At 36.9% G+C, this 225,038-nt stretch overlaps 8 protein-coding genes across 48 annotated transcripts in view; 2 read left to right on the top strand and 6 right to left on the bottom strand.

Moving 5' to 3' along the window:
* The window catches only part of wscd2 (WSC domain containing 2), a 50,216-nt gene extending 9,973 nt beyond the window's left edge, over positions 1 to 40,243 (bottom strand). The window contains exons 1-8 of one of the 3 annotated variants that reach the window (XM_059551191.1): positions 40,220 to 40,243; positions 39,429 to 39,952; positions 18,881 to 19,017; positions 16,761 to 17,625; positions 8,575 to 8,689; positions 3,823 to 4,007; positions 613 to 734; positions 355 to 529 (exon numbers count right to left, since the gene is read on the bottom strand). In XM_059551191.1, the coding sequence (XP_059407174.1) occupies positions 355 to 529; positions 613 to 734; positions 3,823 to 4,007; positions 8,575 to 8,689; positions 16,761 to 17,187 (1,024 nt within the window). In that variant the 5' untranslated portion in view covers positions 17,188 to 17,625; positions 18,881 to 19,017; positions 39,429 to 39,952; positions 40,220 to 40,243. Of the gene's footprint in view, positions 1 to 354; positions 530 to 612; positions 735 to 3,822; positions 4,008 to 8,574; positions 8,690 to 16,760; positions 17,626 to 18,880; positions 19,018 to 39,428; positions 39,982 to 40,219 lie in introns of those variants that run through there. The other 2 variants (XM_059551189.1, XM_059551190.1) reach the window with 2 other exon arrangements.
* A 14,946-nt stretch (positions 40,244 to 55,189) lies between these two features.
* On the bottom strand, positions 55,190 to 69,879 carry si:ch211-225b11.1 (uncharacterized protein LOC561694 homolog). Its single transcript, XM_059551188.1, has 13 exons — positions 69,331 to 69,879; positions 67,881 to 68,015; positions 62,994 to 63,204; positions 61,936 to 62,068; positions 61,635 to 61,769; positions 60,991 to 61,094; positions 60,641 to 60,765; positions 59,142 to 59,254; positions 57,848 to 57,988; positions 56,776 to 56,875; positions 56,563 to 56,663; positions 55,748 to 55,918; positions 55,190 to 55,654 (listed from the first exon to the last, which is right to left on the bottom strand). Exons 1-13 carry the CDS (start codon positions 69,584 to 69,586, stop codon positions 55,562 to 55,564), a joined length of 1,818 nt encoding a protein of 605 aa, XP_059407171.1. The 5' UTR covers positions 69,587 to 69,879; the 3' UTR covers positions 55,190 to 55,561.
* A 4,380-nt stretch (positions 69,880 to 74,259) lies between these two features.
* limk2 (LIM domain kinase 2) lies at positions 74,260 to 93,513 on the top strand. The gene is made up of 16 exons (XM_059551187.1): positions 74,260 to 74,520; positions 75,179 to 75,275; positions 81,155 to 81,290; positions 84,468 to 84,577; positions 85,445 to 85,636; positions 86,024 to 86,129; positions 87,122 to 87,336; positions 87,472 to 87,658; positions 88,013 to 88,099; positions 88,407 to 88,538; positions 89,423 to 89,479; positions 89,778 to 89,843; positions 90,424 to 90,601; positions 91,118 to 91,173; positions 91,309 to 91,466; positions 91,854 to 93,513. Exons 1-16 carry the CDS (start codon positions 74,505 to 74,507, stop codon positions 92,005 to 92,007), a joined length of 1,947 nt encoding a protein of 648 aa, XP_059407170.1. The 5' UTR covers positions 74,260 to 74,504; the 3' UTR covers positions 92,008 to 93,513.
* Positions 93,514 to 95,095: 1,582 nt separating this feature from the next.
* On the bottom strand, positions 95,096 to 101,657 carry pik3ip1 (phosphoinositide-3-kinase interacting protein 1). The gene is made up of 6 exons (XM_059551186.1): positions 101,401 to 101,657; positions 100,991 to 101,089; positions 100,436 to 100,552; positions 98,593 to 98,787; positions 98,427 to 98,505; positions 95,096 to 96,379 (listed from the first exon to the last, which is right to left on the bottom strand). The coding sequence occupies exons 1-6, from the start codon at positions 101,474 to 101,476 to the stop codon at positions 96,163 to 96,165; spliced, it is 783 nt and encodes a 260-aa protein (XP_059407169.1). The 5' UTR covers positions 101,477 to 101,657; the 3' UTR covers positions 95,096 to 96,162.
* Positions 101,658 to 104,847: 3,190 nt separating this feature from the next.
* Positions 104,848 to 127,207, bottom strand: si:ch211-225b11.4 (thyroid adenoma-associated protein homolog). 2 transcript variants are annotated; one of them, XM_059551183.1, is made up of 31 exons: positions 127,057 to 127,207; positions 126,303 to 126,483; positions 126,122 to 126,208; positions 120,043 to 120,070; positions 119,805 to 119,953; positions 119,606 to 119,728; positions 119,391 to 119,511; positions 116,881 to 117,023; positions 116,709 to 116,793; positions 116,488 to 116,615; positions 116,012 to 116,209; positions 114,873 to 115,590; positions 114,005 to 114,157; positions 113,709 to 113,818; positions 113,168 to 113,328; positions 112,498 to 112,631; positions 112,216 to 112,374; positions 112,005 to 112,138; positions 111,765 to 111,899; positions 111,560 to 111,664; positions 110,758 to 110,958; positions 110,493 to 110,643; positions 110,174 to 110,411; positions 109,384 to 109,623; positions 109,089 to 109,290; positions 108,815 to 109,003; positions 107,577 to 107,824; positions 106,939 to 107,109; positions 106,440 to 106,709; positions 105,629 to 105,831; positions 104,848 to 105,441 (listed from the first exon to the last, which is right to left on the bottom strand). In XM_059551183.1, exons 1-31 carry the CDS (start codon positions 127,185 to 127,187, stop codon positions 105,203 to 105,205), a joined length of 5,535 nt encoding a protein of 1,844 aa, XP_059407166.1. In that variant the 5' UTR covers positions 127,188 to 127,207; the 3' UTR covers positions 104,848 to 105,202. The 2 variants fall into 2 exon arrangements, with proteins under 2 accessions (XP_059407166.1, XP_059407167.1); XM_059551184.1 differs by having other exon boundaries at positions 109,089 to 109,287.
* A 74-nt stretch (positions 127,208 to 127,281) lies between these two features.
* On the top strand, positions 127,282 to 130,429 carry si:dkey-174n20.1 (uncharacterized protein LOC796174 homolog). The gene is made up of 4 exons (XM_059551182.1): positions 127,282 to 127,680; positions 128,137 to 128,379; positions 129,336 to 129,638; positions 129,809 to 130,429. The coding sequence occupies exons 1-4, from the start codon at positions 127,560 to 127,562 to the stop codon at positions 130,066 to 130,068; spliced, it is 927 nt and encodes a 308-aa protein (XP_059407165.1). The 5' UTR covers positions 127,282 to 127,559; the 3' UTR covers positions 130,069 to 130,429.
* A 3,006-nt stretch (positions 130,430 to 133,435) lies between these two features.
* On the bottom strand, positions 133,436 to 192,659 carry camk2b1 (calcium/calmodulin-dependent protein kinase (CaM kinase) II beta 1). Of its 36 annotated transcripts, none has more exons than XM_059551145.1 (24): positions 192,392 to 192,659; positions 189,021 to 189,115; positions 179,425 to 179,484; positions 179,206 to 179,260; positions 177,894 to 177,959; positions 172,501 to 172,573; positions 163,530 to 163,632; positions 163,320 to 163,403; positions 160,885 to 160,979; positions 160,237 to 160,359; positions 160,052 to 160,135; positions 159,928 to 159,970; positions 158,168 to 158,263; positions 151,800 to 151,837; positions 149,887 to 149,919; positions 147,827 to 147,895; positions 144,369 to 144,413; positions 141,626 to 141,674; positions 137,506 to 137,646; positions 137,159 to 137,326; positions 135,277 to 135,352; positions 135,101 to 135,195; positions 134,778 to 135,012; positions 133,436 to 133,993 (listed from the first exon to the last, which is right to left on the bottom strand). In XM_059551145.1, the coding sequence occupies exons 1-23, from the start codon at positions 192,451 to 192,453 to the stop codon at positions 134,780 to 134,782; spliced, it is 1,986 nt and encodes a 661-aa protein (XP_059407128.1). In that variant the 5' UTR covers positions 192,454 to 192,659; the 3' UTR covers positions 133,436 to 133,993; positions 134,778 to 134,779. The 36 variants fall into 36 exon arrangements, with proteins under 36 accessions (XP_059407128.1, XP_059407127.1, XP_059407129.1 ...); XM_059551144.1 differs by lacking the exon at positions 172,501 to 172,573 and adding an exon at positions 169,256 to 169,328; XM_059551146.1 differs by lacking the exon at positions 172,501 to 172,573 and adding an exon at positions 169,256 to 169,328 and having other exon boundaries at positions 151,800 to 151,834.
* Positions 192,660 to 193,575: 916 nt separating this feature from the next.
* Positions 193,576 to 211,134, bottom strand: si:dkey-13n15.2 (protein transport protein Sec24C). Of its 3 annotated transcripts, XM_059551141.1 has the most exons (22): positions 211,116 to 211,134; positions 210,819 to 210,859; positions 209,848 to 210,103; positions 209,684 to 209,757; positions 205,673 to 205,741; positions 205,453 to 205,564; positions 204,230 to 204,357; positions 203,882 to 204,017; positions 203,682 to 203,785; positions 202,837 to 202,949; positions 201,558 to 201,749; positions 201,383 to 201,473; positions 201,183 to 201,287; positions 200,918 to 201,085; positions 199,149 to 199,245; positions 198,716 to 198,864; positions 198,427 to 198,565; positions 197,638 to 197,759; positions 196,948 to 197,127; positions 195,915 to 196,112; positions 194,579 to 194,668; positions 193,576 to 194,392 (listed from the first exon to the last, which is right to left on the bottom strand). In XM_059551141.1, the coding sequence occupies exons 3-22, from the start codon at positions 210,080 to 210,082 to the stop codon at positions 194,252 to 194,254; spliced, it is 2,643 nt and encodes an 880-aa protein (XP_059407124.1). In that variant the 5' UTR covers positions 210,083 to 210,103; positions 210,819 to 210,859; positions 211,116 to 211,134; the 3' UTR covers positions 193,576 to 194,251. The 3 variants fall into 3 exon arrangements, with proteins under 3 accessions (XP_059407124.1, XP_059407125.1, XP_059407126.1); XM_059551142.1 differs by lacking the exons at positions 210,819 to 210,859; positions 211,116 to 211,134 and adding an exon at positions 210,680 to 210,784; XM_059551143.1 differs by lacking the exons at positions 209,684 to 209,757; positions 209,848 to 210,103; positions 211,116 to 211,134 and having other exon boundaries at positions 210,819 to 211,109.
* Between the last annotated feature and the right edge of the window lie 13,904 nt (positions 211,135 to 225,038).

The raw sequence follows: 225,038 nt of genomic DNA, 5'->3' as shown, positions 1-225,038 counted from the left end.
ACTGTGCAGGACTGTGGCCCTCCAGGAACTGAGTTTGACACCCTTGGCCTGTCCCATTTTGACTCCCTCCCACTGTTAAAATGTAACTAAGTAATTTTTACTCTGAGTAAAGTTTAAATGAGCTACTTTATACTTTTACTTGAGTAGATTTTTAGACTGGTACTTTTACTTGTACTTAAGTAAAATTTCATTAATGTAATGGTACTTTTACTTGAGTAGAATATTTTTGTACTCTTTCCACCTCTGCATGTTTGTTCTTGTCCTAAAACAGGGAAAATATTGTGCATGTAGGCTGCCTGTGTGCTCAGCCTGTGAGCACATGGTTTTGGTCCAAACAAACGAATGCTATAGTACCTTGCACCTGGGTCTGGTACACTACAAAGAAGTCATTGTTTCCACAGCTCTCAAAGTCTTCTCCTGCACAATGCTGGAGACACAGTTCCTCATCCTCACGCTCATGCAGGGTGAAGAGCGAAGTAGGAAATCCACAGTGACATTTTTCACCAGCCAAGGCTGCCAGAGAGAATTCCTATGGCAGACAAAACGAAAAAGATTATATAGTAAAGACTATAAACACAGTACTGTAGTATGAGAGAGACCATATGTACTCACTTTCTCTGTGCACATGTCAACACACTTGTCCACTGACATGTTTTTAATAACGGCACTAGCAGGAAGTGCCAGGGTCACATTCTCTGGCCTCTTGAAACAGCCCTTGAAGATGGCACTCCCATCTGAAAAGCAAAATAAATATGAATATTTAAAATGTAACACCAAGAAAAACAACTATATATATATACCATTTCTTTTTAAATGTGAGTATTGATTGTTTCAAAAAACCTCACCAGCTACTGTCTTGTAATTGTTTTTGAATGACTTGTTAAAAAAAAGCAATACACTGATGTTCAAATCGTATCTGACACTATTTGCACAAAGTGTAAATATCACTATTTGTACAATGAAATAGTCTTTTATCGATTCATTTTAGAATGGTTTCATCAAAGGCCAAGTTGTTCCTGCACAACTATTGTATTCACTTGCTGTGTTTTTCACATAACTTTTCATATTAAAATAGACATCCTGTCACATGAAAAAGTGCTTAATAAGGACACAATGGGTGGAACGTCACAAGTTTCTGCCCGTGCTATTTTTTTTAATCAATAAAGGATACATGAGGCATAAGGAAAAGGGTGAAGGACATGCTATCCATTTAAGATCTGGAAATGGATATTAATTTTATTTTATTAATAGTTTATTCTAAAAACAGATGTTATGTAAAGGATCAGCCAGAAGAACAATATTGGCAGCGTCAATCCAAATACATCCCAAAGCTTCAATAAATAAACACAAATGAATGAGATGGGGAAAAGAAACATTCAAGGCTCCAGGGATAATTTCCCAAGCCCTTCAAGGACATTTTTAATGTACTTATGGTGGGAATAAAAGACAAGGATGATTCCCAGTGGTTAACCAGTGGTGAACTGTTTATTCTTGGCTACAGGAAAACTTAATTACATTTTATTTAATATACATTTTCCAGGAAGCATGGGAACTACATTGTTTGGTGGAAGAATTATGTTTTTAGTAATATCATTACATTTTATTTGCTTTGCTTTATTTTGTGAAACTTTGCTACATGGAATAACCGTTTTATAAAAGCAATAAGATCAGTGAAGCCTGGTTTAAAGTGAATTTATAACGGCTGCATTAAAGTGCACTAAAGTGGTTTTAGGGGTTTTCCGTTTAGCATCGTGCCTAACATCACCACTTAGCTGTTATAAATTCACTGTAAACCACAGCTTATTTGGGCTTATTGCTTTATTGTAAAGCATTCCTTAAATGGCTCATAAGATTCGATTTAAATGTTTCCTTTCTCTTTGGAGAGTTACAAGCTCTTGGTGCATGAAGAAGATCTGTAAAGTTGCAAAGACTAAAGTTTCAAATCAAAAGAGATATTCTTTATTAAAGTTAATACTCTGCCACGCTCCCAAAAAAGGCTCATTTAAACACGCGCCACATGTCTATGTCACGATGTGGAAATATTTGTGTAATGCCACCCAAATGTTCACAAACAGAAAGAAGGCATGGTTTCAGTAACACAGTTAAGCCCCTTTCACACTGCACGTCGGACCCGGCATATTGCCGGAACATTGCCGGGTCGCCTTCTGTGTGAAAGCAACCATGTCCCGGGATGGGTTCCGGCATTGAACCCGGGTCGGGGACCTAGTAACATTGCCGGGTTCAACCCGGGACGAGCGCTGTGTGAACAAAAGCCAGATCTAATGCCATGTCGAAGTGATGACGCGCGTTATCGCGCGACTCTTTTACCGGCTGTTTTGAAGGAAGATCAACGTTCGCGATGAAAAAATATGTGCAAACTGTAATGAAGCAGAGATCAGTTTATTCCTCACTTTCCGCGCTGACGCCGAGATCGTTCGCTTGCTTCAGTGAAAGTATAACGTTTTCGACTCGTACATTACACGTCACACCCTGATGTCACGTGTAGTTACGGGATCTTTACGGGTTGTGTGTGAAAGCACGCACATATCCCGGGTAATCACTGGCAGTGTGAAAGTGCAAAATCTAGCGACCCGGGAACAATTGCCGGAACACTTTACCCGTGTATTTCCTGGAATCGCAGTGTGAAAGGGGCTTTAGTGTTCAAGCAGTCATGTCAGGGAGATGCTGTGTGTATCTAGGCTGAAGAAAAAAAGCCCTTTATTTGGTCTTCTGAAAGTAGATGCATTTAGGAATCTTTAAGATTACTTACAACATAACGCATTTTATGGACGATCATTTCGTGAACCTAGGAGAGGAGGTCATTCTGACTTTGCTACGACAATCTGGTGCTTCTGAATCAGCTACTGTAAGTATGTTGTGTTATTAGTTTAAGTATCTTCTAATGAATGTTCAAATGCAGAGTTTTGCCAATAGTATCTGTGCATCGCGCGCATGCGTGTTTGTGTGTGTGTCTGTGTGTGTGTGTGTGTGTGTGTGTGTGTGTGTGTGAGTGAGAGAGATACTGTCACACAGTAGAGTCAGCTGTCTTAACCGTCCGTGGCTTGTGTACTGCAAACACATATGAGCTTCATCACTGAGTCGGTTTCTCTTTCAGGCTTGAACTGAAGGTAAAACTAAGGACATTATTAACTTTCTTTACATTTGTTTTGAAAGATGAAGCTCGTGATTATGAAAAGGGGCATTACATTTACAACGAATGCTTGTGGTGTTCGGCCAATCACAGTGCACTGGGTCAGTTGGCCAATCAGAGCAGACTGCACTCGTCGAAGGAGGGAATTTGTAGTAAATGACTCGTTTGAGAGAGGCGGGGCATAGAGGACCTAAAAATAATGTGTTTTTAAACATTAAAGCATGTCAACATATTCTGTTACACCAAATCCACAAAATAATCATCTTTAAAAAAAGCATCATATGACCCCTTTAACCTTTGTTAATTATATTGAAAACACAACTTATCATTTTTTACTCATGTTAGTTCACAGTGCATTAACCAAATGTAACCTTTTCAAATTTAAAATGGATAATAGTTTAAACTAACATTAAGATTAATAAATACTATTTATTTATGGTTAGTTCACGTCAACCAAAGTTGTTAATATTAGCAAAGTATAAGCATATATAAGCAAACCTTACATGAACGCTTACCCAATTTCCTGTAAGAAATGAGTTGGTCTAATCTTTGAATGTGACCGGTTCCTTTCCACTTCTAAGATTTATATCAGTGATGAGTCACATCTGTGCAACCGTCCAAATACAAGCGAGCATATGTGTGTAAGTGTATGTGTGTGTCAGGGTGCTCACATCTGCGGACTGACTCCTGGCTCAACTCCAGTCTGTATATGGACAGTCGATTAGGTCCTCCACAGATGTTACTCTTTTCCCCTTTACACTCCATATGACATTCACTCTCTGACACGTTGGGTGCCTGGATCTTATGTCCACAGTAGCACTCCGCTCCAAACTCCAGACCCGCATAGAGATAACCCCTAAAAACACAGGACAGAGCGAAAACATCATTAATCATTCAATTCATTGAAATGTCAGGGCAGTGGAGTGCGTTTCGACATGCTGAGCTATGAACAATTGCAATATGAAACCCTGCTCGTAATCCTTTTCCCAATGCTGATTCTTCTCTAGAAGAGTATGCACAAAATTACAAAAGTAAATGCAAAATATATATTTAAAAAAAATGCACAAACAGAAAGAGTAACAAAAAAAATTGCGTTTCTAGACATAAACAAACCAGAACATGTAGATAATTCTAGCAATATTCACTCATAACTGAGGTATATAAGCTCAGACCAATGAAGCCTACAATTAATCAGTTGCAAAATGAAATATTTGTTAATAATATATCCTTAAATACCGGCCTACAAAGCAACAGCTAATAAATTTATGATTGGAAAATGGTGCAATTAGTACAAACATTATTGCATAATTGCATTAATTATTATTACACCTTGTGTGAGAAAAGTTACTGGGCCTCATTTAAAATCTAATATAGAAACGAGCACAGATCTGAGTGTACAAATCAACTTACAAATTCACCTGTGATTCATTAAACTTTTGTATGACTTTGTATGAATGCTCGTACATTAATGGTGACTGAAAACAATCGTCGTAAAACCCCTTGTTTAGAAGCCTAGAGTTCACAACATACTGTAGAGAAAGGTAACCCTGCCAAAGAGGGAAGTAGGCCTAATCTCATAAGACAGATTAATCATACTCAACAAACTAAACCTATAATTGCAAAAGCAAAAGCTATGAAAGCTAAACTTGTAATTGCAAACAATTACATTAATTTATATGTATATGAAATACCAGTAAATATAACAAAACCTTTAACAACATTATAAACACTATATACAGTAGTTCCTCTCATTCCACAACAAATCCTTTCAATTTAACGGTATTTATAACAGAACAAAAATAAAAATAACTGATATTAAACTATAAAAGACAAATCAGGCTGTAGCAGCATTCATTATAAACAACATACAAACGGCAAGCTAAAATTGATATTAAAGTGAAACAAAGTGCACTCGGCTTACAAGCCTTTCTTGTTCGACAAGAATACAAACGTTTTTACTGTGCCTTGCAACATTTGGTTTGTTAAACTATTAGGGTTGGGTGATGACTAACAAATGAGCATCGGACTGTGTCTACTGTGGAACATAGTGATGAACGATGACATCGGGGTGGGGGCTAGGTCATTAGAACTGTCCCTTTTTTGTGACCACATGGTCACATCCAAGTATACTTTGAAAGCTGTGGGGGGGTATGCACGAGATGGAACAGAACCTAGTGAAGAGGAGCAGATGTCAGAAGAAATTTATTGTAATATATTTATTATCCAGCACATATCAATCCAACCCACATGTTCTAGCACATTTAATCCAATTAAAATATAATGTTAATTTGTGGATTTTTTGCATGTTTTATTTTGTTTGTTTAAAACCTATACAGTAGCCTATAGTTATTTTGGCATTTTTTGCACAATAAAATGTTTACTGTTCAAACTTTGGTCATTAAACTGTATTGAATGTCATTTGTACAACTTCATGGCTGCATTATCATATGTCAGTTTGAAAGATGTGATCCATAAAATAATAGTATAATATAAAAAATAGTCTCCACTGGCTAATGATTGCACAAGTCAACATCTACTCGTGTGGGATGTGCGGGATACACGGTAAAAGAGTCTTTTTACCTTTCACTGGTGCTACAATAATTGATTTGAAATTCAAACGATAAATCACAACGTTAAAGAAGTTTTAATGCTTTTAAAACACTAAGACATGGTTTCCATGCAATTTGTGTCAGGTTTTATACATTTTAACATGGGAATTCCAAATCAAATATAGCAGCACAATCAGAAATTGAACGTTCATAAAAAATTTTTTTTACGTTTTTAGAAAGTGTAAGAACTTTTCACCTCTTTTCAGATAGTGTAAAAAGTATTTTTGCGAAACTTTTTCATAGTTCCTAGAAATATTGGCGGAAGTACCCCTTTTTGGTGTGTTCGCACTGCAGGAACTAGAAACGTATTTAGTTCTACTCCCTTTTGGGAAATGATTTTACTTTCAGACAAAAGATCTTCACTTCACTGAGGAAGTCTTGTTGCCCAAACCTCTGAATGTCCATTGCTCTGCTGCAAAATAAGTTGTTAAGAAGATACAGCGAGTGCGGATCTTTTGTCTGAAACGGGATTGATCAATACACCCTAAATTAAAGTTGAGTGCAGGGATTTTTTAGCGAGTGGAAAATTATTTTATTCCTAAATATCTGTAAAATAAAAAAGTCAGTTATAAGCTGTGAATTCATAATTAGTCGTATAGGGTTAAACAATGAACAATGAACAAATAAGCATAAGAAACAATGGGTCAGGTATACAGTAAAGGAGTATAGGCATTGTTTTTACAAAAATAATTATTTAAACACACATATGCATATCATGATGTAGCTTAGTAGTTAACCCTCTGGGGTGGTAACTGAAAAGTTGTAGGTTCAACAAAGGATGTTTCCTGAGATGTCACAATGAAAAAGTCACTGTTCGAGGGGGAGTGTATCAAGTGTACAACAGTTTCTTTAGTACTAAGTGCTTAATGTGGTGCACATGGGTTTGCATGTAGATAACGATCTTGTAAAGATCAGAAAGCATGTGATTAACATTCTGACACTTGAACAGCATGTTCCTTTCCTCAAATTCAGAGCTGGATGCAAGCTATACTGTTTTACATAGAAATCCATTTCGATTCAGCTGATGCATTAGGTGAACATTTTTGTTGCAACGCACTCTTGGAAGAAAAGGTTTTGCCAAGGTTTGGCCTTTTAAACATATCACGGTTTCACAAATAAGTGTAAAATATAAGTGCATTTTGTTATGCCCAAATGTGAATTGCACTGTGCCTTTGTTTGTGAACTTCAGTTCATAAACACCCACTTGAAAAACAAAGAGAGAACTGTCTCAAGCGGACACTGTGGTTTCAATGCTTCAGAGAGCTATTGTAGATAATATAGGGCAGTCCTTTGAAACATGGGGTATAGGATGTCGTCCTTCAGTTTCTGGCTCATCCCTATGCAGGCTGTATCTGCTCCTAATCTCCTCAATTTGGGTGGCAGGGTTCTTGAATGTTGCGAGTGGGAGCACAGCGCTGAGAACAAACAGATGTACTGTTTATTTTGACTCTCTCTCACTCAAATCGCTGTAACACACACTACTCCTTTTAAAGCAGTCCTGGCGCCAGAATCCCACAACCTCTTTTCCTCCCTCTCTCTTCCTGTAGCTTTTTTAAAACACAGATTGAAGTTAAAAATCATCAGGAAGCACGAAGGGATGAGGAACTGAATAAAAAAGGAAAGTCAATAAGAATGCTAACAGGAATGTAAGTGAATGGCAACATCGAGAGTTCACCCAAACATAAAATATTTCCTTTTCCCACAATAATGTTGTCCGGCATGCCTTTCAACTGTGGAAAAATTAGTTGGTTGTTATTTTCATAAAAATAACAATGAGTGGTGATGCAACAAGGATGTAAAAGCAGAATTAAATAGTCATTAAAGTAAAAAAAAATTTCTGCAGGATTTTTTTAGCTCATATGTTCAGAACATCTTTAAGACATGCACAAATAAAATGTATTGTATATGATATGAGCAGGGCAATGTTACAAATTAAACTGTAAAATAAAACTTTTAAAAAGCATGATTTACAGTTCAGGAACAAGCATTCACAAAACCAAAAAGAAACTATATTAATTTAAACAATTATTATCAATCCATTATAATATTAAATAACAAAAATATTACTGTCTCATAATTGTTCAGATTTATATAATGCATTTTTTTTAAATAATTTTTCTCTAACACAGCTTTCAAATGCCTTGAGAAAGCTTTACGCTTATGTAGTTTATAAATTTGAAAGTTTCAGTTCTGATTCTACAGAAACGAACAATTAGTGTCTTCAGTTTCTCTTCTTGTGGATTCCAAAGGGAAAAGAAACTAAATCAGATTTGGAAAGAGTTGGATGAATTGATGTTTTTAAAATGTAATTTTTTTTTTTGTTTTTCTTAATTTGTGAACACACTTCCTGAAAACGAGTCTTCATTTAAAGCACACATCTTTGTGACGATATATCAGAGGACTATCAGAGCAAACAGCATGTCTGATAACCTTTCCCTCTCAGTTAATTAAAGGTGAAGGGAATTAGATCAGTGTAAAGAGTGTTAAATTACTCATGTTTGTCAGTTAAGGGTTATTATCTCCAGGGAGAGAGCAGTTCTGTCATAACATGAGAGTGTGTTGGGAAGTGAAATTCAGGTTTATACAAACATTGTGGGGATGAAATGTCATCTTAAAAGGATAGTAAAACTTTTGATTTGTGGGAAACGGTTATCTGCTACTCACCATAAAGGAAGTTTTATTAAACTTGTGGTTTGTGGTTAGGCCAGAAAACTTAATTAGCAGAGCATAATAAACAATACAAGTCAAAAAGTACCTATCGCGGTACAAACGTGTGTGTTCTTGTAAATAGATCAAAGGTTTCAGCTGACATACCTTTCAGCGCAGTTGTCCTGGCAACGGAAGACAGTCATTTTTTTGTAGTCCAAAAAGGAAACCCCTCTAAGAGCCCGCTTCTGTGTGTCATCAACATAACATCCGATGTACTTTGCTAAGAAGAGACAGATGGTAAAAACATCACTGCTAATTCCAGTAACAAAATTTTGAGAAAAATAAATTAAAGTACTGATTTGATAGCAACATTTCTATCCTGGTGAGTAACAGTCAAGGTTGCAAAGCACATTTTTAAATGTTGAAACACAGCACCATCTAGTGGCCAAAACTAAAAATCACAACCAAATATATAATTATAAATATTGTGGATAAATAGGATCACAATACTGAAGTCTGTAATATATATATATATATATATATATATATATATACATATATATACATATATAAAAAATGATTAAATGCATTTATTGAATAAATCAATTATATAATAAATTAACTATAATTTGTGTGTATTTTAATATTTATTCAGGTGCAATGCTTTTCCCCGTCAATTTCCATTTTAACTGCATTATGCAAACAATTTTTTTACTTTGTTTCAGAGGCAATAAAATGTGATAATCAATCAACATTCTTTTGTAAAGAGCTTGATTTTTACAGAACCCAGAACATTCCATTGAAGTGCTATTAGTCTGGCAACACATTTTGTGATTGGTAGCTACCATAAAGAGAATGCAATTTTCATATGTAAACAGCCCGTGACAGAAGTTATTATGAAACATCTGCAGTTTGGATACGGTCACATTGTTCTGGGACAAACATTCACAGTCTGATGCACCTTTTGCTTCATCAATCTCAACGTTTGTGACATACATACACAAAAACGACCCGAAATGCCCTATTGCTGGACATCTGTTCTTCCTCTGTAATCTCATCGTACCCCATTAGGATTTCATGCATTTTCTAATAGCTGATGGTTCTGTCACATACACACACTAACCAGTTCGACATTACAGTAATTGCAATTGTCTAAAAAGCAGCGAGCGAGATCACGAGCTGCGAGTTAATCATATTCCAGGCACAGAGGGCAAGCTCGATAATCTGCTTTATCACTCATTCACTCACTGGATTGCCATTCTGTAAAGCAGCTAAATGCATGGATTAAACTCTCACTAACAAAGCGACTACAGAGATAATGATGCTCCGATGTACTCACATGATGAGGTCTCTGCATCAGTGCCCGTTTCTAGGCATAGGTGAGCTAGGCGGATGCCTAGGGCACCACCAGCTGAAGGGGTGCCAGTGAGCGCTCATACTGGCACTACATTGCTACATTTAGCAGGGTGGTGTGATAAAGAGTGGCATGGTCACCCTGAAATATGACTGCCGCCCCCACTGGATCCCTCAACTTCATTGGGCTATAGTAATGTCAATTTGACGATGCCTGTGTGCCACTGGATCATAGTGCTGTCAGTTGCTGCCTGATCCTTGCATGCAAAGTTTGTATTGGAGCGCTCATCAACATCACTAGATCAATGGGCTCTGTCAGCGCTTTAGCAAGACAAGGTTTTTTTTTTGCCATGCAATAAAGCTAAGCACAAAGGGCAATTTAAAATATTGGTACAGTAAATAAAGTGCACAAAATCAGTATTTTGTCTAGGCAGTATTTGTGCCCATTCATAAATCATGTTGCAAGATTTGTCCAAAAGGTGTGCATTTTTGCACCAATGCATTAAATAAATCTCAATATCACAAAGTTACATACAATTCGGAAATTAATTAAGAAAAAAATAATTATAAAGTTTGCTTCTGTGTAGGCCTGTTCAGATGGTAATTTTAAGTTACATGACACCTCAGTGATGAAACTCATGGATGATTTATTCACAGCAGAGAAATTAATTCTGTGATCCTACTAACCGGGAACACGCTGCTCATGATTGTCTGCTGTAAATAAAATATCACATTCTTGGAATAATATAGAGCTGAAACAACGAATCGATTTAATCGATTAAAATCGATTATTAAAATAGTTGTCAACTAATTTAGTCATCGATTCGTTGCTAAATAACTTTTATTTGCCGTAAGCGGCTCATTTCGTGCATATTTCAAATCTGCGGTGACCAAAGTGTGGCAGTAATGAGCCACCGGAGGTTTTACTCAGCCAGTACAACAGGAGAAGTAGCGAATAGCCAATAGCTGGCCTTGTTTTATGTCACGTGCTTCCCGAGCAGCGTCTCTGCAGCCATAGACATCATATGATGTCTATGTCTGCAGCATTCAGCGTGATGTGGGAGTACTTTACATTGAGCCTTTAAAAAAGAAGAGTAACCTGTAAACTCTGCACTACTGCACTGTTTAAGGGGACGTTCACATATCGCGTCTTTTGCGCGCTCAAGTTCGTTATTTCCAACACCGCACCGCATCGAGTTAAAAACATTTAAACTTTTCAGAATGCCGCAACCGCACCGTGGGTCATGTGACAAGAACTAGCCAATCAGCTTTATCCTTTCCCGTAACAACGTTAAAAGCTCAGTCAAGATGAAAGGAACAGCTGATCATAGTTGTATATGGATTTCCATTTTGAAATAAACTTAGTAGCAGAGCTACTGCAAGCGATTTATTTGAGCTGCAAATCCATTTGTCCTTTGCTGAAATTTCCGCGTCTTCTAGGAGAGAGCACGTCATGGTTGCTTAGCAAAGGCAGACGCCTCAGGGGCGCTTCTGCGCGAGCGCTTTGGAAAGAAGGAGAAAGCGGTGCGCCTAGCGTTTTCCACGCGTTTTTAGGCGCGATTTGTGAACGGCCCCTAAGACTTTCATTTGTGCAGATTCTCCAGTACAATGTTGTTTGCAAATGTTTAGTCGTAAAAGCTGATAGCATTGCTTTTTAACAGTTAACATTTAAAGCTTTACAAACATGTTCTGTGATCAGTTTGTCGTTTACCAGTTCAAAATTCAGTCGTGCAGCCTAATTATGACTGAATGAGAGAGGTAAATGTAGATATTTGAAATGCACTTTTTTTTCCTAAGTATTCACTGCTCTTTTTCACACAGCAGGTTTTTTGTGTGTGTCCTATTTTTTTTCTGGACAACCTTCTGATGGATTTTACTTTAAATTGTGAGTTCCATTCAGGTTTCATGCCATTGGCACTTTTTTTTGAAGGATTGTTTACAATTTCACAGCAAAAGCTATAAAGCTGTTTCCCAGTAAATAATAAAATACAATGCACTGCAATTTTATTCTGTTTTATCCTTATTCTTCGTGAAAATATGTTCTGAAAGATTCCTTAATAAGCTTTGTTCAGGATGTTAAACTACTTTAGGAGCTCTAAAGACTACCATGGTGAAAACATTATTTGAAATCTCCTTGTGAAATTTGCTAGAGTATGGGTCAGTGTTCTGATTGCAGAAGAGTTCGACAAAGGATTACTAACACAATAAAACAACTCCAGGTATATTTTTGATGAGGATATGACAGTGCAAAATGGTTAAAATCTCTTAAATCTATGCTGAATGATAAAGACCATTTATTAATAATTTACTTGGGGAAAAAATGGAAAAAACTAAAATATAAGTACATAAACCGATTAATCGATTAATCGTAAAAATAATCGACAGATTAATCGATTATCAAAATAATCGTTAGTTGCAGCCCTAGAATAATAAGAATATATCCATATTAATAAATTAATTAATAACAACCTCTAATTTAATAGAAAGGTAAACATAAAGCTGCTTGGTTTATATTTTTATGCGTGTATTTATAGGCCTATATTATACAGTGGATGAAAGGATTTATACATTGAATTTCGACATTGATTTTTTTCTTATTAACTCAGCGATGTGGATTCGGTTGACAGTTAAATTACCACACGACCTTGGTGTTTGCCAAAATTAGAAAAGTTTGGCCAGGGAGAAAAACACCAGGATTCTGGACTCAGACGACAATAAAATCATGATTAACCTCTGGAAATGTTTAAAATCACTTGCATCCCAATGAGAAACAATTACTGTCTGGATCTGGCTTATATTTGATTTTGTTAACTGGCAGGCTAAAACTTTGTATATATATTAACCTTTAATCATTTCTTGTAATGTAAAAAGAATAGGTCTTTTTCTTTTCTTTTGTTTCTGATATTTGTCAGTTATAATAATAATAATAATTATTATTATTCATTTTATAAGAGTGTCTATTATTAAAGTTTTTGGTAACACTTTACTTAAAGCCTTTATGTATAATGCATCATAAAGGGTTATTAAAGTGTATCATGGCATTAGAATTATTCATAATTTGCATTTTAATAAATTTTCTTGTCGTAAATAATTGTAACTGAATTACAAATGCATAGTGTAACAATGAATTGATATGATGAATTGAAAACAATGAAGTGTTATTATGTACAATTATTCATGAGATTGTAAAATGCATTATAAAGGTGAATTACAAGGCATAACTCTATGCATAAAATGCATTTAGATTTAACATTAATAGTAATAATAATCTAAATAATAATACAGATAAATAGTGTAGGAAACAGTAGGGCTAGTTGTCACAAAATATTTCCTGGAATAAAATATTTGTGAGCTCCAGCCTCCGCTAGAACAACAGCAACAAGAATAACTTATTATTATTAGTATTACTATGACAGACATGAAGATGGTAAAAGTTATAATAGTGTCCTGAAGGAGGCAGAGTGGAGACAGGGACAGCACATGGGAGAGAAAAAAACATGAACTCAAAATTGACCCCTGTATGCTTTAATAAATGTCCATGGTCTTCATGATTCAACAGTGCAGGTTGTTTAAAAAATCTGAATATAATCTAGTTACAAATAGATTACACATGTATATAGAAACATGCCTACATGTATTATAGAAATATTAAACCAATACATTTCTCTGCTATTATTACGTAATCAGTTCTGTTAAACCAAGTTCTGCATTATTTCCACTTATTCAATATCCTGTTTAACCCAAAAATACATTCAATTATGAAATGAAAAAGGACTGTACTTCCACACGTCTAACATGTTTTAAAGACACTTCTTTGTAAACTGATACTTTGTGTCCCTTTCTTTTTCTCATGCTGTGGAAAAGAATCTTTATGCATTTCTATGCACTTCACTATTGCTAAATGTTGGGTTTCTAAGTAAAATAATGAGTTTTTGCTGCAGTCACAAAGACCACAAACATAAGTCATGTATTTCCTCTTCTGTGCTGTCAGCACGTCCGCTGCTGTTGATAAGGCAGATACTGTAGAGTACAGAGAAGCATGTTGGGGCTCTGAGATAATGTTCCTGTCCTTGACTTGCTTGAAAATTAAATGTGTCTTTACAATCATGAAGATACAAGATCCACCATTATTACTCCGCGACTTCCTCTTTACCAGATTGATTGCTAAACTCATATCACAAATGACTGTCGAAAGGAACGAGCGCAGTTTTTATTTTTTACTAGAGACCCTGAAGGTTACTCTTGAGAATCATCGGTTTAAACCTCACTATGGATAAAGGTAATTGAACAATCCACTAATTGGCTTTCTTGTGCCTGTTTGTGGGTTACTGTGAGAACTAAAGTGAGTTAGCATAGGGCACACTGTGGGGAGACTTCTCCAGATGCAGGCCATCTTTCACAGAGAAAAATGCTTTAATTTTGCAGTGGCCCACATGTGCAATTCTGTCAAGCTGTTTCTTGTGGTGTAAAGTTCACTGTAGTAGAAGTTACCGCTGCAAAATGCATCCTGTAAACCAAGTGTCTATAGTTTCAGGTTCTTTAATCAAAGAACAAATGCAAAGTCTATGAATAAATGCCAGTGCACACAAAAAACAATAACTATAACTAAAGTTATAAAAATCTGTCTAATTTTAAGAGAACTGCTGCATCCAATTTAGTTGCAATCACTTTCAGAGTGATTCTCCAGTGGATGAATGATAAAAACATTGACACTACGGTTTAATTTTATATTCGATTACTGCAATTTGAACAACTCGTGATAAATAAATAGTGTCCAGCATAAAGCACAGTTTTCAGTAACAGTCTCACTTGCACAGCAGAGTAGTTACGAGTGAAAACAGGGCGGAAAAGCTGGGAGGTTTTAAAAGAGTGCTAAGGGAATTATACAAATGAATAAGTGAATGAATTAATTATATGAATGTACCTCTAAAGGCTCTAACTGTCTTCAGAAATGATCCAATGGTATTTTGTTTTCATCTTTGCTCCATGTAATACCTAAAGCAGCGGTTCTCAATTACAGTCCTTCCGCCCCACTATTTTGCACATTTTGTATTTTTCTCTTACAGTACAGAGCAGGGGGTCGAGTGGACTGGGACTGAGAAACGTGTTCTTAATTGCAATGCTGTTCTGTCCACGGAAGTAATGGGAAAACAGCTGTAATTCTGCTTTTCCATAAGTGCCACCTGCTGTCAAAGAGTGGATTTACCGAGATTATATTTACATTCACTCTGTGTGCGATTTCTGGCTGGCCAAAAACGGACCAAATTTGCATGCCCTGCTGTAAGTTTAGACCGGTTGATGAAAAACACGCTTATGTGGATTCTACACATTTAAACAATTCAGATAAGATATCTAGAATTATTTATGGAGCAGATAATAATCAATTATCATTTTGATTTATATCTATATTTAAAGGCTGAAATGTGCGGTTTACCTTTTTATTAAACTTGAACATTTACATTAGATATTCCAACATGCTATTAAACTGTTGTCAGTCCATTTGTCATTTAAAATCCGGACATCATTGGTATTTTTTTTATTTTATTAGTTTTTTGTTGATTTTTAAATATAAAACTTGGTGAAGGGATTCATGTGTCTGTACTTTAACATCCAGCACATTTTAACAATACCGTGATAATTTGGGTCACTATAAATGTGATAAGAAATTTTCATACCATTACATCCCTAGCAAACACACTATCATAGAGGACCAAATATGATGCAGGTCACATTATGTATATTTAATGGCATCACCTCAAAGATGAATTTTTTGTTTCAAAGATTAATAAACTGACTTTACGTTTCTGTACAGGGATAATGGGAAAGTTGAGAAAGTCTGATTTTTTTCAGCTCCACAAGACTTACCCATAACTAACCCATAAATGCTCTCACTGTGATCATTATTGTTATATACTACTTATTCTGTTAATTAAAAAAATATACATACATTATAACATATCATACATTACCTGATTTTAAGATTTGTGCCTCCTGCTCAGCAACAAGATATTTAGGAGCTATGAAACATCAACCGAAGGCTATGACCTAACAACAGCAAACATGCTACTCTACAACCATTAGAAACACACACACACACACACATTCATTATTTACTTAAACAGTCACCAAAAGGGCACTTCATTCCTCCAGCTTAAAGCTTTAAAGACACATACTCCACTGAGCTTTAACCACAACCTCACAACATGATGACTGTGTGCAACCACTGACCACTGACATGCTGATTCACTCTCTTCTGATCTTAAAGACTCAATCAACAGCAGCACTGTGCTTCACATCGCACTCAGTGTTCACTACACACAACACTCTGAGCACTTCATCTGACAAAAATGAGCTCATTTGCGATGCCCTGCAGGACTTGAGTCACACAGATTATCTCGGAACACGACTATTGGGTAAATGTTTCTCTCTACTTCTTGGTGTATATCAAGATGAAGTCAAACACTGACAGCAGTGTTTTAAATGCTTTATCAGAAAGACCTCCTTGGTCAATCAGCTTAAAGAGACTGTTCTTGTCAATTAGCTTCGCCGGCAAATGAATGGTGAATGTTTTGTCTATGCTGGTTCTAAAAAATAAGAAATAAAAATCTGTATTTTGTCATGTGAAATATGAATATCAAAACATCCTTTACACAATATTAATTTGAGATATTTTCCTTTTTTTTTTTTTTTTTTTACAATTTGACAAGATTTGAAGTTTTGTTGTATAGAAATCTAACAATTTTGTGAGGTTAAGGTTTAGAACAATAACGTGTCAATTTGTTTTACTGCTTTCAGCACAAACCTTAATAAATTTGGTAGATTTCTTGAAATTTAATTTGATTGTATCTTAAGATGTTGTGATTTTTTATTTTTTAGGTTGGCCTAGAATGGAAATTCAAGTGACTGGTTTGGCCAATAGCCTTGTCATACATCCTTCATTTTTGGAAGTTAAAACAGATGTTAAATCTTGCTGACATGATAAATGGACCCGTTCTTACCTCTCCCATTGTCCATCTCTTTGGTGGTTCTTCCTTTGGCTCCATGGCTCCAGCTGCTGGTATGATCGAATCCTCTTCCGGCCCACTCCGGTGCATCCTGTGCCCCATTTTCCTTCATCCATGGTGGTCCAAATCTCCGGGGGGTTCTTCTTGTTTCCTTAAACACTCTTCCTAGGAGCCCGAGAGCATCAGAGGAAGAGCTCCCAGCACCTGTGCCGCCCCCACCTTCAGATATAAGTGGGTCACGGCCGCTTCCAGAAGCTCCAGTAGTGGAAGTATCGCTGGAGAAGCCAGAGTGCAGGAAAACAAGACTTCCAGCGGTGAGGTAGAGGAGGATGAAAGAGAAAAAGCGTATCGGTTTACGGTGGAAATAGCGGTGGATCTTAAGCAGCGGTCTGGCCATGATGGGCTCTCGAGCCACACGCATTGGCCTTCGATGTTACACAGGAACATATAAAGTCAGAGAAAGCACCTTCCTAAACACTCATGGTCCTATGAGTCCCTTTGAAACACTAAAACCAGGTAACAGTAGTTGTGACGGCAGTGATGTTTAACACAGTTTATCTAATAAGGACCTTACGACACTTCCCCAGTTTTTCCTCTTCGGCAGCATGCAAGAATGTGCCCGTGTGTCCCGTGTCTTTCTACATCCCCAAAGAGGCAGCGACAGAGGAGTACGGTGCTACCGCAGAGGCCATGTTGTGAAAGACGAGTGGCAGTAAAGACTGAAAGATGATATTGCCGTTGCGAAGCTTTCACTCCTGTTATCGGACCCTCGCTCTCTCTCGAGGCCTTGTTTCCCACCGAGCTGTCCGTCAATCAAAAGCAGCACTGCTTCACTCCTGACTCAGCCCTCACTCACAGACTGAAAAACACAAAATGACAGATACTGAAACAAGAGGTAAATACTAATGAGGTCTCTGCGCACACATTATCTGAAAGCGATTAATGATATGAAGTTAAAATTCAATAACAGACTGCAGGAGCATTATTGATGAACACCTAAACCATCAAACACATAAGAAAGATATTTCGGAGTAACTGGAACTGCAGAAAGCAGAAATTTTCTAATTACGCTACAGCTACTCTGAAGAAGACAAAGGCTGGTCACATGTCTGAAAGTCATTTAGCTTGAGGACTTTTGTCATTTCACAGATCTCTCCAAAAGACAAGGCTCGTGTTTATTATTAAAATGTCTCATTTAAAAGTCTCATTTAAAATGTATTTGTTCTTTTGTTGATCTCTTATCTCTTCTAAACAAATATTACGTCACTTAGAGATACAGAGTACCAAAAACTTATTAATTTGCAGAGGAAATGGAAATGAATCTGTCATAATGACATTGTGTCATAATGTGACTTCTTAGCATAGCAAAAAACAGTATTGTATTTCGACAATCAGACAAGACTGGCTTCCAGATCATTGCAAAAATAATTTTCTGAAGTATTTTTTATCTTACTTTCCAGTTAAAATATCTTGATACTTGAAGTCTATTTTTCAAACCCAATTAAAAACATCCCAACATCCTTAAAACAATATGCATTTATTTGAGAAGGAAAGTGACAATGTTTTAGAAGGGTCATCCTAAAATCAAGAAATTAAGATTTAAAAACAAGACCTAATGTGCACATTTGTGAATTTTGTAAGTATCTCTGAGTAAAAAAATCTTGTTTTAAAAAAACATTGATTTTTTTCACCCTCAGATTCCAGATTTTCAAATAATTATATCTCAGCCAAATATTGTCCTATCCTACATCAATTGAAAGCTTTTTTCTTCAGCTTTTCAGAATTCTTACTTATGACTGGTTTTTGTGGTCCAGGGTTACATATGTTGTCAGAAAACAAGTCTAGAGTAAATGATTTAGGTTTAGATATGTTAAGATTGAATTTTGCAATGAAGGATGACAGGATGGAAGAAGTCCATTCCCATTCTCTCAAAGACCCCAGTGTCCAGAGTGAGCAAAAACATTCAGTCATGGTGTTTAAACATGCAGTTATGAGCAGCCTCCTTCCGAAGGTAACAGAATTTTCCGTAGCAAACTTCCCGCTACAGGCTTAGCGTGAGCGTGCATGTGAGTGTGTGTGTGTGTGTGTGTGTGTGTGTGTGTGTTTGGGCTTACAATGACCCAGTGTCACCGTTACCTGACCCCTGGGCTCCCACCTGCCGCAGTCAGAGCGGAGTCAGGCTGATGTTATCGTCACAACATTCTAAACCAGCAGCACACAGACTTCATTCAGAGCCAATATAGCTCAGTTCCTATAGAGAGGGGAGAAGAGGAGGGAAAATTTATTTAAATTCATGTTGCACACTACAGTGTCAAGGATTTCACTTAGTGTAGGCTCTTTATACTTCATTTTTATTTGCCTTAGGCACATATTTTTGTTAACTCTGTAGATCCAGGCCTCTAAAAGGGCCTGTAAATGTGTATGTGTGTGCAAATGTGTTTTTGTGGTAAAAATGCTTGGAGACACATGGGTTGGTGTCTGTTGGTGTGACGTAGTAAAGAAACATTCAAGACTGCAGATCATTTTAAATGGAGACACCAATAAAAAAACTATTAGATCTAAAATCAAAAGCATTACTGTGATTTAAAGCACTGTGGCTCCAAAAAGGCACAGATGAAATGTAATGCATTAAGTAAGAAAATATAAAACAAGTTCCATTTATTTTATTTTAAAAGAAAGTCAAACACACCTTTCACGCTTCACAAAAAGTTTGGGTTTACCGTCAATTATAATGCAAAAACATTGTAAAAATACTTGATATCCTGCCAAACAATAATTAAACATGTTCATATTTAATCTTTTATATTAACACTGAACTCTGCACACTTCTTAAATAATATGGAGGACATTCTCAGCAAGGCAGGATATTAGAATGGAAAAAAGTGGTTTGACCTCTACTTTAATTAGACAGGACTGATGGATATTTTTCACATTCACACCAAATAAGACTAGAAAGGTTCACACTGAGTGAGAGAATCTTGGGCAAACCATGTCAGAACTAATCTTGGTTGATTGAGTTAAGGGCCATGACCTCAGGTTCAAGTCCACAGGCTTTTCCATAAATACACACTTCATTACTGCTAGAGGAGACAAGCCAAGCCACTAAGCATCAGCATACACAGAGCTACAGTGCATTACAGACCCTTCCTGCACAATAAAAAATACCACCACTCCTGTGGGACCACCCATGCTGTCACTGTCGCATACAGACTGTACACCTTCAACTTTAACTCTACGTCTCCAAGCCAGCGATGGTGGATTTAAAATAAATATTATTCTGAAATTTGTATTAATAAAAGAATCCTCAAAAATGCATCACAGCTTCCATAAAAAAAAATAAAATAAAAAAAAAATATTATATATATATATATATATATATATATATATATATATATGTTTTTTTTTTTTTTTTTTTTTTTTTTTTTTTAATAGAAAAATGTTTCTTGAGCAGCAAATCAGTATTTTAGAATGATTTCTAGGGATCATGTGACACTGAAGACTGGAGTATTTGCCATTGAAAATTCAGAGTTGCCTTCACAGAAATTCAATTTTAACACGTATTCAAATAGTTAAAAATGTTTATTGTTATTTTAAATTGTAATAATATTTCATAACAAATAGATGCAGCCTTGGTAAGAGTATGCTTTAAAAAACTAAAAAATAATTTTTGGATGAGTTCTTTAGTGAAGAATCCAAATTTAGTTTGGAAGTTCTGAATGAACTAATTAATGACAATTAATTGGAATATCCAAGGTATAAGAGACAAAGTGGAGACTGAGTATATTGCTGGATTATCCATTCATTTCATGCAAAAAAATTAAACATAACATTGCAAACAATGTGATGCAAGACAGCAATTACAGAACTAACAGCCAGAAGCAGGAAAAAAAATGATGGTTTTCAGGACCGCTGAACTACTGAAAAAATAATTATCTTTGGTTACTCTGATAAAACACTGATTTTAAACATAAAAGGAACAATTTCAGACCAGTAAGTTGTTAAAATTCCTTCAGTTTTTGGATTCAAGCACACAGTGTAGCATCAGAATTCCCTTGTTTTCCCATCTGGCTGATTGAGCAACAGAAATAATAAAAGCTATGCGGTCAGGTGGAGAAAGTTCATGGACAACTTTTCACACTCTCCACCCATACGCTTCACACGATAAGGACTTGTGTTGAGGTTTGTTTTCACATGCTGAACTGTTGAAATGTAGCCCAAAAAACAACAAACAAAAAAAACAGTCCATTTTGTGCACCCCCCCCCCCCCCCCCCAAATCACACAGACAAACATTTACAGTAAATTAAAAACATTTTCTTGAGTAAAAATTTTTTTTATAATAAAGCAACAACATGTCTGTTTCAGGACAGCAAATGTCTCCCATCATAACTGATTTACTGTAAGTGATTTTCTCCATGTGATTTTGGTTTGGCCACAATAATGTATCTGCAACGCATTCCAGTGGTTTTCAACAAGATGCCAAGAGATGTGGGTCTGTACTAGTTACAGTAAAGAGGCGGAGCTAATAAATGGACAATTATTTTGGTTAGCATTTTATTTTTCTTTAATTAGCTATTTTAATATTAAGTTTAATAGGCTATTACATTGACATGAATGGACACATGTGGTCTTGACATCAAGAACTGCCTGATGGGGACAGTTGATGGATTTGTCACCGACCCGATCAGGCCACCGCTGCTTTGTGACAAGTTTAACACTTGCATGTTTTTAAGCCTTGCCTTTTTCAAAACATTCAAGTGCATGAAGACAAAAGTCTGTACAATTCAGTATACAGTGAGCCTTGTCTCATGTGAGACCCCCGAATGGAGTTCTCTTTTGCGTCTACTTATGTCTTAAGTAAACTTAAAGAGCTGAGAAAAAAATCAGATGTGTATTATGCTGGATCCATGCATTTTGTCTTAAAGAGACCACAGCTTGAATTCAATGAAGAACACGCATGGCTCTCTGATTTAAACTAGTTTAAAGGCAGATGAAACCGTGGTGACAAACAAGAGAAACACTGTGTGCAATGATACAGTCAGAAGGCTTTTTTTTAATCTACAAATCATTTACCATAGATTTACTGTAGTAACACTAACTGCACCATGGTATTGTGGCAAAAACGCTAAATATTCATATAGAATTTTATTATATTATTAATGTGGACATTATGTGCGTTTTTTATTTGTGGTTATCAAACAGTCAAAATAATTTCACCATATAAAAATTAAGTTGATTAATTTTTACATATGTTATTTTTTTGATAACGAACTTAAATTTACATATGCATCTTATCTCAAGCTCCAGTCAAATGTGCATTTCTAAGAGACTAAGAGAAAAAATACTGTTACATTTATAATTTTTCTAATATTAATATTGCAGCCTGCACTCCAAACTGTGCTGAAGATATGTTTGATAAAAATCAAGCAACACAAACCTGTTTCATGATTTAAAAAAAAATATCACTCAGAACATGCAGAAACTACAAAATGAAGTTTTTATTTATTTTTTTTAAATGAATTTTTATTTATTTTGTTAAGGAAAAATGACTGAAAAGTGTAAATATCTGGCCATATCACCCAGCCCTACTTCTTCCTGACAAAAATGGTAATTTTGGTTTTTAGTCCTTGGTTGTAGTAGAGGTTCAAATTATTCACAGCACATGAAATTGACTTTAGCGGAGTAAAAAGTAGACATTCCTCAACCCCTGCCAAGAGTTCAGACGGGACCTCATGCAGTGTGTTAAAAATGACAGCATCAGCATTTCCCCATTAAAGTGTCGTGACCCCAGAAGCACAGGGGCCCTTCTCTCAGCTCTGCTCTCGCTCTGTCTCCTTATGTTTTCTTTGTTTCTACACTCTGTTCAGCGGTTATGGCTTTTGCTTCAGAATTCCACAGACACTGTAATGATGTTTACATTAGAATCTACAGGCCCGCAGGCATCTCGCCATTTACCAGCATGCGTCAAACTCTGACTACCACTTACATTTGCCATGAATACCCAAGTGATCCACTTAACATTGCCTTGTGTATATTTAAACTCTGCTTTCCTGTCACAATTTGACACATCAGATCATATTTTACTTACAATGTCATTTGACTTTAATATACAGTATTATGATGTAGCACAGATGCACCATATCTTTTCCTACACAGGTAAAAATGTCAGGAAGATAACTGCATTTGTTGACTAATATTTTGTGCACAGTATATAAACATCAAAACAACAAAATAATATTTAAAAATAAATCAAATGTTCTTGAACAGCTTATTTTATACCGCATTAAAATAAATGGACTTTATATCACTTACTACAGTAAAAATAGTAAATTATGCATAATTATCTGTAACTCAGAGCACACAGAAAATAAGTATTACCACTCTTCAGCATCTCTTGGTAAAGGCAGCATCTGCAAACAATGTCAGAAATGTACTGGAAAGGACTATTAACTAGAAACATATCTTTCCGCCCCTTTTCACAGTCTACACCCATGCACTGCACTTGATATCACATCTCTTGACTGGATGTCTTCTCTATGGCTAAAGTATGTTTAACACATACACAAAGCCTGCATTACCCTGTCATTTTAATGCCAGCTATTTTAATTAGACGGATGTCTGATCTCTTAGCATGTGCCTGCTTACTGGCTCTTTGCCCAACTGCAATTAATTACTGGTGTGTCTTCTCAAACGGTCTGGCAGCCAGATAACAATTTCTCAGTGAGAATCTGCTGGGATTTCCTCTCCTCTGTTTGATCCTGCTACTGGGGTTTACATGCCACTTAAGGCCCTTTTCCTGGGTGTTGCAGGTGAGAGAAGTGAGAGCGCTGAGGACAACCTCTTTCAGATCTTGACAAATGTGTATGACTGCAAATAAATGGATATTTGCATTTTTTTTTGCCCCATCAAAGTATACAGACTGCTGGTGTGGACCTGAGTTCACAAAACAGGTTTCATAAACAAATGCATGTTCTCAGACTTCATAATCTAGTGTAAAAATACTCTAAAACACATTAACATTTCAATTTTCTATGCTGTTCATTTTGTTGCATTAAACTTAAAAAAACTGAAAAAACAAATTCTCAAGACAAAAGAAAAAAATACATGCCATGAAAATGCACGGCATGAAATTAGATATAGCTAATTATATAAATCATCATAACAATAGCCATCTAGTAGGAAATGAGAAATACCAACTGGAATAAAAAAGGTGACAAATATATATTTAAAATGGATTAGACCACAAAGGTAGGAGAATATCTTCTGAACTGTATTGTTACTTTTCTCCATTGTGCTGCTCACACGGAGCAGTAATTGCAATCAGTCAATGTCTAACATCATCTAATAGTGACTGCACTGCTTCTATGGCCAACACAATGAGAGCATTGGGTTTTTATAGTGAAGCTTAAACCGAGGGATTGGAGGGAACTGCCTCATTGTAATCTTTATAATATTACATAGTCCATTACCCTCAATCCTCAAGCTTTTATTCATGTGGGGAAACAGGAGGAGGTAGAGACAGGGAGAGAGGGAGCGAACAAAAAATGGGTTAAAAGTACAGTAATCCCCTTACATCATACATGTTGTACAATAGCCCTGATTTTCTGCATGATATTCTGTATTTACATAGTAGCTGTGCATCTGCTTGTCCTCAATTCCCCTCACCAGCCCTACATGGATTGGGGGGGGGGGGGCTCAAGAATTAATATTCACATTGAACTGTAAAGGATAACTAAAAAAGATTTGCCATGCCTACAAACAAGACAGAATTGGCCTATACTAAAAAAAAAAAAAAAGTGACTAGAAAAATGTTAAAATAGAACACAACTTTTATAATCTGTAATAATTTACTATTTCTCATGTATTTTGATCAAACAACTTCAGCCTTGGTGAGAATGGAAACAATTTAAAAAAACGTATTTACCCCAAACAACTGATAGCTTATTTACGGTTTGTGATAATGCATGTGTCATGCTACTGTAGGTGAACTGGCAAAAAGGCCCTGCAATCTATATTTGATAGCAGAAAGATCTTTTCAAATATTTCTAAGTAGGCATCGTCTCAGACAACTGCAGACAGAAAAGTTAAATAAGCGAATACATCTAGAAATATCTGACCCATAGCATGATTGCTATGCACCCAAGTAATAGCTGGATCTCAAAAATAACTGACCTGAAACTCCCTCATGCTACTCCAATCAGGATAATGAGCAGCGCAGTGGTTCAAGCCATTGAACTGATTAGATGTTTTGCTGTTGTTCCCATTAAACCACAAATACTGTATCCAATGAAGCCTTAAGTAAGCACAGATTGGCCTTAAAGATTTTATAACCACTGCCTTGAGGGCTGTTATTTTTATCAGACTTATTACTGCGATTCATATCAGTCATAAAATGCATTTAGCTCCTTGAACAAACATTGTTTTTTTCATGGAGATTGATGCGAGCTGAATCTTGTGTACTAAAGATATCAAGAGATAATCTGAAGTCAGCTCAGGCAGTTTTGGTCACGCACACAATCACAGTAGAGTTTGCTATGGCATCGTTTCCTGCCTCACCTTTGGTCAACAGTGTCATTAATTAACTTAAAAAAAACAATCTGTTTTTCCACACTATAGCCAAACCGGAAATACGCTTCACTGATTCTTCCCTTCCTGGACGCTGTTTCCCAACACTGATGACTTCCCTTTTTTTTTATATAACTAACACAAATAACTGTATTTGGTTTTTCATTGTTAAAAGCTCACTTGGGTGCAATTACAAAATCTGGACTGAAATCAAAAACCCTTGGAACACAGCAGTGTTCCAAAATCAAAGCACCACACACAAACCCACAAGCATGCCCATCTACTTCAATCTGCCACACGCTGACCTCTGCATGTCTGAGTCAGAGAGGGAGAGGGGCAACAGGCCAGTGATTATTTTTATTTTTGAGCATGGCCAGAGGAAAGATTTTGTTATCTGACTGATGTCAGTCAAACACCCACCCACCCACACAGAGCCCCAAATCACAGCCAAGAGCCTTCTGCCTTGAAACAGATCAATCCACACGAAACACATCTTCAGCTCAACAAAAACAAATCTCAAGTTTAATTCAGTTTGATACTAAGTCCTAAGTCCACTGGGGAGAGGGGGGGGCTTGTTTTTAGTCTTGTCATTAATTTTTTATTATTATTTTTGTTTTTGTTTAATGCTACACAGGGAATTTATCAATACAAAGAAATAAATAGCATTTTCTTATAAATGATTATCGCAGGTAACATAAAAGTTGCATGCATATTATAATGCATATTAATAGTTAAGGGTAGGAGAGGAGAGGAGAGGAGAGGAGAGGAGAGGAGAGGAGAGGAGAGGAGAGGAGAGGAGAGGAGAGGAGAGGGTCCTGGGTGAATAGCATTTGGTTCTTCTTGCTGATTGAGTATTTAAGTGCAATATCCCGTTTATTACAGCTCGAGCTCTAGTTGGAGTTGGGCTAGTCTCATTAGAGCACCGAGACAGCAGGAAAACAAAATTTGGCTCTTGATGTGTGTCAGGAGAGCACTGTGCCTCTCAAATCCTTCCTGAGCTGAGAGAGGAAGCGAGAGAACTAAGAAACAAATAAAGAAGTCTTTCAACGTTAAAGGGAAAGCTCACTTTTGTCGCCATTTACTCATCTCATCTTGTTCAAAGCCTGCATGACTTTTTCTTTAACGCAACAAAAAAGGAGACATTCTGAAAATAATGTACTTGTCTTTTTTACATGCAGACACAATGAAGAGAAATAAAGAAAGCTATCAAGCTTCAAAAGGACACAAAAGCACCATGAAAATATCACTAAATTGTTGAATATGAAAGCTATATGATGATTGAGGTTTGTGCATCACTTTTCACTAAAAATCAGCTGGCACTGCTCTACCTCTTACTGACAGCTGAGAGAAGTAGCACTCTCCAAGTCATGAACTGATTATTCTTGGTGATGTGATTTTTTCAGTGAACCGATTGATCTGGTTCAGTAATGAACAAGGAGCCTCTCATCAGCACTGAGGCACAGGCCTCTCATCAAAACAATTATCATCATATTTTGATAATGTATTTATACTGTTGTGGATATATGGCTGAATAATATTGTTTCACACAGTAGGGAGTCAGTCACAAGCAGCTGCTCTATGTGAAATCACGCACCTGATGGAATTTACCGCTGATTAGATAACTGGCTTTACTGACAAGATGCGCATTAATCATCAGCCGATATACATCGTGCACCCCTAGTTTTCGGTTCTTATAAAATATCCCATTATATGGTGTGAGAAACTGCTGCAAATGATTCAGTGCATAAGTGAACTACACACAAAAATTATTTTAGCACTTTTTGCAAACCCAATTAAATCAAAAGAGTGATTCAGTCACACTAAGACAATAGACAGTAATCTTTGAGCGTCCCGAGTTTGAATCCCAGTTCATGGACCTTTTCCGATCCCATCCCATCTTTCTTTCCCACTTGGCTTCCTGTCATTACACTATGTATATCTGAATAAAGGCAAAAACTACTCTTAAATAAATACATATATTCAAATTGTCTGGTCTTCTCAGTTAACGGCTCACTGAAGGGGAAGATTATCAAATCAACTACAATGTAAATTTTATTCCGTTTTGCAAACAAAGCTATATAACGACTATATAAAGCCTTTGTATGAAACTTGCTTTCGAAACCTACTTTGAAGCTTGAAAGCAGTAGATTCATTTCAGCCACATGAAAAGAGTGACTAGCACAGTCTTTGTGTGTGTGTGTGTGTGTGTGTGTGTGTGTGTGTGTGTTGTACAGAAGAAAGGCCATCACACAGGTTCAAATGACATGAGGGTGAGTTTAATTTTAAGCAAATCATCTCATTAATGCATCTTAGAAAGAGGCAGAAGGGGAAAAACCAAGCAGTGCTTGGAGGCTACATGTAGGTTGCGGGTTTGCATACATGCACACAAAAAGCCGCCTGTCAGCGTCAGTGAGATATGAGGTGTAAATGTCCTTGCTGCTGAGTGCCTGCATGCAGCGCTGAAGTTTCCGCTCTTCCTTTCAGAAACCATTCTGAATATGAATAAAAAATGAGCTGAGCGCACAAGAGAAGGAGAGACTGCAAAAGAGGGCGAGAACAAGACAAAGAGCTCGTGAGCCTTGAGAGAGTGGGCGGAAGATAAATTGCAGAAGTAGAGTGAACTAAGAGAAAAACGGAAGAACGCACACTTACAGGAGGGGAGTGAGCATGGAGAAAGGTGCCTGCATGAGAAAGAAATGACTGTGGGTTCCTTTGAGAAATGTGGCAGAAAGACTTGTTGCTAAGCTGCTATATATACAAAAAAAAATTCTGCTGCAGAAATGTATTAATATATTAGCCGTGGGAGAGGCAAAACTCAGATGTCTAATGAAGTTCACGTCCCCTCCTTCAATATTAGCATGCTTCTCCCATTATGATTCAAAAAGACACACAGCAGCTCTAGTTGTTCATAAGAATACAGGTTCAAAACATAAAACAATAATAGAGTTTTTTTTTTTAGAATATTAGAAAATATTCACACTTAAATTGAATCCTTCAGCAGGTAATATAATCCAAGGTGACTTAAGTTAAACACAGAAATGGGTTTCAAAATAATACAAAGCTGGAAGAGAATACTAGTTTTTTTCTTGATTATTATAATGATGATAATAAATATTGATAGTAATTATCTTTATTTATATAATACATACCCATATCTAATAGTAGGGGTGGGTGATTTGACCAAAATCTACATATCACAATTTATTTCACGGTAACGATATATCACAACATCGATATTTTTGCTTTTGAAAAGGCCCTTATGATATAAACATTTTTTAAAACCATGGACATTTAAAAAACGTTGCAAGCAGTGTCAATATATATGAAAAAAAAACTCAAGCTCACTCAAGACAAGTAAACAGTCGGCGATTAAATAAGAATAAGAAACTAATTACAGGCAAAGGGACAAAAAAAACTACAGTTGAACAAATAAATAAGAAAATACATTGTATAATCAAATGAATAAAAATCATTGCATATTCTTCTCTTTTTAAATTAAATATATATTTCTTATTAAAGTTACAAAAGTGATTTAGTAACTTAAAAGAGATTTTCTCTTTTGTTGCTTGATTAACATTACAGACAGACAGCAGGAATATTAGACTGCTGTCACTTTAAGAGCTGCCAAATTACTGTGTTTACAAGGATACTTGCAAAGATGGGCATTTTGACACATACAAGTGTGTGTATCGAACCATTCAAGGCCTATAAAGCAGCAAAGAGAATTCTGTTCAATACTCCTGCATTGTATGAGCACCGTCTCGAAGTGTGCGCACCTCTCTGACAGCGCTCAGAATCAGTCTCTCAGAGTGTGTGCACTGTGCACATATAGCTAAATGAGTTCTCTTCCGTTGCTGATTGAATTTCAATGATTTAATGTCACCACAATGCTTAAAAATGCATGCATTTTGTGATATATCGGTATATCTAACTTGATCATAAGCATGAATTCAAGCTCTCAGATCAGACCTGCATGACGCAAAAGGATGCCATTTTGACCGATCATGTGGTCTCTATCCTGAGCGGTGTTTATTCAACAGGTTTATTAAACAGTGGTGAAATGCTAAGATTCCTTCGTTGACAGAATAATTGTTTGTACCCATTACAGTATGTTACTAAAAGCCAGACTCCCCACCTGACATGCAGGAATAGCTGCTGACCTTGTGCCTGACAGCATTGTTTAAGCTCTCCTCTTTGGCAGGAGCAAAGTGCTTGATGATTTGTCCAAATAAATGCATTCTACAGCGATATGAGAAATACCTCATACAAGTGTAAGCTTAGACCAACTCATTAGACCACAGACACACTGCCATCACAGAGGTTTACATTTTTGTAGTCATGATGGATTAAATCTAGAATCCAGTTTATATAACACTGTTAATGCTGTTTAACAGAGAGCTACTGACTGGTATTTGTATATGGAGACTTAGGATGAAACAATTCCTGACTGGAGGATGAGTTTATTATTTACTTTCAATCTTAAATGTAGCTTTCATTTATTGAAGAACTGTTGATGGCAAGCAAGTATCACAGTTTGTACTGCATTTTTGATTAAATAAATCCAGCCTTTGTTAGCACAATAGACTTATTTTAAAAACATTTTTGTTGTTTTTAAAATGTGAATGTGAAAAGTTGCATGTTCAAATCTTGCACAACGTTTTTTAAATAAAGCAAATCAAATTCACAGGTACATGTATATCATTAATGGTTGTGTGTTTGGTTGCCAGGGTTGGGCAAAATAGAATAGTTCCATTTCAGTTCTGGAGTTTGAATTAAAACTGAATTGGCCACAGACTTTAAATGACAGAGAAATTTACTAGATTGCAATATCACAGAAATGTAACACAGGTGACGCATTCTAAGAAGTGTTCTTCACAAAAGTTAATTAAATGATAAAATCTCTATTCTATACGCAATCCTTCAAACTTCAAGAATTTTTACATTCAATTTCTATTTGTTTTAATTCTACTTCCTACATTCAAATGGCAAATCTGCAAACTGTTTACCACCTCAATAAAAAAAGAAAGAAAAAAAAGGAAATTTTAAAAGGTCTTCTCAATTCTTAATAGCATACAAATCTGTTGACTGCATTTTTGGACTCCACTACAACAGAGCTGTGCAGCACTTGTCTGGGACAGCTACGTGTGGCTCATGCTCCACCACTGACTAAAGGGAAATAAAGAAAGAAAGAACACGGTTACAGACTTCAAAGTTTATCGATGACTTGTACGGTAAGGATTCACAGCAAAGTAATCCCAGATATCTTACTACAGCACCACCTTCAGCAAACATGAAAAGAGAGCACAAATTACAGATCTTCAGGGAAGCGGAGATAAAAGACAAGCTTACAACCTTTTGTTGACAGTATTTCAAAACAAAAGCAAACATGTAGTGTACAGAAGCAGAATTCATGTTAGGTCAGCATTCTTGCTTATGTATGCAAATTACTGTAACATTTATAAAGCAAAAATGCACTAAATGATACACATTTTCCAACTCACTCAAAGTGTTTTGTACTGTCCACATTAAGAGCGACCCCCAAACAGCACTCTTACCCTCCATCTAAATTACATTCAGTTAACAGGGTTGATTATTTTTCATTGTGTTGCTGGTTGTTATGGTTTGGATTTGATCCTGCTCCATTAGCAGATGATTTCCAGGTGCGTGCATTAATAAAACAGACACAGACACAGCATACGAAAAAAAAGAAGCAGTCTGTTTATCTTTCCTGCACAGTCCCACCGATCATCTCTCTCAGAGTGCATTAATTACTCCAGAATACGAATTAATTTTAAGGAATTAAGCATAATACGGCTTAATTCCACTGATCCTGAGAGCTGTGTGTGCATTACAGCACAAGCAGATCTTACCATCCTTCCAGTCTCATTTATTGCCTTCAGTTCCCTCCATAGCATTCTATTGTTACACGTAATGTATTCCATTTCATTCCATTACACTGAGAGCCATTCCTAGCAACTTACTTCCATTCATTTTCATTCTGTTCTATTCCATTCCATCAGTGAAAGCTGATATATCTCATTGCTGCCATTGTGGCTTGTAACTGCACCCAACATCCTGATTGGATTGAAGGTAGGAGTGAACATTGGCAGGACCCCAGTGTCTGGTGGCCCTGTGTTCAGCCACCCTATCAGGTTCACCCACAAAGGCCATCCTTTAAGGCCCACAGAAGAGTTCACTGTCGAACATGCACAGGTCTGCCATTCACAGTGGGTAATTATTGCTTGCTGCAAGCCTACAGACATGTACTGAATGTTATCTCAAGACCACTTTTCAGTCGCTATTATTCCCTTTCTCGCTCTCTTTAAGGGGCATCTTTCTCAGGGTCCTCTGTGTCTCTCGCACACAACCAGTTCTTCATTATCCTGGGTTAGATTCAGTAAATGGTCTACCCTTCAATAAAGAGACTGAGAAAGAAGGTGAGACGGCGGCTTTACTGCTGTGAAGGATATCTGATGAAATGGGTTATAACTGAATTAGTGCATGAATCAAATTCATGAAATCACAAAGACTCATGATTGTCTCTCATTGCAAATAAGGACAGACTCTAGAGTCAAGCATGCAGAAATCCAGTAAAAATATTGGATTTGAAAAAAATATATATATCAGTTAGTATTTTCTCACACAAAACAGAATTTCTACAGCTTTTTATATTGCTTCATACTGGCTGTCTTCTTGGACAAGAGCTCTACTGCTTTCCTCAACAGTTCTCCAAACCCACGCTGGAAAAATGACACTTTCTCCTCCATTTGCTAAACCACACGGACCACTGCAGATCATTACGAAGTGTTCAAGGCCCCTTGAGACATAAGAAGACTGTGGAAGCGGTCTGCATTAGTCAGGTCTCCATCATGAAGAGCAGACCAAAGACTGACCTTGAATAATGGCCACGACACCATTAGTGCACCATTATAAATCTCGAACTGTCAGCAGCCAGCCTCTTTATCTTTGTTATGTGCGATAAAGTCAAAAAGTCTATAATTAGCCTGGCCAAGGTCTCATTAATTCCACTTTAAACTTTATGAACCACAATAGATAGGCTAGCTTGTTTTGTCTTCTGTAACTCACTATATCAACTAAATAGTCATTTATACCATTGCATTCAAATAAAATTACAGAAAACTGCCCAAACCTAGATCTTTACAGGGCCTTATTTATTTTATTTTGGACCATATGAAGAATTAAGATCATGAACAGAAACACACGGACTGCAAAATACAAAACCAAGTAGTCAACATTCAAAAATACTGACCTTTACACACAAGGAAAATGTGTAACAGACGCCTCACAGATGCAAACTGGGTAAATAATGTTTTGTATTTTAATTAAAATCCAGTTAACATTGGCCTATAGCATATCACATTGTTTATTAGCAGAGCTGATGAAACCAGAGATTTGCTCTAAAAACCAAATAATCACCACATACGATGAAATCATCAGATGAAAGGAGTATTCAATGAAGCCCGTCTGCATTAATGTTTACTCTAACTTCACAGAGGAAATTAAATATCCTGCTCGTTTTTCTGACTTTCTGAAGCATGCCCTACTTCCACACAAGACTTCATACAATCTTCCACATATGAGCTTCTGGTAATGAAAATTGCTCAAACACGGTTTTATTTTATTAGATGCCGGTTCCAGAATTAAATACTGAGGGTGCTTCATAGTGTTCTCTAGCCTCAATGCACATACATTTTCACATATACTTTTGTCCCATCCATTGCTCTTTCGAGTGTGATTCCCCTTTTAATATGCGGGTGTCATTCCCAAAACTCTGTAGCATGCATGTGGCCAGAAAACAAACGCTGTTATATACAAAGCCAGAAAACACACAAAGCACTCCCTTTATAATCACTAAAAAGCTGTCTTCATTCTTAGTTCTTCGCGATCTCATTACATTTGGTTATAATGAGAGAATTTGGGAGCAGCAAAATTCAGCAATAGACAAAAACTTGAGCGGTGAGTGAATTATAACAAACGTCTCTGACTGGTATTTAAGAAATCAGCAGATATGTCTGTGATTGGGTACATTGCTCAATGCTGCAAAAACACGATGTAAATAGAAACCTTTTGACACTCTCCAGAGTGCAATCACAAATATGCATGGCATAGTTTGCCAGATCGGTTTCGCCAATAGTATAGTGAACAGAGAATATCTCAAGTGGGTGCTCAGCCATTTATTATCGGTGCTTATGCACCATTAGTTTCATTTTAAAAAAAAAAAGACTTGTGGTTAAACTGGCCACCCCTAGATCTTTATATGCCCTTTTACTCAGTTTCACTTCACCTCCACTGTGACAATCCATCCTCCATTATGATCTTAAAATCCTTAGTTCCCCCACAGAGTGCATTAACATGGTGCATTAACATGGTCATTAATCAACTGACCTACAGTTCATTATCCATGCTGTAAAATAAAATTAGTCATGGCTTAGAGCTGTGGAAGTTGACAAAACTTTGAATCAGAAACATCTGGAGGCCAGCTTTCAAACACTCCCTGTTCACACCTTCACAAGATCATGCAAGACACGCACACACAAATCTCTACAGACTGCACCCTGTAGTTAATTCCAATGGGTACACAGAAGTTCGTATGTATCAATCACTTTTTTAATGTTGTATTTTAAAATCGAGGCTAATTAAGATGCATATCATTAGAATAACTGGCCAGATTGCCAAGTGACTGATTCATAAAAATTATGCATGAGGTAAATTTAAATCACGTAAAGTATAACACAGTCAGCCCAACAATACTACAAAAAAAATTAACCATTTTGATCAGGACCTGATGCACATTTCATCTGAAATTATTTTAATATGTGACAATAACCCAATATGTACTATGAGAGATATGAAACAAGCACAACTGTCAATTATCTAATAAGTTAATTAAGTTTTATCATTTTAAAAATCTGCATTAATTTAGGAAACTAAAATCAATGTTTGAAATCAGACACAAAAAAAGAAAGAAATATTGCTTTGTACTCTCATATCCCACCACCTGTCCAAACAGCGATTACATGAGTATTATTTACTGAAAAAGCCCAGTGTTGCTGATAATCCGGGACTAAGCTGAAAATCTGTCTGAGATGTATACGGCTGCTCTGCAGTCAACCCATTCTTCAGGCTTTCCTTGTAATGGATCAAAAAAAAAGCTCAATAGATTATCCTTTCTCCATGGATGAAGAGAGATACAGAGGAAATGTGATCATAAAGTCTTATGTTTGTTGATATATAAGGCTATAGAATGACTGAGTACAGCATGTTTAGCGTGGTGAACATCTATAGTTATGGTGAAGAGTGTAATTTTTACATTACCAGCATCAATTGAGAAAAAGTGATTATTTTCAAACAGGTTTCCCTAAACACTTCCCCGTCCTACAGTACCATTGGTCAAGCCCACTGATAGCCCTGCCCCACACCATTGGTTGAGCTGGTGTTGCTATGCTGGGCTGGTTGGGATGTGCAAACAAACAAAACAGGTTTTGATAGTACCACAACATTTACGCTTATTGAGGCATTCAACCAACAAATAGCTTGCTTCTATTTGTATCTGCATATTAAGCTGGAGTAGGACATAGTATGTTACATTGGAAAAATATACATTTCTAGAGTCTCTGAATACCCAGGTAACTCAAACATGAAGTTCCAGTCTTTCATTGGGCGTAGGGTAAAGCTGCTGAATTTTTTAGCTAAAAGCCATTTTCTGAGCCAAGCACTAGCAACAGATTTATGCTTATGCTGGCATTACTGCACATCCTCTGACAGCCCAGGAATCTTGAATGCAAACACTACTTACTGCAACTCTGAGAGCTCAGTGTGATTTTCTTTAAAATGATTTCATCTCACACTGATGCTGAGAGTCAGTGACTGGTCAAGCAGAGAACAGGGATGATCAAAGGAAAATATTACGCAGAAAGCTTTCATACAACAGAAAAAAAAAAAAAAGATTTAAAAGCTTGCACTGCCCTTCCCTTAATCTTTGAAGATGCATGAAATGCAATATTTGTATGTAGTCAAACATGCAGCCAAGAGTTCAAGCTTGGTTCCAAAAGCTTCATATGTACTACTTATTCATGATGCCTAAGAGACCTCATTTTTGGCCAAATCCCAAAGCTGTGTCTTTCATGGATAAAGACTATTTTAAAATGCATTGTAATAAGCTTAATGAAATAGTAAAGATATTTAATAAATAACAAAACTATATAATACAATAGCAAAAAGTCTGTTAGGGACGTTTTGGAATAGACCATATGTTTCACCATCACGAGCAAGAAAATCTAATGAAACATCTTTAGGACATGCACATTTGTATGCAGGCCAAGACACAAATCTGAAGCAATGCAATCAACTTCAATTCTGCCAAGGTCATGAAGAGAGTTCAGCAACAGACAGTAAGTCTTCAACTCATACAGTACACTCTGCACACTGATAACAGGAAATTAAGAGTTAAGTGATGAACACAGTGCAATAAAAACATTGTGAAGCGTCACAGAGCTCAGGGGACCAATTGTTGAAAAAACAAGATATATTCTCTTTAATTATCCAATTTTGTCCAGAGACTTTCTGTTGGAAAGCAAACTCTATTAGGAATCGAATGGGAGTGTAGCCTGGTTTATACTATACAGTACCAGGCAACACAATTACAAGTGGCCAGCACTAAATACAGGTGTAAACAGACTCCAAAACTTGTTTTGGCATTTTAGACAAAACATATTTAAATCTCTGATGTGATATGTCTACATACAGAATACCATTATTTATAATCCGTTATACTGGTACTGTAAAAAATATGAAATTAGGGTAAATAACAACCCAATTAAAAACAATAGAGAAACATGCGCTTTGAATTCTGTTTGTCTCAGATCTTTCAGAGACACATTTTGAAGTTGTAGCTTGGTCTGTTCCACATTTGGCTACAGACAAACATGGATAAAGTTCAATATGACATCCAATGTGCACTCAGCAATTACAACCCCCAGGAGAAAGTAGATTGATTTCCTCTACCGGATTGTCAAACTCTAGTTTAGTTTCTTACTTAACTGTGCAACAGCAGAGATTTGACACTTTCAGGCCTGATTTACCAGTTGATTTCTGAGTAGAACTGAATTATTCATTTTCTGAATAGTGGTTCAGTGCTGAACAGGCAAAAATCTCCAAAAAATGCAACAGCAGTTGATCACAAATGAAAGTAAAAAGCTGCAGTGCCATATTTAACCCTCTCGGCCTCTTCGGCTACATCCGACTGAAAAACAATACATTTATAATTTTTCTCAGAATTAGATGAGACTTGGTGACTTGTCATACACTGAAAAAAAATATTCATTGAATTTACTAAAGAATTTAAGATAAGTGGTTGCAATCAATTTATTTTAGCTATACATTTATTTAAATAGTTTACTAACTTTGAACATGGTTTAATTTAACATTTATATTTAATTTAACATTTTTTTAATTCAAGCTAAAATAAATAGCTTGCAACAACATCCCTTTAAAATGTTTAGTATATATTTTCCCCAGTGTATTAGATATGTGAAAATTTAATAAATTAATTAAATATGAACCTGATTTGGACATGTTAAAGGGTTGAAAAATAAAAAGTAACACTTTGTGCTGTCATGGTCAAAAATACACAGAAATTAAAAAAAATTGTTCCTAATATTGTGTAGTACCATACACCCAAGAAGGTACCAAGTGTAAGCCACACATGAAGAGGCTCAGAGGCTTGATTTATTAATCAAAGTCTGACTTCTAAATACATATTAGGTTTTAATTGACTGCATTAAATCAAGTGGCCTCTGAGACAAAACCTAACAAGTAATTAAACATGACATGAGACTACATGTCTGTCTAAAAGTTGTAAATGTATGAAATGTAGATAACAGACAAATTTTTTAAAGATTAATTCTAATATAAAATCCTGAAATCTGGGGGGGGCAAGTACTGTAATAGTAAAGACGGTTTTACATTCTTGTAAATATGCAGGTTTTAAATGGAAATCTTAGATAAAAATGAAACATTCCCATTTTAAAATAGAGCACCTATGTTTATGACAGAGTCTTAGAGTGCCTAACTGATCTAGTCATTGAAATGACATGTGCAAACATCAAACATGTCCTAAAGACTTTGTAAATCTGGTGCTTTGTGTCCGATAACAAGTCACATGGAAAACAGCCTCTGATCAGAGGAGTTTCATTCCTCCCAGACACACAAACTAATTAATCTCACACCCCACTGATCAAATCAAAAATAACAGCCCGGAGCACTGAATCTATGACGAACACAAAAGATTAACACGATACAGCCTTGCAGCTGGTCAGTTATGCAAAAAAATAATATACTAAATTGTTATCTACTAATCTATTATGGAAATTCTAATATTCCGGAAATTCACAGGGAACATGCTCATGTAAGGCACTGACGTGTTTGTCCTCTTATGCAAACTAAAAATCGCCCCCAGCTGTTTGAAGGTTCATGTCGGCTTCATTACTTCTCTGTGTTTTATCTTTGCTGGTTTGGTTTGGCTGTCCTTCAAAGCATGGAAAAGATCTCTTTAAACAACAGTCTGAATAGAAAATGCATTCCAGAAATGACACATTAGCAGAAGGAGTTTGATTCAATTACAGATGTGTTTTAGCACTTAAAGGGCACTAGGAACAAGTGGAAGAAGTAGTAGCCAGAGAGGCTGAACCATCTTACATTTCAGAAAAAATAAATGATAAATCAATGTTCTCACAGAATCTGGGAATGTGTGGATGGTTGGAGGCTATGAAGAAGGCCATTCACTATAGCAACTGCATCTCAGCGACAGAATGAAGAGAACCATAAAACACTGACTGTGCTGCCAATTTACAGAGACAGTAGAGAGTTATTAAACCTTGTTACAAGTAAAGCTCTACACTACCACTCTCAAATTAGTTAGAGACAGTCAAGACATTCAGACGTTCGTAAACGTGAAAGGACCCACTTGCTTTTGTAGTTGAGAACTACTGGAATAGAAGTTCTGTTTGATGTGCAAAACTGGCTCTTGAGAATAATTTAACACCAATATTAGGGTCATGAGACACAAAGAGTCAAACTCCTCCTTTGGAGTCCCTGATGATAAAGGAATTTCTTCAACATGAGCACCAGAGGTCATGCAAAGCAGAACTGCTGTCAAAACACTGATCATGTTACAGCAACAAAGACTTATATTATGTCATTATGAATCAATGCATTTATATAACCACAATTTTTGCATTTGAGTTATGGGTAGAGTTTCAAAAAGTTCAAAGGTCACGCAAGAACAAAGGACATGTGGTTTTCCTTTGAAACATAAGTTTACATATAAAAACAACAGTGAAATATATCTGATATATGCTGAAAGTTGGTGAGCAGTAGTTAACCCAGCCTATATTCCATATTTTACAATTAAACAATCTAATATTCTAGATATAGATTGGGCACCCTGTTTGGAACAACATTTTTACATAAAAAAAACATTCTTCAAATTACTTAAATAAAAAAAAATACAAAATACTAGCTTGTTAGTTTATCTGACACCATTATCCCCTTAATATGATGATGTCAAATGTTATAGATGCAAACACTGCAACACATGCAATACTGGGGTTTTGAGTGATTACAGCATATGCTCATTTTATAAAAATGCCATTATATACCAGATCTTTGGAACTATGTCTATAAAAATGGTTTCAATACTTTGCAATTACAGCCAATATGCTAACATTAGTTAACTACAGTGTAGTTAACATTAACTAACAATTAAAATACTTCTAAAGCAGATTTTTTATTCTTAGTTTTTTCATTTCAACATTTACCAGTATTTAACAGACCCAAGCTGATATGAACAATGAACAGTTGTATTTTTAATAACTAACATTAACAAAGATTTATAAATACTGTAAAAATGTGTTTGTTTTATGCTGATTTTCTCTGCAAATAAAAAAACCAGCCGCATAAGTTAACGGTGCAACATAGCCTACAGCAGGAGACACATGAACTCCGCAAGAGGCTGACTCCAATTCACTTTGCTCCTAAAACGTCTGGCGGCATGATAAACTTGTATATTGACGGCTTACCTGGCTGTAAGGTCTTCTCAGCAGCGTTTGAACGGAGCAGGACAGAAACTACGGAATCACTTGCAGCGCACGCACCCGCATTCATATGCTCTGTGTGTCTCTTCTGTGGTAATCGATCGAAGAACGGAGCGCCTGGGGGCGCGCACAATGAATATGTCTGTGAATGATTGTCTGGATGATTATTTGCTCAGTGATCAGCGTGCTTTTCCATGCCTCGCTGAGTTTTCCTATCCCAGTTATTCCCGATCACAGCTGCCGCAGAATCCGCACGCGCTGCCTTTTACATCGTCGCGCGCTCAGAGCCGCAAGCGCACACGCACAGCGCGACCGCATAGTACCTGCTACTCGTGAATCAGGTCAAAGAGGAGGCGTTCCGGGTTTTTTTATAACGTTGTCAAGAGAGCTGTCTGTCTCTTCTCTCCTCGCTTATCCGGCGCGTGTCTCACATCCCTGCAGTTCACAGCAACAGCAGCAGCCGCGCGTCAGAGCGCGCGCCGCACAGCCCGACAGCACTGCCTAGAGTTCTGCGCAGACACAGCACGAAACAAATTATTAAATAAATAAACCGAGATGAGATTAATAAACGCGACTGCTCGAACAGTACATTATACTGTCTTTTGTAAGATTACTGTTTTGTTAAATCAGTGGCTTAGGATGAGGAGCCAGAAAGGCAATCTGTTTTTGGTCTAATATATAAATATATAAAAAAATCAATATTATTAATTTATTTAATAATACTTTTTAGACAAAGTTATGGCGCAGTGCTGCATTTTAGTACATCTAAACTCAACACAACACCGAAGCCCTGTTTTGTTTAAATCCTACTCCAACCCTGTAGTTCTCAAATAGACCTGAAGGACTTGATTAATTGGATCAGGTGTGTTTAATTATGGTTGAATCTAAACTCTGCAGGGCTCCAGCTCCTCCAGGAATTGAGTTTGACAGCCCTGATCTAGACGGATGTACTGTTACTTCCTCTACAGACAAAAATTTGGGTGTGACAGCAACTTGTCTTTTAAAAGTCATTTTTCCCATATTACAAAAACAGCATTCTTCCATCTAAACATTGCCAAGTTACAGAACATGTTACCTGTTTCTGATGCAGAAAAGCTAGTTCAGGCATTCAAGACCTCTAGACTGGACTATTGTAATGAGGGGCTTGTCCAGCATCCTCAATAAACCTCCATTCATCTTCAAAACACAAATGAAGATATTTGTAATGGAATCTGACAGCTCTCTTACCCTCCATAGACAGCAAGGGTACTACCACGATCAAAGCACAGAAACAGCAAGGACATCAGTAAATCAGTAATCCATGTGACATCAGTGGTTCCATCGTAATTTTATAAAGCCATGAGAATACTTTGTATGCAAAGAAAACAGAAATAACAACTTTATTCACAAAAAATGCTGAGAGCGGATCTTCGGTCACTTATTAACATGATGTTAAATGAAGGAAGTGAATCCAGAAATTGATAAATTAGCATTTTGTAGGCCTATTTCCACAACCATTTATATATAAGACTGTTTTTCAGTATAAGACTATAAGGCTATTTCAAAGCATATTGATTTAATAAATAAAAAGGAGTTTAGGTTGCCATGAAACCAAAAGGTTGTCAGATAATAAAAATTATTTTGATTTTGTCTATTCACCCTCCATTAATCCATCCATTCAGTATACTACTATCAGAGCCTGCTTGAGGATGACGTGATGTGACATTCAGCCAAGTATGGTGACCCATACTTGGAATTCGTGCTCTGCATTTAACCCATCCAAAGTGCACAGCAGTGAACACACACACACACACACGCCGTGAACACACACCCTGAGCAGTGGGCAGCCATTTATGCTGCGACGCCCAGGGAGCAGTTGGGGGTTCGGTGCCTTGCTCAAGGGCATCTAAGTTGTGGTATTGTCTGCCCAAGACTCAAACCCACATCCCTAGGGTTAGGAATCAAACTCTCTTTAGCTCTATGAAAACTGTTTCCCCTGCCAGCTCATTGGAATTAATTAAATTTTATCCCTTCTGATCCAAGGCTGATCTCATCCTTCTGAAGACATTTCTCGCCCACAGACCCCCTACTCAAGATGAATACAGAGAGTCCATGCAACACTTCATCTAAACTCTATTCATGCCCTGCGCTGAATAAAGCTTCTGTCTGGTTGATCCATTTGCGTGTTGAACTGTATGTCTTGTTCTGTCTTCTGGAAACCAGTTCTGACAGTAATGCCTTACACATGACAACAACCACGGAATTACACGTGAAATATCCTGAAAAGCAAAGTCTCGACTAATAATAACACTTCTCTTCTGAACCGGTTCTGTTTTATGATGTATCACCCAGTGACTGCTGAGCAGCTATTTCTTGTTCTAATGTGATTCATGCTGATCAGGCATTTTTGCTAAAAGCATCTTACTGCCAGCTGACCCTCTGTGCTGCTTCAGGCCAGTAAAGTGCAGTATAGGATACAGGGCTATTTTGGAGCATAAATTATTCCACTGATAAAGCAAAGCACATCTACTGTTTGAGAGAGAGGAAAGGTTAAAGGTTGGTTTCTTGTGGCTGTTGGGCCCCAAGTTACTGTCAAGTCTAATCAGTCTCCTCCACTTTAGGGAAAAAAGTGAACCCAACCTGGAGGTCAGAGATGGGGCATCTCTACTCTTCTTTATTTAAAACATTCATGCTGGACAGACAGAGACATTTCACTCCCTCAAACCATGCAGAAGAGTCACTGGCTTGCAGATCAAACATGTTCTTAATTACTTGGGAAACATTTGTTAACAAAGTTCATAACCGGTCTTAATATAAGGATATAATTTAAAACATGCATATTAGTGAAAGTCATTTGATGAGGATACTTAATTTATTTATTTGCGGTGTTTCATTGGATGATTAAAGGTCAACTTCTATTCATTCAAAAATCCATCTCGGGCAACTTTTAAGCATTCTTAAAACATTTATAAACCAAGGTTACAGGCTCTAGTTAATTAAAGTATGGAAGTCATGCAGACATCACATGAACAGACCTAATATAGAATAAAAGCCCTATTATTCTGATTAAAAATTATGTTTCAGTATCATAGAGTTTCAGCGGGTCTACAGATACTTATCAAACTAAAGGGTGAACAAAGAAAACATTGTAGACATTTTAGTTATAGTAACCAACATTCATTATAGTCAGAAAAGTCTGTTGGGATCAATTATTCATCTTGGCACTCGCAGAAAACCGAGGGAAAATATAGACTGTGAATTATTGAAGGCACATGCAGAATTAATTAGCAGTTAGATGAATAAATAATGAGATTATTTTAAACTTTCGCCTTTAATCCACAAAGCTCTCAACAGAAACAGAAATATCCAGTGGGTGATTTCTATCAGGCAGGAGCACGGAGGAGTTCTGGAATGTAGATCTCATTATTGTTTAGCTCATAGATGGGATCAGCTTTTATTGGGCAAATCATTCAGTGATTCAATGGCCATGGATTTATTTAAGCCATGAAGGACTGAAACCCAGAGTGTCAAGTTTCCAGTCAGCACTTTCCTCTTTCTTCTTTTCAGACATCACTAAACTCCATTGGGATTAAAGACCTCAGGGAATATGGCAGTGACCTACAGTAAATGGTTTAGAAAAGTGAGGGTGATACAATCACACCTTAAATTTGTTCACATGCCTGACAACATTTCTGTTTCTTCTAGGTACAGAAACACACTGAGCCTTGTTCACCCGGGTGAACAGAATGAATTTCTGTGTAAATTACACGTAAAACCATTTTAACAATGCGCTACATTCAATTAAGTGCAACAATTTCCATAATATTTGGTTTGCAAATGTAGTAATTTGTTCTGCATGAATAAGGTCCATTGACAGTCTGCCACACTTTTCTATGCCTCTTTATTTCTGCACGAGTGTCTTTACTTGTCATGCTTCAAGTTCAAGTTCCCACTGTGCACATCATTTATAAAAATAGTCTCTGCAATTATTATTGACTGACTACAAGGTATTAGGGATGACTTATAAGTGCAGTAATTTCAGGCCATGACCCTCAAGGGCAGCAGTCATTTAAAATGAGGGCTATTATAGAAGAACAAACGCCATTAGATTGGCTCAAGAACCCAAAGAGGATTGTATTAATAAAAGACATCCTACACCACTAAACTGATCTCTTTATTTGTGAATTACCAATAGTATTCACAGTGAGAGACAGACAAAGCGAGAGAGAGATCATGTGTAAATGTGTTCAATCAAGTTGCCACAGGTAACATTTGGAATAAAACTTTAAATTGATCAACTGATCATGTGACAGTAAAGACTAATGCAATGTTAAAAAATATTTTTTATTTCAAATAAAAGTTGTTTTCTTTCTTCGAAATTTCTATCAATCAAAGAATCCTGAAAAATAAGAAACATTACCTGAGCACCAAATCAGCATATTAAAATATATATCAGCATATTATAATACATAATATATTATAATATATTACTCAGCATAATAAAAAATGTGCCCCTTTTCAACTTGTACTCTATTCATTTACTAACTTAAAAAAAACTCTAGTTTCTTTACTCTTTTTGTGTTCTATCGATCTATTTTCTTTTGATTTATTTTACAATTAACAAAAAAGCTACAAAAAAGGCCTCTAACACTAGCTTGCTCTACTATTTTTTCTCTTCTATCAGTTTTCTTTTTATTTATTATATCATAAAAAAAACCTTGCTATGTGTCCTGTGTTAGGCTGACTGAGACTTGTCATAGCACTTTTGTTGATTTTGAATGCTTCCATTATCCTCATTTGTAAGTTGCTTTGGATAAAAGCATCTACTAAATGACTAAATAAATAAATAAAATAATTTCTGAAGGGTATTTTTGGTATTTTAAATTCTATTAATATTTCACAATTATTACAAAATAAAATAGGTTTCTAGATTTTAGACTGTCTAACAATGAGATGTTTCGGGTAAATGTTTCAGGCTCAATTACTGAGTGAGAGCTAAAGCCTTTCTGAATTTATTGCAGGGAATCATGAACATTGATGTGGTCCAGTGACAGCTCATATATTCACTGCACGTATGCTCCATATCACAGCTCATTTTCAGAAATATAAAAACATGATGAATTGACCCAACAGAACATCTCACATTTAAATCAAGGCTGACAGATGCAAATCGATGCACTGATTTGTAAACATGCAGTCATGTGTGAAATGGCTCTAACATTTTCATGTTAGCTCAGCTTTTGACTCACCAACGTCTCATTCACTGTTCTGAGTAAAACCTTCATTAGAAGACTCAAACTTTCTCTGTCTCTTCAAAACATCATCTGACCTTATATAATGTGTATAAATAGTTGATCCAAAAGTAATTTTTTATGCATTTAAACCTAGACAGTTTGATGGGAAGAAAACAATAAGTTCTAGGTCAATAATACAATGTATAATTTGACATTTACTTTGTTTAACTTCTTTGTATGAACAGTCAGATGTTCCTGCTTCCATTAAAACACAAGATCTTTCTCAAATCATGCCGGAGAATGTGCTCATCAGGTTTCACAAACACATGTCCTCTTACTTTTAAAATCCTTCACCTCAGCAGATGGACAAATGCGTGCCTTGTTTGAAGGGGGTGGGAACTTCATGCATGTAATTTGAGTGATCTCATTTCCTGACAGCACATCTTGATGGCTTCTTAAATGACATGTATCACTTTCACTCAGACCCTGCGACAGGTCAGATCGAGACATTTTATCTCGAGCCAGTCCATTAAGAAGAACTCCTGGAGCTTTATATTACACATGGAAGTATGAGAGATATCGCACAAGTATTTATATTTACATTTAGTCATTTAGCAGACGCTTTTATCCTAAGCGACTTACAAATGAGGACAAGTGAAGCACTCAAAATCAGTGAAGGAGCAATGATATGCTAAATCAAGTGTAAATAAGTAAAGTGTTCCTGTAGCTCAATTGGTAGAGCACTGCGCTATCAACCGTAAGGTTTGGGGTTCGATTCCCCGGGAACACATGGTAGGTAAAAATTGATAGCCTGAATGCACTGTAAATCGCTTTGGATTAAAGCGTCTGCTAAATGCATAAATTTAATTTAATATGCAAGTGCTATGAGAAGTCTCAGTTAGTCTAACACAGTACCTATAGCAAGGTTAAAAAAGAGAGAATATGAAGCACCATTATCCAACATACTGTAACAGCTTTAAATAGTCCAATCATTAAATCTGAAAATGAAGTACAGTGCATACTCCAGTATAGTGACAGAAATAATTTACTATTATATTCAAACCTGCAGACAGTACAGCGCTGTAAAATATAGTTGCATCATGCATGACTATGCGTAACCAATTTATTCCCTTAATGTATTCACTCTCATATTTTAACTGACTAAACTATGTTGACATAAGCCTTTCTATGGACCTTTTTGGCAGGCATCAAGACAAGGGAGAAATGAACCATGCACTCTTTATGACTTTCCTTTACATTCATTTCTTTCCAAGGCAGCTTCCAAATCAAACATTTAAGATGGTCATGGTTGTGATATACACCTCTGCAATCAACAGGGAACCCAATTTGAAAACCCAGACAAAGAAATGTTTGTTTAAAGGCACAATATGTAATTTTTCTGCTTTAAAAATAGCAGAAATCACTATATCTATGTTATATATATATTTTTTAGTTGTGTACTTACATTATCCCAACAGTTTCCACAAACTTTCAAATTCGGAGAAAATTATAGTTTAATTAGAAGACACGGCACGTTTCTTTATTTCCGTTTTGTCGCCCATCTATGGCGTCATATAACCTTTGACCCCTAAAGTTTATCTAACTTCCTGCGGAACCCGGCGGAGCCGCTAAATACAAAGGTGAACAGAAGCAAAGAAGAGACGAAAAAGAAAAAATAGTAGCTAGTCTTGATCGAGACTATTATATTTTATATTTACATTGTTTATATTAGTATTTATACCTCAATCAATAACTTAGTTATGGATCAATATTATTCTTTGCCTGCACGTTCTGTGAAGCGCAAACGTACGGGTGAAATAAATGACCTGAGAAGGTTTTGGGACAAGAGAAGAAACAAGACACGGGTAAATATTGGAGTTGCATTTCCAAGATGGAGAGAGCTTCGTGACAAGCTGAAACTACAGAGAGATACCGAACTTGCTTGCATTCTAATAAACAGGTATGCATCCATTCAGCTAACTGTATCTATCCGCATATTTTGTGAAACGATGATGTCTTGTGTAAAACTCGGCAAAGACGGACTAGCTCTCATGTATAGTATAATGTAAATCCACATTTGTTCTATATCTAGCAGGATAAAGTAGCTTCAAATGCAGTTCACTATCTTGTTCGATATCATAGTATAAACGTAATTATAATAATTAACGAAAGGCGACCGTGTTTTTTAACATATATTACTACTAGCTAGATGGAATATTGATTTGATAGGGGTCTGATAATTCATATTTCTGTCCATTCGAAAAGACGTGATTGTCAAAATACTAAGTTAGAATAAGTGCAAAATGTGGGGAGCGACAGAGCGCGTGTTCCAATGACAACAACTCCCATGAGCCCACGCTCTTTCCTGACATCATCAAAGTACGTCTTATGTTATTATTTTGATTGAGTGACCCCTGGTGGCCAAAAATCCCATACTGTATGTTTAAATGTATTATTCATGGTTAATTTCTTTAAAAAGCATCATAGCAACCAAATAGTAACTCTAAAGTTCATCTGCCCCGGCATTAAGCCACAAACAAAAAGTCTTGGAAAATTGGTAACAGACAGGCAAGTAAAGTCACATTTTCTTTAGAGAAATTCAAATCTAACTTTCAAGTGTTAAATGTCAAATGAAAGATCTAATTCTGTAATCTTTTATAATCAAAGTTCATAGGTGCATGTTCATTTAATGCCTCCAAACAGAAGACATAGTTTTATTCCATTATGGTGGGCAACAATTCTTTACGAGATATGTAGCATCTAGAAGAAGCAGCTCACATGGTCAGTCCACTATCTGCACTCAGAGAGGAAATAAGGGCTTAAATCTCATTCAGCACGCTATATGGGAAGCAGCAGCCAAGAGGAAAAAGACTTTTATAGTCTTTTGAATAAATGCAAAACACCAAGCATTTCTATTCACTCTTTCATCCAAAGGTCACATCTGCGTGCTTACTGCTCACCAGCTCAACTGCCAACGAATGTAAATCTTTTTCCCCCAAATGCACTTGTGCACTGGGTTGTGCAATGTAGCAGATGTGGGGGAAAAACAAGGCAACATTAAACTAAATGAATACACTAAATTCACTTATCGTAGAGATGATGGTTCTGAGATCTTATTATTTAGTCCATCCACGCAGCGATGGTTGCTGTACCAAATTAAGCCCTTGACCTGTAATCCACAGTCACATATCATGAAGGGACTGTTTTTTGTTTTTTTCTCAAACATTTTAATTTTTTATATACTGTATATGGCTCACATCATGATTTAAAATCTTCTACCATCATTATACAATTCTGTATCACTATACCATCATCATATATGTTATGATATACTGTCAATTTGTAAATTGAATATTTTTTTGTAATTGTGATTTGTGTTTGGATTTTATACAATTGTGAAAAATATGTTTTTACAAATATATTTGTTTTTAATAATTTTTTTTTTCAGTTTTAGATTTAGTTATCTTAGTACATCAAGTTAAACTAAATGAAAATCGGAAATGATGATTGTGGGAAAATCATCATCTGTGTAAAAAATAACATAAATCATTTTCACCATTATAATAGTTACCTAAAAATTATAAAACATTTTCTTTTAAATGATATAACAATAAAACTAAGTTTGAAATTTTTATTATGTTTTTATGGTTTTAGTTTTAGTATAGGAAATATTATATTAACTAAAGAGATATATTTTTTCATAATAAATGTTAACTAAAGAAATAAATGTTTTTTTATATTTTATTTTACCTCAAATTAAATTTAAGAAACTAAAATGTTTTTATAGTTTTAGATTTAGTATAGAACATATTATATTATATTTTATAAATATATATTAATATAAGATGAGTGAAGAAAAAGATTTTTAATTTGTATTTTGTATTTTTGTCAAATTATACTAATATTATTAAAGTACTGATTGTGTGTATATTAACTCTATATTCTATACTCTAATTAGCCCTAGCTAGACAAAATAGTCAACCATCGTATTCCAAAAATATAATTTTTGCAGCAAAACACAATTCATACACAATAGTTTTAGATGTACTTCAAAGGACACTGCAGTCAATTGCATTTATATAGATATTGTTAATAGACACATTAAGGAAACTAGTGAGAAAAACTTGTGAGTGAGTTTAAAATGTCTGTCAGAAGAGAAGAGAAGAGAAGAGAAGAGAAGAGAAGAGAAGAGAAGAGAAGAGAAGAGAAGAGAAGAGAAGAGAAGAGAAGAGAAGAGAAGAGAAGAGAAGAGAAGAGTATCTCCTCCAGTGATGGATCAGAGAAGGACACAGACACACAAGCGCTCTGGCACCAGACAGACAGTAAAGTTAGACTGAAGGTGACTGAGTGAGTGTGTATTTTCAGCCATGCTTTATTTCTCTGTCTGTGACCTTTGAGCCGCTCTGATTCTTTCTTCTCATCATTTTCAGACAGCTTCACTACACAAATATACAGAACTCCCCTTCAGCGAACTAAGACAGGCACAGACACACAGATTGGCAGAGCGCGTACACTCAGCTGTCAACCCCAACACAGCTGCCCCGTCGCTGCCTGATGGGAATACACAGTATAGCGAGAGTCTCGTTTGTTTAAACACTCATTCATTCATTCTATCATTTACTTGTAGTTTTATATAACTGGTCTTAGCTACTGCTGTCTTTCTTGATTAGCATCACAGAGGAAATTTTTATTGCTCAGAGGCTTCTGTTTCATAACTTGAATATCAGCGTTCTCATTTAAGAAAAATCCAAAACTTAAAATACACATTATTTAATTTAGAGAATTGCTGAGCTGAATACAGGAAAAGGCTGTATACATTAAAACCTGATTAACTGTAAGTTATTTTATTTTGTATAGTGAACTGACATCATTCCACTACCTCATCAGTCAGTTAAATAAAATAACTGCTCTTGAGCCCTTTGCCACTTTAATCAAAGCTTTTGTTTTTGCACTAAATAATCTTTTATCTGCACTGTTGTTCACTTCATTGATTTGCACTCTATCTGCCTTTTGCCTTGCGCTGCTTTATTTAACTTTATTTTTAATTTGATTATTATGTCTTTTTTAACATTCCCTTATTGTATAGTTGTATCTACATTTTATATTTTGATCTAGATTTTTAGGCTTTAATGTTAATGTTATCTGTGTGCACCGGGGGTCTGAGAGTAACGCAATTTCGATTCTCTGTATGTATGTACTGTACATGTGGAAGAATTGACAATAAAGCAGACTTGAACTTGAACTTGAATAAAAGTGGCTGAACATTGCAATGTATTCAGTATTACTGTAAAAAAAAAAACTTCAGATTTATGTTTTTTGTTTTTGCAAATAAAAACTATTAATTTCCATAAGATTTACAGAGATCTTCCCCAAAGTTCTTGCATAACACATTACATACTGTTTTCTTGAATTTTTCTTTCATTTCTGATGATTTTTGTTATCAGTAATGAACAATAGAATGTTTTGTGTTAAATTGCCTGCTATTTAGTTCACGTTCACTGCATTATTTTCATGTCATCGCAACGTGATATTCTGTTTGTGACCTTGACGGTGTTTCTTTTTGTATGACCTTGTGCACTGTCTATTTTGATCAAAAGAGAGGCCACTCAAAATCTATTTAAAATAAAGTCATCATGTGGTTTTCCGTTTTACCATCTTTAATTTGGTGGTTATCAGCATATTATCAGGTTTAAAAATGATATGATAGCACAGATATCACTGGTATATTAATATCTTATTACTTTATATGAAATATTCAGAGGTGGGTAGAGTACCCAAAAACTGTACTCAAGTAAAAGTAAAAAGTACTTCTAGAAATATTTACTCAAGTAAAAGTAACAGTACTAGTCTTGAATAGTTACTTGAGTAAGAGTAAAAGAGTATCGGATAAAAAATCTACTCAAGTAGTTAGTTACTAGTTACTTTGGGTCATATATACTGTACTGAGCCTATTTTTATTTAGATATATAGATAAAATGTATGTAATGTATGTGTGTGTGTATAAATGTATATATTTCATCAGCCTTTACTCCAATTTATGTAATTTATTATAAAACCCTGTCTGTTTACTTAAGTAACAGATATAGGTGTCATGCCATAACATATTTAATACGACTGACTTTATATTAAATGTGAATTTAACATTGAAAGTTAATGTGATATAAATATTGCTACTAATCTTTCATTGTTCAGAAAGAGAGCAAATAACATTTACATTATTAAAGATAATTTTCACTGACAGTCTAGATTTCAATCACTCTCAGAAACTCCCATTAAAACCACTGAAACTGTTAACACTGTGAAATCAATATCTTAATTAAAGATTCGTATACACATCTGCACTTTGTTGTTTCTGACGAGAGAATTCGCCAGAAAGAGGTCTCCAGTCAGTGAGCGAGTGAAGGAAGCACCGGCATTTTAGCGATGACTCATCGGAACACCTCTGATTGGCCAATGCTTTAATAAGCTCAAAAGAATCATGTGTGATTGGTTATAATGCGCAGCGCTGTATAAACGCATCTATCTCTGGCTAGCGCCAGCAAGCAATCACAGATCTGAATTTAGCAGCTGATAATATGACTCGCTGAACGTACTTGCACAGGTGTGATTGTATTAAAATTAATAAAATCTTAATCGGCTATTTTTTGTCTTTTGGAAGCTTCATTCAACTTGACTCCCCTCTGTTATAAGCCACACACTTACAACAAACTAATGTCACAGTGGTATCGTGTACTGTAATCGAATGTAGCCCAAGTTATTACCTGTTAAACAGTAGACAGCACACGCGGTGTTCATCTAATAAGGATCTCCATCGCTAGCAAATAATAGCCTTTGCAGATTTCAATTCAGTGCAGTTCCAGCCACGTTTTCAACGCTCTTTCTGTTCTTAAACGTTACAACTCCGAGTGAACCACTTCAGATGCTCAGCGCGTGCGGCAGGGAACTGAACGACTCATTCAAACTGATTCATGAACCAATTCACTCGTTTGCCAATTGGTTTGATCAAGCCTTTGAACAGAATTGACTCAAAAGAATGAATCATTCGCGAATGGGCATCGCTCATTGCCCAGAGAAAAGTAGCCTAGACGGCGCGTTTGGAATAAACTGAAGCATTATAACATTTATTGCATTAAGATAAAGTAACGAGAGGAGCGTAACACACAGTAACGAAGTAAAAGTACAGATTTTTCCCCAAAAATTTACTCAAGTAAGAGTATAAAGTATCCATCTTTAAATATACTCCGAAAAGTATTCGTTACCCCAAAAAATTACTCAAGTAAATGTAACGAAGTAAATGTAACTCGTTACTACCCACCTCTGGAAATATTAGCTTATAAGTTGAAATGTACTGGCACCACAAGGTCTACATAATATCTGAAACACTGTCACTGAATTTTTATTATGACTTTCTGACATCCACAACCTGTTATTTATTTATGTTTTTTTTTCATGATAGTTTACTGTGTAGCAGGAATTTGATGAGTAGTGTTAAATATCTCTTATATCTCCCATTTTCATAAATGTAATGTGTACAGCTCATAGACACAGTGTGTATATCTATGGTCAAGCTAGCCAGTGTCATTCACTTTCAGCTATTTATAGCTGTACAAAACAGCTTGTTTTGCTGGATGATATTACAAAATGTTTTACCATATTATTTAAATGTACTATCTTAATTATGAACACACTGGTTTTGTCACAGTCAATGACTTTTATTCTCCTGTTTCTTTTGAGTTTTCCTTATTTGGTCATATCCCTTTTCTTGTTTAGTTAATTGATTACTCCCCTGAGTTTCTGTTCTCCTGTGTTTATAAACCCAGTCTGTTTAGTTCTAGTTTGTCAGTCCTTAAAGTGAAGTATCATTGTGTAAAGTATCATAGCGTAAAGGAAAGCTGAGTTTTGTATGTGTTTGTTTTTCCCCACTAAAACCTCCTTCTTTGGATTTTCATTTTGCACCCTTCATTCAAAGATATGCTCGTGTTACAGGTTTGTAGTGCAAACCGTTTCATTGTTTATGGCACTGTTATTATTCTCATTATTTCCCTACAGTGGCTAATGAACACAAAGTCTTGTATATTCACAGACAACAGCTTACTTTTAATAGTGATGTGACATATAGCCAAGTATGGTGACCCATACTCAGAATTTGTGCTCTGCATTTAACCCATCCAAAGTGCACACACACAGAGCAGTGAACACACACACACACACACTGTGAGCACACACCCGGAGCAGTGGGCAGCCATTTATGCTGCAGCGCCCGGGGAGCAGTTGGGGGTTCAGTGCCTTGCTCAAGGGCATCTAAGTTGTGGTATTGCCGGCCCAAGACTCGAACCCACAACCCTAGGGTTGGGAGTCATACTCTCTAACCACTAGGCCACAACTTCCCCTGGATTTTTGGATCATGGAGCTGGAGTCGGGGCTTGCTCCGTCCACTCCACGCATCGGCCTGGTTTTGCATTAAAAAATAAAAAAGCCAGAGTAAAGATGTAGATTTCACACCAGGTTCAGTTGATCACATTAATTTGCTGCATTGACCAACTGAAATTCTTCTAATGTGACCGCAAAAGAGAAACAGTATCACAGAAGATCCGCCTGAGCTAAAACTGGACAACTGTGAAAGTAGTTACAGTTGCTATTTCTCTGGAAGCCGATATTTACAATTAGATGCAAAAGCTTCTTTTCCCCCCATCTGAACAGCATGTGTGTGTGTGTGTGTGGAGGGGAAAAAGAGGGACATGCAGGCAGAGAGTGAGAGAAGGCCGATCTGGCTGGGCTTCATTTGCAAAGGTATCCCACAGGTCAGCTAGGGGTCAGACAGAGGTGACCGAAAGGTCGGCCAAGCCCTTGGGTATCTCCCCAAAGACCTGTGCTTCTTCCACAGCTCTTCTCTCATTGCACTCGGCCCTGTCAGGTCACAAAGATATAAATTCCCAACGCCACACAGATCCAAAGCACCACATACTCCTTTCCAGGCCCTTAAATGCTAACATACACATCCTCTCTGTTATAGAATCTCTCTCTCTAACACACACACACACACACACACACACATCCCTGTCCTCTGCTTGCACACACTGTGCTATTTCAGTGGTGCTAACAGCAGTGTAGCACATCTCTCCCATTGAGGCACTGCTCTGTCACAGCCTGCCGTGTATTGATCTGCTGCTGGCTATAAATGAGCCGCTGCGGTGGCATCCCGCCTGCTTTTGCACTGAGCGAAGGTATTGATCTGACATCCAAACTGCAGTCTCAACTGACTTCTATTAGTGCTTCCTCTTTTCAGTCAAACAGTGCACAGAGACATGAAATGCAATTGATCTATAGGAAGAAATCACTGGAAGTCATAATTAAATGACAACATATATGCACATTTAAATCTGTTACATTTATCTTTATTTCTAAGGCTGCTTTTGAAATACATAAATACTACTGGTAAACACTGGTCCCAATACATTATAATTTAATAAGAAAAAATAGAAATTAAAATATTTAATTTAATTTAAATATATATTTAATTAATATTTAATTTAAATATATATATATATATATATATATATATATATTATAATATCTAATATTTTAAATAATTAATTACAATATTATATAACTCGAATTTCTACAGTTACTGCATGTTTGTGACAAATGAATGGCTTTGACATCAGTAGTTCATTGTGCTGCGATGACATCTAGCGGTGAAACAGCAGAACTACACGTCTTAATATAGAATTGCACAATACACAAGAAAAACTAAAGTGAAATTGACAGTCTTTTATTTTGGCGAGACACTTGCACTTAAAACGGTCAGTCATTACAAAAAAATTAATTTTAAGTATAAAAACGTTGAAATCTCCATAGACAGTCTATAGTGACAAACAACTTTTTGTATGATTATCCTTCAGTAGTATCAAAAAAAAAAAAGTTTTTATTCTGAGATAACACAAAAAAGATGACATACTATATGACAATGCTATGCATATTTTAAAAAATAACAGTAATAATAAAAATATTTATACAATATAATCAGTCCATCAGTGGATACTACCATTTATGATTTATCGGTTGCAATAGTGTGCATAGTAAACTATTTTATTTCTTAATATGCATTTTGATAAGAAGGGCAATTAAAAAAAAATTTTTACTCTAAATTGAAAGTAAAATAGTAAACACTAAAAGAATAACATACAAAAATAGTAAACATGAATTATAGTACAATCTCTGTCAATGAATAGGCCTTACATGTGACGTCAGAGAGTGCTCACTAATAAGGACACATTTTTACTTACAACCTTTAGCCTTTCCCGTACACTTGGGCAGTTTTTTACAATATGTTCCACAGTTCCAGTTTACAAAGTAGAGGGCAAAACATGCATGAGCTGCATCTCTAAACTTTGTTTTAAGAGTTTCATGTAATCAGTTTTTTTTTTATCAAGTATGTGCTTTCAAACATTCTAAGCATTTAAATGTCTCATCAGTCCTTATCAAAAGATATATTCCATCAAAGTTCAAGCTCAATGCTAAATTATTTTAAAGTTTAAATAATGGGGAAAACCCATTTTTTCTCATATTAGATTATCATATATTTTACATTTCATTCCTTAAAGAAAAATATAAACAAAATCTCTAATTTCTGACATTAAGTTTAGTTTTTTGGTCACATAATCAAAAAATACAATGTAAAAAAGTAATTCAATGAGAAAAACAAGCAAAAAAACAGATTTTCATCAGCATTAATGCCATATTCTGGGACATTTTTGAAGATTGTACTTTTCGGCATTAATCTCAAATTACAAAACGCTGGAATATAAATACTAATAAAAACATAAAATTATACTTTTTACAGTTTAAGCAAAGCTACTTTGTACTTCTAATGAGTAAACACACCAAGAACCCTCACGCAGGACTCTAAGCTGCAGCAAAAAGTGCAACAGACTCGCCGGATGGTTTCTCTGAAACAGACTCCAGATCAACGGTTGGGGTTATGGACTTTTTCAACCTCTGTGACAGAGATAGAGAGAGGCACTGGGTTCATTTCGACAGAGAGAAACAAAGCAAATATTGATATAGAGAGTGTTTGCGCACCGTACATACCTGCAGCAGAGACCCGTCAGTGGTCCAAAGCTCATGTAGAGCCCCCAGTGGAATCCAGATGATGGAGAACAGAGAGATGAACCAGCCCACCACCTCTGCCCACAGCGGGTACGTGTAGGACTTCCCGTATCGAGCTGGGGTATACTGAACAATACTGGAGATCAGAATACCCTGCAGAGAGAGACACTGGTATTGATATCCCATTATATCCCATCCCGAGCCACACACACCAGACTCTCACACTTTATAAACATCTATTACCAAACAGTAAATGCATTTTCAATGGAATTACTTCAATGTTCTTAAATTGAGAAAAGTGAATTTAAAGTGGTAGATCATCCAAAAATAACAATTCTGTCCTTAATCACATTGATAAAACAGTCTATGTGACATCAGTGGTTCAACCTTAATTTTATGAAGCTACGATAATAAAAAAATGACTTCATTCAACAATTTCTCATCCATGCCAGAATTTGACGTACGTTCACAAGAGTTCCACATCACATTTAGAACAACATGAGGGTGAGTATTTCATTTTCATTTTGGGGTGGACTACCCCTTTAAGGTGGGATGCCTGGATCCCATGTACTGTATAAGGATGTGTGCACAACACAATCTGACAAAAAGTGAGTTCTGTCATTGATTTTGTTTCGGTTCAATGCAACTTAATGGAAAAAAGAGAAAACGTGTCTTGTTGGAAAAAAGTGACCATTTTAAAGTCTAAGAGCTTTGAAGCCATTTATTCCGGATCAGACCTATAGTTGTCAACGTTATGAAATACTGGATCCCAAAATGTCCGGTTTTGTTTTCCTCACCAGCACAAGCATGGGTGACAGGAACTGCCAGCAGACACGGAAGAAGAGGTTGGGTTTCTTCCCCAGCATTTTCTCCACCATTACACTGAGCCGTCTCACTCCTGCGAGAGAGCAAGAAAGAGCCGAGATAAAACCTTCATATCTCAATAGGAGCAGTGCTTCAATCTGATGTTCTGTGATCGTGAAGTGCAGACTGAAGGAAGTGAGATTCACCAAATATGAGCGTGATGGCGAGCACCTCGAAGAAGGCCAGAAACATAAGAGACACCACCGCTGTGTAGTGATCCATCAGCTGAAACACATATATCCCACCCTACACACACACACAATATTATTTCACTACCATCAGTTGTGTCATAATCAAAATAATGACTATATAGCAGATTTATATGCAATGGAAAAAATATGTAATTTGGTCTTTACATTTTCCAAAAATATTACTAGATTATTTTTAAACTATGGAAGAAATCAAATTTTTATGCTGTCTTTAACAGGGACTAAAGTTTGATTCATTTCAGTGAATCGATCTCATTAAATGCTAATTTTTCACACATTAAAATGAGTTAAGATATGTAGATATTTTGCCTCTACTGAAACAATTCCCTAGAGAAAAAAAGAATAAACTAAAATTTATTTGAAATACATTTATTTCATGCTATGCATACTACAAATGCATTTACATATTTGTGTACTTAATAAAATAGCTTGCAATTGTATTTCTGCTATACTTAAGGTCTGCTAAATAGGAACAACAAATTTTGTACTTGATGCACTTTAATTGTGTGGGATAGCTGAAGTCCAACTAAAGATATACTGAAGTATATAAAATGGTGCTAAAGTGGAAATATGCAAGATATTTAATGTTAACCTAAAGTATAAAGATATTATTCAAAGATCACACAATCCTCATCAATAGTGTCATTAAAACACATTTTAGGCTTAGTATTAAGAAATGTGCTTTGTGCACAAGTAATATTCCAAATAGAGTTTAACTGTAATTTTTGAGCAATATGTCAAAAAGTCTTGAGCAATATGTCAGTAAATAATTTAATAGATAGTATGAAATAAATTTATTTTAAATATACTACTAGGGTTTTTATTTGTTTTTATAAGCTCTAAAATTGATTAATTGAAAAATAAATACAGGGATATAATGTCCTTCATTTTATTTTGAAGTGTAAAGTGTTAACAGTTCCAGGAACAGTCTAATAAAATCCAAGTATAACAAAATCTCAACTATAAGAACACATGACTTATTTAATGAGTGAAACTAGATCATATTTACCCTGGTAATGTGAGGGATCCCCAGCAGAAATCCAACACTGCACACTGCCAGAACAATCAGCTCCTTCCTCTTAAAAACTTGCAGAACTTTCTTTCCAAAGCCGTCCACGATGAAAGTTACAGCCACTTCCACCATGGCAAACTGCACAGTGTAGATGTAAACATACAACAGGTCAAACTGTGCAAACAGCTCTGTTGAAAAACCTGATGAGATGGTCGTTTCCCTTATCCTGATCACACACACAATATCACTTTCCACACACAAGAATGAGACATTTTCACATGTGACCATGGAGCACAAAACCAATCTTAAGCCAATGTGGTATATTTTAAGCAGCAGCCAAAAAAAAAAAACATTGTATGGGTCAAAATTATTTTTTTTTTTTAATGCAAAAAAAAATTAGGATATTAAGTAAAGATCATGTTTCATTAAGATATTTTGTAAATGTCCTAACATAAATAAATAAAAACAATTTTTGATTAGTAATGTGCATTGCTAAGAATTCATTTGGACAACTTCAAAGGTGATTTTCTAAGGATTTAGATTTTTTTGCAAACTCAGATTCCAGATTCAAATAGTTGTATCTTGGTCAAATATTGTCCGATTCTAATAAACCATACATCAATGGCAAGATTATTTAATCAGCTTTCAGATAATTATAAATCTCAATTTAAAAAAACTAACACTTAAGGCTGGTTTTGTTGTCTAGAGTCACATATTATACTGCTCCATCTAAACACATGTGGCATGGATTTTCCAGCTGCACTCTTATCTCTCATCTTGCCAGCAAGATTGTGTTGACCCTGACTCCTTCACAGTTGTGTCTTTTTCTATCTGTGCAACAGCTTTTAGGACCACTGATCTTGCTCCTTAAAACTCTGAATTATAGTTTTTGGCTGTACTGAAACATAGTAATAAAAGCTGTGATGCAATCATAAAGTGAATCATCAAGAGATTCACTGCTAGATTTCTACTTGTCAACAAACCTAGAGAACACACAAGGACATGGGGGGACTGGGCCTACAGCTGCAGAAATGAACGAGACTGTGGCCTATCAAACTTCACCAAGGCAGCATTATGTTTATACTTTGCACAGAAGACAATTGCACAATGCACTGTGACAAAACTGATCCGATACGATGTACATGAATGCAAAGAATTGTTGATTATAAAGGATACAAACATGAGTTTAGCACTTTATGAGAGAGAAAATGTGCATGTCCTTTGTGGACGGCTTCTTAGAAGGAAAGGAAGCTCTCTAGCGATTGTAATTGTGTTTTGAGGCTGATTCTACCTGACTGTCCAATCCAAGGCAGAGTAACATGATGAAAAACAGAGGAGCCCAGAGCTGAGAGACTGGCATAGTGGAAAACACTTCAGGATACACCACGAACACCAGACCCGGCCCTGCAAGAAAACACACCCACAACATCACTCTCTAACACAGAGAAAGAGCACACCAGCAGTTATGCCAGCATGAACAAACTCATTACTGAGACTGTGGCCAACAAGGAGAACCAGATCATTTCGGAAATCTAATTATTGTTTTCAGATTCCAGTAAAAGAGCTCTGCTTGACAAACTTTGTCATGTTTAATTCAATTTAAATTCTGCACTTTTTCACCAAAATCCGTGCAAAAAAAAAAAAAATAACACAGAAGAAGGAGACTAAATAGAATGGGACAAGAAGAATAAAAAAAGACTTTTTTAATTTTCAATGGGCTCTCTAAAGGAGAGAAAAAACAGTGTGAAGGAACAAAAGTGACAAAGACTTTTAGTCTATTTGTCGTGATGAGAAATCCTCCACAAAGCCACTGAACAACACAACTGTAACTGCATTTCTCAGAAGAAAACATCTTTCTGCTGTTCTGAGAGATAAAGGATGACTGGCTGAAATCTAAAGTGTATAAGGTGAAAACAGTTGAGGCAGGAGGTGCGTGCATCCTCAAGAAAAATACAAAATAATACAAAATATGATATTGAACAGTGTGCGAACTCATCATTTTTGTTAAGCATCACATTTTCCAACAGCAGTCCAGTATCTCTGTGTTCTCCTTGAGGTCTTACAGGATTAAACTGGTGCAAACTGATGAGCTCTAATGATAACATGTTTTAATAAACAGTACTGTAATATAAACACAAAAAAGATTATGATATGGTAAACTGCTGTGAAGTTCTCTTAAGGCCAGCTCAACTGAAGGACATGCTTTTATCACTGTTTTGTTTTCACATTGTTCTACTCAGCCTTCCTTGGTACATTTCTTCCATGAATAGTCCCTTTATTCTTTTTCATCTGGCCTAAACCTACCCACCCTTCACCTCCTCTCACACTTATCCTGTAACAAAAACCTTTCAGAAAAAAAGCTGGAATTATCTAATTTCATTAGCTTGCATGGCATTGGCATTGACTTCCTTATGCCTGTCTTGTGCATGAATATGTATGTATATTCATATAGTATATTCATGTATGTATATTCATAGGTCACAGAACACAACACTAGCAATGTAAAAGCTGCTGTGTAGATTAATTAGGATTTTACTCCTTAGATTTCCCAAAAAGCACAACAGCAAAGAGCACATAAAAAGATAACAGAGATCCTCTGTGATCCTCTGGTCCTTCAAACTCTGATTCTTGGCCGTACAGAGACACAGCAATACAACCAGACAGTAAAAGTGTTTTAACCAGACAAAGCAATTCAGCTGCTTGTGAACAAACCTTGAAATGCACAAGGACAGAGGACTAGATTCACAGCTGCAGAGACTGATATCACAGAGAGAAGGAAAACAAACTTACCATCAGTGGCAATGTCATCTACAGGTAGGTTGTGAATGTGGGCCATGTACCCAATGGCAGAGAAAATAACAAACCCGGCCACAATACTAGTGGCTGAATTAGCCAGAGAGACGATATAGGTGTCCCTGTAAAATAAAAGACGAAGAGCGATGAAGAGAATGAATCATGTTTTCCTGGAAGATAACAGACCCTTTTAGCTCTGATCAGTGTAATAAACTTACAGGCAAATAAAAAGGAAGGTTACAATTGAAAGCTACACAAGTATGTTTTTATTCAGTTTTATATTTACTTAGATCCATTTAATTAAATAAGCTTTTAATATGTAAAATGTTATCTTGCTGTAACTAAACCTGAGGATGTTGTTGTTGAACTTGTTGTAACTGGCCATAGATATCATAGAACCGAAGGAGATGCCGATGGAGTTAAAGATCTGGGCAGCAGCATTGACCCACACCTTCAACAAAGACATACAAGCACAGGGTTTTATTTTTGTCATTTGTCCATGTATTGTTATCATATATCTAAAAAGTTATGTTTTAATAAAATATTAAAAGGAAACATATTTCACGTTTGCTTTACTATACGGAATTACTAGGACTCTCAGTTGATCTAAAAACGTATTAGCAAACAAATCACAACTTTTTAAGGCAGTTAACCTTTTTATGAAAAGAAAAAGTAACATGCAAATTTTGGGTTTGGCTAATTGTATAAGGATTTACAGAAGCAACACAAATATAAACTATAAAATATAAAACCTGCCATTCATTCAATACCCCAGTTTTTACATAAAGCATGGGTGTTTTCAAAGATTTTCCAGTGTTAAAGTCATTATTTTAAACCTGTTGATTATCTTCACCAAGTGCTAATTACATGTCATGTGGTAAACCACTCCAATCCCCACAGTAATGCTGTTGTGGTACTACAGTAATGATACGGTAGCATGTAAACAGGTTTTTTTTAACACTATGTGAATGGTTTTCACATCTGATCTCACCTGGACTTCCAAGAGTTTACTCCAGTTTGGCATGAGAAAGAAGAGAATGCCATCTTTTGCTCCAGGCAACTGGACATTATTGATCAGCAATGCAAACAGTATGAAATAAGGGAATGTGGCAGTAAAATACACAACCTATAGACAGAGGGATTTATATTTGTGATAACAAGGCAAATAAATGCGTGCACACACACAAACCCACCCATATATAAGACAAAATCTTTAACAAACAATTTGCAGTTTAAACATGCTATTGTTTCCCATATTGAAGGCTTAATTTATAAATGATGTGAACTCTGACCTTTCCAGTGGATTTGACTCCTTTAAAGATACAGAAATAGACAACGGTCCAGGCCAGGACTAGAAGGCCAAAGAGTTCCCAACGAATCCCTCCAGCGCGCTCAATCCCTGTGGTCATTTCTAAAACCTTATGACTGGGGGAATATAGCAAATTTATATCAGTCTCAGGAGTCTGACATAACATTGACTTGATTAATAGAATAAACATTCAAATATATTGTCAAAGGTTCATTAAAGGAACACTCCGTTTTATGGATTTCGAATCCATTCTGCCGATCATCGGTTCTGGAAGTAGCAATTTTAGCTCAGCATAGATCATTGAATCTGATTAGACCGTTAGCATCTCGCTCAAAAATGACCAGAGTTTCTAGATTTTTCCGATTTAAACCTTGACCCTTCTGTAGTTACATTGTGTACTAAGAAAATGAAAAGTTGCAATTTTCTAGGCTGATATGACTAGGAACTATACTCTCTTTCTGGCGTAATAATCAAGAAGCTATGCTGCCGTACCGTGGTTTCAGCAGGCGCAGTGATATTACGCAGCAGCTCTGCTACTGCTGCAACTACACAAACTGGGGACTATTTTAAGGCGCTGTGTAATATCACTGTCACTATATTTCCAAGTAAGAAAATATAGAAACTTTTTGGTCATTTTTGAACGAGATGCTAAAGTCAGATTCAATGATCTATGCTAAGCTAAAAGTGTTACCACCAGACCTTGAGATCAGCTGAATGGATTCGAAAACGGTAAAACTCAGCTGTTAACTTTAGGGGAGTTGGAAAATGAGCCTATTTATTTTTTTTAAGTGAAAAAAAAAAAGTGAAAAAGTGTTACTTTAAAGTTTCATTAATTCCCAAAATTTCATAGGACATTCGTTATTACTACACACAATGAGACAGCACTCTTTAACTTTTCCAAATGTTCCATTTACATTGATTACAGGAAATTCAACAATACAGAGAGATGCACAAAAATAATCCATGACAAAAAGTCAAACATCCACACCAAATATGGCATAAACAATAAAGACCGTAAACAAATAAAAAATTGTTACTCACTCAAAGAACTGCTGACTGGCTGATTTCAGATGTGTGGCATTGCCAGGAAAACCAGTGGAACAGTTGCCAACTGCATTCCATGTGTTGTTGCAGGACTGCCATGGCAATGAGGAGCTGAAAGAGTGAAGCAGGTAGTAGAGAGCCCAGGTCATGAGCACATTGTAGTATGTGCAGAGCACGTAAGAAATCACCACTGTGGCAAGCCCCACACCTGAAGACAGACAAAGAAAGCGTGAGACACCAGGAGACACCATTGTTTCCTGTCACCCTGTCCAAGCCTTTCACTGCTGAACAGACTGACATTGGAACAGCACCTAGGGCTCTTCAGAGGCTCTGAAATGTTTCATTTTAGTTTTAGAAGAAAAAGAATAAAACCATTGACCTCCAGAAGTACATTTTTAGGTTAATATACAAGTTCCAATAGAACAAAGCAAGTCTTCAAGACAGATGTTTTAGGTCAAGTTACATTAAGAGGGCTCTATCTGAAAACATCTCTAAACATATGCTAAGAAAGAAAAACTTTTCAGCAGTTGCTCATGATTCTTGTTATCCTTGTTTTATTAAATATGTTTTGGTCGCTGGCCAAAACAAACTGAGGCATATTGTGAGATCTTCTAGCAGATTTGAATGAGAAAGTCTTTTTTATTATTATTATTGAGGATTGCATGAATGAATCCATTAAGGCGGTCTAATGTCATGCTAAACTTTAGATTTACAATTTTTAAGTTGCACAACACTTAATTACAAAAGATCTTAGGCACACCCAATGTTGAAGCGCTAAAAAGTCGGTTTACCCTATTTACGTGCGATAATGACTGGATTGATGTTGAGTACTAAATTTGTTGTTGGAACATATAATCTCATAATCCTGGCATTTTAAAATCTTGCAGGTTTTACAACAGGTTTGACTACAACAGGTTTGACTACTTTAGCAATTCCCATGAGTACAAACCATATAATTATATTCTAGTACTATATATATAGTAACTGTATTCTATATTCTAGAATTGTGTGCTTCTAATTTTACAGCAACAGTTTGGACAGGACCCTTTTCTATTCTAAAATGACAATGCCACTGTGTATAAGGCAAGGTTAAAAACGAAAAGACTGATTCCGTCAGTGAGAAAGAACTTGACTGATCTGCATAAAGCAAAGTCCTAGTCTGAACACCTCCGGTGTGACTTTAAATGCAGACCTTGAAGCAAAATCTCATCACCAAACACAAATGACTAGTACATATGGGTACAGTCATTTTAGACACTTCCAAAATTGTTGCAACAGAGATGGAAATAAAAATTTTAAATACATGAAATGTTTCCATCTATGTTGCCACAGTTTTGGAAGTGCCTTTTTCTGTTCTAAAGGTGGTGTCCCAATACTTTTGTATTATTAGTATAATTAGTATATGTACTAGTCATTGGTGATGAGTTTTTGGCTCTACATTAACATTAGGTCAAAGAAAAAGAACCAAAGTCCCTTTCAAGGAAAGTCTGTTCACTCAATCGGCCATATTGGCAATGCCTCCAGGCAGCTCATCCAAGTCCAATTCCTATCTAAATGAATGGACGAATTCAGAAATCTCAAAAATTGTTCACTGAATAATAGTTCTGTTTCTCCATGATTTCAAGTATTAATTACATCCTGAAAAAAAAGAAACAGGACTCTTAGCAAACCACAGGATAGCACAAAGGGATTCAATGGTCAGGGTTAAACTTAATATATTTCTTCTGCGCTGCATGAGTAAATCACTGACTGTGTAAATCACCCCCTTCATTGTTCTTTTGAGGTCCTCCCCTTAGGCTGGAGATTCAGAGTCCCTCGTTTTAAATCCAATAGGACAAAGAACTCTTTTAATTAGTAGTTTGTATTGTTATTCGTATGTGTATGTGGTGTTTACCTGTTGTGCTACCTGTGTGTTTACCTGGCAGACAAGTTTCCCTTAGGGGACAATAAACTGAAACTGAACTGAACTGGCACATCAGTGAGATCCTGATATAATCACAACAGCATTGCTTCCAATGATTTTGATTTATTACTGCCATATAGTAATCAGGGTTAAAAACGCTCAGAAGCCTGGAGGAAACAGAATTCGATAAGAAACTAAATGCGAACATTAACAGTTGCATAGTAAGAAACAACATCAACAACAAAAAACATATCTCAAAACCCAACCAGTCATCAGGGTCCTTAAAATAAGATTTGGAGAAAGAAAGGGTGTTATATTAATTATTCTTAGTGATTTATTTATAATTTACTTGACAAATCAAACAGTTCTGAAACTAATCTAGACATTCAGTGTGACCAAGTAACCTTGTAACCAAGATCAACATTGTAGGAGGATGACAATGCAAAGATAACTGATTTGATTTTCTTTGATACTTGCTTTAAATCCATGGATTAGCTATCGACACTCTCTGTGGATCTTGGCATTATTTTGTATTTCCCACCGTCTAAATGGAATGTTCACTAGTTGTTTCAGGCCTGAATAGTAGAATGCTCTAAAAACAGGAATGTTTTTGTTGGCACGTTCCATGCTGCACTCTAAGGTCACCCAGATTCCCTCAGTGCCTTTTGGTCTCCTGAACTTAAGCCTAAACGAGTTTACTGCTTCAGCAAAACTATAGACCAGAGGCATTTTGGGATCACTGGATGCTCTACTGGAAATCCACTGGAAACTGAAAACAGTTGTTCAGTTGTTTTTGCCTGATCGTGGCTACCATGCACTGCACGTAACATTATTGTAAACTTTGTGTTGCTCTGAATTCATTTCATAAACAGATCTGTAATTAAAATGTTTGTTTCCTTTTTTTATTAAGAAAAAAGTTTGCACCTAAAATTGCATCAAATATCATGAAAAGAGGAAACACTATTTGGTTTGTAAATATTTATTACATGTCAAAGAGATCTAAAATCAATCAAAAAAATCTGTATTATAATTTTTTTTATGGAGAAACCTGGGCATCGAGCATGTAATCGGGTCTACAGATACTGGCTTCATATCAGCCATGGTAATATCAGCCATCAGGAAATGTATGCTTGAACAGACAAAAAAAAACAGATCTGCATTGAGAGATATTTAGTTGCATTAAATAAAAAAATTTGTTTCCATGAAAAATACTATAAAAAGAAAGGCATTTTGGCCAGCTGCCACACAAGTTTATAAGGGCTGCGTTTCCCAAAAGCATCTTAAGCCTAAACTGATCGCAATAGGTCTACGATGAATTTAGGCTTATGATGCTTTTGTGAAACGCAGCCCAGTACAGTTCGAAAAGACTTGAGAACAGATGATATATTATTATATAATAATATATTTTTCAGAACCCACAGAATTCATTTTCTCTGATGTACCACATGCAACATTCTGAGAATCACATTATTGTTGTATGACTACACAAAATTGCATGCACTCTCTCTCTCTCTTTCCTGTTAAGTGCACAAATAAGTCACTCTAATGCCTTATTCCATCTTATACTGAGCTTGTTAAGTCACACAACCTTGATGTCAACACCTGGTGAAAGGCTAACCCATGAGAAAATGATTACCCTTGAGACAGAAAGGTTACTTAGGAGTGAGGTAACTTTACTGAGCATACCAAGATAGATAATGCAGAGGTAAAAGGAGGAGCTTTATTACAAAGAGAGCCCCTGAATAGCCCATTGCTCACTTTTATTTTTTTGGTGGATGTTCAGAACTTCACAAAGAGTGACATAAGTGTACATTTCAGTCAAAAAGAATATACAGAAAGAACTACCTGCTTCAGTCCCTCTGCTAGCAAGGAGCCATAATCGGCTGAAATGAGCGCTATATCAAGGGACCGACCCAAAAGATTTGACCGGGTAGACTATCTCTGTCTTTGAGGAAAGAAGTCCTTAGTTAGCAGGTGAAATAATGTCAAATAATAAAAGGAACGAAACCCAAATGACAAACAGTGATAGCTGAACATCTTAATGTTGACACTCACTTTGGTCACAACTAAGTTGAACTCAATTTACATAAAATGTCATTATTTCAAAACATTTTTTTTTTGGTAACATATAATAATGTATTTTATGACATAACATTAAAAAATGTGAATAATCCAATACACTCTAATAAAATAAATTTTCCAAATTAAATTGTCTCGAGGCTCAGGTTTAAATTGCCTCAATGATCAAAAAATAGCTCTTCCAGTTTATTATAGTAACAAAGATTTTTACTTAAAAGTGATAAGGATTCTAGAAGAAATATTGTTGTCTGCACATTAACAATGCATGATTTCATAATCATAGGAATTCAAATATGAAGAGGATGATTCAGATATTCAAATAAGGTAAACACAGAAGAGATCAGCCATCACTAGATCATCAGAGATCGAGCATCATATAAATGCAGGTCCACACATTCCATAGGGAAAATCCAACATAAAGGGAAAAAGATAAGCTTTGCAGTCAGTATCCATGCTTGAACTGCCATGTCAAGAACATCCACTAAACATTGTCCAGCAAAATGATAAATGCTTAAAATAAATACCTTTTAACAATTTCATAAAATAAATATGTTAGTGTAACAGAGTATGGCTATAGTGATATATGATGAGCATTCACCTTTGTTGATACAATAAAAATCAGAAAAAATCAGAACATACATATTCACTGGAAACAAAAAACAAGGGGTTTTACAAGAATTTACATAAAAATATATATCTTTAAGTTATTTATTCCTTGAACTCATTTGATGTCATTGAACAGATCTGAACAGTGGTAAGTATTGAGCAGGAGGAAAGTTGTGTGATTGAAATACTAGAATGTGCCATATAAAATAAAAACAGCGGCCATTTGCTTGGACTATGTTTGGATGGAAGAACTGAACAAAGGAGATGTGAGGGATTAGGGTACAAGGACCACTCACCTTTGAAGAGGGGACATATTTTAGCCAGAGAGTGGACCGGCCCCAGACGGGTGTACTGCCCAACAGTGAACTCCATGAGCAGCAGTGGGATACCACAGAGAAACAACATGAGCAAGTAGGGAATCAAGAAAGCACCTGGAACATGTGAAAGAGATAACAATCATTTATTCTTTAAATAAAACTGACTTTGTTTTCAATAAAAAATATTGTTTCGCTTCAGCGGTCACAAATATATTTTTGTCTTCATAAAATTGACAGGGATATGTCAACAGAATATTAGCAATAGTCAAATAGTCTCATAATTGCATTTTCAACCCCACAATTGGTCATTCTGTGAGGTTAAAGCTATTTTCTTGCAGCTCGTATTTATACAAATTTACCATAAAAAGAGGAAGTGTCTTTTGGGAGTGCAAGATGATTTACTCGCATGCTCTATATAAATAAAAAGTCCTTGCCACAAATCTCTTCCCTCTGATTTCTAAACTTATTTTTAAGATAAAAAAGACAACATTCATCTGGACAATATGTACAGTATATGCATTTAATAAACTGGAAATTTATGGAGCAATACAAGCATGAAGCAGGATTATCTGCTGTGAACTTTGTGACGACTGTCCTATAAAACAAGTTTACCCTAAATATCACAGATATATATTTTATTGGTTATTACTCTCGGAAGAGTAGCCTATATATTTTGCATCTCTTCAAACATTGTAAACAAGTTAAATCATTTTGGCACGCATCTGTTATAAATTTTCAAGATTTTTTTTGTATTATAAATACTGTATATGGAATTTGCCAACCCAATAAGGAAATTTTATGGTTGATAAATATTCATGCCATGGAAACAACAACCCCTTATGTTTTAAGTCAATAATTAACGATGGAAAAATGGTCAAAAGGGCAACATAAAAATAGGCAGAACCAACGATGAAACAAGAGACATATCCAATGGCACAAACTCAGAATAAAATAAACAAAATAAAGGTCATATTTTTGAAAATGTAGTTCATGAAAATAACTTGTAGAAAAATGTACATTTTTACACTTTAAAAAGGTGGTAAACCCTTAAGTAAAAATATGTTATAAAAAAAAAAGAAAAAAAAAAAAATATATATATATATATATGAATATCTTCTCCTTTATGGTTTGTATGTCACATGACAACAAAACGGCTTCCTGCATGTTGATGTTAGTTTGCCACACCGACTTATTTGCCAGATTTTTTCACAAATAGATATTATGTAAAAATGTACGTTTAGATATTTTAATCTCTGTAATATAATTTTCGGATAATCAAAATGCACTTAGCTATGATTAATACACTGATGAAAACTATTATGGTTACCATGTCAATTTTTGTAAGGGCTAGTAATATGAGTAGCAGCATGTCCCCAGAGCGGCTCTGCGGTGATCAGGAGAGAGGAGCAGCAGGGGTCTCGTGGCTTACCTCCTCCGCTCCTGTAGCACAGGTACGGGAAGCGCCACACGTTTCCCAAACCCACGGCATAACCGACGGAGGCGAGCACGAACTCCAGACGCCGACCCCACGTTTCTCTCGTCTCCGCGGACTGCTGATCATCCTTTGTCAGCCTCATGGCTTCAGCATTGCTGAGCTCTACCTCCACTTTTTCCTCAAGCTGCTGCAATGCAAACTTACTATCGTTAGATGTGCTCTCGGTTTTATTATCAGCTCCGACTCCCATCGTCACATATGTTTACAGCTGAATAAAGCGACTGATGTATAAACAATAAAAGAGCGCTATAATTAAATAAAACACATACATTAAATTTTTATCAATATAAAGACGAGTTACCGCGTTGTCTTTAACTGTTGCAAATACATAACAGGCACAAGTCGTAGCAGCTTATATGGCTCAGTTACAAAATTTTTAAGACCAGCCCCCTAAACTATAAATTTCTAGGTTACGTAGCTGCTTTTAGTGACGCAAGTCGACTGTAAAAGCGCGCCGCTCTGTCTGTAGGCTATGCAATGCTCATTTGCTCACGTGCGACTTTAAATCGAGTCAAATAACGCGCGTGCGTGTGTAGAGGTATACGATTCATGCAGAATTAATGTCGTCTGTATTACCGACCTGAAACATTATATACTGATTATGATAAAGGTTTTAATCGTGATATTTTGAGTACTGGACTTCCAATTTAAGGATTTGGATTATCCATATTGTAGACCAGTAGCCTGGGCTATGTAATTTTATACAGATTCAGCTAGTTAGAGGTTTAGGTTTACACGTAACATCCTCTTCTTTCATGTATCGAGTAAATGCATTTACAGGATCGTATTGCCGATTCATCATGAGTTTGCAGAAATGAGAGGAAGGAGGGCAGAAACCATTAGGCAAATAAAAAGGAGAAAGGCGTGGTTTTTAAAAAGTAAACCCACCCACAACTGCTTCTGTTCATTCAATCTTTCACTAAAGAGGCCCTGCGTTTAGCTTTTTATGCAATATAGAGATGGGGGAAAAAAGGACTGTTTTTTTTCTTCTGTGAAATAGTTTTCATAGTGACCGTGGCATAGGCCATAAATTATAAACCAATACCAATTTTTTTATGTTAGGCTATTGGATTTTTAACTAAACTTAAATTTGTACCAAGGTGGCTTAAAAAGAAATTTGCTTTACAAAATACAGCAAAATCAGAGTACAGTCATTTTATCTTTAAATTAAACAGAATATAACGGTAGTAGGGCGTTTTACCCTAAGGCAGTCATTATCTTGCACTCTGTATTTGCCCAACTAGTTCATTCAAACACAACCCATGCAACCCCAAAATAAGCCTCTGGCTTTGAAAGATACTAGTGCAATTTAGGGAAGTAGTAGTTAAACGTTACATGTCAGTTTCCACACATTTTTTTTATTTTTATTTTTTGCTTGAAGGAATGCAGACTCATCAGGAGTGAAAAAAGTGACAGATATAAAATATTCTTTGACAGAGCTGTAGCTTTTTATACTGCAAATAAGTAATTTCTAGGCTATTGCTTTGAGTGTTTCCTTTAATAACAGCCATTATAAGTCAACCATGTTGAGTTGTTTATGTGTTCAGATCATGGCAAAGATTGGGGTCAGTTGTGAAACACTATTGGACTTATGCTTCTGCTATGCAGCCCTGGTCTGCCTATGCAGGCGTGCATTGTGACAACAAATGAACATTTACAGCTTTCACACGTATGTGAAAACGTGTACATTAGGCCTCATCAGGTATAACAGCATGTCTGAAGGACTTGGAGTTTCTATGTGTACATAAACGTTTGTCTTGTGACATGAACAATACATCTGTAAGTTCCTTTGTCATGGTCTTAAACAAAAACAATCTGTCCTATACTGATCCTTGAGAAAGCATCCTCTGACCTGTTTCCACACTCTTTCATCTATGGACAATTAACAATCTATGAAAAATGTACATACTCATCATCATAATTTCAGCAATCTCATTCTGACATTCAATTTGAGAACAAAGGGTGGCAAACCAGGAAAGCCTTTTGACCTTTCAGACTCATTGTTTGGATTTGCTGTTTTTACATTTAGTCAAATACACTGGGAGGGGTACAGTGTGCTCCGTGAGATGAGTGAAATAAGCTGCACAGATTCTTAGACAGGTACAGTAGAGGACATTGCCAGGGCCCATCCAATGACTGGAGAAAACTGAACAAATTAAGAAAATCTCTATCCATTTAAGTTTATTCATTTGGCAGATGCTTTTCTCCAAAGTGACTCACAATTGAGGAATACAACAAGGCAAGCTATCTTAAAGGGATAGTTCACCCAAAAATCTAAATTATGTCATTAATAACTCACCCTCATGTCATTCCAAACCAGTGAGACCTCTATTTATCTTCGGAACACAGTTTAAGATATTTTAGATTAAGTCCGAGAGCTCTCAGTCCCTCCATTGAAATTGTGTGCACGGTATACTGTCCATGTCCAGAAAGGTAAGAAAAACATCATCAAAGTAGTCCATGTGACATCAGAGGGTCAGTTAGAATATTTTGAAGCATCGAAAATACATTTTGGTCCAAAAATAGCAAAAACTACGACTTTATTCAGCATTGTCTTCTCTTCCGTGTCCGAGTTATTAATGACATAATTTTGATTTTTCGATGAACTAACCCTTTAAGATGGCAATAAACATGAGAAGTGCCCGTTATACAAGGTTTTAGTCTTTGTTCAAAATAGCTAATGCTATTTTAAGGATAATAAGAGAACAGAAAAACAGAAAAAGTGAAGCTATCCAGTTCTTGATCATTACATGACCTCCCTCTACTGCCCAACTGTCTATAATAGGGTCCAGATTAAAAAAATAAATACAAGAACTTAAATGAGTTATATTACAAAATATTGCTTCAGATATTGTACATAACTTAAGCAGATCTTACATTTATGTAATTATTTTTAGATTCTGTCACTAAATGTAAATTACTACAGGTTGACTGAGTTGGAATGCAAGAACTTTTAGTTTCGTCAGAAAAGAAATTAAGACTGTAAAACGGTTTTAAAAAATGGATGTTTAAGATGGAAGTAGAGCACAGTCAAAAGGATAAATGTAAATTAATTTACATAACTTTGTACATTTATAACCAGGGGTTTGAGAATTTGAATAGTCTCTACACTATAACAATGAAAAGATACACAAGGCATCATTGGATGATTCTCAGACTGCCACACTGGCCGAACCCTTTCCTATTCTATTGTGTAGCCTATATGGACAATAATATGTATCTTTAAGTGCCTTAAATGCATCCTTTGACTGAGAAAAGTTATATTGTTGCAATCTGAGAAACCACCAATGGTGTTGTAATAGTTTTAATACACAATATGGTAATCGTATTTTGACACCCCTTTCTAACTAGCAGGTTTGGGTATTAAAGTAATTCCTGTGAAAATACATCTTAATACTACAGCATGGAGTTGAAAAAATTGCTCAGTGCCTGCACAAGCCCATACCATCAGTTCCTGTAAAGTTTTCTATAAGGACTTTGGTTACTTTGCTTAAAGGGACAATAATATATATGTAATATATCTTTTTTTTAATACATACATAGTTATATGTTACAATGATGTTTTGAAGAATGTTGATAAGCAAACACTTTTGGCTTTGACTCTTGACCTCCTCTGACCATTGACTTCCTTTGATTTTTTTGTCCATACAGTGAAAATCAATGGGAACAGATGTGGTATTTATTTTTTGTTCCACAGAAAACAGTCACACAGGTTAGGAAAGACACAAGGCTAAGTAAGAAATGACAGAATTTGTATTTTTCAGTGGACTATACCTTTAGGGACTTTCACTTGTGCACAGTGACATATTTAATTGAGTTAAAGGGTTAGTTCACCCAAATATTAAAATGATGTCATTAATGACTCACCCTCATGTTGTTCCAAACCTATAAGACCTCCGTTCATCTTCGGAACACAGTTTAAGATATTTTAGAGTTAGTTCGAGAGTCTTCTGTCCCTCCATTGAAAGTGTATGTACAGTATACTGTCCATGTCCAGAAAGGTAATAAAAAAATCATCAAAGTGGTCCATGTGATATCAGCGGGTCAGTTAGAATTTGTTGAAGCATCGAAAATACATTTTGGTCCAAAAATAACAAAAATGACGACTTTATTCAGAATTGTCTTCTCCTCTGTGTCTGTTGTGAGTGCCTTCACAACACTGCTGTCATGTTTTCTGGTGCGCCAAATAACAAAGATAACACGTCAGCAGCGTCACTGCAGTGTTGTGAACAGACCCGGAAGAGAAGACATAATTTTAATATATCTGGGTGAACTAACCCTTTAACATTTGGGAAGTACACAGTCATAAAAGAGTATACAAACTAATGAAACAATCAAATCAAACTGATTTTTTTATATATATATATAAAAACAATCATACATCTAAAACATCAACTATCTTTTTCAACAGCAGATATGTCCTAACAACTCTACTATTGTTCTGCTTTGAGATTAAAGAATAAGGTCATAAAAGACCTTTAAGTCAGTGGAAACCAGTCGTTTAGTACAGCTGACTGTTTTGCTAAGTGTATGTGATGGATGTCATGCTGGATGGAATAGAGAAGGACACTTCTTAAATGCTGCCAAAAGTAAAAAAAAAAACTGACTTTCTCTAGAGTGCCACTGTAACATCAAGATCTGTACAAGATATTAGTGAAATACACAAACCTGTTAATTATAAGGGGGTGTTCAGATACTTTTTTCGCCACAGTTTATATTTTAGATCATATTAACTTTAAATTTTCGGCGAAGAAACACATCTTTTAAAGAGTGTTTGTGGGTTTCGTCATCGTACACAAATCGTTTCGTCGATAGATGTCGCTGCGGTACGGGTTTGTCGCGCCGTCTGCTCTAAGCGCTCCTGTTTCAGGTGATGCTGTTTTTGGTCCCTTCCGGTCTCCGTACATTTCTATGTTATGACGTCGTCTGGTCGGACGGGGAGACCGACGAGAAACTTTGAACTTGCTAGGAAACTGGATGAAACGTTGTTTCCCCCTCAGTTTTCAGCTGGATTTACTCTACTCATTTACTACAGCGTGTGAACTTCAGACTTCTCTGGACCAGCATGTGAGCTTGAACAAATGTAATTAAATCAAATCAGAGAGGACATGGACGAACGAGAAGGTGAGGATCGCGCGAACGATTTTTACGCTTTGTCCAGTAACCTTACGATGTTTACTTGAGCTCCTTTAAAACTTACGAGTTATTTCTGTTAAATCTGTCACAGTCCATAGACACGAGATATTTAAATTACTCGAATGTTTTCAAATCAGATGCATCAGAAACGAAAAAGTAGGATAGCTCGTGTTTTTTTTTTTGTTTTTTTTAGTATGTGAATTTGACGTTTCCCCGATAAACAACAATGTTATACAAGTTAACTGAACTTGAATATTTTTCGTTTGTTTCTAATTAATCTCAGGTTTTCTTTGATAATCGTTTATAAGTGTTTTGTACAGGCTTTTAATCAAAGAACAAATAAATAAACCGCTAAAATGGACCGCAGCTGTAACCTGTTTTTCATTGTAGAAAGTTCTGGAGACAGATTTTTAAAGCAGAGTTAACGTTAGTTATACAAAATCCAATGCATTTAGATGAGGTTTTAATGGTTTAAATGCCCAAATTGACTCAATGTAAAGGCACAGCAGCGCGAGATTATGTAATGTTCAACTTCAGCCAGTGCTGGGATGTTTAAAACCAAAATACGTCGAATTACAAGTTAAATGTCCGTGGCTTCTCATGAAAACAAACCGTTCTGAGCGTCCCTCTGATTTTTGATTGACAGATTTGACGGAACGCGCGTGCACGGGCTGTGGCGGGAGGATTCTGGACACCTTTCATGTGAAGGTTCTTCAAGACGCCTGGCACAACTCTTGCTTTCAGTAGGTCCTAGCTTGATTTCTCTTTAAACTGAGCCAGACTGGCCAGGAATGGGGCGAAATAAACAAAAACGTGTTTGATTGCTTTTCTTGGAATTGCCATCTTTTTAAACCTGAACCCTGTTAAAATGCACCTCAAACCTGTCCTAACATGGTTCGCTGATCTTAATTGGTCTCCCAGACTTGTCTGTTGGCTGGTTAAGAGGAATTTTAAGGATGGATGTCCAGCTGAGCACCAGGTTTACCAGGCTGTAGACCAGCAGAATTTTAGCCAGAGAATTGTTTTATTTACCAAGCTTTGTACACAACTATATGGAATTACTGAGAAAGAAAGGTGGTGAAGTTTACCAGCAACTGAGACAAAGAGGAATGCTTTTTCTTTCCTTTTGAGAGAAAAAATGCATGCTATTGCATTCAAATGAAAGCATTGTTTTCTCTCACACCTACATGTAGGTATTACAGGCTGCTTCATTCAGTGTTTGTCAGCTATTAGGAATTCCTAGAAGCTTCATCTATAAGGGATTGGGTGTTTTGTTTTTGTAAGAAAAACACTATGGATGATGAGAAGTGGTAATATGACCATGAAAAAGCACTTTTTCAGACTGTCTTAAGGCGTTTTATCGGTGGTTAACTATCAAGAACAGCATGTACCAGGGTAAAGGTCCTTTTTTAAGAAAAAGCTAATGATTTAAAAACTCTTAAATGGTCTATGTTGGCAGTTCTTGGCTAAATTAATGTGTCATCAAAATAGTTGCATCCCTGGTTTAAAAACTGCCTGCTAGAGTCATTACTGTCAATATTTCTAAATGCAGAAATAACTTGCAATTTTTTTTTTTTTACCGGTGACCATTGTTTAATAAAGGACATCAGTTAACATAAATGACCCCAGGAAGCGTTTAGTATAAGGACTATTCTTAGCGTTTTATACATTGTTTCTTATTAAGTGTTTCAGTGAATTGAAGCATAGCTTTTGGAGGATTGACTTTTACTCGGTCAGACCTTTGGACTTCCAGAAGCTGATTTGCAAGACTGTTTTTTTTTTCTTTTCTAAATGACATTCATGGATGAAAACCCAATACCAAAAGTCCATAGCCCAAATAACCCAAGTTTATGGAACAGTTTGGTCATCTTGATGAAATCAGTCATGTTCTGGAATCTTAGATTCCTCAAATGCTGTGTTCCTTAATGAGAGCAGAAATTTCTCCAGATCCCACAACATTTCATGCAATCTGGATTCAGGAACATGGATACAGGTTTTTTTTTTTTACTTTGTTGATTTATACATTTTTTATGTTTGGATATGATCAGTAAGTTTGAGCTTATATATAAGCTTGTTGTCTCTGGCTTGAAACCATCACAAGGTTAATTGCCATATCTTGGTGCTTGATTACTCATAAGCAATACATTTAGTAATTAACTTCTTTCTGCTTTTTATTATTAGTTTAATTGATTGACTCTTTGTTCCTCTGTGGAATCCCTCATTTGTTATGGCAGGCATTCCCTGTTTTCCTGCAAGTGTTTGGTTGCAGTGAAGGTAGGGTCTCCTCTCTGGTTAGCTGTCACATTCCCAGACATTGGCTCATAGCTCCTCCAGACAAATACAAAACTATATTTTTTCCTTTGCTGTTGAGCTGTTTTTGTCAAATGTCCAACTAATGCCGCTTTTGTGATTTGGAAGGACAGACTGAACTTTTATGCTTTAATGACTGTTCTAACTATAACTATAGGAGGGGCTGAAATGTCTTTATGCATCCTGGATCGGAATTTTCAAATGAACTTACACTTATTTCAAATTAAAATTTGAAATTAGAAAATGTAAGTTTAAAATACCATCTTTAGAACACCACTTTTTTTGTTTGTTGTTGTTATTTGTAAGCTTCCTTTATTTTGTTTACATGAAAATACCTTCAGATAGTAATAAAAAAAAAACAAATTATGGTATTGATTGAGCTTGTTAACTTTACGAGTCCAAGAATAGCTGTTTTGACCATAATCACAACTGCTATATTTAAACACAAGGATTTTTTTCAACTTATTTTACAAGCATGGTGTATTTTTATTTATTTTAAGATTTGAGGAATTTAAGTTGATTATTTGGATTATATGACTTTATATTTCTGCTCGCTTTAATTCTTCTGATCCTTCTGATTTAGTTCTGTGAGTTTTAACCGACATGATGGGGTAGGAGGTCTCAATACCAGTTGTGAGCACCAGAATGTTTCTTTGTTAATGTGAATGCTAATGGAATGAAGGAAGTAAAGGAATGTTTGTTCTCTATCTGTACTGTTTGTCTTGGAGTGCATGTCAAGGTTTGAATAATTTCTTTTATTTTACCTGAAGCCTGTTGTTTTTCCTTTGGGCGTAAGCTGGAACAGAAAAGAGAATAGGTGTTGACTCCTCTGTGCAGAATTGAAAGACAAAGTTCTTGAGATACCTTGTCATAGGCGTTACGGAGGTTCAGCGTGAGAGTTGTTTACAATGGCAGTACTCGAAGTCATTGTGATAATTATTTAAATGTCCCAATAGACATCAGTTGTTCTCATCTGTCATACGTCTTCCAGTGGCTTCATTTTCTACAGCAATCATTTCAATGGTGTAGTGGCTGTTTTTTTTTTTTTTATTGGTATTTATGGAGCCCTATTATTTGCCACTGAAAAAAAAAAAGTAAGTGTGAGTTTACATCTCGGAGTACAGATTTTTTCTTCTTCTAAGAATTGGTTAATTCAAACCTGCAGTTCTTTTTTCACAGAATTGCAGCTGATTACTAACAATATCTCTAATGTTTTCAACTACTTGTAAATTATGAGAAAATTCCCATTGTAAACAGTGACACGGGGCAGTGCAGTTGCCTGTCAATGACGTTAGTTACCCTTTGTTACCGCCTTTACTGACGTAGAAACCACGTGACAACAGTGTCGTGGACAAACACCTCTCGTGGCAGGTCCTTCAACCTGTACCTTTAAACAGCTGATACCTATGGAAGCCCGTTTCTGCCACTGAATAAAAATAAAGGTAATTGCGACTTTTTTTCTTAGAATAGTGGGATATAAACTAGCAGTTGCCATTATAAAGTCCAATTCTGATTGGGAGAAAAATATGTTCTCATAGTTGAAAGCTTATTTCTCACAGTTCTGACTTTATTTCTCAGAATTGCAATCTTTCTTTCTTTCTTTATATTTTTCTATTTCTTTTTTTTCCTTGTTTCTTTTCCCCAACAATTGTGAGTTTATATCATGCAGTAGTGACTTTATAACTTGCAATTGCGAGTTTACATCCCACAATTTTGAGAAAAAAGTCGCGATTACCTTTTTTATTTTTATTCAGTGGCAGAAACAGGCTTCCATAGGTATCAGTTGTTTAATTATTATTGTTAAATATATACTTCCAGATTGTGTTTGCGTCACCTAGTTTACATATTACAATGTTGCGATCCCCTTACAGCATTTAGATTACAACATAAAAATGTTTAACTTATGCCAGTGCCATGCATGGGTGTTCTCCATTTAGAACACGTCAGATTTTTTAATTTAAAATAACCACCAACATGTACCAGTCGCATGTGGTGCACAGGTGAACGTTTGTCATGTGTGCACACCTGCTTAGTCTTTGCAATGCCCATACAGATTAGCCATGAATGATTCACAAACCTTTTCATCTGCTATGATATCACTGTCCGAACACAGGTTACTCAACTTGTGAGCAGGTTTTGCCTCACAGGCACACAAATGTTGTCCCTAAATTGGATGACGAGGTTATGCCCACTCTACGTGGGTGACTGGGTTATTGTGTCTCCTTCTAGAAACAGAGCTTGTCAACATTCTTCCAAACAAAGGCAACAACCGGGCATGTGACCAAAATCTAGCCGTTCTGTCTACAGGCTTGAGGGTTTTGTGGCCTTCCCTTCTCACACTAATGTGATCATTATCAGAACGTCTATGCACCATGTTGCTTTTCCACATCCTCCCCACGTTCATTCCATTGAGTTGATTTTTTTTTTTTTTTTTAGTTATACCCATTTTTTCCCCTTTATTTCTTTTTTTCTGGTACATGGTGTACCAGAGAGCACAGCCTATAGCAGAACATTGCATGCCAGATGCTTCCTTTTGGCACTTGGCACAGTGAGTTGGTTTTCAAGTGATGGTTACCCTTGATTTAGATGCTAAAAACTCTGCACTAAATGTGAACGGCTTTTATTTAAGTTAGTAAACCCTTAGAAATCTCCATTCATACCACACACTGAGCCATTCATGCTGTGTGCCAAATCAATTTTAATAGGGTATTTTAAAAGATTAATAGTTAATCCCTTCAGCACTGGAGAGTACTCGCCTTTCCTTATTGTGGGAATAAAGATCATTGTACTTCTGGAATATGGCCTGAAGACGATTTCTTGCTGGGATGCTTGGACTTTGCTTTGGTTTAGAGTTGGTGGCTGTCTACCTCCTTTCCTGACATGAGTTAATTTCCAACATTTGCAGAACTTTAAGATTAATTTAAAATGTGCTTTTTGGCACAATACAATTATAGTAATTATAGTATAATATGGTAATTATAGGAAAATAGTAACTTATGTAATGTAATAATATAAATATGATTATTTATATGTGGTTATTTATGTACCTCTATTAATGCAGTGTTGTTTTGGGATCATCAATGCAGCAGCACACATACAGTGGCTGTATGAGCATGTCGGATGTATATTTTGGGCATTCATCATGGTACTGCCACTTGCCTCTAAGGCTTTACTTTTTCTGCTAAAGTTTTGTACCCTTGAGGTGTTTCACATTTCATGCAGGTCCCAGTTGCCCCCCCTTCACCTCTAGTCTGGGAAAACAAGCTGTGGCATGTAAAGAGGAACTTTTTGCTTTTCATGCATCCTTCCCTGTCTCCCCTGGACAAACGATTCTTTATTGTTCCAAAAAAGCCTCCAGGTACAAGTGCTTTGCAGTTCGAAGTCTTTAATGAGGAGATAATAGTTTAAAGTAGCATACCTTGTGTCCCAGAATCAGGTTCCAATTGAAGGTAGGGTGGCTGACAGGAGAGAGTGTGTATGAGAGTTTCATGACTAGTTTTGGCTTATGTCCCAAATTCCTTAACCACTATAGCGTTTGTGTGTCGCCCAGTTGGATTTGTCTCGGTGACGAGTGATATTTTTGTCTGTACTGCATGGGTCTTCTTTGACAACATTGACCACTGCTGTATAACATTACCTCAGATTCCAAGAAGATAGGTCTTAAAAGTAGGATATTCTTAGTGTACTTTGTGTTATTTTCAGATGTATGACTGAAACACTTCGGCCACTTTTACAAACATTTAATCACTTCTTTTTTTAACTTTGTTTTGGTAGACCATCTGTTGAACCCAAATGTTTTGTGAATGTTAAAGGAAAAGTTTTTACTTATGGCATTCCAAACCTGTATGACATTGTTTTGGCTGGGAAACACAACAGGAGAGATATTAAAAATGTACAGTTCGTATGATCCGTGCACTATATTCAAAGCCCTGAGAAGCCATTTGGTTTGATAGCTGCTGTTGTTGATTTTACTCTAAGAGGAACAGAATAGTGGCTAAGATATTCTTCAGTATTTCTTCATTTTGTTTTGTGTTCTACAGATGACGGAAAGTAAATGATTGTTAGGCGAAATATTTATCTTAAACTTCAAACATGAAATTCCAGGGATGTGGTGACCATGTCAAATACCTAAAGCAGTCACATGCCTTGGGACTGTTTATGGCCCAACAAAGCCATAATCCCCAATTGCTAAAGATCTCAGTCACTCAGGTTTCTCCTCTTTCATGGAGAGCCGATTTCAGATGGGCTGCTGAACGGAATGTCTACAAACAGAATGTTTCACTTATAGACTGTTCCGCTCTTGTTCCTCCAGGTGTTCCGTGTGCTTTGATCTCCTGACAAACTGGTACTTTGAGAAAGAGGGGAAGCTGTACTGTCACAAACACTACTGCGAGAAGTTTGGGGAGTTGTGCCATGGCTGTTCGCTGCTTATGACCGGACCTGCTATGGTAAGAAAAGCTATGTGGAAAAAAAAATTCACTTAAAGAAACTTTAAAGAAACTAGCTATCAGTTGAAAGGTCTTATGAAGAAGATTTCACAAGACAAATGCTAACATGCTCAAAAACCGCTCCGATAACATGCCATTGTCTCATTCAGTAAATATTTACATGGCTAAATCAAGAGGTCTAATGAAAGCAGACAAAAGTCAATATCTTCAGAGGTCACTGATAAGGTAAAAGGTGGTTTAAACTTTTCCACTCTTAATGTGAGCAAATGAATCACATTTGAATGATGCTTGTGGGAGGAAAGCATACGAAAGGCACAAAGCTTAAATTTCTCCTTATGAAGTCCTTACATCAGCATTACGAACCTATGAGTCAAAAATCTCCCTACGGCTGTCTCACAAATGACCAAAGCCCTGCTATATTTGTTCCATCATTCCTACCACAGAATGGTATCAAAGGTGTAAGTTATGATTATCCAAAGATGAGCTCATGCTGAATTGATGTGTGATTGATTGTTTTGCAGACTTGATGGAATGATTCACCCCAACTTGACCATCATGTTGTTTTGCAAAACAAGAAAGATGTTTCTGCTGATTTTATCCATATGAAAATCAACTGAACCTAATAGAAGCTCCAAAAAGGACATAAAAGTAGTTTGAAAGAAATCAATACAAAGAAATATCCAGACTACAACAAAAACCTTAAACTTCAAACATCATTGGTTCTCACATGTGTCACCATGTTTGAATTAGTTATCGTGTGTTGCTGATCAGTGTTTTGATTTGTGAGTGAATAAAGGTTTAAATTTCGATCTGTTCCCCATACAACATGATTGTGCCGTGAATATTTCTATTAATTTGTATGTATTCATTTCTAGCCTTATGTCCTTTCAGAGCTTAAAAACATTTGATCCTAGACTGACTAATATGGACAGCTGTATTATTCAAATATCATCTTTGTGTTTCTTATTTTTCCTTCTAGGATATATAACTTATTAGTTTTCTTGTCTGTCAAGTAAAACTTTAATCATAGGGTCTATGAATAATATCTTTGTCTTGATTTTAGACTAGCTGTTACTGCTGACTATTAAAAATGATCTCATTCCTGTGAGCAGGGTGACTGATCTGAAGGCTGGAATGGCCTCAGTGTTGTGTGCTGTTTCATCATGCGTCTGGAATGCTTTTGCATGGGCTTGAATGAGGAGCTTTGTAGTTATGACGCTAATGGAAGCCGTATCTATGTGTGAGAGAGACTTACAAATCTGTCTCTAATGTAAACAAATCACTGCTTTAAATGGGTTAAGAGAGAAAAGTGCGAGAAAGCAGAGAATTTGCCAGCTAGCAAAACTCATAATGGGCCTTTTCTGTTTGGGCCTGGCTTGACGGATGCCAAGTATTTCTGGTCAGGGTGCGTTGCCATTTGTTGGCTCAGGAGCACAAGCAGCACGGTGTCAAAACCTCTGAAAGACAGGCAGGGAGAAAGGGCTTATTTGAATGTGTTTGTGAGTTTGTTAATAGACCATCGATGGTTATACACTCTTTTCTTTGGCTGGATTAAAGTTATTCGCTGTTCAGTCCACTTGAGAGTCTACCCCCTTTTTTCTTCATCTTGGAGTTACATTTTTATGTCTAAAGCTGCTGCAATGGTTCTGCTGCCGCTTTTTAGCATGTCACGTTAAGTGAGAAACTTTCATGTAGAGTTAAAAAAAAAAAGTTTTATCTGTTCTGTGTTCAGTTAATCAGTCCTAAGGGAGGGGTGGCTCTTTTACAAAGTAATACTGGGAAACAGCCTTTCTCACATGCAAATTCACACTCTGCTGTAACATACAGACTGTTATGACGTTTCTAAATTGTGTATGTTAAAAAAATTTGAAACGTCATGTTTACTCACAGGTTGAACCAAGGGTCAAGCTGTTCAACTAACTGCCCTTGAGCAAAGCACTGTACATGTACACTTGGTTTACTGTAAATCTAGACATTAAATACATCAATTCCATACCCTGTCAGCTTTGCTGATTACCATATGGTCAGGTGCTATCTTATATGCAGTACAATGCATTATAAAAATTGTTTTATTCTAGAATGAATAAGACCAAAACCAAGTAGGCATGAACTCCTCTAATTGCCAGTCTACATGTTCTGATCACTTGATTGTTGAATGGTTTATCCTGCTTGAGGAGGTGGGGCTTCCCCAGCCGAGAAATTACCCAAGAATTTGGTTGGTCAAACCTTGGGACCATTGATTCACAGCTCAGTAAACATAATTGCTAATCTGTCTTTTGTGGTTCACATTAAATGAAACCTCAGTGTGACCTCATACTTTCTCCATTCAGCCAGAATGAAAGGAATGGCCAGAGGGTTGTTGGTTAAATCATTTTCCATTCAAAAGTTTATTTCTATTCCATAGCCATTGTTGTTTGGAAGTTATTTTTATATTTAATTTATATGAGTAAGTCAGAGTGGGCAAACTGTGTGTGTAATATATTTCTAAAGAGTGAGGATGAAATCAACTTGGTATTAAGTTTAAAAGATATGTGGGTGTCTGATTTATGAAATTGATTTCTGTGGAACTGTATTTGCTAATGACTAGTGAATGGATATTTATGATTTATGTATTTCCAGTCATTTAAATTGTGCGTGGTTGCATATTTGATACTCCTTCCAGCGGGTTTATACATGTTTCAGGGTCAAACATCAGAGAATAAAAGTAAAAAGGGGCCAAACAATAAAAAGTTTTACCCCAAATATTTCTTGTAAGATTTATGGGAGGGAGCTCAAAGCGAGAGCCTGCATTAGATAGAGGTGGGAGGTGTTAAACAGAGATTGACACACATTATTTGTTGTCCAAGGGCATGGGATCACCGCTATGGGGAAGGGGCTGGCAGACTTATGTCACTTCTGATAACAGACAGGCCCAGACACTTGCAGGTGTTACAAAAAAAAAAACTGCACACACACTCATGTCACTATTAAAGAACGCAGACTGAGCAAAGACAGTACACCGACACAAAGCAGATGAAGCACAATGGAGTCATGATCTACCACAGTTTCTGGACCACTGTCAGAGATGGTTTTGGCCCTGAGGATTATCTTTTGGGATATCCCTTGTGGACTTTTAGAGTGAAACCACGAGGCATAATAGTAGTTTTCTGATGTGCACTGGGCAATGGTGTGTTTCAGGTGGCCGGAGACTATAAATACCACCCCGAATGCTTCGTGTGTTTATGCTGCAGAGTGGCGATTGAGGATCGGGATACCTATGCCTTAGTGGAACGAACCAAACTTTACTGGTGAGCAACTTCACACATTTCACCTCCAAACTGTGCATGTATTTATTGTAGACTGTACTGGTGTGGAAACTTTACACATGTTGGCTCCAAACTGCAATGATGATTCCTCTGTGTTGACTTTACATATCTTAGCTAGGGTGACCAGATGTCCCAGTTTTATGAGGGGTGTCTGGTGTCCTGACAATTCACTCAAAAAAGTATATGTTCCAGTTTTAGAATTTTTATTTTAATTAACTATCTTCAGTATCCTTGTAGCCATGATCTCTAGTATCATGTGTGTTGTTCAATAGGATGCCACTGCAGAATTGCAAAGTTGTTTTTGAAAGCTTAACTCAAAAAAAAAAATCGAATAGTTTCTTGTGCAACACATTAAAAAAAAGTTAGTTTTTTTTTGCCAGGAAACCCACATCTGTCTTTTTTTTTCACTTAATTAATTCTTTAATAAATTAACTAATTTATTTGAAAAAAACAATTTACGAAAACAGTAGTTCTGTTCATGTTTCATGAATAAGGCTCATTAGTTACGAAGTTTACTGAGGAAACAGTTGCACTGGAATCCATACATAGCCTTTAAATGTAATGTTCAAATGTTGGGAACTTCAATTTGTATTAAATTGATTAAAGGTAAGCAGCTATATTTAATACAACATCATAATCTCCTAATTCTTTATAAAATTTTATATTTTATGACTCGATTTGCTATTTTGTCTGTTGTTTATCTTCATTTGTTGTTTTCAGTAAACCACAGGTAGGTTGACACTGAACCAAGGGTTTCATAACATGTCTTGAGGTGACTTGCTCTTGTCAGGTCTTGTCCTGAAAGTTCAGGTCCTAAAGTGTGCTCTTCAACTTCTCTCTCTCGCGCAGTGGTAAATGCTACAAGCAGGTGGTCCTGACGCCGATGTTGGAGAAGCGCGGTTTGGCCGACTCTCCAACGGACCTGCTCCCTCACACAGTGACTCTGGTATCAATGCCCTCTGCCACCAATGGTAAAAGAGGTTTCTCTGTCAGCGTGATTAGAGACTGCACAAGTGCCACAGCCAGTGTCCAGGTCAAAGAGTAAGTAGAAATGTGGAATCACTATTTAATACATTTGATGCATCCCCCAATTATTTTGCTTGAGATCTTTGTTTGAGTCCTGGTTAAGCAAGCAGTCTGATAAAGCTGAAAATATGCTGAGAAACATTTGGAATAATAGAGACTTGCTTAAGTTATTTCTCACCTCGAAGATTCACCACAATGCCACCACACCCAATGCCAGAGACACATGGAATGTTTTGCATAACTGTGGTGATAAGATTGCTTATGTTGGACTGAGGGCACAAACTGCCACTTTCTTTTTGTGTTTTTTGGATGTGATGTCATAACAAAAAGCTATGAGATATCTCTTATCATTCTTAACCTGTCTTTTCACAATGGAAATCTCCCAAAATCTTATCCTTACAGGGTCAGAGGGATGCATATTAGTCCAGAGGTTCGGAACGCCATCCATGTTGGGGACCGAATCCTGGAGATAAATGGACTCCCGGTGTCAGCTCTGATGGAGGAGGAGGTACTTTCCATTTTTTAACACTACCATGCCTGCTATTAGCTTTGAGGTGAGGTGAAATCGTGCCAACGTTAACTTGTTGAAGCAATGTGAAAATAAAGAGGAATGGCAATTTTTCATTTGAACAAACTCATACAATAGCTTGTCCCAGCACATACAGTGACACTCCTTTCATACCATGGTAATTACTTTACCCTGGTCATGTACTAAAGTCACACTACTCCCTAGAAACAGGCTGTTTGTTATATGGCTTTGATCTGTGTTTTTTATTTATTTATCATAATCCATATAAAACTTGGAGCTTCATCCTAAATTGACATGCATCTGTTTGATCAAAGCACTGGATATATTTTTTGAGGTTGAAAAAGCAGTATTTAGTTTTCTTAAGAATTAAATGTAAGTAGTCATGCATGAGAATGCATACCTATGTTGGGAGGTCTGTGTGTGTAGACTCTTGTACTAAAGTGACTTGTCAACTCCTATGTAAATGCTTTGCATTCTTATCGTGCATTTGTAAATGTGATTTAATTTTTTTTCTCCACCATTTCTTCTTAAATATCGGAATTTCACTGCTTCACTTCTGTTGTCATGGATTTGTGTCCTTATTTAATCACGTACAAGGAGGTTTTTGCACTGACCTAAGTTGGGTAATCCTAAAAATGGAAAATTCCTGGAAAAGTCCTTGTAACAATTACAGAAAGCAGTCTTCATTGCTGCACGTCTAGATTTGTTGTATTCCACTGATCCTGTGTATTATATAATCTTAAATTCCGTGTTGATTTTGAGGGCTTATCTTTTGCACCTTTAGAAAGACCTTTTGTGTTGCACCAGCTTTGACTGGGAGGGAAATCAACGTTATCTATGTGAACAGCACTAATGCACAATACTCAACTTTTATGACTAAATGCTGTCCTCTAGCTTTTAATTGTTCTTGTGACCCTTATCAAAACAACCAGAGTGTATATGACCTTCTGAATTTGGATTGGTCGTTCCAGGTGGAGGACCTGATCCATCGGACCAGTCAGACACTGCAGCTGTTGATGGAATATGATCCAGTCAGACAGCGTCTGGACCGACTCCGTCTGGGCTCTTCCCGCAATCACCTGGGTGTCCCCGCGGCCTCCCGCATGCGTATGTCCTCCTCAGCGGATGCTGAGATCGAACGAAGTGACTCAGTGGACAATGGGACGTTAAAAAGGAGGACCCTCAGGTAACCCATGTCATCTAATTGGAGCACAGTTCATTAACCTTTTTGATTCCAAGTGGATAAATACATTACATAATTGTTTATCCAATTGCTGTTTGGGTTTGTACAGAATTAAAACTTTTGTCTGGTGTGTTGTAGACGTAGCAACAGCACCTGCAAGTCTCCAGTTTCTTCATCTCCTAAGGACCCTCCAATTCTAGCTCGAGATATTGGGCGCTCTGAATCCCTCCGTTCTCCTTCCAGCCCCTCCCACCGTATTTTCCGTCCCTGTGACCTCATCCATGGAGAAATCCTCGGAAAAGGCTTCTTTGGACAGGCCATCAAGGTGTGCATATGTTTAACAACATTCCTAATTGTGTGTGTATTGCAATGTCTAGAAGAGCTGTTCTGATGCATTAAAGCTTAGTTCATAGTTGGAAGACCCGTCTGTATTTTCTTCGGTAATGGAATCATAAGGAATTCTGATTCCACAGTTATGAAGTGTGGTTCCTTAATGATTCTATTATCCAGCAACTTGGTTAAAGCATTTCATTACTTGGAATAAGTTCAGTGGTGTCATAGTAGTTCCGTTCACCATTGGCAGAACAATGCCGATGAAGTTTATGAAAAGTATTTGGTTTCAAATTTTTTAAGAACTGGAAGTAATTTAAGTTCCAACCCTAAAATCCTTTTTTTGTAGGTGACCCATAAAGCCACAGGTGAGGTGATGGTCATGAAGGAGCTGATCCGCTGTGATGAAGAGACACAGAAAACGTTCCTAAAGGAGGTATGAAGATCCTTTTTTTCGTTTTCTTACGTCCATCTGATTACACACAATTTTTTTCCTCTCCATATCCACTTTTATTCCTTCCATCCCTTTGTTGTCTGCTCAGGGTTTGATTTAAACTGCAGATAAAACAGATCCATGTGGCGCCGGGATACAGTGTTGCTGTCGCATTTGTGATTTTCTTCAAAGGAAAAGAGTCTTAGATTTATCCAGACTGTATTTAGTATGAATCATTTGAAGAATCTTAGCAATTAGTATTTTTCCCTCACTCTCTCTCTCTTTCTCTCTCTCTCTCACTCTTTTCCAGGTAAAAGTGATGAGAAGTCTTGAACACCCACACGTTTTGAAGTTCATTGGGGTTTTGTACAAGGACAAGCGGCTTAATCTGATAACAGAGTTCATTGAGGGAGGCACTCTAAAGGATTTTATCCGAGACACGGTGCGTCCTGATTTCCAAATCCCTTTTTTCCTTTCCTCTTGCTTCTAGGAAGGGCTGTATATCATCTGTTAGTGTTTAAGTCTGTCACCGTCTCCGTTCACCTGAGATGAACTTTGTAAGGAGGAAGGGAGAGGGAAAGAGAATAGGGACTGGAAAATATAAACAAGGAAGAAAATGCAGTTGTGTGGTTGCAGTGGATGAAAGATAAAGGAGGTATGAAGTGTTTCCAGGTGAGGGATTCTACTGAGAATTTGTTTCCAGATCACCCACTGGGTTTGCCTCAAACCAAACATAAGGATAAGAGATGATACACCTCTCTTGTTCAGTCTGTCATTGTGTCTCTAATGTGCTCCGTCCTTTGGATGAGACGTTAAACCGAGGTCCTGACTCTCTGTGGTCATTGAAAATCCCAGGATGTCTTTCGAAAAGAGTAGAGGTGTGACCTCGGCATCCTGGATAAATTCGTCCATTGGCCTCTGACCATCATGGCCTCCTAACAATCCCCATATCTGCTGATTGGCTTCATCACTCTGTCTCCTCTCCACCAGTAAGCTGGTGTGTGGTGGGCGTTCTGGCGCACTATGGCTGCCGTCGCATCATCCAGGTGGATGCTGCACACTGGTGGTGGATGAGGAGATACCCCCTGACTATGTAAGCACTTTGAGTGCCTAGAAAAGCGCTATATAAATGTAATGAATTATTATTATTATAATGTTTTCTATAAAAGTGTGTATGTGTGTGTAATGTGCCTAATAAGTGGCTTCCATTATGTAACGATTTCCTCTCTAATTCACTGACAGCATAGCGTGCAGGCACACTGGGCTGTAATATAGTGTGGTTATAAACTAGGCCAGCAATTCATCTCTCTCTCTCTGTCCCTACAGGACTCATTCCCATGGGAACAGCGAGTGAGCTTTGCAAAAAGCATTGCGTCTGGAATGGTGAGTGGGCTTCTGGGTCAGCACACTTATAGTTATGCAAAACAACATAAGCTATTGTTGTACAACATCTGATGCACTCTTGGATCAGAATTGTCTGAGTAGTCGAGAAGACAGACAAGCAACTTCCTGTTTTTGCAGGAGGTTTTGTTGTGTCTTGTTGCCTGGTTTTAGTTTTTGTCCTAGTACTTCTTGTTGTGGTGAGGTTGACTGGGAGGTTTTGCTGTCTTTCCTCGTTCTGCTCAGACACAAGCTCTTTTTCCGTCTCCTCTGATTTGATTTTATTCTCTTATTCTTTCAGGCATATCTGCATTCAATGAGCATCATACATCGAGATCTCAACTCTCACAACTGCCTGGTCAAACTGGTAAGGGAGGAGTTTCACCCATTCCACATATTCACTCCGATCGAAGCTTACACTTATTTGGCCTTGCTTGGGGAGCCCAGGGCCTAGAAGCAGGTTTTCATGCTTGTGTCAGCACAAACAAAACGGCTAAAGTAGACAAGCACCCAAAAACAAGTTATGTAAGAACTCTTGAGAGAGAAAGCGAAGTGGAGGGTGAAGATTTGTTCACACTCGAGGATTGTTTAGTTAATGGTTGCTCACTTGTTTAGTTAGTGGAAAGATGATAAGACAGGAAATACTGTCTGACCTTGACTGACCTCAGTAAATCATTCATGACAAACTATTTAAAGAACCTTTTTAGGAGAGCAAGCGGCATGCCTTTGGGGCTTAGTTAAACATTTAGACAAGCTAGGATTGACCTCTGGTGTTAAGATCTTTCTTTTTCACCCTACTTGAATTTGTATGTTTTTCTTAGCATTTCTTTCTTTTTTATTTTGTGTATTTTTAAGTTTCCTTTGAACTCATAAATTTGTATCCTTGAAATAGCCCTGTCATGCTGAACATTTCTGCACATGTGTTCTTTTTCGCTCTACACCTGCAGGACAACACCGTCGTGGTGGCAGATTTCGGTCTATCTCGTCTAATCAAGGAGGATAAGGTCAAGCAGCCACCCCCCGACAAAACAACCAATAAGAAAAGACTGTTTAGACGGATTGACCGTAAGAAACGCTACACTGTGGTGGGGAACCCATACTGGATGGCCCCTGAAATGCTTAATGGTGAGAAGAGCGTATTACACTGAAGACTTTAGTTCAGATTTTGCCATCATGCTCATGTGATGAAGTGTGTAAATCCTGCCAACGTCTTTATTTTTTTAATTAAATCCAGATTCCAAGCTCAGGTTTAACCCTGGGTTACACGAATGCTTACTTTTAAAGTTGGGTTAGTAGTGCCACTTTTAACCCTGAATTGTGGTGCCAAAGATAAAGTAACACAAATGCAGTCATGAAATGTCATACATTAAGTTGGTTAAAAGCAAATAACTTAAACAATGCTTGCTTCTTTAAATATTAATGGCAATCTGCTAATCACAGAAACATACACATGCTGCGGCCTTAATTTGATCTAACAGTTAAACTGCATATGAATAAATCACCTTGACTGCTTTCGGAGAATATTGTGCTCAGGTTGTTTTGTGTGTGTGTATGTTCCTCCAGGTAACTGGCGCAGTCTCCTAGAAACAGGTGTTTTTGAGTTGTTTTTTTTATGTATCTCTTTTATCTGTTTGTAAACAGGTAAACGCTATGATGAGAAGGTGGATAATTTCTCCTTTGGCATTGTGCTTTGTGAGGTAAGAGTCTCTGATTTTATGAGGACAGCATATTATGTAAGCGCTTGCATAAGAATACCGAATGCAAACGTTGAGCTTGACTGGTTTGAGTCTTAACTGCTACATTCTTTTTATTTCACTCTCATTTTGGTATAGATTATCGGTCAGGTTTATGCAGATCCCGAGTGTCTCCCGAGAACGCTGGACTTTGGGCTCAATGTGAGAAAATTCATTGAGAAATTTCTTCCTGAACACTGTCCTCCAGCTTTCTTTGCATTGGCTGTGGCTTGTTGTGATCTCACCCCTGACAACCGGTAAGTGCCACTGTTTTGTCATGAATTGATAATTTCCTTTGGGTGCTGTGGCATTATGATTAATGCAGCGCGATTGTGAAAGTTTCAGGTTTAAACCCTGAACAAGGATTTTCAGTCTTTCATGAAGAATACTTTTATTCAGCAATGATGCATTAAATTGATTAAAAGTGTGAATGTATTGCAGGAATAAATAACATTTTAAAATGAACAATTATTTTGAATTGTAACAGTATTTCATAATATTAGAGCTTTTAATTTTTGATCAATTTAATGCTGCCTTTGTGAGCATAAAAGACTTCTTTTAAAAACCATACCGACCCCAAAATTTTGAACAGTAGTGTATCTAAATATGTGTTCTTACCTCTTTCCTCTTCCTGTCATCTTCAGGCCTGCTTTTCAGAAGCTGGAGGACTGTTTTGAGGCATTAGCTCTGAATCAGGAGTTGAATATCCCTCTGCCCGCTGAACTGGATGATCTTCAGCAGAAGTTTTTAAGGACTTATGGACCCAGTGATATCGCCTCTGAAAACAACATAGACTAATCCAACAGCAGCGCAGGCTGAGATATGGGTTGGATTTATTTGTGTTTGGTTTTTGATGAGTTTACAGAACTGAATCGGAGCATTTACCTTGGGTTTGCATACTGGGAACATGAAGATGCTGGTCTGACATGTGACACTCAGAACTTTGAGGGCATTCTAGAAGTGCAAAGGGTTCTCGGCAGAGTTCTGTTAAAGGAACAGGTACATTTCAGTGACCATGAGCTTCTTTCTGACATTTTTCCCCCTTCTGTCTAATGTGGATGGTTTAGTTATGATTTAACCATGTGGCACAAACCTTTAACAGTGCTTACCACTAGTTGAGTTATCGAGCTCTCTAATCAAGTTTTTTTAAATAGTGAAACATCCGTTAAGTTGATCAGTTTTCAATCACAACAATTATAAAAGTGTGTTCGTCATTAAACCTTTCAAGAACATGTCTGGGTCATATTTTACCCCACACTAAAAAAAGTAGTAAGGCATTTGAGACCATTAGGGTTAGATTTTAAGACAATTATGCACATGTCCCTCCCACATTCTGAGCAATGATATTATTTTAAGCTGTATTGTTTATGCCAGCTTTAAATAATTGAGAATATTGGGAATTGTGCAAAAATTGTCTAGAAATGTTAAAAGTGAAATCTATTTTTAAAAAATTGGGTTTAATGTGACCAGGACATGTTTTCAGGTTATTTAACCTCTTAATTTCAAAGTATAACAATATTGAAAGTTCTACTGATTCACGAAATTGAAACGACCTGAACTCTAGGAATGTGAATCAAACATTGTTGAAGCGCACTGCCCCCTGCAGGCCGTTGAGCTGAAGTGCACTCAATCGCTTGAATGTTTCTGGAGAACTAGCACTCGAGTCCTGACCTCTGTAACTCTATAATCAAAAGACTCACAGAGAGAAAACACTTACGAAATAAGAATAACTCGTTTCTGAGTTCAGATTTGGTTTCCTATGTGTGGTTTCTTGTAAATGTTTTACATTGTAGTTCATTCCTGGTACATCAGCTATTTGAAAACTGGAGTAGTTTATTCCGCTGACCTTTGTAAATACACCATGACAGGGCAAGGATCATTTTTCTCTGCATCTAAACAAGTGAAATGATAAGTGAGATCATAATGCTGGATCTTGACTGGCCGTTTCTAGGAATTTTTAGCTCCGTACTGAAACAGGCTGTAATCAAAACATCTGCGACGCAGAATATAACGAGTGACTTTTTGTGAAGACGTTTGAAAATGAATGTCATCCTTACTTTGATCACTAATGTTTAAATTAACTGGATATATTGTTCGTGTTTGTATAGATTTGGTGCCATATGTTGGAATAATGTGGATCTGTAGTTTTCGTATGTTTGTAGAATGTGAAAAGCTGTAAAAGAGAGCATTTTTCCCCTAGCCTTATGTTAAAGGTACTGGCATGTACAAAATTATAACCACTACTTGTACGCCACATGATTTCTTACACTAATGTTTCATGAATAAAGAGGAGTATGTATTGTATCGGCTATCTTCATTTCCTCTTTTTCACTCAGATTTTTTTGTAAGTGTTTAATCGGCCACATGGAGGCGCTGTTGTGTAAAGAATAAGATGCTGAAAGTGGTTCTGCTCTGAACAGCATTCAACACTGGTATTATTTCTGCACAATACAGTAACGTGAAGTCTTATAGAAGACCTAATAGATTTGTTTACATTTTCCAAAACTGTATCCCACAATGCAATGTGCTAGATTTGACCTGTCACTTCCAGTTTGACAATGGCCAGGATGTTTTATGTGCGACATTTTACTGGATTGATAAGTAGCCTGTTGTTTTAAATCGAAACATGCACATAACGAGTTAATAACGAATATTCTCCAAACCTGCTGTTGGAGTGTCCCCAGGACTGCACGCTTAGATTCCAAAATAGAATTTCAGGTGGCATTCAAGCTCGTTTCAAACCAAAATGGGCAACCGAATCCGTTCTGGAAGGGTCATTTTACGAAGCCGCTAATAAAGGCTCCACGCGCACGCGGTATTCACTTCAAACATCAATAAGTGACTTGATAGACGCACGTTTGCAAAGACCCGCCCCCTTAGTTACTGTTGCAATGTCCGACAAGCAATGGCGTCACATTCTAACGAAAAATACACCGCAAAGCAAGGACAGACAACACGGTGCAGGTTACTTTTGGGATGAAACGAGTCTCAGCTTTCAAATGTTGCATTTTTTACCAAATGTAAACAATAAATACCATTTTTTTGGTCTTTAATGTGACGGGGCAGATGCTGTAGACTCAGTTCAAGCGGCTCGTGAACTGATCATTTCTTCATGTTTACTAGTTATAGCACGAAATAAACAGTAAGGAACAAATTTTGTTTCAAACGCAGAAACATGTAAATATACATCATTTTCCAAGTTAATGTCCAGCGTCATTAATCTTCTCTCCTCTGGTTTGTCTGTTGGCCAAGGTGGGGATTCGTTATGATAGGTCAGATCACCTGTCAATCAAACTCCCAGTGAAGGATCAGTTTAAATATAAATCGGTCAAAAATTACAGTTGAGACTTTTTTTGTTTAAGCATTGCGGTTTCCAGACTTCATTAAGTACCTTAACCATTTGAAACGTTTATAAAGTAGGCATATATATATATATATATATATATGGTTTATAAAGTAGTTTACCAGATCAGGGTGTTATTATTATTTAGGAATCAAGACTGGAGTAATGGCTGCTTAAGAGTTATCTTTGTCGTACAGGTAAAATTAAATTTGAAAATATATATACACTAAAATAGAAGCAGTTATTTTAAATTGTAATATTTCACAATATAAATGTTTTTTTTCTTTTTTGCTAATTTTTGACCAAATTAATGTAGCCTTGGTGAGCATATTTTCTTGTATCCAAATTTTTTGATGAGTATTATGTACTTATATACTACTAAAAACAAACAGGCCGTGGTCAGCCTTTAGTACATTGTATGCAAGTCTTCCATCTTTTTTGCCCCTTTACTCCCACAATGTGCAGGAAAGTAAACTTAGCTACTAAATGATATATGGAGGAAAATACTGCAAGAACATGTCAAAAAAGGACAACGATATAATATTCTCCAAACTGATTTTATTTCATAGCAGTTAAAAAACCTGCTCAAAATAAAAATATAAGCTCTTCCAGAACCTTAAGCAGTTGTACAATCAACCCAGGGGAAAAAATCCCATCTCTGTAAAATGAAACCATAGTACATTATTTTAATACGCCATCTCAGTTTCAGGTTCAAGCTTCAAACTATGTCCTATTTTTCAGAACAAATGAACACTGATATAGTAAATGTTCCCAGAGACCACTAATAAGACCCACTCAGACTGTTTAATAGACTGTAACAATACATTCAAATGTAATTTACTAAGGCAAGATCTCTGGAAAACTTTCCTCTTCATTTAGTCAAAACCTTCACCAGCTTAGCTCTAGCATCCCAGGCCACATGATCTGCCTAATGAATATGGATTTCTGGGAAAGAGCTATCAAAGGCAATTAACTCAATTAGCTCTAGTTGCTAACCAGAGCTCCCTACAGAATAAACAGCACAGCTGTAGAGCAACAGATTCAGATACACATGTACAATTTCAGTCTCAACTCTCCACCACAACTGCATTAGGAACAAAAACAACAGAAAAGGCAGGAAAGAAGATAAGAATGGATTGTCTTCTCTTTCAAAACCCCAGAACATCTGATGATCTGATCCAGAGGACACGGAGCAGTTAACTGGACAGTTGCTGTCTCATTGGAGTTTAACAAGCAGGGAAAGTTCATGCCCTGTGATGATGCTGGCAACATGTACTTGTAATTTTCTCTACGGGAATCCCTGACATGCATATTTATACAAACCCAGCATTTCACCTTTTTCCAGTGTATCGCCACATGTCCTACGTTCCCCAACAACTTTGTTGAGGAAATAAGCACACTGTCAAAAGACCAAAAAAAGCTTTTGAACGCTCTCTCAAGGCATATACCCTAACTTTACTATGAAACCGTGCTGTAAATGCAAGGTAAAGAGAAAAGAGATGACAGGCAGAGGGCAGGTAGACATGGGGTCTGGTCCTCTGAGATTCTGCAATACTGCATAGACATGTCTTAATAAAAACGCCTTTCCAGGCGCTCATTCTGTTCCTCCATCAAGCTCCGGGGGTCCCTGCTGTTCCCATAAGCAGGTCGGCCCCCTCGACGGGCTCCTGAGTGGGGGTCTGGTTGTTGGGTTCAGCCGTGATGACGATGGTGTTCTCGTCCACCAGCTCGCAGGTGGGGTTGGCAAAAGCTGAAAAAGGAAGAGTGATGCGATGCATCTCACGCTCGTAGACCCGCTGCTCATGCTGTTTCTTGAGGTCACGACCCCTACAAGACGAAAAACGAAACCATTTCACTTCATCCACTGCCAGGTTTAGTAGTGTTTTATCACACATCAACTGAATAAATAATAGAATGGGGTATAAAACTCAAAACCCCATAAGTGAAATCTTAATTTTGCATTTTTTTCTAAATTGTGTTTTTATTTTTTTATTAAAATGTTTTTATATATATATTTGAAATATTTTTTCATTATAAATTCTTAAGCATTACAAATTTGAGTGAAATGTTTCATTAAAAAAACTGCTGTTAAAATGTTTCTTAGAGACACAAATAACATAAGGAAGTTTATCATGTTTGTCTGTATATAGCGATTTTCGTAAATAAATATATGCATATTTTCAATATGTACACTGTAAGACTTTTTAGTAACTTAATTTTTTTTAATTGAATGAAGAAAAAAAAAAGTGAGTTGGTACTAGACAGTCTTTTGACCATCTAAATAATTAAAATCCTATTAAATTAAAAGTGTAATGATTCTTACGTTTGATTTAAATTTTGTGACCTGAAAAGCAAAAAGTGAACTGTTGAACTATAAAGTTATGCGTCCACACATCAAATCCTTTGTGCCTGATCCCTGTGGTAATGAATGGAAATTATGTCTCATTATATGTTATGTTGTCATGATCCTTGATGAAAGATGATAATACTTTAACCGTTAAGACTATGTTTGTTAAACTCAATAAAAGCCCAAGGTTACCAATTAACTGTTCCAATGAGAGTTTTCCAAAGTCATACCTTCTGTCTCGGAAACACAGACTCAAAAGAACCACTCTGAATTACATAATCATAAATATTGACTTATTCAACAGTGTTTCCAATTCATTTCCTCTGAATATTATTTCTAATATATCAATTCAAGCTAGACTGTAATATTAAACCATGACGCACTACAGACAGAAGGAGTGATTTGTCTTCAGTATTGTCTATTTTTAGCGCTGAGATATAAATGCTCCGGAGGAGAGGGCCAGCTCTAATTCGTCACTCGCTGCCAAGGAAGAAACTGATCTCAATCACTGTCCTTTACCACGTCTTGAAAATTGAAGTTGAATGCTGGAGAAATCTTATATTGCTAAACACACCCCTGTCTTATCCTTCCTTTCACTCCATCCCTAGCCAGTCAGACTGTGCATGGCATACTTGTTATGCAATCCTCCTACACTTACCCAGCACTTTCCTGCCTGTGTGTCTGCAGTGAGCCCTGCTTTATCACAACTGAACCGAGCACTACCGCTCTCACAAGGAGTAAAGTATTTGGTTGAAGAGTTTGCCATCAATGTGGTATTACATCAATAAATGGTTCCAGTGGGTGACTTTGTCCTAGTATTATAGGTTAACCCTCCTCTCAGCCCAACATCCTGCCCCTGCCTATTAATACTGAGCCAAATTAATCGCTAGATAAACGATGACATACACACATTATCAGCTGACGCGCAAGTACATGCTGCCCAAGGCTACTGAGTTCCCTGCCAAACATATGACAAGATAAAGATGAGATTTTACCCAAAATTCTGATTTCTACTGTCACCTATTATCAAATAAAGCTTATTGTTAAATCACCAGAAATTGCTAATCTAATCTGAGTGATTACACGTGTCCAAAACAATTGATTTTAGAGTCCCTCTGTTCCTCCCCAAACTCAACACCCACTTCTAAATGTCAAAACAACCTCCTAAATATAGACAGACAAGATGCCTACAATATCTGCACCCACTCACCATCTCCCTTTCATGCGTCTAATGGCTTTAAAACGACAGTGTTACATGAAGCTGCTATGTGTTTCCAGCTAAAGCCTGGCCCTGTGATCTATACCACTTTATTCCCTTGAAAGCATGTAGCAAACCCAATGACATCCTTTAAATCTGTTGCACAGTCAGCACTTCTGAGCGACTCGGAGTAGATCAAAACCAGCATCTCATCAAGTCTCCTCATTCTGAAGAACTGAAGTGCCTTTTTTGCTAGGATTTTGTCTGTTGTGCTTTTCTATTGATATGTGCACACTGTAATGGGACATTGTGTTGCAGGTTGTACTGACCGTTTGTAGAAGTATCCGATTGTGATGCCACCTCCAAGTAGGATGATAATGGCCATCATGAAGACGGCCAAAACATAACCTGCCAAGGTAGCAAAGACAACCAATATACCCATGATCTTCTCGGTTCTTGGATGTGGTTTGATGTTTTAGACAACTCAACACTTACCGAGTGTCCCAAGGTCTTTCTTCTTCTTGGGTCCACTCCTGACCTGCTGTCGGACTCCCTTCACAGGCTGCACCGCCGCACCCTCCACCTGTGAGGGGAAGGAGTCAGCGTTTTCGAAGGTCTCCACCATCTTCGGGGTGAGTCCTTGAGTGGGGGCCGACTCTTCTGGAGCAGGGGCTTCTGTGGAGTTTTTATCTGTGGGGGGGACAGGAGAGTGTTTTTCTGTTGTTGTTTTTTTCTCAATCTGTGCGCTAATGTGAATCAGCTTTGCACTCCCATCAATTAACAAATCATTTATACTAAGCAGTTTTGCTGTGGTCTGGGAGTGAGTGCTCTGAACGGACATTTGTCTTCTTGTGGTTGTTGATTGGATGGAGGCAGATCAGAATGTGAGCTTGCAGTTGATTGTAAGAAAGATAATGTAAGGTAATGTAAGGTATACATCACCAGAAGTCTATGCGAAGTTAGAATTTTGATTTTGGTAAAAAAAAAAAAAAAAAAAGGAAACATTTGCATGGACGAATCATTCAAATAACTAACATGCATTTAGAAAATTGATGGGGTGAATTTTAAACTCATGCTGACTTCAAACAGCTAAAAAAAATAAATTTTGGTCTGAAAACATGCTCCACCCAAGTATGTGAACAGAAACAGACATTATAATTGCTCATTACATTCTGAAATGAGTCAGAACGCAATTCGCAAAATCTAGAAATAATAGTGCCCTGATATGCTTTTCCAAACAATGCTTTAGACTTTACTAGACACACTTGGCGATAAATGCTAGATCAATGAGATAAAGTTTGGCTATTTTGATTGAAATAGGACATTAGATGGACCTGATATATTTCAGAGGCCTCATAGAAAAAAATTCACAGCTGAAAACATTAACATTTACTTCTCTTGCTGTGGTCCAGCCCTCTACTCTGAAAAAGCTGTTTACACAATTCAGCAGAGTTAAAGAACATTATTTCGCAGCTCAACTAGCCAATCAGAAGCTGTTGCCGTGGTGTGCATCTTCCTCAGAGCCAATCATAATCCCAGAAGGCGGGGCCTACACCTTCTCTTGAACAGCCGCAGAACAAGTTTCCTTGTTTGTTCCTTTGTCTGTCCCAACTGAGGAAACCTCAAGGCTGATGAGTCTAGACTCGTGTTGTTGTTCAACTTTATCTGTCCTTGCAGCATGTGGAGTCAAAAGATAATTCTGAAGAAACCACATCAGTGTGGATTAAAACTGACCAAGTAGATTTTTTTTCAAAGTAGGGTACATTCTGCTCTATTTTTTGTTGTTGTTGTTAATAAACCAAATAAAAGTAAATACAAATGATTAAAAGCAAAAGTAAAGTTTGGTTCAGTTCCAGTTTTTAGAGTAGGCCCTGGGGAAACTGAAATATTTGGTGATAACATTTATCCCTCCCCAGAGCATGCTTTCTTAAAGCTATTTGCTTTTTCCCACAAAAAATAGACTGCACATTGCACAGTTCTGCTTTATGTACATATTTTTCAATTAGCTTCCTCCAGGTTCTTGGAAGAAACTGTGTGCAGCTAAACGAATGAGATGCTGGAAACAGTAACATGTTAGTAAGACCCAATTGTTAAATGCCTGAGACAGACACGAGTTAAATAAATCACTTTCATACATCAAAATCCCATTTCATGCTGGAGTGTTCATCTCTTTTCTTCCACCAAAAGTGCTCAGTGATATTCATTTTATTACAAAAGTTTAATGTGAAGAATTTAGAAAATGAACATTTATCTACAAGCTGCCACATTATTTTTATATATATACCTGTATATATATATATATATATTTTTTTTTTAAAGTAAGCGTGAACATGGCTACCTTGGCATGTCCTAATATCACATGCTTCTTTTCTGGTTGCTCCATCGGACCCAGAGACATAGCACCAGGGCTTTTCTGAAACATCTGGGTTGCGGCAGAAATTGTGATCTCCAACATCTGGCAAGAAGAAAACAACATGATTAACATTTAATTTTAGATTCAATGGATACTTAATAGTTTCAAACCATTTATTTATTTCTTTTTTGTTGGTGTGAACATGTGTTTTTGAGTGTGTCCCACATGGACTTCCCCAGAAATGTCCTCATCTGGATTATGGAAGAGTGATTGCTCAGCTTTTTGAGTTGGGCTGTTAATATCATCTGGGCAGCATGCCCAGAACCATAAATTACAAAATATATAATCAGCAACATTGATAGTTTGCAAACTGCACGTTCTAATTAATCATTACATTCTGTAAATATGCTTGGTTGTATGTATCCTAGCTTCATTTCCTCAAATATGATTACATTGTTTTGTGGTGCTGTTTTGAAAGAGCTTGATTTAAAATGTTATAATATGTACAAAAACATCATGGAAAGTAGAAGCATAAGTTACCAGTCTGTGAGTTTAGACTCTTCCAGTTGAGGCAGATATTCCCAGTGGATGTCTTCTGTTGAATTCCCCTATAGTCCTCTCCATTAGATGTTATGCACTCTGAGGGAACAAATCAGCTTCATGTGATTCGGAATATTGGTTTCGTTCCATTTATTTAGAATAAAGTGGTTACATTTTCATGACTAAATCACAACATTTACTACAATAGAACAATAGTCAATACTTTTCCAGTATATGCTTTGTTTGTTATGAACAGATTTGAAAGCATCATTTGCAAAACACTAATGTAAAATGCAAAATAGTCAGAAAATAAACCCTCAACCCCCATAAACTCAATCATTTGAACTAAATCCTACATTTATTATTATTATTATTGGAAAGTTGCAGCAACACACAAAAAGGGATCCTACCTTCAACAACAGACCGACAGTCCACCAAACCAGAACTCAGCAGAAACACAAAGTACAGCAGTTGAAACATTTTCATTCGTCGATGTTGTAAACAAGAAAAAATATTATTATTTATTCAAAATCGACACGAACACGATCTGTTGAAATGGAAGAGCCTGTGGTGAATCAAGCCACACTGCTCTCCACACACACCGCAGAAGTGCTCTTCTGAGCTGGTAAACAGCCTGAGCAGCTCTCTGCAGCGACCCCGCTCCTCCAGGTCCTAAACACCGCCGGCTCTCTCCTGATCATGATGTGTGGAACATGCCATTTTGGTAGGATATAATGTCAGCCAAGACACCGGAATGTTCCAGCAGACGACCGATTGTTTTTATTTGAATAATACCATTAATATGAATAATAATAATAGTCACTTTGTATGAAATATTTTGATAAACATACACACAAATGTTTTAATCGGACATAACCAGTTTTGGGGTTATAAGAATAATTAGTATATATAATTTAGTTATTTATGAAAATTTTAATGATTACAAAGGCAGTTACATAAGCATATGAATATTGTCACACACATACAGATATGATTGATTTATTTCCCAAACTGCATCGACTGCTTTAAAATATGAGACACTAATGTTTCAGGAGTTTAGGACACAGAAGAGGGCATGCTTTTTCTGTTTTATTTCCTTTTTGGGTTTATGTATATGCTTTATTTTTTAAGATGCTAGCCTAACTGTTTCATCCCAGAAAGATATTGTTAGATTCCAGTGTTTCCTGTCATAGTTATGCAAAGATTTGATAAAAAAAAAAAAACAGTATCATCATATTAAAGGGTTAGTTCCTCCCAACATGAAAATGTTATCATTGATTACTCACCCTCAAGTCGTTCCAAACCCGTAAGACCCTTTGTTCATCTGCAGAACACAAATTAAGTAATTTTTGATGGAAACTGAGAGCTCTCTGACCCTCCATAGACAGCAACGCAGAATTGTTAAATAAATTATTATTTTCTTTGCAAACCAAAAGTATTCTCGTATCTTCGCAAAATTGAAGTTGAATGACAGAATTGTCATTTTGGTGTGAACTAAGCCATTAAACTGTTTCCTGTAATGATCTTTAAAAAGTAAAAAGAGGTGCTAAAGTCTGATGTTATGGTGGCTGTGCTTTAAAAATAAATTATTCTACTCTTAATTTTAGGTTAAGAAAGATTTTGAAAGTCTGACAGTAGGCTACTACTTTAACCCTGTCTGCTTTAAATGTTTCAAAATGATTAATAGTTGAAAACATAATTATGTTCGAAATTAAGAATAGTATTTTAAATGTAATCAGTTACATTAATAAAGTAATTAAAACAGTTACACTACTTATTGCATTTTATAGCGTAACTTGTAACCTGTAACCTATTACATTTTATAAAGTAACCTTCCCAACACTAGTATCAAGAATATAATTACTAAGTCCATCCATCTTTTTTAAAATGCTAGTGTCAATAAAAATAAACAGAATGTTATTACATAATTGTTTAAAAATTATTCAACATTTTATATACCATAAATTAGAATGTATCAGACTGTCTCATGAAGAATTTTTGTTATATTATTTCTAATTATATATTTTTCATTACGCCATCTATGAAAATTATTATCTATTATTTTGATTTTATTTTCACAACCTGACATCTTTATGAGACACAATTCCTTGGCTTGGTGAATTACAATTGAAAGAAAATTCATATTATTAGCATCTTTTCTGATGAAAGCTATGCGACTAAATGAGCTTCCATGCAACATGGGTTTGCAAAGAGTGAAACGGGGCCAACCCTGCACACAAATTCATCATCACAACACTCTCCCGTCATCTATTCTTGTTTAGCAAATCTGACAGAGCAGAACTTCATTAGGAGATCAAGGAACAATGAGCGCCTCTATTATTTACTAAGAAACAGAGGGTCCCCTGAGGAGACACTATAAAAAGAAGGAAAGCGCAGGGTTGATTAGTGATGTGTCACAATCGGTGTAAACTGTTCAGCTCTGAAACAGCTGTCCTCTCTGGTTTGTTCATGGTCATGCTCTTTTTGTCGGTTTCTCAGTGGTGCATTCTGGAAAGCTCTACACTGATGTTCCCCTTTGTTTAAAGTGCATTGGCTTTGTTAAGCACTGTACATAACTATTCAGCTCAGTTCACAGGAAGAGCAGTGTCACATTTTCTGCTTTAAAACTTCACAATTAATCCCTAGGTGAAATCTCTTTATGTATCTAATAGGTATGAATTTTGGAAATGATGGTTTTGACATGTTGGAGCATGGAAGCGAGCAATCAGCTTTAATGAGACCAGATTGCCTGCTTCCTTCCCATGATGCTGCTGCCAGGTTAACTGACCCACTTTAATTTTCTCAGAAATTACACAAAGTTTCCAACCCCAGTCGAGTTGGCAGCGTTTCTTGTGACTCGTGCACCCAGGCGGATGAGTGGGAGAGAGCTCAGGCATTCAAAGACTACAGCATTTCTTTGTTTTAAAGTTGGGTAATTACTGTTTTTGACACCCAGCTATTACTCCTGTTTGTTCCACATATTCTACCGGTTTTGAAATGCTGTTTGACTGGTTTGTTTAAAAAGTGTTATTTGGAGAAAAAAAGTGAACACGTAATGAAAGCTTTTAGAATACAATACACATGCATAGTCATAAACAATATAGAGAATACACATGATGAATTCCACTTGAATGTTCTCTAGACTCTAAAATAATCAATATGTCATTTGAAACAAATTTGCAGCATTCATAGAGGAACATGCTGCTGTAAACTCAGACCATCTGCTCCACTGATGGCTATAGCCATCTGCATCCCTAACACTGTGTCCTGTGACACGCAGGAGCGTTGCACAGCAACTGAGAACATATTCCAACCCTGAATCATGAACTACTGTAGCCCTGTGCTGAGGGCAGAAAATGGACACTTAACCTGGGAGGACAGCCTCTAATGTGGCATGAAGCAGACACTATTCCCCTGCTGTTATCATAGAGGAGCTCTACTGTTGCCGCAAAAGCCATTACATCACCGTTTGATGCATTTACCCCCACAGTGGAAACCTGAGTAGAAGTGGCTTACGTAAAGACACAAGGAGGATGAGAAAAGGCTAGAGTGAGAAAGAAAAAGGATAAAATGATAAAAAAACATACTGTATTGGGAATATAAAAGAAAGGATCAAGACAGAATGAATCACAGGAAAAGAGAGTTAATTGTGGCTGCTGTGTGTGTATCGGAAGATGCTTTGAGGTCGGTATGAGGCGGCTCAAACCGGTTTGGGCTTTTGTGAAGTGTTATGACAGCGAACCATGAGCCACCACTCCACATAAATCCAACGTTAAAAAAGCAGCACCTCATTTTCTAAAGGGAACAGTATAATGAACGTTTGTTTCTGGTATCACAGATCAGGGTTAGCCCAAAGGTTCTACAAATTATTCAGTTTTTATTTAATAAATGTAAAAAATGCATCAATATACAAGCATGAATCTCCTTCGGTTCCAAAGTGAGATTTGTCTAAAAATATATGCATGCATGCTGAGTCCTTGTGACGCCTCAGTCTGTTTGTCCCTGCTTTCAGTGCGCTCTACTTCAGAAATCACCACCCATCAAGAAACAATGGCATCTTTCAGCCGTTTCAGATTTAGATGTGCTACACTCACAGAGCTGTTGCTCCACAACAAAGTACTGGTATTCTTCCTTTCGAATAGTTTCCACTCAATTTGACGATGAACAGGCTGTAAAAGCAATAATGCATGCCTGATCTGTGACAGGCCTGGATTAATCTGTGTTCAGTGCATCAATGAAGACCTGAGGAAGGAAGAGTCCATTTAGGACAAACTGTCTATGAATGTCCTGAAGGTTTTTAGATGAACTCAAAGGGTCAAGTAGGGGTCGTATGGAATCACACTCCTTGCGCAGCTGGAGTAGTACAATCACCCGAGTGAACAGGCCTGAAAGAGCGCCATGGAAACGGGGTTCTATTAGAAAGCTCAGCGAATCAGGATTCAGGATATCACCTAGACAACAAATGAGAGACATAATGACACAATTGGCACATCAACATACAACAACTGCATGCAAACTATAAATAAATATTAAAGTTTATGTTAATTATAAGGTTTTTGATTTAATTATAAAGGATCATCAGGAATTTAATTAGTTATAATTAATGTGACAATAAAGAAAAATGGAGATCTTATATACCTAACTGTAGCTGCATACAAATTGTGAGATTCTCTTTGACAATGGCGGCACTGTTTTGGGCCCAGCCCTCCAGGTTCTTGGCGAGAGTGGAGGATTTTGGGTAATGTTTAACCAGATTCAATAGGTATGGCAATAGGCACTCTGAGATCACAGATGGTTCTGCAAACACATTTGCTTCATCTCGCTCATACAGACTGCGACATCTGACCGACACAAGAAAACAACAATGTGAGAGACAGAAGACAACAGGATGGTTGAATGTGTTTCTGTTCATCTAAAATATAAGAAAAGATATAAAGATTTTTAAAATCTACATGAACATTCAAAAGCTTGGGGTCGGTAAGATTTTAAAAAATGTTTTTGAAAGAAGTCTCTTTTGCTCACCAAGGCCGCATTTACTTTACTAAAAATACAGTAAAAACAACAATACTGCGAAAAATTATTGAAATAGCAGCTTTCCGTTTCAAAATAATTTAAAATGTAATTTATTCCTGTATTGGCACTGAAATTTCAGTAACAGTGTCACATGATCTTTAAGAAATCATTCTGATAATACAACACGTTAAATAATTATATAATTAAAATAATTGTTAATTACAGCACTTCTGATTACATTTAATGCATCCATGCGGAGCAAAATTTTGAAACTCTAAAACTGAATGTCAAATTAAAATAAAACTATGATAACCTATAACATATAAAAAACATAATGCTGCACAGTGTTTAAATAATTGACTTTTTTTATTTCTATAATAATATGCACAAAAAAAACAAGTTAACGATTGTTATTTCTGTATGTGGATTGACGTACTGTGTCTCTTTGGCCTCCTTCAGTGCAGCGTTCAGATCACAGTCAGGTAAGTGGCACACTAAGGCCTCCAAAGCACAGCTTGCATCCCAGAATTCCTCTAAGAGCAGGTCGAGCAGCGAGTGCAAAGCCAAGTTCGCCTGCATGTAGAAGCATTTCTGTGGCTCTTCCGGCCGTCGGACAGAACAGCGGAGCAGAGATGCAAAGACAGCTGCCTTCACTCTCACCTGTGGACTCTCATCCTGAAGCAGGTAGATTCCTGTGCTGATCAACCTTCAGAAAAAATACAGAGGAATGGAAATTTAGTTACACATCAAATACTTCCTGCATGATAATCATCAAATAATAAACAGCAAAACGAAGCCTGAGCCAGATGAAGAATCTAACCCACCAGACAGAAAAAAAATCCTGACAGTGCATTACGAATTTTGTTTCTAGTCCTTCCCTGTCTAGCTCGCTGCCCAAACTCATTGAGTTATCAAACCACACCTCTTTATTTTACCTGGTACTGAGCTCTTTGAGCATGAGGCCTTCTGTCTGGCTCCTGGTCACTACATGGACGCCGCACAGACACAGAGCCTGTGCACATGCTGCTCTGAGGGCCTCAGGAGCTTCAGGACATCTGTGTTTCTCTAATAACTTACACCAGCGCTGGAGCAGAGGCGAGTCCACACTGAGAGAACAGACAGGCAAACAGAGTTAAGAGCAAATCCATGAGCCACATCTCAAGACTATCCGATTTCTCAGAAACATCAGTTAGTTGACAAAAAACAGCACACACAACTCATTTAATTTGCATAATGTGTTGTCTCTCTAAGTGGAATAAAAAAAGAAAAAAAAGGGAGGAATCTGGAACTGATTTGAGCCGGGCCCTGACTGTGAATTGATTCCGGAGGTCTACTATCTTTAGAAAACACTGTCAGACACGGCACCTGCTTTTGAAATTTGATTTGATTTTTTTAAGAAATTTATAGTTTTATTCAACAAGGATGCATTAAATCCTTTTATTCATAAAAACATGTTGAAAAATATAGAAATACAGTTTAACAGTTCACAGAAAATATGAAATGCAAGCAAATATAAAGAACATGGAGAATATCTAATAACATCAAGTTTTGGCTGCATGACAGGTGAGTTTACCTGTGACAAAGGAGCAGGCTGACTGCACACAGAGCCGTGGAGATCAGCTCGGGTCCTCCTCTATCTGACTCCAGATCAGTGAACAGAACCTTCACACACTCCTGCAGCCATGTCTCCCCAAACCCTGAAGGACAGGGACGGGGCAGAGCAAGACTGTCTTCCTCAGGGGTCATAACCTCAACTAATGCGCTCAAGAATGCTCCTCTGTACTCCACGTTCTGGTCCAACAGCGCTTTCTTCAGGTTAGCCTGCAGATGATAGACACTGTTATTGGAATAGACCCTTCCCATCTATTATTCTTGCAATCATGATCTTTTAGTTCTTATGAGAAGGAATTTAAAAGCATTATGAGATTGTGGTATATTTAATTTCTCATGACCTGTAGAGCAGTTTGGTGTTTCTCTGACCTCACATGAGGGCTGAGTACAAACTCAGTGTGTTTGTAAAGATTACTGAATACAATGACTAACACGCCCCCCCCCCTGTGTCCTCACAATACAACACGAAGAGCGTAACAAGATCTACAGGCTGATTTCAGGGCAGTGTATAAAATGGATCTTGATTGTTTTAATTTCCTTCAATTGTATTTGGTTGACATTTGCAAACGGCTCAAATGACCAGCCTATGATATTTGTGAAAAGTGAAGCTTTAGCAGTAGGTCTAGAAACACTTGTAATTTTAATGTTAAATCAAGACAATTAATTGTAAAAAACAACAATAAAAAAAAAACACTGAAATAAATGCATGTTTTCATGCCTGAGCAGCACCGAATGAGTAAAGTGGCATTAACAGAAGCAGATGGAGCACCGATTAACAAAACATCTCAAGATGCTTCTTCTTTTTTTGGATAAATTTTAAACAGAACACCAATTATTAGCAGCAAGGCATTATGCAGCGGCCAAAAATGTCCATCTACCTCACTTTATGTACAATTAAGCTAGATGGATGTTTCTGGCCACTGGACCGTGTCTTGATAAAACAAGACACAAAAACATGAATCAACCTCAGCGGCTCAACACAAATGGTTTGCATTTGCATGCATCAAAAACAAACCATATAGCCCTCAAACCTCCAAATGGAACACAGCGAATGCAACTTATATAAACATGAAACGCTGTTTAGTTTATCTCAGTATAATTATTGCATCTTTGCATTAAAGTGACATAATGCAATAATGGCAACTAAATCAATTGACCAAATACAGAAGCAAAAGTGAAGTGCTATAGTAATATACTCACCTGCAGCGCTCTCTCCATAACCCGCTGTAGGACAGTTCCTCTCCAGCCACGCCCCTCTGTTGCAGACTTGACCAATGAGAGACGTACTACTGCGCTGCCATTGGCCAGATGCTGCCACACCTGACACGCCCACTCAGGATCCCCACACAGGAAGTTCACTGCACTTTGGTGGAAAGAAGCAGAGCCAACCTAAAGTGCACACAACATTCACAATCAGCACATCTCTTACTGTGTATGTTCCTGACAGCACACTCAAAAGGACAGGAGTCAGCACCTCTAGTATGTTTGGAGTCCTGTGAATGTCCTGCAGCAGTTGAGAAGAGAGCTGAGTGAGGAAAGCACTGGAGCAGTGGCCTCTTATCAGACTCACTATATCCACATACGCCAGCCGCACCAGCGGACACCGCTGCCTCGAAGATGCCAACCACAGTCTGGACTCAAACTCACTCACAACCTCACTGAGAGACGACCGACTGCTAAACAAAAAGAGACAGATTCTAATTTGATAACGGAGTATGACTGCTGCAGCAAAACACAAAACGTGGCATTTCCTTCATGGGATACACTACATGCTAGTTTTGAGTGCCCGGGCCAGTATGGCTCCTATCTGTAGGAGTTGGCCATGAAGTCTGTTGTGACAGCCCACAACGTCCGGTGACGCCGGCAGCTTCTCCACCGACTGCAGGACAGTTGCCAGATATTCACTCGGTGGTATCATAGCAACTAGGGCTCTTGATGACATCACTCGTACGCAATAAACTGGGCTGGCAGCGAGGAGGAAGAGCGGAGGCAGGAACTCCCGCAGAGCCCTGAAGAAAACACAAAGACATCAAACAGATACGAAACAAGTGAACATTAATCATCATTACCAAGGGGAAAAGTCATTTGACAGATTCGAATATCCAAAGTAACAAAAATCTATTTGTATAATATCAAAATCATATGATTTTATAATATAAAATTTTGGGTATTCAAATTTGGCTAAATATTACATATTACACGTATATTACACATTATATTACATGGTATTAAACTTCTAATTATATTCAAATCTTGAAATTAATACAACACAACACAATAACAAAATTTTATAATACAACACAATATTAATATAAAAAAACATTAAGATTTTTTTTAAATCATATATTTTTATATTATATAAAAATCTAAACACGGAACACAATACAATGTTTATGTATATATAATGTAATGTTATATAATATAATATAATATAACCATAACATTATACAAAATTGTTGATATTTAAATCAGACAAATAATATAATAAAATACTATGTAATGTAATATAGAATATAATACATTTAAGTTCATGTATTTGGATGTATGCACACATCATACCGTGTCTGTTCCTCAGCACCAGGCTGCAGTTTGGCGAGCAGGGTGAGGACAGGGTAGAGGGAAGGGTGCAGGAGAAGGGTGGCATCATGAAGGTCTGTAGCTGCGCTTTCCAGAGCCCCCTGGAGGAAGGGCTGTAGGGCTGGGTAGAGGTTAAAGAAGGAAGGAGAAGACATCCCGGAATGAGCGGAGCCCTCTTCACCGCTAGGCTGCTGACCCAACATTCTGGTGCACAGAGAACCTACGAGAAGTCAAAAGTCAGATTTGTGACTAATTCACAAGGGCTGAAATTAGAATAACTGTGAGCGTGACCGGTTCGTACTGTAGAGCTGCAGGGCTGCGTTCCTCATAGCCCAGCATGGTGAGCTGAGGAGTGTGAGAGACAGAATGGCCACCACAGGGGTGTACTGGAGAACAGCTACACCCACACTGGAGCCCTTCACCAGAGCTTGAAGGGTGTGAACGGCACACACCTGTGAGAGATCAGTGAACAGACATCTTTTACGAACATAGCTACTTTTTTCTTTAACATACGTTTGATCCAGCAAAACTGTAGATTTATTTCATAGGTAGATCATTGACTCTACCTGTGGTAAATCGAGAGTTTGGTCCCAGTCCTGGGGAAGAGGTGCTTTGGCTGTGTCCTGTAGGGTGTTAATGGTTTGTGCCAAAAGTGGGCGAATCTTGCTAGAGTCCTCAGCAGCTAAGACACCCAAAATCAGCATGGGCAGACCAGCAGCACGCCTCGTAACTGAAGTACTACGGGGTGACTGGAGAACAGAAAGGCCCTAGAGGGAGAGAGAGAGCATTTTATGATTTTTTTAATAAAGGGTTAATAAAAATGATTTAAATGGCTACTTTAAGGGATAGTTCACTCAAAAATTTAAATTCTATAAAATTACTCACCCTCATTGTAGCCCTTCATTCATCTTTGGAACACAAATTAAGGTATTTTTTATAAAATCCGAGAGCTTTCTGACTGAATTTCTTCTCTTCTGTGTCAGATTTCAATAAACAGTACAACGACGCATATGTGTGCACTTCTCTTCTTGTGAACAAGTTGTTGTTTTTGTTTTCTTTGCAAACAAAAAGTATTCTCATGGCTTTATAAAATAATGGCTGAATTACTGATGTCACATGGACTATTTTAACAATGTCAAACATTGCTGTCTATGCAGGGTCAGAAAGCTCTCGGATTTCATAAAAAATATTTGTGTTCTCAAGATTAACAAAGGTCTCACAGGTTCAGAATAGCACGAGGCTGAGTGATTAATAACAGAGTTTTAGTTTTTGTGTGAACTTTCCCTTTAAATAAACACAGGTCATTTAACTAGGAATTGACATTTCTATTAGAATCCCATGAATCTCTAGTTCTTTACTCTATTCTACCTGTTTTAATATGAGAGGCGAGATCTCTCTGATCACCGGATCGGAGCTGCTCAGTAGAGCCCTGCAGAACTTAGTAAAGCCAATACAGCAGCCCTCTACTGCCCCCTAAAGAAGATGAGAGAAAAAGAGAGAACATGACCACAAATATAAGATGTTACTGTGAAACAAAGTGGAGGGGTAAAGTAAAAAAGCAAATCTGTCTCACCCAGTGTCTACATTTCAGAATGATGTCTTTAAATACTTTGGAAGCCTTCCTGAGTTCTTCCACACTCAAAGTCAGTTCTTTACAGTGCAGCGACAGGATTCTCTCCACCAGAGAGCCCAGAAAAATACCAATTTCCTACCAGAAAAGTAGATCATCCATATCTCAGTCATACATGACACTTTTTGTAAACCACAGCTTAAAATGTAGGCTGATGTTCTGTCATCCTTCTAGCAGCTCTACCTTCAAAGAAACCCAGCAGCATGTCAGCACTAAACTATGTTCCTCAGAGAGCAGCACATTCTCCTCTCCATCCTCATCAAGTCCAATCAGAGAACTGATTGCATTCCCCATGTCACAGAATGATGGCGGCACATCTGTGACAAATAGGAAAGTATATTCTTATAAGAGAAGCTCTTCAGACATATTGTTCACATCTGCCGTTTCAGTGTACCTTTCTCCTGTGTGTCCTGGTCCCCATACAGCACACCTAACAGCAGTAGAGTGAGCTTTTCTAACAAAGACACAATGTCTCCTGCAACACTGTGGGTTACTGTCTCCACTAGGATCCCTGGCACCTCCAGCAAGGCCTTCTGCAGAGCACTTACAACACCTGAATAATGAAACACATCATTTGTGGATTATTGCAGCATATTTTCTGATATATTCGTTTTGAAACCTCCACTTAGTGGTAAACAACTGTGGCAAGATCTATAAACTCAGCTCAGTTTTATACCATGAATCGGCGCTGTACGAGCTGCAAGCAGCATGTCATTCCTGGCAGTGAGATAATGGTTCTCCAGTTTGGTGAGGAGAAACCTGATCAATTTAACTGACTGTTTCTCCCCATGTTCAAATGCCCCATCCACCCTATGAATCAGAAATGCACACACAAATACACACACACAAGTCTAATAATAAATATTAAAAATACAGAAAATATTGTTCTCATAAAAACAAGAACCCAACACATTTTAAATAAACCCAAATTAAATTACCCCCATGCACAAACTCTGCTTATACACGTACGTTCAAAAGTTTGGGTCAGTAGAATTTTTTGGTTTAATGAAAGAAATTAAAACTTTAATGCATCGAGGATTAGACTGATCAAGTGAGACAAAAGTGACAAAAGAGAAACACTGTTTTAAATAAATGCTGTGTGTTTGAACGTTCTATTTATCAAAGAATCCAAAGTTTACATGGAAATTCAGCTTTGTCATCACAGGAATATATTACATTTTAAAATATATAGCAAAATAGAAAACCATTATTTGATATTGTAATTATGTTTCATAATATTATTGTAATACTGTAATATCAAACATCAAACTTTTCAATAGCAGTGTTGTGTATGTGTATCCTTTCATACTTCAAGTCTAAAAGAGACAAAAGCAAAGTCTGCTCACTTGTGCAGTAGAAGTTTAATCATCAGTGCTCCCATCTGGGCTTCCTGAACCCGTGGGCTGTGAAGCAGCCGTTCTGTCCTCCTCAACAGCACAGCTGTGACATCATCCGGGAGAGACGAGGGGAAAAATCGGAGAAGTAGCTCTGCAGACAGTTCACGGATCTACAACACAGGGACAACATGTGCCAAGCAAATACATCACACTACAGACAATTGGGGCAAGGGCTTCAACAGTGCATATACTTCAGTTCAAAAGTCTGCGGTTGGTAATATACCTTAATGTTATTTTTTAAGAATGCTCTAATGCTCAACAAGGCTGCCGGTGACGGCATTATGGCCATTACTCCAGTCTTCAGTGTCACATGACCCTTCAGAAATCATTCTAATATGCTGTTCTGGTGCTCAAGAAATCTTTCTTGATACGATTATGTCTTTACAGCCACCTTTGAATTCATTTTTGGTGAATAAAAGTATCGGTTTCTTTAAACAATTCTTACTGACCCCACGCTTTTGAACGGTATTGTCTATTCATTTAGTTTTACCTCATTGGTTGAATCCTCCAAACAGCCAATCAGGACAAGCATCTTTGACTTTGAGAAGAAATCCCACTTTCCTCTCTCTTTAGCCCAGTTTATAAGAGTAGACATGTTGGCTATAAAAAAACAACAACAAAACAAAGCAATCAATCTCTGATATAATTTTATTATATTTAGCAAGGAACATAAAATAATCAATATGAAAAAAAAAAGACAATTCAAAATATATATTCCAATGTATTACCACAGTGCATGTCTGAAAACATAACCATGGCATGCTTTTGTAAGTGTTGTTTTATTACCAGGCGGTTGTCCCTTCTTTCTGTCAGGACTCCAGGTGTCTGTACATGTTTCCAGCACTGCAGACAGCAGGAGCAGAACAGTCTTCTTCCTCTGGTAACTACTGTCAGGAGTCAAATAGACCAATGACAGCTGGAAGAGCCAGTCAACAAACTCTGAGGGGAAATATCATGAAAAAAACCCACATGATCTTGCCAATAAAGCCATTTCATTATGTTCTATTGATTAAAATGCTTCATATATTAAAATTTTACAATAATGTGGTTTATTATTAATACACTTATCTGTGTTTTCCACAGACTTACACTCTATGTGTGTCATCACTTCCCCTGGGGGAAATATATATGTATATAATGTAAATATAAAACAGAAGATGGGCATATTGAAAGTGCAAATTCATTGTCTGCCAGCAGGAGGTGCTTTAAGAGCGGCAGAAACAGCAGTTTCCCCGTTAATGGCTGTAATCTAAAGAGTGCTGCGCTCTTGAACGCTACTTTATCATGCTTCATAGGAAAAATTACATGAAACCTTTTCATAAGACAATAGGTTCCCTCCAAAAAAAAGATACATTTATATAAAAACACTTGTGCCGCGTTTTGATTTTGAAACGTGCAATGCTTTTGGAAAATCTATTTGTGGCAGTCAGTGTTGATATTAATACAAATAAATCAATGTATGAGAACCCCTGCCCTTCTAAACTTCGACAACGGCACTAAAAACATTCATGCCAATAGATGGTAGTAGTCAAAGACTATCATCGTATTGGTGTATTGGAGTGCCAGCAAAACAAAATAAAAATATTACTTGTGCACCTTTAAAACAATGTTGTAATCAACTGCAAAAATATATAACATTCATTTTTATCCTCACCGACTCCTTGTTTAAGCTCCGCCTCCTCTTTCTCTGCGAGCCCTTTTTTACTATTATGGCCTTTGATGCTTGCCATGCAACTGTCTCTTATTCTCACCAAGAACTTTCTCAGCGCTGCCTGAAGGTGCTGGCGGAAAGGTGACGAGTCGCTGTTGAGATTGAGTGGGAGGAAGTCTGTCAGAGAGCAATACTCCACTTGTGATGGGGCTTCTTTGGTCTTTGGACTGCAGCAGAGGAGGTTCAGAGCTGCAAGCCGGATGCTGTCATCCAAAGAGGAGAGGGCAATATGGAGAGTCTTAAGAGGATGGGGGCTGTCCACGCTCCAGAGGGAACGTCCACTTGTGGCCCGCTGGGCGCTCATGACACAGGCCCATGCGTGAAGGTGGCCGGGAATCGCGGGGTCCAGAGCTGACAACAGAGTGTTTACAGCACCTGGAAATATTCGTAGTGTTGAGGGCAGAAGATGGCTAGAGGCGTTATTCTGAAGAAGAGTTAATTCTGAAGTCAAAGCCTCCAGAACGACTGGTTGCCACCGCCGAGCCCATCGATTGGCTGAGTCTTGATCAGTGGGTGGAGCTTCTTGGGATGAATTTATAATAAACTCGCGTTTCTGTTCCTGAAGCAGGAATTTGTAGACTTCTGATGCGCATGGGGAAAGATGATTGGTGGAGAGGCACTTTAGGATGTGAGAGGGAAGAGCTGGATACAGTTCCAAAACCTTTTAAGAGGAGAAACTATATTTTATTTTACATTTATTTAAAATGACTTTTATAATGAACTGATGCTAATAAGATTCTCAGAAAGCTAAAATAAAGCTTTCTTGATTTCCAAATCATGTAATATTTACATAAACATTCAACTATTCAACTATTTTATTGTTTTAAATTATTGCTTTTATTGTTACATTTATATTAAGTGAAATATATGCTATGATTTATATTAGAATACATTCTTAGAATTCTTGATAAAATTCTTCATGCAATAAATGTGTTCATTAGTTATGCATACAATATGATTGTTAATATTCATATTATATTATTGCTAATAACACAGTAACTCTAACATTTATTGTATTTATAAACAAAACAAAAAAAGGAGATAGAAAGTACAGTACAAGGGTGTCTGGTCACTCTTCTTACCTTATCTGTTCCTGCATATGGCAGAATTGCAGTAAGCGGTAAATACTTTGCTTTGGATTCCCAAGGCAGTTCTGATATTCTTTCCAATAATTCCACATAAAGTCTTTTATCTGTGTTCTCAAAGTGCAGACAATCCTTGTCATAGATCTCCATAAACAGACAGAAAGCACTGCGTGCCACCTCTGCAACACCATCCAACTACAATAAAAGTAATGAACATAAATATCAGCTGAGTGGATATGGTCCTGTATTTACCTTTGGTTAAATGTCTGGTTTCATCATTTAAATTAATATGGATTTTGACATGTCCTCAAGAAAGTACACTTTTCTTAAAAAGTATGTGTGGTTCTTGATTGTACAAAACACGGCCCAAGTAGAAAGAGCCCATCTTACTCCATACTTAGTGTTCAAACCCATATACCCAAAGTATATACATAAAGTATATTCTTTATATTCTAGTCTGTATTCTGGCTTACCGGGCTCTCTGCATTGCTCCAGATGATTTGTGTAAGGTGCTGCTGGAGGTCTGAATCTAAAGGAGCACCAGTAACTTCCCAAACCTCACTGAGGCACTCTCTCAGCTTCTTCAGCCAAATAGTAAACACTACAAAACACATATGCATACAACTTTAGTCACCGCAGTCATGCACAGACCCAGCAAGCTGCAGAATGACGCATGAGGATAGAGAGCTTTTACCTTGAAAAACATAGTAATGACAGTCCAGCTTTTCTTCACAGAGAGCTGAGATGAAGGGGAACAAACCATTCAGGAGAAGACAAGTCTGATAAAACAAAAGAAAGAAAAAAGTAATTATATGTTCCACTTTGGATCATTCTTAGAAAAAGCAGTCTATGCATTGCTTGGGTACCCCTTGTTTGGTGTGGTGACTGACAAAAATGTCCTTTCTGCAACAGGTTAACAACCCCCTGCATACAGCCAGTCTGTCCACTCCGTCCTGATGTCTCGGACGACAGTCCACCTGGAGCTCACCTACCGTCAGTCTCCACCGTTCTGAGACATACAAAATACACATATTATAAAGACTGTCAACTATTGTACATTATAGATAAAGAAAAGAAATGTAGCTTTTTATTTATCAAAAACAACACAAACATTTTCAACACTGATAATAAAAAATGTTTTTCAGCAACAAATAAGAATATCAGATAAAATGTAAAAGAGAGAAAAAAAATAACATTTAAACTTTCTTTACAGGAATAAATTAAATTTTAAAAATACATAAAAGCATTACAAATTAAATAAAAATAAATAAATATTAAAATTTCATTGTATCTTTTATCAAATAACACATTCAAAAACATTTTTAAAAATCTACCAATCGCAATATTTTAAACGGTAGTCATATGCCTTTAAATAAATAGTTCTCCCAAAAAATTAATTACTCAGCCTCATGTTGTTCCAAACCCATAAGACTTTTGCTCATCTTCAGAACACAAATATTTTTGATGAAATCTGAGAGCTTTCTAAAACTCCATAGACATCAATGCATCTGACACATTTAAAACCCAGAAAGGTACTACGACTACGTACATCATTAAAATAGCCGGGTTCTTACACCTTTTCCAAACTCAAATTCAAGCACTTTCAAGGTGCATATTCAAGCTTTTCCAGCACTTTAAACTGTGCTAAAAATTACATGTTTACACACACAAATAAAGGATTTCACAAATAGAAAGAGCTGTATAAATTGACAAACCTCAGCTTTAATTTTTTTTTTATTTAAATAAAGGAACGATTTAAAAGTATAAAGAATTTCAGAGGATGAATTTGCATTTTCAATAAGCCTTTCTGCTGTTTTTGTTCAGAACAAAAAGCTAATGTGCCTTCAAAAATAAAAAAAAATAAAGATGTGTGTAAAATAATTCTTTGCACATTTGACTCATCCCTTTCCTTTTTTTTGTCTTCTTAAAAATAGTTTAAAGGCTAAAATATGAGGTTCTATCTGCCACTAGGAGGCACTTTTGGAACTGCATGATATAGTGGTTATAGTAGTGACAGCTGAACACAAAGCAGAGCTGGCTCACAAACGCAGCTGTAGACGGTGATGTTTTCCCTTGGTTCTAAATAAATGCGACTTATAGTCCAGTGCGACTTATATATGTTTTTTTCCTCAAATACAAGTACAAATACAGTGTATATGTATAATAAGAGAGCTCTCAATTTAATTCTTTCTAGAAAGAATTTAATTAGAGGGCTCTCTAATTGAACTAGAGATCTGCAATAACATTCTTAATAGTAAGAACTGAATTAGAGAGCTCTCTAACAGGCATTGTTATTAGTAAGAATTTAATTGTAGAGCCCTCTAATTGAATTGTTACTAGTATAACTGCAATTACGATGAATAAAACTGGGATAATTTTAAGATAAAATGGCTTGCCATATTCGCTGGTGAGATGAAACGATAATGCCATTGAAAATTCTCTAAAGGCAGTCAGTTCACTTCTGAGATGCATTTAAATAATAAACACCCGCACTGCGTTTTGACTGATTTCACTTTAATCACGACTTTCTTTAAGTTTATCTGGCCGTGGGCATTTTCACTTACTTTTTACACGACTTGAAAGAGCAGTTTCTCCCATTAAAAAATTTGACTCTACAGGTGACTTTACATTTTCTAACCATAATTTGTCATTTTCAAGACAATGCTTACTGAAGTAGCAACCTCACGACATGTTTTATCTCCCGCTCTGCTCCATCAGAGCACGCACGTCAATAAAGACAGACAGATCACACCACGAGGACTAGAGCAGAGCGGTTTTCATTTTATGCAAAAAGCTTTTTGTCTAGAAAGTGAATGTATGTTAGACAGTAGTAAAGCAAATTATTAAAAAAAACAAAATGCAATTTCGATTTCAAGCAGTTTCAAGTGCTTTATCCAAAATTAAAGCACTTTTCAAACCTTGAAAACACTACGTTAAAATTCAAGCATTTTCTAAGGATTTCAAGCACCCGAACGAATCCTGAAATAGTCCATGTGACATCAGTGGTTCAACAGTAACTACGAAAATACTTTTTGTGAACGCGCACTGAAGACTAACAAGGAAGAGAAACAAATTGTTGTATTCTTTGCGCACAAAAAGTATTCTCGTAGCTTCATAAAATTACGTTTGAACCACTGATGTCGCATGGACTATTTTAACAATGTCTTTACTATCTTTTTGGGTCTTGAACGTGGTAGTTGCTTTGCTATCTTTGCAGGATCAAAAAGCTTTCAGATTTTATCAAAAATATCTTCATTTGTGTTCCAATGATGAACGAAGGTCTTATAGGTCCGGAATGACATGAGGATGAGTAATAACAGAATTTTCATTTTTGGGTGAACCATGCCTTTAAGTGCAATTAAAAACGGTAGATGACCTGTGTTGGTGATTTGCAGCAGACTCCAGGCAGCTGATGCTGCACACTGACTGTCTGTCGCTGTGGTGAGCAGCATTGCAACGGCAGTGCCAGCCAACAACCGTGTATCTCTGCTGGAAACCTGAGAAACACCATTAAATGACACAAAATTAGACTGCTAGATACAATACTTTTAGTTTTTCTCCAAACACACCATTGCGACCATGAGCACCAACCTCTCCCAAGATAACGCTCATCAGGAACTCCAAAATATCTCTCAAACTCATATTTGCATTTTCCTTACTGTAGACCATCAGGGTCACCTGACCAGGCAACAGCTGAAACACCTGCAAACAGACCTGAGAACAACACAACAAGAGCTGTGAGGATGCAGAGTCACGTCAGCTGTTATTTAATCAATAACTAGATTTTCACCTTGACAGTCTGATAGCACAGTGGCCCATTTCTGGTTGCTTCATCTGACAAAACAGCAGGAATCAGCTCGGCGACTTTATTAAGCAGGGTCCTACATTCTGCTTTGAGAACCTCTCGTCCCGAAGTGCTGTCCTCCAAGAACATACAGACTGCCAAAGGACACACGCCACAACTATTACAACACAACAGACATGACTACAGATGTCTGTAAAGTAGTAGCGAACTGATGCACACTCACCTATCTGAAGATCTTTCAATGAAAACACCTGCAAAAAAAATAAAATAAACCTAAATTTTTACCTAAAACATGGGCAGAAACACATTTGTATGCTCTAATATTTGTTATATATATATAACATAAATTTTTTATATGTGACCCTGGACCACAAAACCAGTCTTAAAGCGTTAGTTAAGCCCACAAATGTAAATTATGTCATTAATAACTTACTCTCATGTCGTTCCAAACCAGTAAGACCTCCATTTATCTTCAGAACAGAGTTTAAGATATTTTAGATTAAGTCCGAGAGCTCTCAGTCCCTCCATTGAAACTGTGTGTACCGTATTCTGTCCATGTCCAGAAAGGTAAGAAAAACATCATCAAAGTAGTCCATGTGACATCAGAGGGTCAGTTAGAATATTTTGAAGCATCGAAAATACATTTTGGTCAAAAAATAGCAAAAACTACCAGAATTGTCTTCTCTTCTGTGTCTGTTGTGAGAGAGTTCAAAACAAAGCAGTTTGTCATATCCGGTTCGCGAACGAATCATTCGATGTAACCGGATCTTCTTGAGCCAGTTCACCAAATCGAAACTGAATCGTTTTAAACGGTTCGCGTCTCCAATACGCATTAATCCACAAATGACTTAAAAAGCTGTTAACTTGTTTAATGTGGCTGACACTCCCTCTGAGTTAAAACAAATCAAAATCAATATACCGGAGTAATTCATTTACTCAAACAGTACACTGACTGAACTGCTGTGAAGAGAGAACTGAAGATGAACACCGAGCCGAGCCAGATAACGAACAAAACATAGACAAAACATAGAATTTTGGTGCAAAATCCAAGATGGCGGCATGTATGGTCTGATGTATGTTTGTCCTCTTATCTATACTCATTTGTTTGCTTTTATGCTCATATATGGAGTAAAATTTTTTAGCAGATTCTATGATTGAGCTCTTTGGTTTTTAGATAAAATAATTTTTATTGGATTATGGACTACTTTGCTGCAGAAAAGCTTCCATCTCCAGGCTTTATTTGGATCCTGAGGCTTTGTTAGCCTCTCCAGGCCCTAGCAGCCCAGCTACCATCTCTAGGCTCCAGGCCCTATAGCCCAGCTACCATCTCTAGGCTCTGTTTGGATCTTGAGGCCCTGCTAGCCTTTCCAGGCTTTACTTGGATCTTGAGGTTCTGCTAGCTTCTCTAGGCCCTAGCAGCCCAGCTAACATCTCCAGGCTCTGCGTGGATCCTGAGGCCCTGTCAGCTCCTCCTGGTTTTGCTAACATCTTCTGCTAACATGGCTTTTCTCTTAATGCTGCTTTGTTCATTGTTTGTGCAGAATCTAAGATCAAGTGATTTATACTGGGTGAGTACATCTTACAACATTTGTGGCTCTTTGGACATAGCCTATGGATTTAACTGTTCAGCCTTTGTGCATTCCCCTCAAATGCCAAAAGAGTTGGCAGAGGACTTAAATTCAGCCTGGTTGCTACCCAGGGATATTCTTCAGCTTCAAAATCTTTTGATCTTAAATGACTATTTTGCATTTGATGGCAGACATTACTGGGACTCTCATTTTAAAAACTCTACAGATTCTTCATATACTGATGGTAAACAGAGATGGTTAATATTTTTATTGCTGCTTTTATCTGGCAATGTGCAGCCAAATCCAGGCCCTGAGTTGCAGTGTATTCCATTGCCATCTGATGTGAAATCCATGTCTGGTTTGAGTGTAATTCACCTTAATGTTCGCAGTTTGTTACCCAAAATGGATCTGCTTAGAATTTGGGTGAATTTAACAGATGCAGATATTGTTGTGCTATCTGAAACCTGGCTGACAAAATCAATCACTGATATGGATATTGGAATGGGTGGTTATAACGTGTTTCGTGCTGACAGACCAAGGAAGGGTGGTGGGGTTGCTATTTATGTCAAATCTAAATTTAATGTGAAGTTAGTCTATTCAGAATCAATCGGTAAGCAGCTGGAATTTTTGGCAGTGAAGGTGGAGTTGGCCAAGGGCCCTTATGTTACTGTTGTTGGGTGTTATAGGCCTCCTTCTGCCCTGAGTACTGCATTGCAGACTCTTATTCAACTCTTATCCAGATTGGACTACTCCAAAATTATTTTAGCAGGTAATCTAAACTGGGACTGGCTGAAACCTTGTTCAGATGAATTTAAGTCATTTTGTGATTCATTCAATTTTACACAGTTAATCAATTCTCCCACTCGTTTAAATCTTAAGTGCCATGAGAAATCCACCTTAATTGATTTAATTTTGACTAATGTCCTACACAAATTTTTCTGCTTTTGGTGTTTTTTGCAATGACCTAAGTGACCACTGTGTTGTTGCTGTTGTAAGAAATACTAAGATGCCTAAATGTAAACCTCGCGTAATATGTAAGAGGAATCTCAAAAAATTTAATGAACAGGGCTTTTGCCATGATTTGTTTAATTGTGATTGGAGTAGAATAGAGCTGATTCCCGATGTGGAGTCAGCCTGGATCTTTTTCCGGGATAGTTTTTTGCAAGTAATAAATAGACACGCCCCACTAAAGAGATTCAGAGTTAAGGGGCGGGACAATCCCTGGTTTTCCTCTGAGCTTGGAGATATTCTTCATGACCGCAATTTAGCTTGGGCCAAAGCAAGAAAAACGGGCTCTTCGTCTGATTGGCTTGTTTTTAGGCAGTTAAGAAATAAATGTTCTTCTTTTATTAAGAAAGCAAAATCTGACTTTTATCTGTCAGCCACTACTAATACCTTAAATGATCCCAGAAAATTTTGGAAGGCTATAAAATTACTTTCTTTAAACAAAGATAGTATTAACGTTCCTTCTTTTATTATGAAAGAATCTGTAGTAGTTCATGACAAGCTTGAGATATTGAACCATTTTAATGAGCATTTTATTCAGTCTGGTTCTTTGTTTGACACTGCTTGTCCTTACACTGTGACATCTTGTAGAGATGTACCAGTCTCTACAAGTGTCTTCAATCTCACTCCATTCTTAGTGGCTGACGTTCAAAAAGCCCTAAAAGGGCTGGCTTCTGAAAAACCTCCAGGACCTGATCTTATAGAGCCCTACTTCTTAAAAATAGCTGCTGATTGTGTAGCACAGCCTCTAACGTATCTTTTTAATCTTACTTTAGAGAGCAATACTATTCCCAAAATATGGAAATCTGCATTTGTTTGTCCATTATTGAAAGGGGGTGACCCGTCAAATTTAAATAATTACAGACCAATTTCTAATTTGTCTGTTTTGGCCAAAACGCTTGAATCCCTGGTGAGTGATCAGATGAAAGATTTCTTGCATGTACAGGACATTTTATCCCCAGTTCAGTCAGGTTTTAGAAAAAAACATAGTACTATCACAGCTGCAATGAAGGTGATAAATGACATCTCTGTTGCTCGTGACAAGAAGCAACACTGTGCATCACTTTTTATTGATTTGTCAAAAGCTTTTGACACGGTTGATCATGATGTTTTAAAGATTAGGCTTCTTAATTCGGGGTTTTCAGAGAATACTGTCTCTTGGTTCTCAAACTATCTTAGTGACAGAACCCAGTGCATTAAGTATGATGGTGTTCAATCTGGTATCTTACCAGTCCTTAAAGGGGTTCCACAAGGCTCTGTGTTAGGCCCTCTTTTATTTACTATTTATATAAATAACCTTAGTCAGCATGTGTCTGATGCAAACTTTCATTTTTATGCAGATGACACAGTTATTTACTGTTGTGCACCCTCTCTTAAACAAGCCATTGCACATTTACAGAATGCCTTCACTGTGGTCCAAAACACGTTGCTACAGCTGAAACTTGTGCTCAATGCAGAAAAAACCAAATGTATGCTCTTCACGGGCCCTCGGAATAGACCACTGAATGTTCCCTCAGTGATTACTCTTGACGGACGTGAAATACAGACTGTTACAACTTATAAGTATCTTGGTATTGTTATTGATGATTGCCTATCATTTAAGCCTCATGTTCACTGTCTAGTGAAAAAGTTGAGGCTAAAATTGGGTTTTTACTTTCAAAATAAGCTGTGTTTTTCTTTTAATGTTAAAAAACGGTTAGTGGCATCCACTTTTTTATCTGTGCTGGACTATGGTGATATATTATATATGCATTCATCTGCTCAATGCCTTCAAATGATTGACGCAGCCTATCATGCATCGCTGAGATTTATCACTTATTGTAAAGCTCGCAGCCACCACTGTGAGCTGTACTCTCGTGTAGGGTGGTCTGCTCTGGCCACACGGAGGCTTTGTCATTGGTACACATTTATATATAAGGCTATTCTTGGTGTGCTTCCATCCTATTTATGTTCACTTCTTATAAAAAAAAGTGCTGGTAATTACTCTCTCCGTTCTCAGGCTGTTGTCTTGCTTTCTGTCCCACATGTCAGTACTGAGCTGGGTAAAAAGGCCTTTGTTTATTCTGCTCCCTTTACATGGAATTTGCTGCAGAACAACTTAAAACTTAGTAAATTGATTCCTTTGAGTGTTTTTAAGTTAAGAATGAGATCTTTTGAGTTGGAATCCCTCACATGTCAATGTTTTTAATTGAGATTTCATTGTCAGTGCATAATTGGCTTTCAAACTGTTTCTATTAATTTATTTGTCTTTATTTTCATGTTTTTTGTGTGTCTTTGTACGTATGTAATGATGTGATGTAATTCAGCTGCCTATCTTGGCCAGGTCTCCCTTGCAAAAGAGATTTTTAATCTCAATGGGCTTCTCCTGGTTAAATAAAGGATAAATTAAAAAAATAATAATAAATAGACTCGTTCACGAGTCAAGAACCGGTTACATCGGTTTTCGGATCACCAGTAGTTCTTTCTGACAGTTCGATTCAATAAACCGGTTGAGGAAAACGATTCACCGGTTCTTTTGCGCTCGACGTAATGGCGTCATTGGCGATGATTGCAAGCCTCCGTTTTTCCCTGGGCGCTCTGTGTGTCAGTCTGCTTCACGCTGAATCACACATGTGCAGTATCATCAGCTCCTCGGTTCTCGAATCGGACACGTCTGACAGAAACGGTTCTTGACTCGTGAACGAGTCATTATCTGGCTCGGCTTGGTGTTCATCTTCAGTTCTCTCTTCACAGCAGTTCAGTCAGTGTACTGTTTGAGTAAATGAATTACTCCGGGATATTGGTTTGTTTTAACACAGAGGGAGTGTCAGCCACATTAAAAAAGTTAACAGCTTAAGTCATTTGTGGATTAATGCGTATTGGAGACGTTTGCGTTTGCATGCTTTCAAATGATTCAGTTCGATTTGGTGAACTGGTTCAAAAAGATCCGGTTACATCGAATGATTAGTTCGCGAACCGGATATGACAAACTGCTTTGTTTTGAACTGTCTCACAACAGACACGGAAGAGAAGACAATGCTGAATAAAGTCGTAGTTTTTGCTATTTTTAGACCAACATGTATTTTCGATGCTTCAAAAAATTCTAACTGACCCTCTGATGTCACATGGACTACTTTGATGATGTTTTTCTTACCTTTCTGGACATGGACAGTATACCGTGCACACAGCTTCAATGGAGGGACTAAGAGCTCTCGGACTAAATCTAAAATATCTTAAACTGTGTTCCGAAAATAGGTCTTACGGGTTTGGAACAACATGAGGGTAAGTTATTAATGACATAATTTTGCAAATTGGGCGAACTAACCCTTTAAGTCACTGGGGTATATTTTTTAGCAATAGCCAAAAAAAGAAGAAAAAAAAGCGTATGGGCCAAAATTATTGATTCTTCTTTTATGCCAAAAATCATTAGGATATTAAGTAATGATCATGTTCCATGAAGATATTTTGTAAATTTCCTACCGTAAATATATCAAAACATAATTTTTGATTAGTAATATGCATTGCTAAGAATTAATTTGGACAACTTCAAAGGCAATTTTCTCAGTATTTTGATTTTTTTTTTACACCATCAGATTCCAGATACTCAAATAGTTGTACCTCAGCCAAATATTGTCCAATCCTAATAAACCATACATCAATGGAAAGATTATTTATTCAGAAAAAAATTACACTTAAGACTGGTTTTGTGGTCCAGGGTCACATATATTAATATTACTACTGTTATATTACCTGTTTCTGGTGCAAAAGGTTCAGCAGATATTGTTTAACTTCCTCAAAGACTATGGAGTAGTTTATTTCAGCCAAGACCTGCAGCATCTGTAAAACAGAGTTAAGAAGGTGTTGTTTTAAGGGAAACCAACAATCTGGAACCAAAAAATTATGGCAATGTTTAAGTTAAGGTGAAAGTTACTTGGTCTAGTTTGCGGCAAGTGGAGGAAGAAGTCACTGCCTCTAACTGTAAGGCCAAAACAAGCCGAACAAATTGATGAAGAGCAGCAGGCTGTAAGGAACCAAGTGCTTCTTTTGGGATCTTCTGCAGGATCTGTGAAGCCTCGTCCAGTGAGCGCTCCCTGCTCCGTTTGCCTGCACTCCTGTCAATAAAACACTTTCTCTCATTCACAAACAATATAAGGGTGTTTTTCAGTCCCGTGGACTAGAAATAACCTCTTTAAATAGTTTCCACACTCTTTCTAGATTCGTTGACACTTGACATGTCCAGAATAATTCACTGCGTTAAATTACATTTTATTTATATATGTATAAGCTAATTTTATAAATAGCATTTCTTGTAATTACAATGTATTGCTTGTAGTATTTTCAGTTTTCAATTTCAAGTACATTATTGGCATGACTGTGTTTACATACACAACAGAAGTAATGATAAGAAAACGAAATATACAATATAACATATAAAAATTATTAAAATAAGGTATACACATTAATAACTATAAATAAAGAATACAGTACACATATAATTCACAAACATGACAAATTTAGAGCTTGTACAAAGAAATTCAAAGCAAGCTAAAAGGGCTACTCATACCGACTCAAATTAAAGTGTATTTAAAAAAAATAAATAAAAAAATAACAAAACGGCATGTAACAGTAACTTACTTATTAACAGTAAAATATTGTTGAACGCATCTCTCTACACACTAAGTTACCTGGCATTTTCTGTCAGCTTCTGCAAGAACTTCCTGAGCGTGTCTTTGACATCACATGATATTTGATCTTCTGAAGCGACAGATTTCAGAACAGCATCAGCTTGTCCCGAGGAAAAATGTAAAATCGTCATATTAGCGAGCTTCAGACTTGTCAGCTGTTTACACACTCCATGTGTAACCCATAGACGGTGTAACCACGATCTCATTCTACAGTGTCACATTCATGATCAGCGCCCTCCAGCGCCTCTACCGGCGCGGCTGTATGGTAATCTAACGTACGTCCCGTGGCTAATGGCTATTGGTATCAGTCTGTAAACACAGTCTCTGATGCTGCAATGCGTTTTTAAAATGAACAGTCTTTGAATCCATATGAACAATCACCTGCAATGTTTCCCCTCTGAATGGTCTAAAGGTGTGAACTAAAAAGCGGCAATAGTTTAATTTAATGTTGCATTTTTCTTTCAAGAACTCGGTTTGTCTTATGCTGGCTTAGCTAACAGACCATGTACCTGTTTTACATTATATTTTCCGCACTTTTGTGCTTTTTGATATTGAAATGGCTGAAACGGAGAAGGTATTGCATGGATGTGAAGAGGTTAGATGGAAAAACGGTGCTTATAACTGGTAAGTGAGTACATTTGGCTTCATATATCCGACTATGTCAGAGTAACATGTTTTCATTTGTATTAATACGTATTTCCTTGTATATGACTACAGACCTCTTTTTATAAAACAAGTTAACAAATAAGCCAGTTTTATTTCGGTTAGTCTGACTTATTGTCTGATGATTCAGTCCAAAATAAATCAGACTAACTAAAAATAAGCATGGGTTATTTGGTAAACTTGTTTTATGAAACAGGCCTCAGGTCATAAAAATAATTCAGATTGATTGTGTTTTCATTTATATTCATTTCACATATTTCCTTGCATATTAAAAGCCAAACCATCATCTAAAGTGAAATCAGTTGAATTGTGTTGTTCTGGAGTAACCTTCATAGGAAGGTCATTGCTACTATTGTGTGTTTGAGAAGTGGAAAGCTCCTCTCTTTTATTCTCGTTCATGGCGACTGTATGTTTCAGGTGGAAACACTGGGATCGGGAAGGAGACGGCTGTGTTGCTGGCTTTGCGAGGAGCTCGTGTGATCATCGCCTGCAGGGATGAGGAGAAAGCCAGGAAAGCCGTTCGAGAGATCAAAGCCAGGAGCCACAATATGAATGTGCTTTATATGGAGGTGGACCTGGCCAACATGAGGTCTATAAGAGAGTTCAGCAAAACCTTCTTACAAAAGGAGAAGCGGCTGGATATTCTGATCAATAATGCAGGTGAGGATTGATATCCGGGTGGCAATTGATGATCTAAACCTGGGGTTTTCTCGCGGCAGTGCTAGTTTGGTAACACTTCACCTAAAGCCTCTATAAATTACGCATTACAAAAGTAGTCTTAATGCATGAATTATGGTTTGTAATGCATCTTATAATGCAATGTATGATCTCATGACTATTTGTAAAGACAGTTATAATACATTACACTTCCTTCACCTTTATAAAGTGTAATGTATTAAAGCACACTTTCATATTGTATTGCATTTTAACTTTGGTAATAATTATTAAAAAAAAAATATAATGCATTACAGCACACTTTATGAATACCTTTATAATGCATTACAGTACGTAAAGGCTTTAAGTGTTACCAGTACTTTTAAAAGTAATGCATTACAATATTGTTACTCCGTAAAAACTAAAACTAATTGCGTTTTCTTTTTAAAGAAAGTAATGCATTGTTACTTTTGTGTTAATATTAATCAGTAAATAAATTTGTGTAAAATGAAGAAATAAAAAATAAGATTCGGTAAAAATTTAGTAAAGTGATTAAAATGAGTTCCAAATTTGATATAATTTAAATAAATAAAAAAATCAAACATCTAACAGTACAGCACTACAGCAAGTAAAAAAATAACATGATATGGTATAATTTCCAAATATATGCAGAGTATGTATATATATATATATATATATATATATATATATATATATATACACACGTTTTTGGAATATTGTAAATGTCTTTGCTATCATTTTTATCAATTCAAACTGCCTTGTTGAAATAAAGTAATCTTTTTAAAAAAAAAATCTTATTTACCCCAACTTTATAAATGCTGATGTATCCTGATTTCCACAAAAAGTTTAAACAGCAAAAATACAAAAGAAGAAATGTTTCTTACATCCACAAACTTCTAGAATTATAATATTACACAATATTGCCGTTTTTTCCCCCTCAGGCATGCCCAGCGTCCTCGACTGGACAGATGATGATTTCTCCATGTGCTTTGGTGTGAACCACCTTGGCCACTTCTTACTGACCAACCTTCTTCTCCCACGGCTGAAAGAGAGTTCACCGAGCAGAGTGATCAATCTCACCTGCTCCAGCTACAAGTACCAGAAGCTGGACTTCCAAGATCTCAACTACAACCTGTTTCCGTTCTTCACCTACTGCCGCAGCAAGCTGGCCAACATTTACTTCACACATGAGCTCGCTCACATGCTGGAGGGGAAAGGAGTGACCGCGTACGCTGTTCACCCTGGTGAGATAGAAAATATACGCAGGCTTTCTCACTCTTACAACAGTGGAAATGGTTGCTCTGCTGTTGCTTAATTCTGAGCAGTAATAGTAGTGATCTTTAACTTAGCAAGAACCTGTGATTGTCTGAACTGATTATCGTGACGTTCACCTTGTGTCTTTTGTCTCATTCAGGTTATGTTCAGAGTAACTGGATCTGTCATTACTCGGTTTTGTTCCGGATCCTTGTGCAGGTGGTGATGTTCATGTTTTTTGTTTCGTGTGAGGCTGGAGCGCAGACGGTGGTCTACTGCGCTGTATCAGACGAGGTGCTCGAGCACAATGGAGGATATTTCACTGACTGCCAGCCGGCTCAGCTTAGAGCCTTCGCTAGAGATTCTGGAGTAGCAAAAAAACTCTGGGAGGCCAGCGAGAGACTAGTTAAACTGGCCTGATAACAGTATACAGTGCTTTTTGTTTGCATGTTTGATAAGAAGACTGATTCTTATGTTATTCATAGAAAGCCATGTTAGTTTCTGGTTTGTAAGAGTGTGATTTTTATGACTCTGTTTAGAGTTTTGTGTAAGTTGTATGCGCTGTAATTTATTTAACGATGATTGACTTGGTTTTTGACATGCAGTATTGAAATGCCCATGTTTTTGTTAAATACTTTAATTAGTGAAGAATGTAAATAGGTCACTACAAAATCCATTTAATGGATGGAGGGTGGCTATTTAAAAATGCAAACTAATTTTTCATTAAAATGCATTTTAAATGCTAATGAAAAATAAAGAAAGTGATTAAGAAAGCAATTTTTGCTTGCATTACAGTTCACTTAGTAGTGCACAAATGTCTCCTCTAAAAGCCTCAATGGATAGACTTGTTCCAACATACTCGCTGACATGATGACTTTTACTCCAACACAACACAAAAGATCAAAGCATGATAAAAATATGATTTTACTTATTTCCATGACTTCTGCAGGCCTGTTTTTAAAACTGACCTTCCAGTCAGGTAAAGGAAGTAAAAATCCCATTAATTTTCTCCTAAGGGGAATTGATTTTTAATAAGTTAAAATAGACCTACTGTGAGCTACGAGGTTGTTGATTGATGGTATAAGCCACCAGTCTGCATTATTTGAAGTAATTCCCAACTCTTTAGCAATAAAAAAAAACTTCCAAGAAAAATTCTTGATAAAAAATAAGCCCGATAAAAAAAATATCGCTTGACAATTTTGAAAGCATGTGCACACAATTCTTCAGTATTTAAATCATCTCATTTATTTATATCTTTTAAACACATTTGCTTAAGTCAGGGAATACACAGAGCATGTTTGAGAACAGAGCAATAACAAGAGTAAGAATCATCAGAAATCAAAGAGAATATTATCTTATACAGAAAACAAAACTAACAGAGGGCTACTGTGAGAAAACTCGACTTCAGAGAAACTATCCAGTACTGTTTCCAATCAGAGAAATGATATGACGAGTGAAACGGAAACAGTCCTATGCTAAAAGACGGTGCAGGAAGAAATATTGTAATTGTAATTGTTAAGTTAGTCATAAAATACAGAAGTCAGAAACAATCCACGGTTTTATTGGCTATTCAGGTTTGATGAATATCTGCTAAGCACAAACAGCAGAACTAGGTCACTGCCGATACAAATTTAGCCAAAAAATTATTTTTGAAAACCCACGCATATTTAGCTAATATTGCAAGTGCTTCTCTGAAGTCAAGCAGTCTCATACTAATGAGTAATCTTATAGTCGTTAATATAAATATCAGTCACCTTGAATTGACAACAATGAGCTTAATACAAAAGCATGCCATTGAAATATCACCATTTCCATAATCTTAATATCATTGATATTTCGTAGCTATAGTCTTCGTCATTTACACTGCCATTGTCAGAATCATTTTGGGACAAAAATATTATATATATGCACTTAACAAAGCTGGTAAAACAGATAATAGAAAGGTTTAGGTAAACCAGCATTCAATAGAAAAAAATGAAATCAAAAAGATAAATAACACCAAACCTAGTGTTCAAGTGACTGTCATGCAAAGAAATTCCAGCTGAAATGCAAGTAAACTGCAGTTTCAATGCTGTGTGTCCTGTTTTAATAGTGATGTGCACTTTCACTCGTTAACATGTTTATTTTTGAAGCTAAACACAGAACAGTACACTTTTTTTTACATGCAGTTTTTTTGTTTTGAATTTGTCTTTTTTTATTTTTATTTTATTTATTTTTTATTAGGGAGCGGACAGGCGTGGAACTCTGATGACTCATATAAACACAGGTGAAGTTTTGAATGAAATAATTCATCCAAGCACACCGGAGCACAAACACACAAACACGTGCATCGCGGGGTCGCTTTGTTTCAGATAAATATTTTGATTGGATTTCAAAAGATTGCATCTTTTTATCTGTATGAGTGGCGCTTCGGACGTTTTCTTTCAAAATAACAACAAAAGATCAGTAGTCATCATCGATATGACGTAACTCAAAGCTAGCGTGTTCAAACATCAAAGTGTGCAATGCACACAAATTTAAGAAGCATGTAAGAACTTGCAATAATATAATCAAATAAATTAATACAACCTGAGGACACAATCAATATATAAGATCAATAAAATAAGTCACATGACCCGACGATGATGTCACACTGACACATCAGTTCACCACAATTATCAACCCTTCAAAAGTAGACTGAAATCAGCATTGAGTTGCACTAGGTGTGACGTATACTTAAAAACTACATCATCTCACCATCTTCTGAAATATAAAACTATTGCTGCCGATTTTAAACCTCTTCACTCTTCGAAAGTTCACACACCTTGCACTTTGCCCATCCAAAGGGTAAACACACTTTAAAAAGGATCCAGGGTATCAAATTTTTCACTCTCCTTAAAAGTCTCACACACAGACGACAAACAAAATATATATAAACTCTCAAAAATAGAATGAGTAATAGTGATAAGTCAATACCATAAGGCGTGAAAATATAACAAAAAAAGCAAAAGAGCAACAATTTTAATCTTTCAGTTAAAAAAAATCACTAAAATCTTCATTTTTAAATGAATTTCCTAAGTTATTCCAATCAGCTGGTCTTTAACGGCCTCTGATGATTTTAAATCTCCACTATGACTAGCGTAGAGATACGACAGTTGTTTTTTTTCGAACTCCTCTAATGTCACTGGATGTCCACATCTTTCCTAGAAAACGCATAAATTAGGAGGTCATCTGGTAAACCTACTGTTTGTTCAGATCAGGTATGGATTTTAGTTTGATTCAGTCAGTCCAAATGTATGGGCACTTCCAAACACCATTGGTACAACTGAGGAAGTAACGAAAAAAATAACAAAATAAAAGTGCAACACTAATATCTAATACTAACGTTGCAACTGGTGTCACATATAAAGAACAATTGTGGCTTTCCAGAACAAGGAGTTGTTCATCCAATACAAAGTTCGCCAACTGACAGAAAATCTGCAGTTTTTCCCAATCTGCACTAATGATGCGAAAACCAACGATTAAAGCTGGAAGACCCCGAATGTCATATCGTCGTTCTTACTCAGGCTCTGGTAGAATCTGCCCCAAAACACACATACCAACATACGTCCACTAACGTTTAAACACATGGACAGACGCGTCGGTTGGATGTGAATCACATTGAGAAGCCTGTACATGAACGGCGGCCATTATTTCTCTACATCACCGAGGCCGCTTTGGAAATACAGAAAAATTCATGCTCTCCGAAAAAATGTTTAGAGAAAAACAAAAGGCATAAATTACAAATCATTGGCATCCAGAACGTGAATTGTGTAAGTGACACGTACAATTGCCTTTGTATTTAATACTAATAACAACAGTAAGAACAATATTAATCATAATAATAATTATAACAATTATCTTGAAAATCTACACACTGTAAGTGAGGACGGCGAATCAGTGCAACATTATTCACACTGGGAAGGTGCGACGGAAAGCATGGCTTTTCACAGACGACTCGCTGAGGCCTTTTTATCCGTACTAATCAAAGACTGTCCAAATCCACACAGCACATGTGCACAACAAAGAGTCTCTGCACGGGTGTAAAGATACAGGGACGTGTCTGGGAGGGAGGGAGGGAGACAGGGGGTAAAGTTGAAGGTAAGACAAAAGACGATGCACAAAAGTGATTGGCAGGTGAGGGGATTGACAGGCGAGGGGGCGGGGCCCAGTGTGGGAGGGTCAAGCTCTGCAGACTCACAGCCACCCATCACTGGGCTCTCTTTCCTTCCTCCCACTCTCCAACCACCCCCCCCCCCCCTCTCTCTCTTTCACTCTTCATTTGTGGCTGGGCGCTCTTGTTAGATGTGGCTACAATGTGCTCAACCTGAGGAAAGAAAGATTGTTATCTGTGTCTCATCACTTTTTTCATACAACAACATGACAACATTTGTTTAAGAATGTGCAATGAGCAGACAAAAGCTACATGGAAAAAAAAGGGGGTTAGAAACTATTTTAATTTAGAAATTGCTAGTTTATTTCACAATTAATTACAAAATAAATACTGAATTAAATGGAAGATTTTGAAGTAGAAAGACATACTCCAACAATTTATTTACAACTTCAAAAAGTGTTTTTATAGTGAAATTGTCACAAGGGCTAAAAGACCAAAATGTTTTTTTCTCTCTCATTTTGTTTGCAAATTTAACACATTTTTATGACTCGTTATAATTTACTTTTAAAGTAAACATACCTAAATATAAAAAAAGATATGATAGATAGCATTTCATATTTCAAAAGTCACTGTTAAAAACCAGAATCTACAGGTCAATGTGTGTTAAATGTAGCCAAGATTTTAAGACACAGAAAATGACTTCAATAAACGAACCTGCCCTAAAAAGCGAGACAACTAGCCCCGGTCTCTCTATATACACTACTATTCAAAAGCTTGGAACGGCTACGATTTTCTATTTGTTTTATAAAATGCTTACCAACACTGCATAAACTTGGTCTATAATACGGTAAAAACTGTAATATTGTGAAACAGCCGTTTTCGATTTTAATTTTTTTTTATTTAAATTCAAATTTTGAAAATTTGGTTAAGGCACATGGAGCATTTGTTAAAGACTCTAGCATTAAATCACATTATATCCATCTGTATGAGGATGTACCTTCACTGTAGAGGGGCGGCTGGAGCTCCCGAACAGTGGAAATGCACATTCTGCCATTTGGATTCGCGACGATGCCACACCCTCGTCTCTTCTGATTGGCTGCTGCGCGGCCGGCCCTGCCCATCCACATATTGCGTGAGGCGGATGTAGGCGATGCAGGCGGCCTCCTCTCCAATCAGGTGCACGTGAGGGTTGAGGATGGTGGTGTGGATGGGCTTACTGTTCTTAGACAGCACTATGGCAGAGTGAGAAATGGCCAGACTTTAATGAACAGACGTCATGAAAGACATTATAGAAGTGAAGAGTAGTCTGACTCAACTTACAGTTCTCAAAGTAAAATCTGTGGAAGTCCATCCCCTCCACCAGGTTTCCCAAGGCCTCAGGTTCAAAGCAGGTGAGTCCAGGGTCGCAGATTTTACTGGAAAGTATTAAAACCGTTGTTTCAGTGCCATCTCGTTTACAGTCAACCGTGGGTAAATAAAGTTGAAAATACACTTACGCATAGGCTTCGAAGTCGCCATTGTTGATGGCCTCAATAAGCTGCTCAGTGATTTTGATGATCTCCTGTTTGCGTGCTGTAGAAAGAGGAGGTGAAGTGTTAACAGGAACCAACTTATCTTGTACTAGTATGCGTAGGAGGAGCATTATGGGTAAGCAAAGTCATCTCCTTTAAAACACAGAAAACATTCCACAGGTTCACTCTATTTTATTCAGCTGACTCATTTCTAATGTGTTAAACAAGACAAAAAAAAAAGATGTTTGAACATCCACCCTAATGGATTTCAGCCACCTACTGTACAGTCCATGCTCTCTCTCTCTCACACAGCACTTCCTTTCCAACTCTGTTAGTCACAGGACTCAAATAACTGAAGGTGAAATTACAACTCAATCTCTACAGACGACACAATGCAATAATCCTCTGTAAAACCAGGTGGTCCAAATCACAAATGGTTTGTTTAGATTATTTCAATATGTAATAGTTTTTATGTTGGATTTACATATTTTACATATTTAACAAGAAAAAAGAATTGGCTGCTGAACAGTAAGCTTTGCCAATGCAGTAAAAATAACTTGAATTAGATATATTTTTTAAAATGTAATATTTCACAATATTATTGTTTTTACTGTTTTTGAGATTAATAATTGCAGCATTGAAAGGTAGGGGTGGGCGATATGACCAAAATCACTATACATGTAATTTTTTTTTCACGGTAACGATATATCACACGATAGAGTTGTTTTTGCTTTAGATAAGGTCTTTATGATATTACAATTTTTGACACCATAGAAATGTCATAATTCTTGTCACCAGTACCAATAACACACATAAAAAATACTTGTCAAAAAAATGTTTTGACATAAAAAAATATAATAAATCAAGCACACTGCAGACAAGGAAACAGTCAGCAATTTAAAAATAAATTAATTACAAGCAATAGGACAAAAAATGAACTACAGTTAAACAAATAAATAAGAAATGCTTATTCTTCACTGGGTAAATTAAATATATATTTTTCTTATTATTAAAGTTACAAAAGTGATTTAGTCAAGAGCAGTAGGAGATTTTCTCTCTTTTGTTGTTTGATTAACATGAATGACAGACAGCAGGAATATTAGACTGCTGTCACTTTAAGAGCTGCCTAGATCCAATATACTGTTGCACATTTTCTTTTGTCAGTTGTTTGCTTTGATTTAACACTTTAATTACTTTGCAAGCATCATCGTAATCCACATCCAAAGACATGCATTTTGAAAAATACCAGTGCGTGTGTATTTACCCATTCAAGTCCTATTAAAGCAGCAAAAATAACGGTTTCTCAGACAGTGCACGCATATAGCGAAAGGAGTTCTCTTTCACTGCTGGCTGGATTTCAGTGGCTCAAAATTACTTGTTTTAATCACTTGTTGCACACTTGCTTAAAAACATGTGCAAATTATACATTTTTGTCACCATGTGTAACAGCAAAGTCACATGAGCATGTAACCGCGATTGAGACGATAGTCTGAAATCTCTACCGGTAGACAAAACTCTCCCACTTAATTGTGTCTACTGGTATATCGCCCATCCCTACTGGAAGCCATAAGAGACATATATATGTAAAACCTTTAACTCTGGGAATATAATTTTTTTGTGTGTATGTGCTGCAAAAGCCTGCAATAGAGACACTCTCCTCTTCAGAATAAAAAAGTGTACACAGATGATGCATTTGAGACACGACACATGCTACTCCCAGGTGTACACAGCAATGCGATTAAATCACCCGAGAAATCCACACTGTATGCATGTTAGACCAGTAGCATCACCACTGCCTTTTTATAATCCCAGGAAATCAAAAACTCATGCTGCTGTGCCAGCACAGACACTGACACCACATACTCACAATGTGCTGATGGCAGGGGGCTGGAGGACGGTTGGGCAGGGGAAGGGGAGGGGTGTGACGGGACATATACTGGGGCAGTAAGGGGTCTGCTGGCTGCTGATGGCTCACTGTCTGTTTGAGGGGCTGTAGGTCTGCGCACACTGCTCACTAGGTCAGTCAAACGTGACACTGGATGCATAATTGACAAAAAGCAGATGACAGAAGAAAAAAAAAAAGAGCTAAACAACTAGCTACTAGGAGAAAACATGGCGAATCAAATATGCTTTCAGTGACAAGTTTTTAATAAACACGGAGTCAGCAGCTTCTCCTGAATGACCCCTCTGCCTACTGGTCCATCAGAGACTTACTCTGTATGGGAATGCTGGGGGTCTGAGGAGTGGAGGGGGCAGAAACAACAGCTGGAGTGATAGTGCTTCCACCCTCAACATCAGATGTGGGCACCGAGCCCCGACGTACCACACCCAATAGATCAGTGAACTTAGTGGCAGCTGCGGGCCCAGACGGGCAGGACAGAAATAACAGAGTGGAGTTGAGCTTAGAAAAGGAGCGGAACAGGAATAGCAGTGGCATTAAAGGAACAGTTATATCAAAAATGTGTATTTTATCATTGTAAACAATTTAATGATTTTAGGGTATCTAAACTGCAAAAGAAATAACATTTATTGGTAAACAATTGCAGCCTTTTTACACAAAGCTACTATAAGAACATAGCAAATGATTAAATGGAGTTATTTGGTATTTTTCTAAATATATAAATTAAATATACATTACCGTTCAAAAGTTAAAGGGATAGTTCACTAAAAATTGAAAATTCTGCCATTAATTACTTACCCTCATGTCGTAACAAATCTGTAAGACCTTCGTTCATCTTCGGAACACAAATAAAAACTATTTTTTATGAAATCCGAGAGCTTTCCAACCCTGCATAGATAGCAACATTGTGGTACTCTCGTGAATGTGTGGCGGAGACTGACATGGAAGAAAATATATAGCTGAACAAAGTAATTATTTTTATTTTCTTTAGACACACACAAAAAAGTATTATTTTCAGAAAGCTCTCGGATTTCACCAAAAATATCTTAATTTGTGTTCCGAAGATGAACAAACGTCTTGAGGGTTTGGAATGAAATAAGGGTGAGTAATTAATGACTGAATTTACACTTTTGGGTGAACTTTCCCTTTAAAGGTAATTTGGAATAAATAGTTTTCTATTTTCTATTCATCAAAAAATTCAGAATAAGAAATGAGCACAAATTCAGCTTATCAGAATGATCTCTAAAGGATCATGTAACACTAAAGTAATGCTGAAAATACAGTTTTTCCATCACAGGAATAAATAACATTTTGAAATATTATTAAGAAAATATTATTAAGAAATATCTTTATATACTGTAGATGTACACACACACATACACACACATTACATATATATTTATAATATCTAATTTCTTTTTCAGGGTATGTTTCAACGATAAGCTAAAAACTGAAAAACTTTGAAACTTGTGTAAATGAATGGAGAAAACTAGTTTTAAGTTAAAATTGGGCATTTTGTGTAAACATTCCCCTTAGAGGAAAAGAAACTCATACACGCTTGGAAGAACTGGAAAGTAAGGCGAGTAAATGATTTTAAACATTTTTGTTGAATTGTCCATCTAAATAAATCCAGAAAAAAACACCTGAAAATGGTTAAACACTTAGGACACAGAAAACAATTAGATTGGATTGAATTAAAAATATCAAGGTATCCGTTTAATTATTAGAACACAAATTACAACCACAAACTTCATTGATGCCTCTCATTTGGTGGCATAACTTTACTAATTTTAGTGCTGATCTACATCACACACATGCAAAATGGGATTATGGGATGGTGGATGAGGTCACGGCAGTCAGAAGGCACTTACTGAAGAGAGCGGGGGAGGGGCCTGGAGGTGTGTGGGCGGAGTCAGGCTGGGTGCTGGGGTTTGACTGAACTGAACTGTTATCTACAAGCTTTCCTGTGACACAGCCCCCAGCATCGCACAGAGAGAGAGATGGGACACAGAAAGCATACTGACGTCAACAGGGTTTCTGCAGCCATTCTCAAGCCTAGAAAAGGCCGAAGGAGCGAGATGCCTTCATGTGAAGTGTGGTGATTCCAGCTAAGTGTTACTGCAGTATATGAGACCGATGAATGATATGCAATCCAAAAATTCTATGTTTAAATGAAAGATTCTTAATGGAATATGTCACCCAAAACCGAAAGTTCTATGCCCCAGTAGAGTAGGTCTGACATAATGAAGTGGTTACAAGACACTTTCATTTTCGGATGAAGTATTCCTTTAAAACAAGACAAGTATACGAGAAGCAAAACTGGACACATTCTAAAGACTTGCTTTCAGAGAATCTATCTACAATATAACAATTTTTTGTCTTGTTCCATTCTTTCATTAGTTTTAAGCATAAACATCTCTAAATGTTTTATTTAGTAAGTTCCACCAGCTATTTTCTGCAGCGCATGAAATCTGCTTGTAGTACCATCAACAGGAATGAAGCAAAACGAAGAGTGAGCAAAAGATGACAACCAAAATTTAATCAAACAGTACGGTAAATATAATGAAACATTATACAATAAAACACAACAAAATAGAATGCTTTACCATATCAAATCAATACTGGACTATTCCAACAGGACCATAAAAATCATGTTAGCAGGTTGCAGAAATCAACATGATTATCAAAAGCATATTCAAAGCTTGAAAATATTCATTTAAAGTCCTTATAACCTGCCTCTATTCAAGTGCTTTACAGTCAAGCTAGCATGGATGTTATAACGCTAACCTCTCACAGCTACGCCATAATTCATCACTCAACTATTGCAGCCAGATATTTCCCAACAGCACCTAGAAGTAACACATACACACACACACCCTTCTCACCGTCTCTTTTGTGTGATCACGAAAACAAGACATCACGCTCCTGTCATGCACGCTGTCTGCCCAGAAATTTGGCGGCAAGTTTTCTGCTCATACGCACCCTCGCACACATGCTCTGAAATAGCCAGGGTCTCTGTTTCCCACTGAGCTTAATTATAGCACAAGGTGCCCTTGCCTTGTTCTGGGGCAGAGAGAGCGGACACAGACGCCGAAAGTAGGAGTGACACCAACCCAGAACACAGAAGTGAGCACTGAATGAGCCCACGATAATAACATAACATGCACTAAATACAGCAGTTTAATATTAATGGATCATGACATGAATATGAAATGTTTATAGACTTTGTTTATACTTTTCATACACACTACCCTTTAAAAAGTTTGAGGTCAGTAAGATCTTAAGGTTTTTTTTTTGTTTTTTTTTTTTTTTTTTTAGAATTCTCTAATGATCTCCAAAGCTGCATTTATTTGGTTACAAATACAGGTAAACCAGTAGTATTGTGAAATGTTATTACAATTTAAAATAATTCTTTTCTATTTGAATACATTTTAAAATGCAAATTATTATTGTGATTAAAAGCTCACTTTTTAGCAGCCATTGAGTCTTCAGTGTCACATGATCCTTCAGAAATCATTCTAATAATTTCTATTCAATTAAAAAAAAAACATTGAAAACAAATGGGCTGCTTAATATTTTTGAGAATTAATATAAAGTTCAAAAGAACAGCATTCATTTGAAATAGAAAGCTTTTTTGATACTGAAATTGTATTACTGTCGCTTTTGATCAATTTAACGGATCATTGCGGAATAAAAAATTATTTCCATAAAAAAAAAAAGATCCCAAACTTTTAAATGGTAGTGCAAAAAATCTGACTTGTTTTCCCAAATATGAATATGAATATTTAGGACTGACAGTTTGCTTTGTAACTATGTAAAATATGACTTTGACAGTGTAGTCAACATCTCTCATCAACTGTATATTGCTTGGCATAAAAAATACTTAAAATGATTGTACACCCAAATATGAAGACTCTTTTATTTACTTGCCCTTGTGTCTTGCCAAGACTTCCGTGCAACTCAAAAGATGATATCCACAAGAATATTCAAAATATTTTTTTTTCTTTCGCCTATGCAATGGCAGTCAATGGGGTTCAGTGTTGTTTTGGATCCCACTGACCTTCACTACATGGAAAAACACTTTAAACATCCTTTAAAATCTCTTCTTTTGTGTTTTGGAGAAGAAAGTAAATCATAAAGTAATGGAACAACACAAAGATGAGTAAATAACTATTCATTTTAATCGTTTAATACAGAATTTCCACTTTTGGGTGAACAATCCCTTTCGAATCAGCTCAATATGAAGATACGCACTGTTAGAGAACAGATGTCATTGTAGAAAGATGACACCCTGAATGTCTCGAACAAAAATCAGATTTCAAACTACATACAGTATCACATTATCATTCCTATTCAGATTACAAACAACTTTCAGATTGTCGCAGCCTGTCAGAACAAAACCTTGTGGTAAAAATGCTGATAGTGGAGTCTTACCTTTCATTTCCTCGTCCTCCACAGTGGCATTACTGCTGTCCGATGACTCCTGTGATATTCAGACAGAGTGCCAATTAGTTAGACAATATACGAACATTTTTCAGAGAGAATTACACCAGCTAGTGCCAAAGCCCTCTCTCTCATTGTCATACACACACCATAAATGAACATGTAAACAGCAGAACTCTGGGGAATCACACGCACAATTAACGGTTCAATGATGCATGGCCATGTCAGCACGACTGTTAGAAGAGGCTTGATATGTTTGTTATAATCCCACTCACATACATAATAATATGAAACACAGGCCACACCTCCACCAGGAATGAACGTTGTGAACTCAATTCTCTTTTATAATTTCACAACGTCCTGTGCTGCAGTCTGAGAGATGAGTACAAGAATACTGCAAACGCTTCCACGGTCAGCATAGCAGAGAGAGAGCAATAGAAAACAACACATTCTTGGCCTTCTTTGGTGCATACTTGATGCATATTTATTTTGCATCATGTAAATTCATGTTTAATTTCTTAGATGTGTACTGATGGTTTGGTCTTACTAAGCAGCCACAGAACTTTTGACTGAAAAGAAAAATAAAATGTGGTTTTATATTTAGGTAATGTCCAATTGAACTATTGAATATATTCTGTCATTAGAAGATGAATAAATCTTATCCTACTCTTCAAAAAAAAAAAAAACTTCAACTATATATATATATATATATATATATATATATATATATATATATAAAGTAAAAGTAAATAGGCATTACACACATTAAATCAGTGTTGTTTCTGTTAACTAAAACTATTTTAACAAACTACTATTATTACCTAAATAATTTGTAGTAATTGAACAAAGTGGAATAAAATGTAATGTTATTTGACAATATTTCTTAATTTCTGAAAGTCTCAGTGGGCATGCAATACTTTTAAGAAATTAAGAAATATTGTGAAATAACATTACATTAAAAATTATACTAATTGAAGTTTAAGGGCTTAAAAATAGTTTTAAGGAACTTATTTACTTCTAAAAGTGCAAAAAAAAAAAAAAAAAAGGTTGCACAGGTCCTGTGTTGGGTCACCACTTGATGTATAATTTAAAGCAGAGTCCTGATGTAAAACCATAGCAATAAAATCCTTAAATAAAGTTTGAACAAATAAATTAGCCGTATTGAGAAGTCAGTCAAAGCTGAAGGGTCTGCAACAGCACCTGGTAGCTGTAAGTATTCTTTCTTTCATTCCTTATTATTACTCAGTTGAATTCATCGACAGAATGATGTCTCAATAGGAAATGAGGAGGAGGAGGGGGGCATGGTCACCTGAGAGACGGGACCGTGCACCTGTCACAGTTTAACCGTAGCGATCACCAAGGACATCAGCTCCTGCTGTAAATAGGCCATCAGTATGTGGGGCGATATTATTAGGTGCTCCTGAAAAGGCTTTTGTTCTCTCATTCCATCATCTACGCTGCGCTACAGACCTTGTTACACCTGTACAAAGAAAGTGTCAAATGTGGTGAAACGGACAGCTTGTCACGCAAGGGTCTAATAGCTCATTTTCAAGGGGGAGATTAAGCCCAATTCAGAAGTCACACAGAGCAGCAACCGCTGGCAGAACAACTCGGCCCAGATCTACACGTCACTCCTGCCGCCTGGGAGAATCGACGTGTGATGCGTGGCATTGTGGCCCTGTTTGCCTCTGCAAAATCGTTCTTCAGTAACGGGACCAATTCAATATACAGCAGCAAAACATTTTCTTTGCTTTCGAAACACATGCACACTTTCATTGTACTGACAGATAGTTAAATTGATGGTTCAGTGCCTATAAATTCAAGTATTTTAATGAAGACATTGTTACTCTTCTCAGTTTCTTGCATATTTATTTACTGTAATCAACAGGCACTATCCCTAGTAAATCAACAGAAAACTTTAAAAATATAAATTAATTTAAATAATATAAAAAATAACAATAATGCATATATAATTTTTTTCACAGTTGCATTAAATTCATCAAAAATGACTGTACAAGTATTAAAGTATTGCGAGAAATTCTATTTCAAATAAATACTTATATTTAAATGCATTCTATTTAATTTCTATTCTATGTTTTATTTTTAAAGATGAATTGTGTAATTTCTCTTCCACTAGAAGTACAAAATGCAATAAAAAAAATAAATTAAAAAAATATTTTTTTAATTTCGAAGGAGATTATTTCGCAAGAGGCACTTTGAACGGCCACCACAAGAGGTCTCTCTGTCACACAGTCAGAAGCAGAGACCTGAGACAGCAGGTTTAATATTCTATCATGAGACAGATTTCCAACTGTTGCTCTTCAGCCTCATACTGCAAACATCTGATGTCTCAAGAGTCATTTCCCATCATCATAATCATTCACGAAACCTCACGATTACAACCGTTCTCATCAGTCTCATCAATCAGAAAGGATTGCAACACAAACACAAACACAAGGAAGGCACACAAACAACTCGATACTTCGAAACCACATGCGTTTCATTAGAATTCTCATTTGCATGTTTTGTTTAGGCACAATTTGTTAATAGTAATGAGTTATTGAACCAGTTTCAAAGAGCACGAGTGCAAGTACACATTAAACGTCAAAAGATTCACGCATGCAGCCAACAGGCATGATGTCATAGTCTGTAGCAGAAATGCATTGTGGGGATGCAGATCAGACAGAGGACGGATGGTAGGAAAGAAAGAGAATTGGTGGTGGTGGTGGAGTACCTTAATCCCATCCACTACATTATGGATGACAGTGGTCTGTGCCTCCTACAGAGCGACAGGGGAGGAGAGGGAGGAAAAACATGAGGAGAAAAAAAGAGCAAGAGCGAGAGAGAGAGAGCATGTGGGTGGATGGGTGTTTGTGATTGCCAACCCAGTTAAAAAAAAAAAAAGAACAAATAAAAAAAAAACCTTGCACAAAAACCACCAGAGGTTCAACAGCGGAGAGCTTCAGAAAACAAATGATAGCACACTAGGCTCTAATATTTCAAAACCACCGATTACGAATGCACAGCAATGTATCGCTGAAAGTGAAATAGCGTGATTTTGACGGACGCTATCGCAGCTGCTAAACGAACATGTTTATTTATGCTGTCTACTCTGCTTACGAGTTAACCCCCGGAAACCTGCTAGCTAGACGCACATCAGAGCACATAAATCTGTAATGCTCACTTCTCTCTTGCAAAAAGTAACATTCCCTCACTGGCCAATCAGCAGCCTGTGCTCCTCATCATTATGGGGTATTCATTGCCATGACAACCGTTGCCCCATGCAATAGGCAGCAGTCACATACTAAGGTTCTTATAGACTCAGTCTATAAGAATCTGGAAATGCTGACCAAAAAAAAAAAAAAAACTTTTTAAAGGGATAATTCAGACAAAAATTCTGGATAAAAAAATTATGCACCGTCTAGTTGTTCCAAATCTGTTTGAATTTCTTTGTTCTATTGAACACAGAAGATATTTTAGACGAATGTTGGTAACCAAACATGACCGTAGCCACTGACTTCCATCGAATAAATACACAACAACAACATATATGTGTGTGTGTATATATATCTTACAACATATTAAGCATTAATGACAGATGTTTTAATGCTGTCTGTAAATAAAACAGTGTTAGCACTGACAGAATTCAAACGTCTTGTTCAAACTCAACATTTCATTTGTCATGGTTACGTTTTACAAATACTAAAACATTTTAGTAAAATGTTCAAAATATAGAAAATACAAGTAAATAAATATATATATTTTTTAAGACTTCATTTAACAAAAAAAAATCTTACATTAAATATTTTAAGTATCCTTGGCTGTTTGGTAAAAATAGTGGTTCCTCTTATTGGGGAAAGTAAAGCCAACATGGGTGGTGTTAGCGCAGTGGATAAGATGCATGCCTGTGGTGTGGGAGACCCGGGTTCGAATCCACTGTGAACCGCAATGTGTCCCTGAGCAAGACACTTAACCCCTAGTTGCTCCAGAGGCTTGCAACCTCTGACATATATAGCAATTGTAAGTCGCTTTGGATAAAAGCGTCAGCTAAATGAATAAATGTAAATGTAATGTAAATGGGGAAAGTAAAGCAAATTTTAAATACAAAAACATAATATGGAGATATTTATATCAAGGGTTCAAAATAAAAATATCACCCAGTCCTACATATCCATACAGCTAATAGTACATGTGGAAGGGAAGCCATGAAACAAAGCACTAAGGCTAGAGTCTTTACTGACCATAAACACCTCCTCACTTCACTTCAAGGTTGAGTAACTATATCTGCACCATAAAACACACACGAGCAGCACACAAACTCCACAGTGGCAGCATTAAAGGGCAACTATGAGAGATCCTAAAATATTCTGATGTATTGGGTCACATGTTGCAATCGCTGTACGTGTTGAAATGCAAGCCATGTTTCCATTAGGAGCTTCCTTCCTTAACGCTTGGAGTTCACTCTAAAACCTCTTCACAGAGCTTTTACAGACCACAGAAATCTACAAAACTCCCCTCAGAACATAGACCATCCATCTATATCCCTCAAGCATATCATTAAACATTAAACAATCACATCACCCATGTACCCACCAGCCTGGCATAATGACATTTATTAAATTCCCTGCCAACTCCAAGCAAAAAAAACCTTCACCATCCACCGGATCAAAGTAGACACAGAAAGGCAAACTGGCATAATGCAATCAAATAAACCCCATAAACGCATGACTAGAGTGTATTGTAATATATCAGAATGTCAGAGAGCTACTGAATAAACAGCTGTATAAATGGCTTAACTGGGTCCATGGGTACAGATATAAAGCATAAGGCTTAATGCCACTTTAAGACTGGCTCATTTACAAAACCTTGTTCGAAACTTTCTACTTTGGAATAATGCTGTGCCTTTAAATTTAAATAATATTTTTATTTTCAGCACAAACATGCCTCCTTTCGCTTGGTGAAATTAGCATTGCATACAACAGGGTTTTATATAAGAGATGCATGCAAAATAAAAGAAACCGTGTATTCATAATGTATGAAACCAGCAGGCACAATTCCTAGAGAATTCACATATCTCTTTATAAAATAAATAGTACATACACACAAACACACACACACACACACACATTTGTCAAGATAATTTTTTTTTACAAATAAATTGATAGCATTAATCAGAAATGAAATTAAAGTAATTTAGAATGTCACAAAAAAGAATCATGGTGTTCTTCAAATTTTATGAGATGTGCGCACACACACACATACACACACACACTAATAACACACCTGCACTGCTCAGGGCTGTAAACATATGACTCCATTGACAACTACAGTACACTAGACCCAGTGGATTTAAGTGAGGAACACCATTAAGGATCTCAGTGAACCAAACAGCCTCTTCTCAGCACTGCAGCCAGGAAACTGTAAAAACAGTTTAAGGGCTGATTCTAAGAGCTCCAGGAGTTGTTTCTATCCCCAAACCAATCCAGATCTTAATGATGGTGCTGCAGATGCACTGAACACTGCTGAATATACTGAAATGTAATGGCACAAAAGTATCTGGTCACTTTAGACACTTAAAAACGCAAGAATGTCATTGCATTAGATAACTAATCATCAAACCAAGTGTCTTGTGTTTCGGAAAATATATCAAAAGCACTTTTTGTTAGGTTTGAAACGGACATATTTTTTAAAAATGAATGCACATGGCCACATTGTGGTTCTCAAACCATAGTGAAACATGTTCCTCATTAATATGATGAACTGTTACTCCTTTAAGACACCTATGAGAACTTGAGAAATCAAGAAACTTGAGAGAACATCCCTTTTAAAATCACCCTGAGACAAAGTTGGTTAAAAGTAATAGTGAAAATGGCTGCATGAAAGTTAGTCCGTAATATCAAATGCCAATGGTTTGATTATAACCAACTCATTGAACTTCATACATTTTAGGGCAGCTACAGTGCACAATTATAATTAGAGGATGATATTTGTATTTCACGTCTGCATTATAATATGCAAAATGTTTATATTATTCCCGTTTAATTGCACATCTTTTTCCACAAGGTTTGCACTCATATGCAATACAAAAAGTTGGCAAAACCACTCAAAAGAAACAGATTGCAAGTACAGTAACGGGCAGAAGGGAAAAAAGGATGGAGTGGAAGAAAAGAAAAGGTTGAGAGAGATAAATACCAGTGCAGGAGAGGGGAGGTTTCCTTTGGGACTGGTGACTATGCTGTTTTTGGTGCTGTTTGTCTGGGGCTGTGCAGGGAAACACAACATACATTCGGTTAAGAAAAGGTTAGGTTAAGAAGGAACGAGGGAGAGATTGGCATGCACATGCACACAAACACATGCAGTAGGGTACAGTCATTATCTGTTTTAAAGGTAACTGACTGATGTAGTGTGAACTACCTATTTACATGAAAACAACATTATTCATTGAGACACAATGTTCTCTAGCAGCGAAAGGGAGAGGAGGGTCATTATAAAAGTCCACAAAATGCTTTTCACCAATTAGGCTACCTTAACTAATCCATTATACTAATTAGCCACATTACATGCAGAGGCGGATTAGCTATGGGTGTTTATTTGTACTCAGGGTCCCTCAGGACTCACGTCTATGAGCTTGTGGTGATATCGAGGTAGCTAACGGTCCGTTTCCCCTTGTACGGCTCAGGTACTCGCGTGAGAGAAGTCGTTATCATGTGTCTATGTGTGGAAGGCACGTTCAAGGGAGATGAATGAACAGCAGTTCACGACTACTGGATCCTAACAAACATAAAATGACTTTGCCACTATGAGCACACATTCAAATACATACTGTTCCTAACTGGACCAGATGATGGCAAGCAGAATTAACAATGTAAACATGAACAATTCCCAAAAACCTATCGCAGATGGTCATGGATCTCTATGGAAATCCAACTTTATCCAAGTATAGAGAGATATCTTCAGGAAGGACAACCAGCAATGCTAACCTCTTATGGGAACCATAAGAAAAAAGTCCTGAGTATAGAGAATATAAGTGTCAAACCTGCAAAGAAAGCAAGCAGATTTTGTGCAGTAGGCAGAACCCTGGGATGTGCATAAATGGGATCTTCAGATCCTATGGAAATACTGAGAAAAACACAGGGTCTTATTCTGTGCGTCTTTTCCATTGCCTACCTGTGTAAGAGTAGAAAGGACTCTTCAACCTGCTTTAGAAAGCTTCTGGAGTGGTCAGTATCATCCATAATACATCCGATTACCAACATGGAGAATGAAACCAAAGAGGTCTGTGGTGTCAATATGGAGCTGGTCAAAATTATTCAAACAAAATAAAGAACAGCAAGTAGGAGGACCCCAGAAAAAACTAAAGAAGGCTGGACACATTTACTGTGTCCAAGTGGTCTCACAAAGCCAGATTTTTGACTAAGCTCCAAAAAGTCTAGTCCACAGTGTGTTCTGGCCAAGAACTGCCCACTTAGACATTCAGATACTGCCTGACACATAAAGCAACCAGTCTGATTATTTAGTTTTTGTGCCATGTATCTAATATACATACTTAAAACCGTAATCTCTAGCTTCTGCTAACTGTTGTACGCATGTTCACGAGAGAGTGGCGTATCCGTAAATATGAATACATATGGATATCCATAAATATGGGTACTTTTTATGAGTTACACAAATTCATCAATTCGCTTCAGGAGGCCCTCCCCACCGACACACCCCAGAGCCGTGTGGAGCAGTTTTTATAATAGATTAATGCACTTTATTGGACTTCTATTGGTCTACTGAATCTCAACACCCATTCACTGGCATTATAAAGCTTGGAAGAGCCTGGACATTTTTTAATATAACTCCGATTGTATTCCTGTATAAGAAGAAAGGATGGCTTGAGGGCAAGTAAATCACGGGGTAATTTACATTTTTGGGTGAACTATTCCTTTAACTATATAGAATTAGTTCTTAATGTTATCTTCCATAAGTGTGGAAACTAACATAGGCACTGTTATAATTCTTGAAGTGAAAAGGCCTCTACTGTGAAAAAACTATACTAAAGTCAGCCACTCAGACAATATGAACCAGGTGCTCAGTGGATAGTGTGGGTGAGACTAAGATCCACGATTGGTTGACCAGTAAAAAAAAAAAAAAGTCTAAGTAGGTTTAATAATAGCCATCAATTCATTAGGATAGTGTCACACTATAGGCTGGTACAGTAGGTGGATGTACAAGAAGAGGAAGATATGAAAATGAAACAAGATTCTCACCATGTACTGAATGGTAGAGCTCGACTTCCGCTTCTACAGAGAGAATGAAAAGGAGACAAGTGAACAAAATGGAGGAACCTGTGAGACGATATATATATATATTAAAAAAGTAGCTGTCGGTTTTTTTAATAACCATTTTTATTTGGGGCAAAGAGAAAAGAGCTGGGAGGAGATCTCAAATGCAGCATATAGCTGTGTGTGTATCAGTCAAAGAAAATGACTGGAAGAACAATTTTAGGGAGCATGTGAAGGTTTGGGTTCAGAGCAAGACAACTCAAAACTTCTTCTGCACAAGAGGAAATTTCAGAGGAAGAGAAACAAGGCTAGTTGGTCAGGTGAAGGAGCAATACAAGTGGAAAAAGGAAAGAGAAACATGCTACTAGCAGAAGAATAGTTTAAGTGCACCTGAGGAATGATCAGTGTAAGCAAAGTTACCTGATCTGGGCTCAGCTGTTCGTGACACATGACAATCTGACCCTGAACCTGGAGCAGGGAAAGCTACACTAAGTGGGAATGATGTGCAAGGAGAGTCAGGGATGCTGCGAGAGGAAGCAAGCAGTGTGTGGTTTAGTGATTTTTTTTTTTGTCCTAAAAAAAAAAGGGCAGCCAAGAACGAGGTATATTAAGCACAGAATGTTCTCAGAAGCGAACTTCCAATCGCCGCAACTGGCGTATTAAAAAAATAAATAAATAAAAACGCCTCCAATTCTAAAGCAGAATTACATAACCAGCAGTCGTGCAAAGATTTCAACACAAAGTAAGGAAGCCAGCTTCGGTTAATTTGAGAAATAGTGATAGAGACTAAATAAAGGGCTTTGAAGACGGAGCATAAAGGTGAAGAAAGGAGAGAGAGCATAAAGTAATCGTGAAAAGGACAGAAGAAATGTTTTGAAATGGCTGGAGAGGACGTGGGGGAGCCTGTTGCTAGGAGATGAGAGGAGTGCGGTGCTGCTATTTTCGTCTCAGAGTTTCCAGGGTTTTAGACTCGGGGCTATTCTTGGAACCAGTGTCACATTCCCAGCTGAACTATTTCTCTGCTCAAACACACTCACACACAAACATACGTACACATGAAGAGAGCAGGTGGGAGTCGCAGGTGTGTGGTGATGACAAAGTAGAAACAGGTAGGAATGTGTTCGAGTGTGTGCTAAGTGCAGTTCATCTCTGAAAATCACGTTGCGTGAATCAGATTACTCTGTCTCTTGTGGAAGATTCCATAGATTCCTCAATGGCATCACAGCCGTCGTCGTTATATCATTCTCTTAAACATCTCCCACATGCACTGACGGAAATAAAACCTTCATTTCGTCTCCTCTTTCAGTGCTATCGTTGGCTCTGTGACCGGATAGAGTTTGGTAACACCTTATATTTCCATGCTCTTATGTCTGCTATAGAGCACGGCAAATTCACTGAAATATGTAATCCACACTCTATTTTTACTTTTTGCGCTAATGTGTGATGGATTTAAATACAGCGTTTAAGGTTTTATCGGTAGCTAAATAACCATATATTTCTATGCTCACACGACTGTTAAGAGTCTGAAAAATTTATTGAAATGCTCATCAAACAGATCTCATTTTCACGTTCATGTGTGGGATCCTGCGAGATGGATTTAAATGTTGTCTCACTGGTAGATTAATAAGGAATTTAGCAGAAGATATTCACATGATCAAGTTTTTTTTTTGACTTTCGTTTCCTAAAACACACACACTCATAACCACAATATGAACTAACTACATTTATGTATAAAAACAAAACCATCATGCAATAAAAAAGGGACTCTAAACACACACAGCAAGCACTGACAGATTAGACAGGGCAGAGAGACAGAGTAGTGAAAAGAGAGAAGCTACTAAGAAGCCTTAGGGTCACGTCTGGGTCACAGAGGTCAGAAGTTCAACAGATCTTCTTACCTTAACGTCTGCTTTTTTGTTCAACAAGCTCTTGGCTGCTACAATGGGAGGAAATAAGAGAGAGACATTAAATCAGCAACACAGTAATACAAAATGTCACTTAACCCATCAGACACGCAGTTTATCCGAGGCTATATTTCCTAAAATGAAACATAACACGGCAGATATTAATCATACCTATAATATTGTAAACCATAAATAGGCCCAAACAGGATTGTGCACTCAATTTGAGGGAGAATTTTGTGGAATGGATTTCAATGTAGTAAAATATGTTAAAGATGTTTGAGAGCTCTAGGCTCTTACCGGTAAATAATTTAATGATCAAGAAAGCTCAAAAGAGGCAGGAGATTCAATTCAAATTATGCAATAATATCCAGAATAGACAGATTCTGTCTTGGCCTACTTATACACATGATACAGCCACATTACAACCAATGACACTTTAGAATAAACTTCATTAATGAGTCATTAACATAATACATTATATAATTCTTATTAGATCAGCAGTCAATGTAGATATGAATATACACTACTATTCAAAACATTGGGAGTTAGTAATTTTTTTTTAAATGCTGTTATTTTGAAGTTTCTATTTATTAAATATTACTGAAAAGATATTTCACAAAGATATTAAGCAGTGAAAACCAAATTAGCATAGTGTTTGCTAGTTTCAGTCCGGCGCCATTCGCATTTTCCCGTCCAGCGTCACGTCGTTTAAGCAAATGCATTTGCGCCGATGGGTGTGCTGGTCTTAAAAAAGAGGTGTGTTCAGGCGCATTGCTATTTTAAGGAGCTGAAAATAGACTGCGCAATAGACCAACTCAAACGTGGTCTAAAGTCTGGCGCAATGTTTTTTCTTTGTTATTTAAAGAGCGTGTTGGTATAGGCGGGTCCACAACACGCGTACACGCTGTTTATTAAACACAGAGACGCACAGCAGCACACAAACATGACAAATATTAAAAATTAAAGGATTGCAATGCATAAGAATTTTATGTAGGCTAATTAAATATAAAAATGCCTACATGTCATAATGGACAGTCATCTTGTATCAGAATGAGGCTATCTATTTGCTCGCTCACGAGCAGCTCCGTTTCATCTCGGAGACGTGTTCTGTCTTTGCCTTGCCAAATTCTGTTGTGAAAAAAGCAAATCCGTCATGGCACAAGTGCAACTGGCTCTTAAAGGGAATCGAAGACGAGACTCCGATTGATTTATTGCACGTTACGCCCAAAAAACACCCATTACTCATTAAGAGAATAGGGACAACCCGTTTAGACCATGCCAACCGTTTTTCCGTCGTTAAAATAGCTAAAGTGGATTTGGACCCGCTCTGAGTGTACCTGCGCCGTGCGCTTTACACTTTGCGTTTAGATCGTTAAAATAGGGCCCTAAGATTTATTACAGAGTGTAACTCATGGCCTCTAAGATTGAACAGTTCCTCATTGTCTAATTAAAAAAATTATAAATAAACGAATAAAATAAAATACAATAAATTGTTTATGTCTTATGAGAAAACTGGTAAAAAAAATCCACTAAACTATACATATCTGCTTCCTTATCACAAAAACAATGTTGCCACATATCTCATTACTCTGTGTACAATTGTAGTGTAGCTGAACGAGGAACTTTTCAATCCAAGAAATATTAGGATTGATAATTATACAACAAATAAACAGCATTTTGTTTTTTTTACAGCATCATGGTTAACAACACTTTTTAAATCAATATAAAAAAGTCATTATAGGTTCTTGTACCACTTTATATTCAGAATGCATATGCAAACAAATGCACACACACCCTCTCAAGCACCCTTGAAGCATTTCATTCAAATACTTCTTTTTTTAGCATTAAATAACAGTTACACCATCCCATTCACATCAAACTCATTTGCTCAAAGACTTTTACAGCCGGAGTTGGTTAGTCTATTAATAAAGCACAGAAGAGATTTTCAGCTTTATCCCTCAGGTTATACATGGGGATAGGCATTCATACTGCAAAATATGACAATGTAAGTAATCCCAAAACAAAACTTAATTTTTTTATGTGTATGTACAACTGTCACTAGATTTTTAATCACAGTGAAATGTCTTCAAATCCAAATGAAATCAAACTGAGTTATGAAACAAATGTGTTTTCATTACTTAATTTCCAAATACTCTGGTACTTGTGTCCATCCCACTTGTACACCTTGAACGATATCTTAACCTTTCTACTGATCTAGAGTACTGTTCATTTAATACAATCAGTTCAGTAAAAACCCTGACATTTCGAACATTTTGTAAAATGATCCCACAGACACAGCTCTGTCGCCAATAAGATGTTGAGCCGGCATTGTGCATTAAACACACACACACACACACACACACACACACACACACACACACACACACACACACACACACACACACACACACACACACACACACACACACACACACACACACACACACAGCAAGAGGTTGCACAAGAAATTAAGCCTAATACATGTGCTGTACGTCTGGTCATAAACTGAAAAACAGGGTCATTCAAGGTTGGTATTTGATACAGATCCTCCTAGAACTGTATCTGGGCCACCAATCCATCCATCTGGTGGCCCAAAGAGATCAGGGAGAAGAAATGAGCATGCGTCCCTGTAGAAAGAGGAGTAGTGTAGTAACATCTAATACTCTAGAGTGAGTGGAGCTCCTTACCTTGCCATTAACACAGAGAGCAAGAGCAAGAGAGAATGGAGAGAAAAAGAGAGAGTAATGGAGAAGAGGTCAAAATACCAGAGTGCTGTCTCTATGAACGCTGAAGCTAAACGACTATCGATGGAGCTGTATATGGGGCTCAAGAACAAAAAAAAGTATGTCAACTTTTCAGTGCAGTCATCATTTTTCTCAGAGTTGATCCACTTTGCAGAGAGTCAGCTCAAATAAGGTTTAGCAAAAAATAGCAGGCAAATACATTTGTGCCAGGCTGTTTTATACAAGCAGTTTCACTACTCTAAAACCTAGTCCTCAATTGTTCTCCAAGTCTTTAAAAACAAATTACATATGAAAATATGGTCCCACTTTATATTAGGTGGCCTTAACTACTATGTACTTACATAAAAAAAATAAGTACAATGTTCTTATTGTGCTCATATTGTATTGTAAAACACTTTTGCTGCTATTGAGGTGGGATAGGGGTAAGGTTAGGGAGAGGGTTGGAGGTATGGGTAAGTTTCAGGGTGGGTTAAGGTGTAAAGTATGGGTAAAGTATTATCACACATAAAATTATATTTTAAATATAAGTACAATGTAAAAACATGTATGTACACAATAAGTACATTGTACTAAATTATTAATTAAAATGTAAGTACATAGTAGTTAAGGCCACTTAATATAAAGTGGGTCAGAAAATATTATTATTTACATTAAATAAGTTAATTGCAATATATTTATATATTGACAATTTTAATGCAGTAGTGTAGTTGTTGCACAAAACAAAACTGAGCATTAAAGTCTAATGATAATGCAGCTTTTCACTGCATGATAAAAAGTATAAACTCCTTACCTATTTTTACACCTTTTGAACCTTGATTTCAAAACTATGGGTGTAAGTAGGGAGTTGAATCCACTTTTGCTGTTATAACAGCTTCCACTGTAACAGCCAAACTTATGGGTGTCCATATACTTGTTTATAACCTAAATCATATTTTAGAAATATATATAAAAATCAAACATGAGGATTTGGAATGATCCAGGTGTCAGTCCCATATGTAGTGTAACTGCCTATAGTGCAGTAGTCTGGCTGCTGAGGCTGAGGGAAGTAGAAGGACAACAGAGAGATGCAGCACTACATTAATATTTGATTGCAGGCATGTGGAGGGAGCATCAAATATGAAGCACAGCCTTCACATTGAGCCACAGCACACGCTCAATGTACCAGCTCAACCCTTCTACCATGATGCACTCGGTTTAAAAAGAAACCTGAAAAACATTTCAACTTGAATCATTTTTTGCCCTTTAAGAAAGGTAACCATCAAGACAATGCCACTAGCTTCTCCTTCAGAGCAGCTGTTAAGATAAATCAAGAAATACTGAATAATCATGTTTTACCTTTAAGCTTAAACGCCAGTGACTAAATAGTCAAAATGATGCTTTCACTGACAGAAAAACATAATTCCAAGCCATTTTAGAACAAATAAATCAATATTAAGATATTCAATATAATTAAAAAGCTGGAAAATATCTACAATTTGGACCACACATTTCAGAATAAAGGCCTGTTCACACCAAGGATGATAACTATAAAGATTACTATATTTGTGTCCACAGCAATGGACAATGATTTTATTAATATTAAACCTAATTTTAAACATTTAAAACTATGAAATAACACAAACTATAAGGGTGGGGATAACAAAGTTGAACATTTTCAACATATCAAAACTAATCTTGTACTTTGTCTTCTGCTTTTCTTTTCCTATCTGGTCAAAACAAAAACAATCTGAATAAAATACAAATAATTTGAGAAGCTTGCTCTGGCATTGATTTGTTTTGTGATAGATTAGCAAAGCTTGATTTTCTTTTATATCAGTGCTGTAGGAGGAGATGCAAGAAACAAAGAGTCATTGAAGGGGCAAGAAAAAGATTCCAAATACATTGTTCTTGATCAAACTGAAACTACAATGTTTAATTACAGGCATGTAGGCCTAGGCCCAAGATTAACTTTGACAAATTGCATACTTAGTGTAGTGGTCTAGGCTAAACCCTGTAAAATAAAACAAATGTGCTGCAACTGTAGATTCACTATAGTCTAATATGGAACAAAAATAGATACTGTTCATTCCCTTCATACTGTGGATCCGTTATCTTTAAGTACTGTTAATTGAAATTCTACAGATTTCTACATCCTGTCTATGTCCATTAAATAAGAAAAAAAAGGACAGTTGTCAAGAAGCTTTGACCATGCTCAAGTGCACCAGATCCATTCGGCCCATCTCACCCCCAAGTTAGTGAACATGCATTAGTCAAAACCTCCCATGCAGCATTCAGCACAACAGCAGGCAGACTGTTCCACCCCCAGAAAGAGGGGTGAACTTCAACTTCACAGACCATATTAAAGACAGAGTAAAGGAAGGAAGAATACAGAGGATGAAAGTGAAGATGGCTTATGGGTGTCAGATAAAAATGGCAAAGAAAAGTGATGTGGAGGAGGAGGATATAAATATAAACCAGAAAAAAGGGAAGAGGCAGTGATTTATGGCACATACTGTACGAAAGAAAGGACTCAAAAAAGAGAGTGGGAAGGGACCATACATTCATCATGAAGGGATCTTGGTGTAGATCCTCTGTAAAATAAATAAATGATGAATGAAATGGTGATGCCAGTGATGACGACAGACAGCTGAGGGAACCAAAAAGCGGATACATATGATATCAGACATGAAGTGCAATAGAATTAGATGAAAAATGACACAAAAGTTTGGAGGACAACAAAGGAAAGGAAGAATCAGCAGGTAGAGGTAGAGGGTGAGTCATCATGCATGTTTTAGCCCCATGCAGAGACAATCATGCACTAGTGAGGGACAGAGAGGAAGATGGGAGATGATGAAACACAAACATGTTTCTTTCATAGAAGAAATGAAAGAAACTGAAAGAAATAAGAAAAATGAAATTAGACAGAGAGAAAAAAGGAAACAAAACAAATGAATAGAGAAGTAAACAGGAAAATGGGAAAAGAAAAGGGGTAAGGAAAATTAAAGAGGAAAGGAAAATGGAAAGAAAGGGCAAAGCAAAGAAAAATGAATGGGGAAGAAAAAGGGAAACTGGAAAGGAAAGGGAAAAGAAAGGAAAGGGGAAGAGGAGAGGAAAAAGAGAAAAGGAAAGAGGACGTAGAAGGGGAGAGACAGGGAAAAATGGAAAGAAAGGGGAAAAGCAAAGAAAAAGGAAATGAATAGGAAAGTAACATGTTAAAAGGAAAGGAAAGGAAAGGAGGGGAAATAAAAAACTTAAAGAAATGTTAACAAAAACAAAGGAATAGGAATGGAAAATTAATTAAATGGAAAGAAAAATTTATTAAATGAAAATGAAAAAGAAAAGAAAATATCAAAAAGGAAAGGAAGGGTAACATGGAAATGAAAAGAAAGGAAGAGGAAAAGGGCAAAGGAAATAGGAAATGGAAAAAGGACATAGAAAAGCGCAAATGAAAAAGGAAATTACAGTATATGGGAAGTGAAAATGGGAAAAGAGAGAAAAAGTAAAAGAACAAACTAGAATTTCAAAGGAAAACAAAGTAAATGGAAAATAGAAATGGAAACGAAATAAAGAATGTGAGGAATCTGCAGAGAGTACAGACAGAAAGGGGCAGAGGAATAGGGGCCTGTAGGGCGGCGCTACCTTGTTCCACCAGCCCTGCTGTGGTGCCTGCAGCCGCGGCTACTGCAGCCGCAGCCGCAGTGACCGAGGCGGGAGCCGTGGTCTGCCTGCTACCCACTAACACACACACACACACACACACACACACACAATGAGAGGAAGGAACAAAAAGAGAGAGAGGGAAGAGGAAAGGGGGCAGAGTGAAAGAGAACCATTCATTAGTCTATGGGAGAAGAAACTGTCAGTTATAAGAACACGTCAAACCAATTTTCTTTTTTATTTCTTTAAGACAGGTGGCTTGTAACAAAACAATCCCCACTCAAACAAGAGCCATATTTTCATTACAACAAAGACAAGACTCTGAGCCAGAGGGAATCATCCCTCCTCACATTCAAAATCACACACATCATCAACGTTCTCTGCTGGACCATCATCTAGAGGTTACAAGCAGAGCCCTGACATCACAGATGAGATCAAAAAATCAGAAAGTGCTACTATAACCATTTGAATTCCCATTAAGGATGCAGTTCAATAAAGGAGAACTGACAGAGAGACTGAAATTACATGTGCAGTGAGAATGCATGTTATTTTGTATTATGCATGATATCTGTGAGGTCAGAGCATGAAAACAGCAACTGTGAGATGGAGAGGAAAAGGTTGTACGTAAGTGGTAGGCTGAGAGTAAAAGTATATAGAGAGTGGTCCCAGAAAGTATGTGGACACTTAAAACACACTTAAAAATGTATGAACTTTAGAAGTGGTATTTTTATTATTATTTAAAGATATTTCAGCCATTAAAAAATGTAATGTTAGGAATAGTTTATCATAATTTACATACCCTCATGTTGTCGTATGACTGAGAAACACTCTAAACTCTAGATATAATGGGTCATGGTTCTAAGAAACACTCTAGCCAGTTCCACAAGGACTTCACATTTATTTGCCTTCTTTTTCGTGATTTGTGCATTTAAAATGTAATAATTTCTTGCATATTTTTTAACGATATTAAGCATATTATGCATGACACTTCATGTACTATGTACATGACTGAAAAAATATTCTTATCCACTTCTGATACAAAAAGTTTTAAGAAAATTATTGTTATTTTTTAAATAAGAACACAGAACCAAATTACAAACAATAGAACAAAGATACAAATGAGACTACTTAACATTTTTCAGGTACAAAATACTACAGAAATTAAATAATCAAAATGTTGTTGTTTTTTTACTTTACCTTTTCATTTTCATGCATATTTGTTTATCACACTACTGGATCAATAATTTTTCATAGTATTGCACTTTTTGTGTGTATTTTGCTTTATTTAGCTTATTTTTATTGGCTTATTATTATAATGCGGCATCACAAAAATGCTACATTTTATTGATTCCGCAATAATAGAAACGTGTAAAACTGAAGGGACTGTCTAGCATTATTTGTTTTTGGGTGCCATTGGTTTGATATCTATGCAATAACATTATACCACTTCAAGTACAACTTAACTCTCTAAATACATGTCAGGGCCACAAAATCTGCACATAATTATAAAAACGCTGTATAGCATGGACAATCTTGCCCATGAGTTACTTCTATTTGAACACAAAACAAGTATATCTTTGACACAAGACAGACAACAAAGCACATCAAGATGGAGTGGGGATGTAAAAGAAACACAGACGATTCCCTGGAGACCCTTAAGAACATATACAGAACAGACCGATCTGTCAACTCAGCTGTCAATCAAAATTAATTTCCATTTGGATCATACCCGAGTAACTTACCAGAGAAGTTCCGTGACACAAGCATGGTGGTGAGGATGGCCCCCTTTGAGGAGAGAGAGGAAATATAACCTCTACGTGTATAAAATTAGAATTGAGGGAGTATGTGTGTGACCATGAAACTCACCTTGAGTTTCCTTCTGGCGTTGAACTTCTTCAGGCATTCCACAGTCTCTTGTCTGTGCATCATGGAGGCCACAGTAGAGCGTTGCTATTAAAACAAATAGGGGAAAGATTTTTACTGTCCATCTAGACCCGAGTTGTGCCGTTTTTGTGTTTATATGTCTGCATGTGCAGGTGGTGAATACGTACGCAGACCCATGGGTGTTTGAGAGCTTCCTGTGCTGTGATTCTCTTGGAAGGGTTTATGGTTAGCATTTGATTGATGAGATTTTTGGCTTCAGGAGTAACTGTGTCCCATTCTGGAGATGGAAACTATTAAATAAATAATAAAAAAAAAGATTATGATTCTACAACTATAAGTTTGCTCTGTCAACAAGCACTGCAATGCATCAAATAAAACACCTGCTGGAATTTGCAATTTCTGTAACTTTTGATTCAAAGTCATGCCTCTCCTAGAAAAATAAAATCATCTGTCAAAGTACCAATTTATTAATTTCCTGAACTGGTACTATATGCAGATATACAAGTCAATTCTGGCTGTCTGGCTGTCAATTCTCATGTTTGAATTTTTTTTTTAATTATGTAAAATGATACTGAAATTACTTCATATGTAAAAAATTATCAAAAGTCACACACTCATGCCACATTTATCAAACAGATCAGTCATTCTAAGAAATAACCAACTTTTGGAAAAAAGAACTCTATTAGACAAACAATGTCTGTAAGAGATAAAAATGCATTGTTCCACAGAACCTTTGCGATAGAACCTTTATTTGAAATACAGCATTTTAGCGCAAAAAAATAAAAATAAAACGCCTGAAAAGATGTTAAACTCACATCATAAGCTCCTGCTTTGATCTGTTGGTAAAGTTTATGCTGATCCTCATCCCAGAAAGGTGGATATCCAACCAGAAGAATGTACAGAATCACACCTTAATAAAGAGAAAAAAATAAATAAAATTCTAAATAATAATTCTGTTGTTATTAACATTTTTGAGACTGTTGCATTCAGTATAGCCACCCTATTCCATCATTTATTTACAATACATTTAATTCAACCTAAGCATACCACACTTCAAATTCATTAACATTAAATGACATATCACTTAAAACTATTGATAATTGAATGCAAATGCAAGGTATTTAATGTGTACCTGAAGTATATTTGCAATAGCTGCACTTTAGCTAAATCAAATATACTGAAGTATATCTTTAGATGGACTTCAGCACTAGTTCAGCATAATTAAAGCACATTAAGCACAAAACTAATTGTTCCAATTTAGCAGACTTTAAGTATACCTGTTTAGTATAGCAAATGTACAATTACAGTGGATTTTCATTGAAGCACATGCATATGTAAAATCCTCTAAAACCAGACCAGGATGACCGAGGCAGGAGTCCAGCTTTAGGAGACACTTTTTACAGCACAGTGAAGGCGGCAGCAAGACAGCTGTTTGGATGTTTGGACAGTAGTTTGGATGGACAGCACAGAAAACTATGGAATGATATTGCGGACATTATTCAAAAGGCATTGCAAATTGTATTTGCAATTGCGTTTTCAATTTGTGGACGCATAAAATGTGACATAATCCAAACGCAAATGCAAATCGCGCATTACCGTTTTCATTTTCGATTAAGTGAACGCACAGTGTCTGCCAAATTTAAAATGGAAATGCAAAGTCCGTTTGCAATTGTGTTTTCCATATCTTACGAGCTATGAGCCTGTCATATTTAAATAGCAATATTAATTACCACATTTGCCTTTTCACTCTCTCTGTAACTGTGCATGTAAACTGCCAAAACTCAAATGGAATCGCAATACCTTTTGCATTTGAATTTCCAACGTCTACATGGAAACCTGTCAATCAAGTGACAGGGGTGGGGCCATTTTATTGGGCGTGTTTGCATTGGGAAGTGAAGATCGTACTAAAATGTACCATGTTTTTACTAGGGTAAATATAAGTTAACGATAGTGTTTATAATTAAGCCACAGTAGCCACAAATGTACAGTTGTCTGAGACGTTATGAAATGTTCTTTAATATCATGAACCATAAAATGTAGTCAGTGTTCTGCTATTGTTTATTTTCATAATAGGTAAACACAGGCCACAAGTTACGACGGTCACAGATCTGGTGCTGATTCAGTGTAGCTTGGTAGCTCAGTGGTTAGTGACTGTCATCTCTAACGGCATACCATTTTTTAGCGCGTGTTCGAAACTCGGGCCAACACAGACGTTCTTTATTTTTTTGTTTATCCTACTAACTTCAGCCGCTGATTTCGGACTTGCATCCTCAGTAGTTCAGACTTTGTGCATTCGACTCGGGAGTGTGATGTCTGCGAGGACGCAGGTCCGGTAATTCTGCAAACAGCAGCGTACTTGATAACATGTCAGCTCGCCTTGACTACTGCAATTTTCCTCACTGTATGATCGCCCGTTTGGCGGCTGAAGTTAGTAGGATAAACAAAAAAATAAAGAACGTCTGTGTTGGCCCGGGTTTCGAACACGCGCTAAAAGACGATATGCCATTAGAGATGACAGTCACTAACCACTCAGCTACCAAGCTAGACTGAATCAGCACCAGATCTGTGACCATCTTAACGTGTGTCCTGTGTTTACCTATTATGAAAATAAACAATAGCAGAACACTGACTACATTTTATGGTTCATGATATTAAAGAACATTTCATAACGTCTCAGACAACTGTACATTTGTGGCTACTGTGGCTTAATTATAAACACTATCGTTAACTTATATTTACCCTAGTAAAAACATGGTACATTTTAGTACGATCTTCACTTCCCAATGCAAACACGCCCAATAAAATGGCCCCACCCCTGTCACTTGATTGACAGGTTTCCGTGTAGACGTTGGAAATTCAAATGCAAAAGGTATTGCGATTCCATTTGAGTTTTGGCAGTTTACATGCACAGTGCAGAGAGAGTGAAAAGGCAAATGTGGTAATTAATATTGCTATTTAAATATGACAGGCTCATAGCTCGTAAGATATGGAAAACACAATTGCAAACGGACTTTGCATTTCCATTTTAAATTTGGCAGACACTGTGCATTCACTTAATCGAAAATGAAAACGGTAATGCGCGATTTGCATTTGCGTTTGGATTATGTCACATTTTATGCGTCCACAAATTGAAAACGCAATTGCAAATACAATTTGCAATGCCTTTTGAATAATGTCCGCAATATCATTCCATAGAAAACTATTTCTTCGGAATGAGCATTTGCTTGTCACTGTATTTGAGTTTATTTACCACAAGCCCAGATGTCCACGGGCTTGCCATATGCTTCCTTCCTCAGCACCTCGGGGGACAGGTAACCTGGTGTCCCTGCAAATCCTGTCAAATGCACAGTGAAATGTGACAAAGGCATCAGTACTAAGTATAATCATGTTCTAAAATGTTTGTGACAAGTCACATGGGTATTTCTCTATATCAGCCTACAGGTTTGCAATGTTTACATACCAAACCATGCCTGCTGGTCTCCCTGCACCTCAATGGCCAGTCCAAAGTCGGCCAGTTTCACAGCAGCGTTCTTGCACTTACTGGCCAAGAGCAGATTCTCTGGCTGAGGGGAGAATGAAGACATTTCTCCTGCCTTAACACACAACTTTACCACCTCAAACCCACACACACTCACAGTAACAAACACACTGTGCATGCTGACACACACTTCACAGCAAAAACAGATATCATATGGTCTTAACATTAAAACAGTGCACATTTAACGCAGTATATAAGCAACCTCCCAAATTTGATTCTGTGATTTTAGTTGAAGAACTTTCTTACGGCAGACGGTTTCTAAATGAAGAATGCAGGGGGGAAAATGTTTGTTTCACTGGTTATAAGAGTGTGTGCATGTTTTCCTCCCAACTGACCCAGATTATCTAGCCTCATTATTCTTTGTCACTGATGGATGCTAATAATGTGATATCCCCTATAGTGCCTCCCGATTCTTCCGCTAGCACACGTTCTTATAAATCATAGTGCTAGCAACACTGATCTATAAGAGCAGGCTAACAAACCAAACACACACAGTCACACACACCTTAAGCACTGCACCAGATAGAGAAATCTCGAACAGCTTTTCCTGCATTGCATGGACTGCTGGATCTAATATTCACTTCCCTCACTTTCTTATTCATGTTGGAGAATGCAGCTAAAATTATTAAAAACTATATACACTACTGTTCAAGAGTTGGGGTCGGTATTATAAAAAAAAATCATCATAATAAAAATACTTTAATGCTGCTAGGATGGATTAAATTTGATCAAGTGACAGTAGAGACATTATTTATTGTTATGCAATTTTCATGTTATAAAATATAAAGTACAGACCAAAAGTTTGGACACACCTTCTCATTCAAAGAGTTTTCCTTATTTTCATGACTATGAAAATTGTAGAGTCTCACTGAAGGCATCAAGGGCTATTTGACCAAGAAGGAGAGTGATGGGGTGCTGCGCCAGATGACCTGGCCTCCACAGTCACCGGACCTGAACCCAATCGAGATGGTTTAGGGGTGAGCTGGACCGCAGACAGAAGGCAAAAGGGCCAACAAGTGCAAAGCATCTCTCGGGGAACTCCTTTAAGACTGTTGGAAGACCATTTCAGGTGACTACCTCTTGAAGCTCATCAAGAGAATGCCAAGAGTGTGCAAAGCAGTAATCAAAGCAAAAGGTGGCTACTTTGAAGAACCTACAATATGACATATTTTCAGTTGTTTAACACTTTTTTGTTATGTATATAATTCCACATGTGTTAATTCATAGTTTTGATGCCTTCAGTGTGAATCTACAATTTTCATAGTCATGAAAATAAAGACAAATCTTTGAATGAGAAGGTGTGTCCAAACTTTTGGTCTGTACTGTATTTCAAATAAACACTTCTAAAAAGGTTCTAAAAGAATTCGAATTCTAAAAGAATATATATAATAACTGAATGAATAATTCAATGACTTATAAATAGGCTACTTTACTTGTTCCATTACTGAATGAATCAGCAGTGTTGAACAAATCTCTTAAATGAATGAATCAATGATTAATGTAGAGCTTAAGATCTTTGCCCGAACCCGACAGGACCCGACGGGCTTGCCTCTATAATGAGTGAATAATCAGTGGGCGCAGGAATGCATGTAGGCTTAGCCTAGTCAAAAACATGTAGGCTTAGCCTAGTCTCTGTGAGTAAAGGTTTTATAAATGATAACTAAATATTCATCGAGTCTTAAATGCATAATGTGGACAGAGTATTTTTACGCTAATGTTGGCCCTATTCTTTTATTAAATGTCAGCTGCTAGTGGCGAAGCAAATCCGGCAGAGCCTTTATCTTAATTTCGTTACGCCAAATACCCATCTTAATTTAAAATTTATCTCAATTTAATTTGTAAAAAAAAGACTCGTTTTTATTGGTGCGTTGGTCTATTTATAGGCTAAATGAGCCTATGTCTATTTAGAGTGCTGAGATGTTAAGATGTCACAGATGACTTATTCTATTTTTTTATTCCAACTTCCAAGTGGTCTAGTCTAAGTTAGTTATGAATAAATTATGTTAAAACGTGTAAATGACTCCTTCTTGACAAAAGGCAAAAGAGCTGTGTGCGTGCGCACATTTGAATAATCTCGGGCTGTAAACGGGTTCGGGCTTTTAAAAAGATGTCAATCAAAATGTACTTGTCGGGCTCGGGCCGAAACTTGTCGGGCATATATATATATATTACAGCTGTCATCATTAACGTGTTAACGCATGCAATTAATTTTGCAAACTACGTTTTCTCGACTGGGTAACCAGTCTCACTAGTAAAGTTTTGATGGATGAAGACTGCAGTCATGGTAACGACAATTGCAGTGGCTTACAGGAGTCGTTAAAGCATGCGTGAATCTGTTATAATAATGCATATGTGAGTGCTCTTTCTTGACGGACTGATCGCACATTGTATTTATTTCACATTGTACACAAACATTACTGCACATTCACGTTATTTCAAACAGATTCACAATAATGAATATATCGGTCTACAGTAGTAGATATATGCAGTCAGCAGGCGGTTGGTTTAGTTTTTTTTTTTTTTGCATCTCCATGCTGTTCTGTTTGGTATCGCAACTTGACTTCTCTAAAATGTGCTTATAGGGGTTCCTTTGGTGTCCTTTTAGAGTTTCTAAGTTTCTTTTTTTGGAAAGACACCTAAATTTATCTTTAAAAAAATCTTGCAGAAAATACAGATTTTTGAGAATCACCCTTTAATCTTTTGGTTTACTTTGCTGGATATAGCAAATTATGAAAAAAAAAAACATTAGAAACAAGTTAAATGGTCTATGCTTAATTTCATGAAGTGTGTTTAATCACAGAAAAAGGGTGTGATTAATTAGATTAAATTTTTTTTATCAATTGACAGCACTAATATATATATTATATTAGGTAAATGAGTAAACTTGCTCTCAAGTGCTCACAGAGCAGCTTTCACCTTTTCAATTTGGTAAACGTCTTACATACTGAGGCCTATCGAAACATTCGCGAATGAGGCATTTACATATACATTTCATTTTTAGCCAGGGGGTATTTACTACTTTTCTACATTGTTACCCCGGTTTCAAAATGCTCATTATAGCAATCACCTCACCATCATCCCTTCATTAAAATTTCCTAGATTGGTCTCCATCATAAGCAGCACTCATAAACCATAGCTAATGCGTTGTGCTTCCCCCCCAAATAAAAATATATATAAAAATAACAAAAAAAAGGAGGTTAACCGTGCTCTGCTGAGGGCTGGAACACCAGCAGCTAATCCCAGCCTTAAAGCTCAGTAGTGGGAGGAATTTTGATGAACAGCAACCTCTGAGAACAAATCTAGCAAAGAGGATCTGCCAAAATCTCTCTCCAACACTCCTTCACAAGCGTATAACCTCTGCAGAGAAATCCATGACTTGACTTCCTAGCAAAAATCTCATCAGCATGTGCACAGCTATGAATCAGAGTACAAACACAGCTGTATGCACCAATTAAATTGGCTCAAGTTGGTTTAGTTTACTTGCTTAGCTCGTAAAATCCAAAAAAGCTTGGGTGTTGATAGATGTGTCATGTGCTGTTGTGTCTGTGTGTGTGTGTGTGTGTGTGCAAGATCGCTGCTCTTTTCTGCAGTGGTATTGTGGTTATGCCCACTCAGATTCCCGCCGTGGAAGAGCGTGTGCCCCAGGCGTCCATTCAAAAGGGCACTCCTCTGTGGGCAGACACTAATAGCGTGAAACCAAAGTGCTGGTACTGTCAGACTAGAGTACGGAGCTGACCGCAGCAATGCTGTTTTTAGCGTTTACCTGATTTCTTTTTCTGTATACTCCTTCATAGGGTTGGGTCATGTCTACAAAATTGGCATCGGACGATATCTACAGTAAAACATCGCAATGGACGATGACATCGGGGAGTGGGTGTGCCCGAAGCGTGAATCTGTATTCAGAAAATGGTTTCTAATGGTTGAGAACGATAACTATAAAGATAGAGATATTAGCGTCCACACTTTCAGCTGTCAGAACTTTTCTACGACTGGTTTACATTTACTCTTTTATCCAAAGTGACTTTAAGTGCATTCGGTCTATACATTTTTTTACCAGTATGTTTGTTCCATAGGAACTGAACCCATGTCCTTTTATGCTACTAATGCAATGGGAACTCATGGTTTAATTTATCACCCGAGAATTTGGCATTTGATTTCTGGTTTTGGTTTTCTAACATTAATTCTGATCTAAATTCTTTGAAAATCATCTGCAGAAGTCTATCGCAGATCTAGACATTAATACATGTAAATAACTATGGTTGCAGCTGAACTAGAGGTATGTCAAGCGTTCATGGTCCAATACTTGGCTAAAAAAAAAAAAAGAAAAAAAAAATATATATACATACATATATACACACACACACATATATACACACACACACACACACACACACACACACACACACACTTTTGGTTGAAATACTGAGAGGTGACAAGTTCCAAAGAACTTCCACGACTGGATTAATTTATCATCTGAGCTTGAACAGCACACATAGTTCAATTTTCCAATTACACAAATGTAATTATTACCAAACCTTTCTGTTTTCAGCTAAATGACAACTTAAATTTTGGTTTCATATTTCTCTGCTAATTAAATCATATTGAAGCACCTGATTTATTGATATACATCTGGATGTAATTTTGCACGTGCTCTTAACAGACTCAACACATCAATAAAAGCACACAATACAAAGTGCACCATTTTCAAAAAGATCTGTGCATTTTTAAGAAAACCTGCAGAAAAATGTGTATTTATAAAGTGACATTGAATATATACAAGTGACAATTAAACCACTTACACATGCATACGAGACAAACAAACAAGACAAACGAGCAAACCACATTTAGAACCATTTACAAGATTGCTATCAACAGATAAACATGCAGCGTGCATTCCCAAGCGGCTTCTCTGTTCACCCACAAACCGCAAAGCTCTAACTATGTGTTCGTAAAGAAGGCATGGAAGATTTTTGGCAGTTATGATAAGCATCGTAGGCTAATTTCTGGCCGGTTCACACTGTAATCTGTCCACCAGGTACAGTAGCGTGACAGACTGACAGTAGTTGAATTACATCTAGGAACAACATTTCCCAGAAGCACACTGCATTTTAAAAAAAGGTCAAAGGTCAGAAGGGAGCAGTCAATTGCCATTGTGGTGCACTCAAACCTGGACATGACTACAGGTCTGGGACTGACTCTCTCTGGTCAGTAAAAGCAATATTGATAAGAGCTACATTTATAGTTAATTAAATTTGGTCTATTTTTATTTCTATTATTATAACAGACATTTTAGTGGGAGTACTTTTGAAGTTCAAAAGAGACATTTATCTTGATTGATGCACTAAAATCAATGTCGCTCTTCAAGTCGGTCCAATTAGCGTACCTGAATACGCATGAAAGAGAATTTATCACCAGCAGCGGGCAAACACAGCAACACACAAGCACGTACGCCATGCACTATCACTGTGTGAAATCAGACTGACCTCCCATGCATTTCTCAATCTTTTTTTCTCAAAAGTGCCTATCAGCAATTACGTCAGTCAAATCGACACAGCGGTAGGCACGGATTTCTGCATACCAAATTTTATGAGCACATACGCAAGTTCACACACTCGAAGGACAGTGATGACATCACAACTGTCACTTACCTTCAGGTCTCGGTGCACCACGCCCATTTGATGGCAGTGAAGCACCGCCTCCAGGATCTGCTGGATGCAGTGACTGCATGCAAACAGCAGGGGGCGCATGTTAGTCTGAGCAGCGCTACAGTCCCATGCACAGGCCAGGGGTGAGGGATATTTGGGGCAGGTAAAAAATATAAAAAGGAAGGGGCAGGGCATCTCTCTCTAGACTCAAGCCTTGCCTCCACGTAACTTAATATTAGTATACAATAATAACTCCAATAAAAACCACTTAAACAGCAAAAAAAAAATAAAAAATAAAAACCCGGTGAATTTAAGCACTAATCGTTAGAAAGCAAAACTTCGTTAATAAGCAAAACCTGTTTAATATAACTTGATTCAATTGCAATACACCTAAAATTGGTTAAAATAGTAACATTATTCATTGAGGCAATGCTTTGCGTCTTTTGAGAGTTTTATTTTATTTTCTAATGTCAACATATGTAGGACCTGTCCCATTAAATTACTGCAAAGTATAACAGTTCACAATATATAGATATAAAATATATTAGATTTTAGTTTAAAATAATAATAATAACCATAAGCCTTATATTTTTTCTTAAAGGCAAAAACCTTCTCATGAACTGCTCATGTAATGGATTGGAGATCAACTCGGTCTAAAAAGCCAAGAATGCAACAAAACTGCATTTAGCCTACATACACCAATCAAATTTTTTTTTTTTTTTTTTTTATTTAGCTTCCTATACGCTCTGGATTCTACTAATTGCTGCTTGCCACTGTCCTCCTCTCCTTTTGGGAATTAAACCTTAAAGTAATTCATACAGAGCAAGTGTGTGTGTGTGTGTGTGTGAAGCTCATGTGATATGGTGTAACAGTGGATGACTTTAACTGTATTGAAATCTGTAAAGCTACAATCTGACTTGCACTACCGTTCAAAAGGTCAGTGAGATTATCTTTTAGAAAGAATTTAATTCTTTGATTCAGCAAGGACACAAAATGTATCAAAAGTGACCGTAACGACATTGATAATGTTACAAAATAGTTCTATTTCAAATGCTACTCTTCTGAACTTTCTATTCATTAAAGAATCCTAAAAACATGCATCATGGTTTCGACAGAAATATTAAGCAGCACAAGTGTTTTCATTTTTTTGTGATGATTTTTGAAGAATGATTTCTGAAGGATCATGTGACACTGATGACTATAAAAATGGCTGCTGAATATACAGCTTTGCATCACATGAAAAAATTTCATTTGAAATTGTAATATATTTCACAATATGAGTGTTTTTACTGCAGCCTTCGTGAGTAAAAGAGATTTAAAAATTCAAGTAAAAGTGTATTACCAAGCATCAACACATAAAAAGTTTAATTCTGAACAGATCAAAAGCTTTTTAACTAAACAATATTAATATTCTTGTGAGACGCAAATTTAGATAAGGTAAATTATTATTATTTAGGAATAATTGCTATATTAGGATCTTTTGAAGACAAAAGTTTTAAGAATAATATGTAATAATACAGGATCGATGTTAAATTATTATTATTATTTTTTAAAGATTTGATTTTGACACTGTCAGCATTGAAGTAAATGTAGTCATTTTAATAAGCATTAACTTGTTATTTCCCAGAGTAATCCAAAACTTAATTGCACATCAAATTTAAAAAGACTGCATTTAATTTAAATTAAATCCATTTTAACCTAAAAAAACTTTCACACATACTGGAGGATGATTCTGTCAAAATGGCAAAATGGTAAAAATAATTTGATTTACATAAATCTACATAAAAGCTATTTAAAGTAATCTAGCCTTAATGACCATATTTAAGTTATAACTCAGCACTGTGAGCATGAATATTACTGATAGGTACAGTGCTGCATAAATAACGTTATAGCTGTGATTTTTATTATCCATCTGCAGTGTGCACTGCATGAGTTTACTGGCATGTGTGTAAAGTTCTGGCATGGCAGTAAAGTTCAGGGCTGTAAATTAAAGTGCCGCATTTGCTTTCTAAATGTCTCCCGTTAAAAGACCACGGAGCATGACATATGGTCACGGCAAATGTAAGATAGACTGTCTCTGAATAAACCCTTTTCTCCAAGGGCATCTGTCTGTTTACGCTGCCTTTAAATGTATGAATGCATAGAGGGGTATTTAGTTATTAGAAGCACGTAAGGTTTTGAGCATTCACCATAGTGTGTGCGTGTGTGTTTCTTCACACCTCCCCCAGCGTCAGCTGCTGATCATGGCTGGACTGCAAGAGAAGATGTGTGTATGACTGTGTGATTTTGTGTGCATGTGTGGGGTGAGACAGGAAGTGTCACTGTATTTCAGCACAAAATCTTCACTTGAAAGAACTGCTGTGGACATTAAAATACGTGCTGAAACTCACTGTGCTGCCTCTAATATTAGCTTTATTCCCTCTACTAACGTCACTAAATATTACAGTATTTGAGTCTCTTCTCCAACCCTTCATGAGATAGAGAGCAATTTAAGCACTAACTTTTGCAAGAATCTTCAGCGAGAAGTGAAACTGCTACACTTTATTTTAAGGTGTTCTTAGTGCATAAATGTATAGTTACACTGTAAAAAATAATATTATTTAACTATATGTACTTACTATATGGTTCAGTTTTGGAATTAGGGTTACTTGCATGTAATTATGCATAATTTATTGTTATTACAATAGTTAATACGTGTAACGTGTAGAGTAACAAAGTAATTTAGGAATGTTTATACAAAGAACCACTGTAATCTAACTTTAAATATTAATTATGATTTAAGGGATAGTTATAGTTATCATTATTTAACGACCCTCATGTCATTCCAAACCTGTTTGTTTGGTTTACCTTCTTCTGTGGACATGCAAGAACATGCAAACAGTTTTGTAACAAACTGAGGATGAGTAAATGCTGACAATTTTCATTTGTGGGTGATCTGTCCCTTTAATCATAATAGTTATAGAAAGTAAGAACGAATAACTAAAAACCTCACAAGCAAAAATACTCATAACACCTTGAGAGTTCTGATCATCTGCATCACAATGACATCAAGTTAAAGATCAAGCACAGGAAGTAAGGATTTGGGAATTTAGGGACGGCAGTCAAAGGATTAGGGAAGCCCATGATGCCACACACAGATGGACAGACAGACAGGCTACAGCTACAGACACACACACACACACACACACACACACAGACAGGAGAAAGCAGGGGCAAACAGACAGGCAGTGTGTGGGCTACATACTGACCTTCAGGTCCCTGTGCACTATGTCATGTTGGTGAATATGATGGACACTGTCTAGAATCTGATGGATACAGTGACTGTAAAGACAAAACGGAAGAAAAGAAACAGAAGAGAGGGAGGAAGGGAGCGAGAGGTGAAGGGGGAGACGTGAGGATGGATACAGTGAAATCAAACGATTGATGGAGTGATGGAAGTGCATGGAACGAAAGGAGCGGAGATGATAGTGAAAACAAGGTGACGATGGGAGGAAGGAGGGAGGGATTAAAATGGGAGAGAAAGTGAAGAGACAGAACCATTTAAGACATAAAACACACCACTGTCAACAACAAGAACAACATCAGAGAGAGAGAGAAAGAGAGAGTAGGTGAGGAGAGACAGGTGTAGTATGTGTGTGGGGTAAATCTGAGGATGTGAGAATAAAAGCTTGTGTAGTGTGGGGAGATTTACTACGGTATATACATACTGTATAATGTGTCTTTGAAGGGGCAATCTGTCTCACACACACACACACACACTAATGACAACACTGCGTTTTATCTATATATGTGACCCTGGACCAAACTCTGCTACTTCACTTTCGGTAACAGTTGATAAATGTTACTTTTCCCAAAACCTGTCGTGAGCAGTGATACAACATCACCTCCATTCAAAATGTGAAACAAACACTCTGCGAATAGCATCCCGTTTCTCCATGTCCGCTGTCGTTTTCGATTTCCCTAACCTAGACTACGAACTTAAATTCGGCGCTTAGCGTCTACATCACGGCTCTCAGCCCGCCCTCTGTTCGTTGATTGGCTGGCTGTTTTGGAGCCGGAGGAAAACTGGGAGATGGTTTGCTATCTCAGACGGAGTACAGAAGTGAACTGAAATTGAGTGTAGTCAGGCTACACAAAACCAGTCATAAGGGTCTTTTTTTTTTTTAAATTGAGATTTATATATCATCTGAAAGCTGACTAAAAAATCTGTCCATTGATGTATGGTTTGTTAGGATAGTACAATATTTGGTTGATACACAACTATTTGACAATCTGGAATCTGAGGGTGCAAAAAAATCTAAATATTGAGAAAATTACCTTTGAAGTTGTCCAAATGAAGCTCTTAGAAATGCACATTATTAATAAAAAATTAAGAGGTAATATATTTACGGTAGAAAATTTACAAAATATCTTCATGGAACATGATCTTTACTTAATATCCTAATGATTTTTGGCATAAAAGAAAAATCTATAATTTTGATCTATACCCCAATGTATTTTTGGCTATTGCTACAAATATACTCATGCAAGACTGGTTTTGTGGTCCAGGGTCACATATTATACATATATATATATTATGATTCAAAGGTTTGGGGCTGAAGATGTTTTTGAAGTAAGTCTTTAATGCTCACCAAGGCTGCATTTAAAAATACAATAAAAATACTAATATTACTAGAATTTAAAATAACTCTTTTCTGTTTTAATAGATTTCAAAATGTAATTTATTCCTGTGATGGCAAAGCTGAATTTTCAGCATCATTAGTCATTCCTCAAGACTTCAGTGCAACACGATCCTTCAGAAATCAGAAATATGCTGATATTGCTCAAGAAACATTTTTATCTGCTCATTATTCTTGGAAACTTTGATACCTTGAATTTTTTCAAGGATTCCTTGATGAAAAAAAATATCAAAAGAATGGCATTTATTTGAAATATAAATCTTTTGTAACATAATAAATGCCTTTACTTTCACTTCATGTCAGAAAGTGACATAAAAATACTCATTTGTTCAATAATTGATTTGTATTTTTTTGTCTGCCTGCTCTATTACCTTTAACATTTCAAACTACTCTAGTACACTTTTTAACATTTGAAGGCAAAACTTATCCAAAACTATGTCCTAACCTGGCACAATATGCCAAGTTTTCACTGATTGTTTTTTTTCCACACTGAATACAAAACTGCTCCATGATATGATATTAATTTATGATTATGACAGAACTTTAGACCAGTGAGATTTAAACAGCACAGAGCTACAGTAATATATATCAACAGAAAGACCATACAAACGTCACCTCTCAGCCACATTATGCAATCAATTATTTTCCTAAACCTTAAGGCCGTACACGTTTATGTGGTAAAATTATTAACTATAAACAAAAAAATAAGCAAAAATAATAATAATAATAATAATAAGAGATTGACAAACAAAAAAAAGAGAGATGATTAGTAAAGTCACTCAAGCTCGGGCCCGTTTCCATTCACAGTAGCGTCATACCCTTCTTCTTTCACACGTCCAACAACAAGAGCCACAACACAGCGGAGTAGTGCCAGTGACACTATCACACTCAGAATGAGATGGCTACAATATCTGAATAAAAGAGAGAAGGATGACAGAAAGAGAGAGAGACAGGTGGAGAATGGGAGGAGGGGGAAAGATGAAGCCCTAATTACGTGTGTTAATTGGAGTCCTAGTTTCTCCCTCTCTCTGAGGAGGCAGGGGGCAGCGCACGGCTGCAGGCTTCACAAGAAGAGGGACATTTAGAGTGAAAGAGAGAACAACAGAGAGAGAGAGAGAGAGAGAGAGAGAGAGAGAGAGGAGGGACAAACAGCAGGTGGCTAGAAGCAGGTCAGCTGGAGACGAGCACAAGGGAAGAAGCAGAGATGTTTCCTTGCATCTATTTCTACTAAAGAAACAATCAAACATTTGATTTCTCAGTCAGATTTAAACTTTCTAGAGATATCTAGAAAGCAGTGTGGTTATGGAAGCCCATTTCCACCACTGAATAAAAAATAAGACAAGGTAATTGCGACTTTTTATCTCACAATTCTGATTTTTTTTCCTCAGAATTGCAAGTTCATATCTTGCCATTTTGACTTTATAAATCGCAATTCTGAGAAAAAAAATCAGAATTGTGAGATAAAAAGTCACAATTACCATGTTTTATTTTTCATTCGCTGGTGGAAATGGGCTTCCATAGTTTGGTAACTGATAATTCAGTAACTAATATTTCTAATATTCACTTCTAACTGATATTTTTTGTTAAAATACATTTTTATTTTCTTGTAACAAATTACACTTAAAAAATACAAATAATAAATATGTAGGGGCAACAATTCATGATTTTACATGATTGTCATGACTATTTTATATAATAACAACAATAATATTATTAGAATATATTATTAACAAAAAAATATAAAATAAACTATTATTATTATTATTAGTAGTAGTAGTAGTAGTATGTTATTATTGTTATTATTTATTATTTTTAATTATCTATTATTATTATTGTTGTGTCTGAAATGCAAGTTGTATAAAATAAATTTCAGTAACACTTAACTTAAAGCCCATAATGTGCATTGTAATACATTATCTGGTCACAATTCCAAACAAATTTAAAATGCAGTGTTACAATTAATTGATAAGCATTACAATGTATCAACTGTGGTTACAATTATTGATGAGATTTTACAATGCATTATAAGGTGCATAATTAATGCATTTCAATTACTTTTATAATGTATTATACACTAAGGCTTTATGTGAAGTGTTACCGAAATTTCATTTTGTGCTGTGATAACCTCCACTTTATTTGACAAGGATATCTAGGGAATGGATGCTTGCACTTGTTTCAAACACAGTTATCAGCCTATAATTTTAAAGACCAACGACTGCTTTATATATATATATGCTACATGCAATTGCAGTAATTACAGTAAAAAGCATTGTGCAAGAGCACGACAAGAGCGTAAACTGCCCTTTAGCAAATCCTCGGCTAAAGTGAAACATTGTAACTATAAGCTGGGTCCTGAGAACAAGAGCACATTGCTCAACTTTAATAGTGGTGATGAACCAAGACAGTGAAGCTCAGTATCTGTGGTTAACACACTTTAAATTGAACCTGCAAACTTGATAATCAAGACCATCATGAAATCCGTTTGCACCATATAGTTAACCAAATGCAGTACTTAAATTACAAAAAGCTTTCTTCTCAGTTTTACCTAAACTGTCATTTAGGTAGTTATGTAATACATTTACTTTGTTTTTGTTTTTTTTGTTTTTTTTTACACTACCTACCGTTTAAAATTTTGGGTTCAGTTAATTTGAGAAATTAATACTTTTATTAGTAAAGATGCATTCAATTGATCAAAAATGACAAAGACTTCACACTGATGCAAAAATTACTTTAAATTCCTACTTATTTTTCAAAGAATCCTGAAAAAAATGGCTTTCACAAATACTAAGCAGCAAAACTGTTTTCAACAATGATATTAAGTAGTAAGAAATGTCTCTTGAGCAGCAAATCAGTATATTAGAATGATTTCTGAAGAATCATGTGACACTGAAGACTGGAGGAATGATGCTGCAAACACAACATTGGCATCATAGAAATAAATTGCACTTTTAAAAACAATTACAAATAAAAGTCATTTTAAATTGTACAAATATTTTAAAATATTTCCTTTTTTTTTTTTACATCAAATAAATGCAGCCTTGGAGAGATTATTATAAACACACACATAAAACAATTGAATTGTTTTTATTATTGATATATATACTGACATTTATATGCTATATAGATATACTATATACTGAGATATACTATGTATACTTCTTATTTAGTCAAATGACACACATACACTTCCCTAAAAGAAAAAAAATAGATTAAATGTCAAGAGCAAAATCGTGTTTTTGGATCATCTCATCTCTAACTTTCAGTTAGCAGACCAGACCTTTAACTACTAAACCACACCTCCCCACACGAACGATACCAAGGAACAAGCACTGGGTCAAAAAAACCCGCAAGAGAGCCGGTCAAAGCGAACGTGGTACACACACCCACAGGAAGTCAGCGCGAGTCATTATGTGGAACTGCATATTTGGGCTGGACCGCAGGGGTGTTAATGCTTAGGACTAACACCTTTGACTGCATACTGTAAACCCTGGTAACAAGCACACACTCATACAGCGTAGAACGAGATCTGTACAGGGTGGTCAACAAGAAAACTGCCTGTGTATATGAGAGGGAAAGAGACGATGCATGATAGATCAGTGGTAAAAAAACAAACAAGAGAAGACATATACATAGACAGAGAGACTAAACACATAACAGCATCACTCTAGAATTGTATACTGTTGCACAAAGCACCTAAACTACACACAACAGCATACAGTTCACTTCCTCAAATGATCTTAGTGTCCAGTTCTGTCGTGCCACCTTTTCAGGCCATGTTTCACCCTAGTGTGTGTGATGGGCGAAGAGTGAGATTTGCGTGTTGCACTGTGGGAGATCTCCAAATGCAAAACAAACTCACAGTGAACATGTATGTGATGGTGACGGGTGTGACAAGCTAGGGCCAATGAGAGAGGAGAAGAAAGGGCAGAAGAGAGGCACGGAGAAACGTTAAACATTCTTACCTGGCATCTGCTTCGCTGTAGTACTCTCTAGCTACAATGTCTTCAAACAGTTCACCTCCAGTCACCCTAAAACACAGGAAGTTCAGCCCGGCTATTTGCTAACTCAAACAGAATTCCTGTTCTAGTGCACGTCCCTTCCGAGAGCTCAGTTTCCATGGAGACGAGAATAAATTCTCCGGAAAGCTAGAACTGTGAAAACCGAGGGGAAGGTTTTTAAGATGGCATGCTTTTGGGGAGGCATTGCATGTTTTTGGTTATTGTCCGTTTGATAGCAATGTGTTTATCAATATGTATTAGTTTTATGAATTACAACTCATGAAGCCCATGTATTCTTAAAGGGATGGTGTGGGAAAATACTTAAACATTACGTGGCTCTTGAAGACTTTGAATACAGCACAGCAGTGTTGTTATTCTTATTTAAGACTATAAAAAAAAAAAAACAGAAAAAAACAAGATGAAATAAAATGACCTTTAAAAAGGTCTAAACTGAAATAAAAATGAGAAAAAAAAATACTAAAACTAAAATGAAATTGAAAACTGAAAGAAATCTAAATTAAAGCTGGTTTAAAATATTAGTAAATATTCTAAAAAGCATATAATTTTCACTTTTATTCTGAAAACAACAGCCTGTACAACAGCTAGATGTTTTAAAGTCATCTTGGTCAATACCTACTTATAAGTTTGAAAAACCATAATTATGATGTGATGTTCAAGTAATTTTGGTCAGAATAAAATAAATGTATTAGTCAATTTTGTTATATACACTGCTTTGTCAAAGATTCAGTACAAGCTTTAATATATCTAGTACAATAAAATGAAGAACAAAGGAAATGGAGTTTTAGGAGTGCAATTGACGCTTTATCAGCGTATTTTATCATGCTTCTGCTGCCAAATTCAGTTTTGCTATACAAGTCTGTCTCCGCAAATTTCTAGCAAATTTGATCACTGGTTTTCATCACCAGCAAGCAAAACTATATAAAAAAAAATTTACATTAGCAATTACGACATACTATGATCAATAACAATTTGTGCACTCATAAATACAAGCATTCAAACATGACTTGAATGCAACATGACTCCTTTAGCATTCTTACAGTGATGTGAGAGTGAGCAGATGATGACAGCCTTATTTATTTTTGCGTGAACTTTTTCGTTTAACAGTGCAGAAAAACAGCATGCTGATAAAAGGCTTCAGAGGCACATACTGTAGCATATGAAGGATGAATCATTTTAGGCTACGCTGTTCCTCACGTCAAAGCTAATTTGACAGAAAATGGAGGAACATTCTGACAGGAAGTACACTGACACTTACAAATCAAACAGCAGGTAGTGGAAGCCCTCCTCTGATATACTGTCATGCAGACGAACTAAAACAAAAACAGAGAATTGAGATTAGACAAAAATCACACAACATTCTCCTGAGCTGAAAGGATGAGAATAATCGACTGGTGATGATCCATTCAGAGTTTAAATACACTTTATTAATATAGATATTATTTCTGATTATAATTGGTGGAGGTAAATAGCTCACCGATATTGGGGTGCTTCAGCAAACGACAGATTCGAGCTTCTCGTTCGAGCTTCTGATGGTCTGAAACACAGAAAGTGTTAAAAGTATAAATTATAAAGCACTGAATGATTTGATTTAAGCTACCAAAAAAAAATGCCCAACAGTAAGGATAGATTAATATTATGTGCAGGCCAATGTTGCTAAGCCTTCTTTTACACTTGGTTACACATACTAATACAGTAAATTGCTGAAATCAGTATTTGCAAATCATACTTTTTTTTATATTTTGGTAATGTGAATTTAAGTATCACAAATTTACAATTTCAAGTATTAAATGATAATCATTTTGAGATCTGCTAAATCTGATCTAAATATAAAAATAAGCAAAAATAAACATGCATAAAATAAAATAAAATATAAGCTTTTAAATAAAATAGTAATATCAGCTTTTAATTAACAACCAGAAAGACAGAAAGTGTTAAGTACAAATTACAAATCATTTTGTCATTTGTTACAATAAAAATCATTCTAAATAAAAAATTTGGAGATCTGCTAAATGTTATCTAAATATAAAAATAAGCAAAAATAAACATGAAAAATTAAAATATAATAAAATAAAATATCGGCTCGGTGTTCTTCTTCAGTTCTCTCTTCACAGCAGTTCAGTCAGTGTACTGTTTGAGTAAATGAATTACTCCGGGATATTGGTTTGTTTGAACTCAGAGGGAGCTCAGCCAAGATGAAGGAACAGCTGACCATAGGATTGTCATTTTGAAATGAATTTAGTAGCAGAGCTACTGCAAGGGATTTTTAGAGCTGCAAATCCATTTTTCCTTTGCTGAAATTTCTGCGTCTTCATGGAGAGTGCACGTCATGGTTGCTTAGCAAAGGCAGACGCCTCAGGGGCGCAACTGCCCGAGCGCTTTGGAAAGAAGGAGAAAGCGGCGCGCCTAGCGTTTTCCACGTGTTTTTAGGCGCGATATGTGAACATTTCATTTGTGTCATTTGTGGTCATTTGTGGATTAATGCGTATTAGAGACGCGAACCATTTCAAATGATTCAGTTCGATTTGGTGAACTGGTTGAAAAAGATCCGGTTACATCGAATGATTCGTTCGTGAACCGGATATCACAAACTGCTTTGTTTTGAACTCTCTCACAACAGACACGGAAGAGAAGACAATGCTGAATAAAGTCGTAGTTTTTGCTATTTTTGGACCAAAATGTATTTTCGATGCTTCAAAATATTCTAACTGACCCTCTGATGTCACATGGACTACTTTGATGATGTTTTTCTTACCTTTCTGGACATGGACAGTATACCGTACACACAGCTTCAATGGAGGGACTGAGAGCTCTCGGACTAAATCTAAAATATCTTAAACTCTGTTCCAAAGATAAACGGAGGTCTCAAAGGTTTGGAACAACATGAGGGTGAGTTATTAATGACATAATTTAGATTTTTGGGTGAACTATCCCTTTAACAACCGGGCTTTCAAGTAGTGAAAAAAAAAATATTAAAAAGTAGTCAAAAGTAAAGTTTTGGGTAGACTATGAATAAACCATGTTCAAAATAACTATCACATCACATTAGCCATTACATTGGTGGTCATACAGTAGCTCCAGTGTAGAGTTACAGGCCTGGCTTCCATTGGCAATGACATCACAAACTTGATATGCCATTATGCCTTTTAATTACGCTATCATTATTTCCTTTGTCGAGTGTTGAGCATTTGGCACAACAACATGAGATGAGGCAGCAATCACAAACCATAAGCTTGTCACAGTTGCGCTAAATCAACGTCCTAGATCTCATTCAGTCCCAATAAAAGGGTCAGTGCAGCCCAAAATTGAGGCTGGCTAGATAGAGACTCAACACAATGTTTAGATGTACACCTTCACATTTACTCCAGATTAGATTTAAAGTTCAGATGGTGAAAACCATACTAATATCCAACCTAAATTTCTCCTGAAAAGTCATCTCAGCCTGATCTCAGCCCTCTATGTGTCTATATCTAGGTCCCATATATCTATATCAACAAAGCTCTCCATTATAGGACATGGTTATATAAGAGCACCCAACTGGCCCATCTGGACAGATAACACATTGTCTAGGCTGTTAATTACAATAATAATGTTGATGATCCTAATGATGATGAGCTACTATAAGAGTGGAATAAATGCTCCCTTCTTGAAAATCAACAGAGACTAAAACCATCATGCCCAAGATGGATTAGGGCGATACAAAACATGTTTCTTAAGCTTATGATTCATGCTCTTGAAGGGTATCTAATGTTTCATCAAACTGATAGCAACACAGGTAATGCCTCAGGAAAAATAATTAATCCAATTAATCCAAATGCAACAGACGCAATTAAAAATCAGCTTTCATTAAAGACAGACACAGCTGAAGGCGACATCAACGATTTAAGAAGAGAGCATACAATTATCAACACAACTGGAAGTTCAGCTGATGTGAGTAAATTCACTACAATCACCTAATGTAGATGCAAGCATAAAAATAAACGCTGGAAAACTGCAATGCTGAACAATTAGGTTTGCAAAACTTCACCACTGTGTTTTGTAAGTAAAAAAATGTGTAAGTAAGAGAAAGTTTGAATTCACAAGAATTCACAACACAATCCAACCAGTAAGGATACAGTCATGAAAACGTGTTCCACTGTTTGAACATTCAAATGCCATAATAAATATTAATATTTAATTTGCTCATTTTTAATATCACTTAAATATATATATGTGAACCTAGATCACAAAACTAGTCTTGTTTGTCAATATTTTGAAATTTAATAAATAAGCTTTCAATTGACGTATGATTTATTAGGATCTCACAATATTGGGCCAAGATACAACTATTTGAAAATCTGAAATCTGAGGGTGCAAAAAAAAAAAAAACTTCACCTTTGAAGTTGTCCAAATGAATTTTTAGCGATGCATCTACTAATCAAAAATTACGTTTTCATATATTTACGGTTGGAAATTTACAAAATATCTTCATGAAACATGATCTTTACTTAATATCCTAATGATTTTTTGCATAAAAGAAAAATCGATAATTTTGACCTATACAATGTTTCTTTGGCTATTGCTACAAATATCCCCCAGCAACTTAAGGCTACTAAGGCTCCAGGGTCACATTTATAAATAGGACATTTACGAGAAAAACTAGGTTGGATACATGGAGGCCCCCCACCAAAAAAAAATCATCTAGACACTTTTGGACACTCACGTATATGAATGTCACTACATTAGACATAAAACATCAAACCAAGTGGAAAACAAATGATGACGGAAATGATGAAAAATAAAATAAAATAATACCAAATAGAAATTCATTTCACTTTACAAAATTTTTCTGATGATGTTTCCACAGTTTGACAACCACAAATATACAGTAACTATTGTTTTATCTATACAAACCTCTTTTTGCTTGTAAAGTGTGCCTTTGCTGTCTTTAAGATCAATCACACTTATTTTGCTCTGTTGTTATGCAAGACATTATAAAAATACAGTAAAGAATATGCGTACCTTAAATGTCCAAATACTTTTTTAGGGAGTCACTGTATAATGCATAACCTCCTGTGCATCAGTAGTTAAACAACACTGTATGCAAGCAAACCCAAACATAAATCACCATCTGACCTCTGTAAAACAACATTTCTTTCAACTGACACTCAAGGTCACCAAGTCACACATGTGGAGTTCTGTGTGATGAGCCAATTAGCCTGTATTCAAAAGCTGTTGTTTTTTTCCATTTGATCATATCCCATCTTTGCCTATTCTTCAATATGTTATTTTCCCTATTCTCAGCCTTGTCATATTTTAAGATTTAATGGCTTGGCGCTGCCTCGTCTTACTCCTACTAACCCTAACACAGAGACAGGCTTCTTGATTGGCTGTTGGCCGGGTCTGGAATCCCGCCCCTTTGTCTGTTGCTGACGCCGATCTGCGTTGACCTTAAGCTCAGCTGCTGGGCATTCTCTGAGTTATACACATACTCCTGAAGCTGTCGCAACACTAAAGCGCCAACAAGCTCCGCTCTAGCTAATGAGTTCCCTGCCTATACCACATTTAAATAATAGTACCCTTAAACCACCACACACCTCACTTCCAAGACAAAATATTGATTTTGAGTTGAAAACCATGCATTGCTTGTTAAAGGTTTTGGTGGTTTATGCTTGTGCAAAACTACATATTTTCAAAATGAACAAAAACGAACAGTTCATGAAATGGAAATTTTCTAAATGCATGTTATTGATCTTCCTTTGAATGATTTGGCCAATCATTTATTCCCCTTAAGCTCCACCCACTTTTACAATCCAGCCATTCTGCCTCCATTTAGTCAAGCACTGATGGACTAAACCAATACATTGTTTAATTTTTTTCTTTTCCATAATTAGTTTCAGTGTTGTACATCACAATTTGGAAGAAAATGTTTGTCATTACTTGTGTTACATCACAACTTTCAAGACACATTGGACACGTCACACTCTTAACACTTTTAAATAACAGCATTTTTATAATGCAATGCTAGTTCCAATAACCTGGAAAAAAAAAAACAGGGAGATCACAACATCCATCAAAATTTGTAATTATAGGATATAGTGATGATATGAGAAAGGGAAAAAAAAAAGTGTTTATTACATTTGAAATCTGTATATTTATCTTACAAAAACACATGGATTCACTACAGGGGACCTTTATTCAGCCCCCGGAGCCATGTGAGGGACATTTTATTACAGATGCACGCACTTTATTTCACGTCTTCTGAGCTGTTGACAACAAACACCCGCTTTACCCTCATTGAAAGGCTTGGAATAGCAAGGACAATTTTTTATATAACTTTGGATTATTCTGAAAGAGGAAAGTCACATACACCTACAATGCTTCGAGGGTGAGTAGAAAATGGACAAATTTTCATTCTCGGGTGAACTGCTGACACATGTCCAATTGTTAGTTTTTGTGATAAGTTTGATTTTAGCTAGTAATTCGATACTTTAAAATATATACATCATTATGGTTGATTGGATCTGCGGGAGTTTGAGCGGGAGTTTGATACCGCAGCTCCACCTCACGACACTACTGCGGACTCCGGCTCCAAGCGAGTTCTCTTCTCCGCGGACTCTGGCTTTAAACGAGTCTGTACTGCGTGGAGTCTGGCTCCAAACGGGTCTCTACTCCGCGGACTCTGGCTACAAACGGGTCTCTGCTGCGCGGATTCCGGCTCCAAACGGGTCTCTACTGCGCGGACTCCGGCTCCAAACGGGTCTCTACTGCGCGGACTCCGGCTCCAAACGGGTCTCTACTGCGCGGACTCCGGCTCCAAACGGGTCTCTACTGCACGGACTCCGGCTCCAAACGGGTCTCTACTGCGCGGACTCCGGCTCCAAACGGGTCTCTACTCCGCGGACTCCGGCTCCAAACGGGTCTCTACTCCGCGGACTCCGGCTCCAAACGGGTCTCTACTCCGCGGACTCCGGCTCCAAACGGGTCTCTACTCCGCGGACTCCGGCTCCAAACGGGTCTCTACTCCGCGGACTCCGGCTCCAAACGGGTCTCTACTCCGCGGACTCCGGCTCCAAACGGGTCTCTACTCCGCGGACTCCGGCTCCAAACGGGTCTCTACTCCGCGGACTCCGGCTCCAAACGGGTCTCTACTCCGCGGACTCCGGCTCCAAAGGGGTCTCTACTCCGCGGACTATGGCTCCAAACGGGTCTCTACTCCGCGGACTATGGCTCCAAACTGGTCTTTACTCCGCGGACTATGGCTCCAAACGGGTCTCTACTCCGCGGACTATGGCTCCAAACGGGTCTCTACTCCGCGGACTATGGCTCCAAACGGGTCTCTACTCCGCGGACTATGGCTCCAAACGGGTCTCTACTCCGCGGACTATGGCTCCAAACGGGTCTCTACTCCGCGGACTCCGGCTCCAAACGGGTCTCTACTGCGCGGACTCCGGCTCCAAACGGGTCTCTACTGCGCGGACTACGGCTCCAAACGGGTCTCTACTGCGCGGACTCCAGCTCCAAACGGGTCTCTACTGCGCGGACTCCGGCTCCAAACGGGTCTCTACTGCGCGGACTCCGGCTCCAAACGGGTCTCTACTGCGCGGACTCTGGCTCCAAACGGGTCTCTACTCCGCGGACTATGGCTCCAAACGGGTCTCTACTGCGTGGACTCTGGCTCCAAGCAATTTGTTTACACTTTTTTTTTTTTTTAATACTTTTTAATAAAATATAAAATAAAAAAAGAATAAGAAATAAAATACTGCTGCAAAGTTCTCCACTAAATAAAATACTCTCAGTCTCAAACCAATATCATATAATAAAATACAATGAAAAATATAAATAAATAACTATGATTACAGTGCAGCATTACCAATCCCAGCTTGTAGGCCTGCTCATAAAAAATATATATAACTTTTCCAAAGTGTAAAGTGCAGATCGGAATTAAGAGCAAAGGTCTGTTTAAATGCCGACGGGAGCTGCGTTTGAATTACAATCGTTTTTTTCCTAGTTGTAGTGATGTTCACACTCGCGTGATGCCTTAGGCCGGTGACACACTGGCATATTGCACCTGTCAAACATAGCCTATTTTGCCATCAATACTGTTGACGGTGTCCTTTATCAGTAGGCTTTATGTTTATGCTCAACATGAAGTATAGATATTGTTGTCGTGAAGACAAGATCCTGGTCTGTTGGCGGTCTCCCTCTATGTCACTTACAGTAGCAGCAGCGCGCCGGCGCCGCGTCAGGCACGATACTGGTGTGTAAAGACACAGAAAACGCAAGGCAGCCGTCACGCAACTAACATGCAGCAGAAACGCCACGCTCACGCCACGCAGCCAGTGTATCACAGGCCTTAGAATCAGCTGCAGGGCGGGATTTGCGCTGAACACGGAGACTTCCGACACTTAATATGTTCGTTTGGAAACATGAAAATGTACTTATGTTCCGCGCACAAAATATTGCATTCGTTCATTCGGGACACACGTGCACTGTACCGAAAGCCCTGTACCGAAACGGTCCGGTACGAATACACGTACCGTTACACCCCTAGTACAAATCACGTCTCATGAACTTATTTGTGCATTCTGCCACGGTCATGACCATCTCTCTGGTTCAGATGAGAGTCCCGTGCTCCAGGCACGTAACTATGCCTCTCTTTCACATGTGCGCGCACACACACACACAAAACAAAAACACACACACACACACACACATAGCTGCTAAGTGTCAAAGGTGCCTTCGCCGTCAGCCTTCTCTTTATGTCTTTCTTTCAAACAGTCATTCATGTTGATTCCTGCTCTCACTCACTCTTTCCCTTTCTGTATATCTAGGTCACATTCCATCTCTCATGCCCACCCTCCTTCAGACCCCTTGACAGATCATATTGTTTCTCTCTCCTCAGAGTAACTCTCACCCTAAAGACAGTCACTCCTAATCTACATGACCCACCGCAATGCTAGATTGTGTCAAATAAATGTCAATTTGAACACTAAACATTGATCATCCTATATTTGCTTTTCGTGACAAAACAGTACAATAATACAAAGCTACAATAAAAGAAAAAGGCTAGGCTGAAGCTCATGAAACCCGTGACGAATGTGTCAACACCAACACCAAATCAGCATATGAGAATGATTTCTGAAGGACCATGTGACACTGAAGACTGGAGTAATGGCTGCTGAAAATTCAGCTTTGCATTACAGGAATTAAGTCAAGTCAAGTCTGCTTTATTGTCAATTCTTCCACATGTACAGTACATACATAAAGAGAATTGAAATTGTGTTACTCTTAGACCCTTGGTGCATACAGATAACACTAACAGTAGAGCCAAAAAATCTAGATCAAATACAAAATATAAGATACAACTATAAAATAAGGGCATGTAAAAAAAAAAAAGACATAAAAATAAAAATAAAGTTAAATAAAGCAGTGCAAGGCACATGGCAGTGAAGTTAACCAACAGCGCAGATAAAAAGAAAAAAAAGCTGTATATTACTGTATATTATATAGGCCTATATTAAAATAGAAAACATTTTACATTTGTAATAATATTACTGTTTTTACTGTGCTTTTAATTAACAGTAGCCTTCAAAAGCATTAAAAATAATCATATTGACCCTTTCAGACGGAAGTGTATGAATTCAAGTCACACACACACAAGAAAATATGACCAGGACATAATCTTGACAGGTTTTATAATGGCCAGTCTTGTCTGCATCAAGGTTAACAACTAAAAGACTAATCTTACAACTCTACATTCCCAACCTTAATTTGATTTCCTCTGACCACGCAATCAGAAAGCAGCGTGTCTCTCCACACAGGCTGTATTTAGAGGGCTGTTGGGCCTATTTTAAAATGGTTTTCAGTGCTTGTGGAATGAAATACATGTCAAGTGCTTGTTCTCCACATTACACATTCTCACCACAATGACCACACAGCCGAGGGGACATGATGAGGATGACACTCTGGCAAAGCAACTGCTGGCTTCAAGTTTCAAGAGGGAGGACAGAAGGGCATAAAAACGATTTACACCCCTCAACAGCGGGATGCCGTAAAAACTGAAAATCTCTTTCTTCCATTTCATTGGTGCCATGGTCTTTGGATCTGCTATTGGCTCTGACAGTAACCATGGAAGCAGATTTAAATATAGTTATGAGCATGTTGTGGAACTTTGAGTGTTCTGTTATTGAATTTCTAAGCATTTAAAAAGGAATCCTAACATGTATTTTGTGGAAATGGTACCATGGTATCCTTTGACTTAAACACTACAGCACATGAAAATTGTAAAAAAAAGTACTATGTAGGCCTAGTGTTAATTTTGTAAACTATTTTTTATTTAGTCTTAATCATAGTCTTTTCAAATTAGTCTTGTGTCAAATGTACGCAAGTTATTATCATGTTTAGTCAACGTTGTCCTGTTTTTGTTTAGTCAAATTTTAGTCTAGATTTAGTCAATGAAAGCTTAGTTACATTTTCCTCATGCTGTATAATGTTTAATGATAAAAATAATTTTTGCCTAAATTGATTGTTGTCATTTATTACATTTATTTATACACACATTAAAGCTCACGTACAAGAGAGGTGTACAGCAGTCCGCAAGAATATTTTGCATGTTCATACGGTCACAGTTATCATTTATTGACCATATTGTCATCTTGTTTCAGTCATGGAAAAAAAGCTACAATTTTTTGTCATAGGTTTCGTTTACCATGCTATTACCATCTACCATCTATCTCTGCACACAATGAACTTGGAATGAAATGGACATTTTTTTAAATGCATCTTAATAAACTTACTGTGAACAATTCATGCATGTTTCATATTTAATTTTTAAAAAATCTTTTTACATTGCGATGTCATAATTAATGGATAAAACCAAATTCCAATAATAAGATTTTTATTTTTAAATAACCCGTCTGCCTCGGAAGTATGTCACAATAAAGAAAAAATTATCTTACGTTACCTGGTAACATTACAACTTTAAATGACTATGTTTCACATGTTCGCGTTGTATGTTAGTTTTAAAATTGTATGTTATACTGTTACGATAAAAATTTGAATATTTCAGAACATCTTCAGGAATTGACTAACCTCTTGCAGAGAGTTTTTTGGTGTTGATGATTTTGGCGGCATATTCTTGGCCCGTGCTCAACTTCACACATCGTCGCACCACTGAAAACGCTCCCCTGGGAAAAACACAAATTCATTGAGACTTCAAGTATAAAGTCGTGACAGTATAATAGCAACATAGCCATAATAGCTCTGCATGTTAACAGTGAAGTTTCTGTTGTATGAAAATTACAATTAAAAACATCAGACAGACTGCCTAAAACCCTGGCAGCGTGTTTGGTGTTTGTTTTTAACATTTCAGGAGGAAATCAAGAGAAGCAAAGAGAGCGAGATAATGGCCCCCTATGTTAAAAACGTAAGATTATTTATTAATCGCAAACATCCCTACATCACACTGTCAGACTCTTTTGCAGTAGTGGCTGTTCAACTGTGAAGGCTGATGCCACTAAAACAAGTGCTAATTCTGGAAGCCTGTATTAATAAATTATACTCAACAGGATTGTGTTATAGGTTTAAAACCGCAGAGTAGGTTTGTCATGTTTAATAGGTTTTCTCAACTTATGCCGAGTGAGAAAGATGCCCGGGCCTAAAACAACATCTTTGCAAAATCTACATTTACGCAATAATGCGAACACTGTGATGCAGATGAAGTTTGCCTGTTTTTACAATCATCTTATGTTTATCATACATGAGTTTTGATCAAATTCAAATAGGCAGTGAAACTCTTCTACGCAGGTAGGGCTGAAGGATTTGTAAGGAATAAATCTAATTGCTTTTTTTTCTTATAATAACCATGATTGAAATATCCATATTAATAACAATAAGAATTCATAAAAAAATAGATTACAATAATAATATTAGAATATTACAATAGTTATATTTGTTAAATATTTTTAAAAATATTTCTTATTATTTTAAGTTAGTAAAAAATAGTACTAGCAGTAGTAAATATTCATCAAAATGAAAAATATTACTATTACGGTATTAATATATATAACGATATAGTTAAAATCTAGTATTTAATTTAAAAAAAACATTTATTTACAGTACTAATATTTAATGTTTCTTTTCAAATGTATTACTTTTTGGCAGAAAACTCCAGGGAGCCATTAAAGCTTCTCTTTTGTTGACAACAGCCATTATAAGTGCTTCTCAATACACATTTGTTTAGAGCAACTGCAGAGATGGAGCAGAATTTGTAGGGAACCAAGCTTCTCTAAGACACTGAAAGCACTGGATCATGGGCTGTTAGCGAGTAATTTAACACAGTGCTGCCACAGTGCTTGACTTTCTTAAAACATCCCTGTTCTTAGTGTGGACAATACACTGGTGGCAACAAAAAAATACCCAAATTAACTAAACCACTGCCAATCATGTTAAGGGTCGTCTCTAGGCAGTATTTAACAAAACACAGTCACCCGTAAGTGCTCTTCAGTAGGGCCTATTTTTTGTCAGGCCAGTTAAAGCCCTTGGTGTCTATTAAAGTGATTTATAAGAACTGTGAGTGTGTGTGTGTGAGAGAGAGACACAAAGACTCCAGCTCCTTCTCTACAACCACCTCTCCCTGCATTAATGGGACGACATGCGATTCTGGACTACAATGTGCTGTCAGAGGTCAGATAATATCTGCATATTTCTGCTGGTTTGAGCAGCAATGTGCAATTTGTATGATTCTGCTAGACCGCAAGGGTGATTAGACTCCTGCCCTGCTGCCCCTTCAGAGCCGTGAAAACATCACTATGTTTCCTCACCCAAATCCTTGCTGTTCATTTCTCTTCCACATTGTCTCACCATTCATTGCTCCTGTAATACTTGATTTCCAGAGGGAATTGACTTAACCTCTATATTTAATCCCAGTTCTAAAAAAACTTAAACTAAAGAGATGGTCAAAACCAGACAGCTATGCATATAAAGCACTGACTAACCAAACCCAGATTAATATTTCTACACATAATCAATGTCTCATTATTATCAAGGAATTATTTTTGGTTCTTACAAAGAATGATTTTCTGGGTACATTTTATATGCGATAAAAATTAAGAATAGGAAATAGTGCCATCATACTAGTAGCAGTTTTTATAGTAGTAGTCTTTTTCGCGAAAGAGTCCTTAACGCGAATTGGTTTTTTCCAAACAGTTTTTTTCAAAGAACCGATTAAAAATAACAATTCAATGATTCCATTAGGCCATGACAGCGCAAAATATTAGGAGCTCAAAAACCTTTAATATCGCACCACTTGCTAAAATCAAAGTGGTTTAGCTCTTATAGGTTACTTACAGTCTAAATATCATTTGTGTTTGCAATCCTAAAATACTTATTCATTTAAACCTCTTTTTTCCCCCTTCTGAATCAACAGTAATCCAATCTGAGATAAACCAGTCAAGACGCAAGAATATTTCCAGTACGTCTTATTTGTTAATATCCTTGCTACTGAAATAAAGTTATCCTAAAAACAAAAAACAAATATTCTATCTGTTCAGCCGAAATGGATAGAGTTCATTCGAGCGTCTCTCGAACCGATTCAGTCAGATTCGTGAACCATACAGAATGGTTTTGTTAACCGGATAAACCGAGTCCTTCAAAGGATCCGAATCAACGATTAGTTCACATTTCGGACATCGTTATATCATAAGTGACAGACACCCTTGAGCACAAAACCAGTCATAAGTTGCACAGGAATCATTTGTAGCAAAAGGCAAAAATACACTGTATACATTGATTTTTCTTTTATGCCAAAAAATAATTAGGATAAGTAAAGATCATGTTCCATGCAAACACTTTGTACATTTCCAACCTTAAATATATCAAAACTTAATCTTTGATTTATAATATTGCAAAGGACGTCATTTGGACAACTTTAAAGAGGATTTTCTCAATAATTATTTATTTTTTGCACCCTCAGATTCCAGATTTTCAAACTATTGTATCTTGGCCTGTTGGCCAAATGTTTTCCTAACAAACCATACACCAATGGTAAGCTTATTTATTAAGCTTTCAGATTTTGTATAAATCTAAATATCCAAAAATGGGTCCTTACGACTGGTTTTGTGGAAATGCCAAACGCAACCCAAATGCACACTGAATTTTGCACTTGCATGTTTACTTTTACATCCGATCATGAAATAGCAGCTTCAGGGCGTTGCACTTATCAATGTTTGCTGCATCTGCGGTAAGTGGGTTGTTTTGAAATCCTATTAGCAGGACTGAGTGCTGGTCAGCGGATCTTGGCAGGACTTGAGCGTGTCTATCTCCTCCCTCGGTGACAGCACGCTTATCGGGGCACCACCACGCCTCGTGTTTGCTGTCAGGTCAGTTCACTTCCCCTGCCCAAATATCATAATGCAATGATCCACGCAGGACACATGCACAACCGGGAACCTCGTGATACTCACTTGCCCAGCTCCTCGTACAGCTGATATTCGTCCGTGAAGCGCGTACATGTGGTCGTGGCCATGTCTTCCCGTCTCGGACACACTTCAAGAATTAAAAATCGTTCTCAATTCAGCGAGCAAGAGCGTCCTGGATATTCACCTCGATTTTGCGCTCAAAAAAGCTTGCTATGCGTTGAATTGACAGGTTAATGGTTGAGTAGGGCAGCGTGTATGCTGACGGCGGGCGTCCTCACCCCCGCGCTGTGCTCCAATCGCCTGCCTTCAAAATAGACTGCGCGAGCGCCACCTATCTGCGGCAGGCGGAACGCGCGTGCGTGGGCGCGCGCTGCTGGGGTACTGTTATTGTAACTCCAAATAGGGACAAACCACGAGGGGGGCTATTTGTATTTCGATGAGCTCTTATTACGTAATCCCTATAGCGTCGTGTAAACCAAACGAAATATAAATAAAGCATCGATGGTAGACCTAAACAAAATATCTAATGCATGCATAACAAACATCGTGAGTCAAGCATTTCAATATACAATACACACTTTTTACGTTTGTATCTTATTGCATTTTAAGTACATATTTCATTTTTTTTTAGTTATTCTGTTTTATACTCCCTTATGCAGTTTGTTTTCCATTATATGCAAGGGTCCATTCAGATGAATTGTGTTATTATTCATTTTATATGCATGACAGGATCATAATGTTGTCTTTTGCATTCATAAGGATACATGGTAATAGGGTTTTTTTTTCCACGGAGGGGACTGATGACTGACAGGGCTTTTGTTGGCTTCCACTTTTTCCACTTTCACATGCACATGAAATACACAAAGCGTTATCTTGTGTGTCTGCTGAAATCAAGTATGAGAAAACTAGTTCTTTTTTATTTTTAAACTAAAATGGTCAGATGCATTAAAAATGTTTTTGGGTAATAGTTCCATCATGTTTACATTGCTCATTTAGTGTGTTTAAGCATTAGATAACGAACATGGACTCCCACTCGGATATTTCATATTCAGCTCAATGTCAACATCATTAACCCCAATTACACTAATTATACTTGGTATGTCTCATTAGGAGTGTTTCTCGCTGCCTTTCGGTTCTCTGTGGAGGAGGGACAGAAATTCACGAGAACATAGACTGGAAAGAAGATGAATGCTAAAGAGATTCAGCCGAGAATGATTCAGAGCCAGTCACACATTTACAGTTATTTATTCATTTTTTGGAGAGAAAAGTATTTTCTTCATACAAAAGAAATGTTACGTAAATTATTAAAACCGTAAAGTGTTAGGTCCACATGCTGTTGGCCCTTTGAAACATATCAGGGGTTTTATCAAGACATTAAATATTGAGGTGTAATGAGACTGAAAAATAAATTAATATATTATTGCCTAACAAATATTAACACGCACACTCTTACTCACCACTGCCAGTTGGGCAAATTCATGAATTCAATTCAGAGTGCAATATTCATGACACAAGAGCAAATGTTAAATCAAACCCGGGTCTAGACCCACACACACACACACACACACACACACACACGCGCACACAAACACACTTCAAATAGAGAATCATTAATAACTGAGTCTTTGATGGGAGTTCAAACAGTATTCAGTCATTCTGAGCCCTTGAAAATTAAAGGACTAATCTTAATATTAAGTATGTCTCCTAAAACAAGCTGGTCACATCGAGCTTGCATTTACTTAAGTTGTAAAATATGAATATTTCAGAGGTAAATGTATGGTAAAGCCAGACAGAATTATTTTTCCTCATAGATTTAAGAACATCACCAATGGCTATAGAGGAAACCAAAGGTAAACTACATTGGGACTGAACTATCACAAAGGACTTGTCAATGAGAACTGAGTGTCACACGATAAGACGCAATGCATTGACATGAATGTGAAAAAGGAAGTCAGCGTATGAAGCTCCACCGTTAGGACTCTTGTCCTCCACCAGGAGGCGCTGCAGAGACTCCTCACAGCTGTCTCCCTCCCGCAGCAGCTTTAGCTGAACAAGAAAATTAAAATTAAACGTGTTTTACTGCCAAAACTGACTTTGAAAAGAAAACTGTTAAATCCAATACTGTGGTTTGATTGTTTTGTTGCAAAAAAAAAAAAAAAAGTTAATTCTGTATCCACATCCTGTCAGTTCCTGAATTAAACATTGTGCAAATGAAGGGTGTGAGTCATTCACCTGGAGAGTAACAGGTGCGGATGACTGCAGAGAGCATATGAGAGCTCTGGTGCTGATGGAGAGAGAGTTCTCAAGCACTGGGAGTTTGATCTACACAGAACATACAATACACACGCTATGTACGAGGGTAAAGATAGGGTGACCATATGAGCCATTTTCCTATTTTTTTTATATTGCCTAAAATATCCAGATTTTGGCTGTTTGTGCTGTGCAGATCGATCATTGTATGACATTCATAAGAGCTATAGAGAGCAGAGCAGACGGCTCTTTATGCATTAAAATCACTCTCTTGGTACAGCGACGCTTCAAGTTGAATGAACGAACAAACACCTAACATGTACGTGTATTTGCATTGCTATGATCGTTCTCTGTAGATCTCACCTTCTCACACGCCACGATTGGTTGATTATGTACCATACCTGCATGTTATTGGTCAAACTACTTTGGATGTTTTAGGCAATATAGAAATCCTGGCAAGGACGCGTCCTGGGAAAATGGCTCATATGGTCACCCTAGCTAAAGTGAAGTAAAAGCACTAAAATACAATAAGTGCAAAATACAAAATGCAGTAAATGCCTTGAATGGGTACTCTCTCACACACACACACATTTCTAATATTACAAAAGATTACTTTTTCAAATAAATGCTGTTTGTTTGAACTTTCTATTTACCAAAGAATCCTATATTTAAAAAAGGTATAAATTTCCACAAAAATATTAAGTAGCAACTGTTTTCAACATTGATAGTAAAAGGGAATGTTTTTAAGCACTGAATAATCATATCAGAATGATTTCTGAAGGATCATGACACCAGTGGAGTAATGACTGGCATTTCCCTTTATAGAAACAACTAAACAATCAAACACTTATTTCAAATTGTAATATAATTTTACAAAATTACTATATTCTTTATCAAACATAATGCAGCCTTGTTGAGTTTAACTTCTTAAAAAAGAAGTGTAATTAATATAAAATACTAAAATAGTGTTTTGACAATTTAGATGGATGATTAAATAACCAACCAACATAACTAATCAGATTCAGTCCCAGGAAAAGAGATTCATCTGAAAGGTAAACTTATTCTATGACTATCTACGTATATCTAATCCTATATATAGTTCATGAACCCACTATTTGTCAATGACCCATTATCTAGTAGTCTATTATGGTAGAAAACAGTAGATTACATTTTTAAGTTTTCATTTAAAACATGTATACACCCCTCAGATTCTCTCTTAGACGAACTGCTTCTATGAAATGTTCTCATTTGTCAGTTACTTCGAATAAAGCGTGCTAAATGCTAATGTAAAAGCCAACTCAGTGTGTCCCCGTCTCACCTCTCCAGATGTGAGGTAGGAGAAGGAGTTGGTGTTGAAAAGCTGTAGAAGAGTGTGAGGAGGCACACAGCTGCCCACCCAAAGGAGCAGTGCCAGTGGGCAGAAGATCAGATACAGACCCCCTGGATCCAGACTAGAGACAGTACAGCGCACGGCTTCCCCTAATGATGGCATGTTGGCATTATCAGCAGAGTCAGACTGCAGGGGTGAGACGGGTAAACAGAGACAGTGGCATCATCATCCAGTCAAGAGAGAAAGCATCAATATTTTAGGAAGTTTGCATTGGATTAAAATGTGACAATGTGAAGTTTGGTGGACTTCCATGGCTTTAATCTCCCATTCAAGTCACAAAAAGCTACTTTTAAATGTACTGTACTGTAGTACCTTAAAGGTACAGTCACCTGGTTTTATTGGTTTTGACACTATTGGTTTCAAATTTTGTCTATTTAAGAATTTTTTTGGTTTTCTTTCTTTTTAATATATATATATATATATATATATATATATATATATATATATATATATATATATATATATATATATATATATATATATAACTTATTTTTTTATTACCAGTCAACAAGCTGGTGGTTATTTATTTTATTTTATTTTTTATTTTTTGGTCAATATGTTCTACAACCAAGAAATGGCTAAATAAATCAGGAATGCAACCGTTTTAAATGCTGTTCATTTAAATGAAAGTTTGATACAAATATTGATCACACATTTAAAAAAGAAATGTCTAATTTCAGCAAACATTCAGTGTGGAACTAATATACTGAGCATTCCTAATTATAACTGTCTTTGGTGCCAGAAATCTTGATTTACCAAGTAAAAAATAAAATGCTATAAATAGACAGTGAGAGTACAGTAGATGCATTTATTGCTAGAGTACTGAAGAATGTGGCGTCTCTCAATTCTGCCATGTGCATAACAATCCAACTGAGAATCATGAACTCTTACAGACAAGGAAACAGTCTCGTTTCAGTGACTAATTTGGATGAACAGAATGTTCTAGATGTCTGTCTCTCACCAGAGGCAGAATAAGTGGGTAGAACTGAGAAGCAGTGCTCCGCGTGTCCATGGAGATGATGAGGCTACGCAGCTGTAGACGCTGATGTACAGAGCTCCGCATCCCAGGCAGCAGCACATCGCTTTTGCGCAGACTGTTAATGTAGACAGGTACAGCTTTCAGAAACTGAGGCAGCACCAGCTGAAACACAGAGAAAGAGAAATAGAGGAGAATGACATTCAAGACTCTTTTATCCAAATGAAACAGGAATCTCTTTGAATGGCTTCTTAGTATTGTTATCTGTGCCTGCATCATTAAAAGGGGAACGAATCGTAAAATTAATTGAGTGTATTAGACTGTCAGTCATCTCCTAAAAATACTTTTTTCCCCTTAAATACTAGAAGACTTCACGGGCCTAAAATATCTGATTAAGCTCTAATTACACAGGTTGCTAATAACTGTCTAGGGCCTTTTGCACAAAAAAGGCAATGTGACAAAAAGGTGAAAAATGTAGGTAAGAAATATTAATTGGATTGAAAATGGTAGGACCTTACTTTTTAATTGGTATCACCAAATCATAGTTTAATATGTCTAAATTATAACTTCATCTGAAACTGTATGATAAATCTCTATAGTATCCGAATATTCAAAAGCGTGTGCTTGTCCAGTATCTTATGAAGCTCATGAGAGAGAACTACATGAAGAACGCACCTGTCCTGGGGACACAGAGGAAGTGCAGCTTTGTTTCCTGAAGCAAGCCAACATCTCTGTGACCTCCGTCTGTAACTCCTCACGCAGGGACTGCAGCGGACTCTCCAGTGCTAATGAATACACTGACACACACACACACACGGCAAAATAAAGGTAGAAATATTATAAAGTCAAAACAACCAAATTGAAGTAAAATAAGCAAGACTTTGCTCAGTGCAGTAATGCACTGCTATTTATGATAAGTGATTATATAAGCAAAGACCTGTAAAAAATATTATTGCATTTATATTACATATTATATGTACACTACCATTTAAAAGTTTGGGTTCACCAAGGCTATATCCATTTGATCAAACATTCAATAAAAACAGTAATAATGCGAAATATGACCACAATTTTCAAAAATGCATATTGCATATTCATATATTTTAAAATGCAGTTGATTACTATGATGTCAAAGCTGAATCTTCAGCATCATTACTCCAGTCTTCAGTGGCACACGATCCCTTAGAAATCATTCTATTGTGCTGATTTGTTGATCAATATCAGTGTTGAAAATAATTGTGCTCCTTAATATATATATATATTTTGATGAATAGAAAGTAACAGCATTTATTCAAACAGAAGTCATTTGAAACAACGTCTTTACTGTCACTTTTAAACAAGTCAGTGCATCCTCTCTAAAAAATGACCCAGAACGTTTAAACAGTAGTGAATATATAAAAAAAGTAAATAAGGTCCAATTTGATTTAATTTTAGTATTTGATTCATATTCATCTTTTTGAATACATTTCTTGCAGTAGAATGTGAGGAGCGTCTCGGCCTGGCTGCTTCTAAAGGTGTCTAGCGGATGACAGGAAGCGGACAGAATAACGGTGTGTATCCGTGTCCTGTTCTCTCCGGAGGAGCTACTGTATGACAGCACAAACTACACAAGCAGATGAGAAGACAATCAAACCAGTGTATTAATAAAGAACTCATCAATTTATTAATCACATCCATTAATCTCAGATAAGTGTCATTAATCAAAATCTGAGATTGACTATTATGATAATTTATATCATCACATCAATACTACCTGTATGGCTACACCCCTCGATTCATCCAAAGACTTGTTGTGAGTGAACTCAAATGCCAGAGCTGTGCGCCAATCAAGCGCTGCCATGGCAACACAGCAGGAGTCAGGACCGGCGATGAAGGAGCCATAGCAACCAGATATGCGCATCTCTGCAGAAACACAGCGACTGAGCTGTTAATACTGTATACCCACCAGCTATTTACAGATAACATCTGGCACTCATGCATCGAAGTCAAGTTACAAACAAGTGACTATCTATTAATAATTTGATACTTGATATAGACTATGACCTATATTAGTATACTATATTAGTATACATTTCAAAAAATGAATTCAAAGCTAAAATACAGTCTTAACGTTTAGATGGTAATAACCTTCTTAGTTCCTCTCTGTCTTAGAATCTGGCTTTCTAGATTCTTGTATACGCAATTACCTTTACTGATAAAAACTCTGAGCTGAACTTTGAAGGCCATTTGCATATTCACACATCTGCTCAGATCAGCTCGGAAGCATTCCTGTTCCAGCTCCGACTGCAAAGAAAAGTACATGGAAAGATTTAGTATGAAATGACACAGTTTGTTAACACTACATTAAATATGGTTGTCACTCTTCTTTTGAGTGCTTAATCCGGTTCTATTCACATAGCAGGAAGCAGACAGAATAAAGTGTGCATCTGTGTCCAAGATTAGTTATTTATAGAAGTGACATCCACATTTTGAAAACACCACTCCTGAAAAATTCACTCTGATTACAATTAATCCACATAGTGTACAGAACCAAGCTAAAAGACTAGTTGCTAATGCTGTAACGTTGCTTTCTTTGAGACATTGACAGTTTGTTACTAGAAAGTCAATGAAAAACCTAAAAATGATGACTGGTTTTGCTTATGAGGAAAAAGAAAAACATAAAGAAAAGATAGAAATAAAAGAATATGTGACAATGGCATTACACAAAACAAGACATCTGACAGGTCGCTAGTAGTATTATACTGACCATGAGAGTATAATGTTTGGGGCCCTATGAAATCAGTTAAATTTTTTCCCAAATTCCGCTTTATTATTTTCCAAATTCCATTTTTTTCTGTTTACATTTTTCTGTATTCCCTTTTTTTTCTTTTTCATTTTTCTAGACTCTGTTTAAATAATAATAAAAAATAATAATAAAAAGAATGTCTAATTAACTGAAAGCATGAAATACATAATTTACCAGTAATTTATTAAACATTCAACAAAAAATTTTTTTTAAGGCCCTATGAAATGTTTTTTTTTTCCTCACAAATTCAGTTTTATTTTTACCAATTCTGTGTTCCGTTAATTTTCTGGATTCCATTTTCATTAAATTTTAAAATAATAAACCCCAATTAATTCATTTTATTTTATTTATTTACCAGAAATATTTGCTCTTGAATTTAAATACTGGTAAATTTCCTTAAAAAATAATGTTTTAATAATAATTTTATTAGTAGTAGTAGTAGCACTATGATTTAATAATATATTTCTTTTACAGTTTCTTCAAGTTAAACTGAACTTTTATTTTGACGGGTTACAGTGAAGACCTATCGTTTCTGTTAGTATATGATATGACTAGTTTTTTTCATATGCTCATAAAGTGACACTCAAAGCAGTTCTAGAGGTTATGTTTATGTGTTAATGAACTCATATCGAGGCGGCAGAGGCTGGAAAAACCTACTTCAGTATGTAGTACATGAAACCGCATGTCTTCGCCATTCTTTCATACAAACACACAGACCAGAGCAGGATTCATATTTAAATAGTCTTTTGCAGTTTTATATTCACATACCTTAGTCTAATCTAAATGTAATTCTACACATTTCCAGTAAATCTGAATCTCTGATATCTGGTTGCATGGTCATGTTATCATTTAACAGACATTTTTCATCCATCACTACAGTGCTCTAATTGCAGAGGACTATGATGATAGAGCAGGAAGGCAACCTTTGTAACACTTCCAGTTAATAGGATGTCTACAAAAGCCTTGTATTAGCAGCAGAGATTTTTATCAAGTACAAACCATTATGACATTCCAGGCTAATTCTCGAGGCAGCCATAGGGTTGTTGTTTTTTCAATTTTCAAACGTGTGCAGCGGTTTTAAAGTAATTCGGCTCTAAGGTTTTCTTCGTCTGACATAATAGGACGTGAGGGTGTAACTGATGTCGACTGAGAGCAGATGGCATTTATTACCTGTAGACTGTTATAGCAGATGACCCCACCCCCTGTGAGAGAGGGGATGTGTCCTGGCCAAGCCCCGCCTACTTCTTGGTGGGAGAACACAAAAATGTGCACGCTGCAGCCTTGACTGACACATTCTTTAGCCAATGAGATCGAAGAATCTGGTCCTTGGAAGATGGACTAATATATAACCAAGAGGAAGCAGATAAATAAAACACTTTTAGATCATTAACATTATGGACAATATTGTGGAAAAACTGCATGTTCTATAATTCACCTTCACTTTGCTAGAGCTGAAGAAACCTGAGGAGCTTTTCAGATTTGAGCCTTCAGAAACAGGTGAGGAATGGAATATCAATAATTTTCCTGGAGATGCTGCATCCTTTTGAAATGAGACGCAGGAGATTTATAAATCAACATTTGACGCACATACACTGAATTTTTCAGCATGTTTAAGACTCATATTAGGGCTCTTGCCTGGAGAATCTTCAGCCCTGCAGAAACAGCAAGCTCCGGTGAGCTAAATCTATCTGGCTCAGAGGTGAAAAATGAAATTTCCTGTAGAACTCTGCCCAAGAAGAAAGGAATAGTTAACTATATTGTAGACTATTTTGCTCTTCTTTTAATAATAATTAAATTAGTACAACAAAACCTCTCAAGAATGTGTATGCAGACTTTCAGGGGCACCAGAAGGCCCTCCACCACAGGAAGCTCCAGCTCCTCACAGTCAGTGATGACCATCATGTGAGGGCGGGACAGAGCCGGACTCAGGTTATACAGATGGATACGGCTGTCATAGGTCATCAAACCCACTCGAAGATCTGATCGCTCAGTTTCTCCAGGCCTAAAACAAAGAAACAACATTCACAAGACAAGATTTCAAACATTAGGAATGGACATGATTGTGAAAATAATTGTAAATGTTAACATCTAGTGATGCGCGGGTCGTCTCATAACCCGGGTTGGGGCGGGTTAAGAAATTGGCACTTTATTGCGGGGCGGGTTGGGGCGGGTCACTAAAAACAAAATGTTTAAAAATCCATTTATGTTGCATGGAATTTAGTGGTGGAAATTTTGATTCTTTCCAGAGATTCGTTGATTTTCAGTTCGTTCACCAAAATGATTCATTCACTGATTCGTTCAGTGACCATTTCTTCATATTACACAAATACGCCAGCAGTTGGCGAAAAAGAGTGTCTTATGTGTTATGTCTTAAGTCAACGAACGTATTTACTTGTGACAAAAACTGATTTGGCTTTATTAAAGTGTGTGCATGATCGCATTAAATAAATATTCTAAATAAATTGTTCAGATTAACAAAGCACGAGGTTTTATCGGGGATTAAACGTGGAGTTATGTTCTGTATTCCAAATATGAAAACAAGCGTATGTGCACCAATAACTGCGCTTTGTATCTGCTGATTGCTGATCGAGATTTACATGCTTGGCCGACTGACCCTGTATACTCTCATTCATTTCATTCACAAACGAGATGTATCAGTTCATTCAACTCTTTCACCTACGAGAAGATCGTATTCGTTCAATACATTCAACAAGTCACATGCTCCGTAACATCTTGAGTAACTCTTTTTGACAGGATGAAACAGTTCACAGAGCTGTTCACGAGCTGCGCATGCGCTGCTAATAGTCTTTTACTGTCTATGGTCAGTGGATTACGTAAACGAGAACGATTCGTTCACCTAAAAGATTTGTTCACGAACGAACCACCATAGTGCAATTACCTATAGCCTATATTGATAAGGTTATGATACGAAGGTCTAAGTAGCAATGTAACTTCTGTGATGTCCCCGATGTGCGGGGCGGGTCAAGAAATTTTACTTTATTTGCGGGGCGGGCCACATCATTTCATAAAAGCAGGACCCGCGGGTTGGAAAAAACCCCGACCCGCGCATCACTATTAATATCCCTTACCCATTTAAAGCTTGCAGTTGAGAACAAATCTGCTTACAAATGTGTCCTAGCTGCCCCGTTCTCATCGCACTGGCAGACACATCTATCGCCAGCAGCAACACCGCAGCTTTACCCTGTTAAGTAGATCATAGTCAGGGTTATTCAACAATTTAGATAAAACGGGCATCAACTACTGTATATACATTACTATTCAAAAGTTTGGAGTCTCTTTAAATAAGTCTCATGCTCACACAGGCTGCACTTATTTTATTAAGAATTATAGTAAAACAGTAACACTGTAAAACATTATTACAATTAACCACTTGAGCTGTTATTTTGATTTTTTGAGAATTAGGCATATGCAATATTGGACCCACCGGTGGGTCCCCAGAGTTGATGTGGTTAAAAAAAACTGTTTTCTCTTTTAACATACGTTAAAATGAAATTATACCTGTGATGCAATGCTGAATTTTTAAGCATCATTACTCCAGTCGTAAGTGTCACACAATCCTTCAGAAATCATTCTCATATGCTGATTTAATGCACATTTATCATGCTGAAAACGGTTGTGCTGCTTAATATTTTTGTGGAAACCTTGATACTTTCTTTTCTGGATTAACAAATACAAGGTTTCAAAACTACCACGTTTCAATTGAATGTGTCCTTGCCAAATAAATAAGTAAATAAATAAAACCTTACTGAGCTCAACATTTTGAATAGCAGTGTATATATATATTTTTTTTTTCCATGCATTGAACTAGCTGTTTATATTAACCCTAAATTAAATTTTTATTAAATACTGATGCGTAATCTAATCTAATACAGTTACATATAGTATAAGACAAGAGAAAAATAAAGTTCAAAACCGTCTGTTTTTCCAGGATCTCATATGAGCCGAGACTGAGTTCAGGTTTTTTTTCGCAGTCAACACGGCGGCCGTGATTAGTGGGCTGATAGGACTGCCATGGCACTATGAGAAAAATACATAGTTGAGTGAAGATGGAAGGACATATGTGCACAGCTTTAACCGAAAATTAAGAATGAGTGCAGGCCAAGCAAGACTTACCTTCATTAAGTTTGTGGCAGAAAGGGCAGTAGAATCTTTGCCCGCAGTCCTGCCAGCTCATAGCAGGGCTCATGAAGGCCCCGCAGTGTGCACAGCCCTTAACACAATCTCCCGCCTCACAAACTGGCACCTCACGCTGTGGAAAACATTCACATAGCATGTTTACAAGAGCAGGCCACAAAAAAACACTGAAGAATATGTGAAGGTGATTGGGATTTCTCAAGACGACAGAATGACTCACAAATAACATCCTAGCAAATAAGAAAAATAAAAGTGATGTTTTTAAAGGGATATCATAATCATTCTAAACCTCCCCACATACATGTTTACTGTTTTTTCCATACGTACTTCTCCTTTTTCCGGCCTGGCCAGTGGACACACGACTGCACCCAGCGGGAGACGGCTCTTCTGAGCTGACTGAGGATCTACAGGGAAGCTGTAGGACGTGCAGCGGATAAAACGAGCTGTGGCATTACCTGGGAAGCACAGGGAACAACAACAAAAAAAAGTGATTATGCATTGTATTGCACAATATTATAATCTTGTTTTCACTTAATTACAACATCTCGGACAAGAAAGCAACCTGCATACTTAAAAAGTAACTTTTTTTCTCTTTTTTGAGGAAAGTAGTATTAGTAAAAAGAAATTCATAAGGTCCAAACTGCACTAAATGTTTTAAATTTAAAGAAGTAATTCACTGCTGACAAGACTGGCATTTAATAAAACTTGGCTGCAGAAATTATGCAGTAGAAATACAAATTTTGTTAATTACACCGTGATTAGAGAAAATAAAAAAATAAACTGTGGTGTTACCTATTTCCAAAAAGGTAGGGAAACTTCAACACCCATAATGCACTGGGTTCGATCTGACTATTTATGGTTAGAGAAACAAAAATGCAGTAGTAAGATCTGTAGTTTTACATTTTGATAAACAAGGATATTTGTACACGTTGTTCTTTTTCAAATACCACTGACATTGGAACAATACAAAGCATTAAAATGTTAACCTTTAAATTATTATATTAAAAAAATAATAATAAAAAAGATCAGAATACACAATTCATTTTTAATGCTTATCAGTAGATAGTGTTTTTGGTGCCAGGTCATGTTGTATTTGGCCAAACAGCATTTAAATCATAATTATTGGTTGTAGCCGTAATATTAGTATTATTATATTATTATTAATAATAATAAAAAAAGATCATATTATTACTTTTAAAACAGCCTAATTAAAGAAAGAACACTGAAGCTGTTTTGGCAATGCAAAGCATACTGTGTGTTTTGTCCTAGTGTCAGCAGGACTCTGCTGTATTTATGAGACTGAAAAACAGCAGCTGTGTTTGAGATTATCATGATGTCTCATTATAAGAACACCTGTCAAAAATGTCATTACCTTTGTGTGTCTGGCTCCATCACTGTCTGAAAGTCAGTTAAGGTCAAAATCATTTCAACAAAAGTACAACAAAAGCTGTTGTGATAAGAAAACCAGGTGCATCACATTTATTTTTCATGTGAATTTGGGAACGAAGTTAAAAGATAATGAGGGCTAAAGCGGGTCATAGTGACAGTACCTCTGTCCTCCAGGGTGCATTGTGTTGAGGAGAGAGGGGGAACTGAAGATTTGCATTCTGAAACAAACACTTTCCCCTCCCACTGGATCCTGTCCTCTTTAATCACCTGGACCTGAACATTTAAGAGACATTTAGACACTGAGACAAAATAAAACAGCCATACTGATACCTGAGCTGTCTTGATGGAAACATTACAGAATAAGAGTGCCGGTTCATTTACCACACTGGGTAGAAGCTGAGGATCCAGGCCGTACCGAGACTCTGTCTTAGAATTTGACACTGGACTCGTCTGACAAAAGAGAGGAAAAGAAAGTGATCCTTCAGTAAATTCAATACAGATCTTATGGGCCACATACTTGTATAATACATGAGACTGAGACAATTCAAACAGACTGCAAATGCAACACTAAATTTCTACCACATCCTAACTTTTCATCAATCACACCCAAGCCATACTGATGACACTTAAAGAGCACTTACTCATTAAAGTTCACTCTGTCTGGGGAAAAGAAGTGTGATTGTTACGACTTTTTATTGGAAATTTCTGAATTTCCAGAACTTTAATTGTTGAGAAGGGGGGGTAATTTGAATCTGTGCTAAATCCAAGCAGCTCGAGCTCGAGGCCGTGGGGAAGCAGATTCGTGACATGGAGGTGAGGCAGGCCCAGCTGAGAGAGCGGAGAGCCGCGCTGGAATCATCCCGGGCTGACGCTCACAAGTCTGGGGTAAGTATACAGCGTGCTGTTAACAGTCCCACCACGTCTACTCCGTGTGTTTCTCTGCACAGGCCCGGTGCACCCAGGACGCGATCTTCCCAGATGTCCTTCACTCCGGCGCCGGGACACCACGGACCCTGGGTGCATCCACAGAGGAGGACGCGAGCCAGGCCCCAGGCGACGACTTCTTCGAGATCTCCACACGGAACCGCTTCGCTCCCCTCCGCGAGACAGGACGCGACGCTGTGATCATCGGAGACTCCATCGTCCGACACGTCCGTGCTACGTTAGCCGAAGGTAAAGTGCACACTCATTGTTTCCCTGGTGCTCATGTTCTCGATGTTTCTGCGCAGATACCCACAATCCTGAAGGCCGACGAGAGCCCCAGAGCGGTCGTGCTTCACCCCGGGGTTAACGGCACCACGCTGCGGCAGACGGAGACGCTGAAGAGGCACTTCAGCAGCCTGATCGAGACGGTTCTCAGCCCGACGCCCGCGCCGACGATCATCGTGTCAGGACCACTGCCCACGTATCGACGAGGACAAGAAAAGTTCAGTAGACTTTTTGCTTTAAATGAATGGTTGTTGCCATGGTGTAAAGAAGAGAAACTGCTATTTGTTAATAACTGGAATCTTTTCTGGGAGCGTCCTAGGCTGTTTCGCGCTGATTGGTCTGCACCCCAGCAGAGTCGGAGCGGATCTGCTCTCAACATCTGACAACATCTCCAGGACACTTCGCTCCATGTGACTAGTAAGACAATTCTCTAATAACTATTATGATGACTTTTGTTCCACCCGCTTAAATGATAAAAGTACTTGCGCTGTACAATCTATTAAGACTGTGTCTGTTCCCCGAATAGTGAGGTCAAAATATAAATTTAATGTAGGATCTAGAAGAAATCTTATCGTGATTAAACCAGAAACATGTAAAGTAAATGAACAAAAACAATCTTTAAAGTTTAGGCTCATAAATATTAGATCACTCACACCCAAAGCAGTTATTGTAAATGAAATGATCACAGATAATAGTTTTGATGTACTCTGCTTGACTGAAACCTGGCTAAAACCAAATGATTATTTTGGTCTAAATGAGTCTACTCCACCGAACTACTGTTATAAGCATGAGCCACGTCAGACTGGTCGTGGTGGAGGTGTTGCAACAATATATAGTGATATTCTCAATGTTACCCAGAAAACAGGATACAGGTTTAACTCTGAAATACTTCTGCTTAATGTTACACTGTCAGACATGTAAAAGAAATCTAATGTATCTCTTGCTCTGGCTACTGTGTATAGACCACCAGGGCCGTATACAGAATTCCTAAAAGAATTTGCAGATTTCCTCTCAGACCTTCTGGTTACAGTTGATAAGGCGCTAATCATGGGAGATTTTAATATTCATGTTGATAATACAAATGATGCATTAGGACTTGCGTTTACTGACCTAATAAACTCTTTTGGAGTCAAGCAAAATGTCACCAGGCCCACTCATCGTTTTAATCATACACTAGATCTAATTATATCGCATGGAATCGATCTTACTGCTATAGATATCGTACCTCAATGTGATGATATTACAGACCATTTCCTTGTATCGTGCATGCTGCGTATAACTGATATTAACAGAGTGTGTTAAAAATGTAAAAGATTGGACGGCCAATAATTTTCTCCAATTAAATTCGGATAAGACAGAGATATTATTTATTGGACCAAAAAACACTACACAGAATCTTGTAGATTACAATCTGCAACTAGACGGATGTACTGTTACTTCCTCTACAGTCAGAAATCTGGGTGTTATATTAGACAGCAACTTGTCTTTTGAAAATCATATTTCCCATGTTACAAAAACTCCATTCTTCCATCTTAGAAACATTGCCATGCTATGAAACATGTTGTCTGTTTCTGATGCAGAAAAGCTAGTTCATGCATTCATGACCTCTAGACTGGACTATTGTAATGCACTTCTAGGTGGTTGTCCTGCTTCGTCAATAAACAAGCTACAGGTAGTCCAAAATGCAGCAGCTAGAGTCCTTACCAGGTCAAGAAAATACGATCATATTACCCCAATTTAACAGTCTCTGCACTGGCTACCTATTAAGTTACGTATAAAGTTACAAATTATCATGACTTACCTATATGGCCCTAAATGGTTTAGCTCCTGCGTACCTAACTAGCCTTCTACCACCCTACAATCCATCACGCTCCCTAAGGTCACAAAACGCTGGACTTTTGGTAGTTCCGGATAGCAAAGTCCACTGAAGGAGGTAGAGCTTTTTCACATTTGGCTCCCAAACTCTGGAATAGCCTTCCTGATAATGTTCGGGGTTCAGACACACTCTCTCTGTTTAAATCTAGATTAAAAACGCATCTCTTTCGCAAACATACGAATAATGTATCTTTTAAATTGTGAGTGTAGTTGTATCTGATCAAATGTGCATTCTTATTCTTTAGCTTGGGTTAAACTAATTAATTTTACTTTGTTGGAACAGCAGCTATGCTAATGATGTCTCTATTTGTTTCTATGTTTTGCCAACTAGGATTTACACAAGCTCCAGTCTGGATACAGAACACCTGAGAAGAGATGATGCTGACCCTCAGAGGACCCCAGATGCTAACCCTGAATCAACAACAGAACTAACAATTATTGCTACAAGTGTGACTGCATCATATAATAATTATTAATTATTGATAATATTAATAATGTTCATCATCTGGCTGATTACGACTTTCATTTTTATTTTTATTTTTATGTTTTATTATTACAAAATTTTTCTACAAATCCTGTCATACGTGCACAAACTGACAGTCACCACTTATAAGCGATTACTAAATATTGTAGAAACATAATTTTCTGAAAAGTTGCTTTGTAATGATTTGTATTGTAAAAAGCGCTATACAAATAAACTTGAATTGAATTGAATTTTATTTAATGAACATTTTGTTATATTTATCAAATCACTAAATTAGTGCTAAAAGTCCATCATAATGACAGATGCTTACACTGTCATTAGTAGAATTTTTTTTGTAACTTATTTTAAAATTGATTTTATTGTATTTTACTTTAAAAAAGATTTTATCATGTTTTGTAACAATGTAGTATTACAGTGAGAATTTTGGTTTCAATGCATATTAATCTGGAACAGCTAAATGATATATGATTACAAGATAAAATATAATGAGTTCCTGTGGCTCAGTGGTAGAGCATTGCGTTAGCAGCGCAAAAGGTTGTGGGTTCACTTCGCAGGAAACACACATACAGTACTGGTAAAAAAAAAAAAAGGAATATATATATATATATATATATATATATATATATATATATATAGTCTGAATGCACTGTAAGTCGCTTTGGACAAAAGCGTCTGCTAAATGCATAAATGTTATATAAATAACGAGAATAGGATTTTAATTAGTCTGAAAAAAAAGAGAAATTGTACCCTGAAATACGACATAAAAAAAGAAAAAGAAAAGGTCCAATAACCCCCCGATCTCCAATACACTGTCATGCACTTACTGGTAATGAGACGCTTCTCTGTGGCATTCCTTGATTCGTCATATTTGTAATCTCAGGAACAGGCTTTAACACTCCTGCAATAAGACAGGATCAAAAATGTTAACATTTTCTTCCATGAGACAGCAATAGATTGTGATGTATTACTGAAGATGTATTATTCTTACCCTGGTAGCTTTGCTGTGAGGAGTCCCAGTACAGCGACTGAGGCCAATGGCCTGCTGTGGTTTCTGTCGTGTGGGTCATGGGGGTCACACTCTGCTGATCTGGGTTCAGGTTTGGATAGTGATATGAAGGAAATGGACAGCTGGGTGGAGGCATGGTTGGGGTCCTGGGACTCTGTCCGGCCCATGGCTGTGGTGGTGGATGTGTACAGCTGTGGTTTACTGCAGGAAACTCCATTCTATGACCAATTCAATTGACCTTTATAATCAAAGACAACATTACAGAGCAAAGTCATTCCTTTTTATTTGTGACCCTGGAGCATAAGTAGCACGGGGATATTTGTAGCAACAGCCAAAAACACACTGACTAGGTCAAAATTATAAATTTTTTAATGATAAGAAAATTGGTATAGTAAAGATCATGTTCCATGAAGATATGTTGTACATTTCCTATCGTAAATAGATCAAAACTTAATTTTTGATGAGTAATATGCATTGCTAAGAACTTCATTTGGACAACTTTAAAGGCGATTTTCTCAGTATTTTGCACCCTCAGATTACAGATTTTAAAAATGACTAGTTGTATCTCAGACAAATATTATCCTATCTTAAACAATACACCAATGGAAAGCTTATTTACTCCGCGTTCAGATAATGTATAAATATACATTTTTTAAAAAGGAACCTTATGACTGGTTTTGTGGTCCAGGGACCAGGGTCATATTTCATAAAATTGAATGATAATCCAAGATTAAGACCAAAAAAACAGTATGTAAACTGTAACCTTTCTGCCATGCATGATGCAAAATTTGTAATCAAAACCTTCTTTATATACATAAAAACTCGGTCTATTAATATGTCAGTCATCCTGTCGAACAGTGATCAGCTGATCGTGCATCACGTCACTCCGGTATAAATGCGCGCATCCGTCTGAATGTATTTGATTCCACGGTACTGAGAAAATGAATTTTTACCATGCGATGCTTCATGCTAGGAGATTTCAGCACGAGTCGACCTGAAATTGAGAGAGATAGCTGGTATTAGTACGGAAATACGGGTATTGATGCAGAAAGCCTTCGCATGGATACCGTCAGATCACATTTCTAATGTGTCAGTCTTCAGCTCCGTCACTGCTCAGATGGTAGAAACCTCAGAACGCATAGAAACATCATAAACATTGCATTTTAATATTTCCAAAAGCCCTCCGTCTTCCGTACTAAAAGCACACCGTTATCAAAGCCTGTACTGTGCGCACAGTGAATACGTCTCACCCAAATTGTAGTTGTAATATCATGATCATGACCTCAAGGTGGCAGAACTGCGTCACCAAACACTTCCGCCAGAGACAAACAAGGACTCATATACGCAGAATAGGTGTATTTTATATGTTACAAAATATTTGCTAAAATTAATATGACCAACATCAATACAATTTAACACGGAATCTACAAATGCAAAATGTTATACAAGAGTTTAGTTGTTTATTTATTTATTTCAAGTGCTCAGTTCAGTTACAAACATTCCAAACTTGGAGTCTGTAAATTAAAACTTCCAGATTAATATAAATCCTCTAAACCTACACCACACAATCACTGTGCTTAGATGATACCTTATTTATTTTGGATAAATACAGTTCTTAATACAGCATATTTTATGCACAAATACTGCATTAAACCCTTTAGTGAATCTTATTCCACCCTTTATCTCAGCCACTTTTTTTGTGTTTTTGTTTTTTGGTCCTACCACTTAGGCATTCCATAACTTTTCTGTGATGAAGAAGAAATTCTGAATATTGTATAAATAACATTGATCATGTCATGTTGTTAGTGTGCATGTAAACCAATTACTGGTGCAAAATAAGTGAACAATGTGCAATTTCCTATGTGCAGCATTCTTCTATGTAACCTTGTTTGTAATGCAAGAATGGCAACAGTCATTTGTAAATTTAATGTGTCTGGCTTCCAGAGTCACTTCCAGTTATTTTAGCTGTACAAAACAGCTTGTTATGCTGCTTGAAATTGCAATTTTTATTCTTATTATTGCCATATTATTTTAATATGTCTTAATTATAAACACTCTGGTTTGTACGTGACAAATAAAATACCAAAACATTTTCAGTATTATTATTTTATTTACTTTACAAAGCCTGACATTTTTGCATATGGACAATTAGTAATTCCAATTCGGCATATATGAATAATTTGCAAAACAGGCATGCTTTTATTGGTTAATGTGCACATAGAGGCCAGCTATTTACACAGTTGTTCATCATAGTTAGAACAAACACTTGCCTAAAACAAGAATGGAGGTGGAAGTGGTAGTAAATATTTCATCTACTCTTCTGCATGCCCTCAGTCCACTGATGTAATATTCATGAGGTCAAGAGGGCTGATGACTACACCTCAGAATTTACCTGCTTAGAACATTCACATATGCACACACACACATATGAAATCACACCATTAAGCATAAATATACACTTTTTACAGGAGCTGGCTTATACTTTAAACATTTGGCTAATAACAGCTTTGAGTCGTCTTTCTTGAGTTGTCTCCATGCTGAAGCCTGGCGGCACACAACAAGAAGGCCACAAGAAGAGTGACCGCCATGGTCCTTGTAGTTTTATTATAGCACTTAACCTCCCACCTGCTATTAGAGAACGCATGTCTCAGAGTGATGCTACTGACTCCATGCTGTCCTCTTCACACACACACTCTTCAGAGAGAAGAGGTGGACTCAGGCATAAATACCACATGATTTACTGCCGTTATAAAAATAAATGGTGTACAGTAATATCTTGGCCATTACTCCTGAATCTTTCAATAACGGTAAATCTTTGTAGTATACCAGGCCATTTCCTTAAAAGGAACGAGCAACTGACTTGCGTATACACATAACTCTATTTCTCTCTTCATCGTCTTACCATTTCTATATTAACACTAAAATCTATATTAATAAAAAAATAATAGCAGAGGTGACACAGTCAGTCTTATGTTCACCTCAACAAAATCCAAAGGCTTTAGCTCTCTTTAGGTTTCGATACCTTGTTTACTATGGTCTGCATAGGCAGCTATCTAAGTTAGCATCCTTATCATGCAAGGATTTCATCAGTGTCTAAAATAAAATATTAGATTAGATAAAACCTAAAAAATAAAAAATGAAAGATGTTGCTTTGGAAATTAAGTGAAATATAATAAGTGCCAAAATTACTACAACTAAAATTGAAATAAAAATACATTTCAGCTAAATAGCAATATTAAAAATGACAAAACACGTAAAATAATAATAATAATAATACTAAAACACTAAAATTTAAATGGAAACCGACAACCTAAAAGTACATGTAGTCTGAAAACACTACTCATTTAGCCCAATGCAACTTTGACCAAAACAAGCTATCTTTATAGGCAGCATTATTACAGTATGTATAAATCCTTCTTTGCTCTATATGGAAAATCATACTGCAAATATGCAAAGCTATTCATACAATTCCTAGTATTCTTACAAAATAAAGAGCGAAAAATGGATGGAGAACAATGAAAAGCCACTTCACATCACACCATTATAGTAAATCTTTCAAATGTAACTGAATAATTCATTAGTGTGCGTTTAGGTACAAAGGGAGTTCTAAACAAAGGCCACCACGTGCAGTGGTGTAGTATGTGCAGTAACAGCAGGCCATAATGCTGCTTTTGGGATGACAGTGTTCTCAAAGCACTTTTACAGCATTAACTGTGAACTGAAGTGATTAGGCTTTTATAAAATGATTAAAGTGCACTAGTCTAGAAAACTAGGCTTCAAGTACACACTATGTGACTAAGAACCCACTTCACAATTAGTGTCAAGGGTGTCTTCTTTTTTTTAAAGCTGGAGGGGACAGTTCTGAGGGAGGTCATCAAATGTTAAACTACACTAGTGTTCAAACATTTACAGTCATTAACTTTTTTATGTACATGTATTTATTTATTTAAAGCCTCTTATTCTCACCAAGACTCAGTTTGATCAAAAGTAAAACAGCATTGTGAAAAAAATCTATTTTAAATAACTGTTTTCTATTTAAATATGTTTTAATAAATTCCTGTGATGGCAAAGCTGAATTTCCAGCAGCCATCATTTCAGCCATCAGTGTCACCTTCAGAAATCATTCTAATATGCTGATTTGGTGCTCCAGAAACATTTCTTATTATTGTCGTTGTTGAAAAATGTCATGCTGCTTTATATATTTGTGGAAACCATGATACATTTTTCAGGATTCTAAAGAAAATTTAATAGAACAGCCCTTATTTGAAATAGAAATCTTTTGTAACATTTTCTCTCCACTCTCATTTTTGAGCTATTTTATGCATCAATGCTAATTAGACGTATTAATTAATTAAGTAAATCAAGCTTTTGAATTGCTACTGATATTTATATTGTATGTTGTGAAGAGAAATTATATTTACAAGTCAAAACTGAAATGTAAACAATAATTTCAAAAGCACAGTGAGCTGCATTTTTTGTAGTGATGCTATTTCGGTATCATTTACCGTATATATATATATCCTTGCAGCAAGTGGTTTCAGAAGCGGTGGAACAAAATCGGCCATGGGAAAAAGTGAGGACCGCCTGATGTTATGATGTCAGATGAAATAATGGTCTTTAACTGTTTAGAGATAGAGTTTGTCATTCTGAAGCTGCACTGTTTGTTTGAAGGTAACAGAGAGCTCTCGTGTTGTGAGAGTTGTCTGGAGAGACATACAGAACGACAGATGCACCAAGCAAACAACAGCTTTTACCACGAGGGACCAGGCCACCATCCAGGACCTGACAATTAGATGAACCGGAAAACAGACACAAAGCACGACGACACATACATAGAGATGTGCACTTTCAGTTACATCACATGTAAACGCACAGAAAATACAAGCAGAAGATGGAAATGGAAATGTGAAGCACACAGAGGTGCACACAAGCATAATCAAACACAAACATGCAAACACATTGTCAAAAGGCTCATGCTCCACACATGTGCATGTGATGACAGAGACAGACTCCCTGCTGACTGGGGCGCCTGACAACGGCTCCAAGCTCAATCCCAGAAGACTTTAGTTTGTATGTAACCTGCTGCTCTCTGAACTCACTCTTTACTCTAACAGAGTAAGGATCATTCTAACTGGTCTAATAGTTCAGCTGAGAGCCTCTTCCCTAAATAAGCCCTAAAAAGAGCTTTAAGAGAGTAACCTGCCCTCTATACTGGCTGCTAGTAGTCAGCAAAACATGTCAAAAACAATTCCAAATCATGGGGAAGTTATTGATTTAATTAATTTAATTAGTAAATGTTCAACAAAGTAGATGACAAATATTGGCAGTTCCTTTCAGGAGCCCCATAAAAAAATGATTCACTACAGGATAATGGTATACAGTAGGAGTGAGTGAGGTAAACCACTTTCATGGCTGAATATTAAAGGACACATATTTTGACTCTTTTTACAAAATGTAATATAAGTGTCATGTGTCCTCAGGATGTGTCTGTGAAATTTCAACTCTAAATACCCCACAGATCATTTATAATATTGTTTTGACAATGCCTATTTTGAGTGGAAGCAGAAAAAACACTGTTTTCGTGCATGTCTCTTTAAATGCAAATGAGCTGCCTCTCCCTGCCCCCTTTTGTGTCTTTACAGCTCTTACCTCAGATACTCTGTCAGAAAACATCTGTTTAGTTTAGATTTTCATGTCATGCTGAAATCATGCGTTTTAAACCATATTAGTCTAAATTACTGGTTTGTTCTTTTTCACATTTTCTGAGTTGGTAGATGCACCAGGGACCTGATTATACCACTTAGAAAACATGGAAAATTACAGGTCTTAAAATATATTTAATTCATGCTTGATTTCCAATAAATGACATGACAAAAATGTCTAAAATTGGTTTGTTAAATGAAGAATTTTATTAAAATGCTTATAAATTAATAGAAAATGGCTTAAATATTTTTCATTCATTTGAATACATTCATACATTCTGAATATTTATATCTTTAACTGTCTGATTCATTAAAATCCAAAGAATAGACTGCAAAAAAAAAAACACTTTGGAATGAAATGGAAGAATTCTCTGGATGAGTTTTGAAATGATTTCCTCATCCAAGTAGATACTGTAAGTATTGCTTCTTGGAGGTGTTGAAAATATGGCTGCCGAGTGAACTGACTTTCCTTGAAAGGGACAAATAAACACTTTGACTTAGCTTGACTGCCCTAAATCACTAGACTGTGACATGTGAGAGTTTTATATTAAATGGATGTATGGTTTCACCTGTGGGGAGATTTGAGTAATGGCACATCTAGGCCAAGGACAAATCTATTGTTCTAAAAGTGAGCACTTCAGCAGTACATTTGTTCTCTCTCTTTCTCTCCTCCAGAGAACATAGGCACCTGTATACTGGTCTACACAATGCAGTTCTTGGTTAGTTTATGCAAGAGTCCATACGAACCACTCAAGGTCAAGAATTGCGGTTTTCAAGCAACACTTAGACTTGAACTCAATCCTGATTGTTTGCCAGAAGACTAATATATGGTTGCTAACATTCTGAGACATTGTTAACACATAGATATGCATTCATTAGCATATTCTAGCTGGCTGCTACTGTAGGTGACTGTGTACCAGAGCAAACCCCAAAGTCTCTATTCTGGCCCCTAGATAAGTGTTGATGACCATTATGCTGCTTGATATTGAAAACTGGTATTTCTTACAATGTTATTTTAATTTCTTATCGTAATCATAAACACACTGGTTTGTAGTGCAAAAAGTTTTACCTAGAGTGGCTAGTGGAAATAGTTTACTTCCACTTTGCGACATGAGATGAATATTGTTTTAATTTTAAAGTTTGAGTTATAGACATTTTTATTATTTTGTAAATAATTCTATTTACCTTTAGTTTATTTTTATTTCGAGCCATTTTATTACATCAACGTTAACTTATTTTAGTTAATTACCGAGGCAAAATGTAACATTTTTGTTATTTTTTAAGTTTTTTATTTTTATTTTTAAGTTTAAGTTTTTCATCTAAAACTGATATTTTATTTTATTTTTTACATTGAAAGGATTCTAGTAGAGGTTTTTTTTTTCACATTTTGTTGTAGAAAAAAGGGTGATTATTTTAAGCTTGTTATAGTGTACAGTAGCTTAGAATGGTTAAGCTGTATAATTCAAGCTATTATTCACGTCCACAGCAAAAGCAATGCAATAGATATAGATAATAGATAATAGTTATGCAATATATAATAGTTATATGTCAAATTTAGTACTTCTGGTTAAAAGCCTGCATTAGTTAGCATCACTAAAATGCAATTGTCTGTGTAATAATCAAAACTCTATAATCATCGGGAAGAAGGAGGCGGGAACCGGCGGACAATCAAAATGAAACTTTAATAATCAAAATAAAGACAAAACAGCGCATCAGCCCCTCGCGGACGACTGATGCACACAAGTAAAAACCAAAACATAAAATAAAGCCCAGGCCTGGTCATCTCTCGTCCTTCACTGTCGTCGCTCCTGTTTTATATCCTTCCATCTCCTCCGTGGGACTCAAAACCGGTGGGTCAAAAAGGTGTCGTTCATTTCCCAATCACTCCATTTCCCAATCACTCCCAATCACGAGCCTCGCTCGTTCCCTCGGCCCCACCCCACTCGTCACAGTCTGGTTTAGACCCCATTCACCCCCGAAAAACAAAAAGACTTTTGGAACGTTTCAAGCTACAGCGCTTCATTAAGAACATACTGTTAAGTGTTATTGATGAAGGGATTCTTAGGTCAGTCGTAGCGTCTGTCTCATTCTGAATCTGGGACTCTCTCTTTCTTTTATTCCCTGTAAAGTCACATGATGAAAAAACGATTGCATGGTTTACCCCCTCCCTGAGCTAATCTTCAAGGGAAGGGTGGTGTATGTGACACGTGCCTATGTTCTCTTATCAAAAGTAGACTCTCTCTCATTCGCTCTCTCTCTCTTCGTATGTCTGTCTGTCTTTATTATACACATGCATAACTACACACATACACACAAGCTGTGGGTTGTTTATGTGGTTGCTAGGGATTTCTGAAAACCTTTGATGGTTGGGAGAGAGAATTTATGATTTGGTGACTTGGGGATTGCATTAGCATTTTGTGCTACAACAGCAGTTGTTTTGAGCAGTTGTGTAGTGTCTTCTCAGAAAAAAAAGATCCAGTACTACATGGAAAATGGACATACAGTGTGCTTGATTGAAACGTCTCATAAATACACATGCACAAATATATATACACACACACACTGAAAACCTGTGTATGTGTAATGAAAACCCTTCTAACCGGTTTGTAATATGATGGATCTAATACCGCCCTTTCGATTACACACACACACACACATTTCCCCAGTAGACCTGTTCCAGTGTGGGGCCGTGTCCTTGTAGGGGCTCCAAAATGACGTCCATGAGAGGTCTAGGGGCTTCAGTGTGAAGAAACCAGAGAAACAGAGGAGGACTAAGATGACTGATTTTAACACAAACACTCACAGTCTCCTTATCAAATCTCCTTAATGAAGCAATAAATGAGATGATTGATGAAAACTCATTAGATTTCAGCTGTAAGGGGAATGGTGCCTGTTAGCATTACACACTGATGCTCTTGACAATTCTCTCACTTTCATTATTCCTCTCGCATGCTTTCTTTTTACACATGCACAACAACTCCCACTTCCTTTCGCTTTCTTTCTTACAAAAGCACTGTGACATTATAGTTTGTTGTCATCAGTGTTGTTACTGTTAACTAGAACTAAAATGTTTTTCTTTAACTTTAACAAATATAAGATTACATTTTTTACTTTAAACGAACAGAAAATCAGAAATGTTGCCCCGGTGACAATATGAAATAAAAAGTACTAGTTTAAGTACTAAAACTCTAAAACTATAACTATAAATAAAATATTAAACATTAGGAAAAAAAACCATATTGAAACAACAAGACACAAGGAGATTCCAAACATACTGAAAAGTACTAAAATGAAAATAAGAAAATGAAATATAAAACAAAAATACAAATATTAATGAAAATTATTAGGTGGTTTATAAATAATACTAAAATAACACTGGTTGTCTTACCACAGTGAATATTGGATTCATTCATTTATTTAAATTAAGATTCTACAAAGGTTCATACTAATTATATAACGCATTAAACCAATTATACAATATTATATTTACAAACAGAAATCACAAATGATGAAGTGTAAAAAATGTCAACAATTAAAACAAACGTTACAAACTATTCACAGTTTACTTGGATATCATCTTTGTGACAACTTCCCTGTGTGACAAGCCCCAGTGTCTCCTAAATGATTAACACATACAAGTTCAAATGCATCTATGTGTTATTTTAAAGAAAATCAATGTGCTACCCTGATACACCTCCAAATAATTTAGACATGACCACTGTAAAAGGATGCAACATTTTACCAATTCTATGCTTTAGCTTTCTGCACATGTGTATGTATCTGGCAGAAATTATGTCACTGATAGGACGTTGCATGTATCACCTTTTATTGCACCATCCCAGAAATAGAGCCACAGGAAAGCGCGCCGCTCCAGGCCACTTCTGATTGAGGTGATGCCGTGTGACTTGTGGTAATTGTCCAGTGCCCCTTGCACCGGCCCCAGTGACAGAGCAGCGGAACAGGCGCTTCTCATCGTCCAAATGGCTTTTTTCTCCTGAGAAAGAAACCACAGACTCTCACACATACAAGGTAATTAGTCACATCTGCACACAGGTGTGCAAGTCTACCCCCTTTCCTCAGCACAACCTGTTCATTTCTTAACATAAAGGTCCACCGCTTGATAGCAGCATGTGTCTGGTACAGAGGGGTAAAACTACACTGCAACATAACTTTAAAAACATTTTCACTACTTTTTTAACTGTAAACCAAACACTTGTTATCTGATGTCTTCTGGCAGAAACTATTAGCCTAGCACTATAAGCTTCCTATTAGCTTATTGTCCATTGATTGCCCTGGGGCTTGTTCATCTGAGGACCAGCCCTGTGCACTTGCCTCCAACTTGATGCAATAACAAGCTCAGCATGTCGTTCTCCAGAGAAGAGATGATTTTAGGTTTACAAACACCACCACAGTCTTCCTCGCCATATTGCTAATGAAAACTCACTCAACTGGCATGAAACAATTATTCTTGGATGCTAAAACATGTAAACTGGAATGGAATGAAGATTAAAATAATCAACATGGCTATCGACATAGAGATTTAATTTATCAATCCCTCAGTGGAAATTGTGCAAAAATACATTGTGCATGAAAGAACACAGCAGTTGAAAAATCAGTCTGAACACCATTTGTGGTCAGTTCCCTGTCACGCAGGTCATATACAAGTGCTTGTTTGTTAAGGACACAGCAGACTATCCTGATCTGTACTGTACAGCATCACTGCCCCTCTGCAGCTCAGACACCTGAATCAGCTCTTTGATACACCAAACGTCTGCTTGTTTACAACCCGAATTCCGGAAAAGTTGGGACGTTTTTAAAATTTTAATAAAATGAAAACTAAAAGACTTTCAAATCACATGAGCCAATATTTTATTCACAATAGAACATAGATAACATAGCAAATGTTTAAACTGAGAAAGTTTACAATTTTATGCACAAAATGAGCTCATTTCAATTTTGATTTCTGCTACAGGTCTCAAAATAGTTGGGACGGGGCATGTTTACCATGGTGTAGCATCTCCTTTTCTTTTCAAAACAGTTTGAAGACGTCTGGGCATTGAGGATATGAGTTGCTGGAGTTTTGCTGTTGGAATTTGGTCCCATTCTTGCCTTATATAGATTTCCAGCTGCTGAAGAGTTCGTGGTCGTCTTTGACGTATTTTTTGTTTAATGATGCGCCAAATGTTCTCTATAGGTGAAAGATCTGGACTGCAGGCAGGCCAGGTTAGCACCCGGACTCTTCTACGATGAAGCCATGTTGTTGTTATAGCTGCAGTATGTGGTTTTGCATTGTCCTGCTGAAATAAACAAGGCCTTCCCTGAAATAGACGTTGTTTGGAGGGAAGCATATGTTGCTCTAAAACCTTTATATACCTTTCAGCATTCACAGAGCCTTCCAAAACATGCAAGCTGCCCATACCGTATGCACTTATGCACCCCCATACCATCAGAGATGCTGGCTTTTGAACTGAACGCTGATAACATGCTGGAAGGTCTCCCTCCTCTTTAGCCCGGAGGACACGGCGTCCGTGATTTCCAACAAGAATGTCAAATTTGGACTCGTCTGACCATAAAACACTATTCCACTTTGAAATAGTCCATTTTAAATGAGCCTTGGTCCACAGGACACGACGGCGCTTCTGGACCATGTTCACATATGGCTTCCTTTTTGCATGATAGAGCTTTAGTTGGCATCTGCTGATGGCACGGCGGATTGTGTTTACCGACAGTGGTTTCTAAAAAAAGTATTCCTGGGCCCATTTAGTAATGTCATTGACACAATCATGCCGATGAGTGATGCAGTGTCGTCTGAGAGCCCGAAGACCACGGGCATCCAATAAAGGTCTCCGGCCTTGTCCCTTACGCACAGAGATTTCTCCAGTTTCTCTGAATCTTTTGATGATGTTATACACTGTAGATGATGAGATTTGCAAAGCCTTTGCAATTTGACGTTGAGGAACATTGTTTTTAAAGTTTTCCACAAAGTTTTCCACAAAGCTTTTATAGCTAATCATGTTACAGACCTGATATCAATTAACTTAATTAATCACTAGATGTTCTCCCAGCTGAATCTTTTCAAAACTGCTTGCTTTTTTAGCCATTTGTTGCCCCCGTGCCAACTTTTTTGAGACCTGTAGCAGGCATTAAATTTTAAATGAGCTAATTAAGTGGATAAAAGTGTAAAATTTCTCAGTTTAAACATTTGCTACGTTATCTATGTTCTATTGTGAATAAAATATTGGCTCATGTGATTTGAAATTCCTTTAGTTTTCATTTTATTAAAATTTAAAAAACGTCCCAACTTTTCCGGAATTCGGGTTGTACACTGTGTGCCTGGTTATGAAACTCTTCCACCTTTTGATCAATTACTGCTGCTACGATCAATAGAAAGCATACACAGACACCTCTTTGAAATGAATTTAGGTTTACCGCCTGCTTTCCATAGCCAGTATTAGTGGATGGTTAATTGTATCAAGGAAATTGTGTAATAGTGCTGACATTTTATATAGAAAAAATACAAACACGGGTTTTTGCTTCACAAGACATGACATAACTGACAGACTGCGGTGTGGACTCTCATTCTGATGGCACCCATTCACTGTAGAGGATCCTCTGGTGAGCAAGTGATGTAAAGCTAAAATCTGTTCCGATGAAGAAGCAAACTCACCTACATCTTGGATGCCCTACAGTAAAAAATGAGTGCATTTTTAACTGTAAAATGCTGTAAAAACATTATTGAAAAAAAGCTGTTATTAGGTTCACAGTAAGTTCCCGTACTACGGAAATAGAAAAAAACAGACATTTCATGTAATTTTACAGTAAAATGATGTTAATTGTACAGTTCTGAAAAAGAACAAATCTACAACTGTAAACAGATATTCCCATAATTTCAGTGAATTTTCATTTTTGGGTGAACTATTCCTTTAACAGAACTGAACGTGAACTGCAAAACCTAATTAAATCACATTTAAATTGCTGAATCCAGCTTACATCAAAAGAACAGTATTTAATTTTGTATATAATCACAATAAAAAACTACACTACATTAATGTTTGCCATTGAAACCCTCTGAATGAATTAGTCAAATGCTGGGGGATTATTTGAGCTACAATGTAGCATTAGAAAATTTTTAGCAAATCCTTTTAGAAAGTCTCATAATACCTCTTTGTTGTGTTAGTGTGTGCCTATGTTACGCTAATATTACATTATGGCATCCACTGGTCCCTTTGGAACAATCAGTGCACTAGCATGAGCAGAAATGATCCTTACTGAGTCAGCGATGCAGACATTATTATCCCATTTCTGATGCTTCCTTTGAAAAAGAAATTTAAGCATAAGTTTATTCAGTCATGTTATTTATGAGGCCCATTGTCTCAGAGGAAAGTAAACCGTACCGCATTTACAATTTTTTTTTCTTTATTGTTGCCCTGCACATTTGGTCGGCAGTGCAATGCAAGCAGAGATTTTACGACTGTCCTGCTAATGCACATACAGCAGGCTGTAAAAGAGCAACACATCCTTTTAAAAACAAGCAGATACCAGAAGTCTCTGCTATGTATAATATATGGTAATCATTACAATGCAAGAGTGAAAAGATACCGTTTTACTGTTCCCTTTTGCAGTTCTCCTGCTTTTATTTTCATATGCCATAAATTGATGTTGACACTGAAAGGAACCATACATCTCAAAGAGCTGCTCAACAACACATTAACCATTAATCATACCATCAATCGTGTAAAATGTGATTTTCTTTTATAACTTTTTTTCTTGCATGTCACCTTTATATCTAGATAATTCATTTATATCATAAACACTCCTAATGCCATTAAGAAAAACAAAAAGCACCCATATAACTCTTAACTTTTAGTTATAACTTAAATATGTGCTTATACATCTTATACATGTGCTTATATATGTTCTTAAAAGCTTCAAAGCTACAAGCTGAATGCAAACACATTTCCATTTCACTTCCATTATGTATTTAAAAAATGGTCATCATAAGATGTTCTTATCAAAAAGAAAAGAAAAAATTCAGGATCTAATTATTTGATAGTCCATGTCTTAAAGCATTGAATTGGAACACATGGACTTGTGAGGTTTTATCTGTGTTTGAATGGTGAACTTGTAGTACCTTGGTATCTTGGTTATGTGGGTGATGAAGAAGACATGTTGTCTAAAGGTTGTATCCTGACTTGAATTATTAATTGTTTATTTTCACAGGCAACCTGATGTTCACATTCCTACACCGTCTGGGACCCTGAAATTACGTTCATGCCTATTTAAATATGAAACGTCAAGAGGTATCATACCAGGTCTGACATCGTTTCTTTAAAAAAAAAAAGACATTCTCATGTTTTCATAATGTGCCGCAATAGCCCAAAATTCAGTAAACAACAACTTTAGTCTTAAAATTTAATACAGTTATAGAAATACAGTATAGTGGCATGTGTCATATGGGCTACTGCTTTGACAGCCTTTGGTCACCATTCACTTACACTGACAGAGCAAAATAACATCTACTGTGCTTGATGGAAGAAAGAAAATCATATGGTTTTGGACATAATGATGGTGAATAAATGAATTTAAGAATTTTTATTTTTGGGTGAGCAGTCCATCATTTCATAGAAAGCTTTTCTTTGCAAAATAAGAGCCCTTATTTATATTTTTTGAGAATTTTCTGAAGGAAAGTGAGCTCAAAAAGCATCAAAAACTTGCACTCAGCTATCATCATTGTATTGGCCAAATAAAAGACATTCTGATTAGAATTTATATATATATATATATATATATATATATATATATATAATGAATCAAGAGAACTGAATGAAAAGAATGGAATGAAACAGTCTAAATAGAGTGAAAACTTGGCTGACAGCCATGCAATGCTATTTTTAGAACTTCAAGCCTCCCTTTTAATCTTTAGCCAGCCAGGCCAAGACGAATGTACAAAAGATTCATAAGAGGAACATTGTGGAACTCCACAAACAATCGCTCTGTTTGAAGGCGGAACCCGAAGAACGGCCACGCTCTGTGAGCACCCTCTGATTCCTCTAAATCCAGCCTACAGAGGAGAAACTTTAATAAAGGAAGAGAAATTCAGAATTCATGGAAGATAAACATCTTCCTGAAAGGTGCTCATGATGTCAGAGAGGGAGACAGAATTCAACACAACATTGTTTTCTCTGTATAGCGAGAAAGACAGATAAAAAAAGTGAAAAAAATATGAAGGATGACTGTGATCACAGCTGACGCAAGGCTCTGTACAGTGCCAGAAAGTGCAAGAAAAATGTGTGAGACACAGTGAAAGGGCCATATCAGACACGCTCGCTAACAAGGCTGGGGGTTTGTGGAGCTCTGGATGTCTCAAAGGAGGAAGAGGAGAGCGGGAGACAAACTCAACCCCCTCATGGTGCGACATCACACAGTCCTCCCCCCCTCCCCAGGTCTGGAAGCAGAGATGCAGGAACCAAA

The sequence above is a fragment of the Carassius carassius genome, chromosome 5 (genome assembly GCF_963082965.1).
Source record: "Carassius carassius chromosome 5, fCarCar2.1, whole genome shotgun sequence".
Lineage (NCBI taxonomy): Eukaryota > Metazoa > Chordata > Actinopteri > Cypriniformes > Cyprinidae > Carassius > Carassius carassius.
Note: the sequence above shows the minus strand (reverse complement) of the source record. Positions and strands in the feature narration are given on the sequence as shown.

What these genes read in the sequence shown, in the direction of transcription:
- si:ch211-225b11.4 (XM_059551183.1), bottom strand. Translation starts at nt 127,187, where the DNA reads ATGACGATTTTACATTTTTCCTCGGGACAAGCTGATGCTGTTCTGAAA. An exon ending in AAGCTGACAGAAAATGCCAG is followed by an intron (nt 126,484 to 127,056) that starts GTAACTTAGTGT and finishes TTTTATTGACAG; the next exon opens with GAGTGCAGGCAAACGGAGCA. An exon ending in AAAGAAGGGACAACCGCCTG is followed by an intron (nt 113,819 to 114,004) that starts GTAATAAAACAA and finishes GTTTTTTTATAG; the next exon opens with CCAACATGTCTACTCTTATA.
- si:dkey-174n20.1 (XM_059551182.1), top strand. Translation starts at nt 127,560, where the DNA reads ATGTACCTGTTTTACATTATATTTTCCGCACTTTTGTGCTTTTTGATA. An exon ending in AAAAACGGTGCTTATAACTG is followed by an intron (nt 127,681 to 128,136) that starts GTAAGTGAGTAC and finishes TGTATGTTTCAG; the next exon opens with GTGGAAACACTGGGATCGGG. An exon ending in CGCGTACGCTGTTCACCCTG is followed by an intron (nt 129,639 to 129,808) that starts GTGAGATAGAAA and finishes TGTCTCATTCAG; the next exon opens with GTTATGTTCAGAGTAACTGG.
- limk2 (XM_059551187.1), top strand. An exon ending in GAACGAACCAAACTTTACTG is followed by an intron (nt 84,578 to 85,444) that starts GTGAGCAACTTC and finishes TCTCTCGCGCAG; the next exon opens with TGGTAAATGCTACAAGCAGG. An exon ending in TTAAAAAGGAGGACCCTCAG is followed by an intron (nt 87,337 to 87,471) that starts GTAACCCATGTC and finishes GGTGTGTTGTAG; the next exon opens with ACGTAGCAACAGCACCTGCA.
- pik3ip1 (XM_059551186.1), bottom strand. Translation starts at nt 101,476, where the DNA reads ATGAAAATGTTTCAACTGCTGTACTTTGTGTTTCTGCTGAGTTCTGGT. An exon ending in GAGTCTAAACTCACAGACTG is followed by an intron (nt 100,553 to 100,990) that starts GTAACTTATGCT and finishes TCTTCTTGCCAG; the next exon opens with ATGTTGGAGATCACAATTTC. An exon ending in TGATATTAGGACATGCCAAG is followed by an intron (nt 98,788 to 100,435) that starts GTAGCCATGTTC and finishes TCCCCCCCACAG; the next exon opens with ATAAAAACTCCACAGAAGCC.
- si:dkey-13n15.2 (XM_059551141.1), bottom strand. Translation starts at nt 210,082, where the DNA reads ATGGAGTTTCCTGCAGTAAACCACAGCTGTACACATCCACCACCACAG. An exon ending in TCTGCTATAACAGTCTACAG is followed by an intron (nt 199,246 to 200,917) that starts GTAATAAATGCC and finishes TTTTCTTTGCAG; the next exon opens with TCGGAGCTGGAACAGGAATG. An exon ending in CGAGGGGTGTAGCCATACAG is followed by an intron (nt 198,566 to 198,715) that starts GTAGTATTGATG and finishes CTGCTTGTGTAG; the next exon opens with TTTGTGCTGTCATACAGTAG.
- camk2b1 (XM_059551145.1), bottom strand. Translation starts at nt 192,453, where the DNA reads ATGGCCACGACCACATGTACGCGCTTCACGGACGAATATCAGCTGTAC. An exon ending in GCTGAAGCACCCCAATATCG is followed by an intron (nt 179,261 to 179,424) that starts GTGAGCTATTTA and finishes TTTTTGTTTTAG; the next exon opens with TTCGTCTGCATGACAGTATA. An exon ending in ACGCCAGAAGGAAACTCAAG is followed by an intron (nt 159,971 to 160,051) that starts GTGAGTTTCATG and finishes CTCTCCTCAAAG; the next exon opens with GGGGCCATCCTCACCACCAT.
- si:ch211-225b11.1 (XM_059551188.1), bottom strand. Translation starts at nt 69,586, where the DNA reads ATGGGAGTCGGAGCTGATAATAAAACCGAGAGCACATCTAACGATAGT. An exon ending in GTGCTACAGGAGCGGAGGAG is followed by an intron (nt 68,016 to 69,330) that starts GTAAGCCACGAG and finishes CACATGTTCCAG; the next exon opens with GTGCTTTCTTGATTCCCTAC. An exon ending in GCCAGTCAGCAGTTCTTTGA is followed by an intron (nt 62,069 to 62,993) that starts GTGAGTAACAAT and finishes ATATTCCCCCAG; the next exon opens with TCATAAGGTTTTAGAAATGA.